A 288,358-nucleotide genomic window follows, 5' to 3' on the forward strand; every position below is an offset into this window, starting at 1 on the left:
AGGTGTTTTAACCCATAACATGAGCTTCTCTTAACCCTAACCAAGTGTTTTTTTTTCCCACTAAAAATAACCAGGTCTTAACCAAAGCGTTGTGGCAACATAAAATTGAAAATTTAACCCAAAGAAACATAAAGTTGTGAACGTAAAAAATTGTGAAGTTTCAACATATCTGTGATTTTCAGGAAAGGATGCTGCCAACATTTTTTCGTCCGTTTGGGGTAAAAATCCAGATGACAGTGAGTTTGAACAGATTGCTCCTTTAGAATATGTATGTTATTTTGGTGAGGCAGCACGTGCCCCTGATGGCAGGACACGCTTTCAGGTATCGATTCATAGAAAAGCCTTTCAGTTTGCTTCAGCAAATCCGCCCCAAATCCATTTTTCTGGACACAGGTTTTTAAAAATGATTTTTACTCTAGCCTACGGCAATAGTATTGCTGGTAGAAATCCTAAAGAGCTCTCTGCAGGGTGAAGAAATCAATTAAGCCATTACTGAGCGAGACAGGCACATGATCAGGTGCAAGCGGTGAAACTGGCATTTTCATGGTAAGATCCCTCCATAATTTGGAGTGATGAGACGGTAATGGTGGTTAATTAGGTTTAAAAAGGTGAACTTTACACTCCCCGTGGTGCATCGACTGATGTCAGGTCACACAGGGACACATGTGATAGCAAGCCTCTCCAAATGTAATTACCCACACATGCTGTGCTTAGCCGTGCTCTCACTGTCGGAAACAGAGCAAGATGTTCTCTGGTGACGAAGACTGTTTTATTTTTTCCTCAGGTTTTTTGTTACGCCCGGTGTCTGTAAATGCTAGAAAACATGCCAAAAAAACACTTAAAATCAATGCACTGCACTAGATGTAAAAAGTAATTTATCGAGGATTGGATTAGAATCTAGCCTTGCAAGGTTTCGGATAGAGCTGTGAGAAGTTGTTTTGAGGGTAGCATGCTGGGCTTTACTGCCGGTTAGCTGTTCAGGATTTCAGTAACACACTGTGTTACAGGGCAGCGCGCAAAAGTAGTGTTTCGGGGAAACCCTACTGTTGTGGTAATCAGTGATCAGCCTCTGCACACTGTGAAGCTGACTCACATGGGATAATGACACTAGCACAAATAGCCATTGTTTATAATGCAGCATTACATAAGACAGGACGTTCTGTGCAACAATACATTCACATTCCAACATGTAGATTCTATTTTTGTGGATTCTGTTTGTTGCGTTCTAACGGGTTCAGTAATGGTGACGTGAGATCTGGTCTGTGCAGAGGAAGAAGAAGAGGCATAATGAGAAGTAAAGGGAGGACATAAAAGGTCCCTTGTTACTAAAAACCCATTAGTGTGCTCTGATCTGACACCCCTACTGTCAGCGCAACATAATTTGCCAGTGCCCTTTCGAAACCGTTGTAAATCATACTTGCAGAGGGAAAGCACTTTCTATGAGAAGAACAGGGTCATTGTGAAAAGATCTACTGATGTTGACTGCTAATCAGACACAGGATGCAAACTGTATAGTCCTGTGTTTCAAATGTGTTGCACACACCCTGACATCCCTCCAACAGGTTTAATGATGTTCTCACAATGTCATGCACTTACATATTTGCCAAAAGCCTTAAGTCAATCTCAGCAAAATGTAAACATCAGCCATGTAGCCTTTGAGCCAGACATCCATATCAGATGGTTCTGTAAAACCCCAGATTACGGTCGATGCCAGTGTTTTGAAAATTCTTGCTTTCTACAATGTACGTGAATGGCAATGGTATGGTTTGGTTCGCTTCAGGTGCCAAAAATACTTTGTAAGGTTTAGGCACCAAAACGTATTTGTTAGGTTTACGCACCAAAAAAGTTTTCAGGCACCAAAACTACTTGATTGTTTTCCTAACCCTAACCATGTGCTTCTTGTGCCTAAACCCTCAGCACAGTGTTGTCATTACATAAAAAAGAACATTGAACCAAAAGAAAAACAGAAAGGTTGAGTTTTAACATATCCAACATGTATGTCACTAGATGAATAGTCAGAGATTTTCAAAATCACCAGGATTCAAACCAATGGCACCTCAAGTGTTGGTTGGATGGTTGGACTGGATTTCATATCAATCCAACCAATGGCTGTTGAGATATTTCACAAAAGAAAAAAGAGAAAACAGAAGGAATAGAAGTTGCTGAGGAAAACGTAGCAGTCGGATGAGACAAAATACAATTTCAGTCACCGGGAAATTCATTTTTATATATAATTACTCCTGATAAAAAGCAAGGTGTTGTGAAATCACTGGAGGTAATAATAGTAGAAGAAGGGCTGTTGACAGGAGCTGGGTGAGAGTCTCACTTTAGTACAGCTGCGATGGTGTGATGTCACACCCTCCATGTGGCTGCAATACAAGTGACGCGTGTGGGATCACAGTTTCACCATAATATTGAACATTTTAAAGAATTAAAACAAACAAACAAACAGGATCAAAAGAACCAAATATATTATAGTCTACACAAGCATTATGGTATACACTCGTGACAAGTCTAGAGATTCATAGTAAGAGTGAAAGTGTTTTTTAGGAACGTCTGCTTAAAGGAATGTGTTTGAGCAGTTTTTTAAGATCAGGGTTACAAAGTGCTCTACATAGCCTAACTAATAAGACATGTCCTTGTCATGCCACAATATTGCAACGCTTTCAGTCAGAGCTTGTGTTGTCTCTAAAATCACTCAATCCTTTTGTGCCTGAAATACTCACCTAGCACTTGAGGAACACCTTGGCAACCACACTCACAGCAGCCAATGGGGAGAAAGAGCAAACACTAAACACGATTGCTTTTTTCCCCACTTAAAAAATGCCAGTCCGACCACAGGTAGCAACAGGAAGAAGAAAAAAAAACAGCCCATTACATCGGAAATGCTTTGTTTATCTGCCTCACGTGCGTGCAAATAAGTTGCGCCATCTCTGGATGGGTGTTAATAACAGGCTGTTATCAGCGGAGGGGACTCATCCGGCAGTCCAAACAAAGTATCGCGTGCTGTAAAAATTCTAAAGTGTGAAACATCATTAGCACACTTAACACCTTCTTACATTTGCATCCCTGTGGTGTCATAATTACTTGAGTTTCAATGGGAGACTTAATGAATGGTAACCAACAGATGAATAGAGAGCCTGATATCCGCATAGTCCTCATGCTGTAATTAGTCACAGACATGATTACAATAACTCTAGCAGGCGCTGTGCACTCTGTGGCAGATTAATCACATTTGCAGTTTAACTCTGATCTGTGCTTTAGCTGTAAGAATTGAGCACCGCTAATTACTTGAAAAGCTCCAAATTTAAAAAGAACGGTTCAACATTTTCGGGGGAATTACGCTTACTTGCTTTCTTGTTCAGAGTGAGACGAGAGGAGAAATCTGACTTTTATTTTAGCTTGGCCTATCTCGGCATCAAGTGTGGGAAAGGGGAAACAACTAGCCTGGCTCGTTCCAAAGTTCAGCTAAAGCCCGTTCCATCTTGTTTGATTTATCAATACACAATCAGAAAAGGTCAAATTGAGGGTTTGTGGTTTACCCATCCATCATGTCTGTGCAGCTTTTAAGCTATAGCACAGTTTGTCAGAAAAGGTCAGTGGGCACAATCCTAACCCCTAACTCTTATATTTATACTTACATAATTAGGCCTAAGGGTAAGTGTCAAATACTTGTTGGGCCAGGGCGAAGTCTTCGTGCTACATGAGTAGTTATGACTAGTTTTGTGCATGAAAGTTTTGCATTTTGGCGTATTTCAACGTTGCATTCTCGCCATTTGATGGTATACGATACTCGAAGTCCATCAGTAAGGTTGGTGCCCCTTTTACATCAGTGCAGACTTGCTAATGTTAGCCTATAAAGCACAGCTAGAGGCCAGGAGGCAACAGAATTATTTTCTATTTTTGCCTTATATTATGAAGTTGTGAATGAAACATGAGAGTCCATGCTTTTCTATCTCTACTATGGAAAATGGCGTTGCAATAATACCAGTAACCCAACAGAAATAACCTCAGCTGAAGGCGGCCTAATAGAAATGTCCGATCAGTTTATATATATCAACAGATTCTGCAACGGCCGAAGGTTTAACCCAGGTCATAGGGGAATATTTTAACCACTACCCCTTGTAACTCTAGTCTCTAGGGTAGGAATAAAACTTGGAAATGGGTTTGAGCCCTGTACACTGCAGGCCTCTGTATGAGCACAACTTTGTCACATCTGGCAACTTCATGGTGACGACAAGACCCCAGAAAGTCTTTTACTTCAATTCTATTCCGGAATAAACAAACTCTCTGTATCAAGCAAATATATTATAGACTAACTGACACATTGACTGTGTGGAATAAGGTGATTATTTCAAACCTCAGAGGTGCTTTTGGGTTATAATATGAGGTTGACACCCATACAAAAATCACATAGTAACAACACACCCGCCCATTCTCATCAGTGCTACAACTGCATGAGCTCTGGTTGTCGCCAGAGACATTTTACGTAATTTTCTTTACACGGAAAGGAAGCTGTAAGAACACATATGAAGCTTTTATTTCTAAACCTTTTTTACATGCCCATGCATCATGTATCGACTTTGTGTTCATGTGTCATACGTAACTCGATCTGGAGAGATATTAAAAGCGAAGACCCTGACTGCACTGATCTATCATAGACTGGACACCTCAAATACTTTGCCGATGTATATTGCCACAAGAGGACTGCTGCCATTTTTACAGACTCTTACAGAGTCTCTCTTACAGACTTACAGATGAAATCACACCTGCATCAGGACAACAAAAGTGCCGACATGATGGAAGCTGCGTGTTCTGTGCTTCCCTGATGGTAAGTGCGGTCTGAATATCAAAAAAGGATATTGTGGCTTTTATCATTGTACTAAAATCTTTTTTGATGTCGTAAAAAGTGGCTTGAGAACAAAGAACAGACATTTTGTGATGCTCTCTGGACCATCATCGCTTTGATTATTCATTTTGTTTTATTCTCTGGGTTATTTATGTATTCACGGTCAGTTGAGACTTGAGAGTTGCCTGCAGATGAAATCGCCTTGATTTTTCTTTTCATTTGTCGATAGGTGGAGCGAAATGGCTTCCACGGAATTCAGTGTTACCCTTTGCTGTTGAATCCTTTGCTAAAATGTAAATCAAAGATCATCTTTCACGTTTATTTACATCCCACTGAGTTGTACAGTGGGAACTCTTTTTAACTGAATAATGTCCTGGATTTCTGTCTTGTTTTAGATTTCTGGGTTCATATTATAAGGTTGTTTAAAAAGGAAAAAAAAAAGGGGGTATGAACATGTTTTCTAAGCAATAAACACAAAATACTGAGAAAGAGGAGGCCTTTTGAGCCATGCTGCCAAAGGAGAATATTTAGCAGCTATCCGTGTCTTGTTTCCTGGCCCTGCCACACTGCACTACACAGCAGGAGGTGGTATCGAGCGAGAATCATTGGGCCAGGTTCTGCTGATTTCGGCGTCAGTTTCGCCATATTTCATCATGCTGAACTATTTGCCCAGCCTCTAACCGAGTCCACACGTCTTTCAGACATCTCTGGTAATCATGGCCGAGCGTGTTCTGAGCGGCGAGGAGAGGGATGTCAGATGTTACAGCCACATTTGCGACAAATCCCACTTTCATATTAGCAGGAGGATTGTGTACCTGGCTGCCAATAGGATATGTGGGTATGTCAAAGGCAGGACTGTGTGTGACTGATGTGCTGGTGCGGCACATCAATTCACAAGGCTCCTTCCTCACAGCAGCAGCCAGTGCTTCTGCTGGTACAAGGAGGAATATCTGTCACAGAGCCAGTACAGATCAGGCTTAAAAGAAGCTCAAAATGTGTGTGATAGAATTATTACTATTAATATTTGCCAATTTCATGGTGATATATGCAGCTAAATACCTGTCAGAATGCCGAACGTTTCCTTCAGTTCCTTCAAACAGTGCCAAATACATGTGTTTTGGTTAAATTCATGTTTGTTTTTTATATGGATTTTTTCTTGTGTTTGACTGATTAACATATCAGTGTAAAACTGTTTGATATCCAATAATCAAGTTAGCTACAAACTAACATGTGAATGCAAAACACTCACACACAGACAACTCTCAGCTACACACAGGCAACAAGTTGACCAAGTCTCCATTGGCTTAGCCAGTTATCAGAGCTGATATTATAGTGTTCTGCCCATAACGCCAAATAACTTGAATCAGTGAAGCAGCTCGTAACTTAAGTTATCAAATAAATGTAGAGGAGTGGAAGTACAAAGTAGGCAAAAAAAGAAACAATAAAAATGTAAGTAAAGGTGCAATATGTAAGAATTTTAGTTGAACTTCATACAAAAATGTACTTAAATTATCATCAGAATGTTAAGGAATAACAGTTTCGACGTTGTTACGTTTATATATTGAGTTGCAATGTATTTAATATGTAGTTAGCATGCTAAGCAGCTAGCCCTGGTTTGCCCCAGCCAAAGCTCCTATGTGCTAGCTGCACGGCTAACTATGCTAACTAGCTAACAGCGGCTACAGTTGGCAGCAGTTTTCCCTGGCCCCTATTTGTTTTGAGTTTTAATTTGGCAGGTGGCTGTTGTATATCCCACCTTTAAATACAGTACTTGAGTAAGTTAGTAGAAAGTAACATTCTATAGCTGGCTATTATCAAGTTTGACATCAAGATTTTCATTTTTACTACAAATATATATCAATTCTGAAAAGTGGTCCCCTCAATTATCAGTTATGTTTATCTTCTGTATCACTGTGGAGAGCTGAAGTACTACAGGGGCTGCTAACTGGAGAGTTTCAAAAAACTCATGTGTCTTGACTTCTAAATAATTTCATAATCACAGAGGGAAGTGGAGTTCATTGTAGTGAAATATGGAGGATGTGACCTGGTATGGCCTGAACTAATGGAGTGGTTCTGTTACCATCTGTTGTGAGCAAAGTCTGGTAGAAATGAGCACACCATGTAAAGAAGAAATGTGTTTGAAATTCAGCAGTTGAAGGGAAACAGTAATATTGTCACTGCAGCCTATTTAATATTAGATTTTTTTGGGCCAATGCTGATACCGATGTCATGAAGTAGTATTATGATTTTGATGTATCGACCCATATACACACATTTTTTACAAGAGTCCCCAAAAAGAAAACTGGTTAACAAACACATGTAAGAAAGACATTTTATATTAGACAATAAACTTTATTGCCTAAAATGACATCAGTGCACTGGACCAGTAAACTCACTGAGAATTTAATCATCATAAATTATCCCAAACATCTTTTTTATGCATTATAAGCTCTAAAAAATAAAAATAAAGAGAGTTTTCATATCAGCAAACACTGGGCATCATCAGATTAGTGGTGTCGCAATTTCGAGATAATCATGTATGATAATATCGTGTGAATAATCCAGCAGAGATGTTCAGCCTTGTGCATATTTTGTTCATGAGTTCATCTGGCCGCCTTCTCACTTGTAATTAAGCAGTCGATAGTGTTTTTTTGTTTTGTTTTGTTTTTTCACAGTTATGGAATCTCTCTTCACCTGCCCACACTCGTATTTTGAGGGTAATTTATTTGCCAAAAAAGAGACAAAACGCACAGTGAACAAAGGTTTGTTTGCTATTGCATTTTTCTTTTTCGAATTTACATAGATGTGGCAATAATATCGCTATTGCAAACTGGTCTGGCCACAATGATTATGTAGTGTCAATATCCACTGGTAATATCCGCCAACCAATATATCAGAAAGGCTCTAACTGTAACATTATTTAGTGAAACGTATGGGTAGGATATGACAGAAAGACCACTCAGCGGTGGTTTGAATTGGTATACCGGCAAGTAAACTTGTGTTTTCACATCTTTTTATTCCTTCACATGGATTTCTTTTGCCATGTTTTGGGGGTCATTTATGTACAGCATGTGTTTTAGAGGTAAGACCTACAAGAGGAGAAAGATGAACTAAATTTTATACAACTTTTGGGTACAGACGACATTATATTGCTGCTTCCATTTCACCCACAGTATTAATGATGAAGCCACTTTTAAAGGTGCAGTAGGTAGTTTTGGGGAAGACATTTCAATCAGAAGAGAGAGATCTTCACAGATATTCTTCTGTTTCATGTCTAACCAAACTAAATAAACAATCTATTTTTGTTTTCATGACTGAATAAACTGAACAAACTAACTGACCTTAAAGGGCAACATAATTTCATAGTGTTTTGTATTGTTTATATTTGGCGGACCCTGCTACCCTTCTCGCTTCAAACCTTATTTTCCTCTGAGAACAACTTGTTTATTCACTTATGGAAAATATACATATTTCAAGGTTTGTTTTCTTACCTCATTAATATTGTAATTATTACAATTCTGAGTTTGGACCTCTTCTACAAAACCACATAGTGCCCCTTTAACAGACTTGTTTGTTTTTTGCCGATTTCCTTTAATATTTGAATAATTCTGGGATAAAGGGAGTCCACATAGGTTCTCCTGATCCAAATCTAAGAATCAAACTGTTGAGTCATGGGGAAAAGATGTTTTCATCGAGCAGATCCATTAAAAAAAAATTTAAAATGTTCATCCTCATTTGCACCTTTCTTGGTTAATTATGGGGCCTTTCTTGTCAAAATGTTCATTTCCAGGAGGGCGACTTACCCAGCAGTGAACTTAGGAGGATGAAGATTTGAATGGTGGTGGTGAAGTCCCGGTAGGCTTGCTCTCGGACGAGGCGCTGCTGCTCTTCCAGCCCGCTCCCCTCGGCGGGTGGGCTGCCGTCCCACCGGGTCGGCGGGCTCGACGCGTTCAGGAGCTCCAGCCTGAGGTGGGCTGCTGCTGTGAAATTGGCGGCACCGTCCCCGACCGTCGCAGCCCGGCTCCCGCTATTCATTGTCGGATCAGCCCCCGCTATCCCCGTGGGTTCGTTAAGAGGGCTGGCGGGATGTCAGCGGCCGGCGTTGAAGAGGCATCTTCTGATCACCGCTGTGCTACTTGAGGGGACGACGGTGAAGTGTTGTCACAGTCCCTAACACCGTGCATGTCAGTGTGCATGCAAGATGGACACAGGTAGGAAAACGCGCGAAGGAGATCTGTTTCTCTCTCTCTCTCTCTCTCTCTCTCTCTCTCTCTCTCTCTCTCTCTCAGTGTGAAATGAGGAAGAACATGGTGCGGTAATGATCACACATCAGAGCAGCGAGGATACACGCTCCATCATCCCCTCTCATGGCGGGGATCCGTGCGCAGAGAGGTCGGCTGGATCTACGCTCTCTGACAACCAGCGCGCCTCAAACCACGGCGGGCTGCGAAGTGTCCATTCCGGGGAAGCGAAGCCTCCGGCACGTAGAGCTCACTACCATCAACATCAGGAAGAAAAATAAAACTACAAAAAAAAAACAAAAAAAAACAAACACTGTGTCTGTCAGGGCTGTTACTCCGGCTGCTGCTACTGCTGCCAACCGCACTGTCAGAGGCTGTTTATTGGTAGACTGGCTGGATATTTCACAGCGTGAGGTGCAAGACTGGAGAGGAGAGGAGAGGAGAGGAGAGAGGGGAGGAGAGCCCCTCCTCTTCTGAAGAAACTCCACTGAATCTTATGAATGACAAGCAGGGGGAGGGAGGGGAGTGTGGGCAAATGACCACACCCACTGGTCAGAAGAAATGTTGGCCTGCAAACCACTGATATGTTGAAACTTTTATCATTTCATGTTGCAACTGCAGCCCAATATTTGTGGCCGACACCGATATCAGGGAGTCAAATATTCAGATATTAAAGGGGCAGTATGCAGATTTAAAGAAAGAAATTCAAACTATTAACTATAATTATTTGGTATTTAGAATATTAATGAGGTGAAACTATACCTTCTGAAATATCTGTTTTTTTCCCCCGTAACTGAATAAACAAACTGTTCTCAGAGGAAAAATAAGATCCCCAGAACTGAACTGAAGCTAGAAAGGTGGCAGGGTCCGCCACATATGAACAAAGTAAAACAGTATGAAATTGTGTTGTCATTTAAATCTAAATTTTGGCACACACATTTATTTTCCCCTTGGGCAAGACGAGGCAAGTTTGTTTGTATAGCGAGATTCAGACACAAGGCAACTCAAAGGGCTTTTTGGGGGCATTAAGTCACACCAAAAGACAATAAAAATTGCATTTAAAATGAATTAATAAACAGGTCAGAAGACATCAAGTTAACAAGTTAAGAAATAAAATAATAAGCTAAGATAGAAGAGATTTAAACGAGACAAGATTTAAGGATTAAAGTCACAGTTAAGTTCAGGATAAAAGTCACAGTTCAGTTCAGGATTAATTCTGATATAGCCTAATATTAAAGGGGCACCAGGGGCGGTTCTAGGGGGGGCCAACAGGGGCCAGTGCCCCCGTAACTCTGAGTCTGGACCACCCTGTGGCCCCCCTGACAGGGAGTCTGCATCAATAATACAATGACAGATTTCTTGTAATGATTTTGTTTTGAGGGGAAAGGCAGAAATAAAGTGTCTCAGCAGTTTACTACCCAATCAAAATTTCTGAAATTGTAAACACTGTTTTGTCTGAATGAGGGATTTATCTTTTTTTCCGGGTTGTATGTGCCCCCTAACCAAAAAGGCGGGCCCCACCTGGCCCCCCTATTAAAACTGGTCTAGAACCGCCACTGAGGGGCACTATGTAGTTTTTGGGAAGTCCAAAATCAGAATTTTAATAATTACAATATTAATGAGGTAATACCACAAACTCAGATTTTTTTTTTTCCATAACTGAATAAACAAGCTGTTCTCAGAGGAAAACACTGTTTAAAAATAGAAAGGTGTCAGGGTCCGCCACATATAATCAAAATACAACTGTTTAATATTGTGTTGTCCTTTAAAGCTGCAGTCTGGAGTTTTGAGAAAAAAGTGGACTAAGCCAGAATATTTAAACGATAGAGCTCCCAGGTCCCCTCCTTCTTCCTCTCTGCTGCTGCAGCCCTGCCTTCAAAGCCCCTCCCACAGAGGAGCCTTCTGCATGAGCAGGCTTGTAACCATGGTAACAGAGGACGCCAGATAACCAAGATGGCGCATTCACAAAACAACAAAATAAGCCTATTTCTGATCAATACAACTAAATTATAATCCGGAGTGCCTCGTGCAGATCACTGTATCCCGAATTACAAACAATATTCCTCACACCGCGGTGAAAGGAGTTACCACGTAATCATTAGTGCAACACCATGCTGCATTTCTGAAGCATGAGAGACGCCATTTCTCTATACTAATTCAACCACTTCAGAGTGTACTGAACGCAAACTAACGTTATAACTGCCCAGTCGCTTGAAAGACACTTTTGCTAACCAGTAGCCATAAAGACAGAGCTAAACACTGGAGTTAGCATATAAGCTAACAAGCTAGATTTAACAACAAGCTATGTAGCTCGACTGTAACATCGGCAATGTGCGCCACTACAAGTATTACTGTAACCACCACTACCATAGCCTTTTGGTTAAACCATAGAATGAAACATACATCAAGCAGGGGTCCTACTTGTCCAGCAGAAAAGCCGCTAACTCTGTGTCGCTTTTGAGTCCTTACAAATCCTTCAGCTCCCTCCACCTCTGAAATAACACGCCGATATTTATCCTTGTTTTCTCTCTGGCTCAGTTCAATTCTTTCTTTTTTCACTGCTTTTCTTCATCAATGTTATTATTTCTTCTCTCAGACGTGGGCAATGGTGGGGCGTTTTTTGGCTCTGTTGTTGTTGTCTGTTCTCCGCCATTGTTTACAGTTTGAGCTTGAACATATCTGACCAGATAAGGGGAGGCACTGCGCCTGCACGGGGGAGGGGCAATGACCAGTACATGCACATGAATGATTGACACTTCTCAGACACTCCCCTTGGCTCTGATTGGTCTTATTGATCCGGGAGCGGTGGATTCTTGCAAATCAAATTAGGGCCACTGGGTGGACCCACAGACAGCAGATTTTTACACAGCTTACATGTATCTTATTCTACTATCAGATCATAATGACAATTTTAGCAAATATAACCAAAACATTGTTACAGACTACAGCTTTAAGGTAAGTTTGGTAATGCAGTTATGAAAAATTAAGTCAATGTAGATCTTTTTCTAATGATTAAAATTTCTTCCCCAAAACTACATAGTGCTCCTTTTATATATCTGCTGATATTAACATATGATCCCTCAAATATGACTATTAACCACTTGATGTTTGGAGGCAGGATATTTAAGTGTCTAAAATAACACCAGTATACTGAAGCAGTACACCTGGAAATTTAGATGTGCATTTAATTGTGCATTCTGCTGTGTACAAATAAAATTTTCCATGTCATTCTATACTGGAAAACAGAGGCACCAATATGATATAACTGTGATCGCCTGATAATATCTGTCAGTCAATATATATTTGTTGACCTTGAGTTGCGTTTTTACGTTTCTTTATGTTCAGTGTTGTGGCAGTGCTCTGCTTGTGGTCTGGTTAGGTTTAGACACAAACAATAGTTGGTCTCTGTTAGGAAAAGATCATGCAAACATTTATTGTTTAGCTAATCAGTTACTTAGTTTGGTGTCCGTGGCAATTGTCAAACCAAAACAACCACACATTACAACAATTACAGTATGGTGTATGGTAACTGGTATAAACCTTTATACCCTAATGCAAGTGTCAGCCACCTCTTATCACATGGATCTTTTTAACAGAGATATACTGGAAGGTATAAAGGACGATACATCACTGAGGATTGCTGGGGCCTCTCAAAGTGACAGTGTGTTGTGTGAAAAAAACTCAACCACACATCTCTGAATCATCAGCGATCAAACCAGAGTCTGGCCTAGACGGTATTAATGGGTCTCAATTTTATAACAAGGAGCCCTATGAATACATACAGACGTCACCCAACATTAGTGTAGATGAGGTTCGCCCTCAACAACAACCCTGCTGTTGTCTTGCTCGGCCTGTTCCCTCACAGGAGCTTGTGACATTCCTCTTTGGTTTGCTGAAAATACCAAAAATAGGAGGAGACACGTCTCACAGTATTTTATATTCAATGTTTAATTAATAACAATGAATCCTTTGTAGTCTCTTTGGTGCAAGCCAGTGAGCATTTTCCCCCTGGAGATATTCATCATGGACCCATTGTAGAGAAAAAAGCTCAGGATCGATGTGTAAGAAAGAAAGATATATTCATTCCAAAAAGCAGCCGGTTCAGTCCAACAAGAGTCCTTTGTTAAAAATGTGAATATTTCAATTGAAATTGGGTCAAATCAAATCTTGACTCAACAAATGAAAAGCATCATCCTCCATTGTGTGATTTAAAAAGATGTAATGAATAACTGCCTTCATAAAGATGAATGTGGTTCAGGGCATGCCATTGTATTTGTCTTCTGCTTCAGACTCCCCTCTTTGATGCACATTAATAAATAAAAAAATTTAAAAAGCACTTACATCATCAAGTAAATTCACTTATCTTTAAAACAGAACAGCCCTTCTTGTAAAATTCCAAGCTTTTCTACTTTGAAAGGGGAATTTTAAAAAAGACACACAACAGCGGTCTTAATGCTATTCAAAAAGCAGGCTCTTGTTTCATCATTCAAAGTTCTGCTCCCCCCCGTCTGCTTCACATCATGCTGTACGTGACGATACATACCTCACGTTTATATGCTAACGTCGAAGATAAATGTAGGAAGGCAGAGCTGCCACTAGATGCCAACGTTTGCACGACTCACAATTCACATGCATGAGTTTCACCTGGGAGACTAATGAGTATCCTGCGTACAGTCACACCGATTGGTGCAAGAGGAGGCATTACGATTACAGACTGAAACCACATGATGCAGATTCTGTCTTCTTTTTATTAATAAGAATGCTTGGTATCAGTTTAAATCAGAATAAGGCAAATGTATACAGAATCATGTAAAACAATCCTATGCAGAACATGAGATGATAAGGTGTTAAAAATGCAATCAACGTGTCTGATAATCCGGCGGTCGTGGGTCATGTTTAAAGTGTCAGTACGAGAAAAAAATCATTCATAGTATTTTCTGTAACAAAGCAACCAACCACAGAGCAGACAACCTGCAACCTACACAAATACCTGTCTACATGTGTGGACTGGGCCTCAGTGGAATACATAATTAGCTCAACGCTTCAACAGGAAAATGCTGATACGGTCTGATTTAAGATCCTTTGACAAACTGGAGACAAGGATACGAATAGCTAAGGATGGCCATTCTGGGATGCCTGGTGCACTTGACGCAGCGTTGCCTGCCATCAAGGGCTCTTGTTAATCAAGTGGCTCTTGAAGAACTCCTGGACTCTCCCCCACAGGTCCAGTTGAGCATCAGAGTGGGCTTTTGGCTCCCCACCAAACACCACGTTCTGCCTCACTGCTGCATGGAACCCAGATGGACAATAAGGCATGTGAGGGACCTCCAAAAAGTGACCGGCTTTCGGGTACGTTAGCACCTTAAAAGTCTCTTTGCCGTGATCTCTCAGCCTTTCAGCAGCCCGCCTGGCAAAAAGCGCACTGTTCCAGTTGTGGTCATCTTCAGACACAGCAAACAGGAAGTGGCAGCTGGCACGTTCGATTGGAAACAATGACTCCCTGTGCTTTTCCCAGCAGGGGTCCGGTAAGGCATCGCGTATATCTACAAGCCCAGAATCTGTCATTCTAATATTCTTGATGATAGGGGGAAGTGGAGGTATAACAATGTCTTTGTAGTGTACGGGAAGCACAGTGTTTCCAATGCAGGCATTGACACAGACGGTCGCTGCGATCCCAGAGAAGAAAGATGACATCGCCAAAGCCATCCCACAACTGTGGGAGATCGATATGATGCCAATCCCAGGACCTTTAACCTGCACAGAGAGGTGTCGTGGTAATAATCATGTTTAAAGCAGCTCATATATCCTGTCATAAGATATCATCAATTACACACGTGGATCCTCCACAACATTGTTCATCAACGTTATTCACTTCACACCTATAATTGTTGTGGCTGATCAGCGTACAGTAGATTAATAAATAACAACCATCCCTCAACACAACCTGAAAGAAGAGCTTTAATGAACTGGGGCTGCAACTAACAGTTATTTTGAATTCCTTTTTCTGATTCCTCTCTCAATCAACACATTAATCGTTTTAATTTAAAAAATGGCGGATAAATCAGAAATTCCTGAAGTCCGAGGTGACATCTTCAAATGTCTCGCTTTGCCTCACAAGCAGTCCCAAACCCAAAGATCTTCAGTTTATAACCTAATGAGATGAATGAAAATTCTTGCGATAAAAAGCTTGAACTTAAAAGTGCAGATCAATTACCTGTCCATTGATCAACAGATGAAGTAACATCATTTCCACGCTAAAATTAATGCATAACTTGCAAAGATTGACCACGAAGAAATTCAGTCACAGAAAGTAGCCAGCAGATGGCAGCACTGAACACATGAAATGTAAATATAGGCCTAAATATTTGACAAAATCTACTATGTATTTTATGAATTCAGCTTTCACAATATTCATAATCAGTTCAAAAACAAAGCAATCATCACAAGAGGGGATACAATGGAGATTCTATAACCCTAAATATCATTTTCTTTATTGATTTATTCTTGAATACTGACCTCTGGTTGTCCTCTCAGATATGTTACAGCCTCTTCAAAGTACTCCAAATCAAAATGTTTTGGGTTTTTTGGTAAATCCTTGTAACCATAATAGGCCAGTGCCAGAACAACAAACCCCTTATTTGCTAGGAGGCTGGCTTTGGGCTCAGAAAGAGCTCCACCGAACGTGTACAGATCCACGATCCCTGGGAATGGACCCTTTCCTGGAAATAAAAAAGGAGAGGTCACGCCTACATCTCCCAGCTTTGATCAGCTGGCACAAAGTATAAGACATACCTGGTGGTATGAAAAGGACTCCTCGGATTCTTCCTTCTTGCACAGGTATTCTCTTCATCCCCTCTGTCATGTATCCTCTCTCGTTGGTTTCGGAGGCTAAGATCTCACCGGTGTCTCCGCTTAGTGCTTCTAACTCCACCACTGTTGGGCTGAGCACGTTTTTTTTCACGTATTTATTGTGAGGAGTCTCCGGTGCCATGGACCAAAACAAACCCATGGGCTCCACTCCGGTGTAGCTTCCTCCCAGGGACGGTGCACGGCTGACATCCACCTGGCCAGTTTCGTCTGCTTTGTACAGGGCAGAAGCCTTGAAAGTCACCCCCCTGTCATCAACCAGCTTGGACCTCAGTTCGACTGGTCTGTGCGGAGCAAGTCCCTCGACTTTTACCTGCACCAGTTTGTCAAAGAGGCAGCGAACACTTGGGAGAATTTTCAGGCGGATCTGTGAGTATGCCATTTCAGCTCTTCGAGATGGGAACCATAAATCACTGTAATGGCCTAAATGTCCTTTTACTCAGGCCTTTATTTTGCTACATCTGTCAGGGAAAATCAAGAATGAAATTGCCGTCATTGCAAAAAAAGTAATTAATATGTGTTTCAGATCCAGCGAAAAGCAATGATGCTCAAAACAGTGTTGCTGAGAAACTTTGGTGTGCGAGTTTTCACCAAGCTTCAATAATGTTCTTCTAATCAGAATATTTGATGTGGCACAATGAGATTCTGTATATGTGTGGTTTATTGGGTTCCTTTTAATAAATAGTGTTCAAAGAGATAAGAGGGATTGACAGGTCCCTGCAGGCATAATGCTGCAATTATTTTTGATAGATATGTGATTCACAATTACTGGGAAAACTCCTATTTGCATCATATTTTTCATCTTCAAAAAAACTATTTAAATCATCAATCAGTTAGATCAATGATGCCACATTTGCTATGGTCTGTACCGAAAAATGCTGTGAGGGTCCTCAGCTGATAAAGGAGAGTGAATTCAGGGACATGACCATGACAAACTGGGTGAAAGGTCAGGCAAGCACAGCTCACTATTCTCCAGATGGAGACGAGCAGCTGGCACCTCAAACATGACAGCCAACATCAGATTGTGGGTGAAGACCTCCTGTGGATACAGCTTGATGAACTACTCGTGCTAGCTAGCTAGCTTAGAAGGAAAGTAACTTTGCAGATGTGAGCTTGACTGCCGTCCCAGTTTTTGTTTACCGCCTTTGTTTTGAACACACTGACTATTTCACGCACTAATTTAGCTGACACCAATGATGTCTAATACAGTATTACCTTTCACCAGCCATAAAGTAGCCCGAAAAGCCTACCTGTGGATACCTATGAAAGAAGGAAGCAATGTTGTTACCACAGGACCCCAACCATGGAGCAAGCGCAGCAGAGTATGAGGACGCTGGACGCAACCACTTTACAAGATTAGGGGGAACCGCTTTTGAATGCGCTGCCTCTGGTGTTTGTTTGTCTGTGACCGTAACGATTTGTGTGCTGGTGATATGTCAAAATACCAACTTAAAGTTAACCTATCAAAATTGTATTCTAAGAGAAATGTACGATGGTTGACAGATAAAAGCAGAAGGTCATGGTTGCCCGGAATGAAACGGTCCATGTTTTTAGCTGTTGACCCTCGGCGCCAGTTTAAGTCTAAGTCGACTTTACATTAGATAAATAAATAAATAAATAAATAAATAAATAAGACATGAAAAATGTATTTCGATCATTTCTCATTATTTTCCATCATATAAGATTCACTTTTACATATAGCCAGCGGTATACATGTATGTAGGAAGGTAAAACAGCCACAAGATGTCAGGAATGGCACAGAGTTTGAACACTTGGGGAAAGCTTGAAAAGGTTAAGACGCCCTTCCTCACCAAGAACATCAGATTTTTTTTATCTCCTTGCACAGTACATGCTGTTGAGTGTAGGCCTGTGCCCTTGTGTCATCACCAACAAGGTGATCATCACCAACAAGGTGAACATGATAGAGTGGAGGAGTGCATGATGGGGAACTCACATACACCACATGTTCAGCTGTGATATAGATTATCTGATTAGGTGCTGGACCACCTTGCTGCATATTTTTTCATATCAATGAGCAAAATGGGAGGTTGCTGGGCTCCGCTGCCTCTTGTTTATCTCCAGGGTGGACCTGTGGGTGTCCTGTTAAAGGTTCTCCGCACGCCTCAATGACATGTCAAGGTGTTTAGCAGTAGAGTTTGATCCTATTAATTAGCGGTTGGTCAGTGCCAGGACTTCAGAACCTCAGGGCCCATGAATGATTTCTTCTTAAGGAGAGGGGAAAGGAGAGAGTCTTTCATATTGGGTAAAGGCGGGTGATTAAGACATGAGTGGGATGTAATGGAGATCAGGGAAGGAGCCAGATTTAGCTGGTATTGAGAAAGTGAAAGTAAAGTTGGTATGTGGAATCAACAAACTAAACATCTAATAGTGTTTTTTAGCCAATGGGATGACATTTTATAGCTTAACTGACCTCTTTCTGGACATCTTTCAGACCTTTTGTGCGCATTTCTTACAATTAGAGGAACACCACTTCAGTCAACGATTGGGTATGAACTTCCTTCCCACTTACAGTATTTGCACTGAATGATTCATGTGCTTGGTGTGAACTTTTGTACTATTTTTTTTAAGTGCAGCAACGTCACGACAAGTACAGAGACGGATCATTTAGTCGAACATTTAATGGACAAAACCATAGATAGGTACCAGTAGAGGGGAAACATAGATAAGCTACACATTTAATAATCATAAAATATCAAGAATAACTTCACAAAACGAATGTGTATGTAGCTTCATAAAGGCACTCTGAGTTCATTTACAACTGCTCCATACCACATGATTTGTTTATATTTTCTGATCTTATAGCTTTAAGACAGATGTTTGCACTTACTGACCTCCCTTGGGGTATAGGACTAGATAGGGGTTTGAAAAATATGTGACTGCCTCTTTTGATGTTTCTTTGCAGTGACGCATTATGATTTGCAAGGTTACAGTGCAGCGTGAACTGCGGTTAGATGCTAGGAGAGATCTCTCCTGTGAATGAAAGTAGTGTTGCCACCCACTTGTTCCTGCACCTGCAAGCACATTGTGTAAATACAGTGTAGCGCTGTTTGTTATATAATGAAGTATAGTTTCCCATACTGTGTAAGCACATTCAGATCTTGCATGTATTTATTTATCATCTTTTGGGTTTAACAACTACTCATCTGAGTGCGGATCTAATATGCACACTGTGATGATGTACTCTCTCCAGTGGCAAAAGCTACAAAGAAAACCCTGTATCAAAGGATCAAATGAAACATCTTTGCAGAGGCAACAAGCAAGATTCTGTGTGAAGTGTCAGAGATAAAAGAAATACTGCAATCACAGAAGAATCTTTCAGATGGTATGGATATATAGTTGTTGTCAGATAAGGATTTCAGTTTGATTTGGTTCACAGGAAAATTATTCCATTGCAATTTAAAAGGCCACATGTCATACGTCGTAAGGGGTATAACAAAAAACTCTTGAATATATTTCCAGCTATGCCCCTGGTAGTTACACAGTCTAGCAGTCTCTATCAAGGAGGAGACAGGCAGATATGTAAATAGGCCACATGTAAGACCTGTTCAGGGATATGACAATAAAGGCTTGAATTTATTTCCATATTTGGTATTTACACAGTTCACCGAGCCCTATCAAGATGGAGACAGGCATTGAAACGTTTGAAAGTGTTTAAAAAGAGACTAAAAAGCTAGAAAATTATGCCAGATCAGATCTATTTTTAATTCACGATGCAAACATCAGTGTATCAAAATGTAAAACACAAAGAACATACAATATCTACAGTCTAGTCTGCATTATAATTTTGTATTTAAGCATTTTTAATCCAGTTGGCCGGTTGAACTAAATATAAAGATGTTTTTTTTTATCCCACTAAAGATAGTAACTGGAAGGAAAGCAATGAATATGATGGTTCGCTGCGATAGTTTTGTTTCTATGTTTATATCAAAAATGAGGATTTACCCATTTTTTTTTTAGATGCCGTTATTATTAAAGCTGTAATCTCTGCAGTGACACTTAGACCATAATACATCCAATTTTTTAGATATGTATTCGCAGCATTTATTGTTCTGTATGCTGCTGGATTCTTTTGTTTCTTCCCTCCCAACACATCCTGTGCTTTTATTTTGAAGTCGAGCCCTGTGGCTGGGCCTGACACATTAGGATCCGCCCTTTTAACGAGGTAGCCATGGAGACCGCGCGAGAGCGAGGCAGCTGGTAGAGTTCTCACAGCGAGTGTTTCCGCACACCTCGAATAAAGAGCTGGCGAGCCGAGGACAGGGAACAACACAGCGGCGCGGACGGAACTAGACGACGAAAACTGTATTTTTTTCTTTCAATTCCGCCACATTCTCGTTTGGGTGTCGCCATTTTTAACGAGCGTTAATGCCTCGAATGTGAAGCGGTGAGAGGAGGGCTCGCTGCTGGTAACCTTTACGTTGGTGAGTTCTTTTTTTTTTTGTGGTTGTTTTTTTTTCTTTTTTTTCTCGCAAGCTAAGCACACATAGGCCACTACGAGATCTGCTGCTCTGCTTTTCCCTTTCTGCCTGTCCTGTATTTGTTGACTTCATGATTACAAACGGGGAAATAGTCCCTAATGCTAGGGTGAACGTTCAGCAATGTGTTAACGAGAATAACGAGCCTTGAGTTTTTGTGTCAGCTAACTAACCTAACGAAGTGTGCTGTTACAGTCACGAAGCTAGTCGTGATCCGCTCATTTCTATCAACGTCAAGATAACTAATCTAACTACATGTTTATGACATGTCTGCCGGTTTTAGCCGGCTTTGAGTATTTGTTAGCTAACGTACAGTTGCTTGACAAAGTGCTTATAGACACAATAAAACAGAAAACCGGCTCGTGTAGCTAGTTAACAGTTAACAGCTGTAGCCTTACTGTATTGTTACATTGTGGTCATGTGAACAACAGCAAGTACAAGCTAGCTGAATGACAGAAAAACGTCTCGTTGAATCCTGATTTTATGGCGTATTAACGACAGACTAACTGTAACAAATATCTTACAGCTCTAGCCTGTGTTGCCGTGGTTGTGTCTTTGTTTTTGTCTGAGTGTGTGTGTGTGTCGTCCTGGCAGCCCACCACACTCTTTGTTTAAATAGCTCGCAGTACAGTTGCACGTGTCGAAGCGTGTGACTCTGCTTCACAGCTGCAATGAAGCCAGTTGAACACGTTTCATACACTTACAGGGCTCGTATTATTGTTATGATCATTATTTTTGAATCTCGAGGGTCTGCCTGCCTGCTCGGATATTCCCAACGCTGTAATTTCCTACACCCCTCGCTTCATGTTCCAGTAAAAGTTTGAGTCGTTTCCTGTTGGCTTTTGTGAGGAAGAATATGACACATAACAAAAGCAAACTGTCAGGGAAGTCCAGATGTGAGCTGTTGCTTATCATTGTAATGAAGACTAAACATTTTGGGAGACCCTTTGAGCCAGGGAGAGGAAGGTAACGTTCCCCTTTTAAAGCAAACAGCCTTTTGAGTTGGCTAATGTTTTGATCAAATCATGGTGCACCACATGTTGTTGTTGTGGAGCTAGGGTTGGGGATATGATCTGCATTCCTAAAGACAGTTTTGCCACACAGTTTATACTGTGGTAGCTATCCCTGCTTTATTGTGTTTTAGTTTAGATATTTTCACTTCCTTGATGTGATGGGGTTTAGCCAAAAACGTTCAATCCCTTTTATCCACCGAGGGTCTCTCAATGTGCAAGCACCGTAACTGCTTTTTAACACAATTATCACTGCTGTTAATGAATTCAGCCAGCCTACAATAAGATTTTTGATGGTAAACATAATTTTATGCAAGGCAGTATGTCTTAACGTGCCTGCTTATGCTATTTTTATAATGTTTTTAAACACACTAAACTGTCGTATTATCAGAGTTTGACAATATACGATGTTTTCATAATATTTCAAGGGCAGCTTATTTATCTGGACAAAACTGATTAGAGTACATTTTTTTTAATGTCTCATAATCACTCACTTGACTCCCATTGTTCAGACTGACACATTTTGTTTTTACACATTGTCCACATTCTGGCATTCACAGAGCAACAAGCAGATATACAATGTGCAGCTTTAATGATTCTTAATTTAAAACCCATTGTGTTGCTGCAGTGAGATTTTTATAACTCCCAGTCCGGCATTCAGAGGCTTTTTCTGTTTGACAACATAGCTTAGAGAAAACATCTTGTGAGTAAAGATAAGAGCACTGTGTTTGGCTCCAATCCCATTCTCAGATACTCCAGCCTTTCACCGTTGTCAACATAACATTTGACAGCATTTCTCACACTTTGAGTATGTTTCCCTTGTATACTCTTGTTTCATCTAGCTCCTCTCTCCTTATGCTCTGTCTTTCTGCTCCCTTTTTCTCTCGTTTCCATCTTCCTGTCTCTTTCTGTCCCCTTTCTTGCGGCAGTACAGAGGGATGCTCAGCCACTGTGGGGCTTAACACTACATAATACTTCATAACAAAGACTCCTTTCTGTGCTGCCATGCAGAGCCCCATCTCTGGGCTCCCTCCGCAGGCCCAGGCGGGCTTTACCAGCAGCAGTAGCAGCACTGGGGCCTATCGGGTGGAAATCTCCTCCCGGCTGTTTCTTTGGCACACTGAATGCGCTCTGTTCCCGGACACATGCCTGTGCTGCTGCTCTCCTTGGCTCCCTTTGCATTCCAGGAGCCCCTGGCAGCTGAAAAACTGCAGAAGCAGCCTGTTGGCTGGCTGGTTGTCTAACTGGTGTCTGAAGTGGAGAGTTGCACAGGTTTTTCCCCATGTGGTGGACTAAATAGACTAAGTATTTATTCTTTATGAACCTCTACCTTCCTGATGCAGTGGGCAGAAGCACGTCTCACAAAATTGACAAATACCATTGCTATTTTCAAAAAAGTTCTCAAGAGCTGCAACACACAATTATTTGAATTAGTAATTATTAGGATTGCACAGTTAATCAATATGTCTACCACATCCAAATCACAAAAGTGTATAATTTTTTGATAATGGTAAAATGTTTGACAAAACAGCATTATAGTAAAGTACTGTAGTGCAGCAAAGCCTTTAAATCTTGTTTTCAGATGTAAATCATATTTATTTGGCACAAACAGACAAATGACATCATTGAGATTTTGATATTTATTGGTCAGTGAAAATGAAAATCAGAATGCCCCAGTGGTTAAATATTTTTTCAATGTAAGAGTAAAAAAGCAGATTTGACCTTGAAGAAGCTGCAAATTTGCGTTTTTAGCATTTTTTGGTTGATATGTAGAAATGACTTTGGCGAGTACAGTATTTTGGTAACCTACAAGTGCTGCAACCTGTCCAGATACGCAGCAGAAAATGGATGCACAATTGTTGAATCATTACAACTTTACGTTTCTTAAGGTTCAGTTTTCTTTTTCTGTCTTTTGTGTCAACACTGTGCTCATACCCTGGTTAGGTCTAGGCACATAAACCACATGGTTAGGGTAAGGAAAACACCTTGTTTTGAATAAGAATACATGTTTTGGTCCTCACAAGCTAGACTGGAAATTTTACCAGGGCCTCCTTAAAAATGTCCTGTGGTGTCACGTTTATAAATGATGATAGTTAGTGCAGCGGTTATGGGATTGTTTCTGTTTTCATCAAAGCAGCAACTACTAACCACACAGGACAAATCAGCGTTATTCTTTAATTTAGTTGATAATAAAGACCTAAAAGCACATAGAAACGCTGCCAGGCTTCTGGATCACCAGTCAGCCGTCAGTTTCCTGAAAGATTTCATGAACAGTGGCAGAGAAAATGGCATAATAAATGCAGGGTTTACAGAGAACCAATCTAAACGCAGATGGTGTTGTTATTCTATATCCAGTGCACTGTGCAATCAATCATTATGATACATTCAAGTCATATTTTAAATACTCTGGAACTAAAACATTGAGTATAACAACACACGTCTTGATTAATCATTAAAATAACATAGGACTTACATCAAACATAAAGATAAGTTGTAAGAAAATAAATGTCTTCATTTTCATCTGGCCCAGCATGATGTTCAGTTTCAACCCTGCTTTTTAGTGGACAACTTCAGAGCAGCTTTGTTCTGGTTGTGGCAGTAATTCCCGCTTAACGATGTCATTTTCCACTGTCTTGTTCAAATCTGACAGTGAGCTGCAACACTCTATTTAATTATTAAAAGAAGTTCCAGCCACTCAGAGCCTTACTTGCTATGAAACAAGGAAGTTGGCTTGTTCTTTTGTATGAAACCAGGTCATGTTTGCCTTTCTTGCAACATCTGTGTGTCTTTTAGTAGCCTTTGGTGCTTCAGATTCGATTAGACATATCGTAATAACTATAATTTAATGGGCTTGAATGTCAGCCATTTAAAATGGCTTTGAAATTAAACCGATAGCTATTCAAACATGCACTGTTTGACTCTACACACACCAACGTCATTACAAGCCCTAAATTGTGACCTGGATAAGCTAATGTTACCTGGTTACTTGCAGCTGTAGGCAGGAAGTGTTTGTTTGTGGTTGATACATCATTTTGTTCCAGGAAAAAGAAACAAAATCTCATGAAGGTTTAAAAAAGCAGCATAGTCTTTAATGCGATGTGTCAAGCTAATAATCTGACAGGAAACACAGAGAGGCACAAGTTAGAAAGTTGTCAACCAAACAATTTTTCACTGTCAAACTGCCTGTCGTGTTAGTAATCAATTAAAAGCATGAGCGAGAAGTCAGTGCATTAAAAGATCAGCTAAAATACCTTTTAAGGCTCTGAGCTATCTTGTTCCAGCTAATTGTAATGCTCTGTTTTGTGAGATACCTTAGCACTTTGTTAATGACTTTCTCCTTTCTTAGACGCTCTTGTGTGAAAGCAATTAGCCTGATTCTGCTTAAGTTTTCAGTTTGCTAACACACTGGACGGTCAATACTCTGCCCTCAGCTCTCTCCGGAGGTCATTCCTGCATTACAAATGCCATCCTAAGTGGTTGTTTACATCCCAACAAGCGCCTTTGAACATAAAGCATGTTACTTTTTGTCTTGACTTTGATTTTTATTTGTCGTTGATATTTCTAAGATGTTCATCTGGCAAGAACATCATCCGTGTTGGTTACATAGGGCATCTCTGTAACCCAGTGCTTTGATCCCAACATGGACAAATGAGAAAGCGTCTATGGATCAAATGGCTGGCACAGGTCCCCTACATGTGTTTTTGAGTGTCCGCCCTTTGGCTCAATGCGATACTCAAATTGTCCTGCCAAAACCGACTCACGTCACTATCTCCTGCTGCCTTGCTCCACATGCAGGTATGGCTCTCCATCCTAGTATTGTGGACATCACAAAGGTGGCAGGTAGTAGGGGATCCAGTTCTGTGTGTGGAGGGTTAGGGTTAGGGTGCTGCTTCATTTAAAAGTCCAAAACAATGCAAAAAGTATGGCTGATTTGACATATCTTGTAATTGCGCTTTGATCCATGCATAGTCGGAATGATAATTTTTGCATCCGGATTTTCCTTTTCACTCAAAAAACATTAAAATCATAACGATGTGTCATTAGTTTGAGCCTGTGCAAAACAAATATGTTGTCTTACATCTGGAGAACAGGATATGTAGGCCAGGTGTGCTCTGCAGCACTACAGTACTTCCTGTAATGCTGTTACCCTCTGTGATTTGGATATTGCACTTGGTCATGTGGCATATTGTGCAGCCCTACCTAACTACATACTGGTTGTGCGTGTGTGTTTCCATTTACTTCCCCCATCACAGTAGTCCTGGGTCTTCCGTGGCAGTGCCAGTAGCCATGCAGCCGATCTGCAATCAAATTCGCGACTCTCTAAGTGCAGCCATACCATTACTGTAGCCATTAGCTCAGCAGTCTTGTGTGACTGTAATGGGCCCTCTGCCTGTTCTTGAGGATATGCTGCCTGGCAGCAAGCTAGTTCCTTATAAAATGCAACTACTGCTACTTTATCCCACTCTATCAAAAACAACATGACCGAGCGATTGTGCACCTGCATCTCATTTATATAATGACAGTGTGAGTCTTGTTGTATCCCCCCAATCAACTGACAAATGCTTTTAAGAAGTTAGTTATGTTGGTTTCATGGAGAGAGATTTGTGAAGAGAGGATGAGGCTGTGCATATGGATGTGTTTTTCCTACCTCTGGTGCCATTTAAAGGTGTCTCACAGTAACTCTGCCGTCATCCAGCTGTTATCTAAATTCACTGTTTTCACTGTCACAGCAGATACCACTTAACTAAACTCACATCAAAGAATTAGTGGCGACGATGGCTGTATGTTGCATTGTCCGTGTCACGACCATGAAGCTGTACTTCACCGTACCGCAATGATTACAACTGACAGCCTACTACCTTTTATGTCTTGCACCCAGGGCTTGACGCTTAGCAATTTCCCAAGTAGCACGTGTGCTCCTAAGTTGAAAAATCTAGTGGCACACAAATAATTTTAGGGGCACGATGAAAAGTTACCAAATAATGTGTTTTTCTTTAATAAAATACAGAATGTTGAACAGATAAGCTGCTAAAGAATACAGGAGATATATCAGAATAAAGCACCTGATGTAGTTTACATAATTGAGACATCAAACTCCATCACAGCATATGGCAGAGTAGCATCGCAGCTGAGCAGAGGGTGGTATGGCATCTGTTTTTTCATTCAAGTGTAAAGTACTGTTCCCTCATTATCACATCTCTTTCATAAATACATTTAAGGAATTCCTGCATCAAAAGTTTTCATCTACATTTATCAAAGCACAAACTTATATTTAACAGAAAGACATATATTTGCTGCTCAGGCACCAGGGAGCAGTCGGAGCCATAAACTTATTGAAATGTTATTTATTTTATGATGAAGCTTAAGGAAAATGCAGCTCTCTCTGCCCATCGAGACTTTCACTAAAGTTGCAGTTGTAATCACTGTTTTGTTTTGCGCTGACTCTCTCTCTCTCTCTCTCTCTCTCTCTCTCTCTCTCTCTCTCTCTCTCTCTCTCTCTCTCTCTCTCTCTCTCTCTCTCTCTCTCTCTCTCTCTCTCTCTCTCTCTCTCTCTCTCAAGCTTTTAGCCTCTCTTGCCCTAAAGCTGCTACCTCATCAGCGGGGATCTTTTCCATGTTACATCATCTACAGCAGAGTGTAATGCCTGGTTTATTTAGTTAGATTTTGTGGCAGGGCCAAACATAGGGATGGAGGTGAAATCAGAGGAAGTCTCCTGCCCCTGCTGCAGCAATTGGTGTTTTTTTGAATAGAGACCTGGAAATTGTTTGTCTGGGAGCTGGTTAAATAGCATGAGGCCATTTAAGGAACTAAAACATGAGAAGAGGAAGTACACGTAGAGTCATTCATGCCATCGTTATCAGTAAACCAACTGTTACTTGATGACGTGCAGAGACAGCCTTCTCTCCGTCACTGTCTCTCTCTCTTAAAGTCTTTACAGCTCTCTCACTCTATTCCCTCCTGTCTCTCTGTGTTGCTTTTGGTTACATAATCCTCACTGAATGTTGATAGTAATCCGTGTCCTTTCCCTCCCCCCTCCCTCTCTATGTGGCCTGGACAGGTTAAGCCGTAGAGGACTCTCGCTGGTCGCCGGAGGAAAAGATGTGCGATGGAATGGTAGCGTTTCAGCCGAGAGCCCTTTCCTCCTCCTCTTCCTCTTCCTTCACCTCCTCCTCTTTAGCCCACAGGCTGGCTGCCTCCGTACTTCTCCTCCTCTTCACCCTGCTCCCTCATGGTCACGCATCAGGTAAGACACAGACACACATACCCACACATATTTTTTTTCTCCCTCTCCATCCCTGCTTCCGTATGTTACACATTGACTGAACCGCCATCTTTGCCCATTTCTTTTGAATTGATCATGGTTATTTTCCACCTCTGTCTTGCAGGTCAGTTAGATTAAATTGGCTTCCTTTTACTCTTGGTTCGGTCAGGTTGCTCTGCCTCCGAGCGGCAGCTGAGAGCTCAGTCTCACACAATCTGCAAATCCATTCACTGCCCTAATGAGTCACAACAGTGTTCCTCCGCTATTGAGTGAAACAGAGACATGATGTTGTCTGCGGTCACATTGCTGTCATAAGGTTTTAATCAGCTGTGACATTTACCGTCCTCTGAGAGCTTTTAGCACGAATAGCCAGCTCTGGTTGTTACTCCACAACAACCCTCAGATCAGGTTTTGTATTTCAGCCTCAGATCTAATATTATTATCTGAGTGTAAAATTGAACTGATTGTTGTTTAGTGGAAGGAAATTTTGTTCATACTTGGAAGTTAAAGTAAACACAAGAAGTTCAAGAATACACCAAGCAGCAGGGGACATGCAGAGCTTGTGTGTCTTCAAAAGAAATACAATCTTGATGACTTGTACTCACTGAACCCCTTCACTTGTGCCAGCTTTCCTTTCACTTCAGCCATCCAATGTTCCAGTCCCCTCCCCCCCAAACAAACACACACTACCTACCCACGTGAACAATCCACACACACACACACACACACACGCACTTCGCTCACATAGCCAGCTTGTGAAATGTGCCAGATGTCCTTGCCACAGAGAGGAGGCGGACTGTGTATGTGTGAATAATGTGTGTGAGCAGTGGTATAAGGCTCTGGGATGTTTTTAAAGTGTTAATTGATTTCCTTTCTTAAATGTCTGCAATAAGTGTGTGTGTGTGTGTGTGTGTGTGTGTGTGTGTGTGTGTGTGTGTGTGTGTGTGTGTGTGTGTGTGTGTGTGTGTGTGTGTGTGTGTGTGTGTGTGTGTGTGTGTGTGTGTGAGTGTGAGAGAGAGAGAGAAACAGCAACAGAAGGAATCGATGGGCGGATGGGCAGGGGGAGGGAGCCGCTGAGCCCAAGTGTATCCTCTCTCTCTCTTTTTCTCTCACTGTCTATCTCTCTGTCTCTCTCTCTATCTTATGTAATACACATGATTCATGTAGAGCCCAGAGGGGCTGGTATCACGCTCACGTTCTGCATCCAACACACTCACAAACACACACTGCCTACCAATACCAAGGAAATGTGTCCTCAAATCCCCAGCCCACGTGCTCTGTGCACTGTATTTGTGTGTATATACTTGTGTGTGCATGTATGCAAACCGCTTCACTCACTGTGGTTATTCATGGATGTTATGCATGTAACATACATTATGAGGAAACCCAAAAAGGCTGTGGAGACCAATGTTTATGACTGTTTTTGCATTACGTTGGGACAAATGTGCTCTCAAGAATTTCTTTACAGTATCCATAAAACACCTGTGCCTTTTAAGCCTGTCAGTCAACTGATGGAAAAGGACAGTTCCCCAGACTCCATGTTCACCACAAATACTTTTTTCAACTGGCAGTGTGATTTATGAACTGACTGAAGCTTTCTAGACCTACTGTCTCATTAGCTCCTTGAAGGAATTTGCATGGACAACACACCCAGACAAACACACGTTATATAGTTCATAGTTTCCTTCGTTTTCATATTGCCACTGGCAATATTTTATGTCGTAATTACTTTTCCAAAATGTAATGGAAAATTCTAGATGGTGCTTTGAGTGAACTGACTGGTTATTTGTAGGTGTTGTCATACCTGTGTCTTTCTTGCCTAATTACTTCCTTATTGTTTGCAAGAAGTTGTTTATGCTGACTCACAGTTTGAGAGTTCAGGCTCATCACAATGGTGTGCAATGCTTGATATTTGCTTTCTCGCATTTAATGAACTAGTGCAGTGCCCGTAAGAAAAATGTATTCCTATAGAAAAGTGGGAGGTTAAGTAGCTTTTTCATGGATGGCCAAATTAGGCTGTGTTTGAAGTTGGGACGTCAGGGATATTTAGGTTTGTTGTGAAATCCGATATTCCAGGGTATAATTGGCCGTTTTTGACTATTTTTGATTTTGCCATTATATTTCACCTTAAAAATTATTTACTTGGTGTCATCATTTTCAGCACAACCTCACATGTGTGACTGTACAGTTATTTTTTTATTTTGACATACTGTATTAACACAATGGACCTAAAATCACACAAAAAAACCCATAAAATCCGAGTAGAAAAAGTTAGATTTTCTTTACTTTAAACCACAAATATGTTTAACAAACCATTTTTTATTACTTATAATGCAAATATAAATTGTTGTTTGCTAAATATGTACATACATTTTAAAAATTTACAAAATTATATGTAACTATTTACATTTAAATGCAGGCAATGCTCATTCAGCCATCTCCTCACTGCTTTGACTCATTAAACAAAAAACCGACTCCACTACTAAACACACTACATAACACACTAACTATACACTCCAAACACGCTAAATGTCACAAATCTCTCAACTCACAATATCGCTGTCAATACACCGACCGTCGTTGCCTGTCATTCATCTGCCTACGTCCCTCCCACAACTTCCTGTTCCTCAACAACCAAACTTGCTGCTTGGACACTTTCGTGACAAAAGCCCGTTTTAACCGTTTCTTCTGCACCAGACACAAAGCAAACGTGACGGCAATGTTTGAGAAAAAGCGTGGTGGACATTATTTACCCTAAGTCCGGTTTTGGACGTGCCGGTGCGTGTGTGGGCTAGCGGCGACTTTGTTGTCCGCGCTTCTCCGGATCTCCTCAGACCCAAACAGACTTGGTCCGGACTCTTTTAGTCTCATTAATCCACAACAGTCAGTTTAGATGCACAGAACAGAACGGGACCGAACCGCCAGCAAAATCCCGGTCCAGCTCGTGCCACTGCAGGTATAAATCTGCTTGTTTCTTAAGGTGGGGGGGTCGCGGTGGGCTCTGCAGTGATTGGCTCTGGTGCGCACGTGACTGTGGTGGCTCCGGTGGACAATGCTCGCGAATGTGTAAAGCATTTATGAAATAATTTATTAACGGTATCATTGCAGTCCAAACAAATGCGAAGTCGCACACCCTTGAAACACGCAGCAGCCATGTTGTAAGTCTCAGGTCAGTCTGATACTGATCCGCAGAGATATTTGAGGAACACACACACACACACACACACACACACACACACACACACACACACACACACACACACACACACACACACACACACACACAGACATACAGAGATTCCTTGCTTTTATAGAGAGATATAAGCTAAAAAATATATTAACACTATCTGGGAAGCTGTGTTGAAATAAATCTCTTCCCTGACTTGTTAATGATGAATGAGTACAGTGGGGGGTTTTGGAATTTTTCAATCCAGGCGCTGTAGTATGAACTTAAATATTTAATCAAACATCACAAGCTACTTCTATTCAGAAAGGAAAGGTGATAACAGAAATAACAGAAACAAACAAAAACCCACTGCTCATTTCAAATGGTTTATATGTTGTTTTGCTTTTAGAAATAGTTATTGATGATAAAAATTGGGTTGTTTCCTTTCAGCAGTAGACAATAAAAGTGGATTTAAATCAGAACAGCTCAGATGGAAACATTAGAAGCGATAACAGCAATTGCAACACTCAAACAACAAAAACATGAATGGCAACACTGACAACATGAATATATGAAATTCAACCTATAATGAGACGTATTACCATAGGGGTGCGACACTCATTTTAAAGCCTTAAAGTCATCATGTTATTAGTTCTCCCGTTCACTAGCCGCCATCTCTCCTCTGCTCTCTATACATAATTCGCACAGGTAATCCCTTGACGTGTTCCAGGGATGGAGATTGCTCTGGAAATTTTCATGAATATGAAATGTCATCACTGCTGACAGGCTTATTCCAGACTCATACAAATAGCAGTGTGCTGTGTGAATAGAAATGGATGATAAAAAAAATATACTGTACAGCATTTACATACGAGCGCTGAGCTCTAAACACCAGAGACCAGCATACAGCACAGAGCAGCTTCTATTTCGGGTCTGTGGAGGTTTATGTGTCACTTAAACTCATTTTTTGTGGATATTACTCTTTTTGGAAATAAGGCCTTTGAGTGATAAGAAATAAGATGTAGAGACAGGATGATACACCGTAAGGGTTGAGGAACTCTTTGCTCACATTTTGCCTCGCTAAACAAAGAAAGGAAAAGCTTTAAGTTCCTGCATTGGTGACTTCATGTTCTCTGAGGAAAGGTCAGGACAACAATTTCTTATATCTGTTAATGCGCTCCGTTGGAACGCAATCACAAACCTGCTGCGGCTAAGGTATTTTTAGAGCCAATCACAGTCCAAGTCATGTCATGTCTTTTTTTTATGTGTCATTTAGCTGTTGAGTGTAAACAAGATTACCAGCAGGGTATCTGCTGAGCTAATGTAAATGTTGCGCTCAAATTTGTGTTTGAGATTACTGTGTATGATTACATTTGTGTTTATAATTCAGGACATTCTTCCCAAAATAGCAACATGCTCAACAAAAACATCCTCTGCATTCAAGCTGGATGCCAGTAAACAAACACAGCAACAAAGCGGCACCTTGGTTTCGTGTACTGTTTGCTAAGGATAAATGGCTTCAGACTGGAGGATTTTCAGGGCACAGTGCAAATATTGTTTGTTTCGTGACTTTTCTGAGTCTATCTGACATCCCACTAATGTTGGCTGCATAGAGCTCAGTTCCTAATATGGTGACAATTCCTTAGAGTGAGCCTTTGTGGTTTGTTCCAGAGGAAGTGGTCCTAGACAGTGAGTCAGAAACAGTAAAGATGAAAACTAAGGGCGCCAAAGGGTCTATTCACATGATCACACACCATGTTTTTTGCTCTAACAGTGTTATATACCAGGAGGCAAAAAGACTCGCATGATTCTTGTGGGTCCACTTAAATAGATAAACGATACCCTCTGAAAAGCCATTGTCTTGTGAAGTTGAGTTAAAGCTGGACAGGAAAGTGCCAGTGAGGACCAGAAGTCTCCCACAAACAAGCCCGCTGTGTGCTCTGTGTGGCGGTGACGTTTATATATGTTCATGTGTGAGAACGGGAAATGGCTTTCAGCAGGCTTGGAAGAAAAGTGGAGTCAATGGGGTAGAGAAGAGAGCAAGGTGAAGGGGGGTAGGGGAGCAAGAAAAGGAGCAGAGAGCTGCCTTTGTAATTTCCTCTGAGATTTGTGTTTGTTTTTGACAATCGATTGTTATCCATTCTTGGCTTGAGTTGAATAAATTTTTCTCCACCTGATGAAGGCCTATTGCACAAACAGATCCCTTTGTTTTGGCAGGTCTTGCATCAATGTGATGGACCTAACCAAGAATATATGGATGTTTGCTTGTAAGTTGAGTTGCTTAAGAAAAAAAAAGTACTTGACAACTCCCTTTTTCTCTGTAATAACAGAGCAGACTCCAGCGGCTAGCATAGCGTCATAGCTCTGACCACAGAGGAAAATATCTGAATGGGCCACCATGCCCTACTTCTGGCATCTTAAACAGCTGTAGTCTTTGAAACTTGTTGCTTTCTGAAGCCAAACAAAATTGTGTGTGGCTGTACAAAAACCCCCAACCAACAGTGTGCAGACACGCTTGCACACTGTTGGTTTCTCCTCGCAGAACGTTTGCTAGATAGGCTGGGTTTACAAACATTGCAGCCCGAGGGGATGGGGGAACAGTGGGTCCAGTGCAATTAACTGTTCAGAATAGTCCCCTGAAGTCCTGTTAGCAAGGCTGTTAGCAGGCAGGCAGGAGTAAAGTAATATGTTGGCTACTGGCTCCTTTCTGAAATGTGAGAACAAAGAGGGCTTTTAGGGGGGTGTTGGAAGCCACAGGCCAAACCACTGCAAGCTGCTGCCCCACTAGATCACCAGTCTGCAATTAGGACTGTGAACTGTGTGTGTGTGTGTGTGTGTGTGTGTGTGTGTGTGTGTGTGTGTGTGTGTGTGTGTGTGTGTGTGTGTGTGTGTGTGTGTGTGTGTGTGTGTGTGTGTGTGTGTGTGTGTGCGTGTAACTGAGTATATTGAGCCCAGAGCAGCCCCCTTTTCTATGTCTCTGTTCTTCCATCTCGCTCTCTTTAAGGCTTCAGCCATTAGCCAGGTGAGACCAGAGCCCATTAGAGGCCGTTGGTTGAATCCATCAGCCTTTCTCTTTCATTACCTGTGTGTTTATCACTTGAGCCATCACTTTCTGCTCTCACCCTTTGCCATTTAACAGCTCTCACACCCAATCAAGCCCTGAAGGGAAACTTTAAACGCCTCACCAGATAGAAAAAAAAAAATACTCCATGGAAACAGATACGGCAGTGCGGACAGGCAACGCAGTACCGTTTCATTCACTTTGTATGGTTGATCAAACAGTTCCATTACTTGGTGAAGATCACAGATGGCCAGGATTATTGTAAGCTACACAGCACCTCGTAACGCTAAGCTTATCATCGGATGTGATTTTTATTCACTGAATCCCACATTTTATTACTTCTATTAAGATTTTATTTACCATTCTGTGTGTCTGTTATCATATTTTTGTCTTACAGAGTTTTTACAGTTTTTGTGTGTGCGGTGTGCTATTTGCCGTTTTCTTATTCCTCCCCTGGTGACAGGTGCCATGCGGTAAAGGTTAATGAATGTCAAAGCAAGGGAGTGGTGGCACTGGCACACAACCGGTCAATCTGATAACATACAAAATAGGTTAAGATACATGGAGCAGCATTTATAAACCAGCTCTCTTACTGATTATTTGCTAATGCAATATAAAATATAATATTAAAAAGCCAGTTACTTTTAAAAACAACGTATACTTTGCATTGCTCAAATCTTTGTTTTCTCCGGCACTTGAAGATTATTCTGAAGTAACATTAAAGCCGGAGAGACTAGATTTGTAAATTGTTTTTCTGTGAAACGTGTGCAGTTGTCTGAAGCAGCAGGCAGTCATAATGATTTCCAAAGGGCCTCATCTGTGGGACCAGCCTGCTGAGTAGAGGACATCTCTGACTAATGAGCTGCTAAATATATCCCCCAGTTTCTCCTGTCTTCTGTTGCTTCTGCTTCAGTTCTTTCTTTCAGTCTTTTAATCATCCTTCTTTCTCTTATTTTGTGTTTTTACCATCATTGTACTTTTATGTATGTTTTGTATTCTTTTGGATTTGCATCATCAAGCTGTCTCCTCAAACTCTTGCCAAAGTACATATCCATAATCTCTCTCTTATTTGACTTTTTTCTTTGTCTGTCTTGTCTTTGGTCCCTCCTCTCTCACCTACTCTTTGATTTGTGTGTTTTCTGGCCCACTGAAACGATGTGGGCTGATTTTTTTCTTCAACACATCGTTAGTCAACAGCAGCATCCTGTTCAAACAAGTTCATCAGCTTAAGACACAGAGCATCCTACACAGTTATGCTGAATTTGCCAATGGTTGAGACATCCAAACCGCGCCAGACTGTGTGCAACAGTGTCAGAGCTCATGACACAGGCATAGCACGAATGGTTTGCTAAAAAATGATATCTTGCTGACAAGTTGAAAGCTTGAGGTTTGTCTGTGGCTTTAACCAAATTTCCATAATGTTATCAGGAAAACTGTAAACAGTAAACTACTGACATAAAGTGCACAAACATCCACATCTGGCTTGCTTGATGCTTCACAATAAAGCTTTCTAGTAGAGTTGAGCAAACAAGTAAAATGTGCCAATATCCATTCTCATGATGAAGGAAAACCTTTAATGGGTAGCTAACTGAAGTTTATTATTTGAATTTTATAATAGTTTCCTCGCTCCTGTGATCAAAAACATTCATTTGAAGTTCAGTACTGACACTGTTCTGGCAACTTCTGATTAACCCATATCAGAATGGAGTTGTAGGGATAACATGTTGTAGGCTAACCCAGAAGCTAGCATTCCTCTTTTTCCCTCAAAAAGTTTATGATGCATTTTTTAAAGCAAAACTTGCAACCTAGGGTCTTTTTGTGAATGTACCAGAGTCTAACTTTTGTTTAAAAGCATAATTACGGCAAAAGCGCCACTTTTAAGATTGGCCGTATTTTCATTTTTGGGTCATAATCATTTTCAATGGGAGTGCAAGGGGCACTAATATGATAGTATCTAAATCGCTATTTTTAAAACACTATGAAGGCTCAACACACCATGAAACTTTGCTCGTATCACTAGGGTCTCTACACATGAACTCAAGCATTGAGAACATTGTTTGTGTACACAGAGTTTACTAAAAAGAAAGTTTTTGAACAACTCACTTTACCAGTTGTTTTTTCCGCTCGCCGCCATCTTGCCAGTCGAGAAGTGTCGATCTCTGAATGCGAATAACAGGGAGGAGAGTAAAGGTGGAAAGCTCCTAAAGCCTGCTGGGGTGGGTCACCACTTCCAGTTGATTTTGGGGACATGGAAAAAAGTTTGTAGCACTGTCCGATTCATGGATATGTCCTGCGACGTCCTGTGATTTATTAAGGAGGGGAAATCTTCAACCCTCCTCCCTGTTACGTCGCAGGACATATCCATTCCAGGAAGGATATGGATATGGATAATTTAGTTCGCTGAATAGATACAGAAAAGGGCATACTCACTCGTATATACTTTCTAGTGGCCTCATGGCTGTTAATAAACAGCAGCAGCAGCAGCAGTAAATGTTTGGCTTGCATTAACACTATCTTAAAACAGCAATTACATCTCCAAGCCGCAGAACATTTTAGGTTAGACAGCAGCTCCTAAATTACTGACAGCTGGATTTAACAAGAATGTTTTTCAAACAGCGTTTTCTCCTTAGCCGCCTGCATGACCATCGGTTTAGCGCAAGAGTGGCGGCTTACGTGTTTCGACTGAAATGTCGACAGCCTGCATGGTTATCACCTGCTGAGAATCCACAGTGGACTACCGAGCGGAAATGCATACAGTCATGCTTCAACATGCCACAGCTGTAGAAAGATGGTGAAAATGAGCCAACACTGTACTGCAGCAGGCACAACCCTTAATCTGTTGATTCAGCTTTTACCTTTAGTCCAACTTTAGCTTTGTCAGAAGCTCTCTGTTAGTTTATTCCTAAATAAATTATCTAAAGTGCATATAGAGGCTACTCAAACACAGCCAGTCTTAGGCAGAAAAATAAAGTTAACCACTTGATCTGACGGACTCGCTGATATTGAGCTGAGGGGAAGGGCTGGGCTCTACATGTGCTATCCTGCCGCATGTGCTTTGCTGGCTGTCATGGGTGGATATGGTGTACAGCTGTTTCTCTTTAACTGAGTGCATTTCAGCAGAAAAGCCATTTCTTTTCCTGCTTTAGTAGATGTTTAATTGAGATTGTAAATAAGGGTAGTAGAGGGGATGACACTCCACAATTGATGATTCTTGCTGATCTTTCTCCAGAGTGAAGTCAGAGCCTAGAGTCTTAATCAGACCAGCATCTGTGGAGCTGTAATGGAGTTCTGTGCATAGTTGCTGACTCGCATGCCTTACCCTGTGTCCCCACTTTAAGCATGCCCTCTCTTGTTCCTACACAACCTTTTTGGCACATCTTGTATTCACTTTTTCCTGTGACTACATTGTACATGTCGTGGACTCATTTTTTGCCAGCAGGATGTCCTAATATTTCCCATATATCTTATTATTTCCTGTTTTTTTTGTTTTGTTCTGTCTAGTCCTATCCTTCCAACTGTAACCAGTCCATTAGATTGAGTGTTGATATGTTTAGTGGCCAGTTGGCTTAGCTCCACTCTAATGCCCTCTGTCCTTATTACATCATCTGTAAACAGCTCTCTGGAACAAACAACAGCCAAATGGCGAAGGCCTTTGTATAGGCTGCACTTGAGTCCATTTGGATAATTGTGTTGATGAGAAGCATGCATGTCTCTGTATCTGTACCCATCTGGTTGTATGTTTGTACATCTATGAATTAATTCCTCAAATTTATATCAGATAAAAAAAAAAAGGCAACAGAATCCAAAGATGTCTTTTATTTGCCAGCTTAGTCTGACCTGTGCCCCAAAAGCACAGATGATTAGTTTATAGAGAGAAAAGTGACCAACTCATAGTAATTGAGAAGCTGCAACCTCCATATATTTGGTGTATTGACTGATAAAGGAGGGAAACAATTATCATAACTGGATGATTAATTCTTTGATACTTGCTTTTTTTTAAAAAAAAAAACATGTTCTCTTTAACAGCTTGTGTTTGTATGTGTGGGCTGAAGTCCTCATTAACTGTAGATTGTTGCAGTTGTGGTTGGGCTTGAGTCACAAATTCGATTATTTATAATTCACTTGGCACATTTGAAAATAACATGAAACGTGTGACTTTCTTCTGACGCGTTTGATGACTAAAGGCTTGACTTGACTAGGTTGCAATATTTATTTCAGTTTGTGTAAGTAAATAACTATGTTGTCTATTGTTGATTGTGCTGTGTTTCCTTTCACACACAGTCGGTTACTGAGGTGTGTAGGTGATGTTACTGTGCTCTTCATGCTGGCAGCAGTCCCATCCAGGCTTTGGAAGAGTTTCATATCTGTGTTTGAGTCCATGAAAGGTTTGCTGTGTTGGAGGTCTAGCAAACAATATAAAGTGCACTTTGTATCTTCTTCATGATGATAAGCAGTAGTTTATTAGTAACTCTCTTACTGGACTTTTCAACTTGTATTTTTGGCTTGAGTCAGATTTGCCCACCAAAATGTTTGCACTTGAGCAACTTGTATAACTGTTAAACTAAAGGTTTCAGTATTATTATCTTGTGTATACATGTGTCATCAAGCCATGATTATTAACTTGAAGAAAATGTTCAAAGTTAAAACATCTTGAAAACTTGTAAAACTTGTCTTAACTTGGCTTGCCTGGCTTTTACTTGAGGCTAATGGATGGTTGCCAAGGAGATTAATATTATTTTTGTCAATGTTTCGTTTCTGTCAAATACAGGTATGCTGCTTTTTCCCAGTCTTTCTTCTCTTTTTCGGTAGCACTAACATGGTGACAGCAGTGATTGGGGATGTCCTGTTTTAGGCGCTTGATCAAGATCCAAGTCCTTGCACTGTGAACATGCTGATAAGTATTTTGTATTTTGGGCCTGTGGCTGTTAATATTCTCAGAATTATGTTCATTGGGAACAGAAGTTGCCATACCAAGAGCAAAGAAAGATTCACAGTTACATTCCCGGTCAATGCAAACACACAGTATGTTGGTACGAGGTGTAAACCCACCAGGATGTTCACCCATTAGTTTGTGGACTGCTAAGACCTTGAGATTGGCTTGGCACATTGGTTTTCAGAGCCAGAAGAGACCTGAGGACATACTGTGGTAGCAACCTGTCATTCCCAAGTTAGCCTGCTTTATTGTCTATTTGAATTTAAATGGGACCATAGTTTAAAAAATGCCATGCCATATTGACGAAGACTGGAAACTAGGAATAAAGACCATAAACTCCGAAGAAACTGTTTACTGAGGTAATAAATCAAGATAGCAGTAAGGCCATTTTCTCATAAGCGCACAGACAATCGGGCCTCTTTTTTAAAAACAGTTGTACAGTTGCGCCATGCATGTTTTAAGTACTTCGGCATTGGCTTCACTTTTCAGACTTAGAAGCTCTGGCCAGATTTGATACAGTCAATGGTAAGTTCCTTCTGTCGTAAAAAAAATACTAGTCACACACTGACAACATATCACTTTTCTCAGCGGAGCATATGTTCAGAGGTTGTACTCTGGTTGGTGCAATTTGATCACCCTCTTGAAAACTTGCTGGAGCAGTTGCTCTGACAAAGTTCAGTTTGGGTACTTTCAAAGTGTACGTGAATTGTAAAAAGCTGTTCGAACACTATATGAGTCTTCCTGTGCTCTATTGAAAGCTGCTTCCTTCATAGCCACTGCTGTGAACATGTTCAACAACTCAGATGTCCCCATAAAAAGAAAAGAAAAGAGCAACTAGCCGCAGACTGAATCATGGTTTACTGTGGTTTAAAATAACTATCAATAGACTTAAACTGCCCACACCTAACTCATGCTATGAACATATCAGCGTGCCAGCCTTGGATTATCTCCCTGACTTTCACCTTCAGCAAATGTTCCAGGCTCAGCACTCATACCTCGGCTGGCTGCTGAAATATGATCAGCCCACAGTTGCATTGACAGTTTTTTGGGAGGGGGTTCTGTGTGTGTCTGAACACATGCATGTGTGTGTAGGAGGGGTCCCACACACTCTTTTGTTTTCCTCTGAAAGCTGAGAAGAAGGAATGTCTGGCTCCCAGCTGTCCTTAGCAGTGAGGGTGATGGAAGCAGAGAGACGGGGGGGCTCACTGTTCGCATTCGCTAACATCCTCCCATCTGTTCCTCGAGGGCAGCAGAGTGTGTGTGTATGCCTGTATCTCGGGGTTGGAAATAGGGTCACACAATGGTGCTCCCCCTTGCCCTCAACCGCTTTGGCCTCCCATGCATATTTAACCCTTCAAATGCAAAGTTGTCTGTTGTCCTGTTCGGAGGCACGCTGCTTAAATCTGTCACTGTGCCCCATCCCTCAGTGAGTGGGGACAATGGGTTGTAATGGCAGCACACGTGGCTTGCTAAATGCATTGGAACAGCAGGGGAGAAATGGGTGGGGATATGGAGGATGTGGTGTCTGTTAAGAGACTTCCTTCACCCTGGGTGTATGCAGCATGTGTGTTTTGCAGCTGCGGGAAGATGTGTTGTGAGTGGGCAGCTGAGTTCTCTGGAAATGCTCTTCTGGAAGCCCTTGACTCATGTTTTCTGGCAAATTTCCTGTTTACTGTACAAACGACACTGTTGGCTATGACACCAGTGTGCTATACGGACACTGGCTGGCCTTTTTAGAGTGTATGGAGAAGATATATGTGCCCACACTCAGATTCGTACCCTTAATCATTCACACAACACAGATAGGATGGCAGTGAGCAGTACAAACCTGCTGTTTACAAAGGCGCCTTGGGACACTTGCAGCCTACACTTGCATAGAGAGTAAACTCTCCGCCTGGATCTCTGTGTACTCCGGCAACTCCCTCACAACGCCTCCCTGTCTTTCATCCTCCTCCGCCTCCCCCCTTCCTCCTCAGTAAGGTCCCTCCACCTTCTCCCCAGAGGCCCTCGGTGTGCATTTAAAAAAAAAAAGGTTTTCATGCTTTAAGGTTTCAGCTTTGTTCTGCATTCTTTCTTCCCTACAGTATAAAAGTCCAGCTTCATAAGCTGTTATTTTTTCTAATTTTCTTTCCCATAACCTTTCCCCTTGTTCAACAAAATCTGTTTTTGAGTCATGGCCCAGCTGTTATGAGTGCAGAGAATATGAAAGCAGAAGTAAGTGTGTTTGCGTCAGTGTTTAAGCATGACGACTTCTCACTGACTTGCAGTAGAACGTGACACAACTAGTATCACTCACCCAGACATTAGGCAACCTATGTTACTGGTACCAGTGTCACACTCAGGTCAGTGAACTGAGTTGTGTCACTTCATACGCTGTGAAGCTCATCTGTGAAGTCTGTGTATGTGTGAACGAACGTGAGTGCTGGAAGCTTGCTTTTCACATATATTAACACCATATCACATTATGAAGTTTTACTATGACTCGCTCATAGTTTTGAGTTTGCAGTTTCTGACCAAATGACGCTCGGAAAACTTTCACTTGATTTGAAGCCCGATTTAAGCATCCGTATTGTATCTTCTATTAGACTGTACACCTATTTAAACCGTTTGACCTTTAGGACTTCAGAGAGACCAGTATCAAGGTATCATTTTCAACTACTTACAGACTGTTGGCTTAAATTGTTAACCTCGCCATGGAGGTGTGGGATCTATGAACTTCTTTTCTCACTGTCTTTTATTAAGTGTGACCAGGCATTTTTCAAATTTATTCATTCATTTTCCAGGGATTAATGCATGTAGCGTGATGAAAGGAATCAGGTGTATTCAGGGGGCTGGTATCTATGAGTGAGCACAGTCATGGCATGGTTTCTGTATCGACATGGACCACATGTAGCATTATTTCCCAGAAAAATGTGTATGTAGAAGGTTTTTGATGTTTTGAAAAGTGTTTCTCTTTTTATCAAACTGTTCTTCTTCTACAACACAATGGAGATTATGATTCCTTCTGCATTGTTTTGTTCGCCTAATATTGGCTGTTCCAAATCTGGTGATGTTAAATTATTATTAAGCACTTAAAGGTTGTTTATAATGTAAAGTGACACCGGGCTAACAAGTATGATTAGCAGATTAATCTGGTTCCAGGTTTTCAAATGTTCAGACTATCTGCTTTTGTAACAAAAATGGATTTAACAAGTTGTTTTTCATAGATGTCCTGTGGCAGGTAGAATTTTGAGACCTTTGTTGTGCCTTATTGCCATCTGTCCACATGTCCCCGTGTTTGTTCTCCTCAACTACACTGTCAGCAGTTTATTAAAGGCAAAAAAATACCCCCCTATACAATCTCGGGGAAAACGAAACACTATCCACCGATAGCAGAAATGTATTGTGCGCCCCCTTTTTACCTTCCAACACTATACCACCATGGGCTCTGCTGCACTGTACTGGACTCTAATAACAACAGCTTGACTAAAAATCCCATGGATTAGCAGCAGAGATGGGAACGTGGCAAAAAACAAAAACACGCTTAGCTCAAAAATGACAGCAACAGCGTCAAAAACAGCGAAAACAGAGGGCTTGGGGAGAGGCCAGCACATGAACAAAAACATATTTACCAGGCCAAAGAGAGCATCATCATCCTGTTGGTCTTTAGCTTAATCCAACACACATCCCCCCCCCTTAGCATACATTGACACACAGATTCCCCTGCTCTACACACACACACTTGAAAATGCACCCCCTTTTATAGTCTATTGTTCTAAAGAGCAACCAAACAGCTGGTTGCAGAAGTCATCAATATCTGGTCTGCTTTAGAACGTTCCCAGCTTGTAATGGAGGATAATTAGAATTTTAATTTGCCCCAGCAAAGAGGGCTAAAAGCCTTGTCTTCCCCCCACCCATGTCTTCCTCAATCCACCTACCAGCTCTTAGCGGGCGAGTGCCATCTGTAACAGATGGAGAAAGGGAGATATTCACAGCCAGGCAGGCACTTCAGAGTAAGGCAGAGGATTTTAACACCCCCCATGGCCTGAGTCTCCTCCGGCACTGCCTTAAGGCGCTGGATGTTGGGATTAGCAATCAGCCTCATGGGCTCTCTATCCCGGCCCAGTCCTCCCACTACACGGAGTGTTTCTCCAACCTTTTAGCAATTAAGCTCTTTGATCAGCTTATAGTCATGTGTCCCAGAAGATTTCGAGCAGTTTAACCTTTTTTAAATGTCTATTTTATTTAACTCAATGTGGCAAAAACCAAAGCTTGAACACTAAAAGAAGCAACCATGAGATGATCCCTGTCAACACACAAACATGCTTAACATTTCTATAGTTTTTTTAATTAATGTTATATTTTCTTACACACTCTTTCTCAGTAGCTTCCACGAGGTACTTGTGACTCTGTGTTAGCCATGATTGTTTTCGACATTTCTCAAAGACCCGTTCTCTTTAGTACACTCTTAACATCAGACCAGTGGGAGAACAGCTTGTGTTTAACTGTGAGTCATTCCCTTCCTCATAAGCACAAAACACGGCGTGCTGAAATCCACTCTGTCATTGCTTAGTGCTTTAATCTGTTTTTTTTCCCCTCTGTGTGTTTTTAAAGCCAATATTCAATCAAGGGTGTGAGAGCGATGGAAAAGGGAGCGACAGCAAGCACTCTACCATCTCTGGACACTGAAGCAGCATTCATTCTTTCCTTTAACAGAGTCTCTCCATTTGTGCTAGCCCAGCCCACAGTGTGGTATGTACTGTGGCTGCCTCCTCTTCCCATTGTCGCTGTACAGAGCCTCTCCCTCACACACAGAACTAGTGATCGACCTGCCACGACATGTCTCTTTTTGGCTTGTAATTGCTCAGGGCCACAGTGCTCCATGATGCTGACGTTTTTCTGCGCTCTCTTCTTCTCTTTCTCAATCTCCCCTCCCCCTCTCTCTCCATGGCTGTTTATCTGATGATGAATACATTTAGCCGTCAGTCTTTTCTCTTTTTTTATTCCTCACTTCTTTCTAGATTGACCTTTCTCTTTCCTGACAATTTTTCAGAAATACTGCCAGGTTTTTGATGTGGAATATATTTATATTTTCCTAAGGTACTACTACAACTGCTCCAAGTTTGACAACCACTTCTTTGACATTTCTTTATCTATCCATATTTGTCTTCATTTCCTTTTATAGTCAAGGTATGGGTTTGGGTTTTTATTTCCTCAGGGGACGTAGTTTGTTAAGGAGTGTCGGTGTGTGTGTATTTAAGCATGTTCAGTCTATATTTGGGGTCTATTTTGTTAGTTTCTACTAATGAAAATATGATGGTTTTCATTATCAGTTTGTCTGCCGGTTAGTTTCATGGGATAGATTGATAGTTTTGTCTATAACTAGGACAAGAATGTCACTTGTAACCTCTCAGAGCCCAAGGCAACATATTCAAATGACTAGCTTTGGCCAACCGAATGCCAAAACCCAAAGATATTTAGCGTACTAGTGTATGTGACATCGAAAAACAACCAATTTGCTTGAAAGATTATGGAAACAATCAAAATAGTTGTCAAGTCCTCATCTTTTGGTCAACAAACTTTGATAATCAACTAATTGTTTGAGCTCTAATGCAAAAAAGGACTTTATGGGCAATATAATAACATGGTAACCTTCAGATGATATTGTTCTATAGGGAGGTCAAGTTTTGAACCTAACCAGGATAAAGCCACCATGATTTGGTTTATATCATATTGTTTTCCTGGCATGGGAGTGGGAGCCTGGTTTGTTGCAAACTTGAGACATTTTACTGGCCTCATGGTGCGTTAAGACTGACCTGACTTCTCTGACCTCTGTGGCCTGAGCTCTCTGTACGCAGTAACCCCTCAGCTGGGTCAAGCCTAAAACTGTAAGCATCATCAGCTAACCTCGTGCTAATGCAGAGAGGTTCTTCTCTGTCAATTTAACAGTAAAAAACAACAGGGGATTTGCTTAAATCTGCAAGAAAAACTAGTTTGACTCATTCTGTTTTTAAATCTTGCAACTGTCACCCCCAACTCTAATGAGTTGATACTAGATCATGTTATATTTTCTTCCTTGTGGTCTCTTTGGAATTTTATGAAGCAGTTTATACATAACCTGTGTACTAGGTACTAGGTACTAGGTATTGGCAAGGTCCAATGTTTACATGGCATGATATTATTTTTTTCTTTAAAAATACTACTGAATCCCTTTCATATATGAAAATGAATACTATACAGATATACACATGCCTTTATTTCTGCGACAATCCATCAGTTTAGAGAGCAGTGATTAACACTCATCGTCTTCTGTGGTTGTATTGACTGCGCCACGAAAGATCATAACAGAGGCTGTTGGCTACAGGCTATTGTCCTAAACTGCCCCCTACGGCCTTTTTGTCCCCTGCTGCCTCCTAGCCTGGGGTCATCCATTCATCACCTTTACCACCTCCATTAGCGCCATCTCTTCCTCAGAGAGCCTTTAGTCGCCCTGAAGCAGCTCACCAAACAACTGCTTAGGTCATGGTGTCAAATGGCATCCCTAAATATGTGTGCAGATAGTGTTTCTGCATGCAAGAGAAGAGCATGGATGTGTTTGAGTGAGAAGGATTAATCCTGCTTTGAAACACAAACCATGTGTATGCTGTATTATATTAAACAAACTTTCAGCTTGTTTTGGAACATTATACTCTTTATAGCAGCTGTTAGTCATGGCTGAACCACTGAATCATATAAACCTTAATTCTGTGCTTTACAGGGCTGTGACTTGTGATTTATGACACTCTAAGTTTGCGCTTTAACAAGGCATGTTTGTTTTAATGACAAAGGATGTAAGTTCTTAATTGAATTACCTTGTAACAGATAATTTAGCAGCTAACTAGATCTGAAATTCCATTAATTGACTAGCTAACTGAAATTAATCAGACAGCCCATTTGTTTTTGTATTTATTCATTTTCTAAGCAAATAACGCAAACACTTTCTGGTTCTAGCTTTCCTAAAATGTTATCTTTCTATATTTTCTGACACTTTTTATACCAGCAGAGCCTGTCGATAAGAGACAAATCACTCTGAGTTGCTGTTCAGCTAGGCCAATCAGTGCAAAAGAAATGATATGGCTTCACCCAGTTAGCCCTGTTTCTTCTCATTTTTTGCCATGCTGTTGCCATTTGCAAGTTTTTATCACACACATTCCAGGTTAGAAATGGCTGTATAAGTGAGACTGGTATCAAAAAACGCTGCTTTATCATTACAAAGGTTTCTATATCTGCAGTTTTCCAGTTTCCCTTTTTGAGTGACAAATACATATGACCTCCACCTGGGGGTATCAAGAGGTATTGACTCTCAAGCAGGCGCAGAATTTATTGGCTAGTTGCCCTTCAGCTGTAGTCTTTGCGATGCATTCAGATGCAGTGTGTTGGCCAAGACACAGCTGACATGAGAGGAGGTATCAGTCAGCCTTGGTGATCACTAGGTCTTCGATGTTGGTCTGGTGTGTGGGGGCTTTAACAAATATCTTGTGATGGGTAAAAATGGAGTCTCCTGTGTAGAGTAGAACCGACCTTCATCAGTAGTAACTGTGTCATTACTGTAATTTTACAGTAGACTTTCAGTAAGCAGTGTTAACACTTCTTGAGCATACACTAAATCTGTCCCAAGATGAATTCAATAACACACCCTTTGGTATGACACGATTGAGGCCTGGGAGTGTCTTTGTTTGTGGGTGTTGACTTTGTTTCTTCTGTGTGTGTTTGTGTGTGTGTGTGTGTGTGTGTGTGTCTCTGTGTGTCAACTAGTAGGCGCTCGCACACTTGAGTGTTTGCATTTAATCTTGTGCTGCCAGCTTAGAGCAACGTTTTTCCCTGGAGATTAGAGGATGTTGGAGGCACTGCTGTGGAGATAGTCTCTCTTTCAATCTCCTAACACACACAGGCAAGACAAAGTGGCCGTTTGCAATGTTGGTGTGTTTGTTTACATCAAGCGAGTGATAAGACCCCGCAATAGACCATGGCTAATACGTTTTTATAAATACTCAGACCAAAGATTAAATAATGAGCCATTTGGTCATTAGTGTTGATGGTGTTATTAACGTTCCTTATTGTGGGGGTGTTTCAAATTGACTTATGTCTCGTTAGTGTGGAAAAATCGCTGTGCAGTGTGTATAATTCCATTTAATAAATCGCGAAGATAATATGTACAGATGAAACACTAAAATGCTTTCGCTTATGACAGGCTTGATTTATAGATAATGGCCCAGATGGGTTTTAAGTGTTCAGAGTTAGCATTTGAGATATTTCCACTGAAGCCCAGCCCAAAATTCTAGCACAGCCACTTCACAGATGAGCCAGATTAGTAGTAATTAAATTGATTTGTCTGTATCTTTGGTTGCCACAGTTGATAAAGATCAGTAATACTAAAAGTCAGCCCCCTGCTGTCATGTCTCAGTTTACACAGGTGCTGCAATGTTATGTCAGACCTGCTGGATTTAGACGCTCCGCTCCCACCAGATTGCAGCTACCAGTGTGTGTATATTAATGCAAAACTGTGTGTGCGTGGTGAATGTGTTTGGAGCTGTGGGAGTGCAGCACAAATTCAACATCATAGACGGAGCATGGGACGGTGGATTAAAGAACAGTTAACTTCAGGTCTTCAGCCTCATTCTTTTCTTTTGGCTTAGAGCTTCAAGTCTGTCATTAGAGCAAAGTAAATGAATCTCACAAAAAGATCCTGTCTGACGGCCAGAAAGAAAGACTAAACAATGCTGGCGTGAGATGAAGACAGTTTAATGTCTGTCTCTACCTAACTCATCATGCTGATACAGTGCTTCTCCCGCACCTGTGTAAGATGCAGCCTAGTTTCAAGAAACAATACCTCTGAGCTTTAATTATCAGCTCAACCTGTCAACTTGACAGAGTTTCCCTGTGAAAAGTTGTGCGACCCAGTGGCAGCTGCCTGCAGAGGAAACAGTTTATGTCAGTAGTAATGATAGAATAGCACAATATTCCAGTAGTGCCACATTAATGTAATGGACTCACTGGAAAACTCTTATCAAGGTCCTCTATTAGACTGTGATGGAGCCATTCATAACAAGCAGCATTAGTGACATACTTTGTTTATTTGACTTGATATTGGGGCATTAATGATCCACATATGAGAAAAATTGTACTTGCTTCCTCAGCAGGCATGTAATACATGGTAATCCATTCATACATTGCTACATATCCTGTCTAAAGGCAGTTTCTAACCCTACAAAGTTTACTTACATGCCTTATAATTACCTTTTTACCTTACATGATTAAAATTCAGTTCCGGATCCCAATTTGTCTGCTGGCCTGAAGTTGGTAGTTCCTTGTGTAATGATCATAAATCCAGCCTAGAGCCACAAGAAGAAGCTTCATATCTTACTTTGCCCTGAACCTGAACGGCTTCTCTCAATTCAGCCTCCAAGCAGCCAACTACTTCTTATTTTCTTCACTTTTTTCTGTGTCCTCAGGTTGTGCGCGGCCACCCGGCGTGCAGCACGGAGACTTGCTGAATCAGACCGAAGCTAACCGGGGCTCTTTTCCCCCGGGCACCCTGCTGACTTATGGCTGCGAGCCTGGCTACACTGCAGATGGACCCAGCAGCATTATATGTACTAGCTCTGGAGCTTGGTCCCATCAACCACCACGCTGCATCAGAAGCAACGGTGAGCAAGACCCAAAAATTCTAAAGAACATACTTTAGCATAATTAAGTGTAATTTAAGTCTTTTGAAAAGCACAGTATGTACTTTCTGTTCCTTGGTGTCTCTCAATCCAATAAAAATATTCCAGTATCTTGGGATTGTGGGATTGAAGAAGAAGGAGCAACAACAGCAGGCAGATTGGATTGCACACAGTCTGATTTTATGTGGCTCCCTGTAATGTGAATTAGATTTGTGGGCTCTCTTATCCCGTTAACATTAGCAGCAGATGTTTGTGAACACGCTGTCTGTTTCAACTAACCATTGAAATAGTAACCGCATTATCTCAGACTGCCTTAACAAATCACATGATTTTAAGAGTTGTTACATGAAGAGTCACTTAACAACTTTGCAAAACGGCCACAGAAAATTCTAAATCATTTGTGACTTCTTGTAAATCCGGCATTAAATGTAACACATTAAGTTGTTTGTATCCTTATAAATAGTGTCTGTCTGCTTACATGTCTTTACCTGTTTAGTACCTCCCTACAGCTGTTTGAAACACCTTTCCAATTGATTTCACCATTTACACTGAATTAATTATAGAAGACAACATTTTCACAGTAAACATGTCAATAATTGCAAAAAACAGTAGACGGTAACTAATAAATGCTACTTCTTTGTTGTCCGTGGAGAAAGTCCCCAGATTCCCTTAAAAATGCTTAATTATGAGACTTGTTGCTTAAAGAGAAACTTCATAAAGGTTGTGAAATGCTGTCTTCAGCTTATTTTCAACTATCTGGGCCTGCTTGTTAAGCAGGTGTTACGCATGAAGATATTTCTTTGTTTGATTAAAACACACAGTATCCGTTCCAGTTATGTACATGTAAATAGTGTGAATTGAAGGGCTAAAATCTGTCCACTTGTGAACAGATTACTCAGGCCAGATGATAATATCAAATGTTATCAGCTTCTCAGACCTCTCACAGGAGTTTAAGCAGTGGCGACACCAAATACTTTGAGTAAAACTAGGATTTCGGTCTGTTTGATCATTATTGAAACATATGAGATAATGTAAATATATAATTCAACAAAATATTTAACATCGTTAAACTAGTGTCTACTTTGCAGCTCTTTTTTCTCAACTCAAATGCAAAGCTATTATTAGGACATTATCTCAGCCTATACAAAACCATTAATATAACAATAGCACATAGTTATGATTTTTTCACTTCCTAAAAAGTCAGTTTCAAAGCTTCGGTGGTTGGCCATGATCAGTTCAATGTGACGCAGTATCCTAACTTGAATAGAGAGGATTGTCCTTGAGAGCCAGCAGGGAACACTTGAAAATTTCACCCGAAGTACGAGCATTTAAACTGCAGGAATCAAACCTGACCACAGGTAGAAATAACACCAAACACAATGTCAATACACAACAACAGCCACAATTGTTCAAATCTCTATTTTCTCTGCCTCTTCCCAGTGTGTTCGCCCCCCACTGAACCAGAGAACGGGGGCTATCGCTGTCACCCATCTCCCTGCCACCGCCTCACCCAGAAGACTGTCATCGAGTACTTCTGTGACGAGGGCTATGCTCTGAAGGGCGACTACAAGTTCCTCACCTGCCAGAACGGCGAGTGGGATGGTCCCATGCAGATTAGCTGCCGACTCACACAAGGTCAGTCACCTTAGCAAAATTAAACTGATATGCTCTGTCTCTGCCTCATGCAGGAAATGTAATTCAAACCAGATTTAAACACATTATAACTTGCTCTCTGTCTTCCTCTGTCCCTCAGACAAGGAGCCCAGCTCTCCGCTGGGTATACCAGCTCTGTCAATTGTGGCGTCCACAGCCAGTTCTGTGGCACTCATCTTGCTTTTAGTGGTGCTGTTTGTTCTTGTACAGCCCAAACTTAAGTCCTTCCATCACAGCAGGTAAGACACCCACACACAGTCAAGTAATTCATGATCCCTGGGTATAATAACGGCTCAGTGCTGACTCCATTGGTCTATATTGGCAGCGATAAGTGCTGCTGTTTATGAAGACGGATTCTGGTTTCTTACATCCCAGATCTTACATTGGTTGTGTCTGCTGATCAGTTTTGCTCTAATGATATTTCAGGTGTTGTTTCAGATGCCTTTTCGTGTGATGTTTGTTTTAAAGGGGAATTCTGGAAAAATGTTCAGCTGGGCCCTGTATTTATATTTTTCTTATGTAAATGTTTCCTCATTATCATATAACTTACCAAAAGCTTTGGAATCAGTCCAGTAGGTCACCTCAGCTGGCAGCTGTAACATTGCTGCAATGGCTGCTGCTTAATCTTTTGGGGCACCTCTGACTGTCAGTGTTACATCCACACGAAGTGTTTGTTATTGCCACCGTCAGGCGGAGATTGTTATTCTAAGTGTCTGACAAACATCAAGAAAATAATTCGTTCAGAGACAGAAATAATAAGATCCTTTCTGTAACAAGAAACACAAGTTACATTCAAGGAGAACTCTCGCTCGGGGCGCCCCAGTGGCTCAGTTGGTAGAGTGTGTGCTCCGTGTTCAGAGGCTGTGTCCTCGCCGCAGTGGGCCGGGGTTCAAAATCAACCTGTCAGTTCAGATCCTTACTGTCAGAGTAAAGCCACAGATGAGCCAAAAAAGTTTCGCTCTGAAAACTCGCGAGAGGTGAGTTGTTGCAGGAAGACGACAGTGAAAACATAAGTTGGAGAGAGAAGTTTGGAGTTTATCTAGAGGAGCTGACGGGAAGAAAATGTATTTCCAAAGTCATGGCTGAATATTTATCTGATTTTGACTTTCTAGATGACGTAACAGCCAACTCACGAGATTTCAGAATGAGACTTCACCTTAAATAAGACTTATATTTCTGGACAGGATCTTGCTCTTTAACAGATAGAAATAATTTCCTTAATGTTGTCAGACGCTTAGAATAATATCAGCTTGTTAATGACAAAAAAGACCATGTTGCTTGTCTTGAGCCATTGGCCAAAACTTTTTGTAAATACGAATCATTGACATACTAAAAAATGTACATAAAGGGCCCAGGTTTAAAGATACTGGAATTCCCCTTTAACAGCAATCATTGTTAAGATGTTCCTCAGAAAGTTGACACTTCCTTAGATCACATTGATTAGTTAAACCATAATCATATTCTTTTAGACTACGTGTCATTTAGTCTTTGCTCATTAGGAGAATGTTTATGCTTCAAGCTCCGTCAATCTGTAAGCGTTTTGCATTCTTCTCCTGCACAGGGGGAACGTGTTGAAAGGATTTTTTTTATCAGTGATTTGCTTCGCACACAAACTGTTTGGCAGAAATGCTCAGAAGCTTTAGTTCTGTTTGCTTTGGAGGAACACTGCCCTTTTATATTCGGTGCTGTAAAACCACCTCCCAATATGTCACAAAGTAACACAATAGAACAGAAAAGCCAAGAATCTGTCCTTTGGACACACCTATTCTTCAGAGGTTTTGGTTGAAACAAATTCCATAAACAAGTCGTCTGTTTAAAATGCAAAAGACCTAACTAGTTTTACAAGTTCACATTTCTTAAATACTTGAGAAATGAAAGTGAAAGTAAGAGAAAGTTCATCTTATCTAAGTCACTAATGTGCCTCTGCTGTGGCTCTGATTAAAAAAAAAAAAAAAAAAAGCCAGAATGACTTGATCTAATGTACAGTGGTACTTGATTATGAACTGGGCCTTAGGGCTTAGTGCAGCCTGCTATAAAGGGATTGTACAGCCAATGCTAATCACCTATTCTGGTTCTGCTGTGGCACACAACACACATGACTGTGTTAGGCCCATCAACCTGAGCCTGCTGTTGTGCTCCACACTCGTCTTTCTCTCTATCTCACTCTGCCTTCATCTCTGTCCATCAGGAGGGAGCAGGGAGTCTCAGGCCAGCCCAGCTCCATTATGGTGGAGGGCGTCCAGGTGACACTGCCCTCCTACGAAGAGGCCGTATATGGAAGTGGCGGACCCTGCGGTGCCTCCGGTCCTCCTCCTTCTCCACCGCCTCCTCTGGCTCCTCCAGAGTCGCGAGTCCCCATCGTGCTCTCTGAGGGGCTTCCTCAGGGAGCTACTGGAGGCCAGGGCCCCAGCAGAACCCGCCACCACAGAGACTTAGACTTCTGTCTCCCATCCACGTCCTCTTCATCATCCTTCTCCTCCCGCCGTCACGCAGAGACTGTGCTGGTTCATCAAGCCCCCTCTTCCTCTTCCTCTTCTTCATCATCATGGGCTAGAGAGCACCCTGGGGGTGCATGTGCTGGCCCCCTACCGCTCCGTAGAGACTCTGAGAGTAGCGACCAGCACAGTCTGCTTTCTGTTGCCTCTACAGATGACTTTTCTGATGGTAATTGGACACAGACCATGTTTTTCCACACATTCGGTTTTTAACAAGATGTCTGATCAATATCAATACTGGTAATTTGTTTTTTACATGAACACAAAAGATGCACCATTTTTGGTTTTAGTCCCTTAACTTGTTAGGATTATAACCAAGGTATGTCAGTTAACAGTTGCAGAATAAACTCCAGTGTTCACAATTATGAAATTTCATATAAATCATATTAAAAACCCTGACAAGAGCATTTTCACCAGCCAGCACAATCAATATTTTTTAATAGAAATGTCGCCACGTTTTCAACGTTATTTACTGTATAGACTCACATTCAGTAAAGTACTAAAATCTGATTTAATTAAAAGTTTTGATAGTTTGATTGGAGTTAACAGGCATTTTTTGATATGGCCAGAAATGTTTAGTTAAAAACATTTAAGTGAAGAATTCACAGTGCTGCAAAGATGTCTGCTAAACTGCTAGTCCTGGCCTGTCCTGTCCTGTTATACTGTTAAAGCTGCGAAAGTTACAGCTTGATCTAATCAGTGAACAAGATAAACACACTAAATGTCAAGATAGGAAATATTTTTACACCTATATTCCTTACTAAAAAAAAACAACCACACACCAGTATTCAGAAGGGTTAGCTGTGCTGCTGCCCCCTACAGTTGTGGAGCTACTGTTAAAACTGGACATTGCTTAGAAATTATACCATATATAATTCTAAATAACCGTAGACACACTGAACAAATTTAAATAATTTCACCTAAACATTTTAACGTACCTTTCATACAGTGGTAAAATAGCAAGGAATGCTTAGATATTGTTTTTATTATTATTAGTATTACAAATAGTCAAGAAGGAGCTTGTTTAATGCAGCCTGTTGGCTTATTTGTTAAAGCAACATTAAGTAGTGCAACACAGCTGCTGACAAATCCCAGGTTTCTGTAACAGTTTGTCAGATGTAACCTAAGTTAACAAGGAGGCTGAGAGAGAGAGAGAGACACTGTTCACTGGGTTGTAAATTCACATTTTTCAAATAACTCACTGTACCATCAAAATTATATTCAATGTAAAAATGTTACATGATGTTGCTTTACGATCTGAATCAGAGAATGTGTGCAGCAAAAAACAGGGAAGGAAACTGATAGTCGGTCAAAGCAATGACTTCTCATGACTGAAACATACAGGAAATCCAGTTTCATTGAAATCATTTCCGTGATGTAATGACTTGTATGACTGTATGGTGGGTGGACGGCTGACTCTAGTGCCACTGTTCTATTCTGATATATCTGTTCTGTTCCTCCGCAGATATTCCCCTGTTGAAGGAAGCATGAAGCCTGCCAGCCTGCTATCAGCATCAGCACCAGAGCCCCTCTTTCCCTATCTCTCACTGCTGACCAGTGACTGACTGACTGTGGCTGTCAACCTTCTTCCCCCACTCAACTTCCCTCAGCAGCCAGCAGAGAAAAGACTAGAACTACGCCCATTCCCCCACCCAACCTTTTCTGCCATTGCTACCCATGCAGAGCAATGCCGACAACCAATACTCCATGCATCATAAGCAATGACGGAGCACCACTGGACCCAGCTGCTGGATCAAAATAAAGACAAGCCAGATAAACATAGTGGTGCCAGCTCAACATAAATCCTGTAGATCCCATGTATACGAGTAAAACATACATCCTGAGTCAAGGTCGTGTACTATAGGCTATGTATTACACTTGCCTCCTCCCAGATGTAGTTGTCCATATTAAAATGACCTACAGAGGCTTCATCGGAGCAGGTTATAGCAACCGAGACACATTGACTCTGGGATAAGAAAAAAATAACTTGTGATGTTTGCTCATGACGCTGCGGCGCTCAGAATCAGAATCGTCTTCCCGCTGTACTTGAAAAGTTGTGAGTGGCGGCTGGTGTTTTTTTGCAGCCCGCTTTGTGAATGTTGCATGTTGTTTTTTTAGTTATTGCTGTCACAGCACGGTGGCCCACTCTGAATGAAGCATGAAGCCCCCCTTCTCAGTCTATCTCTCTCTCTCGCTCTCTCTCTCTTGCTCTCTCTCTCTCTGTCACTCTCTCTCTCGCTATCTGTGTAACCGGGTGGCGTCTAGCATGTGGATTAGGGGGATTGAGAACCACTTCACAAGAGCTAAAAACAGGGTGCAGCGTCTTACCAAGCACCATATCACAACTATAAAAAGACCCGTCTTGCTCCTTTTCTTTTCTGCTTGCCAGCTGCACCCAGGATCTGGAAGGTGCTTCTCCTGTCGCATGAGTGGGATCGATTGGTGTTTTGGTTCCAGGACTGCGGCGTACATCTTACCTTAATGAGGAGAGGGAGACGTGTAAAGTCACATTTTGTCTGGAAGCAGAGGAGGCACGGTGATTGGGCACATGACTGAACTTTTAACGTTGTTTAATTTTCCTCCCACTGTATTTATTGTTTGGTGTGTGGCTCGGTTTGCTTTGAGTTGCTGAGTCCGAGAGTGTGTGTGTGTGTGTGTGTGTGTGTGTGTTTGTGCGTGCGTGCATGTGTGTCAGCTAGGCAGAAGATGACACTTCCTCGTATGGTAGGCCTCGACACAGCCATAGTCTGATTTGCCTCTCTTCAGGCTGCACAATGTCCCCATCTTTCACCATAAGAAAACTAGTCACATGAACAAACCAGCGTCACTTCAGGCATCGGGGTCCACTACACAATGTGTGTATTATTCATCCACTCTCGAATATTTATCATTTTCTGCTGAATGGCTGGAAAACACAAGTCTCCTCAGAGGAAATGGCTCCCGCCCACCTTCAGACTGTACCGAAGACTCTCCACTTTTGTGCTTTATTGACACAACTGCAACTGGTTGCAGTGAAAACAAGAAAAAGTTTTGTGATATAGCACCTCACCCCCGCTACACGCACTCACTGAACCCTCCTAATGCCAAGTGAAAATGTAAGAGAAAATCGGGTTATTTTGTTAGAAATCATCCTCCTGTTTTCATCGCCACTCGAAAAAAAGCTTTGGTGGTTGAGCTGGTCACCCTGGAAACAGCATGACTCCAGAGGATCCTGAGAATTACTTTTCAAGCTTAACTGCTCAGAAGAAGAAGAAAAAAAACACACCCCCAGAACAACCCGTGTGATTTCCTGTTCTCAATTTTATTTGGCATTTGTGGCTGTCTGTCAGTGTCAACGGCTACATTATTAATGCAAACAGAATGTTGCCTTAGACTTGTACATTTTCTTTTCTATTTTTTTTTTTGTTGGGATGTATAATCTTAAGCCTCCGCGTTGGTTGCTTTACAGTACTGCAACGTGTTCTGTTTTCCCAATGGCCTTACTCTGTTCTTTTTCTATTCTATGCATAAAACTGTCTTTGTGTATTTATCAATGAGTTTACTTCTGTTGTGGACACGACTAAACGAATGTCCATCCTTCTCTGTCCTCCTGCCCTAGCTTTTTCAGCTACTGTGAAGATGATGACGATGAACCTATAAGCACCTATATTTCACTATTCTTTTGCTTCTCTTTTGCTACAAGGCATTAAGAAATAACGGGATTGAAAAGAAAAAAAAAGTGAAATTAATTTTTGCGTTCAGAAGCACTGTTGTACGGTGTTGCTTCCCTGAAAAAGAAAACAGGTTAAAAAAAGTACACATCTTGATTCTAGGTTTCAATGCTTTCAGCTTTGGTTTTTTTTTCCTCTGTACATGGCAGTGGGTGTGAAGATAGTAATTTAATATTTGTATAAAGTTTAATTTAATTTTACAGTGTGTATATAACTTTCTAATTAAAGCTTTCTTTTGAATGTGGAAGACGATGTGTCATTATTTGTGTCATTCTGTCTGTATGACTAACTCTTGGAAAAGGTGCACGATTTCAGCCTGAAAAGCGGGGTCTACATCGAATGTCAAGATATTCCCGATGCCCTTAAACCATGGCAATGTGTATCTGCTTCTATTAGTCAAAATAATATGATTTAATTACCCTTTGGATTAGATACTGGAGGATTTGAAACTTCTTTGCACTCCTGTTCGGTATCTGCTTGAGTGGCTGCTCTTGTCTACTTCCTATTTCTGTGTAGCCTGTAATCAATGTAGATATATTTCTAGAGCTAAATATAGCAAGTATAAGGTAGTGCATCATAGTTCCTCTTAATACTCTCCCCGGCAATGAGATCACTTTCAAACCTCTGGATAGAGCATTACGCCATCTGCTCCGTCAATTCAAACTCAAGTCAATCATTGACCAATCTAAAGTTATATGTACTCTTGGTCAAAGGTTGTCATAGTTTATTATTTCTTCATAACTGCTTCCTGAATTTTGCCGCTGTGTTTGATTAGACTGCAGAATGACCTGCCTGAGGAGCTCAGCTCCCTTTAAAGCCTACTCTCTTTTTAATTACTTCTCAAAACCAATTTTCTATTCCTGCATTAATGAGCAAATTGCTCTTTCTGACTCAACTTGTGGTTCATTATTGTGTTTTTTGTCCTGCTGTTATACTGTTCTCGCCAGTGAGCCTTAATAAGCTATAGCTGCTGTACAGTGTGTGATCCATTCTTGATCAATGCACAATAATGCTTATTGTGTCTGAGTGACACCCAGTGGCCAGAGCTAGGAACTGCATTACAGTCATGGCCATCATATTGAAAATAATTCATGTATATTGAGAGGAACTAATAACAATTTGGTGTATATACCAAGAAGGCAATAAGGCGTCTTGGAATACAGAACTGAAATAATGAGCATCACTGATGACATGTAACTAAGGAAATTCATTCAAGTGCTGTACTTAAGTACAATATTGAGGTACTTGTAGTGAGTATTTCCATTTTCTGGTACTGGATGCTTCGACTCCACTATATTTTGGAGGCAAACATTGTACTTGCAAAATGCTGACTATCAGAGATGATCACTGGCCAGGCCCAAAATCAATCAACCCATAGTATACAGCACACTCCTCAAAATTAGTTAATGATCCGTATTCTGTGGTTTATGAATATTTTTGCTCCCCAAAAATAATGCAACATATTTCATTGGACTTTTAATGCATGTCCACGCACAAGCATATAAGCACCCATATCCCAATATCCCTGACCAATTTTGAATATGTGAATAATTCATTTTTACTTTAAACTTGTTGCTCGATAATTACTTATAAGTACATTTAATGTCAGGTACTAAACAAGAAAGACTTTGACGCAAGTGCTATTTGTATAAATGTATGACTTTCACTTTTACTAAAGTAAAATTTTTATTTTATATCTATATCTATATATCTTTACTTTTACTCAAATATGACATTTGGGCACTGGTGAGCACAGCGATGACACATTTAAATAAACAGATAACATAAAATAAACCTAGAAAAGATAAATAAATAAATACAGTAATAGTAAATAAAAATAAAATAAATACAATACAGTAAAAACAAGAAATGAAATACAATTTAAAAAATGTAGAATAAATACAGCAAAAATAAATGTAAAAAGGCTAAAAAAATACATACAATAAAAGAAATGTTCAAAAATAAATAAATAAAGCACATTTTAAGATAACTAAATACAGCAAAATAAAATATAAATAAATACAATACAATAAAATACATTTAATAATAAATAAATAATCAAATTAAACATACACAGAACAAATACAAAAAAATGAACAAAATTTAAAAAAGGAATAATATATATTTGAAAATAAAATGCAATACAATAAAGTGACAAATAAATAAATCAAATCTAAAAAAAAAAAAAAAAAGAAGCGATGGAGAAATGGCGCTCCCTTGAGCTGTAGGAGACAGATAACTACCTCCAGAAGATGGCGGTAATGCCACAAAGATGGCGGCTGCCGTTCGCCCTGGAAAAAGAAGGAGAAGAAGAAGCAGCCTGCTCCTCCTCCTCTTCCTCCTCCGTTATGTTCCCTGGGTCATTTCCGTCCCTCCTCCCTGAACTGCAGAGGCCCCATTTTGTTTGATTTCGGTGTCTGCAGTCACTGTCGACGGCCAGGTAAGAAACACCACAAGTCGGACCACTTGACGGCAGATTGGACGGATTAAAGTCCGCCATAATGTCGCCGTGCAGTTCTCCTTCTGTAGGGTTGAACATTATCTGCCGTGTGTGTGTCGTTAGCTTAGCTTAGCCCAACGTTAGCCTGACGTGGGGCTCGGCGAACACTGGAAGCTAAGCTAGGCCTCACAGCTAGGTGGCTAGCTCGCTACCCCAAAAAATATCATTTGTGAATTCGACGTTTTCGGGTCGTCGTTTTATCGTTTTTATCCTCGACAGTGACTCTGGTGTCTTCCCTCCTGTTTGCAGGTAACCTTACACCATCAATATGAGCGGATGTCGTATTTTCATCGGCCGTCTGAGCCCGTCTGCCAGAGAGAAGGATGTGGAGAGGTTCTTCAAAGGATACGGCCGCATCCGAGATATTGACCTCAAGAAAGGCTTCGGCTTTGTGGTGAGCCCTGTTCGTCTGAACGCCAGGAATTTCTCTGAGTTCTACCTACAGATACAATGTCGTACATATTTTTGTTGTTTGCCCAATTAATAATCATAATTGATCACATAATGTGATCCAGCACGACCCTGAATCTCTATTTACAAACCATTAATGGCTGCATCTTTTTTTTCCTCTTCTATTTTGAATGAAATTTGTCTCGGTGTCACACGCTTTTCTTTGGTAGCCACTCACAGATCGATCCGCGGTGTGTTCTGTTTCTTCTCAAGATATCTGTCGAGCTGTGATGCATGTGTGGACCTTTTGATCGATGCTGGGCACTAGAATCAAACATCACTATTTTAGAAATGCCCGTCATTGTTTATGTTGTGATTATATTGAAGGGCTGTCGGTGCTATCGCAGAATATTGACTGAGAATTTTCATTATTAAAAATCAGTAATGTGGAATTGAGAGTTAAGTCGTCAAAAGGTTAATTATCAGAACAAATGGAACAGTCTGAGTTCAGAGAAATTGCAGCCTTTAAAACCAGGAAGTGACTTTGCTCCCATATTTATTAAAATAGTTTGTTACTTTCATCCTCAACACATGACATGCAAAACTGCTTGAAAGGGCACAAATGTGAAGGCTCTGGTACATGTGGTGCGTTGTGTTTATTGTAGGAGTTTGACGACCCCAGAGATGCTGAGGATGCAGTGTATGAGCTTGATGGCAAAGAGCTGTGCAATGAAAGGTAGGAATTTCTCTCGCAGTAGATGTGATGTTAATCAGAAACGTAAGAAATGCTGAGACTATGACTTTTGCATCTCCACTCCCTCGCCAACAGTCATTTCTGTCATTTCAGGGTGACCATTGAGCACGCTCGCGTACGTCTGCGAGGTGGCCGCGGCAGAGGAGCCGGCGGTGGTGGAGGACGTTTCCCAGATCGCTATGGCAGAGGGTCCCAGAGCAGTCGGAGGTAACATTTTTGCACTACCCTCAGTATCTGGAAAAAGAATACGTGTCAACAAATCGCTCTGAAAGTACGTTGTGTAAACAGCTCTGTTGTTGCTGGAGCACGTGTTTTTTTTTTTTTCGTTTCCGTAAGTAGGATGTAATAAATAACCCACACCCGAAAATGTTAAACGGCTTAATTCAAATGCAACACGAGCCTTCGCTCGCAGCAATTTAAAGATCGTTGCCATGAATTAGCCTCACCATTGACAAGTAGCTAATGAGAGTTCTTAGGCTGTGTGCCAGAGTCTCTATGTCTGCCCCAGAATGTTATCGTTTAGTTGGTTGAGTCTTTACTTTTGTTTTCCTTGTGTTTTCAGTCGAAACCCTCCTCCGATGCGCACTGAGAACCGTCTGATTGTGGAGAACTTGTCCTCTCGCGTCAGCTGGCAGGTTAGTTTTGGCACATGTTTTTTTTAATGCACAGTAACCCCCTAAACCCACAAATATTATCACTTCCAACAGTCTGCCTCCAACAACATAAATATACATATGTAGAATTTCCATGCTGCTAAAATCATAGAAACTCTGAAGTCAAATCAGTTGCTAATATATACATATATAAATAAACTATTTTGTTGTGATAAGGCCCAACTTGTTTTTGTAAAAGCAATTAATCTGCTCTGATTAATCTGCATCTCATGCAGTTAAGTAATGAGTCAAAGAGCAAAACAATTAATTTGTTCCTTTTTCAAATTTTAACCAATTCTTCACCCCTTTATTTGCCAGCCTGACTGTTGTGTCATATGGAAGAGCTCGCTTATGGTGGAGTTAACCCCTTCTGGGTCCTTCTGTCTGGGTTGAGCCTGTGGTGTCAGCCAGTCTGTCCTACTCCTAGTTGACGCCTGCTGGTCATGTGAGCGCTCGCTCCACACTAAAGGCGCTGGTGGCCCCTTCACTCGCTCGCATCGCCCCCTGTCGAAGGCAGGGGGGCGCCTGGTGTGAGGCTGAGAGCGAGAGAGAGGAAACAGAGAGTTGGCAGAGAGAAAGGAGAGCAAAGAGCGAGAGTCGATGGTGATGGTGGTGGCGTATTGATCGATGGTTCGTTAATTTGAGGGGCTTCGATCGATCGATATCCCCCCTCCCTTCCCCCCTCTGGTGTTCCCGCACATCGCGAGAGAGAGTGTGAAATCCTCCCGGGTGTCCATGGATATAATCTGCTGTTATCCCGAGGTTATGGTGGCTCGGAGAGCCTGCGGCCCACCCCAAAGGGTTTCGCTCTCAGGTAGTAGTTTCCTCTCTTCCACCCTGTTCACTCTCTTTACTGAGGCGGGGTGCCGAGACAGGGGCGGTCCCGGCGCAGGGAGCCCTGTGCCCTTCTTGCCAGGGACTCTTAGTGCCAAACGCTGCCTAATGCGGCGCCACTGCAGTTCAGTTCATGCAGATGGTGTTCATGTCTCTTAGTTGTAATGAGAAGTGGGTCCAAGAATCTCAAAGCTGGCACAAAGACTTAGCCTGTCTAGCCATAGCACTTTTCAAAACTGGTTGATCACTAAATTGGCACTCCTTACATTATTTAAAGTTTTATATTTGTTGAAGGTGTGGCTGATTAACAGCGCCTGAGGTTCTTGGACTCCTCCTCCTTATCTGCAGTAGCCTGTGTAGTCCTCTCAGAGAATCAAACCTTCTCTCTTTTTGGGTAAATCAGTCTTGTTTAATGTCTTTGTGTCTGGAGCCTCTCCAAAAGTTGACTGATGTTTACGTGTGTAGGACCTGAAAGATTTCATGAGACAAGCTGGAGAGGTGACATTTGCAGATGCACATCGCCCCAAGGTCAACGAAGGGTAAGATCATCCTCTCTGTTTGCATGAACTGAAAAAAATTATGTTGAAACTAATTGTCGGCTTGTGCTTTTTACAGGGTTGTTGAGTTTGCCTCTTACAGTGACCTGAAAAACGCCCTTGAGAAACTGTCTGGAAAGGAAATGAATGGCAGGAAAATCAAACTCATTGAGGCAGCCAAGAAGAGGTGAGTGGTCTGCTGGATCCTGCAGCCAGTAAAAAAACAAATCAATACATATTACTGTAGTCAGCTGATTGTGGCTGGTGCAATCCTTTTCCCTCATGATTGGCCCATGTTTCATTTTTATACGCTAATAACTTCATTAAAAACTCTCAAATCAATTTCAGCCCTGTTAAAATAGTCCATTGAACAATTTTTTATGGCCTTAGTTTGGAATGGGATAAGAGATGTATGGAGCAAAAGGCCAAAAAATGTCAAACTCGGGTGATCACTTTATAGATTAAGAAGAAAACGGGATGCTTAGGAAATCTCACTCGGTCATAATTCTGGTGTTGGAAAGTATATTTGATATGTTAATGAAGAGCTCTTCACTGGCTGAGCATACATGTGCTTTTTAAGCAGCACCTTGTTAACATTTAAATTATATAATAGAATTAAAGTTGTAAGGACAGACATAAATAAAATAGAAACCAGACAGGCTCAGGGAAAGCATCACACCGCCAATCTTACCAGCTGTTTTTAATTTAATTTATCCTCTGAGCATTAAATGTATCGGGAGATGAGACTTAGTTAATTCCGGGAGAGAGATTCCCATGATGGAGCAGTGTTCACATGAGACCGTTGATGGAAAGCAGAAGAGGTACTATTTGAACGACATTAAGAACATTAGTGAAAGACATAAAAGGGATTCCATTCAAGTGTGTAGGTGTCACCAGGATTGGTAATGGTGCTGGCATCCATTGTATCTGCATAACTTTTATATAGATAGTTTTATATTGGCTCAGCCAGGTTATATCACCAAGTCTACTCTACAGGCAGGTAACACATTTTGAAACTTTTTTCCCTTTTTAATTTGTTAATTAAACCTATATAAATATGTAATTCACCTCATGACCTGCCAGATGTGCTTGAAAATGCTTGCATTTGTCTCTGGAAAAATTGTAGAGACCTGTGTTATACATAATTATAGAAACGTAGTTCTAATGTAATTCTTCCTCTCTTTTTGTTTCCTAGGTCGAGAAGTCGTTCCCGTTCTGAGAGCTCCTCTCGCTCACGGTCCCGTTCTCGTGGTCGCTCTCCATCCCGCTCCCCCAGACGCTCCCGCAGCCCCGCCAAGGCCCACAACCGGTCCAGGTCCCGTTCCCGCTCCCGCTCCCGTTCCCGCTCCCGTTCTCGCTCTGGCTCCCCTGCCGGCGGTGCCTCCTCCCCAGCACCCAAATCAAAGGAGCCCGCGAAGAGGTCCTCAAAGACGAGCAAGTCTGCCACTCCTCCTTCCCCTCTGCCGGCTCAGAGAGTCTCCATCTCCCGTTCCCGCTCTCGTTCGCGATCACGATCCCGCTCTCGCTCTCCATCTACTGACAGCCAGCGCTAACAGCTGTGTTTGAGTTTAACCAATCATCAGTAGGAACGACTTGTGTCAGCAGTAGAATCAGCCTGGATGAATTGGCACACTGGAGGTCCCTTCTGAAAGCTGAGACAAGTTAGTTTTTTCATGTCTGGGTTGTTTTCTTTAGTATCCTCAAGTTTTCCGCACTGAAGCGCAGATACATTGTCAGACAGGGACAATGATATCAGGTCAAATATTTTATCATCATAATAGGGCATTTATAAATTGAACAACTAAAGAGAAGACACTCATGATGCTGTTTGCGTCCTCCCACTTATTACCCATCCAGCTAAGACTCGTATGTGTGTTTACACCCAGTGACTTCACTTCTGGTCACTTTTATTAAAGCGGCAGGTCCAGGACTGGTCCTGCACCATTGATGCTTCTCACAAAATCACAAAAACACCCAAGTCTCACTGTTCTTAAGCCTGTAAAGTTAGTGATCTCTACACTTTGCAGAAGAGGGAATCTGTATTTTTCCGCAGTATTTAGATGCTTTTGATAAGTCATGCCACCACTTTCTTTACTTTATTGTCGGTGAGAATTTTTTAAATGACCTTTTTCCATTTCTGTCCGTATCGCTCATGTTTTCCAAGTCACTTCTTCCTGTATTTTCTGACATACCGTACTGACCACAGCTGGTGTACGTGATATCTATTACTTAGAATGCTTGCATGTGCTTTTGTTTGATCAAATTATACTCTTATCACCATTGAAATGTTTTATTTGTGCTTTAAGCTCAAATAGAAACAACCATCATAACTGGCATTGGCAGCTCCGGTGTCATGAACACTGTACAATACGCAACGTTGTTCCTGCAGTTGAACAGCTGTACAGTAATTAAGGTCGTCCCTTTTTTCTTGCAGCTAGCTGGGAGATGTAACGCTTTCCTAATGATACGGTCAACACTTTAATTTCAACACTGAAATGGTGTTGCCCACAGAATGCAGTTTATTCTAGCATTGTAATTTTCTTATTTGGTGTAGGGTTTTCTTTGTGTACAGTGTTGCAGACTTTTGTTTTACACAAGTGTGCAAAGTAATTCCAAGAATCTGTTGGTTCTGTGACTGATCGTTACTGTGGTACAAATGAACGTGTAGACAAGAGTGTGGAAAAAAACCTTTTTTGTACATAGGGATTTTATTTTCAGTGGAAAAATATGATGGACATTTGTATGGTGTAGGAAGACTTGAAAAATAAAACGGTTTTAACTAAATTACAACTTGTGTTCATTTCTTTATATAAAACATTCACAAATGAAGTTGCATGTTGTAAACTCACTAATGATGATGTAAAAAAATGTTTTGGCACAAAATGGCCGTCCTGCCTGTCAGTTTTTCCTTTTGTTTGAGGTACTACAGAGCTTTTGCCTCTTTGGTCAGCAGGACTTGATGCTGGTAAAAAAACACAAATTGGGTGTCGTTTGAGATGCAGTCCTTCATGGAGTCTCTTTAGGTGGGTCTTCAGTCTTTTCTCCTGTTTCTGTTTTTTGATATGTCTCTGTAGGCCGGACAGACAAGTGGATTAGAAAGACAATTTTAATAAAGTTTTCAGTTACCACAACAGAATGGCTAAAGGGTAATTACATGGGGGAAAAATAGTATAAAGCCTTTTGTGGCTCCAGAGGAAGCTGCATATGATCTGATATATTGCCCACAGTGATGTCATTCAGTGGCAAAGTTGCATTGTGGGAAATGTAGGCAGCAGGCTTTGAAAAGCAGTCCACGGATAATCAAAGTCGATAGATCAGAACCAGAGGTAAAACTTGTTATTCCACGCATTCTTCCTTTTCAAAACTGGGCCTCTTTGATGGCAAAACGCATAAAAAATATATATTGGTGGCTTTAAAATGTTTGGCAAGAGACCATCGTGTAAGAGGTAACAATATAAACTCGGACATACAGTATCTATCTATTCCATAACTGAATAAACAAGCTGTTCTCAGAGGAAAATAAGTTGCCCGGCAACCTGTTTGAAGCCAGAAAGGTGGCAGGGTCCGCCACATATAAACAGAGTAAAACAGTATGGAATTGTGTTTTCCTTTAAAGCCAGCTTGTTTATTCGGTTGCGAAAACAAAAGACGTTTGTTTACTTAGTTTATTCAACCCTGTAAAATCCTGGTAGCAGCCTCACCTCTCTCTTTGCGTGTGAACCACTGGTGACACCTGAACAGCACGATGAGGACCCCCGCCTCCATCAGCTGGATGCACCCGTAGACAATGGGGAACAGGAACAGAGGGCCGATCAGCGCTTGGGGGAAGGCCACCTTCAGGATGGTGGAGCACAGCTGGATGTTCTGGCAGCCTGTTTCCATAGCGACAGTCCTACACTCCCTGGAGGGGGGGTGGGGTGGATGGATGTACACATAAAGGAGAAGCTCATGACTCTTTGTACCCTGACGTGAGTACAATGCTGCATGTCGCACTGTACATCAGAGAGTCGACTTACGAGCGCTTGAGTCTGAAGAGCGCCGAGATGACGTATCCGAAGGTGTAGCCTATGAGGGGCATGAGAGCGCCGACGACCATGAGGGGAGGAGCCAGCACGTTCAGGATGGAGCCTCCAACCCCAATGCTGGTGAGGCTAGCGATCACCACGACAGCGATCATCAGTATAATGATGCCTGCCTGAGAGCAGCAGAAAAAAAGTTAAGACAGTGGCTTCATCAGCCTTTCTATGGTTCTCTATATTATCATTATCATTAAAGAGATCTGTGAGTCTGGTCATGTTCTATATTTCTGTTTCTATAAGTATAGAAATATATAGAAGACAGGTCAGGCTGGAGCGCGCACCAACCTTTGTGATGGTCTTGGAATACTGCGGCCTGTAGTAGTTGATGAGGATGCCGACGCCGCAGGGGATGAGGATCATGACCAGCGATATGATGATCTCCACGTAGGGCACGGAGTCCCGCAGCTCAGGGAAGCCCTGACAGTAGGCGTAGAGCAGCAGAGGCATCATGCCCAGAGCCAGCACCGTGGAGCAGCAGGTCATCACGATGCTGAGGGGGAAACACGAGGGGGGTGGGGGGTAGATGATAACAACTGCTGCTGAGTTTATTCTCCATCACATCACATTCATGCAGTCATACTCAATCGAGGAGCGGAATGGCACAAAGACTGGTCCCGTGACCCCCTGGCCTTTTGTTACCGCCCACAGTTGGGTGAAAATCTGGTGAGTAATGAGAAATCTGGAAAACTGTCCTCGCTTGGTTGTTTTCTCAGCTGCGGCTAAGAAGGACAAGAACGGACTTTCAGCTTCGATGGCCACTGGATGATATTCACGTGTCCTAACTCTTTTTCTGTTGACCCGCTAACCTTTCTTCCTGAATCCTCCTTATATACACATGAAAGGTCAAAAGAGTAAAGTACCAATCAATTGAATTTGACTTGACAGCATGCTGTTGAGTTTGTGAGGCGTTCTGATGGTTCTGTTCTCCAGGAGGCCACAGATTGGGCGTCCCACTTGTTCACTGCGATCCTTTCTTCAGAGCAGACGATCTGTTGCAGGATTTACTGCCCTCACGCTGCTCCTCTACACGACAGCTGTCTCACAACGTGCCGCCACCACCTTTCCATACCAGGCCTATTGTAAAAAAATGCGATTTCATTTTGTGCCTGTGAATTTGCTGAGATTCTGATTCGTCGCCAGCATTGCAGCAGATCCTCATCGGCACGCACTGTACGTGATGGGATGCTGTCCCGCGCCATGCGCTTTATCAACAAACTCATCGTTGTCTGAAGGAATCTGTTAGATCAGCTGTGTTTTAGTTATTGGCACCTCCATTAAAGCCCTCGAGCCGTCCTCTCAGACTGTTCTCATCATCTGTTAGCCTGATAAGCAGACACACACCTGGTCCCTGATGACAATTAAGCAAAGATTGACCCAGAATGTCAACCTTCCCTGATATATCCCTGGCCCCACAGAAGCTTCTGGAGCCAACCGTGTTCACTTGAATCTTTCTCTCTTCAGTTTATATTACAGTTTCAGTAGTGTGTGTGTGTGTGTGTGTGTGTGTGTGTGTGTGTGTGTGTGTTTGTGTGTGTACCTGAGGTTCATGTCTCCCCGTATAGCCAGGGCCAGGATGTTGGAGAGGCTTCCTCCAGGACAGCAGCCACAGATCAGAACCACCACAGCTCTGATTTCAGACAGCTGGAACGCCTGCAGCATGAAATCACAGCACATTCATACCCAGATGGTAATTTCCAGCGCCGCTAACAAGGTCTAGCGCTGATGCAGATGCTGATTAAGGAAATGGACTAAATGGATATAAAACATATTCAGCCAGGAAAATATTTTCTAAGGTCCTTATTAAATGACTTTCCTTTTTACTGCCAGTGCAACCATAAACACAGGAGAGAAAACAGTTTCAGGTCATGATGAAGTTTCTTAATATTGGACAGAAGGCAGACATCCCTATGTCTAATATCTCCAAAACTTGACAACTCAAGCCAAAACGATCACAAGAGAAGAAGAGCTCTACAGGAAAGAGGAAAAATATGCATTTTTGATTCTGGGGTGAACTGTCCCTTTTACCACCAGAGCTTAAAGTAATACCAACCTTAGCTAAACAAAAGGCTGTGAGGGGCATGACACCATACTGGGCCAGCGCTGCTATTGCCACCCCCTTTGGTTTCATCATGTGATGCTGGAAAGAGGAAAAAATATATATATTGGCACATAATTCTTACAAAGTAAGTTAAAGACCTACTCTATTTACACAGATTGGTACTTTAAACTATTGGATATCACCTGAAGTCACCTTGATCTTGGACACCTCCATGGTGCATCCCATTGAAACCATGGCGATGGTTAAGACAACGATCAAAGATATGTTGATGGTTTTGTTGATTACTGGTGACATCAGAGGCGTGTAAACGTCGCTGGTGTTCGCAGCCGTCGAGTTGAGCCAGAAGCTCTCACTGAGCCATGACTCTGGATCAGAGAGCAGATCTGCCGTCGGGTCCATGGTGGCTGCCATGTTGGAGCAGCACGTACTGGGATGATGATACAAAGTAAAACAGACAAAGTAAGACATTTGATTTTGTGCTTGAAAATATATTGTTTGAATAATCATAAAGATTTAAGATTCAGTGAGGGATCAATCCGTTAAATGATGTCTTTGCAAATGTTGGGCGTCAGTCATGTTTGCTGTCTCAATTTGAATGGTCAACAATCTACAATCATTAGAAAATGTTTTACACAACAGTACAGAGTGAATCTCAACACCAACATATTAAAGGTCACAGCAGCCGCAAGCAACTACAGTCAACAACAGCACAGAGATGACGAGGGAGATGACAGTCCCCAGACTCCATTATAAAATCACTCAATTCTGAGAGTTGTTGAGTTAAGAGCAGCTTCATAAACTTTGTGGAAACTTGACAAATTCTTAATAATTTGGGCCTTCTTGTAAATTCGGCTAATAATACATTAGACTCTTTTGTTCTTTGTGTTAAAAACATAATGTCCGTTTGTCACAACAATATACATGTTCATTTGCCTATAGAGCATCGAAGTGTATATTTTATTCTATATGCATTTGTTTTTAATAATAAATTTAATTTTTTTTTTTTTTATGTTTTTATTAAGTGTGATTTAGGGGGGCTGCAGGCCCATCAGCACCTTTACTTCCTGTGTCCTTGGAAACAACAACGGTTTGATTTTGATTTGATTTCACATCTTTAGAAGACCTATGATGAATTCATTATTGTTCCACTCATTCCATCACATAACAATGAAAACAGCAGAAATCATTGGAACGCAAGACTGCCATCGTATACATGTTTTTTACAAGTGTATGTAAACCTTTGACCACAATAACTGTGTCAATAAACGCTTCTGCTGTCTCACTGTTACTGTGAAGTGTCCGTCGCTCCTCTACAAGCACACACGCTGTGTTGATAAGCAGTGGTTACCCCAAGCGAACATGAGGAGCACAGGTCCAGAGTCTAGTTCATAGTTCGCATTATATGGTCCTGTGAACCTTTCACCTGATTTTCAAGGTAGAGTAATTTCACCTTTACTCTCGACTCTCAAGACATTTTCACCTGATAGGAGAGAGTTGGCTCAATTGTAACAGTTTCACTTGTCAGTCTTTTACTCAGCCTTTTTTTTTTTTTAACCAACACGAATTATATTTTTATGCAAACAACATGCGCATGTCTGCTTTCACAAACCATTTAAAGTTTTTCAATACAGGAAACAAGTGGTGAGGTTTTAAACCTAAATATTTACAATATTAATAAAGGGTAATGCAAATTTGTATTTTTTTCCATAACTTAATAAAAAAGCTGTAGAACAGCTTCAAGGCGACCCGCCCCTATTTCCAAATTTGAACATTTTGGTGAAATATCAGAATAACTAAGGAGATTGAAACAACCTAAAATGGATGAAGAAGTTTAAATTGACGGATTTATTACTTTTTTCTTTTCATAATTAGAATTGCATTTGTTCTCTATCTCCATAATGAGGCACCTGCAGCAGAAAAATGCACTGTGTGTTTATTCATACACTTGATACTCGCCCCATATGTTTCTGTTTTCAGCACATATAGGAGGCTGACTGGCAAAGAAAAGGCATGGCAACAAACATGGCAACAACTTTAAGCCCTCTATTTATCATTTATCAGCAGTATACATATTTTTTTTTTTAAAACCTTGATGCAGCTGTGCACAGAAATATAAGTGTATTAATGGTATGTCATAATTAATCATTGTGTCATAAATATAAGACTAAAAAGTTGAAATTGAGACAAAAATCATGAGATGAAATGTCAACACTAAACTCATAATTATGTCTTTTTGACTCCCAATTATGTCGTACTATGGGAATAATTTTGATCATTTTTTTTGCCTTTAACTAGCAGACAAATGCATCCCTATGATAAATAAGTCAGTCCCTTCTTTTTCTAATTCCTCTATTTAGTTTTTGTGGAATGGAATAGCGGAAAAAGTAAAAGTTGGAAATAAAGTAACCGTGTGCGTCTAAGGTGCCTGACATGTAAGACGTTCAGAAACTGCTGACTGACAGTAAATGTACATATATCTGCAGGAAGTCACGTAAATCTGGCTAATCTGTTAAAGACACCCTGCTTTTACCTTTTTTTTTAAAAAAAATTTCTCAAACCTCACTCTCCAAGTGAGCCTCCATCTCCAGAGCTGACAACCACATCCTCCCTGCTGGCATGCTCACATGCTGTGTGCAGACAAGTTACCTTCGTAGGATTCCTCACGTCTACATTTCACCCATAAAAAGAAACACACACGTGCAAAAAAGGAAAATGTGCAAGAACGCCACTAGTTACTTACTGCTTGACTGTTCTGAAGGTGAGAATTGCACACTTATTCTCAGAGGTCAGTGTGTAGAAAACAGCAGAACCAGCAAAAAAAAAAACAAACCCAAGTGGATTCCCAGGTAACAAACACTTCTCCCTGCCTGAAGTGCAAAAACAGGCCTGTCTGCAGCTGTAGGTCGTTGTTTGCTACCTGTTGGGCCGGAGCTTCCTCTGCTCTTCCTTCCCTCTTCTCTCTGATAAAAATCAACTCCTTGTGTGCTGTCAATCTCTTTACTGTCAGTCACTCATGACACATGAGTGCTGATGGTTGTGCAGAGCTGCCATCTAGTGCACAGTTGACTTCTGCAGCCTGAGCGGCACGTGAGAGAGGGAGAAAACAAATGAATAAAAGAATATCTTTGACAAATACGTCTGTTTTTGTGTGTTATTTCTGACACAGCTCTCATCGGCATTGATTTTGAGATAAGGACACAATGCAGCTCTGTAACTCATCTTTTTTTTTAAATCTTCTTGCAGAGTCTTTCTCAAAAAAGAAATGGAGATATTTTTAAAGTGTTGACACAATCCTCTCTCAGGGTAAGTTTGTGGCTGAAAGAACGGACATCTGCAAGACATTCCGGAGGAGGAAGATCCTGTGAATATTCCCCAAAGCTTTCTGAAGTCTTTCTGTTGTTTTGTAGTGACCACAATGAGTCATAGAGGAAGTGAAGATCTTAATTAGCATCTTTGTCCTGTGAGAGTAAAACTCATGTTGTCTGTCCTTATGTGCTGCGATGTAAAGGTCAAGTGTGTGGGATTTAGGGGCAGAAATGGAATATATAATCTTTATAATAATGTTTTTTATATATGCAGTATCATCACCTAGAATTAAGCTTTGTTGTTTTGCCTGCTCAGTCCAATGAGTATTGCTCATCTGGCACATACGCCAAAAGACTTCCTGACGTTTACTTCCTGGTTTCGCGGCTATAGACTATGTATATCATACGACGGGCGTTTTTCCTCCCAAGGAGCGAAGCTGAAAGGCTGTTAGCAAAAACATGATGTTTGGCAATGTTTGAAGGCAAAACAACATATTTGACAACGTCAGACAACAGCTAACGTTAGCATACATCAGCTAACATTGAATAAGCGTGTCCAGGATGTGCACTGATGTAGCGGTTTTCTTACAACATCATGCGACAATATCAAAGGGTAATGTTAGCTCAGAAGTGGTTGAATGCTAGCGTTAGCTGTTGTCTACTTGTAGTTTATGGGCAATCAAAGGTTATGTGTCGTTTTACTGTGTAAAGAGGCCTGATGTCTCTCTGAATTTTCACTATTCATTGTCTTGTCAGTTGCAGTGGTGACAAAAATGTGTCACATGTCCCACACACTTTTGAGTTTCCAACCCTGAGCTTGAGACCAGAGTAAAATGGCCACCATGTGTTTCTCCTGCTGGCCCCACTTGTTAGTTTCCACTTGGTCCCTCAAGCTTTACGTTGTGATGATGGCACAGATATTTAAATTACTCTTCTCAAGTCAATCAAAGACTTAATAAAAAGACATTTAATACAAGGAGTCGTAATTATTTCTCATTTACAGTTTATTGTAGTTGTAAATAATACGTTCATGGTCCTCTTCCATGTTTTACCGCCTGATCCTACAACAGCTCATGACAAACAATTTAAACACTGGCTCAGGAGAGGGACGTCCAAAATGTCTGCATTCTTAGCGTTTGTCACTAGATGCCGCTATATCCTACACATTGGGCCTTTAAAGGGGCACTACGTAGTTTTGGAGAAGAAATTCCAAGTCAGAATTTTATGATTGACAATACACATGATGTAATAATACAAACTCAGAAATATAATTGTTTTCCCATAACTGTATAAACAAGTTGTTCTCAGAGGAAAATAAGATCCCCAGAACACTGTTTGAAGCAAGAAAATGAGGCAGGGTCCACCACATATAAACAAAGTGTAACAGCAGGAAACTGTTTTGTCCTTTTAAATCAGTTTGTTTAGTCAGTCATGAAAACAGAGTTCGAGTACTTAAATTGTTTAGGGATAAAAATCAGTCAAAGAAGATCTTTCTCTTCTGATTATAATCTCTTCCCCAAAACAGCACAGTGCACCTTTAAACAGCGAAAGCTTTGATTTGAAAAGTAAAATATAGAAATCTTGAGAACTGCTAGCAAGAGACTGAAATGTTCAGCAAATTTCACATTAGAAAAGTGTTGGATGGAGCAACCATACAGCTCAGAAAACAAAAAAACAGAAAGGCTTGAATGTCACATTTTACATACAGGTAGTTTACTTTTAGTCGCCCTTTCCTGCCAAAAAAATGGCCTCAGAAGTCGTCTAGAGGAGAGCATTCACAACACGAACGGATTATTTGCTCATTTGGCCTCTACGGCGTTGCTTTACTGCTCAGAGAACGTGTGATGTTATCATCAGGCTCGTTGGCGACAGCGTTCTGGCTAGCGAGCAGATTAGCTTTTGCCAAGTACAAACTCTGCTGCACATGATCACAAATTACGTGCAGTTCACAGATTGTTGCTCTAAAGCTCGAGCCAAGATTCCTGATAGCTCTCGCTTGCCGGACTGATTCCGCTGTTGCTGCAAATCCCTCTGCAGAAGAAACTCCTCGCGCATGTAGCTCTGTGCCAGCCCGTGAGAAGCTCCTGCTCAATGCGCTCAACGTAGTAATGGGACGCACTGAAGATAAGATTGTGGAGCAACTCAGTTCATTTGAGAGGGTGAAAATATAACTCAATAAAAAGATAATGAATTGTTATTAGGCTGATCTTCAGTATATTTGGGTAATACATAATAAGTATAATAGTAATAATAGTAACAAGTGGTAGTTAATAAAGGCCTTTTTGTTACCTCAGCCAAGGAGATTCTGTTTTCGCCTGTGTCCATTTGTTGATGTGGACCCCATTCATATTTGGTGCATATCCAGATAAAGGGACGGATCCAGGGCAACATTTTTGTTAATTACTCAGGGAACAATGCACGGATCTTGATGAAAAATATCTGCCTTTATCAGGGTGACTGGTGTCTATGAGTGAGTACAGCTTGATGCAGATCCTAATCAAGTGGACTGGAATACACAGAGGTATCAAGTTTGATATTGGATTAGGTTGATGGAATTAAAGGGGGCTGTTGGGCCTTGGCGGAGATATGCACTCTACTGATCAACTGCGTTACTAAATCCTTCATTACGCACTTATTAGAGGTTTTAAAAATAAAAATAAAAGAGATAAGAACCTTTTAGAAAAGAAAATTAACCTAAACATTTATTATGTCTTGTTTGTTTAAAAGTCAGTTGAAATGGACACAATTGGAAGTTTAAGGGAGGTGTTTCTGAACGGGTACTTGAGCTTGAGGGAAACATCAGCCAGAAACAAAGGGTTTGAAATAACTGCAGTAGACCAACATACCATTTGTCCTCCATATATAAATAAATCTAAGCATTGAATATGGCTGAAAGGTTTGAAAATGGCCATCTGGAAAATATTGCACCTTCATGCAACGACAAAAGGCATCCATGGAAATCTGACACTGACTGCATTCTGATAGACTTTTTTGTGAGTGATCGTGATGAGTCATGAAGTTCAGTGTATAAATAAGTCTCTGCCCCTGTGAGACAATATTATCTTGGCGTGTCATGCTCCGCTGCAGCAATGGAATAAAGATAAGCTGGAGTAAACAAGTCTGGCACGGACGCAACAACGCGTCATCAGCAGCGTTCTTAAAGCAGGGAGGTCTCTTAAATCTAAAATCACCAGAAAAGAGCTGAGCGCTACTGCAGATTCACAGTATTCATGATCCACCGTGCCACTGGAGAGATTATAATATGTACTAAGAGGAACTGTTGAGGTTTTTTTTTTCAAGGGAATGGTTCCCTATTTCAGTATGTCTGACGGAGGCAGAGTCACAAGTACAGGATAATCAAGTCCAAGTGAAGTTAATGAAACACTTCACTGGGTGTGACTGCTACATATATATATCTCTCTCTATATATACATACATTAAATCTATATAAAAGATATTGAGATGGAACCAATCATTGGACACATAGTGATATCAGGCATTTATCACCATGTCACAACAGTGTAAATGTTTGTCACTGAATTTAACCATTGGTGGGGTTTATTTTTAAATGAGCTGGTCAAAATGTGCCGTGAGTCAGAGAGAGTAATTGTAATCATAAATGTGCACAAAAGTGTACAAAAAGCACAATAACACTTAATGATTTTTTGCGTTTTAAGGCGGGTAGCGTCAGGCATTGCGGTGCAACCTACTACAACAACATGGGAATGGAAAGAATCAGAAATGACATCAGAGGTGATGTATTATTACCCCAGTGTTATCATGTGTGTTTAATTATTATTGGCACAATACCAATTTAATTCATTTCAAATATCATGGTTATTGACATTATCAATCTATAGCAACACCTCCAGCTGAGAGCACACTTTATACTGTAAATATATAGATAGTGTATCGTAGAATCCACCTCTTTAAATCCTTAGGTCATCCAAAATTGATTATTATTATTATTATAAAGGAGATCATGAGTCCAAATATTTTAATCACTTGTAAGTCACATGACTGTAAATTCTGGTGTTTTCAAACGTTAACATGCACACGCACAGAAACCGCATTTGAAACTGCATCATGCTCATCCAAGGCACCTCATGTGTGTCAACCCTTAATCTGATGGTATATCTGACAGTGCATCCCCCCCTCCTCCCTTTCACAAGTCATGCACTGACAACAATGGCAGGAACAACAAAAAAAAATCTCTTATGGTGACTGCATACTGGGGCTGTTCCAGTGTAGTCTGCAGTACCCTGGAAGGGGACAAAAGGAGGACATTTTAATGGTTTAACAGGCCGGCCCTGTGAGGACATGGGGGGGGGGGGGGTCTGAGCTGATCAGCTCTCTCTCTTTAGCTATAATTACAGCCCAGTGCTTCACATACCTGGATTTGTTTTTACTCCTTTTCCCTCCTCTGGTCCCAGCCACAGCTAATCAATGTCTCGGCTTGAATATCATGGGCTGAAATGGTGCTGAAACACTTCATAAGACAGCTCAGGCCTGGGGGGATAGCGTTATGGGTGTGGCAAGAATAAGGCAGATTTGAAAAATTCTCTGTCAGCTCTGCCTCATTATCATATTTTTTCTGTAACGTTACCCATCCCCGGAGGTAATTTAAATGTGATTGTAGCGCACAAATATAGCTCATTGCTTTCTTGCTGTCATCGATGAAGACGGAGAGGCTTCACTGCAGTGGATGCATTATTAAAGGCTGACCTTATTGTGTGGTCATTCTTTACTTAGGGCTATAGTGTTACGTACCATATTCCTAGGCAACCCTGTTTCGCTCCGCTGCTGCGGGACATGCACCATGATTCTACAAAATGGTAGATAAGGGTTGAAATTGGCATTAGGACAAGACATAGAGGTATAAAAGGAAGTGGGATGATGCCTATTGGCTAGAAGGTAGAGCAAAACATGGTTGGATCAAGGTCAGTACAGGTCGAAAGCCCCGTGCCTGCAGGGAAGGCGATGGAGGGCAGGGTGTCGCCCACAGCTGCCGTGGCCTCTTGACCTGTTGGGTGAATGGATGAGGCTGCTCCAGGCTTGTTTTTTTCTTTTTTTAACACATTCACTGACCCACTGTTGCAGCGCAAAATAATCCAGTGTAAGCTCCTTATCTACAGCACAATTAAGTGAAAAGGAAGCACCAGTGCAGATTATGCGCAATTTGTCGTGAGATCAGCCCCCACACTGCATAACGTGTATTTTCCCACCATTACATGTATATAAAATTAACTCAAAGGCCTGAGTTGATGGAAATGCAATGTGAGGTCTGCATCATAATGGCTGTATGTCAGATTTTTAGGGCTACAATTTACAATAAGACAGTGATTTTCTGAATTAATTGTCTCTTCAATTAAATATTAGTGAATAGTAAAACAAATGGACTTTTCATCATTAGGGATATTTTTTAGTGTTTCATTTGATTGTCTAATCTGTGACATATCTGAATTTGTATTTTGTGTTTTGTGAATATTTTCTGTCCCAAAAAATAATGCAACACAATTTATTTGACTTGTATTGCATATCTAAGCACATGCTTATATGCACCCATATCCCAGTATCTCCAACTCATTTTGTATGCCGTTTATAAAAAAAATCCCAAGGCGGTTGTTTTGTGCAGCCAATTATAAAATATTCAGTTCACTATCATATCAGACTTAAAAAAAACAAAACAAACAAAGAAAAGAAAAGATATATTCACAATTTAGTGGCTGGGACTACTGTTTAAAATGACTATTCGCAATTTTGCTTGGTAAAATTACTTAAATGATGAATCGATTGTTGAAGACATGGCAAATATTTGGGAGGTTTCAGCTCAACATATGTTATTTTAGATATACGGTCTTAATGATATAGGCTTAGAGTAACAAACAAATAAAAGGAAAATCAGGAAATAAGGCTGCATATTTAGTGACAAAAAGGAAGCATCAGCTGGTTGCTGCACATGTGTAGGCTGCTGTAATAACAGGACGTGTGTGTGTGTGTGTTAGTTGTCTTTCTTGAGTGTGTTCTTAAAAATCCACGTGTCTCAGCCATGGCCCTGTTTAGCTCCTCTGACATACAAATATCGCCCCGACTACAATTCCCACAATGCTTCTGGATCGAAACGACGCTGTGACGTGTCGAGCAAGCTAAATGACCCCTGGAGAGTGTAGTTCAAGAATGAAAAATACTTTCTATTTTAATATTATCAAAGCAACTTAATGTTGTTTAAACAGCTCATCGCCTGTTAAATATCTGTTTTTGAACATGTTTACATTAGAATAGCCTTCGGTAATGTCCGATTTTCAAGGGTACGCTGTATATATGTCTATGGTTAAAACGCCCGAGCAACTCCACTACCCATAAGCCCCTTAAATTTTGCGCATGCGTACTGCGCGGCGGTAGTTATGTCTGTGTAGTGTAGTCACGTGGAGACGGTAGAGTCCACCTCGGTTCTGTCCAAACAGAACGTGAGCATTTAGCTGTCTGTCTATCGGAGCGCCGCTCGGTGCTAAACTGATTCATGTTGTTTTTTTAGCCTCCCGTCCCTTTAAACTAGCCTATTTTATCGAAGAATGAGCGATAACGATGATATCGAAGTCGATAGTGACGTGAGTATGACCACTTTTCTCTTTTTAACGATGTTATTTTGCTAGCTGGCGGTTTAGCTGAACTAGCGGCTCAGCTAGCGTTAGCTACCAATAAGCTGGCTAGTTTTGCTTCCCTGCCTGATAAGTATTTCTTATCGGGACCCTTCTTGTTAATTGATAAGCAACACTTTTCTCTCTTTTTTTAATTTATTTTTTGCTTAAGAGCTTTTGTCAATCTGCTAAATTATTTCACTTTCTAGTGACCTCAGCGAAACAGTAAGATTTGCTGAACAATTATGGCTACAATTGTACTTTTTGTTCTGTTTCTTTGCAGGAAGACTCACCGAGATATCACAATGTGGTGCGTAATGCTGGGGGGGGATTGTGTCCAATGTCGAGAAATGATTTTGCCCACTGCTGCAAAGTTGATTTATTTATTACATATTTTTTTTTTTTTTGCCTATTTTTGTTTGGGTATTTTATCGATCGGTAAGGTTTTACATAGTGTGGAGGTTGAAAGGGAATGTGAAACTACTGCTCTCTACCTTGTGGAGCAGCTGCATTAATGTTTCAGACTTATATTTGCTGCTCGTAATGTTCAGTAGCGTTGAATCGTGTGTTTCCTATAATGCTGCGATTGTTCCTCGGCATCAGCGTTAGTAGTGCACTGCAGGGTATCCCCCATCCTGTGCGTCCGCGGCCATAGGGAGACGTTGACACGACATCTATATTTAGACCAAAGCTTTATCCCGCTACAATGGCTGTTTTTGTTGCGTGTTTGTTTTTTGTTTTGTTTTTTCCGATAAACACAAACCTCTCCGTGCTCGACGGCGGCCGCTCCGAGTCGTGTTTTTTTCTCCCCCCGGCAGTTCATTTCTCACCGCGGGGATTCCGCTCGTGATCCGGTTTGCAAATAACACATGTAGGTCATCCCGGATAAGAGCCGGCGTTTTATTTTATCTGTAACATTTGCAGACGGGGGAAAAAAATAGGTTTAAGAGAGGCTGTTTGCATGTGCCGCGCCTGCACCTCGGACGAGCCTTCGTGTCAGGAAGGGGTGCTGCGGGATGTTTTTCCTGTGTTGCAGCCGGTGATTAGAGCCATCTTCTCTCTACAGGCCACTAAAGGGCTGGCAGCCTAAATGAATGACGTATAGCTGCATCGCATACCGGCGAGAAAAACACCCTGCACGACTTGGTTTGATGCACAAGGCTGCACAGCTCGACGCCTCACCTCCTGTCAGATCACTGAAACGCACAGAGACGGGAAAAAAAACCAAACCCTGTGTGTTAAATATTAGAAATATGCGTTAGTGATAATGAGTTGGGGAACTTCGATCAACCTCAAACCTTCCTGTTTTTTTCGTGGTTACTTTTGCCTCGATTGCAGCAACGCAAGAGAGACCGAAACCTGACTTTAGCTCACTTAATCTGATCCAATCTGAAAGACAAAGCCATAAATATGTATGTCCTGATAGCTGTTTGTGCCCCTGAGAGTCACCCAGTCGTTCCCATCTATGCATATCTTGAATGAGTAGAGGATGAGGTTCAAGATGTTAATTGTCGCGTTGATTGTTCAAATAAACGCGTGTGAATCTTTTGCTTTGAGACCACAGAAAGGATATCTAGTATCTAGTAAATAAAATATATATGACAATAATGATACATTAAGTGTGCAGAATAAAAATATGGACAGCAAGGATAAGGTTTATGTGTTTATACAGTTATGTACATGAGACAAAAATATAAACAGAAAGCGGTGTATTGTTGCGCAAGGTTAAGTGTAAGATAAATGATTTGTTGCAAAACGTTGCAATGAAAGTGGTCAAGTTTACTGACTGATTAATGGATTTATGAATGTGAGTCAGAATGTCACCTTGTCTGCAAATGCTCACCTAAGGACAGAAACTCACAGTTGATCGAGATAATCATGAATCTCCGCATATTAATGACTTGAAAATGTGTCTTGCTTACTGATGCACAGTCCTATCTTGATTTCTTGATCTAATTGGAATTTCCTAAGAGGGAGTAAGCTGATAATTGGGAGCCAATATTCAATTTTTTTCCTAATTATTGGTTTCTACTTTTCTCTGTTAGCATTTAAATAAGATTGAAGATTCAATATTTGTTTTGCCATATCAACATAATTGATTGGAATTTGTCTTCATCAAAACACAGAGAAGACACCACACACTCATAAAATACATTAATTCCATAAATTGAAATTATCTTTGGATTTTTGACTGTTGGTTGAATTAAAAGAAAACACAAACTGAGTTATAAACTACTTTATGGAGCTTTTGGTTTATTAGTTTTTCCACTGTTTTTGGAGTAAAGACTGTTCTCCTGGACTCCTCTGGCCTGACAGAAGTGTAGCCTTTCATGCAGAGAATGTGAGACGGCCATCATTAGCCAGGAAGCGGCAGCTACCAGCTCTTGCACTCGGCACCTGGAGCAGTTATGTAACATGTCGTGGTCAGGTATGAATAGCATGGAAGGAGCCGCTCAGCTGGCATGGTGTCCTCATGGAGGTATCAGTTTTATGATGAACTGATAATGGCTGCATGGGGGTAATTGGACACCTGTTTTTCATGGTGTCCAGCAACTCAGATAGGATATAGCTAATAAGGCACCAGGACATGTCTCGGTTCAACTAGCGGTACTTGTGAAGGTGGTTTGATGTCGGTGAACTTTCACAGGAATAGGTCAAGAGTAAAACGGCGTGTAACTCAGTTTGTTCTTGATCTCAAAAGGAGATGCCCATAAAGTTGTAATGCAGTAAACTTAATTACATATGTATAGAATAGCTTGATTTCAGGATCTTGTTGAGGTCGGAAGTTGTACAAAATTTTAGAGAGTACGGTTGAGTAATGCAACAGTAAGAACTAGAAGAAAAATTGGGAAGTATTTTGATAATTCATTATTTGGAATTTTTTAAACCAAAAATGTCAATCATTTGCAGATGTTAGTCACTTAAATGTAAGAATTTGGACTCACCACAGCTAGATGAAATTGTGAATTGAATATTATAATCTAGATGGCAAAACAAACAATAAGGCTCAGCGACCTTTAATCATGATAAAATAACCTAATATAAAGATTGGTGCTGGTCATGTGACATGGTGATGTCTGGAAGTCTTTCCAAATATCCAGAATATCTGATCATGTTAACCACACTAGTACGGTGATTTTTATCCATGTCACCCTTGCTTGTTTTTTGGGTGTACCACCTATAGTCCCTGCTGCGTCTCATCTTGTTATTCATTTAGTCGTGGATGACGAACTCAACAGCAGACACACCTGTTAAATACTGTATGTGGAATTTGGTGTGGGAAATGGCACATCTGCCCTCCTCCCCAGGAATTAATGTTTTATTTTTACGTTAATTCAAGTATGCAGATGTGAACCATGTTCACTGTAAAACACTGCAGCAAACCCTGTAATTGGATTTCAGTATTTCACTGTAAAAATACATTTTGGAGAGAGCAGGGAGAGTCAAATTCTGTAAAAATAAAATGTTTTAATGTCATGTAGCTTTATCCTCATCGGGTCATTTCATTGAAGATTATTGGTTGAATTTACTGGATGCTTTTATAGAGGGATATTTAGAAATATCCAGTTACTAAGTGCTCTTTGAATCACCCAGGGCACTTGATGTCCGTAATTGCCATGTAATTGTATATAGAGCAGCTCCAGAGAGCACTGCTTAAACACATTCTTGGATCTTAATTAACTCAAAGATTAATGATAATGAGCACCATGTCTGGTGATAGAAGTGTGTTTAAAACAAGTCTTGGTTTGTAACTGAGGCTGTACGTAGATGCTAATATAGTGCAAACAAATTCAAAACAAAGGCTTGGTTGAAATTATAAAAATCTGCACACAAGGAGCTAAATCTTCAGTTTCTTCAGTCTTAGTCGGACACAGGAAGTCAGCCACGTGTACCGACTCAACCTCCCCTCTGTTTACTGAAACCGCGCATCTGAAAACAGCAGCCAGACTCGTAATTGCACATGCCATCCATGCCAGTCACATGTTAGGTTAATGTAGGGAGTGGAGGCACATGGTCCTGGTGGACTCGTCTCTCCTGCATGGTTTGTGTCTTTTGTGCAACAGGCCACAGGAGCAGCTGTTACTATGCCAGCCAGACTAAACACGAGGCAGCTTATTGTGATCAGTATGCTGTGAATTTTGATAGTGGTTTTTCGTTGTTTCAGTTTCAATCGCGTGACATTTAGGCGGCTTAATTCTTGTTTTGTTGCATTAAATTGCAAACTACCACCTTGTCTTTGTTCCTGATGTTTGTAGCTGAGTCACACTTGACACGTCGTTCCTCCCACCAAACATATGACATGCTGAAGGCTTGTCCTAACCTGTGTGCGTCTCACTTGTGGCTACTTCGGTTTTGATCTGTGGACAAGATGAGTCAGATGACACCGGATCACATGACTTGTCCCCGCCTTGTCTCCCATCTGCTCGAGGCCATGTCGTAACCACATCAATGTGCCACTTCTTTGCTAATATTCAAATTTGGCCTTGCTTTATTGGAGGTGCATGAAGCGAGATGATCAGTTGAGCTGCGGGGGCTTTGATTGGGTGTTGGACTTAATGTCTCAGCCTGGTAACAGCGTGGATTAGGACAGAATCAGATGTGATTGGAGGCTGTGATGGTTTGGCCTAAAAACAGGCTGAACTACAGGCTTCAAACTGATCTACTGCCTGGATCGGGTCATGTGATTATGGCAGCCATCTTATGCCTTTACAGTCTAATTTGAATACAAACGCATGGTTGCTATTTTGAGCTTGTTAGATGTGTGTTGATTCGCAATGTATAAAATGAGGATTGTGTTATTTAAAAAACAGTCAATTGACATGGCAACAGGTGTGTGCTGTACTCATCCGCCCACATCTCACCCCGTGATCTGAATGACTTACGTTTTTTGACTTTGACCCGGTCATGAATTTGAACGGCCACTTCTGGGTGCTCCTGCAGAGAAGGGAGGTGCCAGAAAGGCATTTGGGGGGTCAGATTGGAGGAAGGGGGATGGTAACTAAGGAGAGGGCCAAAAGGCCACAGAAAGCAGCAAGTAAAATTAGCTCTTCTCTTACACAGTTGGGACTTTTTATTATTGGGATATGTGAGGTTATCAGGTCATTGACTGCAGTGCTGACAATGATGATTAATTGATAACATTTCAGATGATTTGATTTATTAGGTGATCATTTTGTTTGACTATTGGTGATATATCCCAAAAATCACACGGGTGGTCGGGCCAAAGGAACATCTGATTAGTTTCTGGTGTGATTCTAAATTTGGAGAACTTCTTACCACAGCGACAAGAAGCATCTATTTCCTTTTACCTCAAGTATTGCTCTTAATTAGAATCAGAAAACTTCGCCAACAGTCTGATCCAAAAATGTCTCTCATTTCAACATTTCTAGAGACGAAATCTTTTCTTGTCATTACTGTGTTAGATTAGAGATGCACAAATCAAGTACTTTCTGTTTTGTAAAACAACAGATTATTTATTTAAAAAAACTTAGTGTTTATAAATATTTTTTTAAGATGAGTTTGTCATGTTACTGCTTCATGTTGGTGTCAAACCTTGAATTTTGACTTTAAGACCAAATAAATAAATAAATCAGTTAAAAAATTAGAGATTTTTTTAAAGTTCAGGTTTGGCTGATATTGGAGTTGCCATAAACTTTCATTTCAAATTGTCTGCAAACTAGAACAATTAAATATGGATGAAGCTTTTGTTGAAACAGGCAGAGATTAAGGTCTGATAAATTGCGAGACAAAATGGTATCGTCAAATACGGAATATATCGGAAGCACAAATACCACATTACTGTGTTATGAATATCTTATTAGTATCTGGGTTTTGGACTGTTGAAGATGTCAACTTGGGTTTGAGAAAACTTGCAATGGTCATATTTAGTATGTAATTATATTGTATGCTAATAAAAAAAAACCCATAAAATTGCTGGTCGTAGTTGTTCACATCTAAAATGATGGATAGAAAGTGATTTTTTTTTTCTTTTTTATATATGTAAGATAATTATTTCACTGAATCACTGGTGTTACTTTTGTACAAGCAGAGTGGGACTTGGCAGCACAGCGGTCTGTGTAGGTTGGTCAGGGACGGTTGGACACCCGCTGTCCACTCTACTCACGCTGCTCTGCTGCCAGGCTCAAGGCCATGTGACTCTTGTCATTGCAGGCAGACAAACGGGCACACCACAATGCGCTGGAGCGCAAACGTAGGGACCACATCAAAGACAGCTTTCACAGCCTCCGGGACTCGGTACCCGCCCTGCAGGGAGAAAAGGTTGGTAAAGCTCAGCCTGCAGGTCCCCCAGGCACACAAACGGCTCATGTAAGAAATCTTTGAACTTGTACTTTGCCATGTGTTTGATAAAAGGTTAAGTATAATATTTTTAGATTATTATATTCTGTGTGAGGTTATTTAGGGATGTTGTTTCTTGAAGTAATGGTAATGATTTCTAGAGGATGTGCAGAAGCAGATGTCTTTACTTGTGTAGTGTGTGTGTGTTCGTCAGTGAAGCAGTCAAAGGGAGGAGGAGAAGGAGGAGGGCAGATTGGCAGCAGCGAGACAGTGATGGCGTCTAAATACTTGGACCAGCGTCAGGAAGTTATTATGGGGAAATTTTGTTGCTCTCTTCCTGTTTTGACATTCATGACATTGAGAGCATTTGGAGCTGGTTCAGTAACTGGGCACACTGTGTTATTTTCCCCTAAAAGACCAGTTCACCCAGCGTGAAGGGCGGGGGGTTTATGAGATGATGATGTGAGGGGATGTTTGGTGGTAATTTGGAAGACGTGTCGGGTTAAAGCTGTCTCAGTGCTCGACCCCCCCCGCCTGTCTCCCAGGACCGTACTGCCATTATAGCTCTGTTTTAGGGCTAATATGCTGTAATTTGTTTTTGGGGAGAGGAAGCAGAATATGAAGAGAATATCGAGTCTGGTTACCAAACCTCATGCTGTTTTGGTACCAACTGAAATGTGTCTGTAGCATTGAGTTTACTTGACTGCCAAGTACTAAAAGCTGGCAGTGAAAATCTGGTCAAAGACTCCTAATTTAGTTTTCTTGATGAGATTGTCATTTAAGTCAACTGCTGTCAAAAGTTTTATGCTGTTATATTCAGGGAAAGTTGTAGAGTGCTTGCTTTATGACGACATTTTACATTTTTTAGCCGTTGCTTTGAATAAAAGAATAAGGAATTTGGGCAATGATGTGTTGATATATGTCAAAGTAAGGTAGCAAAAAGTATTGTGTGCACATTTTCAGAGAGTCTGATGCATCTCCTCTTGCGATCAGTTTATTTGGTAGATGTCAGTCTAAACAGTAATCGCACACATTAGATATAATAGGTAGGGCTGAGACGTCAATCCATTGAAAATACTAAGCAACCATTTCTATCATCGACTTATATAAGTCACCATTTTAATGAAGACAATGGCTCAAATTCGCCTATAATGTGCTCTTGGTTCTGGTTTTCTCTGTCTTGAATGATATTTAACTGAATGTGTTTGGGTTTTGGATAAAGACTGTATAAGAGAAGTGGACGTAGCCGTGTCGACATCACCCGTCGGCTTGTGAATGACTTAAGCTCAGCATCTTGACTGTGGCCATATTGGGTTTTAGAAACCAGGAGTGACCAGAAGTCATCAGCTAATGCTAGCGCTATTTTGATAAGCAAGTACATCCTTAATTTGGGGGATCTTGAAGATGGGGGCGTGGCAGGTCATAACATCACTTAGCTCCCAGCATAAAACCTCCCATTTTTAAAAGTATTTGACCATCTAGTTGGTAAAGATTTGAAGTTGAAATTCAAAAAAGTAAAAAAAAAAGAAAGAAAAAAAAAAGACAGTGACTCTGGCAAGGAGATAAAAACGTAACATTAGCCTCCTTGCTAGCGACCACAGCTATGACAGGTGGATGGAGTACAATCTGCAGGTGCATTATGAAAAAGTGCATCCATAATTCACTTAATTATGGATGGATTATGACTGTAATATTATTAACAGGCTGTTAATTTTGTTTGTTTTTTCGAAAAAACAGACTTGAAAATAAGATGTCCTTGCAATGAACAGCCGTCTCCAGAACATATCTTTCAGTAGAACTGAATGCTGAACCAAAATATTATGTCTGAACTGAGCACAGACTGTGAAGGGATCAAAGCAAGGACACAGACTTCCTCATTGGCGTCTCTTGTCTGACCTGGAGGCTACGTCTACTTCTTGTTTTTTACAGTCTATGGTTTTGGCTATGAGAATATGTCTGCTTAGGCTTTGGGGAATTATGATCATCATAAATCATTCTTTCTGGATTATATGGACCAAACCACTGAGAAATACAAGTAGGAGATTGAATTTGGTGTTATCAGTGTCTCAGCTCTTTGTCTGCATCAGTTGGGGTCTTGCTTCATTAAGACATAGAATAGGTGGACTTTGTTTTAGGCCTGAAAGCACTGAGTACAGATGTCACTGATTCTGCTGATATTAAATCAATGAACAGCTAAGACAAATGGCTCCATTAAAGGGAGATGTAGTGAATGTTTGCTAAGTTGGTGCCTATTATCCTTCAATGTTGCGGAGCAGCCGGTCAGCTAGTGGTACTTTTCTTTGCTGTAATCCAGGCGAGCACTCTGACAGTAATGTGTCAGGGTTACGACCTCGCCTGTGGATGTCAGACTGAAGTGCTAGAGGATTTTCAGAGGTTAAGAGGAGGCAAGCTGCGCAGAAACACACAGCGTTGTCTTAGATTTCCCTGTAGCAGTTGTTGGCAGTTGTTAGATCTCTGTAGCATCACACAGGATTTGAACTTTTTTTTTGTGCAATAAATGTGAATGAAAAGAACTGTATACTAGCGTCATTGCTTCAATTTCTGCATGTGTCACTAACAGCAGTCTACCAAACAGGCGTCTCGAGCTCAAATCCTAGACAAAGCCACAGAGTACATCCAGTACATGAGGCGGAAAAACCACACACACCAACAGGATATCGACGACCTGAAGAGGCAGAACGCACTGCTAGAGCAGCAAGGTATTTCACACCGTCCCACTGTTATGTTGTTCTGCAGGTTGGGGATGCTCGACGCAAACTTTAAACTCATTAGACCTTGATTTAAGAATCAAGAACATTTTAACCAGCTTGTGGGAGTTTCGGGCATTCATTTGTTTTTGCTTGCTGATATTAGCAGGACTCCTGTGACCTCCTCAGAAAGGTTTTGAGCTTTTCTCAGTCAAATCTGACCTACAGTCAGACCAGTCATACAACGTGCTTCAGCGCTGTATCTGTTTTGGCTGGATGTTGTAGTGAGATAAAGCACCGTGTGGATGAAAAGAACATGATGTCCTGTTCTCAGAATCAATCTGATTCTGCAACTGAGACACCTGAAGTTAATCTTCATCTCAGAGTTTAACTCTGTATCACCACACTGCTCAAAATTAGTCCGGGATTTTGTGATTTTGGTGCTTATATGCATGTGCATGGGTATGTAATAGAAGTCAAATGTGATGTTATATTATAAATATCCCATTATCCATCAGAACATTTTTAGTGCAAATTAATCTACAGAATTTCATTAACTTTTATACAATTAATCGTAAAACAGCATCCAGTTAGACATACATTTGTAGGAATACTTTGAAGAGATCTCTATTTAGGTTGCTTCCCACTCAGCAGAGCAGGGTTATATAAAAATGGATGGTGCATCACAGCTTAATAACTTGGTGTCCACCATTTTGGATTCTCTGGTTATCCACATTTCCTGTGACATGTCTCCAGCCTCACTGATAATATCAATTCAAAATCCTGTTGTTTATCTTCTAACCCTCTTCCTCCGTTCATGTTTCTCGTCCTGTCCATGCAGTCCGTGCTCTGGAGAAGGTGAAGGGCTCCACCCAGCTCCAGGCCAGCTACTCGTCATCCGACAGCAGCCTGTACACCAATCCCAAAGGCAGCGCCGTGTCGGCGTTCGACGGAGGCTCCGACTCGAGCTCCGAGTCTGAGGCAGAGGAGCCGCCCAACAGGAAGAAGCTGCGTGTTGAGGCCAGCTAGAGAAGCCGAGCGGTTCAAATCTAGCCATGATCGAGGCGGTGGGGCACAAGGGAGGGCGAGAGGGGACGCAGCCTTCAAAGCTCTCAAGGCTCATCCACCCATTCCCCCTTTGTGACGACCACCAACCCCGGCCGCCCTCACATCACCGTCCTCTCGCCTCCATCTCTGGGTGGGCTCGCACTGGAGACACGTGACGCCTCAAACCTCCACACAATCGTCTCTTTTCCCACCCGATCTCCACGAACTGGAGGGAGGAAGTCAGCAGGGTGGAGGATGACTGCTTCAATCCATCTAGAGAGCTTCAGGTTTTTCCCCCCCTTCCCATCCCTCTATTTCTCTCTTTTCTTTGGTTCTCCGTCATTGGTATTTCCCCCCCCAGCAACGCCAACAATCCAAAACCCAAAAAGAGGCAGCTTGGCTACTTAAGGACTTGATGCTTTTTTTGTACCCTCAATAAAGCCCCTCCTCCTCCCCGGGTTGTTTTTGGGGGAGAAGGGCGTGTCAGGCGTACTCCTCCAAGCACTGCTATATTATATATATTTTGTTTTTTTTCTTTTTGTTTATTTTGTTATTCTTGATAAAAACCTGTTTAGAATTTACACACACACTCACACCTAGATAAATCGTCCTGGAGAAGTTTACCTTTTTAAAAATAAAAAAAAATAAAACATTTGTAGCTTACTTTTTTCCACTAAAGAATGTGAAGACGCTTTGAAGCAAATGTTAAAGTGATACCCACCTCAGGCCCACTGGATTGCAGATGTTTTCTGCCTGACACGTTTGTTAAACACAAGACTAAAAAAAAAAATAAGAAAAAAGAAAAAGATGACTCCTTTGTTGAAATTGATGTTTTGAAGGAGAATATTCCTAAACTCGTATCGTATTTTGTCCTTTAGCTTGAAGTAGTGAATGACTTTAGGTGGCTGAATACGTTAGGCAACTCGTTTTATACATTATAAAAAGCATTGATTGGATGTTTTCAAGTTTCAAACGTATGTTATGCATTTTGTAGTAATCTCACAAGTTATGGGAAAATGCCAATTTGTCACATGTAGTTTTCCATAAGGGTATGAAATAGGTATTGAATGTCAAAGGTAGCTCCCGTCTTTTGCAGTACAAGGAAGCGATTGAAGTCCTTGTCGATGTGTTGTGCTTTACACGGTAAAAATCAATGTTGCTGAATCCCCCAAGGAAAAAAAAAGGAAGCATTTTGCGTGTCTAGGAAACGTGTGTGTATGTATATTGTTTCCATTTTATTTCCATTTAGGAGGATATAATTAGTGTAATAGGTCTTTGTTTGTCCGATTCCATTCCATGGAAATTACAAGTATGTTGTACATACTGCCAACAATTGTCTTGCAAGTTGAGGCCTACCTTTACTATGAGACTATAAAATAAACTATTTTATCCTTTAGCGTGCTCCCTGTCGTTTATTTAGCGGCCACGCTGGCGCTTCCAGCCGCCTCTCTGACTGCAGCAGAGGAGCTCTCGGGACTGGATGTGCCGTCAGTGCTGCAGCAGGCAAACAAGACTTCAGGTTTTTCTGGTTTCCACTGATGCAGGCAGGTGTGTGTGAAAACCACTGAGGGCATAATGTACTTTCCTGTAGCGATTCTCCCCTTTCACTGGTGAGGTTTTTAACCATTTAGAGGTAAAAAACTGGGCCATCTGATCATTTGTGAGCAACAGCCAGCCCATTTTCTGACTGAACATGGTGTCTTTTCTGATTGTGGTTTATTGTCCTTAATTTCCTGCTTTCAGGCAGGAGCAGAGAGTGGGTCTAACAAACACTAAGGTCATGAGTCAGTTTCATGACCAATTATTTACTGATTGAATTTTTATATTTGCTGAAGTTTCATTTCAATGGAGTGGTTATGTCAAAGAAATTCCTCTGGAGAGTAACAGCAGCATTTAATCCATTAATGTCCACAGAGGAGTTTCACAATTTCCTTTACAGCACTTTAAGCACCAGCTAAGTACAAATCCACTGAAATCTTTATGAGCGGTCATGTTAAGAGGCTACAGTGCAGTGTTTTCTGAACATTTTGTTATACAACCGAACATTAAGGAAAAACATTTTCATTTAGATGCACCCATTAACACAATTTAATTACGTTTCTTAACTTCCAGTAATTATGTAGATGATTGTAAACATGAATAAAGGGCTCGGGTTATTCTGACGTGCTGACTGTCTGGTGTATGTAGTCGTATGAGTCGTTGGTCATACAAAACTTGCATTAAAAACAATTTGACAATAAATTGGCATTTTTGCTTGGAAAATTACAAAAGTTATAAATGATCCAAATATCCCAGCATTCAAAATGTAAGTCCAGCAATGCTAAAAATAAACGATATACACCATGTTTAGAATTGTAACTGTCAAATGTAAACTCTACTGTCTCAGCAACAAAATGGAGGATCTGACCTCAAAGTCCTTGGTTGTAGTTACAGCTCTGCTTTAGTATAATCCTGTTTTTTAGTTTAGATTTTTTTTTTATTTAGCAGAACCTATTGAAGCACTGATTCATCTGAAAGGTTCCCAAAGTGTGTACCTTCATTAAATGGCTATAAAGCAATTCACAACACCATTATAAAAAGTTTTATTAACTTCCGTGAACTGTAACTTTAGAAAGTTTCACTTTTATTTCAGACAATGAAAACGAGAGGCATTGCAAGCAAAAACTCAGCTGAATGCGAAGCTGTCCAGAACCGACTGTCGACCTTTAACTCAGGCAAACTGCTCCTAAACTCCAGCCCTCGTTTCTACTGAGGGTCGACCCTCGAACCACTTCTCCGGGCTTGTCTACGACAGACCTGACCGCTGTTTGCTGGTTCGAGTCCTTTTCCCAAGAGTTGGCAGGTTCCACGCGCAGTGACGTCTCTTCTGAGGACTAACTAGGACTGATGGTCTGCTGATCCAGAGGTGGAGGCGGAATCCTCCGGTCTGTCGCCAGCGGAGGCAGCGGGCTGCTTGTTGACGTCAGGGACGGGCAGCCGGAGGAAGTGCTGCACGGCCTGAGCCACCTTCTCTGGACAAATGTTGTAAACTGGATGAGTCGGGGCCTAAAGGAGGGAACAACAAGTCATTATCTAATCTTTTTACAGTTTCACTCATACCTATTCTGTACGTCTTAACAATTACAGTTCACCGTGACCTGACTCCACTGTTCACGGAGACTCTTCGTTGATTTCATTCAGAGTGAAATAATCAGTTTCTTTAAACACTTCTGCACTGTATTTAAATAGTAACACGTGGTCTAAATGCAGACACTATTTGAGAGCCTATTTGTTTGATTTAAATGCATGTTGTCTTTGTATCTACTTTTGTTTGTCTTCACTTTGCTGTTTTTTGTTGTTTTGTTGAGTTAAAGTTTGCGTTGTATACTTAGAAATTGAACTAAAATCTTATTTTTAAAACACTCTTCTGCATTTTGTCAGCCCTGTGTTGTGGCGGCAGAAAAAAACAGTGCAATCCAATCTAACGCAACACGGCCACAGACGAAGCCTCTGGAATTTCCAGAGTTGAATCGACACCCAACTGGTGACGTATCCAAAAAGGAGAACAGATTCTTGTTTTATATCTATTTTAGGCATTTATTCATCTACATTACATTCTGTATTTTCTCTCCAAACTGTATTTAGATATTTTTGTTATAAATGTTGTAATATACATTTTTCTCATTGCAGTATTTTGTATTTTATTTTGGAATATTGGATTAGCAATTATTTGAACATTCATAACAGGATACTTTTTGATGTATTTGTACCTCTCCGTCCGATGAAACATTTCTGATCAGTTAAAATCTTAAATCATCTTAATCATTAACATCCCTATTCTGCCACACGTTTGTCGGTAAACGGACCAAAGGAAAGAAAAAAAAAAAAAAAAAAAAAGCGGTCCTAGATTCTGACCTACACCAATACAAGATACATCCTCAACCTCAGAGGCAGTGTTGAAGCTTGTTAAGATATTACTTTAATAAATCTGAAAGTCACCACTGCCAACAGCACAGAAGTAAAAGTAAATTACACAGAATTAAATGCATGTATATAATGCTACTCCAATAAATGTGGTAAAAAGTACTCCATACCGTAGTCGAGTGGAAGTTTAAAGTATAAAAAAAAAAGAAGGAAATCCTCAAGTGAAGGACAAGTATGTCAAACATGTACTTGAATATATTTCCATCACTGTGAAGAGTAGATATGCAAACGCATGTAAGCGTGGGCAGATTTACTGTAACCAGCTGTCAGTGTGAGTAACACAACAGGAAACAGGAAATAAAAGCAACTGCGCGGCCGCTGACATCTTTTAAGTTAAACCACATCTCGATTACTTAAAACTCCACTAAACAACCGCTGCTTCTCCTTTTATATCTGCATCAAAGTGGGACAAGATCAGGGGATGGGAGCCTCGGCCGTCACACTGAAGATATGAAGCATGTGATGCATATAAAGGAGCAGAAATGAAGAACAGTGTGGTCCTCTCTCTCGACTGTCTAAATTCATAGCAAATGTTTCTGCTAAACTGGCAGATTAAAAGAAGCCGGCAGTTTAATAATTTACAACATGGTGGAATAAATCAAAGGGTTCAAGTGCATCAGAGGCAAAATGAGCCTTTGATGAGACTTTTTTTTTAAAAAGGCGCTCAGTTAATTTGATATACTTGAATTTTTGTCTTTTCACTTTCAAGGACCTGCAGACAAACATTACTGCTGCAGACGCTGTAACACCAATCAAATCGTCAAAACTGATCATCGCGCTGTTTGCCAACAAAGACAACAACACTTGTAGGAGTAATGCTCGTCTTTCCGGAGAATAAAAGAGGTTTTGATGATTCTCTTAAAAAAACCACGAGTGGTTGGATTTAAAGGAAGATGAATCCTTCCCCATCAAAAAGTAAGCCATTTTTTAATTAATCCAGCCGTCTTCCCCTCACCAATCTGTTCTCCTCCCTGCCGAGGATGATCTCATGGTGGAGGTCCACGTTCCCAAAGTGCTGTGCGATGGAGAGGCCGCTCAGGCAGTAACACGTGTGGTAGAAATCTCTGGATCTGGACACACGAACACACAACACGAGACACTCATGTGCATGAGTACAACAAAGTGAATCACACCTGATTGTGTGTAGAGTGTTCCAGCCTTGATATGTGGGGGTGGTGTACGTGTGTGTGTGTGTGTGTGTCCAGATGGTGTGGAACTGACTTGCCAGGCTTATCCAGGAGCCCCCCTGTTGGGTTCTGACAGCACAGGAGGATGTACTCCTGCAAGGCCTGCTGCTCGAACATCCAGCGCTGCCGACTCAGCTCGGACTCTCCTGAACAAACAGACCAATCACATTCAAGAATCTCATTTTAGACTCATTGGCGGCTGCTACTCTCGCTAGTCAGCACCAGAAATACTAGTGTAGTCTAGGTTAAAGGTGCATTATGTAGTTTTGGGGGAGAAATCATTGATACATTTCAAAATCTGAGACCAGCTTGTTTATTCAGTGATGAAAAAGAAAACTGCCTCCGAGTTTTTATTATTACCTTAATAATATTCAAGTCTTACATTTCTGAGTTGTAATTTTTTCTTAAAATATACCTAGTGCCCCACACATGTTATTATTCATCTATTTTATTAATTCATTTTCTTTACTAGTCAAATGTTGCTTCACAAGAGATGAACGTGTGATCCCAACGTTGAAAACGGGGGTTAGCTGTTGCGTCTCAGATGCTCCGCAGTGAGCATCTGAGACTACGCAACTATACGCAATTTTTTTTACCGACATCATTTTCCTTCAGTGTTTCATGTGTATGTGCAAGATCTTAAAAATCAAAAAGTCTGCGCCAAACAGAAGCCCCTCTCTCCCACAAACACCTGCATCACTAGTCCAGCCTTTAATTTTGTGACTTATTACGATGGATTCTTTACCAGAAGTTCTACATAGTTGCAAAAACAGAAACAGGAGCTCAGACGGAGGGAGAATATGAAATAGGATGTGTTTTTTGAGCACTGAAGCATGAGAACCTATTCTACTAATTCTCCTGGATGAATTTATGACCCTGAAAATGAGCATTATGTTTCCTCTAATGTAGTCAAACGGGGCATATTATCAGCAGCTTTGTTTGCAATTCTGCTTGTACGTTTCATTTTCTGAGCGCTGCTTGAAGATCTTGTTAACTGCAAACTGCGATCAATAAACTTTAAAATGCAAAAGGAGATAAACTGTGTGTGAAACTCACATAAAACTGTCTGGTTTCAGGTTGAAAATAATAGAGCCAACAGTATATTTCCAACAGCTGAAATTACCTTTGTGTAGCTCACTTACATGGAGGAAAGAGCATTCTTACTTCGAGACTTAGAGGACTTTTAGGGAGAAAAGGGTTAGAAAAACAGCAGTGATCTGAGTTTTGAGTAGAAAAGAAGTGCACCAACTGGTGAGTTTTTACAACTCATGAGGAAAACTTTGTTAGAAAGCATTCCTGACCTCAGGCCTCAACTATGACTGAAGATACAGTACCTTCTTTGAATAAGGCTCTGTGGAGCAGAGGTAGGAGTCCAGCCTGCCAGAAAGAGTAGCAGCCGTCCACAAGTTTGTTGCAGCGGCCCTGGAAGCCTCCCTCGAATCGCATCTGTCTGCTGACCACCCACCGCTGAGGAGGACAGACCACACATTTAGCACACATTAGTGTCGTCACGATGCTGGAATTTCCAACTGCGACGCAATGCCCTGAAAAATATCGATATATAATACCACTTTCAATACCGTGAGGAAGAACTGACAGAGCATACAGGGCATCACCGTTTGGATTTTAATTAAAAGGAGGAAGGTAAACCTTCCTGAACACTTCGAGTGACAGAGCAGTTCTGAAACCCCTCAGGGTCTCACAGGACCAGAGACGCAGGAGAAGAAATGAAGGAAAGCGGGGTGTTAAAATTGTCAAAGTGGGAGGGGAATTTGCAATATCATTGTCATGGAAACCGTTAATTGGTGCGCATCCAGTGTCGGTGGCTTGGATTGAGTAATTATGGAATATTGTGTTTGACACCAGCTGGGGTCTAATCTGTCAGAGGGAAGAGGGAGGACAGTGTTTATCTTATTAGTGTTAGCTCAGGGGTTCATTTCCTGCTTAGAAATGTGTGTCGTGTTCAATGTGAGTAAGAATGACTAAGTTTTATCCGGCAGAGAGACTTTAAACATCATTATTTCACAAATGTTGTGGAAATCTGATCCGTCATGTGACATGATGTCTCTGATCAGTAAATCTACATCATAAATGCTTCATGCGTGCCGCTGCCGAGAGTGTGTATTTCATTAGAACAGACAGACTGATCACTCATTGACCAGGCTTCATCGTGGGTAACATGCGGCTTCCCTTTTCTCTGCGCCTGACAGGCAGCGCTCTTTAAAAAAAGCCGTCATTGTTTTCACTTGTTTGCACAAACCTCTCCGCTCTTCACTAGATTGTTAATTGTCATCTTTGAATATGGAACCTCAGTAATGCAGAGTAATAAATACAACAAGGCCACATCAATCCGAGCGCTGCCATCAACGTGAATCTTTTCTGAATGTTAATGTTTAATTCATTCTCTCGGGGATGACAACTGGGGCTATGTAACAGCGCGTGACTCATCCTGCATCGCTCGAGAAAGGACAACTTCATAAAAGCCATTTTTGTTCACACCCACTCAAATACCGCATACTGTTCAGGAAACAAAATGGTTGTTCAATAAGAAGAACTACACCGTATGTAAATTATTGTAGTGCTGCTGCAGATCTGAGGCGAGATTCTTCAGACTGATGTGTTCTCGTCTTATGATACAGGCATTTTTTAGTCTCCACTCGCTCTGAAAGCTGGGGCTAAAAAATGTGCTGAAAAATGAGTCATCATTTTTTAAGCCCCACCGAAACATTTTCAAATGTCTTGTTACAATTCTATAAAACAGAGAAAGACAACAAATTAGTGCCACAGCTAACATTTTGTTTTCAGTGTTGATCATGTTCATCTATTGATTAATTCTTGATTTGTTGTTTGGTCCATAAAATGTCATAAAATGATGAAAAATGGCGATCAGAGGCAGATGGAAAGTGACAGAATGATATAAAACTAGATTAAAACATACATGCACAAATGACCATGATGGATAGTTCCAAAGGGTTATTGCACTCAAATCTGAAACACACAATGTGTTCTGTAGATTATTTTTCTGCCAAATTATTGCACTATATAGGACTTATGTCAGCAGAGGCGAAAGTGTACAGCAGGTGAGTCCAGCTGCTGGGGATATTCTTGAGCTGGTGTCAACTTACAACTTTAACTGAAGCACAGCGGACCGTCCCCGCCCCCGTCTGTCACCTCCAGCTCCACTGACACTCAGGTTAAACCCCCCAGACAGAAGTCTGTATTTACAGAGCTTCTCCGGGGTACACACAGGGACACAGGAAAACTCCAGAGGCCGTGCACTGCTAAACTTCGGCTGCACGGTTGTTTAAAGAAAAAGGGATGCTTTACCGGCCTACCTAAACAGGTTTTCACATGCAAATGTGACTTTGTGATCACACAGAATTTGAATAGATGCTGTGATGGTGGTGACGGTATGAGGGCAGTTGCTGGAGGGGCATTTTACATCCTTGATACTTTGAATATAAAGTGGTATTTAATCCTGAATGATGACCCTAAACATTGCCTAACAGACTCTTGTTTCTCCTTTAAATAGCAGGTAAAAGAAACATGCTGGAGACGCACACCATCTCTTCTTCCCCAGATGACCTGAAGCTAACAGCGAAAGATTTAGTGCTATTTATACACCGTTTTCCATGGTCGCTAATCCTCTTTATTTAGAGAAATTTGTATGCCATATTAATCATTCATGAAGGTCTTGGATAGCGACTTAAACGTGTGAATATTACTAACACTATTATTATTGTCGTTGGCCCACTTATCTTACCCTTCTAAGGCATTAAAAGTGCAGCCAGTGCACCAGTTCTGATGTTCTGTCACGCTAGTTCTACCAGCACAGGAAGTATCACCTATATTCATTTCCCCAGTAACCTACCCATGAAACTGGTGGATAAAATGTCAGAAAATGGTAAAGAAATGCCCAAGATGACGTCCCTCAAATGTCTTGTTTTGTCCACAACCCAAATATATTCAGTTAACTGTCACAGAGGAGTAAAGAAACCGAAACGTATTCACACGTAAGAGGCTGGGTTAATAATTAAAAGCTGACGAGTGATTAGTGTTGCAGCTCTAATCCTTCAACTGTATTTTCTGGCACTTTGAGCACCACAAGCTGAAAATACACACATCACTACCGCACATACCTCCAACACTTGGCAGCTCAAACCAGAACAATCTAGGTGGATAAACAGCACTGCAGATACAAGTTTTTGTTTTATAGGGTGAACTGTTCTTTTAATTCATGTATTTTGCTGCAGAGTCCTTGAACACAACACTATAGCTCTTACCACACTGAAGCCCCAAAGCTGCTGTTCTGATCGCTTATGTCTCTAGAATAAGTCAAATGACAGAAGACTGCGCCTAGTGGCGTCATACAGAACTAAAAAGTGTCAAAGTGTCACTAACAGCTGAAAATGATTCTATGAGACAGAAAATGTTGCTGAAATCAAATTCAAGGAAACTGATGAACCACAAAATAAGCGAAAAGAAAAGCTGTGATGTTTTGTACCGACACGTTTCTTCAGCAGACATCATCAGACCTCTGACTTGATGAAATCTCGCTCTGGGTTATGACATTAGATTTTTATTTTATCACAGCGGTGTGTTTCCGCTTGGCCCTTCAGCTGCCTATTAAAGGGATATTGCTGCAGCACAAAGGCTCTGTTGTGACGGACACTGATAGCATCTTTTTTGTCCTTAAACTCGAGCCCAAAGCAGAACCTCAGGTTATTCTGGGCAGGGGGATGTTTCATGTTTCCCTCATACCCGTTATTTTTTCCTTGAATGACCGAGAAATGCGGCCGTTATTGTGAAAATGTCGGACGATGGGGGTTTTCTCACCAGCAAGGCTTTGAGATCCAGCATATGTTCTTTCCCCAGGATGACGAGGGCGGCTGTGCCACAGAAAGTGTAGCCACCGTGGGCCTCCAAACCTGGCACCCCGCTCAGACCGCCCTCCCAGTTCTGACAGCTGGAGACACAGGAAACGGTCAATAAAACAAACTCCCTGGTTTATGGACAAAATGGAGGCACAAAACGGTCTTAAATCAATACGAGTGTTGGTGGTGGGATGTACCTGAGGATCCAGTTGGTCGTGTTCTCAAACAGCTTTGGTGTGAGGATGTTTGTGAGCGATGCTACAGAGGCTGCACAATATGCGCTCCTATAAAAAAAAGGGAAGAAAACACAGATGTGGGTGAGCAGGAAGGCTCCTCCTACACTTACATGATATCTTCCAAAGCATCGTATTTTTAGACTGCCAGCGCACCAAATATAAACATCTAGTTTGTGTTTTAGCCGGTCATACTGTCAAGTGCTCATGGCTTTTATGTCTTATGATTTACTCTGTTGGAAGAAAACTGTAAAGATTCGACCCTTGGAATTCAAAGATGAGGCTCATACTAATTTATATTTATCATTAAAATCAACAAGTCCCCTAAAGAGAGCAGAAACAGCGGTGAATTTACCAATCTAACAAGCATCACCTGTGCAGCCAGAGCCTGATGTGTTTAAGTGACATATCATCATTACAGTGACCTTGAGTGTAGTAGTTGTGGTCAGGACATTTTTAACTGAATATGATATCACACACATCTTTACTGGTTTGTGGATAACAAATAAAAAGTGTCATTCTTTCGGACAATGTCAGCGTTGCCGGGGACAACGCCACACTAACTATAGTATGAAGACAGCGGCAACTCTTTAATTAAGGGCAGAAATATAAACCACTGAGCAGTCGCTCATTAACATACATGTTAGTAGCATATTGGTTCTTTATTAGTCATGCTAAAACACTTAATAATGCCTCATTCTGATTCTCATTAAGAGTTTCCCTCCATAAGCTCTAGATATTCTACCTTAATAACACTTCATAAATGTGGTTTGTAACAGTATGCAGTAGGTGGCAGAATGGACCTTTAAAGGTGGTTTGTGGAGAAGAAGAAAAGGAAGACGAAGGAGAAGAAAGAGACAAACACGAAGAACACAAATGTCTACAACCTACACGACAGATCGCAGTAGAGCACTGAAACAATAAATCATCTTCTCTCACTCCATCTTAACTCTTTTTTTACCCTCAGCTGTACAGAGACTACAGGATATTGACTTATCTTTAAAATATATTATGTGAAATTAGCTGTTATCATATAGATCTTACTAATATTCATGCTAATAAGGGCCTAGTAAATGGTTAACATGTGAACCTTATATAATATATTCCATACCCTGTTATTTGTTTATACTGAAAATGTATATGTTACAAATAGGGGCCACAAATCAATAGTTCCCTTCTTTTTTTTTTTACAGGCGCAGTTCTTTCCAAAAACAGCTTGGCACTTTAGCAAACATTATTCAAACAGGAGTAAACAGTCCCAACTGCACAAATGCACTATTTTTAGCTGCAGATTAATCCACATTTACTGCTCTGGTGAGTATTGGCAGCAGCAGGATGGTGTGTGTGTGACTGACTCGCATCAATGGCCGTGTTGAAGAAGGAACATGCGTTTATGGCTAATATAGGTCTACAGAGCAGAGGGCTTTAGTCGGATAAGTTCATTGTTAGTTTTGGTCTTTTCAAGGGATTTGTTGACGGTAGTAAAATATTGAATATCACCAGACTTATCCTAAATGAAAAGTGGGTTTAAGCAAATCCTTCTGCTTCTTTAGGCCAATAAATCCACTGGATTACCTCAGGAATTAATACAAGGCTGCTCACGAAAAGTTGACATTTTGGAGATGCGAGGTGTTCACAGGACGGCGACGGATAAGCGAACCCACGAGAAAGGAAAAGAGTTTAAATAAAACATAACGATGGTGGCGCATTAATTGGTTGGCAAGTGAGAGCGGCGCCCTCTGAGACTGAGAAAGTTACTTTGACTTTTTTCCGGTTCTTTGTTGAAAGAGAGAACGACACCTCAAAGCTGCTTATTAAAGCCCTGCTGCTCCACATAGCAGATTCAAAAGGGAGACGACCTGACACACAGGAACTCAAATATAATAAATGCACTCTTATGCAAGAGAGATGTGGGTATTTCTCTTCTTCTATCAACACTGAAAGGGAAGATAAAGAGCAACAAAGGAAAGGGAGATAAAAAGTTTTCAGAAATGTCCCACTTATTTGGTGAAACGACTAGAATTCATCTGACTGTCACACAACAAATACACAATAACGAGATACCGAATATGCTCCTAATTGAAACTGCGATGTGTGTTTTTCATTTTGGTGCTTTATGGATGTCATTGTGTGGTGCTGACAAACAAAATGATACAGTAAGAATAAAAAGGACGAAACTGAACAAACAGGTGGCGTCGTCTCCTGGTGCTCACCTGACATCCACCTCCCCTCCGACGTGCATCACGAACGAGCCGTCTGGCTGCTTCACTGACCATAGGAAATCTAACAGCTTCTCCCTGGAGAGCAGACATGTATGTGGTGAGGAGAGGAGCAGGAGAGTAGAGGATATGGATTGGGTGAAGGAGATAAGGAGAGAGAAAGAACGTGGGAGGGAAACGGTTGAGATTTAATCGAGCACTAATAAAAAGGCAACACACAGACGTTAATAGCTTCACAGAATAAGCACAGAAATTAGTATTAAAACTTCATCTGACGTCAACTCTAAATGCTCGGCTGCTGGTTCATACGATATGTCTGCAATGTTCTGCCTGAAGTGCTTCATCATCGAACATCGAAGTCTAAACATCATTAGACAGCCACTGATAAAAAGCTTCGAAATGTGGGAATACTCATAATTACTTTATACCATGAAACTGATCCAACGGAAAAAAGCTCTCATTTAAAAAAAAAAATCTTTTTCACTTAGACGGCACAAGGCGTTTTTCTAATTCTACTAACTGCAGCAAATTGTTTAACTCCAAGTTATCTCTCTCTCCGACAAAGTCACCATGACAAACTGCTGATCTTGGCATCTGAAGTGATTTTCTCGAGCCTTGAGTTACAAAAAAGATAAAAATGTCTCGAGTTTTGTTGATTCTAAATACTGCTGAGGACAAAATGTACACTCTACATCAAAGCTGTCTACTATATCACTTGGCACTCTGCTAAAGTTTTACATTCAAATATCTTGAGCGAAGCTTTAAAGCACAAATCATGCAAGTACGTTCAAGGTACCCGAACCAAATATGTTATCTAGACTTTATCCTCACATCTAAAATTGTTACTAGAACTGAGTCTCTGAACAATAAGGTTTAATGTATTCCTTTATACCCAAAGCAATCAATTTATATAGTGACTCTAATTATTTTACCCGGCTGTTCATATTAACTCTGATTGTATCCTTTTAATCATGATAATAAATGCTGGGTTAGGGTTTAGTTTGAGGTCTGTACGACACAAAACAATCAACTACCCATCAACCAGTACGTCTTTCTGAAGTCTGCTTTTGTAGACACCTTTCTATGTTCTGTGAAGTTGTGTTTTTACCACCACAGTTATACTCTGTGTAGTCTTAGACAGAGACTGTACCTGTCTATAATATTATAGGCCTCTTCTGTGCCGATGATACAGAGGGCGTTGACAGCAGCATAGGTAGGTGCGAGGTGGGCGTGTTGTCCTGGTCCTCCAGCAAACCCCCCCGTCGGGCTCTGACAGCGAGCCAGAAACTGACACACACTGTGAAGGGAAGAAGAAATAACGTTATTCCACAAAACAATGTTTAATTGTAGTTCATGTTGTACGTTTGAGTGTGTACTTAAAGAAATTGTTTCCGATAAGATCCAAAAACAAATGCAAGCGCTTTTCTTCTAAAAACCTCACTTGGACAAACCAATTCTCTTAAACATTACACACAAACGGCAGCATAAATCCACCAAACATCTGCATTTTAGGCCTACACTCAGCAGGCTGTAAAGTGAGCACCACTGGCTCAGACTTCTTGCTGATGTGGCACCGAGCTGAGACCTCCTCAACCACAGATTCCTTTCTTTTCCGTGCTTCGTGCACAAAGCTGCTTCTCACATCAACGTCCTCTTCATCCTCCGCCATGGAGAGAAATCACAAAGCTGCGAGCATGACTCGAGCCAACTGAGTTGGAAGAGAAACCTACATTAACTTTGGCCAACCGGTCCAGTGCCAATACTGACCTGAGAACAGTGTACACTTCATGGGATAGAGAGAGCAATCTGTTGTAGGTTGCATTGTTAGAAATCCTTGAAGAGGGCCTGTGTGTGCGTTTGTGTGTGTGTGTGTGTGTGTGTCACACTGGCGCCGGCCAGTGCCAGCCGGTGAGTTGGCATCCCTCGCAGTAATAATGAGAGTGTGGGTTGGCAGCCTGGCATCGCCACTCGCTCCAGGGTTTGCAGTGTTACTTCGGACTGGCAGTAATTCAATCGAGAGGCATTCTGGTGGCGATACGAGCACCACGGTTTGTCGTTACAGCTGCATGAACATAATACACCTGTCTGTTCTGCTCAATACTTCCATCAGACTTGTTGAGTGGTCACGATAATTTGAGTTTAAATGTTATTTCACTGCTTCTTGCATCAGCACCATGATTATTGATTAGTGTAGTGTTAGATTGCAGATACAAATTAAGGTATATTGTTGCTGATGTGGAAACAATAAAAGGAAAAAAAAATCTATGTTAATGCTATACTAGAAAAATAAGCTATATTCTGGGCACGTGCAGTTAACTCATTTTGTCTATCTCTGATGATTTATTTGGTTTGGATGATTTTATAAAAACTTGAGTAGAGACGTAGAGTCTGAGAGGGAAGAAAAAGTTCTTTGTAATATTGTATTTAAAAAGGGCCACTATGTAGTTCAGGAGAAGAAATTCAAACTCAGAATTTACAATATTAATGAGGTAATGATACAAACTCAGGAATATTTATTTTTCTCCATAAATGTATAAACAAGCTGCTGTCAGAGGAAAATAAGGTCATCAGAACACTGTTTGAAGCCAGAAAGGTGGCAGGGTCCGCCACATATAAACAAAAGTAAAACAGTATGAAACTGAGTTTTAAGTTTGATTAAAATGTCTTCTAAAAAACTACATAGTGGACCTTTAACAAGTGATTTAAAATTTTTCTTGTTCACGACTGCAATGGCATCTTCAGCCTTAACACCAATGCAGATGTGTGCGCATGTACAATAAATACAACCTGACGCAGCAGATGGTTTCTTAAAAAGTTGGTCTTAGAAACTGCACTTCAAAAAGCGAACCATGTGTCTAACAACATCTATCACGGGCTAACTCCAACCAATCAGATCAACAGTAGGAGAGCGCTACCCCCAGTAGAGCCAGTTGCTAAATCAAACTCTTACCATAGTTAGTCTCGAAAGGCCACAGAAGGTTGTCTGAAACTTTGTTGACTATATTTGTTATTACTTCACTACAGCACTTTTAACATTTACATTCTAAAATAATATATGTATCCCAATAATTTCTATATTGGCAGATTAAAAAAATTAATTTGTTATTGACCCCTGCCCTTCACGAGAAATCCGTTACTTGATTAATAGGTTTGAGAAACCCTGTACAATAAGGTTTGGTGAGAAGAGGTGTATTCAGTTGGTTGCAACTTGTAGCCTCACCACTAAATGTCGCTACATCCCACACACTGGACATGTAACATCTTGTGACCTGGAAATAAATGTTGTCACTTTCACATGTTAAATGTGTATTCCTGTAGGCCAGCCATCCACCAAGTATGTTCCGCAAGAGCCCCCTCATGGTCTGTGAGTTGATTTGGTAAAACGTCATGTTCTAAATTGAGCGTTGTATGTGGTACTGAGCGGCTCAAAGCCTGGTAGTGAGTAGGATAGCCTCATTATCATCATTATATTTGGATATAATTTGTAATATACATATATATAAATATATTGTTTTTGGGGATGTTGGGAATTTAACACTAGGTGGTCAGAGAAACACTGCTGAATGCCCATAAATTAATCAAATAAAAAAAAAAACAATATTGCGTCACACAAATCCATGTGCATATGGCATTTGCATTATCACTTATAATATATATACTGCAGCACACAATAAAGAATGACTACAGCTTCTACTGTTGTTGCAGTTGGACCTGCTACAGTTAATTATCTATCAAACTTTGGAATTAGAACAACATTTGCTTGACTACAGTAATTAGGAGACTAATTTAATGCTAATAAATAATAAAAAAATCCTTGGCACCGCAAAGGCTTTATTTGGCTCCATTAATGCCCCTTGGTAGTGCTAAGTTGTACAGTCCAAGTCCAAGTGTGTGTGTGTGTGTGTGTGTGTGTGTGTGTGTGTGTGCGCCTTTGCGTACGTGACTCACTCTGAGGCTACTGCAGCAGGAATGGGCTCCTCTAGTAACTCCAGACTGTGAAGGATCCAGAAGCAAAGCCACGGTCTGCTAGCATCCAGACACTGCTTGCACAAAGACACACACAATACACACATCACATGATCAGATGGGCATCAGATGACCAATTAGAGCAGTAAAAGATCCGGTGAGATCAGTTGGCCGGAGACAGAGTGGACACACAGACAGAGAGGGGGAAAATAACAGCTGACAAAATGTAAAAATATCAGATTCAGCAGCTGGTGAACATGTAATGGTGTTTATAATATAAACAATACAATCTTTTGTACCGTTTTTATGAGGGGTGGGAATCTCTTGGCACCTCACGATTCGATTCGATTCTGATTCAGAGGTCAACGATTCGATTCTAAACCAATTCTCGATGCATCTCGATGCAGCAATTTTATGTACATTTCCATGCATCATTTAAAAATAATTAATAATTAAATCTGAGTTTGCTAATCACTTCCTACTTTTTTCTCACTGTGTGACTACTTGGTACTTTCAAAGCAAAGCATTTGTAATGATCCATACTTAATTTACTTCCAATATATTTGATTAATAAAACAAATGAAAGAAATGTGGCAAGTCAACTGGAAGGTTACATTTGCTAGCAAACATGCTGCTTTGCAAAGAACCAAAAGGAAAAGAAAAGTGTTCCTGTAGCAGCATACATGTTACAGTACATTAATACAGCTGCAGCTGGTCGACGGTCGATACAGGTGTTTGTATCACAGGTTGATCTGGACGTCTCACACTTTGCCACACCTGACTGACCTCACGCTGAGTTCGGGCTGGATTTCAACATACTGTGCAGGCTGTTTGACAGTGTACAGTTTTCACATCGACTTGGATTCAACTTAATAACGATGTATGCGGCTGGGAATGATGGCTTTAAGTAACCATTTGAACGCAGTGCGAAATGACAGAAATACCCGATAGTTAGTTACAGGTGTCACAAGTTCGAATCGATTATTTTTCCCACCCCTAGTTTTTATATAACAGAAATATATTACAGAGTATTGTGACTCAGCTTTCAACTTCCATTGCCAATTCTTTTTTAACACTGCTGCTCCGTTGCTGTCAATGCGGCTTCAAAGGAAACTAAGAAAATTATCAAATCTGCAGTCAAATCAGTCTGAAAGGGAGCTGGAGGCTGGGCAGAGAACACATGGTCGTCGCTATCTTTTTTTATGGCCAAAGTATAGAACAGCTAACACGCACACACACACACACAAAAAACAGGTGAGGTGACCTTCCCGAAAGCAGACAAGCATAGTTTTTTGCAAAGTGAGTACAGTGGTTTTTCTTTTTACAGCAGGGCAAGCCAATCGGACACACATCCAGAGGCAGTGAGTGTGACCAGGGCGGTCACACTCACTGAAGGGCTCAGGTCTACACCGGTAATTACGGACACAGGAACTAATGCAACCTCGGGGTGAACTTCAGTTCTAGGTTTTACGGTATGTTTCATTAGGTTTCACAACTTGCATCACTACAATGATGGTATCTTTTATTTATATAGTTTATGCAAATGAGCAAACTTTCCATTTTGTCTGCATCCAGAGCCCCTCTACTTTTTTGCAAGCAAAAATCCTCCAAAACACGTCCTCGAGTGGATTTCAGGGCTGTTTATCCACTATAGACTGTTGTCCTGCATTTTGTGAGTACGTGTCCACAGACACAAAGACTATATTCGATCTCAATTGAGCAATCAGACCAAACAGTCCAAATTAGGCAGTGGTGATAAACCACAAACAAAGATTCTGTTAATATGCTGCCTATTTCTCAACTAAAATGCAGAAAAATTGGTATTTTAATGTACTGTTCAGCTGCAATAGTGAAAGTTAGTTAAATAACTATATGAACAAATATAAACCAGGATCCTGTTTGTCCATTTCTCGCCTAAAATGTTTTGAAATACATATTTCAGTGTACTGTTTAGCTGTAATATGATACTTTGTTAGCAGCCAGCAGCCAGCGCAGTGCATCCTGGATGTTGTGGGTTATCTAACCTTTTTGTGTAAAAGGGAATGTCAAAGCCCTTCCTCTGTTTTCTCTGTTCATGTGGCACAAATTTGATTATTTATGTCTTTCTGCTGCATAGACAACCCACTTTAATGCAAGGGCCGTCTTTCCAGCAGTGGAATACTTGTTTAAATAGCCGTAAGAGATGTTAAACATGCGTGCTTCTGCTTGCTGGAAGTGTGATACCGTACCTCATAAGCATCTGATAAGTGACGTAAGCCCTTCTTGAGATATTGGTAGTGTTGTTCCCGCAACAACGTCGGCCTGAAGACCAAACACAGGACAGAAGGATCGATTAAAGTCTGAATGCAACTGTCAAATGTCAACAAATATTTAAGAAACAGTTAAAAGAAACCCCTCTGTAAAAATGCTGCTCTTGGCCTTTGCTATTTTACTGTGTAACCTCAAGTCATAATAACACATAATGAAAAATGTTTAAGTAACCTCTTTGTTTGCTTCACACTCGATCATGTCACATAAACATTTTTACTTTACTTATTACAAAGGAACATTAAGATCCCACCCATCCCAGTTTCCCAGGGCTCAAAGTGTCGTGCTAAAACAGTTACTTTTGTTCAACCAACCAACTCTTCATTTACAGTCATACATGACAAAGTAAAGTGACAAATTGAGATATACAAGGGGCTGGAAGGAGAAAATGTGTGACACTTTTGCTTTAAAAATAAAAAAAATCGAATTACATTTTATTGATCTCCAGTCACACACAGTTCCCTTTCATCATTTTAATTTCAGTGTGCTCCACAGGAACAGCAGTGCAACTTTCATCTGCATCCACAGCTTCTAACACACAAACACATATTAATGCGTGTCAGTGAGTCAAAGACAGCTGACACTCCCTCCCTCCCTCCTCATCACCGCCACCACCCACCCAGTCCAATTCCTTGCCTGCCCTTTTTGCGCAGTGTTTGCCACGACGATTGTAATTACACTCTACCTACACAGGGTTAGTCACAGATCGCTGCCCCGAAGTTTCACAGCAGCAATTCTGCAACACAACAACAATCAGGCGGGGAGAACAGGACGAATGCTAAGCAGCTAAAAGCCGGTCCGCCCACTAGAGTATTGTTCATAAAGACGAGTATTCAACTCAACTGTTTAAATGTTGAGAGTGGATCGGGCTACGGTATATTAAAACCTATAATCTCAGTCTCACATTGAGCAGCCTGAAAAAGAGGGAAGAGATACTCTGATGTTTGAAGCTGAATAATAAACTTCCAACTTCTAACCAAATTGTAGGGTTTGGTTTTTGCAGAGGCATCCGCTTTAAAATCTATTATATTTCAGCAGTCTCATCTTGGTTTAAGTGGCATAATTGGCCAATTATGCAACTTTCTTCATGTGACTTTTAGCTGGAGTACAAAGGGATGCATTGTAGCTACCACTGACACAACAAGGTCACGTCCTCAGTTGTGTTTGTTCTCATTTGGTGGTTTAACAACCTGAGGGAAATCATGATCTACAGTCAAAAAACAAGTTTTTTTCCAAGGCTGAATAAAATGTCACATGAAAACAAAATGGGAGGATTTTCTCCACCAAAATCATATCTATTTTTGTGTGTGGAAGTGTGCAAAGGTCCTCATGCAAGGAGGCAGTATTTAAAGAAAATATATCTAAAGCGTTCAATGAATGTAATGCAGAAAGAATTTCAAGAGATTTAAAGAGCAACTCGGCATGAAGAGTGAAGAGAACAAAGTGTTAGCGTGGAGGTGGAAAAAGATGCATTCCTTATATCTAATTAAACCCAATTTAAAAGGCGCACTATGCAGGATCTGTTTTGTTTGTAAAAACTCTAGCAGAAGTTGGCACCTAAACCCCATCTCAATGAGGGACCCGGACAGTGACAGAACAGCAGTCGTCGGGCAGGAAACAGTGAATCATAATTTCTGATTGTGTGACGCCAGTTACACTCTAAAGCACAAAAACAATCCTGTGAGACGCTGCCTTGTTGCCAAATTTTTGTGGGTTATCAGCCAAAGTATACCCTTCATCCTGTCACAGAGAGACCTGTAGCTCTCCGTCACAGAGGAGAGGAACATAAGGTGGGCTAGGGTTTATTTATAGCAACATCATCATGCAGAATATGTCACATCACATGGGAAAAACTTTTCAGATGGGCATTCAAAATTTGAATGTTCAGATTTGAAGACATAGCTAAAACTATTGGGAGCTACAGAATATTACAGCCTTAAAAGAATAAAATAGACCTGCCCTTTCAAATAAAGGCCACAAAAAGAGCGTCTTTGTTTCTTCTACTTCATACCACTATCAAATCACGTAAAGAAAATTTGAAACAATTTGAATTAAAAGTCCAGTGTGTAAGATTTAGTGACATCTAGTGGTGAGGTTGCAGACTGCAACCAAATAAATAACCCTTTACCTTACCCTCCCCTCTAAAGCGTGTAGGAGAACCTAAAATTCCAAAATGTGCAAGGCTCCCTCTGTAGATATAAAAAGCTCATTCTAAGGTAACAAATACAAAACGCATTTTTCATTATGAGAACATATATATGAATGTTGTAAATTCTGCGCCAGAATTTGTTTAGATTTTAGAGAAAAAAAATCTGTCATATAAAATCTGTCATATAAAACGTTACATACCAGTATCGACTGAAAACAAAACATAACAATACCGAAGTTGAAATCTAAGCTTGCATCCTATTTGTTGAATCGGAGTCGAAGCCAAACAGAAAACAGACGATGACTACTCAATGTCAGAATAACATTTATCCTGTAATGGAACCAAATGTATCTCCACGTTGGCTGCAACGTCGCTGACATTCAGGTCCGCGCAGTTGTCATAGAAATGAAATGAGTCACCCCATTAAGAGCGGACTGATGACAGCTGACAGCAGGAGCAAAGTATGTGGGCCGATCAACACACCATTCAGATAACAGCCATCACACATCAGCGCGTGCAGCAGTCTCTGTTGGCACACAGCAGGTGTTTGTGATCAAAAGCAGCCACAGCCAATGAGCAGTGTTCCTGTAAATGTCTCATAATGGCAGCAGATGTAGTCAACATTATGAGTGGCCTATGAATAGATAATGATCATTATTAGTAGAGCTACACATGTTCTGACCAGTTTATTGGTCACATAATGATTTCATACACTATTGAAAGGCTTTCGTGATATACTGAGCTAAGGTCAGACCAATTTAATGTCCTGATTTCACATAATTATTGTACTTACTTCTGACCTGACAGAGACGTGTCTGAAGCGAAGGCAACGTCATTCTCTGTCTTTTACACAAAGATAATGCAGTTCAACGTCTCTTAAAAGATAAGTTTACAGAATTAGTGTTGCGTTCCTGGGTACATTTTTTTAAGTATTAAATAAATAATGTATGCTGCAATGCAATATTTCATAACGCTAAATATTTCATAATGTAATGTATTTCAACAGTCCTAGTTTGTGTCTCCTCGTGAGTATTTTATAATGCATCTATCTAATCAGAAGAAATAATGTATGTGAGACAGAGAGTATTTCCTGGAGCAGGTTTTCTAGTGAATTATGGTGAACATTAATTGTGTGTAAACATCATCACAACCACTAATGGGAAACAACTTGGAGCTAACAGAACAACCCTAACATAAGAATTATGGTGAAAATGATTTAAAGATGCATCATTTTTCTTTGTGTGAAAGACAAGAAGAACAACAAGTAAAAAAGCTCTGTCAATGTGAAACTTGAGAAAAAAAAACGCTGTACTGTTGGTTGGACAAGAAAACGATTTTAAGATGTCTGATGAGCTTTTTTGACACATTTCAGAGATTAATACTAATCGATTTATCATAAAAAAATTCAAAACAACATAAACCACTGTTCTTCAAGTTGTTGGAGCATCTCTCTCTCTCTCTCTCTCTCTCTCTCTCTCTCTCTCTCTCTCGCTCGCTCTATTTTACAACAGTTAAATTATTGTGCATGAACATGTCTGAACTTATGAATATCCCCCATCCAAGGTAAAATTCAGACTTTGGTTGCACATAGAAAGTAAATAGATAAATAAAGAAATATACAGATACTGTGAAAGCACAATATTTCAACAGCATGCGAACGCTCTGGATACTTACTGTGGTAAGCTGTGTATCTGCTTGTAAACACTGATGACTTCTTCAATGCTGCGTTCCACTTTTTTCTAGTCATAAAGAAACGACAGGGAAAGGGGGGGGGGTGTAAACGGTCATTACGAAGAACGTCAGGAGCTCAAGAGTCCAAATAATAAAACTCAGCCTTTTCATCAGCTGGTATTGTCATTAGCCAAACAGAGAGCAGATGTATGGTTTGTACAAGCATCACATACACTACTTAAAACTGGTGAGGGATATTGCAGAGCTTCACTCGAGTGTTTATTCTGTGACATTAGTTTGTGTTTTATGAACATTTTTAAACCCCAAAAAACTGTGACACATTTCATTTGACATGTATTGGTAATCTAGTTTAGTATTACTTAGGGTTAGAGGTTGACTAATTTGGCATTTTCATGGCCAATACCAATACCGATTATCAGAAATCAAGGAGAGTGAAAATGAACTCATTTGCGGTAAAAAGGAAACCCTACATTTCGAAGTACAATTTACTCAAGTATAGGTATTTCCTTTTTCTGCTTCTTTATACTTCCTCCCTACTACATTTGTTTGATTCACGTAGATACAAATCACTTTACAGATTTAGATTATTCAGCATCGATAGGCAAGTAGTTGTGACGTGTCAACAATCAAATGTTTTGTGTGAGTGTGCCAAAGTAGTACATTTTTAATTTGCTTATTTTGTCTGCAATCTGATGGAAAAATCACTGATACTCATAATGGGATAATACTACAATAATCGTCCATGGCCACTGATCTGTCGACCCCTACTTAGAATAAATTTGTAACAGAAATGTGCTTGATATTAAAGATTTAATAGTTTATCATTAAAGGGCAACTCCACCAAATGTATACATCAGAGGGGGTTTACAGACCTTAGGTCAGGGAGTACTACTGCACAGGTGAAGATAGTAGTACAAAGCCTTTTGTGGCTCCAGAGGAAGCTGTATGTAATCTGATATATTGACCTTTAGTGAGGCCACGCTGTCATCAAATTGCATTGTGGGTATTGAAGGCAGATCAGATAAACTTGACAACCCTGTTGGGAAAAACTACACATTGGCTTGTGTAGACTTATCTTTGGCAGTTCTATGCTGCAGTTTCTTGGTACTCTATCAGCTGATGGATTCAAATTTGCGGTTGAGCTAAGGCCAGCACATTTACAATGGAGCTTTATAAATGTCTATAACTAACACACACACACACACACACACACACACACTGTCCACCTTAAATTAAGACAAATAAATAAATATAGCATAAAATCATATATGGTGCCTTCGGTCACGTTTTATTTGTGATAAGCTTCTACTGGACCTGAATCGATTTAACTTAACACTTGGTTAGATATCCAACGTCAATTAATATATTTGTTGGAGTCATGGAAACAGTCGTACAATACATTCACATGGTGTCCGTCCATCCTCTGGCCTGACTGTTTAAGTTACTTAGCTAACAGCTAAGTTAATTCATTCCTAATCCTTTTAAGGTAGAATGCTAGCTACCTAATGCTAAAGTTTGCTCTTTTGGGTTAGCTAAAGCACGGCGACCTCACGAGCTCGAACTAGTTTCTTTTTTTTGTTTTTTAATCACGCAATTTGCTTTTTCATGAGTAAAAAACATTACATGTTGAAGACAGTTGAAACTCTATCACACTTTTCCAAACGCACCTCCATCCACAGTATTAGCATTAGCCACATTACCTAACGAAGCTAATCTGTGCCTCCGCTCACCTGCTCCACTGAAGTCACCGATTCCACCCCGTCATCCACGAACATTTCCGCGGAATGGAACTCGTTGAAGCACCGCAAAGGCGTCGGCACACCGTCCATGATGATGATATGGGCCGCTAGCTTCAGTGGTGCTGAGAATGATGCGGTGCTGTAGGTGCAGTTAGTTTGTTTTGATAGTTCGCTTACTTTCCTGTGGTCCGCTCGCTTCCTGCTGAGTTCGGGGTGGGCGGAAACTGCGCGCGGAGCCGCCGCTACGGCGTCTCCAAGGGAACAAACTCCTTCATTCACTGTCGTGCGAAAGATGACAAGCGAACACACAGCCTCTTGTAGAAGTGTTTGACGCTAGTTTAACAAAAAGACATGTGCTAATGAGTGATTATAAGAGTGTTTGTCTGTATCTTAGTCTCATCTCATCTCTATTCTTTTACTGCTTTTGTATCACTGACGTCGAAAGAAGAAATGCTACCGCGTGCGTTATTTCCATCTTCGATCTGCGTCAAGTAAGCTGCAAACAAAACAAAATGATACCGGAAGTGGGGAGACTTAGCCTTCAAAATAAGGAGTCAATTATTGTCCTTTAGAAAAAAAAAGCTTTTACATGAAAACGTACTTTCTTTATGTATGTTTATGAAGCATTTATGGACCATTATGACCTTGAAGACACAAAGTTGCACTCTCTAGATTTTCACACAGATAGCATGGAGTAGGCTGTGTGCAATGGCCTTTTTATGGTGGCTGTTGAGGTCAAAACAAAATAACATCTTGGAAAACAACGAAATTTCTTAAAACGACATTTCACACAAAAAAACATTTCAGAAAACACACCGAAATTTCATATAAAACAACATTTCACATTTGACAAAATTTCACAAAGCACAACATGATTTCTACATTTCATTAAAACACAACAAATTTTCACATATAAATCAACATTTTTATGAAATCTAGTTAAATTCGTTGTTGTGTTTTGACCTTAATGCATGTTAAAATACATTATATCACTGAGTGTCAGTAGCCTTCATATTGGTAGGCATTTAAACTACAAACAGGTGTAAATTTAATTCACAAATGTAAATAACTATGTACATGTAAGTTTTTTCCCCCACTATTCTGACTTCAGAAACCAGTATAAAATACACAGGTTAAACATTATCCCAACAGTCATGATTTTATAATAATATATTAATGTCAAACTTCATTTTATATAGCACCTTTAAAAAACTAGTTTACAAAGGGCTAGACGATATTACAGAATAAGCACAAACACAAGGAACCTCAGACTAAGCTGTGTTAAAACAAGATGGCAGAGCAGAAAATGTGAATAAGACAAAAAGTCAATATGATAAACTACAAGTTAAAGGAGTTAAAGTAATGAAACAGGCAAAATCACAGAAAAAGAAAGAATAAGATTGGAAATAGCAGTCATTTTATCATAAAGACAAACAAACAAACAAACAAACCCATCAAATCGTCTCTGCAGCACAGAAATCGAGATGCCCTCAAATGCCTGCTGCTTTTATTTTGCTAAGCGACGCCGGAAGTCTCCGTTCCCCACCGAGTCCTACTTGACCATGGTCCACCGCACCCACTGGAAGCTGGAGGCTGCCCGGGAAGCTGGAGCATCCCTGTTTTGTTAACCATCACCGACCCAGCGCCAGTGAACAAACAAACAAAAAAAAGGGGGAGCAGAGCCTCAGCCTGATGTTGAGCGTCTGAGCAGACATGGGATGCTGGTGGGGAGAGGTTGCTCATCCATCGCAGAAGAGTTAGCTGCCCGGTGCTTTTTCTTTAATTCAACACCACATCCAACACCATGGCCAAGCAGTACGATGTGCTCTTCCGACTCCTGCTTCTCGGAGATTCTGGGGTTGGGAAAACATGTTTATTGTGCAGATTCACGGACAACGAATTCCACCCGTCTCACATCTCCACCATCGGTAAGACTCTCTGCACGGACACCGGGAGTTATTTTAATGCGCTCATTAGCACTCCCATTCATTTGCATGGTCGTTAAGCCTTGTTCTGTTGATGCAATTTGCGCATTACCCTCTCTTTGTAGATATTGAATTGTCTATAGAATAGAAATTCCACACATGAGATTTGATGAGACATTTCAGAGGGCTGTGTTTTGATGTATTTGGAGTGGTGCATTCAAGTGGAATAAAGAGACTGTGGGATCAACGTGATTGTATTGGTTAGGGGAAGCCCTGAGGGGGAAGATCCAACACTTGGCAGCCATGCAGATGAGTTTACCAACTATGAGCACTTGGCACTGGCTGTGCAACCAAGTGCCATAAAAACAATATCAAAGACTTTATTTAAAAAATATCTTTAATATGTGGTTGTGTTACCCATCAAACTGGGCTCTTGGGACTCAGAGGTGCCACAGTGATCATTATGGCCGCAGCTAACGACTATTTTTTATTGTCGATTATTTTCTCAGTTTGTTGATGAGTTGTTTGGTGTGTAAAATGTCAGAATATGGTGAAAAATGTCGATCGGTGTACAAAGAAACCACAATTACTTCCTAAAATGTCCACAACCACCAAAGATTTTCACTTCCCTGTCACGGAGGAGTAAAGAAACCTGAAAACATTTAAGAAAAAACTATAGCTATAAAATAACTGATTTTTTGATTATTAACATAGTTGGTGAGTTATTTTATCTCATTGATTAACAGGTACTATTTTAAAGTAGTTTAAAGCGTTCTATTGCTCCAGATGAAGCTGCGTGTAATCTGATAAATTTTCTTTCAGTGATGTCACTCAGTGGCTGGGTTGCATTGTGGGTACTGTAGGCACCAGGTTCTGATAACACTGTTGGATTCACTACGGACATGTTTCAAAACAAATGATTAGGATCAACACAGCATATCACCTTTTTTCTTCCACACATTCTTCTTCCTTTTCCAAACCCGGCGCCTGCATTACCCACAATGCAACGTAGCCACTGAGTGACATCACTGGAGGATATTCATCAGATTATATGCGGCTTCCTCTGGAGCCACAACAAGCTTTACATTACTTTTTTCTTTCTTTCTTTTTTCTTTCGTATGTGCAGTAGTATTCCCCAAGACCTGTATGTACACTTCAGTGTGTATAATTGGTGGAGTTACCCTTTAATCAGTGCTGCCCATTAAAAAAGCAGACCCAAATCATGTAAAACAGATGTCCCTTGCCTTCTGTTTGTTCAATATTTTTTTAGAAAAATCCCACATCCGGTCTCAGCTCCTTCCTGCTGAGTAATAATGGCTCGATGATTGTCAGAAAATGTCACTTAAATTGGCTTTAATTGTTCCAGTTTAACTTAAAACTGGAGCAAAAACATTTCATGGCAGCAGAATTCTCCTTCGATCACAGCTGACTGAATAATGTTGAGTTTCGGGCTTTTGGCTGAGCGTAAAACGGAGCTCGGGATCCGAATTTTTGTGGGATTTTTTGTCGTTATACAGACCAATTAAATTTCCAGTTAACATAATTACTTCCTACCTCGGTTCCTGAATTTGCAACATCCCTGAAGATGACGAAAGTCTCTTTCCTCATAGTTTATACAGGCTGTGCAGTATATCTATCACCCATGGTTAGAATTCAGAGCGCAAAGGCATGACAGGCGCATTACCGGGCTTCACTTGAGGTGAGGGAAATAAGGATGTACAGTGAGCAGCGCTGCAGTTGTGTCTCTTATCTCTTCTTCTGTGGTGACTGGGCTGTCGTTCCTCCCTGTGTGTTTGTGCAGCTAATAGAGATATTTTCCTCCCAGTGAGCTCCTAGTTTTCGAGGCAGCAGCTACTTTCTGACTTCGTTTGCAGTAATTGGCCGTAACCTGGAGAGGATAAAATACGGACATCCCCTGCGGCTGGAGCATAAAGTTGAAATGTTCCTCCTGGTTGTGATGGACTTGTGTTGCTCAAATAAGGTCAAGACAGCGAATCACAACGCTGGCGGTCAGCCTGGGATTTGCAGACAGATGGTGCCCGGAAAAGATCTAACAGAGAGTACAATTGGCCCCATTAATTATTCATTTTAACATAATTAATTAACAATTTGGTGTATTTGCATGGATGCCTTTGTAGTATTTTCAAAGCCTTTGTGATTTTTGAGCCCTCGGAGAACGTCCTGCAAACATTCCACGGCTCAAACTCGAGTTTTAGACTCATGTCTCGGACGTTTTAGTGCTTTTTTTCCCTCATGTTTAGACAAAAAACGACAGAAAGTGAGGGGATAAAAGTAAAACACAGGCCTCGATACACAGGTGCACACAGACAAGGAGAAGGAAAAAGACAAAGACAGGAAGAGGAGAGTAAAACACGACACAAAAGGATATAATCTACCAAATAAAATGGGGGGGAAAAAACATGACATTTGTTGTTTCACCTGCTCCCGCCAGTGATGAAACTGTATGCTCACACACTTACTGAGACCGCAGGATGCTATTTTAAGTCGAGCCCCTATGGCACTCTACAGGAAACTTCCTCCCTGTAGAGTCGTGTTTATGTTGTGAAGCCTTTCTGATGTCTCTGACTAGAAAGGTTCAGCCTGTCTGCATGCAGTGATCTTTGGCCGCCTTTGTCGCAAGTGTTCACAACCACAGCTGGACGCGCGGAGATCGGGCTCTTGTGTCGTTGCAGGCGCTGAAGTCCAGATAATTACACCGGACTGTGTATTTGTTTGGCGGCAGATTGTGTCTCCGAGCCATGCCACATCATTTCAAACTCCCCTTCTCAGGCGAAACAAGCCCAACAAAGTCTTTGGAGAGAAAAAGGAGATCAAGAGTGACCACCACCAGTGCTCTCCTGCCAGGGATCTATAAATAATTTCCCAACCTTCATGGTGACAGAGGGATATAAATTTTCTCCTTCACCGGTAGCTCCATAATTCATCGGTTCCCGCTACAGTCCATCCGCTCAGTTTTTTGCTCTTAATTATCTCTGAAACTGCTGGGACCTCTCCCCCACAGGCAGGTGATTGGATCAACAAAGCTTCTGAAGTTTTTTTCATAAACATTAAAGGATGAAAAGCTGATGATGGTCTTATTTATTACTTTCCTGCAGCTATGCAGACGAACAAACACCCCAAAAAACTCACACTGAGAGTCCCAGAAGAAAATGTGGTGGTGCGTATAGTTGTGTGTACATCACGTGGACGCCCGGACGTTACTCCTACTTGACTGATGATCAACGTATCCCAAAACGGCATGATTATTCTGCTGTAAATGCCTTCACTCTGCACTCCCAGACTGCCGCCACAGAGTTAGAAGGACGACATTGTCTAAAGTATCACAGTGAGGTGTAGGATCTAGACTGGTTTGATTACCAGGAAACTCTGTTGAAGTCCGACGCATTAATGTATCTCGGGTCATAATGTCCGTTGAAAATAATTCCCTCTGAGCACAATTTCAAACGTATTATAGGATAAAAATTAGATTTCCACAAATCCCTCTATTTAAAAAATTGAGCTTATCAAATACGGCGGCTTGGTCGGTGGCTTTAAGCTTCAAACTACGGCGCTTTAGCATCAGTTTTGCATATAAAGGGCTCTGTGGTCAAGTTAGGCACAAAAACTACTAGTTCACACTCAAATAGTTCACATATTGGATAACTATTATAATCATATGTATTTTATTGTGACTTTATGACTTTTGGACTGTTAGTTGTGATTGTGACAGTATACAGGGCACTTTTAGAGCCGCGAAAAACAGTAACAGGACAAAAATACACAGAAGTTAAATGGACAGGGTTGGCCAATGTTCCCAGAGATGTTATTTTTTTTTTTCTTCTATTCCTGCGCTTCATTTATATGGTAAAACGTGTTCACAGGATACATGACAAACAACAGATACGTATTTGAACCTTGTGGTTTTGTACATGGTTTCTGCAATCCTCAGGAAAATCAAGGCTCGTCTGGATTCGTATTCACACAATCGGAGAGTTTCCAACATGAAAGAAAGAGAATCCGAGCCGCGGAGCGACACCTGCATTCAAATACTAGCCACTAGTTTTTGGCTTCAGTTTGATCCACCACGACTTTTTGACGGTGATGTTTGTCACAGAGTTTTCAATAACAATAAATCGCACCCCTAGCCATTGGATCAACAGAGGATATGACTTAATCCCCTTGTTACAGCTAAGACTTTTAGTCCGCCGTAAAATGTCAGTAAAACCAACAGTCCAAAAAAGACAAAAAAGTGAGCAGCCGGAATTCTGATCTCACCTGAAGGACCAATAACCCCCTCACTCATTTTTATTTTAACAGTTCTCTCTGTTCCCCATAAGACTGCCAGAAAGAGCACATTTCTCTGGCAAAGAGCAGCTGTAGAGATGATTTAGTAATGGTATTCGGTCACACTGCTGAGTTTAATCTTCCTCACTGTTACCTCATCACTGGCCTCCTCGGAGCACCTGGCTGTCACAATGCCTATGAAGTACGAGCCCGGCCCACCATGAATCACAGCTCAACAAGCAGTTGTCGTCGCGGTGGTGACCCCGATGGTGGTGTGGTCAAGGCCTGGTCAAACACTCTGCCCGCTGCTGCTTGACGAGCAAATCGGTCTAAAGGTCCGGGCATGGGCCGGAGCTACCAATGATGGTTATCATCTCGTAAAGAGGTTATCAAAGACATCCAGGGTGTTGTCACAGCTTTATCTCAGGCATATGCTGCATTTCTCTGGCACAGCTCTACTGCAATTTCTTGATACTTGTTTGCCATAATTTACACCAATACCAATATATCTGTGATGAGCTTACATTAGCATACACACTTGGCAAAAAGGCTCAAAATGGGGTTTCATGTTTCATGTCATACAATACACAGAATTGACTCATGGTAAAATGCCTTAATTATGCTTTGTCAATGCATAATAGGTTAATGTTTGGAATATTACAGTAAGCTGCTGTAAATTTGAATTCAAGCTGCACTCTGTAAAAAAACAACTGTAAAAAGAAAAAGTTAAAATAGGAAATAGGAAAATAATAGGAAAAACTGTAATTAGGGTACAGCAACATACAGTCATTTAGCAAAAAAAATATTGTAGGTACAACAAGTTACACATGCTAACATGCTAACAGGTCTACCACATGACAACAGGCTAACAATAGTCCTATAAGTGGTCCAACAAACGACACAGGCTTACATGCTAACATGCCAACAGCACAGATGGGTAAACATGAAAACACAGTACTCTGCTGTAATATTATTGTAAATGTACTGTAAATCTCTCTATAAAAGCAAGGAATCTCTGTCTGTCTGTCTGTCTGTGTGTGTGTGTGTTTGTCAAATATCTCTGCGGATCAGGATCAGACTGACCTGAGACTTACAACATGGCTGCTGCGTGGTTCAATGGTGTGCGACTTCGCATTTGTTTGGACTGCAATGATACTGTTAATAAATTATTTCATAAATGCTTTACCAATTCGCGAGCATTATCCACCGGAGCCACCACAGTCATGTACGCACCAGAGCCAATCACTGCAGAGCCCACCGCGACCCCCCACCTTAAGAAACAAGCAGATTTATACCTGCAGCGGCGCGAGCTGGACCGGGATTTTGCCGGCGGTTCGGTCCCGTTCTGTTCTGTGCATCTAAACTGACTGTTGTGGATCAATGAGACTAAAAGAGTCCGGACCGAGTCTGTTCGGGTCTGAGGAGATCCGAAGACGCGTGGACAACACAGTGGAATTGGAATCTGTGGATGTTCGTGTGTGTAGCTAGCTGCTAGCCGCTAGCCAACCTACACGGCCCACCTTCCGAGGCGACGGACCGGACCCACCGGCACGTCCAAAACCGGACTTAGGGTAAATAATGTCCGCCACGCTTTTTCGTGAACATTGCCGTCACGTTTGCTTTGTGTCTGGTGCAGAAGGAACGGCAAAAACGGGCTTTTGTCACGAAAGTGTCCAAGCAGCAAGTTTGGTTGTTGAGGAACAGGAAGTTGTGGGAGGGACGGAGGCGGATGATTGACAGGCAACCACGGTAGGTGTACAGACAGCGATATTGAAAGTTGAGAGATTTGTGACATTTAGCGTGTTTGGAGTGTATGGTTAGTGTGTTATGTAGTGTTTGGTGTAGTGTGTTAAGTGTGTAGTGGAGTCGATTTTTTGTTTAATGAGTCAGAACAATGAGGAGAAGCTGAATGTGGAGCAGGCAGTGCAGTTCTTCATTCAGCTGAAAGGAGCTCAGGCAGACCTGAGCATTGCCTGCATTTAAATGTAAATAGTAAATAGTACATATAATTTCGTACATTTTTAAAATGTATGCACATATTTAGCAAACAACAATTTATATTGGCATTATAAGTAATAAAAAATTGTTTTTTAAACATATTTGTGGTTTTCACAGTAGAAAAATCTAACTTTTTCTACTTGGATTTTATGTTTTTTTGTGATTTTAGGTCCATTGTGTTAATACAGTATGTCAAAATGAAAAAATAACTGTACAGTCACACATGTGAGGTTGTGCTGAAAATAATGACACCAAGTAAATAGTTTTTAGGGTGAAATATAATGGCAAAATCAAAAATAGTCAAAAACGGCCAATTATACCCTGGAATATCGGATTTCACAACAAACCTAAATATCCCTGACGTCCCACCTTCAAACACATTCTCATTTGGCCATCCATGAAAATGCTTCTTAACCTCCCACTTTTCTATAGGAACACATATTTCCTACAGGCAATGCACTAGTGTATACAATAACAAAAACAACAGATGCTTATTATGGTGCCATAATGTATACACACTATATTAGATTTTCACCTATATTACTGTTAAATTATGACAGTGTAATACTGTAAATTTACTGCAGTTATTAGCCAGTCATTTGCTGTAAAAAAACGTTTTACAGTCTAGGTCAATAGACATTGTTCTGTATAGATTACTGACAACTTTATAATTGAAAACTGTTTGTCCCCTGGCCAGCTGTGCCCTTAAGACAACAGCTGCTGACAATCGTTTCCTGTCCTGTGCTCGTAATGATAACCATGGATGACAGACCCATTTCCCGGTGAATCTGTGACAGCGCCAGAGCCTCTGTCTGTCCGTCCGTCCATTAGTGAGCCTGTCACCATTACCTACAGCACTGACACATGTCACCTCCTAATCCGTCTTGCAAAGTCGAACACAGTCATCCTGGTAATTAGCCAAGTCAATTTTGGGGTGTGTACCCATTTGTTTTTACATGGCTTTCACACTGCTGATTGTAAAACACTGCCATGTTCAATTAACTGCTGCCTCTGCTTGCACACTGTGCTTGTTGCCATTGTCACAGCTGACAGCGAGGAGAAGAGGGCGGTTGGTGGAATGGCTTATCATTTATAAGATGTCCTTCATGGTTAAGGATTTCATATTTCTGAGAAATGTACCTCCTGAACTATTCTTAAAACTTGCCACATTCTGGTTTAAAACATGAAGTTGGATTTTCGTCACATTTATGTTGAAACAAATGTGTTGATGTCCCACAGACACAATTCAAAGTGTAATGCCATATTTCCAACAGGATAGTCCACTCAGTATCCAATAAGTTGTGGTTACACCTGAACTAACCATAAAAAAACAATGGCTAAAGTGAAATATCAAACAACAAGGTGCCTCAGGAATGAGTCCTGAAACTACATGAGAATTCAGAGGCTGATGGGAATATTAACCATGACACAGAACACAGCTTGTTGATTGATCATTTTATAGTAGTTGTAGATTAAGTGAGCATACATACTTGTTAATTGCATTTATCTGATAACTGGTGTTCATCTTTGAAGATTATCATAAACTTGTGTTTGTTACAGAGCTTATTTTTGGCAATTTTCCAAAATCCAATTAAGAAACCAGGGCGGTACTAACTTCTGGGTTAGCTTACAGAAAACACATCATCCCCGCAGCACTCTACAGGAACGGTCTGTCGTTCGAGCTCACTGGATTTCAGTTGACATTTTAAGACGAGGATGTGCGGATGCAGACCTGTCTGAACTGATTCCAGATAGTGGCACCATAATACTAAAGGCCTTATAATACAACATTTTTGGCAGCTGTTGGCTGTGTAGTCGTTATAATTACGTATTTTCACGTCATGTTATGTATCATTAGTTTTATGACAAACTGAGACTTTCTCAAGTTGGAAAATTATCTTTGAAATTGACAAACATCACATGTGTGATTCATGTCACAGTTCAGAGAGGATCAAAACATTTTATTTGTTTCCCAGTACCATATTAAGTTTTTCCGAAAGAGGGTCCCATGAGGGAAACGGGCTGGGAATTGATTTTCACTCTCTATCGAGGTGTTTGGGAAGAAAAAATGCGGATAATCAATTTAGTTGTAATTTCAACACCAAACTTGCATTTAAGACATTGGAAACTCATTGTTTGTGCTGCGGCTTTGCACTGCAGGAGTGCACCTGATTCCATAAACACAAAGTCATTTTGCGCCGCTGTTATAAAAACAATGCAATCAGATTGGTGACTACACACTGTATTGTTTAACAGCAGGAAGCAGACAGCGTGGGCTGAATCATCCCCCTTTTGTGTGTGAGTGTAACTCAGAATGTTCTAATGAGTGAGAGACTTTCTGTTTATTTCTGTGTATCCTGGTTTAACTCGCCCGTGCAGTCGTCCTGATCTGTTCTCAAGTCAACAGACTGGGTCCACCCCCTCGCTGTAGACGCCCACAGTGCAGCTGGAGAATCCATTAGTCTGTGTCTGCATTTCATATTCAAATCATTGCTGTTTGCTCGGATGACTTCTGACTGGAGCTTAATGCAGCCCTAATACAGCTGGACGATGATGCCGGAGGACGGCCTCTTTTTTATTATCTCCTCTCTGTTCTCCAGCCTCGGGCCAGGAGAGCCACTGATTGTTGTGCTGACCTTTCACTTAGTCTTGCTCTGAATGCTCCCTACTCAAAGGCCGCTTCATGACTCAAATGAGGCCTCACACTGTCCTGACAGTGAGCGCCGGCCCCAGCGGAGTCTTCACTTTTTTTTTACTCCAGCTTGTTTTCAGCAGACACACAGTCCGGCTATAGTACGTCTGTCAGCTGTTCCCTTATGTCGGTCTCCTGGAGTACAAACGTTGCAGAAATGCAGCCATGAAACCGACGAGCAGCAGTTTCTTCCCGTACTGCGAAATCGATCAGCCTCAGTAGCTCTTTCTTTGAGTGTGATGCCGACTGTGACACGCCGGTGTCGGGTGTCAGGTTAATTGGAATGAACTGTTAATTGATTTCTCAGGGATTAATGTGGTCTGCAGAAGCCTTGGGGTTTGTTTTTTATTGACTGGAATGCATTAGTCTGAGGAGAGGCCGTCATGGAGACAAGAGACAGGATAATAAGTATATAATGGAGAGTTGATGGTTAAACTGGTACACTTATAAGTTACAAGGACAGCTAGGTCACGTTTTCAGTGTCGCTGGATTATGATACAATGGGGGGAAAAAACAGTGACCCTACTCTTCTAAAAGAACCCCTTTATTCCTAACACCAAGTCCCTCCCATGCCACAGACAGAGCAGTGTTACTTACAATAGTTTTCCATCATCTTTGGTGCCACTTTGTTCTACCTGCTCATTAAAATGTCACCTACAAAGCAAAACTGAAGACTTAAAAGTGGTGCTGTTGGTTAAAAACCACATTTAACTTCATCACTTTCTACATACATAGAAAGAGGCTGTCTAAACCCATACCAAAGCTTTCTCATGCGGCGCTATCTTAAAGCTAAAGGTGCAATATGTCAAAATTTATGTTGAAAAAAATTCAAAAAACAACGAACATTATATCATATATATCCCCTGCAGTTAGCATGCTAACCAGCTAGCCCATAATGGTCTGGTCCAAAGCTCCTGTGTAGCGGTGTAAGCGCCAACCCTCTGGACTGCTCGCTGCATGGCTAATCGAGCTAACTTGTTAATGGAGGCACCTGGCTGTGATGGTCATATGTTGTCCCCTGTTTGTTATGAATATGGATTCTACAGGTGGCCAAGTCAATTGCACCTTTAAAGGAAAAGTTCACCCAAAAATAAAAATGTCTGTCATTATCAATGACACCTCAATGCCGGAGAATGCAGAATTCTCCTAAAAAACTGAAGTACATTGGGGTAATAAATTAATTTTTAAAAATGGCGCTAAATATAGCTTGTCTGGCAAAATCAAAGTCTCCAGAAGCTTGAAAAGACAGGGGTGCAAATAACATCCTTTTAAATCAAATTGGGATCTTTGGGCTTCTGGAGTTGTAAATTACTGTATGGATGTCTATATAGATCAATTTCATGTTTATTTTTCTGTTTAATTCCCGACTTACTTCAGTTATTTAGGAGAATGATGCAACACTGTTTAGCTGTGAAGCTCCAGAAATGACTTGTGGACTACAAAACTTGACTTTCCACCAACACGGGGGTGAATAGATGGTGAACTTATCCGTTAAACCTAACCCTATTATCCTTTAAAATGTATGATTCTTTTTCTGCCCTGACAAATTTCATTTCCGATAAGGTAATCAAAGCATGTTTCAATTTGTGTTGTAAAATACGTAAACTAAATTATGAGCAGTTTCTCTTCTCAAGTGCGTACACACACTCTGGCGTGCAAACAATGGGCACAGGGCGAAAGTCTGGCCCTAACTTTGATTTTTCTGTCTATGAAGAATATCACAGTCAGTCATCAGAAATAGATCAGAGATCACTGAAGCATGAGTGACCCCTCCCTCCCCTACCCTCCCCATCCCAGCTCTGCTTTTTTTCCTCCCATCATTTTGTCTCTAGCAGGTAATATCACGTCCAACCCCTCTCTTACTTTATTTGAAGAATATCAGCTTCTGCCATCAAAACAGCAGACTTAGCGTCCCATGGGCTCGACTGAACAGACGGCAGAAATCGTTTGTTCCTCGGTCTGTCAAAGTGCTATAACTGAGTTTGGGTTTTAAGTAGGGCTTGGCATTCCCGAATGTCAAAGGCAGTGATTAAAAATGGTGCACTGCAGCCACTTTTTCATAGTGTCTAAGGTAATATATGCTGTATTTCTTTTGCTGTTTGATCAAGTATTGCCTTTTGTTGTTTGTTTGAAAAATGAATGGGACGCAAGGCAGATTTATGAAGAACGGTCTGATGTTTGAGTGAAAACAAATCAGTTCCTCTGTGATGTTATGCAGTGCCCTTCTCCCTCCTTTCACCTCCCACGTGATCGATGCAGAGAACTGAACCAAACGAGGTCTCAGCTCTCCGGATCATTAGCCCAATCTTCTAACAGGCTGATTATACGGGGATGATGTGGCTCTGGTTGCGTTAACACCCCGCTATGATGTTACAAAGCTGCAGCAGTGGATACTGCTGAACCTGGCTCCATAAGAGACACACTGGGTTAATTGATTTAAGCCTTTCCATTGGGTGGAAAGTGCAAACGCTGTTCTGAGAATATTCCGAGCATTTAGCCTGAGCACGGCGCTCACAGGTTAGGAGGAATATCAAATACGTTTAGCGCTCCTCTCTGAATGTTATATTGGATTTTCTAACCTCGTCTCTTCTCTCTTGCAGGAGTCGACTTCAAAATGAAGACACTAGTAATAGATGGTATCAAAGTACGGATACAGATATGGTAAGAAATTGGCAAATGGGATCATGTCGGGAGGCCTCGTTCACAAGATTAAAAACAATGTTATTAGATATGACACAGCAGTAGCTCTGATAGAAGAGATATTATTCATTTGTAAATATGACGTGAAAATCTTAGCTAATAATTGTATAATTTATCATCATCATCAGGGCGATGGCTACTACTGAGATCATGTCATCTGCATGTTTTCTGGGCATTGTGAAGTTGAAGGGAAATTTGAGGTTCTACAATGACAAACGTACATGCATTGATAGTATTTTATAAACTGATTCCAGTCATTTTAAACTGAATGTGTTGACAGTCTTGGTCCCATCACAGAAATGGAATTAATGTTAGCTTTGTAGTTTTTGTAGTTATTAGTTGAGTTTTACATTAGTTTGTGGACTACTGTTCTGAAGTCTCGAGTTTGGCATTACGTCATCTTTTTTGGAACCAGAAGTGACCATACTTGAGGTAATTATCCTCATTGACGGTTGCCTTCCCTGCTTTATCGTCTATTTCACTCTAAATGGGACCATCATTTACCAACGCAACATCATGCTGCGTTGAAGAAGACTTGAATCTACAGACTGAGACCATAAAATCATTAGGAACTGTTTAGCAAGGTGATAAATCAAGTGAAAAGTAGGGTCATTTTCTCATAAACGTACATACAATCTGACCACTTTTCACAACCAGTGGAGTTTTCCCTTGCTGGACATTAGAAAATAATCTGACAAATTGTTATAGTTTTACCATTTATCAACAATGGGAAGAATGAAAAAATATGGAGGGACATCTGACCATCTCACAGCTAAACAACAAATCTCATGACCCGTTAGCTAACATAAGCATTCAACCACTTCCCAGCTAACGTTACCATATAAATCCCCCAATGTAAATGTGTCCAAAATGTGCGTTGATATCTTATAGAATTGATTTAGGCCTTTTCTATTGTTTTGCGCTATCATCTGGTAATGCTAACTAGGGTGTGGTTGGATGCTAATGTTAGCCAAGTGGTTGTCAAATATGTATCCGTCGCCTTCTCAGTTAAAAAAGGGGTGAAGTAATAACCGTTTCTCAGACTAGTCAGGTGAATAAGACTTGCATCCTGGAACGCATTTGATCTTTGAGCTTATTTTAATGGTGGGTGTTTATTAGTGAGATAGAGACTCGTGATCCTATCTGTGTATATTCATGTTCATATCCTTTGTCATGTCCTTCACAGGGACACTGCAGGCCAAGAAAGATACCAGACCATCACTAAGCAGTACTACAGACGAGCACAGGTACTGAAGTCACCTCCATTGACTCTGCTGCTGCCGCTGCAAGTGATTTTCCACACATTAGTGTAATGCTATTACCACAGAGGGCATAACAAATTCAAATCAAATTTATTTCTGAAATTGAATTTGTTACGGCTACAAAAAATAATTCACGCCTCGCACTTGACACCACTTCAGGTACTTCTGTGAACTGTTTAAGTGCTTTTAAAGGGAACTTTCATGGAGCAAACTAGCTTGCTTTAAAGCGTTAATGTTTCACTGTGAAGAGAGCGGTGTTGTAAAAAGTACCCAGAAGTCATACTTGAGTAAAGTAAAGCTATCATATGAAAATATTCCTTACTAAGTACTTTAGTGAAAGCCTTGAAATATTTGATATTTAACCTACTTAAGTGTCAAAAGTGTTAACATGTATGTATATGTATACTGTATGGAGGACTGATCTTAAATAAATAAATAAATAAATAAAATGCCATTAAATGCACCTAAAATTATAATGAAAATAATTGTAGGCATTAATTAATCTGTAAAATGTGATATGAATTGGTATTTCTGTTTGAATCACCTCTGTATTTATTAACCTCTGTCTTCATTCCCCTGTTTATTTACATTCCCATTTAATCTTTGATTTTGCATATTTATTTACTCATTTTCAGACCTTTTCAAATGGTATTTATTCCTGTGTTTATTTCAGTATTATTATCCCTATAATAAACACACATAAATAAATGCAGAAATAAATCAATTCAAAAATTTAATACATGAAATAATTTTCAGTTGTAAAAACAAAAGGACAGTCAATTAAAATTATTAAATGAATGGATAAATACAATAAAAAATCAAACCAAAAATATCAATTCATGTCACATATTACATTATTCTTTTTTGGTGCATTTCATGGCACATTTACTTACTTTACTTCCATGTTTGTCTTAAGTGCCTCAGAATGATACTTTAGTGTACTATGTAAATGTTCTTACTTGTTACACTCCATCACTGAAGAAGAGTGGTGCACTGTGTCTCATATTAAAAAGACCATATGTCCCTTTCTTCTCCAAAAGGATGATGTCTCCATGGCAACACACAAACACCACCACCCTGACATTGCTGTGTGTGGATTTTGCCTTTGCTAAAGAGGTTAAACTGGCTCAAATTGAATTGTCCATTTACCAGAAACTGGCACTGAAATTGAAATAGGAAGAAAAGTGGCCTGTTTCTGCTCTGCGCTTACACAACAGAGTAAATCTCTTCTCAAGCTAGCTGCTCACAATGCAAACTGAACTGTTGGTGGAGGCGTCTGTCTTCCTAAGCGATGGTCTGGTTTGTTTACAGGAATCATAATAATGTTTCTAAATGTATTAATTTGAAATGCTGCTTGAGAAACAGAGCACATTTTCAAACACGATCCTGAAGTGATTTGAAAATTCGTTCTGTTTCTTGTTCTTCGACGTCTCTCTTCAGGGAATCTTCCTGGTGTATGACATCACGAGTGAGCGATCCTTCCAGCACATCATGAAGTGGGCCAGTGACGTGGACGAGGTGAGTCACACACACACACACAGGGATTATAATGGATTCAGGATCAACAGGCGTTATGCTCGGCATTGTACGGAGCAAAAAACTGACAGAACTGCCTCCTGTGCCGAGCCCCCAGGTCGACAGAAAGAAAGATGTCTGACACGCTGTGATAAAAACCAAATGCTCCGGCCCGACGCCGCCTGGCTGCGTTTTATCATGTTCCATCTTCATTGTCAAGTACCTGCCATCATATTTAAACAAATGTGTGCTCATAAATACTGGAAGAAGAACATTTTCTCCTCTTGCAGTCTTCATGAAGCAGTCTCGTCCGCGCTGCTTCCCCCTGTCATTTCCCAGATGATTTTATTCTATTAATTTAGTCATCATGGACCTAATTTCCTCCATGGGTCTGTCTGGATATACACTCTGTCGATCTCGGCACGCTTCCCACTAACTTTTAATCTAGGCCTCATTTCCTGAGCGCTGTCGCTGCTGTGTTTTCTCCCCGTCTGCGCTCTCTTGACATTTGAAATCACTCTCCTTTTAATGTTGTTTATTATTCCTCCTCCTTATCTGCCAACGTCGCCTTGCTCTCCTCTGTGTTCGCATGACAAACGCCCTGCAGTACGCTCCCGACAAGGTCCAGAAGATCCTGGTAGGGAACAAGTCAGATGAGGTGGACAAAAGGCAGGTGGCCACGGAACAAGGTGTCAAGGTGGGTCTGTTTCACGATGGATCTTTTTGACCTGAAGGATTTTTTCATTGCTCTGGGTTGAAGAATAATGTCCTGTGTAATGTAAAACACGTTGATATCGTAACCCGTGACTATTCAGCAGTCACTACACATTGTTAGTTGGTTGGTTTGTCAGCAGGATTACACAAAAACTACTGAGCGTATTTACACAAAACTTGGATAGAGGGTGGCTCTCGGCCCAGAGTAGACCCCATTAAGTTTTGGGTGCGGACCCATGAAATTTTCCTTCTCTGTCTTTAACATCACAAGGTGTTTTTCAACATTACTTCTCAGGAAACAAGGCACAGAACACATCTTAAACATAACATGAAAATCTGTTCACCTTTTTTGGACATATTTAAGTGACAGTTCAGGTCTTTTCATAAGGGATTGTATGAGGTACTTATCCAACAAAGTGCCGGCAGGAACCAGAGCATTGAACTGCTGTAAATTGATAGCCACCCCAAAAAGTATTCATCTTTTTAAGTGTGCTCTATGTTTTTGAACATTTTGAATATTTTTAGTACTTTGGGTAGCTGTCAAACAGCCTATTCCTTTGGCACCACATTCCGCTTGTGCGTAAGAATACGGATGTGGTACGGTCGAGGGAAGCCGAACTATCCCTTTAACTTGATTGATTTTTGTAATTACATGCCTGTTCTGGATTTGAAGTTGGGAAAGGGGCAACAAAAGACCGGTAGATTTGTGGAGGGCTCAGAAAAAACACGTGTTTGGAGCATCCCACAGGTTACCAGCTAACAGGTGATAGCATCATGATTGGGTGTGATACAGTGTTCGCAAGCAAGCATGGGGCGAGGTTCACCACATGATTGTATTAAGGATATTACCACATCGGCTCAGGAACATGTAGTTGTAAAAAAACATGAAGTTTGCATTCTGATTTATTACATTTTTTCCCAGCTTCACAGCTTTTTTTTTGGGAATTGAGGTTATAAGCTTATTTCCAGAAATGCTGAACTATTAAGCTTGTAATCACTGAATTCATTCACCATGCTCAGAAAAACTTCATATTCCTTCTCGATTTGGGTTCTGCCACAAACTTTGCCTCCAAAACATTTCAGTCGGGCATTTGTGTCTAGACCGTAAACAAGCTCTAAAGGCAGTGACTCACCAAGCCGACCTCAGACAAATCCTGACTAATGCCTCTCCTCCCGCTGCCTCACATTTTCCATTAAAAGCTGCACTCCATCGTTCGGCTGCCTCTGATGCCACGCTGCACCTGCGTGAGAGGAGAAAGCCTTGTCTAAAATGTTTCACTGTCTACCTGTCTTCCAGCTGGCCAAGGCTTACGGAATGGACTTCTTCGAGACAAGTGCCTTCACCAACCATAACATAACAGAGGTGAGCTGATCTGGAAGGAGCATGTGCAGTAACAGTAACACGATTACAGCTATGCGAGCAGACGTGATTGCATAACGAGAGGAAATGACTCCATATGTGACAATGTATCTTGTCTTGTTTCATCTTGTTGGTGCGGTCATGGACTCAGACCTGAGTTTCAGCAGAGCACATAAAGACAATTATCAAGTCCGGCCCACAATACCCTTTAAAAATATATATAGGATTAAGGGATATACTGTATGTCTCAGCAGGACAGGAACAACTTGTCCATGCATTTATCTTCAGTAAACTTGACTACTGTAACGGTGTCTTTACAGGACTCTCTCTATGATGCACCACATATCTGTAACAAACCGCTCCAACTCTCAACCTCTTTTAAATCTAGGCTGAAGACCTTTTTGTTTGCCACTGCCATTCGTTGAAGCAATGTTAAGGCTTTGATCAATATCTTGAACTGCACTGTGACTTTTATCGTCTTGTCTCTTTTAAACCTATTCTATTTTAGCTTGTCTCTCTATTTTTAACTTAGATTTTTCGTTCATCTCGTTACTTGATGTCTTCCGAATTGTCTTTTAATCTTGGTTTATGCCCCTTTAAAGCACTCTGAGTTGCCTCGTGCCTGAATTGTGGTTACACGTATAAACTTGCCTTGTTTTCTCCCCAAGACTTTCACACGATTGGCTGAACAGGTGCTGGCGGCCAACAAAAAGGACCTGGATCTTCTCCGGATGTCCATCAACGACGAGATCAATCTCGCTGCTCTGGAGGAGGAGGAAGGGCTTCTATGTGACGGTGCAGCGGGCGACCAAGGCAAAGGCTGCTGGTGTTGAAGAAATAAGTGACATTAAGTACATTCTGAGTTATTACCACACACTCTGCACTCTCCGGGCAAAATGTGTCTCCTTTTGTCGGCAGGCAGCAGTTTTTGAAACCAGTCACGTCCCTCTGTTTTGAACAGCTTCAAGGACGACGGTAGGAATATTTTGCCACGGAGCGACGAGTGTGTGGTGAAATAACCGGCTGAAGGTCCAGATGTCAAGGTTGATCCCAGTGGGACTGAATGTTCATTGTCTAAACCACTAATTTCAGCTCAGTTCGGTGTGTTTGATCTAACCAAATGCGGTCCCCCGTCCACCACCAATTCGACGATGACATACAGCCCAAGAGGCTGAATACAAAACATCAGGGAGGGCTGGAAATTCAGATTTTATCACCTTTTTCTTACATAATTTGTACAGTGTCCTGGTCTTGAGGGCGATGAGGGACTTGGGATTGTCCACCACTGACTTAAAACTTTTCTCAATGTCGCAATTTTTCCACAATGTTTTCCAAGCGCTGTCACCGATTGGGATCACAGGGTTGGGTGGCTCACGAACCAACAGTGTGATCGCTTACGCTCGGCCTTCATCCTCCTCCTGCAGCCCCCCCGCAGCCTTTTCTGGCATCGAATGCATTACTTGTAGTGTGAGGATGATACCACGAGAGGGTGCTAGATGCATTGCAAAAACAGCACACACATCGAGAGTGTAAAGATATTAGTTCACTGATTTTATTCTGTACTTTATTTTTGGATTTTCTTTCAGTTATATTTGCACTCGCAGTAGCTACCTTTAATGCCATGAAGATGATTTTGAATATATGCAGCCGTTTTGTTGTTTACACATTGTTTTCTGTCGCGCTGATCATTTGCAGTAAACCAGTATCAGTCATTAAACGAGAGATCAGAACGGTGAAATTTCCCTGTAGCAAAACTGAAGATACTTTATCATTTTATAGTCTTTGTTTGTGACAGGAAGAATCCTATGGTACAGACGATCTGCATTGTACATACCAGGTTTTCCAAAGCTTCCTATATTGGTAGAATCACGAGAGAGCCACATTGATTTGCTGTGTTACCGTTAGCGGGCTGTATAAAAAAGTCCACAGTGATATTCTAGAGGTTTTCCCTCCGTTGAAGATAAAAAAAAATAAAAAAACTTATTGGTCATTCTGTCCTTTCTCTCACTGTTTTGTACAGAGTCAAGTGGAGGTGCCATTTCTTTCTTTCTATGGAGTTGACAAATGACAAGCGAGAGTTTTGCATGCGTTCCGCCCCTCCTTCCTTTTCTTTTAATCGCAACTTCAGTGAAGTTAATAATCAACCGACCGTCATTGTCCGAGTACAGCATTTGACCAGAGTTGCCTGTTGGAGAAACAGACTGACCATGATGGGACGAACTTTGGCTACCTTTATTCTTTTTTTTTTTTTTTCAACCTCGTGGAATAAATGCTACTAAAAACCGTTGTGTATATGTGCACTGTGTGTGAAATGGCGGTATGTTGTGCCGAATGATGTTCTGGACCAAGCTCCGGACACACAATGTATCAGTGTTGTTCTCAAGAACTATTTATTTTTTTGTTGTTTTTTTTTTCTCCTTTCTTTTAGACGACTACTTTAACTTGTACTTGTGGAAATATACTACATGCAACATGTAAAATGCAACATGTTATTCTTGGAGAAAAGATGTCAGATGTTTATGAGTAAATACTTGCAGATATATGACTCAGTGCCAGCGTGTCTTCTTGGTCATGATGAGCGCACAGGATCCCCCTTGATACGACACAGAGGTACAAACAGCGCTGTTGTATTGATGAGGAGTGAACATCCAAACATTATCAAAGTCAGTGATGGCATGTAACTAAGTGTTCTACTCAAGTACTTTAAGCACAGGTTCAAGGTACTTCTACTTTACTTGATTATTTCCACTTTCGGCTACTTTATGCTTCCACTCAATTAAAATTCTGAGGCAAATATTGTAGTTTTTACTCCATTACATTTATTTGATAACCTTAGTATCTGATTAATTTGCAGATTTCTGCATCAGGTAGTGCATTTTTAACTAAACTCATTGTTATCATGTTTATTTTTGGGTATCAGTATAGAAAAAAAAACACTGATTGAGAAAATCTGAGAAATTGGTTGACTTTTACTTGTATTTTTGATACTTGGGTACATTTAATATCAGACTTTTAGTCAAACACCCTTCACAGGGGTCACTTTCACTTTTACCAAAGTAATATTTTAACGCAATATCTTTACTCAAGTAAGACTTTTGGCCACTTTTTGCAACTCTGACTGAAGTATGACACACAAAGATTTGACTGTACACTGTAAATATCCTCTAAATTAACACATTAACCCTGATTTTATTTGAATATCCTGTTACACAAAATGACCGCTGCTGTTAATGACAGTGAAGGTTACAGGTAATATCTGATGTGGTCGCAAAGCCAGAGGGGAACTTCATAGTGAAGATGTGATTCCCAACATTTTCAAACATTTTCTTACTTTACAGATATTGATTTATCTTCTTGAGCTGTGTGTTAAGTTATGAGTAGGTATAACACACACATTTACAGGAGGAGTTTAATTCATATATGCAACCAGGCAGGCAAGAGCACACACATATTTGACCAGCATGTATGTGGTTTGGCATGCTTCCTCTAAAAAGGGGGACAAGAAGTGATAACTGGCAACATATTACTATTTGTTCAAAAGCGTTTTAAACAAATAATGCAAAACCAATAACTACTGTAGATATACACAATAATATTTCTGCAGCTTTGAATGATTTTGTTATACATGGAGAGGCAACGTGGAGGCAAATTAAGTTAATCTTGCAGGATATAAAATAATAGGGATTTAAAAAAGGAAATTCAAATGATAAATCTTATACAGATAAACTACTTAAAAAGGTTCTTTGTCGCAGTTAAGAAAAAAAAGATTGTCAGAAAGTCGTCTTCTACACGTGACCCATGTATGACAGGTAGTCACTGGACAAGGCTGAACAAAAAGTTGGTAAGTGGATCTAAAGTATATTTTTAGCTTTTCTTTTTGGTCAAACTACCTTTTCCCAAAAAATTGTGGTCAGTGTTTGAATAAGAGAGAAAAGGACAAACAAGGGTCACCTCACATATCAGTAATAAACATCCATGTAGGTAAAATAGGGTAAGAATACTACAAAATATAATCTTTATACAAATAAAAATAAAAAGTCTGCAAAAACATGCCAGCTTGCCTGTTTTAACTGCTATATGTAATAGAACTACTTAATACTACACTGAACCAAAATTGTGTTGAAAGAACGTGAAAACTAGTGGGGAATTTTTAAAAAGAGAGATTATTCATTCTGCCAAAAGAAAAAAAAAAAAAGTTCCTGTTACCAATTTGATTACTGTGCCCAATCAGCAACAACTATCTAAATGAATGAATGTTGTCAAGATACCTCAGCGTCTCTTGGATGTTCAGGACAAAAGTCAAATCAACTCCTTCCAAAAAGAAATAAGCTACTGGTGAGGCTGAGAATACACATTAAAAACCCTGAAAATTAGATCAGAGGGCCAAAATTCAAAGATTCATAACTTAAAAAATATATATCGAGTATAAGTTACATTAATCTTTTCAAGAAAATCCATGACATGAACTGGGAGGCCCTCGGTGAGATGGCGTGGAATGACAATAAATAAAAATAAAAAAGTTACTAAAACTGTCATAATGCAACAACATTTATGATGGTTAATTAAATAATTTTTTTATTGACTTTTTAATGCACTAATAGGGCAGATGTATTACAAATCACGTGAGATGTAATCAGATTCTCTGGTTTGCTTCACATCCTCTGCACGTCTAAATTGGTCCTCAGTTGTTGTGGTGACACACTTTTAATGTTACTTCCTAACTGGACCACTAGATGACAGATTCATCCTATGTTCTCACTCTGCTCCTCGGCTTGTTGAGGGTGTAAAGACCTTCGAATGTGACAAGGCGAGGAAGTTATCAGTTTCCAGTTTTACTAAAGGAAATATTTACCAAGATAAACAGAGCCACCTGTTGTCACCGAATCATGTAACTGCATGAAAACATCCGGTGCACTTTGATTGAAATAACTTGAAGACTTTAAATGTCCTCTTCATTACTAAACCGCCTTGAAACCTGACACTTGTATTACTGCTGCGTATTAAATTAGTGTGCACTGAGAATTTGTAGTAATATAGGATTGTCTGTAGTCACCAGTGAAGGGATTTTCTCAGTCAGAATTATAGAGAAAAAAAGCTGCAAAGCTTTTGTTCGTCGCCTCATCCGAACTGTTAATGTTGTGAACTCATTAAGGCTCTAAGGGGGGAATTAGCATAATGATGAATATGCATGTGGAACTTTTTGTCTGGTTGACAGATATGACAGCTCAGTATCTATCACAGGGCTGAGTGACACACGGACACACGTACAGAATAACAAGTCAACTCACACACTGACACGTAGCGCCCACGCACACACATGTACACACGTACAGTATATGTACACAAGGAGGGAGTTTGGTGACGCTGTTGTGGGCAGAGGCCGTCATCGTCATCCTCGTTTTCCGCAACACAATCCCCTCTCACATTACTCCAGGTCGTGCAGCTGTCTGACATTCGGCCATATGGTGTGTGTGTGTGTGTGTGTCAGCGTATCTGAGTGTAAACGACTGAATGTTTGGGAGATGGGGTGATATAACTGTATCTGTGCATGAAAGGAGGAAGGGAGTCAAGGTCTCTGATGAGGACAGGAGTAGAATGTATAGGATAGAGTTCATTCATGGTCACACAAGAGATCGACTTAATTAAATACCTTCGACCTTTTACGACAAACAAGCTTTGTAAAGTTCTGTCAACATGGAGGTCCTCTGGTGAGCCATCAGAATGCTATGGGCAGGCTACAGGTTTACATTTACGCTTAACGGACGCTTTTGTCCAAAGCGACTGACAGTGCCGACCAGCACATCAGGGGCAATTTGGGATTCAGTATCTTGCCCAAGGACGCTTCGACATGCAGATCAAAGGAATCGAACCAGCGACCTACAGATAACTAGACGCCAGCTCTACCCCCGAGCCACAGCTGTTTAACGTTAGCATGTTATTAACAGAGTGCAGAAGTCCTCGCGTCATCTCCAGGTGGGAAGTCAACACTGATGGCGGCTTCTTCATCTGAGCAACAATGTCAGCTGGCTTATTTAGCCCCTCGTCCATGAGAAGATGCTGATCAGAGCTGATCGGAGCCGGCCAGTTTGGAGGAGAGAGTCGGGTGTGGATCCAGACCTTCTGGAGGAATAAACACCCGGTCACATCAGATGGCGCACTAATTCAGAGGATTGCGTGCAAACTCTGCCATACTGTCTAACTTGCAAAACTGATGTACCATTTTACTTGTTACAATGTACAGTACTTTGTCTCTCCCATTTGATGTAGTAATATGGAATGTTTACTCTCAGTCAGGAAGTTGATGTTTGTCATTTATCTAGATTTAATGCGGGGATTGTGATCGGTTGCAGGCTCCCTATCAAAATGGCTTCTTTCACTAGCAAGGACCACACCGTCAACGAGATGCGTTTAAGGATTTATTAGTGACAAAGGAAAACAAAGTGTCGAAGATCTTGGTTCTTTTGAGTTCTTCGAGTGCGTTGTGGGGATTCTTGTAGAGAATCCGCCGCTGCTCCCGGGCAGCGACGGACCCCCTCATGGACCTACGAAGGAGAGGAGAGAAAGAAGAAACGGGGAGAGAGAAATGGGGTGGGGGGGAGGGGTGCAGAATATGAGAGCGAAGCAGAGGAGAGGGTCAGGTGGTTATTTATAGAAATGCGGAAGTTGGCGCTGTTGAGGTGTGGTCCTGCTCCTGAAACTTCGCCAATTAAGCTTCAACTTTATGAACTCATGCTCTGCCTGATGATGGTCGAGAACTGAAACATCGCAGCTCAGTGTTTTTGTGCAAGTGAGACAGTGTGCAGTGGTTTGTGGTGACTCCTGTTCCAGTATCTTTGTGTTTTGGAAAAGAAGAGAAAGAACCGGAGTCTCCTGAGAGTGCTGAGTTCAGTGATTGACCTGATTGCAAACGCACGGAAATAGACATGTCTGCATGTCGTTGCTTACATTTACATTTACATTCCCAAATATGGAATTTAGCAGACACCTTGGTCCAAAGCAACTTACTTAAGCAACTTAGTCACAAGAAAGGAACCAAGCTTGCTCGCTTAAAGGTGCTATTTGTAAGAATTGATTGAAAAGGATTGATTTTGGACTCTCATTCCCAACTTGGCAAATAATGATTAATTGGGATTGTAGGTCAGGTATTTGAAGTGTTTGATATGCTCAAAAATCAGCTTTTTAGATGCAGCTTTAAGGCTAAACTACAGAGAGTAATCTGGCCGTTTGACGCCAGCAAAGTAACGTGAATATACACAAATGATCCTGCAGTCAAATTAATGTTGCTGGTGGTGCACATACCATTAAACAACCCTCACTGATATGACTTAGTCACAAATGTTCTTGGACAAGCCGATTAGTTTTATTGGTGTCAGGTTTAGTTGCATCCAAGGATGTCTTTCCTCATTCTATCCCAAGTTATAGCGACAGGAGACTGAATGAAATGCACCTGTACCTTGGGTAAACTTGCGATTTCTCCGTGTTTGATCCTTGTCGGACAATTTAGAATGATATAAGTACGCAACTCAGCAAAATATGTAAAAAAGGTTTTAATGCAGAATTCTTACATATTATATCTCTCACACAAAATGCATCAGATGCATCACTGGCATAAATCGTCAGCATCCATTTGGAGCAACAGAGAACCTCATCAAATGAATTCAGCTGAGATGACAACACAGTCCATTTAGATACAAAATCAGAACAATTAAGTATTTACAGCCTCTATTACCCATGTGATGACGACTTCATGCTGAAGCCACCAGAGGCCCTCTACACACACCCACTCCTAATCCTGAAATACCTGCCTGGCAGCTTTAATTAACTGCTGTAGCACCCTGCCAAGCCAGACCCAGACACCCCCCCTCTGAACTTCCCAGTATCCTCGCCAATGCCTCCTTTCCAAACGGAGCTGTAGCTTTATGGTCACAGCGTGCCAGGAAATCAGAGGAGAAAATAGACTCTAAATCACACATTCAGATGTAGCAGTGTAGGTGGAAGGCTTCTTGTACAGCCTGATCTAACATTGAATCATTTTGTCCTCCATCTTCTCATACAGTACCACCTGCGGTTGCGCCGCGCTTTTAAAAGCTACCGGTGTTCTTGAGCACCACCTCCACCTCTCCTCCTTAGCAGCATCTAAAAAACAAACTGAGTGGGCGGGGTTGGTCTGCTGCAGAAACGTCTCCCCCCAGAAAACAATAGCCTGACTTTTCTTTTAAATTGTCATCGGCTCTTTAGTGTCATTTTGCAGTTCACACCCAGCGCTTTGACTTAGCTCAGAGACAAAAGAGAGATGAGAAGAATGGATCGCTGGAATTGATGCTGTAGCCAGTGTTTCATCACTAAGTACTCTGACAATAATAAATGTTGCATCATTCTGGTTTCATGACTGAACACATACAGCTTCTTTTGGCTTGATTTAAAGCTGCACTCATTGTAACCCACAATGAATCGTCATCTCAGCTTCATGAAACTTACATGTTTTTTTTTTTCAGCCCAGCATCCAGTAGTCTGATATTCTTTTTGATGAGGTGGTGGAGACCAAAACAGAGACTGAAGAGTGAATATGGGCTTCAAATTAATGCCAATGAAGCTCCATCTAGTGGATTTGTAAACACAGCAGGTGACTGAAATAACAACTTAAGCCACAAAAAAATAATGAATGTTGCTTTAAAGGGTAAGTCCACCAGTTTTACACATTAAATTGTGTTTACAGGTCTTGGGAAGTACGACCACGTATGTGACAAAAGTAGTTTGAAGCCTTTTGAGGCTCCAGAAGAAGCTGCATGTGATCTGATGAACTTCCTCCTGTGATGTCACTCAGTGGCTGAGTTGCATTGTGGGTAATATAGGCACCAGGTGTTGAAAAGGAAGCATAAAGAAATGTGATACCTCTGATTCTGCCGCATCGATTATGATCATTTGTTTTTAAACTGTCCATAATTAGTCCAGCAGTGTTTTATGAGTGCAAAGATAGATCAGCGGACTGCTTTTCAAACCTGCCACCAATATTACCCACAATGCAACATAGCCACTGAGTGACTTCACAGGTAGGAAATTTATCAATTCAAAGGCAGCTTCTTCTGGGAAAAAAACATGCAATCTCCAATACCTGTAAACACACTTTAATGGTTAAAAGTGGCAAAATTACCTTTTAACCACCAATCAAATGCTACACTAACACACCCGTAGACAACCTGTGCTGCTGTAATGGTGATAACAATGCAACTAGCAACAAAACTATTTCCAAACACTTCAGACTAGAAAATACGGGTGCTTGAAACCACCGCACTTGAAAATATATTAATTCAAACTAGTCAGCTCTCCCATCATCCCACCTTTGTACACACAAGAAAGACACCTGATTGCACTGATTGCATCACATAACAGGTGACATGTTTTCATCTGGAGTTCTGAGTGTGTGGACTTTTATGATTCAAAACAGTGAAACACTTGCATTCCAAGATTAGAAGGAGCCGGCAGGCAGTGGCGTGCGCAGAAAGGGGCACCTTAGAGGGAACCCTGGAGGGCACTTTCGTGTCGCTTTTTCGAATGTAGGGGGCACCAGAGGGGCAATCGCGTGGGAAAGAAAAGTTATCTACTAGCTGTTGCGTACTAGCCAGCAGCCAAAGAGACAGGTGTTTTTCTCAGGAGTGTGTGGGGACTAAAAGCAAAATAAATATTGTACTTTCATTCATACGGCAGACAAAAAACGCTGATTGCTAACAAAGTTGCCATATTGACTTGATAAGCTATTTATTTATCAGCTCTGCGGTTGCAGCATGTTCCTGCTGCCCCCAAGTGGCCAAACAACCAGCTAATAAAGGTTGACATGTCATCTGCAACTGGAGATCACGTCATGTGATTAAAAGATTGCTAACAGCGACTGACTTGCCCCGAGCCGAGATCGTCATTGTCGCAAGCAACCCTGTTTGCATGACTCAAGCGTGTATTTGTCAGCCGGCGCTCAACTATTTTTAATCACTGCCGTGGAAGACACAGTAGTGCCCTTCGGAAGCATTGTGCAACATGTTTTTTGTTGGTGAATCACTGCATCAGCAACTTGTCTCCCAGATCAAGCTCTAAACCTGCCTCCTTTCCTTTCAATCACGTCAGAAACACCGAGCGCTTGAGTGTCTTCGCATGTGAATGCAGTATGTATGGGGTGGGGGGGGGGGATCTCTGTTTGTCAATTAATCACACTTCCTGTCTGCTTGTGCTATCATCACAGGAGCTGGAGCGGGGCCCGAGCAGCAGGGGTTGAATACGTATGCACAGACATGCAAGAGGCTGGTGGAGTTTCACAGCATCTGAGCTGGATGGCGCCTTCTCTTTTCGAATATCTCTTTTTTTTTTTCAACCTCGGCCCCCAAATCCTGTCACGGCGTGTCCGTTTCCCGGCCAACCATTGGCTGGCCTTTTACCGCCCCCGCCCCCCCTCATGAAGTTGGAAAAAAAAAGCAGAACAACTCCAAAGTCTCCTCAGGACAACCAGTTTTTATTTCTGGTGAGGAAACGTTCAGTGTGTGTCTGTGCGCACGTGCGGTGGGGGCGGTTGGTGCAATCGAGAGGCGGCAAAGGAGGAGGACTGTGTGTACGTATACATGTATAGGTGTGAGTGTACGTGCCCTTATGTGCGTGCTTGAACGGGGTCCAAACTCCATGGCACTTGTTCTCCTGCAGGGTGCTGTGATGTCATCCTCCCACTTCTCCACTGTGTTTTCACACCAGTGTGAGTCACACCGCTCCAGCTCTCTTCGTGGGGAGGTGTGTGTGTGTGTGTGTGTGTGTGTGTGCGCAGTGCCAAATGGGAGGTATCTGAAGTTGAATTCTGTCTATGCCTCTGCCTTTTCAAACATATCTTTAAAGAGTTCTCTGTAAGTTCCTGTACTCTACAAAGGGAGGCTGGGATTGCGAGGATCATAGTGCAGCGCGGCTCTTGACAGGCAGCTCCGATGTTAAATCCTCTGAGAGGCAACCTGCCCCTCTACCCCATGCAGAGACGGAGAACAATGTATATTCGGTCTCTAGCAGTCTCCTAATAAGAGAATCGTATCTCTGAAGGAGTTTGCATGGAGCACGCACAGCAATAACCCAAACTCCCGTGGGACAGACCTGCAGGTCCCTGTAGCTGAGGAGACACCGAACATGAGAAGACCTGTGGAGAAAGATTTTACTTCTGCAAAGTTGCTTTCGCAGAGTAGGGGAAAAATCCAGCCACAAACATTTTTGCAAGTAATCTTTCTTTACCCAGGGGAAAATGAAAGAGGATAAAGGTACAATAAGGGGGAAAGCCAACTTTACTCAATAGATTACATATGCATCTTGTATATCTTACTGGATAGGTGTGTACAATTAGAGTGGTTTGTTTGTCTAGCTCTTGCGGCTTCATACCACATACATTCTGAGCCATGTGCCCCAGGCTACAGACGCTGGTGAGACTAGAATATCCATAGTTGCTACGATAATATGCCAACCCCAGCCAATCATCCGTTCTCTAAAGTGTTTGTCTTGCTTGTAGTGATGGTGTCAACCTGATTGACACCATCAGTTTTAATGAATCGGTCACTTATCCCATGAAATATGCTGAAATGGATATGTTGATTGGAAGGACTTTTGGTGCAGAAATCCATGGTGCCCAGAAGATGACTAAATGATTTTAGGCGATCCCCTACGCTTACTTGAAGGACCCCCCCCCCGCCGGTTGACACTTCAGCTTTTTCCTTGAATGTCTACAAACATCAGCTCGATTGTGATGAAATTTGCCCCAGACTTTTTTTTTGCTCCCCACAGGATGAACAGGATAACTTTCCATCGAGCGTCAACATCAGGTCATAACTTTAGTTTGTCTAATACTTTGGTTTTTGACAAAACACCTGCAAATGACATTTCCCCATGACCCTTTATTATTCATAACTTTCAGCCTTAATATAACTAATTCAAAGTGCACAGTCATGAATTGGGGGAATTAGCTATAGTGACCCATACCGTTTTTGTACCAGGCTGTCAACATGTTTAATTCTGCTATAAAGTTAAACATTATCAGCTAAACATTAGCAGATTGACTGTGAGTGTGGAAGCCTGCTAAAGTTAGTATTTGACAGTATCTGACGTGAAGTGAGAGCCTGGCGTAAAAGATGACAACAAAGTCGTCCGTCTTTGAGCATGTTCAAGTTGCGGCTGGACTGAACGTCGTCAGTTGCTGTTCTCCTCTTGTCCACATAAAATGTCTGCCAATCAGTCGGCCGAGCGAATCACTCTCCCAGTTTACCCTCACAATAACAATGAGCAACAAAACCCTAATTGCACACACACACACACACACACTCCAATCAAGACACAGTGGTCTCCACTTAATGAAAACAAGCGCATCAAATTTTGCCTATTTTCAGAGCACACTGTCTGCATAATGCCCCTCAGCAAAGGAGACAAAAGAGCCAGTGTATGTGAAAACTACTTGTCGCCTTTCTTCATGTCAATCTCTATTAGTGTAGGAGCGCCGCTTGAGTGGAACTTTGTGAATGGGGCCCATTCTTTTCATTCCTCCGCTTCCAGGGGCAACAGAGGGCGGAATTCCTCCACTCTCCCTCTCAGGGTTACAGCGGTCATGTATCCTTTAGGTGGTCGCCCCCATGTCTGACTTCACTTGTTGACATCTTAATATAACTCAGACAGAATGTAACAGTCATCCGCTGCAGTGTCACATCACATATAATGACATCATGTCTGATGCTTTTAAAAAGAGAAGGGGGGGAAAAGACTGAGCTTCAAAAGCAGCCTTCCTCATTAAAGTTTTTTTTTTCTTTCCCCACAGATTTGCCTGTTATACCACCAAGGGAGGAGAGCGTTAAAGATAAAAGTGGAGGTATAGGCCAAGATGCTGCAAGTGCAAAATAAAGGGACACAAGATAATCTGAGACGTTTATTAAGTGGGATCTGCAATGGTGTACCAGTTTCATGCTACAAATTAAATGTGAGCACATTTTGAGAATGTAATGTGTCCATAATGAAAAAGTGACAAGCATCTGTAAGTAAAATATGAGTAGAAAAACCTTTGATGTTTAAGTAACTGTCTAAGTGCACCGTCGTCCCCCAATGCAATGCACAAAGGAGCTGGAGTAGCAAACCACAGGTGCTATATGTTGAAAATAAAGAGACTGAATATTTTTACATTTCCTGTACAAAACAGAAAACCCTACAAAGGTGAGAGGTGAAATTCTGCTGTGGCTCTGATGTGCCTAGGCAACTGTTTTTGGAAACTTAAATACCGCAGTTATACGTGTCTGTCATCCTGTCTGTCCTACCGACTCGTCATCACATTTCTGCCAAAAAAAACAGCGTCTGTCCCTGGCAAAAAACTTTAACTCACCAAGTGTTCCACTATTGTGTTGTTGTAATTACTGTCTTGAAATGACGGTCTGCCCTCCCAACCGAGACTTGCGCGTGAATAGTCCTTGCCAGGCTGTCTGGCGGCAGGGCAGGTCACATTGGCTACTAGGCAAAAAAAAAAGCTGAATGAAGGATGAAGGATGAGGGAGAGAAGTGCACTTTCAACAGCTCTAATTGTTGTCATTGTTTTGAGTTTGTCACAATCTAGGATGCAAAGAATATTGACGTCTGTTGCAAACTATACGGCGGCACAGCAATGTGAAACTGGACACTGGTGCTGACAATGAGGCAAATACTGCCAGCGAAGCAGAATGCACTCTGACTTAACAACAGAAACTGGATTTCAGAGCAGGACAGTTGGCAGTATCTAAAGAAGCTTGTTGCAGGTAAGCTGTATCAGAGAGGAGATGTTACCTATGTAAAAGTAACTAGTTACTTTTGATACTAAGTCATAAGCGAATAAATATCATTACTTTTAAGAAGAGTAATATGTAGAAAGTAACTTATCATACTTACTTAATCTTGCCCAAAGCTGAAAACCTGTACACTAAGACATTTTGTACATAGCACACACTGTATACAATTAACATGTAGATTATTATTCAACCACCTGTGCAGACGGACTGTATAAAGATGAGTCTGAGAAGGTCCTGGATTTCAGTTTCGTCCTGGGTGCTCTGATGTCTTCCCATCTCATTATTTCGTAGACATGTGCCCTCACCTTGAGACTCAATCATCCACCAAACTAGACCCTCACCTATCTATCTCAAACCTTCATTTTAAACAAAACTGTGCTAAACATGGCATACAATTAGTATCTACATACTGTACATAATTAGTTTGTCGTATGAAACGGGGACAGAGTTTTTGGTTTGACAAGACTTGTGTCCAAGTCCAAACTACATATAAACTGTAACCATGTGTTTTTGTTTATTTGCAGTTCTGTACTTCACACTGAAAAAGTGACAAAATATTGGATGGACATTGTCTCACTATGCAATACACAATGGATAACGATCGCCGGCCTTCCTCCACACAGTTGTCGACCTACAGGTGCGCAAAGGCTGCAAATGCTCTGTGAATCCTCTAGAAATCTGACAATTTCAGTTGAACACTCAGAGAAAATGAGCTGGAAAGGGAGTTTTGAGAGCAAGAAATGTCAGCAGCTGGTGAAGTGTCTATTGCATCATTGACGCACACATACACACACCCCACACACACAAACAAACGTATGCTCCCTCTGCATCAGGAATCAGTATTTTGAGAGTCTGCCTCTGTGCCTTCATCTTTTAATCTAATACTGTAGTTACAATAGTTTAGGGAGTTAAGAAAGAGTCCTATTACATTGTTCCAAGACACAGGACACTTCTCCTGCAGTAAAAAACCCCTCATAATTCCCCCACTAGATCAATTAAGTGTTCACAAGTTGTCCCTATTCTCTGCCTACCAAGTAACTGATGCCTCACTGTTTTCCTGGCGTAGAAAACAGTAAAGTTTCACTGTCGTTTATTGTTGTTGATGAGTCTTTTCTGCACTTTAATCCATGCTGAATTTCATTCTGTGGCTAACCCAATTAGAACACTTGAGCTAATCCTGGGGGAGCAGTTTTTCACCAGAGAACAATACCAAACCACCCACACAAATATCCGCCCCTTGACAGAATGGGGTGGGTAGTGTTAGGACCCATAGAGCTACAGGAATAGAGAGGTTTTAATCACGGTAATCTATTTTCCTTTGTCTTTATTAGATTGTTATGTAATCCTGGATGACATTTGAGAATAATGGATGCATAGACGGAAAGTGGAAATCAATGGCTGGCAGAGGTAGACGCGGGGAGATCGAGTAAATGAAGATGAGGATGTGAAATACACTGTCACCTGGAGCAGAATGAATAATTATCGAGAAGAAATGACAGATAGAGGACAGAGAAAACGCAGAACAGGAATGTAACTATTCACAGGTGATTATGTAGGAGAGAGAGCGATGAATTCCTGCGACTCCCATACAGTTCACCCACTCCTTGCGTCGGTACCTGCTGAGCTGCTTTAATTAGGGCAGTGCTCTCTCTCTTATCTAATTAAAATTTTATGCTGGAATAATTAATGTATGTGAGCGGAGCGAGCAGGTGGATTTTGCAAAGCTGGGTTTACAGCATATAAATTATAAGCAGTCTTTTCACATACATCCTGCAAATGTGACTTTGTTGCCGTCTATTTCTCACTGGTTCACTCAAAGAATGCCTTTAAAGGAGCTCCATGTGACAATTTGTAGCAAAACACATGTATTAATAATCACCTTTTGTTCATATGGGGGCAGGATTGTAATGTAATGTGATAAATGTATTTATCACATGAATTATGACCTGCCAATAGAGCTCAACAGTGAGGTTCCGGAAGTGAAAATGCCATTCATATTCTGCATATAGATTTTGATTATTGGCCATAATGTCGTAACCATCCAAAGTAGACTCACCACGAGTTATCAGATTGTCAAACGATGATATATGATCCTGTAGAAGCCACAAGTCCGTATGATATCAATCTTGTTTTGAGAAAAACATGTTTTATTCGCAATGTCATTGAGAAGTACTACACTACCCACAATCCTATAGTGTAACAGCGACGTATCTGATTGGTGGAGCTCGCTGTTACCATGGAAATGTTTACCAAACCCGCGAATTTCATGTTAGCTAGTTACTGCTAACACTGAACTCTACGATCGTTTACCATAGAGCGACCATGATTTCACTTTCTGACCTACTGCGTTCATTTAGTGATGAGGAGAAGAGTTTATTAAGGGTTCAGCCGAACATGAAATTTGCGGGTTCGGTAAACATTTACATGGTAACAGCGAGCTCCACCAATCAGAGACGTCGCTGTTACATTCGCAATGGTTTATGGGATGAGTAGTTGCTTTACTCTTAAGATAATTATGTACACAGTCTTGTACCTTTCCTTTTTTCTCCGTTTTCCAACATTTTGTTTGCGCCGAATTAAATGTTTCATGGTCACGATTCATCTGCTAGCTGACTGGCTTGGTTCCAGGCCTAAAACTCTTTATATAAGGATTTTATGAAACGTCAATGGAGTAAATGAATGGCAAATTCACTTCCGGAACCGGAGCCGTTAAAAAAGTGGGCGGTCACTGTTGAGCTCTATGGACTGCAGATGTAAATTACCTCAAATGGCAACATAAATTACCTCAAATGGCAACATTTATGTTTGATATTATGCATGGTCCCTCTACAAGTAAAATAAATTAAATAAATAATAAATAACCTAATAATAGACATTTCCTGACTCCCTCATTGCCCATAAAAGCCTGTGGATGATTTGTTAAAAGGGGCACTATGTTGTTTTGGAGAAGAAATTCAAACTCCGAATTTTGATATTTACAATATCAATGAGGTAATATATACATATAATACAAACTTTGACATTTATTTTTTCCATAACTGAGTAAACAAACTGTTCTTGGAGGAAAATAAGGTAAAGTAACACAGTATGACATTGTTTTGTCCTTTAAGTTTGTCAGTTTGAGTAGTTCATTCAGTCATGAAAACAAAGAGAGTTGGTTTATCTAGTTGCAGTTATCTTTCTCTTCTGATTAAAGTTTCTTCCCCAGAACTACTGAGTGAACCTTAAAGTTGTGTAATGCTGCTGGACTGTGGATTTCTTTGTGAGGGACTCCAATGGGTGTGATTTTATGTACATTCATCCGTGCCCCATCCAGTACAACACAGAAGTTCCAAATTGCCCCTTTAAGTATGAAACTACATATAAAATGTTGTTTCTGAGTCAATGTGAATAAATGAAATAACAAGATGGGTGATTTATATTAATTATATTATATTAATATTATATTATTATATTATATTAATTACTTTAATGATCCCAGACTGGGAAATTATTTAAATATTTGAAGTGCATCACTTACAATACTTGATTATTAATACTTGAAAAGCAACCATGTGTTTATGTTTATGTCCACCTTAAAGCAACAAAGAGTAAGAAACTTGCATTGCCAACATTTATTCTGGGTCGTCATGATTTAGTTTTTGCGAGTAGCACAAAACTATTATTTTCTTGTACGTTTCTGTGTTGTGCAATGATAAACAAATAGTGCAGCTACACCGGTCCACTTAAATAACGGCCCTGATTCATACGGATGTCTATCTGAAGATTTATTTGCGCTCTCCCTCTCTGTTTCAGCAGACGCCGTGGAAACTACAACAAAAATAGAAGAGGGAAAAAAACACATACAACTCCCACTCACTGATAAAGTCTCTCAAGCAAGCGTCCATTAAGCAGTCCGGAACATATTAGCACAACAGAAATGCGCTGGAGTAAAATAAACCTAACTTAAAATGCATCACTAATGTCCATGTAAGGGCGCATTAACAACATTATACATAAAAGGAAAATTACAGATTGAACCCTTTTGGACCACATGTGGAATATTGTTATTCTGGAGTCGAATGTTCTTCATTTGCAGCCACGTTGTTCTGACCCATAAGACATCCACATGCCCTCAACTCGACTGTGATCCTATTTCAAGACCTTACGTAAAAGGCAAACCATTTTTAAGCAACCTTTAGTTACATTTCTTACTATTTAAAATACCTTATTTATTACATTTTGTATCACCTTTTAGCCACTTTATGAACTTGAATGATTATGACTTCATGACTGAAACACACAGAATAAACACATCAGTCAATCTCTCTCTGAGAAACTTACAAATGGAATCCTGAGTCTCGTTTTGTAACACCTGGATACAGACTGTAACAGATAGCCTCGATGATGTAACTCTTCATCGACACAAACACACGAACCTGCAGCACGAACACCAGTTGCTGGAAGAGAAAAGCCATCGCCGAGCAGCAAGTCCGATTCTGTTGCCAGAGCAACGCTTTCCCTCTCTCTCCCATCCTTTCACCAGTCCGCTCTTTTCATTCCACTCCCCTGTCATATCGCGAGACTGCGCAGTCGTCTAATCTGACAGAACGAGCCCTCTGGTAGGCATCGCGAGAGTAGAGCGGAGAGAGGCGGTGACCTCATCGCCGTCGCGAGGCGGAGCAAGACGCTGCAACTTTGGATGAACTTCTGATTTGAACGGACCGATAGGCGGTCGGTCGGTCGGTCGGCAGGCAGGCAAGCAGGCAAGCAGAGTGTGCGGACCACAACAGCCACAAAGGTGAGGAGCCCCAGAGGTTTTCTGCTCCGAAGTCTTCACAGCCGCTGCGTTGAATCTTTGACTGTCTTTGAACGCCGGTGACTGACCAGCGAGAGCGTTATTTTCCCTCCTGAGAAACGCCGACAAGGTGGACGTTAATAAAGGTGAGTGCGCTCTCTCTCCTCTGCTGGTCTGCCCGCTGACACAGGCTTTCACAACACCGTTAGTTTTGTGGGCGAACAACCGCCGAGTTGTTGCTTTATTCGTTACGTGTGCTTTTCAGCTGTTTGCCAAACATTCATGAGATACGTTCACGTATTCCAGGTAGCGCTTCGGAGAGGAAAACTGCACTAAAAAAAGTTTAGCTAGCTGTCGGATAAGGTTGATGACATCGCCGTGTGGCGTGCCACAGCTCGTACACCGCCTTCAATTTAAGCTAATATCTGATTTAGTTAGCTCTGTCTCTCCTCATGTCATGGTAGCTGACTAAACATTTGCTTTTGCTCAACATTTCGCTTCCAGTGAGACAGACGACCGTTTAAAATTACAACGATTCACCATGTCTCTTAAAGAAACAGGAAACAAGGCAAAATGACAATCAGATAAAGGTAATTGTTGTTTGGATGACTGCTGTGTAATTGGGATGGCTAGCTGCGGTCTGGTTTCCTGTCATCCTCCACCTCGCTGTCCATCGTTTGCTTGGTGGGTCGGTCACAAAGCCATATTCACATGAGAGAATATCTTATTATGCTTCTGGTGAGGCAGCTCTTTAATGCACAGTCGTGAGTGTTGCAGTGCAATGTGTTGACATGCATGTGTTGCTGTCGTGTGCGTGTGTGTGTGTGTGTGCGTGTGTGTGTGTGGGGGGGGGGGTTGTTTGGACATTTATAGCTCTGTGAGGTGTGGATCCACATAAAAATCCTTTATAGAGGTGCGACCGTGTGTCGGCTTCTGCAGGGAAAGTTTATGAATTGTTTCTTTTAAAACCAGGCTTCTAGGTCATTCAGATGTTATTGATTATGCAAAAGAGATGACTGGAGAAAACAGTGCATACTTGGGAACTTGCAGCAGGGAAATCTAATATGAAGTTAAAGCATAATTTCTCGCAGTGCTCTTGTCAATAGCAGTCTCATTAATCAAAATGGCCGTCTGTGTAGTGATTTGGGTAGTGATGTAACACTGCTACATTTAAGTGATGAAGGTGCTACCAAGGCATTAATCAAAAAAACCTCAATTGTACCTCAAATTCTATTTAGTTTTAGATAAATTGAGACAAGTAAGCCACAACACTAATAAAAGTTTTCTTAGTGCAAGTTTGTGAGCTTGTGTTTGAGCTCTCCTCTGCCCTAATGACACCCTAAGAGGGATTTTTATTGTAAGTGGACTCCCTGTAGCTGCTCTGTCTTCTATTATTGCTGCCATCTCAACCTGTTGAGTCTGTCCTCAGGCTACCAGCTTCAGCCCTGCAGGGGGCTTACACACACAAAAACACACACACACACAAAAACACACTGCTTCCTCCTTTGACAAGTCCTAAATGGACACGTCAAAGAGATCTCATCTCCATTCATCGGTTGGCCGGGACTGGGTCAAATTCTCAACTTGAAACACAACAGCAGCATTAGAGATATATTCCCTACCCCGAGACAGCATTTCAGCTGCTTTGCTGCCTTGCTTTAACTACCTTGTTCGCCATGTCAAAACCCCCCAAAACGCTCATGTGATGGCAGTCGATCACCCCCCCCCCCCCCCCCGTGTCAGAGCTTGTGAATGCCAAGGCTGAGCAGATCTGGAGGCTGTGTTGCATTTACAATATTAAGTAGGCTATTGAAACTGAGTGTGTAGGTGGAGGCGAACATGTTCTGCAACACATGTAGCTGCTGAGTTAAAGGGGAGGCATGAGAGAGGAAAAATGTCAGGGTTGCTGATGGGCAGCTAAAACATTATCGAAGGGGTTTTGGGGTGTAGAGCAGCTGAAACATCTCTCCAGGTGTTCCTGGATTAAACTGGAGTTGGCTAAGAACTTTTTCGAAAGGGCTTCGACCTTCTCTGTAATGCAGGGGCTCTTACTGGGAGGTTCAGTGGAAGATTTTCCTAGCGTGTAAGTTGGTGCTAGTGAGCGAAATCTTAAGGTTTAAATTCATATCAGATGCACTGTGATCGGGATGTGGTGACTCTTCCAAAAATGCTGTAATGTGTAGTCTCTGCATATCTGGAACAGGCAATGTTTTTGGCAGTGCACACGAGAGAGAAATCTGTCTAAAGCAAAGTAAGGAAAAAGAGGACATTTTAATCTCATAGCAGTCCAGCTTACACTTTCACTGTCTACATGCAACGCATAGCGCTGACAGTGCTGAAAATAGGGTCTTACCTGTTTAGGACCTCCCTCACTAGCCTCACCATGTCCCCCCCTCCCTTACCAGGCTACTTTCTGCATCTCTGCCTTGTCCTCGCCTTCTTTCTCACTTCTGTCACCAGTTCTTTACTCTCCACCTCCCACGATTCCCTTCTCCCATCCCTGATGGTGCTTCTTCCTCTTGTCTTGCTTCCTTCCTGTTGTCGAAAGCATGCCAGTACTCTGACATTCTCATCATTTCTGTCTACGTCCCTCACCTTATCTCTCCTTCTCTCTTTCTCCCATTCCCCCTCCCGCTCCCTTGTCTTCATTTCTCCTTTTCTCAGTGTTACTGTTTCCCTCCCCTTGTCTCCCTGCATGCTGGAGATTGGAATGTGAGTTCCCCCCTGTTTAAGGTCTTGGGGTGGGCTGTCTCTTGAGAAATACCAGAGCAATAAATACTTGTTAACAGTGAATAGATCACACTGCAAGGCAGAATGATTTAATAAAACTGCTAGGCCTGGTAAAACAGGGTTTTTCCTGCACAGTGAATGTAAAGGTGGTCTTCTCGCTCAAATAAGGCGTACTTATACAGATTTTCGCCCTAACCTGAACATAACACCCATTTCAAAAGTGTTATACGTGCATCACTGTCATCACTGACAACTGTAATTGCAACAGCAGGATCACCCCAGGATGGCTCCTGGATCATACAGAATGCTAGCTAATTAGCACTGCTCATTGTAAGTCTATAAAATAGTTAATAAAAACATGCTGAATCATTTGTGTATGCTTGTAAGACTCATTGCACAGGTGTTATGAATCAACACCTCAAGTTGGGGATTGCTTGTAGTAAAGGCTGATGTTGAAAACAATAAGATTATGAAACATTTCGTAAAAAATCACACTTCCAGAGAGGTGCTGGCTCACTGGCAGACAAAAAAAATTAATTCAATATATAAGGTCAATTGAGAATTTATTTTTTTATTGCAATTTTTACATTTAGCCATAATTGTAAATAGCTTATTGTTAAAGGATAAGTTCTCCCAAAAATGAAAATTCAGTCATTATCTTCTCACCATCATACTGATTGAAATTCAGTTTATTTTTAAAGTTTAGTTGTCCACCAAACACCTCTGGAGCGTCAAAGCGAGACAGATTAAGATGGATGGAGACTTGTTTTTAAAACAACTTGTGACCCTTTTGTTAGTTCAATGGATAGCTGAGCATGTCTGGCTATTTTTCAAAGATTTCAAAATCCAGAAGTTATTTTTAAATATTTTATCCCTGAAGACTGAAGGGCAGCATTGTTATAAAGCCTAGGTCTGTGTGCTCTTGACACATTTGAGGTGCAAGCCAGCGTATTTGTTTTCACTTAACAAACAGCCCTTGCGGTGTTTTCTCTGATATTCGAAATTGCATATCGCTTTTGATCTGTGGTCTTTTTGCAGAGGATAAATCAGAAACCCTGTTGAGGCTTTCATTCTGCTATTTTGGGGCCTTTCATGACAGCCAGAGAAGGATAGAGAGGGCACAAGAAGAAGTGGTTAATTTTAGCCATTCCACCTGAGGTGAGGGGACTTAAAAGCTAAATTTTCCACGCATTTTGGATCCCTTCTCTTCTCCTCCTCTCCTCTCATTTTCTCCCTCTCTGTCTGGTGAAATAACTTCTTAATTAGTGCTGTTAGGGTGGATTATAACCCATGAAAGCAGCGTGGATTATAAAAAAATGCTCAGATTTCGGTTGTGACAGATGAGCAAAAAAAATCTATACAAACATCATGGAACAATGACGAGGCAGGCTAATCCATGCAGAAGTACACAGAAGGAACATACTGTACAGATGGAGAGTCCTGAGAGTGAGAGAACGAGAGAAAGAGAAGAGTCTATTATGAGAACAAAGCTTAAATGCTGTCCGCATTAGCTAGGAATCATAATTTTAAACAGTACATCAGTACAAGCCAAATGCTAAAAACTAAAATTTAACATAAAGATGGAGAGACTATACTTTTTATATGATATTTTGGACAACATCAACATGTCTGTTAAGGATGCTTCGATCCAATTATTTCTCTCCTAAAGCCAAATCTTACACCTCAACTGTAAATGTAATTGTTCCAAATTGTAATTTGAAAGTGGTTTAATTTATGACAATACTTCTGAAGTTTACTTTTTGATCTAGGCTAACCGAGTTGTGTTGAATGTAAACCCAAAACCCTTTTAGATTTATCAATGAAACTGATCGCAATCCTGCGGCAGGAAGAACATCTAGTGGAGGATCTCACCCTATTTCTTTTTTTTCTTTCTGTCATGTGGCCTCCCTAGGCCCCTTTTGAGATGGCTGCATTGATCCAGAATAAACCACTGTTTGGGATAATACATATTACATCTGGTTTGTGAGTCTGCTCTTGGTAAAGGTGTAACGATTTGTTGATTAATAAATTAGTCGATCAAAAGTAATTTGTCAATTGTTTTTTGATAACCACAGGTTACAATGTTTTTTTACTCGTTTGTTTGGGAGAATGGGCCAGAAATCGATGAGTTGGTTTTTATTTTCCCCTAAACAAATTGTTTTATACATGCGTGGTTATCAAATAACCTTACTCTCAAACTTGCAGCAAACTGTGCAATATAAAGTTGGAATATTTTCCACATCTAACTATATTTCTGAATGAAATACGCAATTTAATCGATAATGAAAGTTACTGTTCGTTGCAGCCCTAATGTGAATGTTGTTGCATTAACTTTATATTTATAGAAGAAAAGTTCCATGAAGTGATTCCCCTTTGTCTGCATCATCAATGCGATGAATATATAGTATTTTCAAGTTAAGAGTGGTCCAGAGAGTTAGCTGTGATCTGTTACAAATAGTTTGAATGAATAGGAAAAGAACGCAGCAGCTGTCTGATTTGAAATGTTAAGTGCAGGTCTAACGTTTGTTCAGTAATTTGCATCAGAAATGGGTTTGTGTGTGAAATGGATAACTTCATCAGGATCTCGTCAACTCTTCCTCTCTTCGACTCAGTGATGACATTGCAAAAATGCAACTGTGCAAAAGAATTGTAAGTCTTATCCCCAAGCATGTATGGAGCATTGCTGAAATTCCCACCAACTGCCTTGCCATCTGTTTCCAAGTAGACAGCTCTCAAATTTCTGTCTTGCTGGATGACTAAAAGGATGTCGCTACTGTTGGCTCCCTGGGCTGGTATTAGTGATAGAAGTGCTTTTCTGACCTTGCTGGATTTCTCAATTGCTGCTGTCTCTCCTGTGCCATTTTGGGAAAATTAGTGTGAGTGTGTGAAGCTGCAACCTGAAATTTATGCAAGCTGTTTGACAGGAAATTACATAGCTATTCCAACACTCACGATGTGATTTGAATTTGATTGTTGTTATCCTTTTACCAGATTGAATTTCTTGCACAACTTGAGTCTAAGTAGAATTAATATTTAGTAACATCAGCTAATTCTCCATCCTTGAATTAATTGAAATCACACAAAATCACATGCCAGTTTCAAAATCTTGAGACTTCGTTAGTATGCTTGTTTCTAAATATTTTTGATGTTGCTGAAAGCCCACATTTTTGGGTCTGGTGCAGTTTGTGTGACAAAAACGTTTTGAGAGTGGTTCAGTTTTGTGTCTCTTGTTTTAGACTAATCAATACATCTTTCTGGTAGCAAGATGTGATATGAACTTAGATCATGGGCAAAGACACGATATTTCCCTTTTTGTTTTCCGAGTAGATAATCTTCATGAAATGTAGACAGTTTGAAGTACTAAATAAACTGAAGCCTAACCACCTACTTTGTTGAAAGAAACAAAGAATGTAAGCAGTGTCTACCTCTTATCTATGACAGCCAGCTTTCCACCCTGCCTTCAAGTGAAGCTGTTCATAGCAACTATAAACACAGTATGATGAACAAGTACTGGTTTACCAAAAATCTGTCTCTAAATAAACAAATATACAAGGATAGGCAGCAGCCTCATCTAAATAAGCATGAGACACCTTCTGTTTCGTTCTTTGCTCCTGTGTTTAATCTCAAATAGACTTCCTTAACTAAGTATTGTAATGGTATGTTAAGAAACTTGCCTTGAGTCACACATTGTGCAAAATTGAAGTTTGTGTGACAAAGATGATGAAATTCCTGTTTCAGGATTAATGTTTATAGTGTTATATCAAACCTTAATCCTTTATTAAATCTATTTGCTTTGTGTTCTAAGAATTGGAACTGAACTTGTGCTTGATAGATTTTATATTTGCTATTAAGATAATGGACTGCTTAATGGATTGTTATGTTGCTCTGGTTAACAGAACAGGCAAGAGGAAACACAAGTCTTTTTTAAGACTTGTTAGAATCTGGATTTGTTACCCCACATGTAGTCAGCCAGAACATATTGTTCTATTCTTCCTGACAGTGAACACCAACCTGAAAGACATTCATGAATTGTGACGGAACATAATGCACCATCAAATTTAATGCACAAATGATCCTCTACCCATTACCAAACTCGCTGTAGTCATTTTGGGTTGCTCAACATAGTTTGACACAAGATAGGCTGTACCTACAGCTCTACATGACAAACATGACCGAAAATCTTAAGTCTTTACTGCAGTATCCTTGAAAGACTGAGTTCAGTTAACCTTTTAGAATATTCAGCATTTTAACCAAATGTGTCAGTGGTTTCCCTTAGCTGTGGAAGGCTTAGGTGCATCTATTTGATCGGGGGTCCTCCCTCTACCAAAGCGTTTTTATGTTTTTCAACATAAAAGAGTTATGGCATATTTGGAAGAATAAGAAAATGGTTGGCAGTAACAGTCTGCATACATTTAAACCACAGAAACCATGGCAGCAATTTCAAATAGTCCACCCTGTAGTAGTAAGTGAACAATAATGTGATGAAAGATAATAAAGAATGGTGTAAGACTTTTGCAAAGGAGATTAAAACACTTTTATGTGACAGGTTTTACCCGAGGAAGCTGTTTAATGATGATTCGAGCCCTAAATGCCCTGCTTTTTTTTAGATTGCTTGTCAGTCTTTTTTTTATTTGTTTCTTTTTTTTCTATTGACTTTTGGACCTTGAACTGAAATGATTGAAGTGAAGGCCAACTAGACATCTTGTTTATTTGCAACATATATTTGAGTATTAGTGTGTGCTTCATGCTGGTACATCTGCTCTGCATGTAAATTGAGTTCTGTGGGTTGCAAGGAAACAAACAAACAAGATGAAAAAAGAAACTCTACCACTGTAATTTTGCACTGGCTTACGTGTTGTCCAGAACAATATAATTAGCAGGGAACATGGCTAGTTTATATCGCCCATATCCCCCTGGAACATTCGAACCATCCTCATGGGACTGTGTTGGCATCCAAGCATTCTGGTGTCATGAGAGTCCACTCAGTTTGATGCCTGCATTACTCACGGTCAATTATGTTACGTAATGCACACAGTTCAGTTTGGGAAAATAACATTCTGCCTTCTGCATTATCTGTACACAAGATTCAAGATTAAATGTATCATTATGCAGTCAGGATTGTAGAACAATTTATACCGCTAACAAGAATCAACTTCTGAAAAATTCTGATGATTGAATTGCCACATAATCTTCATATTGCAGTTTTGCTTTTGTAACTAGGTATTCCTACTTTTGTGGTTCCAAGCTGACCAGAGGGTTGGCGATGCCATCTTCATATTAATGAAAATGAAGAGTGCACCATACATAAGAGTGTCCTCTTGAATTACTGAGTAATATATCCATACAAGATTAGTATGAACAGACAACCTCAGAGCTTCCTCAAATAAAGATGGAAAATTCCTCCTTGAGGTCTTGAAGTTCTTTGATAGTTTGTGTCAGTTTGTGTTTGTAGTTTGCAAAATAGGCTGGTGTAAAGAGCGAAACAAGCAGTTTCCTTAACAGATTATTTGCTTTCTTATATGCCGCTGTAGGGAATCCTCCTCTGACGACAGTCACACAAGTAGGGGAAACAAAGCCACCGGATTAAAGGAAGTCGCATCCTGGTCATTGTTCATCTCTGCTGGATGGAGCCGCCTCTCTGATCTTAAGGAAACTTTTACTACTTGAAGTTGGGAAAGCTGTCATCTGTGTGCTGTAAGTTGTCTTTTTTTTTTTGATCAGATGAAATCTGTCCCACATGCAGTGTATGAAACTCAAAGTAAGCTTTGAGACTGCTGCCTGTTTCAATGTGATGATGAAGGAGATATAAGGGATGTTGTGTTCTTCTGTGTCATGCCACACATTGCAGATCCACCACGGCGTGAAGAGATGGTTCAGAAGGAAAAATCTAGCTTTAAAGTCAACAGGCTTTAGAGTTGTTCTCCATCCTTGAAATTGATTCATTAAGTGTGCTGTAACTGACAGTCTCTGTGATTTCACTGTCAGTTTGAGTTCTCTTCCTTGGCTCTAATGCCCCACTGAGCCTCAAAAAAACCAAAACAGATAATCTTGTGGCCATGTTGATGTTTCGGGTAATCCAGCTGCTTGGGAGGGGTTACTGGAACACAAGTTTCAGACAGATATGGGGTTAAGTACTCATGATACTTTAAAATGTATCCGTCAAATGTGTCTAAACCTCATAAGTGGACAGTTTTTTAAGGAAAGCCTCAGTCTTGTGTAGTTACTATTTCTGCTTTCCTTCAAAAACAATTCTTCTTATCTGGTCTCTAGCAGGTATAAATGTGTATAATACTAAAAAAGAGCGGAAAATAATTCTGATTGTATGGTACCGTAATTAAAGTCTCCCTGTGATGTATTGATGGTCTGACCAGGTATTGTGTAAACCTTTTTCACAAATATTTTAACTAAATAAGCAACAATCTAAGTTTCATTTCGTTTCGTTTTCTTTTCCGCTTTTTTCGTGAGGGTTGCGGGATGTTGCCGCTTTTTACCCCCCTGAAGGGTTGCGGGGCTTACTGGGGCCAAATCCAGTTCGACTCATGGGCGAAGGCCAGGGTACACCCTGAATGAGTCACCAGCTCATTGCAGGACCCTTACTGATGGCAGTGGCTGCCCCACAGGGTGCCAACTGCACATCAGGAGCAATTCTGGGGTTCAGTATCTTGCTCAAGGATACTTTGGCATGTAGCTCAGTCCACAATCTAAGTTAAGTTGCAAAAATTTACATTTTGGTAGAGATCTGGAAATAAGATGACATTTAATGATTATCGTGGCAGATGTTTCTGTGATTTGCCACATCATTCTTGTGCTGCCATGTTCATCTGCTACTGGCTCATGACATTCCTGCCGCTAGTTTCTAAGGCTCTGTGAGTAGAGGAAAATTCTTCTCATTGAGTGGATAGTTGAATAGCGGGGTAAAAAGACTTCTGAAGTAGTTTAAAAAAAATGAATCTATTCCATGTAAAAAAGGCTTTATTGGTATCTGTTTTATAATGAATTTGTGTGATTACATTTGTGCTCTTTAAAAAGGTTGTGTAATAAAGGGATGAATGAATTTAAAAGAGTTATTTTTTTATATGGGAGATTTCTTCTTTCGCTGGCACAAAAATGGGAATAAATAACAAAGGAAACAACAAAAACATGTTTATATTGGTATTCGCTGTAGGCTAAATTGTTCATCACCACATCCATAAATTCTATGTGTAAAGTAGGGCTGCACGATTCTGGAAAAAATGTGAATCACGATTTTTTTGCTTAGAATTGAGATCACGATTCTCTGGCACGATTTTTTTCACAAAATGTTTATTGCACTGATGAACTTGAACAAAACAAAAAAAAACCCATTGTAGTATGAAAAAGCAATGTTTTTTTTGTTTTGTTAGATCTATCATTGGATGATAAATGATTTTTACAAAAGTAAAAAAAAAAATTAGTCTCCAAGGCGAGAGGGCATCCTCTAATACCTCATGTTGTACAGTGTTTATTGGGGCCGTAGCTTTGGCTAGGTGATATGTGATAGCTGCTGTGATCGGCTTTCTAAAACGGAGGCATAATATTCTTCCTTTTCCAAAAGAGGTGACGTGACGCGAAGCCCGAAGTTGGGCTGCAAACAGTTGACAACAAATTTGTCTTCAAAATAAGAGCTTTACATTGCACCCCATTGGAGTTTAGAACTGGGTTCTTAGCGGGGGGCTTTTAATTTGAAAGTAGCGACCGTTCCTAGCTTGTCGCTACAACAACAAGCTAGCAGTCGAGGCGGAAATAAGTGTACCGTCCGAGGCAGCAAATCGGCGGACCAAAACAGACCCCCAATTTGCCGCCCTCTGTCTAAAACCGCGGACCTAGCCGTCAATAGGACGGGCAGATTGGCGGCTTGCTGCCCCGTCTAAAAACGGCTTCTCACACTCCTTCCAAACACTCAACTGCAGGTGGGCTTCCGCCACTGAATCAGGTGTTGTAAAGACGCTTTACCAGAGGTTGAGGGAGGAGGCAGCGGCCGTGCTGCGTTTGGGGGCGCTTCAAAAAATCCGGGAGGAAAATAGGAGCATTTGTTTGTGATTCGGCTCGAGATATAAAATGCTTCAGAATCGCTGTGTGTAGAAATGAGATCACGTGTATGTGTGAATCGAGATCGCGATTTTTTAACGATTTTTTGTGCAGCCCTAGTGTAAAGTAAAAGAAAAGAAGTTGCCATTCAAAAACTAATTAAGTTTAAACTGCAAGACTACATGGATGTGGCTTGCTCACATTTGACTTGCAGCCTAGATAACTATCTAGCATTATATGGGCTTCTAATTTACCCCAGCATGCACTGAATGTTTTGCGACTTTAGTCTCAAGCAATCTACAACCTTGAACAGAGTTAGCGTCAAATAGTCAGACGGATGCTTCTAGCTGAAGCTCTCCCTTTGTTAGCTTGCTGAGAATTGATTCTAGTGCTACTTTTCTGTTTGAGAATGGAGAGGGGGCTCATGTAAGGTTATCATGGCACCAGAATTTATAACTTTGATACAATACTGGTAATATAACTATGCGGGCCTGGGATGAAAATCTGCATGTTCACTGATGACATTACACTAAGACGAGTTGAATAAGGCTCATTGTGCCAAGGAGAAAAGATCCTTGGTGGATCCTTGTAATAAAAGACATCTTGCCTGGTTTGTGGGTTCCAAGGAGGTCCTTGATTGTGCCAGGGAAGGTAAACACATAAATCCATCTGGATGTACTGAATGCAGCAGCAGCTTTTGGCGGAACCCTTGACAGTCTTCCTGCTTTGCAGATTGAAGCATTGATGCAAAGCCAGAGATAATGCTGATAGTAGTCAATTCCACATTGACACATTTAGCAGATGGATATGATGCTCATTTTGTACCAGTTTTGTATTTATTAACTAGCTTACTTATTTAACTATGCAGTTATTTTTACCTAAGGTTATGTTATCACCTGTGTTTGTTTGTTGGTTGGTTGGTTGGTTTGTCAGCAGGATTACATAAAAACGACTGATGGTTTCCGTGAAACTTGGATGGCACATGGGTCTCGGACCAGAATAGTTGATTGTGTTCATTCAGTGATATTTCTCAGACAGACATAAACTAGGCTGGAAGTTTGTTCTGGCTCAGCTTGACCTGTAGACAGTTTTGTCTATACCAAAAAAATAAGGCCACAATGCCCAAGCTCACAACATCTGGCATGCAGGTGCTGGAAGCGGAAAGCAAAACAGGAAAGTGGCCTGTCATGATCCACAGTGCTCACTGCAACCTTTCTGCACGCAGTGCTCATCCAAGAAGGGGAGTGTTTTGGCATATGAGGTGATGGCCTTGAAAGCCAGAGTAGAGTTTCCATTCTCAGGTTTAATGGTTTTTCAGGTTCATGGCTTTGTACAGACCAAATGTTTGGTATCAGTCTTTCACTAGGTTCATCCCTTCATGCTTTTAGCTGAGCCATGAGTGTACAATGGCATGCAGAGGAATGTGTGAGAATGCTGTGTGTACACAATAGGGATGACCTCATTGTTTTCGACTTCATCCAAGCTCAACATGCTGAAGAACAATGAAATCTGCGTGCCACACTACCCAAGGCCCCCCCCCCCATACTGTGTATGTGTGTGTTCACGTCCCCATCTCTGTGGTGTGTATTTACCTTCTAGTTTACACTGGTTCTTAAAATATTTACTCAGGGCTGAACAGGTTAATGATTATTTGAAAAAGCAGGATTGGATCAGTTGGGCTACACACTGGGGCATGCTGTTGCAGTGAAGCCAACTCCAATGGGCTTTGTTCCTGGTGTCAGTTGGTCAATGCAGTACTAACCTTGCTGGCACTCTCAAGGTTAGAGGGGGTATGTTATCTCAGAAAATCTAATTTATGCTTTCCATACGATCACAAAGACTCTGAGTAAAGATGGCATGCATTATCGCACGTTCTAATTTTAGTCCGAAGACTAAAATGGTTTAATTTATGATCAAAATAGTCATCAGTGTCCATGCATTACTCCCTGAGAAATTAATGAAATGGATGAAAAATGGCAATTTAGCAATGTTCAAGAAAAGGTGAAACAAGGGCCGGACAAACGGGAACAGGTGAAAATATAACCTCCTTGGCAGAGTTAATAAAATAACTTAAAGTTGCTGGTCTTAAAAGTGTTTGAATAATTCCAGATGTTCACAGCTTTTTAATTCTCACATAGCCCTAACCTGGTGGCATCCCTCAATCATGCTGGAAAAACCTCGACTCAGGGAGCAACATGGTGACCTTGCCTGTCAGCACACCATTCTTGCAGACTCTTCTCTCACCTGTTTCCTTTGCATCCCTCCCTATCACCATAAACTCAGACTGTTGCTGCCTCGTTACCCAGTCACTCAAATGGAGCGGGCTGCTCTCTGGGCGTTAGAGTGCTTTTAAATGGTCATCGGAGGCGTTTTACCACATAGCACTTTGATCCATTCCAGTGGCGTTCTGACAACTTCCAACTAATGCCTCCTCTGGGTCTCTCCAGCTGCGAGGAGGAAAGCTCGATCAGTGGTTTATGGATGTGAGACGTGTGGGCTTAAACAAGCTGCTGTTTTTCATTAGGAAGCAACTGGCGCATGGGAGGAGTTGACTGCCCTAGTGGTGCTTTCTAATGACAGCAGGCCAGTTTAGAAGTAAAGCATCTTCAATGAGGACCCACTGGGTTGTTTTAATGAAGTGACTGCCTGAAGCCCTTTAACAGCTTATGAAGTACTTGGGGAAAACAAACACGGTTGAGGAGAGTTTGAAATATACGGACCCACTTCAGCCCAACTAACATACTGGTATGAAAGAAGTGGCCTATTTTGTTCCTGTTGAAATTAGCTTGAAGGAAGTGAAAAATCATCATAAAATAACCATTGGACTGCACTAACCAGTCTATCAGGAGGATATGGCTGCGCCAGGAATTCAGATTTATCAAGTTTGTGCCTCTGTGTAGACAGATGTCAGTGATGTAGAGATAAAATGGAATATCAGGTGACCCAACAGCACGATTGTAGTCTGTAACTGTGATGAGAAGGGTATCTAGAGGTTTGTAGCTCAAAGCACCACTGGTTCTCATCGCTTCCTAGGATGAGATTCAATAATCTAATGTTGCCAGGCAACGGGTGCAATGCCACTTTTGGCAAGTATTGCTTAGTAACAAAAATGTTTCCAAGGAGTAAAGGCAGAATCACTGGTGTGATCAATGATGGATACATCCCTGGAATCTAATCAGCCATTTTTAGGAATTTAGAGCAACAACACAACTGAAGGGAGGATCTGCACCACACAGGCCAGGCAAAAGATTATGGGGGAAAAACACAATAAGCTGTGTATAAGCCAAATATTGTTGTTAGGCCCTACACTGGACAGTATTCCTACATATGCACGGGCGTCATCTTAAATGTTTTAGTTTTCCAAAGCTGATTCCTCCACAAATATCCCCACAGGTTGTGTCAGCACTGGAGCACTCTTGTCTTACAATGCACCTCTGCCTGCAAATAGCCAATGGTGCACTAGTAGGAGGGGGAGTAGGAGGAGAAGGGGTAGTGTGAACAGGGCCTGCGGGGGTGGTGCTGCTGCGTTGCATAATATCAGTCGAACCCAGCTGTGCTGTGTTGTTTAGCCCATGGGTGAAGTGGTGCCAGCCAAGCCGACTGATGTGTCCACCTGCGCTCATCAGAGTAGGTTCAGAATTAGAGTACAGGTCAATGAACGGACTGATCACATGTCGTAGGCGTGGATCAGAGGCAATTTGAAATGGGCAAAACATGAAACAGCAGCACCAGCGTCTCTCTTCCGGCACTGTGTTGCCATGGCAGCACAGTTGTTGTGTTGTCAGAAACCTTGGAGTGTAATGATAATGTGGGGTTCCAACAACAGTAATTAGAAACCTTTTTTAACAGCTAAAGCTTCCTCCTGTAGCGCTTTCTTATCCACTTGTCAGTGGAGAAATGCAGCAAGGAGAAATATCCTTTCATCATGTGCCGTAAAAACAGACAGCTTACACTAGTTAGTACTAATGCACACTATCTTCCTCTCATGTGTTACACAGTGATTGTGCACAGGAACTTCTGTGAAGACTGTTACTGTTAATTTCCCCAGCCTGCTGGTGTGATTCTTTTGGCAGACACTGCAAGAAGCTTAAAGCTTGAATAAAGACTGAATAATACACTACAGGTGGCTTCCATGAAGGGGCATATCACCCTGCAAGCTCTATTTTAAAAAAGCCGGTATCAGAGTCACTATCATTAAAAGCTCATCATGTTGCCTCCTCAGACCTCTGTAATTAAAGGAAGAGGCGTCTGCGTTTTATCTTGAAGTCTTTGTCTCTGATGCAGCGTTATAGCAAGACACGCAGGCAAACCGATGTTCTCTCCATACAATTTAATAGAAGTTTGTTTTGAACAAACTCAGGCTGAAACCCACACAAAACCGTCAAACTCCTTTACAGATATCGGCCATTAAGGGACTATAACCATTTACAGAAATGTCAGCAGCACCACTGACTGTGATCTGTTGATTTTATATAGCAATCTGTGTTGTATTATTTCCAAAGGAAATGTCAAAACAAAACAAAAAATATAAGTTTCAGCTCTTGATGTCGGTATATCTCTGCTGGGCCTGTTGTATTGATGAAATGTAAAAGGTTAAACTTGACAGTAGGTTATCACATATCTGTTACACTAGAGATCTGGAGTGATGGATTGATAGCCGAAACTGTGTAGCATCAATCTGGTAAGCCCAGCCTGAAAACACCCAGCAGGAATTTATCTTCTATTGGCTTTCCCCACTCAGAGTCTGTCAACTTGAAGCATTATTTGCCCCTCTGACAGAGTCCGATGGGAACATGACAGAGATCGGCAGACACTTTATGGTTTTTACGTGCAAAAGTTTTTACTTGGCCTCTGCTGCCATTTGTCTTCACCCAAAGTCTTCCTCGCAGCTCTGTATCAGCAGTGGAATTACTGGGATAAACATGAGAGTTAGGCACAGAGGGAGAACAGGTGAGAAAGTGAGATGGCCACAAAAAATACATGGAGATACATGGATAGAAACCAGGAACTAGATGGCAAGGAGATTGGTTAGAGATGAGGCAGAGATTTGGGATAAGGAGAGGAAGGAAGATGGATTAATCTGTAAAGGGGGAAAAGGCAGAGGGTAGAGAGAAATACCAGTAGAGCAGTAAAGGTTTTAAACTGAGGAGTATGACTGCGAGGGAGGGAAAGGTGAACCTCAAGAAGATCCAGCCCCCGCACTTAATTGTTTTTCTTTGCCAGGAAAAGCCCCAGATGCCTGTAGTCAGGCAACGGCTTGACCCTTTCTTTGGTTCTGAGCTGCAGGGCTGAGGGCACTGCACAGCAAGCTTAGCAGTGGGCCCTTTATTCAAAAGCCTTTTCTCTTTTGCCCCTTTGGGAGGTGCAAAGCCTCACATCTGTCAAAGTGTCACAGGGCTTGCTGTCTGCAGCCTTATCCTCCTCCACTCCCATCCCTTACAACGGTGATTACCCAGGAACCCCTGCATACTTTTTCTCACGGCCATTAAACATGCACTTGTCAATCTGCCTCCTCTTTTTGTGACCGACACCCTCACAGCCATTTGATTCTCAGCTGGTTTAGGCCTAATCGATACAAGTGCAGATTTTCTCCCTCAGTGGTCTCCAACCATGTGCCTTTTGTGAGACGTAGTCATGCATAGTTACATTTCCGTGCCACCCAGGGGATTTGTTCCATGTGTCCTGGACAACTGGGAAAGATTTGTGTTAAATATTATGTGTTCACAATCCATGGAGGCCACTGATACCCTGCATCACCGACCCAAAGAGTTCTTATTAGAAATTGGACCTTGTAATCGGACTCAACAATAAAATTTCTCCTCCTTTCAAATTTGGCAGAAAGGAATTATTTATCCCTGCACATTATGACTGCAGAGATTGAAGAATGTCATGTATTTTATTGATCTTTTGAACAGTTGATGTAAAAAACTAGTTCATTTGGGATCACTGCTGTGTTGTCTATGATATATGCATAGTTTATTAAACAATAGCTTGACACAGTGTACAAACTGTCATCTATCATTCATAATGTAAGAAAATCAGTTAATATTTGACAAAACGTATGTCATGGTTGTGAAGAGCCGCTGAAGACCCACCTTTTTGAATATGAAAAGATGAGGTATGCATTGATGTGTATCTAATGGGTTTGGCTTGAATTCATTCGAATGGACCTCTGTTTATGTTTACCTACCGTCTACCAAGACTTTTAATTGTAGAACTACACCACTAATCTGAGAGAGCTAGCTCTCTTTCTGTCAAAACATGGAACTTTGTTTATGCAGTCGTTTACAGTTGACCGCTCTCCTATGAAGTTGATCGGTGAGCTGTCCGCCCACAGAATCTGTCAGAAGTTCTTTTTGGCTTTGCTTGTTAATGATGCTACCTGGGACTTTGTCTGGTGCTTTCAGATTGTTGAGAGTGTCAGCAAAACAAAGACAAGAGTGAGAACAAGACTCTGTGCTAATTGCTGTAAGTACTGGGCTTTTGTCTTCAGATGTCAGGATTAAAAGCGTTAGCGTACACTTTCACTCTCTGTCTTTTGTTTACCTTGATGTTAGAGCTGCATTTTTTTCACAGTCTGGTTTAGGAGCTGTTTTTCCGTGCCAAGCGTATGTGTGTGGTTGGTAAATTGGCACACATCACTGACTAGTGTTGACTCACATTTCCTGACTTTTGTGTCCTATGAAATAACACACTTGCAGACAAATGAAGTTAATAATACTTAGCAGAATAGAAATCGGATCATATTGTAGGAAAAATGAATTAGATCCATTTGCAAAAATTAGTGCTCTGGCTGTCAATTACCGGCTTCATCTGTTATTATATATACACAAATAAACAAAGCATGTGCCTTCAGTGTATCTTGTCCAAATTAGGCACACATACGCATAGCTGCAAGCTTGCTTCGTTTTGGCATAATTCACTATTTTGAATGAAAGATCGGCCCCCTTATGATTTGTGTTTAACCAATTTGTATGTATTGAATGTCCGTGCAAAGTCAGGACCCTATCACAGAGATTGATATGATATTAATGATATAAAAAGTAAACACCATGACTGACTTCCATGTCACTGACTGAGCCTTGTCAGCCACCTGATCTGTGCTGCGAATGTGCTACAGTGATGGGAAAGAAGTGAGATTTCTCACTCCTTAGTATCTTCCGTAATCAGCCCAAAACAATGTGTCTAATACAGAATTTTACTGATTCAGACTTTCAGCATCCATTGGATACTGTCTCAACAGGTATATGATGTGCTGCTTTCTGCTCTTTCCTGTATTTCTAACATGTTTGTGATAATGAACATGACACAAGGGAAAAAACAAAAAGGCAAACTCGTTTTGTGGCAATAGGAAAGAAGTCAAACACCTATTTCTAGTGGGTTTACTCGCTATCTAAAATCCTACAATTTTAGAGATTTTCAGTGTGCTTTCAGACTTTTGACCAAAGCCTATAAGCTAGTTTTTAGAGGTTTATCTTGCCAACAAGAATCAATATAATTTATGTTTACAGTGAGGAACAAATGGTGTAAGTGCTGTGTTCAAGTTCAACCTTATTCTCACAGCTGTCCCCTTTTTCATCCCACCAGAGTTTGTAGGCCTGCATATGACTCAGTAGCTGGTTTATAATAAAAGATGAATTAAAAAGGCACAATTTCCTTGGAGATACTTCTTTAAGCATCTAGAGAAATCTAGTCGGGTGAAACAGAGATCTAAGAGTCTTCATGGTGACTTGACTGCCATGACGACCCTTACCAATGCTGCTGTTTATTGTGTGAACGCTTGTAAAGAGAAGAAAAGCTGGAGAGAGGAAACTTAAAAAACAGCATGTTTTGTTGTCAGGCTGTTGTGGGCAGGAGTTTTATGAGCTTTGAGGCTGGGGATGTGGTAGCAGTGATTTATAGCTTTCATTATCAAGGTTTTACCACACAATTGGATCCCATAAGACAACACACAGATCTACACACACAGTTGAAATAACTACGTTGCCAGATTGTGACGAGACAAGAGGTGCTGAACAGTTAGTTTTCTACTTTGCTAGTTTGACCACAAGGATTAAATGTTAATGCGGTTTCAAATTGGTGTCAGGAGGAACGGTGCAGGTGGCTTTTTGAGACGCACATGAAGCACATGCATATGGACGCACACAGATAGACACACTTCCATGGCAACCTGAATCTTTTTATATTTTCTTTTCTTTTTTATGTAGTCGTACTGCAGTCTGGAGCCAGGGGGAACAGCAAAGAGAATGGAAAGATTTTACAGGTTGAACTTATGAACTGTAAAAGGAAGAGAAGTGTAGTGTCATCCCAACTTAACATTCTCTTTTCTGTTTCACTTTATCTTTTATATTTCTGTGTGTAGCCTTTTTTGGCCTTCAACTCTTCGTTTTACTCAGATTGAGTCTGTCCTTCTGGGTAACACTTTCTTTTTGTGCTCTCTCTTTCTCTTCCTTGTGGACTGGTGTGATTTACAGTCATAGCAGAGGATCTGCTACTTTGGTCATGCTTTTTTTTTTTTGCCACATTTTCTCAATTCTCCTCTGTGCACAGATGATTCCCAGGCTTCTTCACACACATACAGACTTTTTTTACGCTTAACCCCTCCTCTGTCCTTATTTCTTCTCACGCTGATGACAGTAAGTCGGACGCTTTTGTGGCCGTTGGGTGAACTCCTCCTGGCAAGTCAGGAGCTTCACGAATAGCTTGGCCCGTCAAAGCTCACTGGCCGTCGGTGCAAGCAAACACACGCGCCAGGTTTTGCGGAATAGCAGCAGCAGCTAAAAACAGGCCTAATCCAGGCTCCGCTCTGAAGAAGGTTTAACCGATAAATAGATTTGATACAGCCGCTCCGCCAGGATGTATTCCTGTTTTCCAAAGAGTTGAAGAGTGTGGGAGAGGAAAACTGAAGCTTACGTCCCCCTGACTGAGGAATGTGAAAGGCAGGCAGCTGAGACTTGATAGAGAGCTGTGGCCAAAACAATAAAGATGGGTCTAGAATGGGCATAAAGTGAAGATAGGTGGCAAAGGAACAAAGCTGCTTATTCTGGCTCGAGGTGGCTTTGAAATGGCTTTGAATTCAAATCCACAGAGAATTTGATGCACTTTGAGTTTCTGCAAGTTCTCTGAGCTTCCCCACACACCTTCATGGGGCTTTATACAATACGTTTCTTCACTCCCTCATTTATCACGTTGTACCACACACTTTGTTGACTCACTCCTATAATTTGGGTTATTCTCTTAGTAAGGGGTGTGAGGTTGGTATTTTTATAGGCCATTAAAAAAGGTGTTGATTTTACATCAGTGCAGCCCAGTTTTTTTTTTCCACAGTCTTGTCATCTGTAAAGCATTGCCAGCTGAGGATTAGAGCCCAGGCTTAGGTGGAGTGGGTTACATAAGAAGTACTTAAAAGGTGCTAATTATTCTTCCAGGTTAAATGCTTCTTCTCGACTGGACAGGGAGTGAGAACTAAATGGCACACGTGGCAACACTTGAATTTGCGCCTAAGAAATGGGTAACAATGGCAATTTTTTACAAGCATATATTGGCCGAGCCTAATTCACATCAGTTGGATTCTTTGTGAAAGAAAACAAAAGCCAATCGTCAGGATCATTAATTCCCTCTTCTCTGTATTGCAAGAGGCTCAGGCTTTCATCATTCTCCATGATTAGACCAGAACAAGAAAAAGTGTGTCATTGTGTGGAAGGTTATTTCCAGTCTCTCATGTCAGCTATCTTTTGTTTCTCTGAGCTCCTGACAGCATTCTTTAGAGAAGACTGATGAAATTGACTGGTGAAATTATGACACACCCTGGGCCAGCCTGGCAACCGTTAGTAGGGTCCAGACTTATGCTAAAACCTCCTGATGTCTGGATAGAGAAACAAATATAAAATTAATATGAAATGTTTAACAAAGCTATTGTCTGTGTGTTTATGTTTCTTTTATCAAAGCCAACAAATCCTGTGAAAACAAAAAAGTAACAATGAATTTATCCTAATGATTGTGATAGAGTTTATCACTTTTTCCTCATTGTTTTCCCAAATTGCTAAAAACGCACAAATGAGCCACAAAATGTCACTGGGTGACACGTTACTCATTACAGTGAACATGGACACAGTAGTTAATTTATAGTCAATCTCACATACATTGTTTAGGTGCCATACATACTCACTAGAACATCAAGTATGTGTTTATTCACACCTGAAAACAGTCCCCAACAAATGTACGAGTGAAAGTCAGAATTGAAAGCGTTTCAAATATTCAGAATCAATATTTATTGATATATTGGTAATTTGGCAGCACTAATTGATTGTCCAGGGATCGTGGGAGCTTTAGGCCACGTTAGTACTGAGCTGTTCATGTCATGTCATGACTCTCAACTGTTACAGAACATCCACACGCATAGCAGGACCCAGCACAAAATTGATTCATTAAGAGATGATCAGTGTTATTCTCTTGACATCTTAGTAGTTTTAATGTTGTGATTGACTGGTGTGTAAGTGTAATCCATCGTTAAATGTATGTGTTCTGTAGAGCTCACTGTGAAGTGCCACAGACAGGGTAGAGAACATGTAAAGTATTGAGATGGACTGCTGCATTTTTTGTTTTAGTCTTTATGTGGCGTTTGTTGACATTAAGAAAAATCAAAGCCACTTTATCCCTTCAAAAACAAATTTAAAAAGAAAGGGGGATCAAATTCCTCTGAATTCTTTGGTGTTTCCAGTGTGGTTCCCAAAAAGGATTTGATCCTCAACTAGGAGGAACCATGACCATCAGTAGCAGACTGGAAAGAGACCCAGCTCCTTAAATCCTCCTGTGCTTTCTTCTGTGTCCTGCCAGACATCTGGACATTGTCTGTTTTACGACCTGCAACTTGAGCTAATGCTCTGTCTAGGTCCAGTATACCACAGCATGATTTGTATTGTCAAGCTGTCTCCTAAAAAAATGTGCCAAAGCACACATTCTTCTTAATCACAGTCTCTTTGTGTTGTATTGCGTTTTGTTTTATAGCCAAAGCTTATAGATGGAACAAGCTTCAAATCTACAGCAAAGAATACATTATAGTAGGGAAATCGAGAGTCTTGTAAACTTTACCTGTATGGACTATTTATCAGATTTAATTTGACATTGATACTTGACTTAAACAAGCACACAAAATCTCTAAATCCAAGGTAAAGAGGCCAGTGTGTGTTTTATGAAAGTTGCAAACACAAGCTGTTGTTGAATATCCTTGTTGACTTCCCGGGAATCCCCCACAGAGGAGACTTGTTGATCTTTTTGGATATGTTTTTATTTCAAAGTACAGCAGTGTGCCCCATGTCTAGCTCCAGGGGCTGGTGTAAAAGCATCTGGAGAGGCTTGTGGTTTTGGCCTAAGACATGATATCTCCTGCCAGCCCACACTATGGCTTTACCAGCACTGACCTGTTTTGACTTTCTCATTTTCTTCTTTCCTTCTTCTCTCTCTACTCCAAAACCAGAATTTCTCAGACATCTGTCTGCCCTTTCTCTGAAACTCTGTCATAGCATTCGGCGGATGTAAGACAAGCATTGTCTTGATCATCTTAATTGTCTTGACAAGCTTGATTTGATTAAGTTGCTTTTAATGCTCTAATTCCATTGCGCTCCTCTAAAGAACTGTTTACATTAATTTATGTTCAATAAATGATTGAAGTATTTTGCAACTTTGGCTGACCCAGATGCTATGTGAAGCTTATACTGTTGCTATGTCGACGGATGTCCAACACATTATGTGAAGATGGAGACATGAAAAGACTGAAAAGAGTGAGAAATTGATTTTCCTGTGAATGTAGGAAACAAACCTCTTTCACATTTCACATTTAACCCCCCCACCCCCCCACCCCACCCCCATTTCACATGAATATACACAGGCCACACTTAATAAATGTGTTGAAACAAGGCTCACAATCATTAACTAGTAATATTAACAGAGCATGACTAATGGACCAGTTCCTGTGAGAGTGTGGCCTTGCTAAGCCAATCGAAGTTTGACCACGCAGCAGCAGCCACTGCCAGCGTCCTAGTGGATAAGCGACGGGGTGGAACGAAAGGTTGTCCACTTAGTCACTGTGCTGTATGTCTCATTCCAGCCTGTATGCTCATTTCCATTTCCTATTATCTCCTAAAAATGTGGGTCATGAATGTGTCTGCTGGCGGTCATTTTCTGACCATTAATCAAACCTAGATTTTTAAGCCAGGAGACAACAGAAAAAAGAATCCTCTGTTTGTTTTGTTGAATAAGTGGTAGGAATGTATGCCAGTAGTGGAGGCAGTTATTCTTTCAGTGGTTTCCTGAGTTTGTCATCCCTCACATTGCCTTGAGTTCTGTCACAGGGCTAAAGCAGCTGTAGTAGCCCAAGTTATCAGCCACAAGTCTGTCTAGCAGAGAAAGATGAATGGAGAGTGTGAGATACAGTATAATAGGATGACAGACAGAGGTTTGGAAAGTTGACTCATACTTGGTTATGTTTGTCCTTTCATCAACCAAGCAACTGCGGATAGTGGTATAAATCGTGAAAGTGTTCTGAGCAACTGTTTACATGTGTTCCAGTTTGCATGAGTAGAAGGTTTTCCCTCAAACTGACATGGGTGGACCATTAGCAAGCCTCATTAGGCTGAATGCCAGCATGCAGAGACAGAAGACGGAGGGGTTCAAGGTCCAGTTCAGCAGTCTGCGCTAATAGCCTGGCATATAGAGAGATGGCAATGAAGCTGACCAGTTAAGGCTCAAAGGATACAAATGGGTTAAGAGAATAAGTTGAAAATTAGAATATAAAAACAAATTCTTAGTATATTATGATAGGAAGCAACGATAGAAGTAATGCAGATTTTTGCCAGCTAAAAAGTGCAGCTCATCGTGTATGCTGCCTGTTCAATGGATGGAAGTGGATAAAAAGATCAACATTTTCAGCGTTGTCTGTGGTGGCATTTCAAAAAGGCATAAATAAATTGAATGCTGTCCTAAATTGCAGTGAAGAATGTGCTGCCTTACCTGCAAGAAAGACGTCCCCTGCTATTGACAAAAGAAATTCAGTGTTTCCCCACACATACTTTACTTGGGCAGACCTCCCAGGTATTTTTGCCATCAATTTTAGCATTTTTTGCTTTTATTTTTTAATGTGTTCAAGTGAATGACGTCATCTGCCGTCGTTTGACTAGTGGATAATCTACCCTTGCTCCACCCATCTCATCTACAGCCATTTATATATGCTGTGCAGAGAAACGGGTATATATAGAGAGATGTTTTCTGTTTTTTTTATGTACATGTAATGTAGGCGAGTGAGTTTGAAGGTGCACTGTTTGAAATTACAGTAAAAGCAATGCTTTTAATAATGTCATTGTCATTGTAGTTTTTTTTTTGAGAGGGAAAAAAAACAATTAAAGTCGTAAATCAAGTTTGGTGTGTAAAAAAATCGGGATTCAATTTTTATGCCATATTGCCCAGCCCAGTTTCTATTAATGACAAGCTTCCTTCACATGCCACTCACCTGCTGTTTTGACAACAGAATACATGGGTGAAGAAAAATCCAAATCGTTTTTGGCCTGCAGATGAAGAAAGTCAACAGAGGAGACACATAAAGGGAAAGGGAAAGAAAAACAGAAAGACAAGACAAGCCAGTCTATGTGCATTGAAGTTGACAATTTAAGTAACACTATGTAGGCAAAAATAGTTGATTTTCTGATCCCCCTGGTTGTTCATTTTACAGTCGTTGAAATGATCAAAAGATGAGAGGTGTCAGCATTTGTGTCAAAGATTAGCAGATGACTGCAAATGGTTGATCTTGTGATCCAACTCTGCTTAATAACTTCCCGAACCAGGTTACCAGGTGTTGAAAAGGAATGAAAATACATGTGGTAATGATGCAGGAGACTAGCGTTATAATCCTTTTTGTGGGATGAAAGGTTTCTTTGAACTAAATATGAAAGTCAAGTGCCATTTAATCTCATTTATGAAAGAACACTGCATGGCATTTTAAATTTCAGATCTTCTGTCAGGTTGATCATATGAGAGACGTTAGTGCTTCGCTAACATCTTGCATAAAACATTTCCTTGCTTATACTATTATTATATTATATATAATTTCGTGTATATATATCAACTCAAGGTCATACGTATTGTGTTTGTCAGAGCTGTCAAACCATAGTGCCATGAGCTCGGTCTAACATGATAATTACTGGATTACACATTTGGTGGGAAGCAGAATGTTAAAGTTGGTAGTCAAGAGTACTAATTAAGTCAACTCAAATGAATTCACGGGACCACACAGACAGAATTCATAACAAGTGTCTCTGCAGTGTGCAGAGTTGGCAGCTGCTGGCTCAGTTCTCCAGGAAATCCAGCCAACCTTCACGGAGAGGAAATGAAATAGATGTGTGTCAGTGTGCAACTACCAGATGACTTGTTTGAGCTGTGAATACACTGCAACTGTACCTGGTAACATTCATGCCTATAGGTCTGTGAAGTTGACAACAAAATGCATCTTTTGTTGTGCCTTTTTAATAGATCAGCTGAAGGATCAGTAAAGATAACTGGAACTAAGTCAGTTATTTGTCAATGTGTAGGATATCCCTCCTCAGCCATTTCAGATACTTGAGGGAATATTTTTTCTAGATCACAGTTCAGAATTAGCATTATCAAAAGAAAAGCCAAGGCTGTTGTTGTTTTCTCTGTCTCTGTTATCTTTTTTTTTCATCAACATGTTGATGTAAAAGAGGTCATTGTTCTCAGTGGGATTTTTTCTTTTTAGATAAGAATGTCAACAGAAGTACTCCTTATAAAGAAGGAGGTATCACTGAAACTAAAACCAAATCCTAACTCTCCAGTGCTTTTTGGTTTAGTCTTGAGGAATATGAAGATCCTTGGTATGCACAGTACCTGTTAGCATTATAATGGAAAATATAGTCTGCATCTTATAAAAGAGCTGAAACTATTAGTTAATTATTCAGTGAGTCATTTGACAGAAATTATTTGACAATAGTTTTGATAATGTAGCAAAAGTTTGAGGCACTCTTCAAGTTAAATGCTCAAATGACTAATCAAGATTTTTGGGTGAGCCTTTGTCACTTTAACAATACCAATATCATAAACGGCATGCAAATGATTTAATATTGTTAGAGGACTGTCAATCTATTTTCTTGTAGTATATTTCAACTAAAACTAATGTCTCTCTGTTTCTCATTGATCACATGCCGTACATTTCAGTAATAACCCCCTCCTGTTTTGAGCTTTTCATCAGGCTGGATGTGCCGCATGTACATTTTTTTTATTATGATTATATTTATCATGATACAATATGTATAGTTTCCAACACAGCTAAAGCACTCATTTATATCCTGGCCTCTAGGAGGAACTGACTGCTACTTATTCTAATTTGACATTACTTCACTATATGTACAAGGCATATCCTGATCAAGTAAATATCTGATTTGATATCTAGATTAATTATGTATCTGGCACTTTGAAATTATACCTTTTTTCTTTTTCAGGGTCTCCTGAGAGCCTACAGCAATTGTCACCTGTAGTTCCGTGGCATCGAGAAGACACTAATATCGTCAGTGAGTATCCAACATTCTTAGTCAGGTTTGAGAGTCTGTTGTCCTAAAATACATAAGGAAGCACTTATATGTATATGTTGTCAAGGTATCTGTCCTTGTTTTGCACTTGTTTAAAAAAAAAAAACTTGAAGTGAATTACCTTGTATTATAGATGTTACAAGAGAAAGGGCACCAATACTAGTCTGTAATTGTCATTGCCTTTGGTGACTACCATCAAGTTTGTAGCGACATGCTAGCCTTTTTACATCCTCAAATTATGATTATTTTTTTTATTTCCATTTCTAAACTTGTACTTCTCTGCAGTTACTTGTTTAACATAACAATTCTTTCATCAAAACACCTGTGGCCATGCATGTGCATATGTGTCCACTGCTGTATTAATAGATTTAAAAGTGACCTCCAGAGGATAACCCAAACTACATTTATTTTTTCTGTTAAGAAATAAATTGCATTCCCCCGCTTTATAGGTAAGGTAAGAGCATTTAGTTTTTTGTAAAATGTGTTATTACCATTGCCCACAGTCATGTTGACAGGCCTTAATGCCACCTACTGAAATCAGTTCACTTCAAATATGGAGTTGCGAAATAGACACCAGACAGCAGGTGGGTATAGCAACTCAAATATGGTAGGCAGGACAATATTTGATCAAATTTAAATATAATTCATCATTTCATTTAATAGAGTCTGCAAAACTTTGGGAATTATGGATTGTAAAAATGAGGAGTAATCTGCTTTGAGATAAAAAGTGGTGAGTAGGCGGCCCTTATCTATGAGATTGAAACAGCATGTTTTGTTCCAGTAAATGCTTTGCTTCTCTCTCTGTGTTTCTTTCCCTCTCGCTCGCTTATTTCTATCTCTCTCACCTCCTCCTCCAGCCAGAAATCCTGCTCTCTTCCCCTCCCACACACACACGTAGACACATAGATACAGGCACTACTATATTCGCACATGTACGAAGGAGAGAGGGGGAGAAAGACTAGGAATGAGAGATAGTGTGGAGAGTGAAAGAAAAACACGCCATGGAAGAGAGACAGTGACGATAATAGAAAGTGGATGAAAGGAATGTAATGAGGGCAATCGGACAGAAAGGGGAAAAGTGTTTGAGACTTTTTATTAAAATCTTTCAGAGTACAAAAGTAATAGCAGTGGTCAATAAAGTCAGCGGATGTCTGATAATTTAGGACTCTGGAAGTCAAAATCCAGAATTTTTTGTTCACAAAAACTCTACAGTACATGCTCTTGTACTGAAGCAGTGCAAATACCATGTCATCTTTTTCATTTTTATGTTGATATGGTACTGGACAAAGCTATGTCTGTCTTTGCTTATAGTTTATCTTAGATGGATAATGAGGAAGTATGATCTATGGTTCTATTACCATATATTGTAGGTATTTTTATATTTAACATAACTCTGATAAAGCAGTCTTCAACCATTAATTTCTACATTTACTTCAGCACATTTGATTATTTTCTTTATTTGAAACTACCATACAAAATTAAACTACTACCTTTCTTGAAACAGCACACTCTCTTTTATGTCTTCTTGTCACTCTCTTCTCTGCAGTGGATGGCAAACCAGCTAGGGGTGCATTAGTGCTACCAACCCTCCCACTAGCCTTGATTTGCTATAACATGCCCAAAATGTGTAGTAGAGACATTAAGAGAGAGATCCCTCAAATGTAATCTCTATTGGTGGACACATTTCCACAGTTGACGGTTTAAACAATAATATAGCTCAGACCTAATTATGGGTTTCGCTTATTTAACCAATTCTTTGCATCCAATTTAAAACCTCGGTTCCTCCAAAACATAGACTTTACTCTGCCATGTCAACAGAGGCCATTGGCAGTGTCAGTGGGATACTGTTAATAGGTGAACCGCAGAGAATATTTTTGACTGGTTACACTAATGGCTTTGCTAGAGCAGTATGTGGTGAAAAGTGAAGCATGCTGAAAGAAGCTCGGTATGGGAAATGTTTCGCCTAGAAAGGCAACAGAGTCATATGTAAGTTAAACATGTTTAATGCTGTACCACATTAGGAACAAACACCCTGCTGCCATGTCTGAGGATGGCTCGCAGCCAAAGATCAAATCGCTGCTCCCCGGGAGAAGGAGGTGTGCGTGCCAGTTGGATGAGATATACGCTGCCAATCAGTGTGTTAGCGGGTGAGGGATTCAAAGAGTTGAAGCGCACGATAGTATAAAATCTTCCAATCACTCTCACTTAAGACGACACTTCCAGTGTGCAGTGAGTGTTGATTCGGATGGCACTGAGTCACAGTGACGGAGACGAAGCACCATTAATAGTTGCATTCATCACAGAAGAGAAATTATTTGTTTTTTGTTTTCTTTAATGTTCAAGAAGTATTTTTAACACTTTTGTAAGAAGGTATGTTTTGCATACAGTGACATGCATTACTTTAATTGCACATTGTTTCTCTACAATTCTAGAAGCAACCCTTTTTCACCAAAGAGCAATGCTGACTATATGAGGATGTCTGGTTGGATGTTGATGTCAAGGATACACAGCAGCTCCATCTGTATTCAGTCTGGTAGAATGGACTGCAGACCCATTACAATATGTCTGAATGGAAGCAGACTCTCTTTGAACACAACAGTCATTTCCCTTCATATGTTTGCCCTGTTATTTCAGGATTTGTTCTGTTCCTAGTGCCAGTGTCAGTGCTTGTATTACAGGCTTAGATGTGTTTGCATGCAGCAAGACTATACTTTGAGGGTTTGTATCATTACGGATGGTTCCCCCAGCACCGCCTCTGCAAGCTCTGTTTTTTATGAGTGAGAAGCAAGTAAGGATGGATGGATGAGTTGAAAGAAAAGAGTAAAGGGATAGTTGAAATGATGAACTGACTACACACTTACTTTCCTTATCCATCTCTCTCATTCCCACTCTGTCTCAGCAACTCATCTCCTCCCACATGCTCTCACATTGAGTGAGGAATCAATCCTTCTCACTTCCATTATCTCTCCCTATCTATCTGTATCACTCTCTCTGCCACTTCATTCTGCCAATCCTCTACCAATCGAATACACTCACTATAGGCACAAACGAGCGTGTGTCTCTCTAGTCCCACCGCAATCATACCACGTCCTCATTAGGTCTATTGTAGCGGTCCGCCTTACCCTGCTTCATCCCTTTCCCCTATAATTGGGCAAAAACCTCTGCCTACCTGTCAGCAGGAGCCCCAATACAAATGCTGCAATTTATTTCTTACTGCAACAGGGTCTATTAGCAGTGTGTAGGTTTTGACAATGGTCTCAGAGCAACTATGGGTCAATGCTGCTCAGGCTCAATTTCAGTAAATTGGTGTATCCTGGGGAGTCAGATCTCATTCAAACAACCACCACCACCTTTAGTACTTTAGGATAAGGACTACAGTGCAGAAACATAGAGTGAACTTTGAAAAATTAAGCATAAATTGTTTCTTTTCAGGCTTTCTAGGTCAAAACGGATGGTTTTCAGGCTCATTATTGCGGTTTCTTCCATCATGACTATTGTAAAAGATTTGACAGGGTTGGTTGCTTGGGGCAGTTCTACAAATGATCCAGTACAAGGCCATCTCTAGAATGTCTTGAGATTGTTATGGATAAATGAGTGATACGTTAAAATGTTCTAATTGGCCAAAACCAGCCCCAAAACCATCAATTACTTATATATTCATGCAGGTACTGGGGAACATCCTGGGTCCCCATACTAGTGAAGAGACGACCCACCCCTGTGACTTTGTAGTCTAATAAACAAGTAAACCCACATGATGTCAAAAAAGGAAATACAGTCTCACACTTTAAAAACTTGCATACACCTTCTGAATTCAAGTTTCTACCTTTAGTCAAAATAAGTCTTACGTAATCAGTCTGTCATTGATATCATTAAAAATGCATTATTTAAACTCAACAAAAGCACAGTTGAAAACACCAAATTCGTTTTTGGTTGTTTTTAGAGTTGATAATCAACAATCATGAACTCTGGTTTGGTTGAAAATATTCTGGCTCTACACGCTGTTTTTCTGGCAGCCACTCTTGATGCTGCTGGCCTCTTTGTATCACTGGGTTAGCTAGCTAAATTAGTTTGTTGCTGAGCAGCAGCGCTCACTCAATATTCAGAGGCTGCAATTAAATAAAAATAGAATGACAAAAATTGCCCATAAAAATAACAGTCAGTGGACTGAGTTGCAGATAGTTGATATAGTCATCCAATCGCCCTAATTTACAGGTGTATTAGGGTTATGCATATACATAGATTAAATAATCTATAATTATAGAACGCTGTACAAAGCTTTCTAAAAACCTGCCATTGTGTTTTGCATGGCTGAAGTATTCATTGGAAAACACTCATCTGATTTTAATTTCCTGATAAATCTTAGTACTGTTATTTGCTCCTGTTCCAATATTTCTTGTAGTAAATATAAAAAAGCATTTTTTTTGGAGTATGAAGTTAAGGTTCACATTAGTGCAATATCACCAGTACTTTCTTTAGGTAGAACCCTGCTTTTGGGTGTTAAAATGCAATACACAATTCTTTCAAAGAGTGTCTAGAACCAACCAAAGAAGGAAATGTTGATGCAAAAAAAAAGGCCTTCACTTTTGAATTTGTTGAGGTTTAATTTTGTACTATTGTTAGAATATGTGTGTTTTGGCAGGATAACTGGTTTGTGTGGCTGTAGAACCTACATAGTTTATTACTTTCAGCCTGCATAGACAAATCAACCAGCCAAAAATGTTTGCTCATGTTTTTTTTTTTATTTATGTAGCATTTTTCTAAGGCACATGTCACAAAGTACTTTACATCCATAAAAAAGTAAACATTTGTTTTGTGTTGACATCCAAGACTGCAGGAAGTCTGAGTAACCTATTAAGGAACTAGATATGTTGTAAATCTGGTGTGTGATTGTCGAGCTATTTAAAAACACTTTTAGAGATTTATGTCATGTGAGAAGGCAACAACTAGCAGAATGAAAAAACTGGAAATATTGAAATGCTGGTGGCAATAGGAAGCTGATCATAAAATCTGTACAGAGGCTCTTTTCTTAAACTTTTTACAGCTACAGTAACATAATTGGCAACATAGCAGCAGATGAAGGTAATCCCAATAGAAAAGAGAGCATGTGTTATGAAAGCAGCAGAGTTGTATTGACACACCCTAAGACTTAAGCAGATAATCTCTGTTTCATTGAGCTACTGCAGAACCAGTTTGTAGGTGGTTTGATTTTTTTTCTTGAAAATCATGCAGACTTCAGTAAGGAGTGTGACTGGCTCGGCCATTCCCTGGCGGATCTGCCACTTCCTCCGGGGAAGCAGGAAGTGACTGAGATGTGTTTCCTGTTGAAATGTGAGACAGCTTCCTCTTCCAAAGAAAAAGCTGGCAAAAGTGAGACCAGGGTTTCCTTACCATATATAATCACTGCACATTACAGTCACCATTAAACTTCACCCACACCTAAAGTGTAATAAGCAATTTTAATTTGAGTCTTTTTTTGTTTCCACCTCCACAGTTATTGTTATAATGTTCTTGCTGCTATCATGTAGTGTAGGACTGATTATGATCCACTGGTCCAAAAACCATATAGTTTTCGTTAGCTAATCGTTGGCTGCCAAAAATTAGCTTAACATTTGTATATTTTGGTGTACATGTCAAATAAATGAAGAGCAATGGTTCTAGTAATTTAGTAATGGTTTTGCCATTGCATAGTTATATTCTATCAAACTTTTTTGAAGTTGTAATTGGTATCAGCATCAAACCCTTGCTAAGGTTTGGATCTTATTTCAACTCATTTTTTTACATACATTTTCCTTGTAAGAAACCTAAAAACCCCACCCCTATTTTAACTGATTGACTACTAACTATTTAATGTGGCTTACAGTATCATATCCTGTCATATTAATCCATAATTGTGCATTTTGTTGGGCTTTTGTTGTCTATGAGTTGGTTCTTCCGTGCAGTTCTTGATTTATGTGCGATTGACCAGGATTGTTTGTTCTACTCACATTAATTTTAGGCTAAGACTCTATTAAAACACTAATTCGTCTGCTTTTAGTAATTAATCATATAATTGTTCTCATTCACTTATTTTTCTATTTCTGTTGCCAGACAAGTGAGCATGTATGAGATGGGGATTTAATGGCAGTTTATGAATAACCAGCAGTCATTCTCAAGCTGCTGTGCCACAGTGCTGATAAAAATCATTCTATGATTGTTGTGTAGACTGACAAAATCAGCGTTAATACTGCTTAATGATGGCACCTGTGCCGCTTGATGAGTTATTTTGACATGTGACTGACAGGGGTGGCTTGCGTCATTGTTTTACAAAGGCTTTATTCTTCCCTGTATTAATATGGCCTTTCTAAGAATTCATCCACCTTGGAGACAATTGAGGAGAAGCTCAATCAGGGTTTGAAAGGCTGTTCAGTGTGAACAGAGGGCTGAGAGAAAATAGATGCACTTTTAAATTAAAATTTAAGATTGATAGCTCTGGTGGGGAACTGAAAGATTCCGCTGTGGCTTCATTCATATTTTCCTTCTTAATTTGTCATTTTTCATTCTTGTCATTTCTCCTCTGATTATCCATGTATCTGTCTGTCTATCCTCCTCTGTCTTCTTGCATAGAGTGAGCTGCTTTCACTTCTCAGTCCTACTCACTCCTCTCCTTACTGCAGTGTTGTTCACTGTTGCCCACGCAGAGCGACGCCATTTTGGAAATCTGCAGCTCTTTTCTGATGGCTGTAATCCTTGGCTTTTCTCTCTTCGGCTAAATAAGTCACCCATACAATAAGGCAATTGATAACAAGACACCCTCATTTATTCTGTGGACTTTCATAAGACTAAAAATATACTTGCTATCAGTTAAAAGGGAACATGGCCGTGCAAAATTGAAATGGAGTTAGTGAGACCATGCTGAGATGAACTTCCTGCTGGGGAACATGTCATTATCTTCCACATTTCTGTTCCGTTGCTGCTTTTCTCCCTCGATCTCTGATCTTTTGTTTACCACTTTTTTGAAATGCATGAAATGGGTCATAGAATTTGAGTATGATAAAGTTTCTGCTGCCTGTTACCAGGATTTTATTTGCTCTTTAATTTTGATGACAGGGCTGTGGTTTGATTTGCTCTCTCACTCACTCTAGTCCTCTCAGTTGTGCTGGCTTCTCATTTTCCTTTGATTCAAAATGTTCCTTTCCTAAACTCCCCACTCTTTAATTGATTTCATCTCATCTTACCCAGCACATCTCCTCTCCGTCCTCTTTCTCAATGCCCTCTCTGCATTCCCTTTCTTTATCTCTCTACAGTGCATCAGCCCCCAGCCACTGTGTTAATTACACCACAGTTCTTTCTCTCTATTATTCAACACACTGCTAGTTCTGTCACCCTCACTGCTTCGCCTGCTTTTGCTACGTTGCCAGCACTTCGCTAGGGTCTGCAGTGGCTGTTGAAACGAGGAGGGGGCGTGTTCTGGTGCCCAGTTCAACAACAAATGGCTGCTTAGCGTCATCTGATTGGCACAGATTAGAGGGCTCTTGGTGGTGGTGCGGAGGTGGCTCTGCAGAGGACCAGGTGGCTTCATTGCTGCTGTCTGAGCACAGCTGACAGAGCTTTTCACCCAGAATGTGTTCTACTATTTTCATGACATTTTGCTATATTAAGTGTAATTGAATGGATGAAGTCAGAGAAATTGTCTCAAGTGCTCTTACGGAGGCCTGATTTGACTTTTTTTAATGGTTTTATTTTTAACATTGTTGGCTGAATTTACCAGAGTAGTGGCAAACAGCTTTGACAAGAAAAGACAGGAAAAATAATACCTTTATAAGTGCATTGCAATTCTGTGTTGAAAAGTTTAGCACTGATGCACAAAATGTCTTTATTGTAATTCAGAGAATTCCCCAAAGCTATTTGTATGTTGGCCGAATACTTAATAGCTCACCACTTGTCTCTGTCTGGCATGGTACTTTTATATACCTTTGTGGAGGCAGATTTTGTGGAAGAACATTTACTGAGCTGACAAGATAGACATGATGTTAATCAGCACAAGCAATTCCTCAGCCCCCAGCCTCTAAATTTAATCAACTTGACATGTACATGTATTTTGAAAACACACATCTTTATTAAATAGTTTTATTTTTCTTCCAGTATGTTGTATAGTTTTGCTAGTATTACGGTGAAACCAATTAGGCCTGCATGATATGAGTACAACCTAGGCATTGTGAAAACATTGTTTAACATTGCGATGACGGTATGGCCTGCGATAAATTAACAAATAATAAAGTGTCAGTACTAGTTCCTCTGTCCTTTAGCAGCTAAATTAGCGATCGTCACCAAATTTACACCACCTAAACTGAAAGTAGCTACGCCCAACTGAAACTTTATCTGATTAGCCGAATTATGTGAATTCATAGCCCGTGTATTGATTGCTTCATCAGATAGGTCAAATGCATCCGCATGTTCATATCAAAATAATGACAATAAGATCGGTCAGCACTAATGCCATTACTGACTATCTAATTAGTGCTTGACGAACACACAAGTGGATAGTGGATGGTTTGGAACCTCTCAAATACTAGGACCTTTGCTTGTGAGTATCTGAGTGCATATCTGCTCTTCACTGTTTACTTATTTATTGTCTAATGGAGACGTCAAGGAGTGAACAAGGTGTGACAGCATGGGTTTTGCAGCAAATATTAGCATGTGCCAAGGTGTTTCAGACAGAAGCACTTGCTTGTCAGGCTTGCGCTGCAGAGATTCAGATGATTTTTTCTCAGTTATGCACAGTAGCCTTATGGTACTAGTTTTAGGCTATTTTTTAGGCATTCCAAATATCCAGTCACTGATTGTTGGCAGTAGAGCTCTGTATTGCCTCTGTTCATGAAGGCAATAGCAGGATTAAATACAGGAAGTATTTGTGGCTGTGATTTATATGCAGCATCTTTGGGGATCTTAATATAAAATCCAGACAAGCAATTTGACAAGTAATTTAGGGTTAAGTACTAAGTAAAACAAACACGGCCACCTATGTTGAGCATTTTTCTCAAATCAAAACAAATAAAAGCTCTTCTCGTTAGAAAATTAAGCAGCAGGCAACAGCGAGTAGTTGTCCCTTGGGCCTGTTGTAATGAGATGTGTAAAACCTGCAAATTCATTACAGTAAGACTAGCAGCGGTAGAGCGTGCGTCCCATATGCAGAGGCTCTGTCCTCGCTGCAGCGGCCCAGGGTTAGAGTCCGACTTGCGTGTCATCCCCCTCTCTCTGATCCCATTTCCTGTCACCTCTCCTGTCCTGTCCTACAGAATAAAGCCAAAAGGCCCAAGAAATACTTTTAAAAAAATGAAAATGAGACTAGCAGAGCAGCAGTGATGGCTTTTTCAAATTTTGCCAATTTGACCATAATACCACTCCAGTCATGACATTTGTATTGGCCTTGTTTAGCCAGATTTGTAGTTTCAGAATGTTCATGCAAAATCGTTGTTACAGGAATTGTTTGAACTTATGTTGTGCCTTGTCAGTGCATTTAGCAGCCATCTGTTTGTCTCATGGTTGGTTGGGCAGCCTGAACTAAATTTGCTTGTTATTTAATGGGGTTTCCTAAGAACTGAAAAATGTGCCTGGTAGAATATCCTATCATCTTAACAGTACAAATACCATGAAATCAGAGCTACAGCAGCCAAAACAGTTTAGGGTCAACTAGGGTTGGGCAATGTTTGCTGAATTGATATATAACAATGTCCACAGTGAAACGACGCAATGGCCGATGACAGTTTTTTGGGGTGGGGGATGGTGTCTCTGTGTTGGAGGTATTGTGTCCCCTGTTGACATGAGGCAGGATTTGCTTACCAGCTCAACATTGTAGTCACCGAAGCTTCCCATTGTCACTCTGATAGCAATTTGATGAGCTTCCAATAGACATCACCATGCTGGTTTAAAAGTGTCTTTGTACCAGCACCACATGTTCGTTCCCTAGTTGCGTTCACCCTCTGAAGCTTGTGTCAAAGTTAGCTGACTAGCAATACTCAGGAGGCTAATGAAACATAAAAAACAGCACAATTGAAAGAAATGCACTTACAGCAGCCTGCAGAAAAGAAACACGAGTGCCACCATTTTAACCAAGGATCTTGTGTTCACCTAACTGAGCTGGTTTCATGAGGAAATAGAAAACGGACAATGGACATTGGCATCATCCATCGGTCCAATCCTAGTGTCAACTACACTAAAGAGAACTTATAGAGCAAACATGCCTGACTGCTGACTGCATCTGGCCAGTAAAACGCTTTTTGCTTGCAGGCCTCCATGTGTTGTTGGCCATGAATGAAAGGCTACATCTCAAACATGCATAACTAACAGATCTTGGAATGAGTATTGAGGTGATAGTTTGAATTGTGAGATAACAGTTACATCACTTATGCCAGTCTATAAATATCAGACCAGCCTGCAGGGAAAATCACTCTATCTACCAACCAACCAACCAACCAGCCCCCACCCTCCCCAAATCCTCTCTGCTTGCCATAAATTATAAATCAGCCTGTCACGAATGGAATCGGCTGTATGGACCTGATTCATCAGAGTTCAGGCGACCCAGATACCACTGTCCTGTGTGAATGTTTCAAAGCCACAGTCGTTCAGTAGTTCATATGGGCTCTGTTTAGATACGGAGGGATCAAGAGTACTTAAAAGTTTAGGTCAATAGTGATTATTCTGGCATTGTCAAAATAACATGAACACTCGTCAGTATTATGCAAACAAGTACAACAACAAAACTCTTCATATCAACAAAATTTGAGCATTCTAAGCTTCACAATCATAGTAGGTAATGTGTGGTTATTGTACTGGATTGTTGGACAGCTATGATATTATCCTTGGTCTATAACATTTTTATGTATTTCACGTGTTCTAAATCTTCACTTTATAGATGTATGTGTCGATAAAGGAATGTAGATGTACAGTATAACATGAAAAACATCTCTTTGCACTATAGAGGCACAGCAGAGGGGAAGCTGACATTTAGACCCCTGAAACACAGTAGGAGGAAGGCAAGGAACTGTGTGTTTTGTGTGTTAGGGTGAAACAGGTATTGGTGTCTTACTGTGGAAATGGTTTGTGGCTTTGATTAAACTATGCATGTGATGTTGAGGTAAACTCCCGCTTCCTGTATGCATTCTCGGTATACTAGTCTGTTGACCAGTCGTTTGAGCTGTGTTGCTGTGGGTACAGTGGGAACACACATACACACACGTGCTTGCACTCAAGGGATTTAGGAAGGCCAATGCTATTTGTGTCATTGTTGCAAACTGTGGACCTGAAACCCAAAGTGGCACTTATCCTCAGTCCCTCACTCCTCTAAATCCCTGTCCTGTTCTTTGTACCTCTATTCCCCATCACTCGTATCTCTTTTTTCCCCATAGAAAGAGGCATCCTCCTCGCTGTTAATCCAGAGGTATAAAGTAAGTGCAGTTTGGACACTATGTTAGCATCTAAAAGCAGCAAAAACTTTCAAATTAAAAAATTTTTTCTAGGAGGGTACAGTAAATGTATTTAACCAAAAATAAATGATTTATGGTAGAAAGTGGATTTGATATATTAAATACCTCTTACATCAGCTATTTTTACAATAATTCTAGTCTTCCATCATTGACAGACTTTGGGTGGACATGATTTTAATACACTTCAAAGTACAGAGCAATACAGTTCATCAACACCACAAACTACAGCCTCCGAAAACAACCATGAAGTTCAATCAACACCTCCCTGAAAAAGTTTCAGCATAAACATAAACTGCATGAAAGTAGAATATGTTGCTTCATTAGTTCTACCTAGGTGTTCCTAATGAAATGGCAGCCATGTATAATGGCAAAGGGGGTTCAGTTAATATCTTTTGTGTTCATGGAAACAGCATAAGAGATTTAAATGTGATTTGAAATGCAAGAAAGAAGCAGAATCTAATGTATGCAATATCAAAAGCTGCCATCTACACTTTATTGTTAAAGAATATGTCATTTGCAGTGACTTTACAGTCAATTGAGTGTAAATCTCCTCCGTCACTTGCAAGAAGTAGATTTGAATATCATCACTTGATCGATATTGTTTCATCTCAACATCTTATTCATTATGATTCTAATTTTGACAAACTTTATTTTGCTAAGAGGAAGCAGTTTGAGTTGTTATTGACTTGCAACAATTTCCTCTATTTCGTTTTTGGGATGCGAACCAGCGTCCCATGAAGCAAAAATCATCATCAAACGATATTCTTAACCGCTGTACTATCGTCCCGATCATAACCACTCTGCAGTATTTATACTATATAAGATATATCCCGCTGCCTGGGCAGCTGGCTAATATGGCGAAAGTACAGTAGCTATTGTTCTACTTTATGTTGATGTAGCTACTGTAATGAAAAGCACGGGCGCTGGTGTATTGATTAACTGATATTTTATTCCAAAGGTCGTCAAAAAATAAAGGCAACCACCACATTTAACAGCCTGGAGGGCGGAAGTAGATAAACCCGGTAGAAAGGGTGCCCGCCCTGCAAAGAAGCGGGTGTAATCTGATTGGTCAACAGTAGCCGGCCTTCTATTGGTTGACAGTGTTGATACACAAGAAAAATCCGTGAGCAGAGGAGAGATCCGAGAGCAGAACTTGACCTGTGAGCAGGTGTGTGTTCTGAGCGTGTGCACTTTAGATCTGAGCGCGCAGAGGGCACATTTGAATGCGAGCGAAATTTTTGTGTGCAAGAAGGAGAAATGTGAACACGGGCATGTGATTTTTGAGCTCAAGCTGACATTTTGAAAGAGAGCAGAAGAAATTTAAATGCAAGAACAAAATGTGAGCATGAGGAGAAAAAATCTGAGCACGCGAAAGAGCTGTGTCACTGAAAAGGAATGAAATCATGCTCTCAAACTGAAAATCTATGCTCTTGATTAATGACATGATTTAACTTCCATATTTTAGGTAATTTGTGTGGACAAGAGACAAAGGCACCTGCAGTCAGAGGAGAGCTTTATAAAAATCGAGGCCTGGTGAGAATATTTTACATTTTTATGAACCATGTGCATATGCCAGCTTTGGTGAAATGCAAGAAGGGGGATCTCATTAAATGAAGAGACACAATGGAACTAATAAGTGTCAATGGAGTCATGACGAAATGAGTCACAAATATGGAAATGAGATGCTCCATATTTGTGGCTCAGTGCTTCAAATCATCTGTTTGACTAATGAGACAGTCCGCTGCAAAAATGGAGTTTTGAAACACAGTTATCAGATGGATGACTTTAGTGGACTTGATTTTACAGTGAAGATTACACTCTGTGCAGCTCATTGGTGTAGGACAAACCATGCCTCTGGCAGTTACTACAGGGTGTATGCAGGGTCTAAAATAGTATTAAAAGTTGAGAAATCAATTTAGTGAAAATGAAGGCCTTTAAAAAATATTAAAAAGTAGGGGTGTAACAATACGTGCATTTGTATTGAACCGTTTCGGTACAGGATGTTCTTTGTGGTTTGAGAATCCTGTCTTGAGAGGGGTCCTCGGCCATGTCCGCTAACGGAAAATCATTGCGATTGCCTTGCTCATTGATCCAAGTCATGTATATTCATTTTGACGTGGCTTGAGCACTACTAATCCACACGGAGATGCTGGGGTCTGCTACCTGGAAACCACTGTTCAACGAGTGCTACAGAGCACACAGTGACAGTGTAGGTGACTGTGTCGATGCCTGTCCAAAAAAACGCTACTGTCAATAAATCGTCCAGCAATGCATATTTTCGTCCTTATATCTTTGTAATGTAAGCCTGTACTCACAAATAACTCATGGGTGGAGTCAATGTGGACAAGTTAATCTTTCTGGCAAAAAATATGAATGTTGAGTAAAACTGAACAGGGCTACATGCTGGAACTGTTAGTGCTGCACTTTACTTGTGGAAAAGTTTTGTTAAGAGCCTTTAACAAGCTGTAAGAAATTTATTTTTATAATATTTTATATAGTTTTTGTTTGAGAATATTTTATTCAAGCTCATTTTATATTTCATTATTTTATTTTGTTTATTTGAGAATTTATTAACTTATTACCAGGCAGCACTTTACAACAATATTCTATTTTTGTTATATGTTATTTTCATATTTTGTAAGTTACAATAAATTGTTGGTTTACAAAAGTTCTGAATACACAACAAGCAAATTTATGTTTTGCATGTTGTTGCCATACTGTACCGTAAATGAACCGAACCGTGACCTCAAAACCGAGGTACGTATCAAACCGTGATTTTTGTTAATCGTTGCACCCCTATTAAAAAGTCTTAAATGCCATTTTCCAAGGTATTTCTTTTTACAGCTTGTTTTCAATATGTATTTTTATCCTGAGAGGTAAAGTTTGCCTTTAAAACTATGTGAGAGTTATTTCACAAAAAAACGAGATTAGACCAAAGTTCCAGAAGAATAATACACATTTGTTCATCAGAACTTTTTTTCTGATTTTCCACCCAGTTATTCTCAGCACCCCTCAGATTTCTCTTGTGAACCTTAAAAAGGGCCTGGCCCCTAGGTTAGGAACCACAGAATGAGCTAGTTTATAATGTGATTACTGCTACAACAGAGTTGATATAATGTTAATAATCCAATGATAATTTCTCTGATAACATATCCATCATAGGACCAGTTTAATACAGAATGAGTTTTACTTTCGATGCTAGCTGATAAGACTTTACTTTTACTTAAGTAGGATCTTGAATGCAGGACTTTTACCTGTTGTGGAGTACTTTTACATAATTGTATTGCTACTTTGACTTGAGTAAAAGATGTTAATACTTCTTCCACCACTGGGTATTTGTGAGGGAGTTTCTACATGGCATGGTCCTCCTGAAACTCACCACAGTTTAAAAATATTTTATTTTTAGTTTTGTCAATTGTTTTGTGTATCAGTCAAAAACTGGTTTCTAATGGTTTCATTGTAATAAACCCAAATCTTTTGAGCTTTGTCCCACCCTGCCTATTTGAATTATGTTGTATTGATAAGGAGTTACCACAAACTAGGACTATTTTAGTTGTACTCCAAGTGGCGTTGGAAATGTAGTGAAAATGTATGGAAAAGGGTATTAAATTTAACTTCATTAGATTTAATTAAATTAATGCTAATTAACTAATGCTAGCAGAGGTTGATAAAAATCAAATATCAGAATATTTATGTCCAAATATCTCAATATGATCTTGCAACAACATTGCATGGTTGACTCTGGGTAGTTTCACAAAATTGCAACACCAGAGATTTTTAAAAAGTAATAAGTAAATTAATGTGCATATAATGACTAATTGTATTAGAACAAGTAGAACAGTTTGGTAAATTCAGGTAACTTCATCACTTGTTATGTATTATAATTTGCATCAGACTCTCTGTTGTAATGTAATGTAACTTGTAAAGTGTGATTTGTTGCTCTTTTCTGTACACGCGACATCTATTGCATGTCTGTCCGTCCTGGAAGAGGGATCCCTCCTCTGTGGCTCTTCCTGAGGTTTCTTTCATTGTTTTTTTTTACCCTGTTAAAAGGGTCATTTTTTTTTTCATCAACATGGCAAGTTTTTTCTCACTCGAGTTGAGGGTCTAACAACAAAGGATGTCGTTTACTGTACAGATTGTAAAGCCCATTGAGGCAATGTGATTGCGATTTTGGGCTATATAAATAAACTGGATTTGATTTGATTTGATTTGATCCACTTAAAAGGTAGTGTGATGTATGTCACACAACCCTACCTTTTTAGCTACGCACACAAGCACGCACGCACGCACGCACACACACATGGACTCCTCTCTCATCAGCCTGTCCAAATCTCTATGCACATCTCCTCCCACTGCCTCCATTGCCATTCGTGATAGCTGGGGATAGGGAAGTGTGTGCCGTAGGCCGCCTTTGCAATTTCACACACGAGAGGAGAAGACGACAACGGCAGACTTCAGGGCACCCAAAAAGCCCCTTTTACGTCTCAGTGAGCCATATAGTAGACCCACCCCACTGACAAGCTCTGCAGAAGGAGAAAAAAAAAATCAGCAAAGCACGTTTATCTTTGCACACAATTACAATCTCACTTTGAAAAGCTCTGGGCTGAAACTCTAACACATTGGACTGCTGGCTGCCTGGCAGCTTTCAAAGAGAATAATGTTTGATTTATTTTTTTCTCTTATCTTCCCTCTGTGTCTTGGCCTGCCATTGTGCATCTACATTCAGACAAGCTGAGATGAAAAGCTGTTTGGCTTTCAAAAATGGCTGTGGAGCATTTAAGATCACTAGGGCAACAGTGTTACATTTTGAATCATGTGAGGTAAAAAACCTGCGTTTCGTTTTAAAATGTTTGTTTTGGGGACATAATTTGCGCAGAGCAGTCGCTGTTACTGATGTAAGTGTGAAATGCAATTACCTGAAAACATCTGACACTGTCATTACTGCTTTGAAACTTGATGCAGATTTTCAGTGAAGTTTGAATGTAACAGAAGAGTTTGATGCTCTCCTGTCTACTCCAACACAAAGTTTAAACCAAGCGAAAACTGAGACATGAATGTCACTGAGTCCGGGAAAGATGACTCGGGTGAGAAAAAAATAATGTGATGCAACATTCCTCATAATGTGGGTCCTTTGTTTGTGTGTATTTGTGTGTGAGACAGAGAGACACTTGTGGGTGCACATTGAAAGCCTGAGTCATAATTTGGATCTTTTCCCTGATATTTTGATCCTAAGGCTCTTTGAGTTACCTGCAGTAGCTTTGCACTGCAGGTACACCCACTTGTGAACAATTACATGTGTGTACACTCACACACACACACACACACACACACACACACACACACACACACACACACACACACACATACACACACAAACATACACACAAACATACACATACACACACACACACACACACACACACACACACACACACACACACACACACACGCTGTCAAGGTTTGAGTTATCATCCCTCACTTTTTGATGGTCATTTCCATTTTCCCAACTATGGCTTCTGTTGCACCTCGAGCCATCTAAGATAGGGGATCTTTTTTAAAATTTTATCTTGATAATTCTATTATTTTACACACGTTTTTGGTTCCCTCTTCTTGTCTCCTTAGGGAGCTTGGGCTTGGTCAGTTTCTATTGTGAGTTTTTAGAATCCATTGAGACATTGTATGTGTTGACATGATGTGACTTGACTTGACTCACCAGTCGGTGTGGTAATGATCTCTGTCTGTGGAAACAAGTGTTTAATTGTTAATGATTTGCTCTCTAGTTCATACATTGTTCTTTCTGCTTTTGTTTCTTTAAATGTTCATTTCATTAGTCCCCTTCTTCCGTATGTCTATCATAAAAAAATTGCAAGGTGGGGATCTTCACTAAACACAGGCCTGGGAAAAAAGTACAATACAGGCTGATTAATCAACGAGGAACACTGATTCACTCTGTAATCGTCTAAAAATATAAACTGGTTGCAATTTACAGTACTTCTGAGAATGAAGAGAATATAGAAGACACACACCACACACACACACTCTGCTCAATTTTCGTGCCCTCTCTTTTAAAGACCACCAGCTTCTCAGTCAGTCAGTCAGTTAGTTACAGCGCCTGTCTGCTCAGTAATTTTCAGGCGTGTATGACTCACTGTGCACTGAAGCAGATTCATAGTCACACGGTGTCCATACTGGCACACCTGTCCTGCTTGACAACAACCTTAGACTGTAGCAGCCAGACACATTTTAAGCAAGCGTAGGCAGTACTATTGTTTATATAAAATCGCCATAGTAACACTGACGCCCTCATGATATTGTACTATTATTCCTCATCAATGTTTTTAGTCATACTTTATTTCTCAGATCTTTTCAGAATTTATTAAAAATGAACTGAATGCAGCTACTTGTCTAATAAAGCTTCTTGGAAAGGTCTGCGTAATTCAGTTTTAATCATAGGGAAAATTGCGATGGTGTTCAGTTGGAACACTTAAGTTAATTAATTCCGCTTAATTGCAAGCAAAGCCTCAAGTCTCTTTGCCAGTGAACAGAAAGTCAGTTGAACATGCAACATTGTAAAATGCAAAATAAAACCTTAGTACCTGCAATTGATGTCCAATCACTTTAAAACTATAGATAGTTGGCATAGCATGACACAGAAGGTAAATCTACTGGCTGTTATTAGATTAAAGATATTTTTTTAAGTTGTAGTGACTAGTAATAACATGCCCCCTTGGCTTGTCACAATTACTCAAAACACATCAACATGACATCATTGTCTATCACCATGACATCCGTCTGCATAATATCATGAGGTCATAATTACCTCACTGCAGTGTTTACTAATTACTTATTCAGACAATCACATTGACAGTGCCTCGACTGAGTCTTCACAGAGGCTTTTCTATAAAGTTTTGGAATTCTCCATGGGAAAGGACAACTGTTGCCTTGTGCCAAATAAGGCTTCAACTCATTTTTTTTTTTCATTGTTGATAAAACTGTTGATTATTTGCGAAAATGGTGAAAAATGTTGGTCAGTGTTTTCCCAAAGCTGTTTATTGACGATGATAATAGAATTATACATTATTTTACTCTATCTCTAAAAGATATGAACTTACTGCCTGTACAGTGATTTACAGAAAAGCACCAGTACAACATAAAGTTGCAGTGTTTAAAATGTATTAAGAATTGGTTCACATTTTCTCAAGTCTGTCTTGAAACAAAGCATTGGAATAGTTATTATTCCTCTAACGTAAGACATAATCTGCAGCGGTGCATAAATGTTTCACAAGGCTTCAGCAGTTTTGAGTTAGTCAAATTGTCATCCACAGTTATAGTCTTGTAAGCACAAAAAACACTCTGCAGGAAATTGGCTATTTAACTCAATCTCCTATGAATTGCCAAATTTGTATCACTAACATCAGATGCTTGATTGGATGTTACAACAATGCTTTCATGGTTCGGTAATGTAATGCTTATGGTCCCAGACACCATTATCAGTAAGATGCAAGTAAGTTAACAGTTTCTGGTTGACTGGGCCAGCAGACAACCTCGGCAGCACTTCAGCTGTATTGAGCAGTGATGCTACATATTTACCTCAACAGTCGACCTCATTTGGAGGCTGCTAAAGGTTACTGAGTATCTGTCAGTGTAATTGGTCCACTGCGACTGCAGAGAGGCATGCTGCACCACGTTTATTCCCTTTAATTCCCAGTCTCCCAACTTAACTGCAGTCTGATCCTCTCCTCTCTAATTCTGTTCTTACTCGTTCTCTTTCTATGACAGTTTTCTCATTCTCTGCAACTCTCATTAAAGAGTACTACCCAGTCCTCAGAGAAGAAAGAGAAAGGCACTCTGCAGGTAGTTATTGGGGATACACTTGAGTGTGATGGTCAGAGGCAATTTTGGCTTATAATGGAGGGCATCGTAGTTTTTCTACTTTGCGACTGCTACGCTACCTTTTTGCAGGTTTAGATAGAAAATTGGGAGGGGGGATCTCTTGTTTGATATATTTGGGGGGAATTCTTCAGAGGTATTTTGGTCTTTTTTTGGTACAAGAAGCCACTTATGATCAGCCTGTCAATTATTGTGACGTTATGCACATTGTGCTGTGCCAAGCTCTCTCATTGGGTGATGAGGATGAGCATATCACTCGTTCAACAAGAGCTGTTATTGGTGGAAAAGCCTGTTAGTCTATAAGAGAAACAGAGGAAAGAGACTAGGGCTCTCCACTTTGGTCTATAATAGTGAGAGATAATTGAAAACCTGTAGGGTTGTGTTGCTGCCTTGATGTACTCTAAGCACAGTGACTATGATATTTGTATATTATTTGAATACCTTTTCCATCTCCACACAAATTGTTCTTCTTTTTGTTTATGTTTATTGTACCACACTGTACCTGATTACCTTCTTACTGTCTAATCCTATGTGGGAGCTTATGTGAGGTCATACAGTTTATTAGTACAAAGCAAAATGTCTTGCATATTTTCAAAGTTGTGTATTTTAATTTAAATTTCATTTACCTGTGTTTGGATATATGATACTCTTGTGATATCTATTTAAGAAAAAATTGAAGGAGCCTTTAAAACAGTGTTGAACCACTCCTACATTATGTTGGAAACATGCCAGTTTTGCAGAGATTTTTGATATTTGCGCTGAAGTAAAGGTTGAACAAGCTCATATTATTTCACTGGCATAGAAGAAAACCCCTGTGAGGAACTTTATCTATATTCATGCTCTCTCAGTTGTACAATTCATGATGTCTATTGAGGGTGAGATATAATTGTTTAATTAATATCCACCCAAGATGATTGTATATGGGATTTAATAATACACCTGCTGAAACAAAGTAACTGCTCTTGAGATTTAATATACCTTACAATATTGTTTCTTTGTCTTTTTCTTATATGTCTATCTCTAAGATACCCAACACAAAACTGAAAGCCTTCTTTCACATTTCAAAACTATTCCCACAACTCACGCCTATGCAGTATGTGTGTTTGCTCAAAGAAATCTCACCATCAGACTCTCATATGGTCGCCAACACCTGGCTGTGAAGGTTTTTACTTTTGAATTTATGCCTGTTGGACTTCAAATGCTTTAGTTTCAAAAGCCACGCGAAAACCAGACTAGGATGTCATGCTCTTCAAAGGAACCAATCTGAACAACTCACCAACATTGTTAGAGGAGAGAGACTTGAGTGCCATGAATACTGCCCACAAGGCTGCAGAATGCCACAACAAAGCATCTCAGATCTTTGTATCAGGGTCAGCTCACCCACATTTTCTCCAACAAGTTGTGGCATTGATCCTTGCAGATAGTTTTGGTTTAATGAGTTAAATATTTCTGACACAACCCTTTCAGAGTTGTATTTGTGCTGCTCAGTGCATTTGAATGCAATTGAGAAAAACTCAACAGTAATGTATTAAATTATGAGAGTATTCACAGCAAGGTCTGTGGGAAGAGAAGAGAAGGAAAGGAATCATTTGTCCTGTTTTTCTCTCTCTCTCTTTTTCTCACACATACACACTCACAACATTCACTTTACAAGTCCTTATCTCCATGGTGACACTAAGTACGGTCTGGAAGAGAGAGGTAGTGCGCCATTATGGACAAACCAGTAGACAAACACCTATTTGAGCAAACTGAAACTCTTTCCTAAGCCCTTTCATTAATGGCTGGGTGAGACAAGAGCTGTCACATCATTTGTGACTTGATAAAGGGTCCAAATCTGCCTGTACACTTCAAAGCTATAAACCCTTCCTGTGACTTTCAAATATATAAATGTTAATTTTATGCTCATTATTCTGTATTACCTTAATCTCCTGGGTCATTCATGGGAAATTCCAAATTGTGTGGGCTGTCCAAAGTCTCTGACGGCAAGGTCAAGTGTGTGGCTCTTCTGATGTTGTAGGAAAAAATCCAAACAAGACTGGAAACACCATTCACAAGTGTTCCTTTACTTGCTGAGGTCTTAAGCTTAAATGATTCTCAGGAATTACCCACAAATACTCAACAGGAATAAATCTCTGAATTTGTGTTAATTTGAGTGTTAAATGTAAAAAAAAAAAAAAAGCCACCATCAATGTAGCAGAGGCCCGAGTCATCTCAGCAATTATTCTCATGTATGGCAAAAATCCCTCAAATCCCTTATCAAACTCAATTGCATCTTTTCACTCGACCCTTGCTGCTTGGAAAATGTCTGCATACTATCCAAATGCCTCCCGGTTTGTAACAAAAGTTTCTGTCGAAAGAAGCCCAAACTGAGGAGCGCCGATGACATTACAAGGGTTATTTTGAGCGTGTTTCTCTCCAGAGCCAGAACCGACATCATTCTCAATTCCCATAGGCTGTGTATTACTCCCCATGACTAATAAACGGATCTTGTTATGTAAAATTGGTAAACTTCCCCTTTGAGGAAAATATAGCAGTGAATCGAATTGTTAGCTGTTAGGGGTCTGAATAAAAAGTAGTGGTTTCTCAAAACTGTTGACTGCCCAGGCAAGTATAATTTAATTTTTTATACTTGGTTCATATTGTCTGTTTTATCTACGTGAAATTGCAGGCCTTATTGTTCAAGGGGAGATTTGACACTGTGGAACACGTGATGTTGAATATTCTCTAACTTGATTTCTCTGTTTCCTTCCAGCTTTCCTTGCTACCTATCCACTTTGTCTCTCAGCACTATTTTTCTCAGTTAATGAGCTGATACCATCCAATCTGAACTGAACTCTTCTTGCATGGTTGCAATGTGGACTGCTTTCTAGACATTTGAGCTGTGAAAGTTCACCATCAACACATTTCTTTTCATCAAGATTCAGCCCTAAGGTATAGCATTTCAACTTAAAACTTGAACTTTATATTGTATGTACAGAACTTTTCTTTACAACATCTTATAATTTGGGTATTAGTAAAATTCTACAGACTACCATTCATTTTATTAGACAGCACTGATTTAAAATCTTTTAACTTTTGATTATTTAACATGGAAACCTATTCATGTCTTCTTTTCATTTGCTCTATTTACAGCACCAAATGTGTCCGTGAGACTTGTCACTTCACTCAGTGGGCATTATGTTAACCCTAATCTAAACCATCAGTACACCCGTCCCTCCCATCGCCCCTCCCCACACCCTTTCCCATCTCCATCATGACCAGTCTAAAGCGTTCTCAGACAGAGCGCTCGGTCGGGGGCTCAGTGCCGGCTACTGATGAGTTCTATACCCGCCGCTTGCGTCTGCCGAATGGAGGTGCACCACCACCCCGCAGTGAGAGCGCCCACATCTCCTCTTCCTCCACCACCGGCACCAACCCTGGCGTCCCAAAGATGGGTGTCCGGGCTCGTGTGGCTGATTGGCCTCCACGGAAAGATGGGGGAGGAGGGGGTGTTTGGCATATCACTGTCGAAACAGACTCACCCAGCTCTACCAACACCACCAGCTCTTCAGGATCAGGAAGTGGAGATAGAGAAAGACTTGGAGGTGGGGGAGGAGGAGGAGGAGGAGGAGGAGGAGGAGGAGGAGGGGGTGGTGGTGGTGGTGGTGGTAGTGGTAGTGGTGGAGGAGGAGGAAGTGGTGGTAGTGGTGGCAGTGGGGGAGGTGGGGTGTCAGCCGTCACAGCCCACAGCAATCTGTCAGCCAAGCTGGGCCACCTGATAAGCCCACAGGACTCATCCATGCTGCGCAACATCCACAACACACTAAAGAGCAAGATGCAGAGCAAGGGAAAGGACAATCGCTTCCTATCGCCAGATGGATATCTGGGTTCACCTCGCAAAGGCATGAGGCGCATTCGCCAGCGTAGCAACAGTGATATAACCATCAGTGAGCTGGATGGTGACGGCAATGAGGGCTGGTCCTTCTCGGGATGGACACCCATGCACCGTGAGTACGGCAGCACTTCTTCCATTGATAAACATGGTGTGTCGGGAGAGAGCTTTTTTGACATGCTAAAGGGATACCAATCCCATGAGGCCCCTGATCAGCGAAGCCCAGCTCCAGAGAGGCTAACGGAACTACTTACCGTGGCCCCAATAAAACAGGCAGCTTTGGACCTGCCAGACGGACCTTTAGGTCCAGCTAGAGGTAGTCCCGCCAGTCGACTGAAGGAACGAGAGAAGCACTTGAAGAGGAGGTCGAAGTCAGAGACAGGTGGAGAGTCAATATTTCGTAAGCTGCGCAGTGTGAAGGTGGAAGGGGACACTTCGAGGGCAGGCTCAGATGCTGAAGATGGAGGCAAGGGGGATGAGAGTGGTCCAGCTCCCAAACCCTGGTTGTGCCAAAAAGGCTTTTCCCATTTTGACGTCCAGTCTCTACTCTTTGACCTCAACGAGGCAATCCACAGTCGTCAGTCTGGGTCCAAACGCAAGAACACCACTACTGGTGCCTCGGCTGCTGCAGCTGCCTCTGCTTCAGCCACATCCTCCCTCTCCTCCAATCAGAGTGGAGTGTATGGGTCACCCTGTGGCTCACAAGAGGAACTGAGCAAGGAGGGAACAGGACACAGTACCAACCCTGCTTTGGACCCTGGTGATGACAAGAGCAATGACCTGGTGCTCAGCTGCCCGTGTTTCAGGAATGAGATTGGTGGAGAGTGTGAGAGGAACATCTCTCCTGCTAAGCAGGTAGGTTTTGTGCAAGAATAGATCAAGATTTATTTGTTAAATAAAAAATCTGATGAAAAAAGTATTTTTATTTGTCTTAACTCCTGAAAAGGTTTTCTTGGCTCTTCAGTTTTAATCCAAAGATCTGCTATATTGTTGTCTTGACCATTTTGAAAACATCAAGATTAAAGATCAGTGATCTATAATGTGGTTGCTTATTGTTATGTTGAAGATTAAATGTAATATGGTTGTCAGCTTACTTTGGTTTTTGTTGTCTTCCATCCTTCAGCAGGGCAGCATAGGCAGTGGGGGTAGCTCAAGCAATTCTTCTGGTAGTACAGAGGAAGGTCCTTTGGATTCCACCCTCACTACTCATTTTACCAATGCTGGTGTGGCTGTGTTGGAGGCGCCCAAGGATGGGCCAAGCCAACATGCAGACAGGTCCAAACGATACATTGTGGAGCACGTTGACCTCGGTGCCTACTACTACCGAAAGTACTTCTACCTCAGAGGTGAGCAAAATAACATAGTATTTGCTTTTTTGGTTTGTAGATTGTGACTTTTGGCTATCTATTTCTGGTGAAGAAGTCGTCCGTCTTAAATGCTGGCGACTATATTTTTAGATCAATGGAACTGAGTTTCCTCTTCTGTAATATTTTCTCCTCTTTCACTTCATCCCTTTCTGTCAATTCCTTCATCCATTCCCGTTCTTCCTCACCCCTAGAACACTGGAACTACTTGGGGGTAGATGAGAACTTGGGCCCAGTGGCAGTGAGTCTGAGGAGGGAGAAGTTGGATGAGCACAAGGAGCATGGCCAGCAGTACAACTACAGGGTCATCTTCAGGACGAGTGAGGTACATTGAAATGGACATATAAACCTCATACACCTTATGCTGACATATATTGCGTTTTGATTTGTTGTTGTGTCATGTGATTGGATCTGTCCATTCACCAGAATATACACTGCTCAAAAAAACTAAAGGAACACTTAAAAAACACATCAGATCTCAATGTGAAAAAAAATTATGTTGTATATCTATACAGTTATGGACAGGGCAATGTCTTAGGAACGAAAGGATGCCACATCTTTTAATGAAAATAAAAGTTTTCCGCCTACAGAGGGCTAAATTGTATAGACGCCCCGAAAATCAAAGTGAAATAATGATGTGGCAGGCTGGTCCATTTTGCGAAAATTTAATTTGTGCAACTCAAAATGCTTCTCAATATCTTATGTGGCCCCCACGTGCTTGTATGCATGCTTGACAACGTCGCTGCATTCTCCTAATGAGACGACGGATGGTGTCTTGTGCAGTGGCGTGCTCAGACTTTTTGAAGGGCAGGGGCAAAAAGAAGGGCACTTAAGCGCGCATTTTGGCTCCCAAGAGGACACTTTAGCGCGCGTTTTGGCTCCCAAGAGGGCACTTTAGCGCGTGATTTGGCTCCCAAGAGGGCAGTTTATCATGTTTTAACCAGCCAAGGGGGCAGTTTAGTGTGTTTTGCCAACCAAGAGGGCACTTTAGCGCGCGTTTTGGCTCTCAGGAGGGCACTTTAGCGTGCGTTTTGGCTCTCAGGAGGGCACTTTAGCGTGCGTTTTGGCTCTCAGGAGGGCACTTTAGCGCGCGTTTTTCAACGATTGGGCCACTAGGGGGGGCGACTGCCCCCCCCTTGTGCACATCACTGGTCTTGTTGGATGTCCTCCCAGATCTGTGTAAGGGCATCCCTGAGCTCCTGTAAAGTCTGAGGAGTAACCTGGCGGCGCCTGATGGACCGAAACATAATGTCCCAGAGGTGTTCTATCGGGTTTAAGTCAGGTGATAGTGAGGGCCATTCAATTGTAACAATTCCTTCATCATCCAGGTACTGCCTGCATACTCTTGCCACATGAGGCTGAGCATTGTCATGCATCAGGAGGAACCCAGGACCTACTGCACCAGCATAAGGTCTGACAATGGGTTCAAGGATTTCATTCCGATACCTAATGGCAGTCAGACTGCCATTTTCTAGCCAGTAGAGGTCTGTGCATCCCTCCATGGATATGCCTCCCCAGACCATCACTGACCCACCACCAAACCTGTCATGCTGAACGATGTTGCAGGCAGCATAGCGTTCTCCTTGTCTTCTCCAGACTCTTTCACACCCATCAAAGGTGCTCAGGGTGAACCTGCTCTCATCTGTGAAAAGTACAGGGCACCAGTGGCGGAGTTGCCAATTCTGGTATTCTCTAGCAAATGCCAATCGAGCTCCACGGTGCTGGGCGGTGAGCACAGGGCCCACTACAGGATGTCGTGCCCTCAGGCCACCCTCATGAAGTCTGTTTCTAATTGTTTGGGCAGAGACATTCACACCAGTCGCCTGCTTGAGGTCATTCTGAAGGGCACAGGCAGTGCTCAACCTGTTCCTCCTTGCACAAAGGAGCAGATATCCGTCCTGCTGATGGGTTGAGGACCTTCTATGGCCCTGTCCAGCTTTCCTAGAGTAACTGCCTGTCTCCTGAAATCTCCTCCATGTTCTGGAGATTGTGCTGGAAGACACATTAAATCTCTTTGCTACGGCACGTGTGGATGTGCCATCCTGGAGGAGTTGGACAACTTTGCAACTTCTGTAGGGTTAAGGAATCGCCTCATACTGCCATTATATGATAATGACTCTGGACAAAACCAGCACTAGTGGAAAACCAGCCAAAAAAGATCAAGAGGGAAACTTGAAATGACCTCCACATGCAAAACCAGTCCTGTTTTGGGGGTTTTCTCATTGTTGACACTCTAGTGCCCCTGTTGTTAATTCCATCAACACCAGTACAGCTGAAACTGATTAACAACGCCCTCTGCTTCTTAACCAACCAGATCATTATCAGACAGATTCAATTCACCTCATGCCATACCCCAATACCCAAGTGTTACTTTAATTTTTTGAGCAGTGTATATCTCTCTAATCATTCTCTCTGGAGCAATGAACATTCATGTTCATAAATGTGTCAATATTAAGTACTCACTGTTCTGCATGATATCCAAATTGTGTAGGAGTTAACATATAGGATCTTTGCTGAGCCCTGCTTATTGAAAAACCCTACTGGGGGGACATAAAAGCTTAATCTCAAGGTTTCCAATCATGGTCCAAGACTTGCATTCCTCCACCTCCTTTCCTAAACACTGCCTTAAATCATTGAATGTTTGATTTAATGTATTCTCCCAATTGTTAATCCACAATTGTCAATCTGCACTTTGATCAGAAATCTGCTGTGAATCCATGTAGCTTTGCTGCCATCTCTTCCTAAAGGCATGAGAGATCCATGTCCTCATTCTCTGAGCTGAACGCCCACCTACCATCTTTGTCAGCCTTCTTCTGTGAAGGACTGAGCCGTGCAATTTCGCAGCTAAACGAGACTAAAATAGCGCCAAAGGTATTTGAGTAGAGGAGGAAAAGCATTGCTCTCGTATTGAAGCATACCATGAGTAATAGCCCTTCCAATCTCTTGGGATGACGCACGACCTACTGTGCTGTGTTTTCCTCTATTTTCCTCCCTTCTTTTGCCTCCCTCTCTCCCCTCTTACTGCTATTTTCAGATCAGGGAGCTGGGCAGGTATAGATATATGTGTGTCTCTGTGTGGGAGTGAGTGGGATGCATTGATGTCAAAGGATAATTCCAGTGTCCACTCTGGACAGCTATTGTCCTCTCTTAAGGGAATGTGCTTCTCATCTATTAGCTTAACCTTAAGAGTTTTGGTAGCAACATTGGTCCAATTGATCATTCTGACACACAAACATAAAACAGATAAATGATTCTTAAGAGCAACAGGACTACTGGAGATATCCAGCTGCATTTCATTGTTCATGATAGATATTCAGGTCCTGGTCCCTTCTTCAGTCCTCTTGATTTATTCATGGACGTCCTCCTTGGGGTTGTTTTAGTCTAAAGCTTCAGAGTTTTCATAGTGGAAACTACAGCATGCATTCATTTTTCTCACTTAGCCAGATTTCTCTGCACGTTATTTTCTCAGCACTAGCAGAGAACACAGTCTAGCAGTATCAATTTTTAAGCCTGGATTGAGTAGAAAAAAAAGATTTATTTCATGAGTGATCCTGAGCCCACGATCCAGCGACGGCCATGATTATCCTTTTGAAAAGAGCTCTCATGCTGAAAATTGAATTAAATTGCACAGGCAGTTAGGCTTCATCACAGGCTTCCTTGAAGTTTTCCAAACATAGATTCACTCTACTGATGTACCAGTGACTGGACAGCTAGTTGTGCTTTTTATTTTTGCAAGTTATATCACTGCACAGAAGAGAAAGAAGGGGAATCTGGATCTGGTTCTGTTTTAGTGACCAAGTTTGTGCAGAACTGCAGTGTAAAATGCCCTAAAGTTAAAATAAATTTAACACCTATTCAGTTGCTGTGATTGAACTGATCCAGAGAAATCAGGAAATATTTTATTCCCCAATGATCAAGGGAGGAAGGATTTGAAAATTACAACTGGCATTGTTCTATTTTAGATGACTCGTACAATCGTTTCTCCAACAGCACACGTTTTTATAGTATGACAGTGGGTTTGACAAAGGCCTTTTGACCGTATAATTTCAATAATTAATGATGGAAGCACACAGCTGCAATAAGTTCTAGGGGGGAATGAGCTGTACAACAGTAAAAGGTGTTAATGTCAAATTATAGTTTATTTTATTCATAACTTGAATTATTCAGTGTTTTTTGTTGCTGTCTTATACAAACTCAAACTGTTGCCCTGATCCATTTGTTTCCTACTTCTTTTTCTTCTCCCTTTGGCTGGGCTGTCTTTAGCTGAATACCCTGAGGGGCGCCATCCTGGAAGATGCTGTACCCTCCACATCCAAGCACGGTCTAGCTCGAGGTCTGCCCCTGAAAGAGGTGCTGGAGTACCTGGTGCCTGAGCTCAACGCCCACTGCCTGCGCCTGGCACTCAACACACCTAAAGTTACAGAGCAGCTGATGAAGCTGGATGAGCAGGGGGTAAGGATAAGGAGTGAGGAAATTCAGCAGGGCGGGGTAACTTTGACTTATTCCTTTGAATGCTCATATGGGAAGAATTTCTTTTTTTATGCTTTAATACATTTTGTAAAAAGACTGTATTATCGTCATTATTCCACCAAAATTGTATCTGATTAACATAATCGTTCATTCTGTGAATGGGAGATAGTCTCCTGTACTGTTATTTTCATTTAGTGTTTAATGATTCATTTAATGTGTAGGTGTTGTTTTTACAAAAGGGGGATGTCTCATCGTAGAGGCAGAATTAATATTATTGATTACATTTTTTTTATTTTAGCTTTATTTATCAATTCAATCCAAGAGACTTATTTTTGGTTCAAGTGAAGAAACTCCTTCACATGTGGACACACATACACCTCGACCTTAAAAGGAGAAAAACACAAAACAAGCTCTTTGATACTCTTGCTCCCTGATGCAATCATCAAAAGCTGAACCTCTGAAAATGTCAACATGATTTATTTGGAAAATGGCATCACGATCACTTCAGAACAACCAAAGGTGGTTATTCTTGAAATGACAACACGAGTTCTCCCCAAAATGTCAACATGGTTACTCTGACATGATTTCTACACAACAATATAAGTGTGTCTCCCCTGTTCATTGCAACAATCTCTGTTCTCTCCATAGTTGAGTTTCCAGCGGAAAGTAGGGGTGATGTACTGCATGGCAGGTCAGAGCAGCGAGGAGGAGATGTACAACAACGAATCAGCTGGTCAAGCGCTGGAGGAGTTCCTTCATTTGCTGGGGGAGAGGGTTCGACTTAAAGGCTTCACAAAGTACCGGGCCCAGCTGGACACCAAGAGTACGTATATGCTAAGCATGTGCAATGTGAGAAATAAACAGAACACTAGAATGGAGTTTGTAACATCTAATGTAAGGAAAGTATTTTGGCGTTATTTCATTACTTTGCGATCAGTGTCTGCAACTGTTAGTCTTCAAAATGTCAAAATGTGTTAAAGTGCTGCATATAGTTCATATGTTCTGTTTATAAATGGCACTCCAGACTTTTGAAAAACCTCTGCTGTTGAGATTTCTGCTCCTCCTGTCTGCCCTTGAGTCTCAGTCTGATTTAATCCCTCTGGCTTCCTTTAAGTGCTTCTTCTGTGTCCTCTCTGTGCACTGCCTCAAAGACAAAAGTTCCTTTAATTTCAGACATGTGACAGGTGGCCTTTGGTGTCATATATTATTCTACTGGGAAAACTGATCCACTGTGTGATCTCATCTTCTCTCCTTTGTATTCGCTATAGAGAAGCTTGGTGTCTACATCATGTCTGCTTTCTGAGCCTGAGTTTGATGTGTAACTCCATTATATCCACAGATCAGTTCAAAGTCATCCCTTATAATGCTCTGTGACACTGAAACTCTCCCAGTCACTGGGATGCAACCCTCAGATAGCCTCTAATAAATTAAATGCAGCCATGCAAAGCACTCCCTATAGAATGATTGTAATTTATTGGGGTAATCTAGCTAGGTTAAGTATGGTCTTTTAAACGCTTTTTGAGAGTTTTGTTCTGTGAATAGAGCACATCGATAGAATGAGTAGGTGGTTATTAACATTCAGTTGCTCTCTTAAGGGCCAGAGCCTGTTGAGCTCAGGCAACACTGGCCATCTGATGAGCATTTTTAGCAGGAGGAAGATGAGAAACACAAAGACAAAGCTTGGTTGTAGTTTGCTAAAGCAATTTCCTCAAAACTTGGATGGATGATGATTCTCCAGGCCCAGAATAGACCCATTAACTTTTTGTGCGAATCCAGATAGAGGGACAGATCCAGTTATTTTTTCTCACTTTCTTTAACAACGCGCGACAGGGTGTTTTTTACAAGCCCCAAGAAGAGCGCCAGTCTTTGAAGCCAACTGGAGGCCAGACAGTGTAATTTCATGTCAGGTGAAGCACAGGGTCCAAAAATACTTTTTCCCATACACTTACATTGTGAAAGAAGTGGCTGTAAATTTGCAGATAATTTTTCTTTCTTCCTGTTGGCATCATAACCGCTGCCAAATGACTCGTTGGCTCACTGGCATAATTTGATATGTTTGGTCCAATAACATGGAAAATCGGAAGTTAGGTGGCTCAGCCAGAAGTCTCTAATGTGCACTCTTTATGGGCCCCATAACTCGGAAAGATATGGTTAATTCTACACCTAAGGAAGTTGAGGTTTTTAGGCTTCCTGCGCCACTGAACAGCTTCATTGGAAGGAACGGGGCTTCACCTCTGATGCTGTATCTGGATTTTTGTTAATTCCCCAATGAATATTGCATGGATCATAATTTTAAAAAATGGCCTTATTTAGGTCACTGGTATCGAGTATCAAGTATAATTTTAAGTGGTTCCTCGATCTCAGTTAAATTAATTTTGGTTAAGCAGATGTGGTTGCTTTAAAATTCAGTATGACAGGGCAACTGAGTTTGTTGTTGGATTAAGCTTGGTTGAATAAAAGGGGACTGTTGGGCCTTGACATGGGTGTGCACTTTACTGAGTGCCATTCTAGTACATAGATTAGATGTTTGGTATTAATTTAATACTGATAGGTCATTGTGAAGCTGCAGTTTTAGAATGCTTTACAATGATAATACATGCTTTTTCTAAATCTGGGTGTGCACCAAAAAACTGAACACCTCAACACATTCCTATGCATGAGAAATTCACGTTTTATTGTGTCCCCCTCAGCTGACTCGACGGGTACCCACTCATTGTACACCACTTACAAGGACTATGAGATCATGTTCCATGTGTCTACCATGCTGCCCTACACACCCAACAATAAGCAACAGGTATGTTACGTCTTCATGTTACAAACAAGTTGCAAGTATTTATTTATGAAGAAAATGGTCATCTAGGTCAGATTGTCATAAAACCATGCATATTTATCTGTCAGTTTGACATTTTTCTGTGCTTTTTTTACGAACCTTATTTGATACAACTCAATGTCTAACACAGTCTTTTCCTGCTGTCTTTGTGCTTTCCCAGCTACTGCGGAAGCGTCATATTGGGAATGACATCGTCACGATTGTGTTCCAGGAACCTGGCGCTCTCCCCTTCACCCCCAAAAACATTCGCTCTCACTTCCAGCACGTCTTTGTGATTGTACGTGCACATAACCCCTGTTCTGAGAACAGCTCTTACAGGTGAGATACACTCACACAAAATGCCATTCAGCCCATTTTAACCTACAGTACATGAGGTAATTCCTGGCTTAGGTTACATAGAATAAATATGCCTGCACAGGACATGGTGGTAGAGGATGGTGAGCTTTAAAAGCCAGTACAGTACTTTAGTTGACAAGCTTGGCGGGTGTGTGTGTGTGTGTGTGTGTGTGTGTGCGTGCGTGTGTGTGTGTGCGTGTGTGTGTGTGTGCGCATGTGTGTGTGCGCATGTGTGTGTGCGCATGTGTGTGTGCGCGCATAACAAAAAAAAAGATCATCAGAACAATTATTGAGCTGAAGCTTTGAAATCACTTAACAGAAATTAGTGGTTGATGTTGATTTTCTCTGAGGTGGTAAAATGAAATTGGAAAGAAAAGTAGAATGCGGATTGTCAGTTTTATGGTATTTTTTATTACCAGCACTGTTGCATAAAAAAACAATTACCTTTTATGTATTTTTGTTCTAAAGGGATGCTTCCTTTAAAACATGTAAAATATGCTTTAATTGAGTGTCTCTTATTTTTGAATTTCTTTATTGAAAGACATGTTGTTGTCATTTTATTAAAACCAATGTGGTCAGAGGCAGTAGAACAAAGTCTAGATGAATAATTTTGACTTTATTTTTTTCTATGCCTGTGACTTCTCCCTCATGAATCTCTCTCCAACACTGCTGAAACAATAATGCTCTTATCTGTTGCCTCGAAAAAATTCTACATCTCTTATTGCCTTTGCAGTTCCATCACTCCATCACAGAGTAGGTAGTGACTGTTGAGAGCCCTCTCTACAGCTCACGATTTATTACCACATTGTCAGAGACGTGTTATATGCAATAGAAAGTGCCAGCCTGGAATCATTTTTAAGAAGTAATGAGTATTCTGCCTTTGCTCCATTTCCTCTTAAAACCTGTTCAGCTGTGAAGGACATTTCAGTCTCTGTGTATTCTCGCCTCTGTCTTGTTATCTAGTTTTCTGTCATTTTCTCTTATCTTGCTCTCTATGACTCTTCCTCTCTCTTCCAATGATGGCTGTTTTAATTGCTGTTTGAGCACATTGTGTGAGGTCTTAATTGTCCCCCATGGGGCTACTTCATTACTGAGCAACAACAGACATGAACAGAAAGCCCAGCAAAAGGGTGAATATAGAGCAAAAACTATTGAGATGGCTTCTGTGATTCAGTAATTTGAATTAAGTTTTCTGAAGTGAACACTAATTTTACACACACAAAATAGGTGAAACTATTAAATCAGTTTTCAGATGTAAATTATGATTCTCAGAAACCACAGGGGTTTTGACCATGAGTCATACTGTCAAATCTATTAAGTAAAGGATGCTTTGAAGCTTTGGTGTGTTTACTCTCTCTTCCAGAGAACATTCACGTACACACAGGGCAGGGAAATATAGTACACTTCACGGTTTTACTTAGTATGGCTCTGCCCTCTAAAGCAGTGGTTCCTAAACTTTTTAAGAACCATGGCACCTCTTTAAAGGACATATTATATTACATTGTATAATATTATTACATGATATATTATATTATGACATATTATATAATATCATATTACATTATAGGAAATAGCAAGAAGCTGCAGTTTATTGTTAAAGAGCAAACGTGACAAAACAGCATCAAGTACTGTAGTGCAGTAAAGATGCCCTGGCTTAAAGACCTTATCTCTAGAGGTAATTCATCATTTATGTTTGGTACATGCCCCAACAAATGTCAAACTTCATGTTTTTACTAGTTTATTTAGCAGAGGTGGGGCACTCGAGTCACATGACTTGACTCGAGTCGGACTCGAGTCGCAAATTTGAGGACTTGAGACTTACTTGACTAACACTGATGAAAGACTCGACTTGACTTTGACTTGGCATTCATAACTTGAGACTTAAATTAGACTTGACACAGATGACTCGAAAGTCTTGGCTTTTCTTTCTTTCTTTTGCGCATATTGAGACGTTAGTTTCGTTTTTGATACTTTGCCCTCTGCCACTGTATGACGTGGTGTGTGCCAGAGTGGCACTGTGGCAGATAGGATCAGAGGAGGAGAGGCAGCATGGAGGGAGCTCCGAAAATCATCAAATTTGGATTCAAAGATTTTTTTCATGCCTGGGTGATTTTGGCCGCCGTCTTGGTTAAAGCGCACGTGTGTTTCAGATATAGTGTCTTCAGTGCGCATAAAGCCATTATTTCAAATGTAGGCGTGCGTTATGCGCGCTCACAACCCAACACTGCACCATATCGGCACACATTCGGTGCGACACACTTGTTTTTTCGTGCACGTCCACGACGGACCTGCTTCTTCCTCAGGTGTTGTGTCTGTGTCTCTCCTACTGTTACTCACGGAGCTCTGCCCCGTTTGAAAGGAGAAGGGCCCGTATGTGTAAAGACGTTGCCCCCGAGATGTAGAATGTGTTTTATAGAAGAGAAACACACATTTCAGGACAGAACAGACACGTCCTGTGAACTCCCCCTCCCCCTCCTTTTATAGAGGGGGAGGGGGAACAATACCTGAGAGTAATATTCTCAGCTGTCAGGATGTGCAGTATGGTGCAGTTCCAGGGTTGATATTAATCTAATCTTATTCTTGTATTCATGGGGTTGAAAAAAATTCTAAAATTGATCAACTGTGCAATTACATCATATTATTGACTAACCACCCTCTTCTGTTTACTGTGTCTACAGATATGAAGAATACATTCATACAAACTTTTTGTGACTTGTTTGACCTTAGCCATGACTCGACTTGACTTGCTTGATTTTCATCACAGTAACTTGGGACTTGCTTGAGACTTGCTTATGACTTGCACATATGTAACTTACTCCCACCTCTGTCATTCAGTGAAAACTTTTATTTGTAATGCAAACATGATCATATGGTACAGCCTAATGATCATATGGTACAGCTGATTTATATTATATTATATTACTTAATATCATGACAATGTAAAGATAAATTATACTGGCCTATTCTTTGTCACTCAAAATCAAAAGCCAACCAGTGCTGTGCAGTTCTCCTGTATGGATACATTTTCACTTAAAAGAACAACTAAAATGTTAGGTGTATTTGTTCCCTTTCTTCCAAATTATTTTAAAGTAAGAATATGAATTAACACACGTAAAGTAAAATAAGTTTGGTTTTGTTCTTTTTCAGTTGCTCTAATGCTGTTAGTATCTAGTATAACTGCCTTTAATTCCAAGCAACTTTACAAAACCAATCAAAGTCTTTCTGCCCACAGTCCAAATCTTTTTCAATTTCTGTACACTTATCCCAGCTCTGAATGCTTGCTTATTTGATGTGTGTGTTGTGTATGTCTTTTTTCTTTTTAGAGACATCACCACAGCAATGTCACTATTACTAAACAAGACAGACTTACTATACATAGTATGAGGTAACAGTAACTGTAGAGGGTGATGCACACTGAACATATTTTTTATGATGTCACAAAAAGACCTTAGTCTGATTGTTACCTACGCCAGTAATGTTTTTTTTTTTGGTGCAGATCCAGATAAAGGGACGAATCCAGGAATTTCTCTCACTTTTTTAACATTTTGTGATACAGTGTTTTCCCACAATTTGTCAAGAATTAATATATGGATCATAAAAATGAAGCTGTAAAAATGAAGCATATTTGGATGGCTGGCATCTGTGAGTTAATACCAAAGTGGACTGCTTGGTCTGTAAAGAGTTATGCCCTGTACTGAGTGCCATTCTATTTCATTTTCTGTTATGACAGTTTCATGTAATGTGGAGTGCTTATTATTAATCTTTACTGTGCCGTTTTCTGTACCTTACAAATGTAATGACAGTGACAGGAAATAGAAAACACTTATTCCCATAATCATTAACTACAGGGTCTGTAGGAAGCAGCCTTATAAAGTTTCTAACACCAACTTGAATTTCCATTGAAATCCAGAACAACGTATTTTCAGTCAGGGGTAGAAAATCCAGTAAATGTGTATTGATAAAATTAGTATTGAAACTGTTTTAAATGTCAAGAATTGATATCAATTGAAAAAAAGATTTTCTTGACAACACTAAAATGTGTTTTTTGCATTAGATATCTCCTATTCCGCCATGTTGCAAGCTTTAACTCTTAACTCATTATTTTCAAAATGTCATACATCATGAAGTAATTCATCCAATCAGCATGTTCATCTAGTTGGCTGCATCCTTCTGTTTGTTTGTTTGCATACCCCAGATCTGCTAGTGTACAAGGTTATTTAAGGTTTGGGAACAGAAGTAAGAGGACATTTGCCTGAAAAGTACATTGTGTACAACTTCAAGATCATGATCTAAAATTGTAATATCGTTCAATACAGCCTATATTTTCTCACATTCATTCCTCGATCTCTTACCTCTGTTCTGATGATTATGCATGATAATACATTATGCATGTGCCAAGGCTGTTATACAAACCTAAATACTGTAAAACATAAATGGACTAGTTGTCACAAGTAGACAAAAACACGGTATGTGTACCTCCCCCACACCCACACACAATACACCTCTGAGCCACCCACTTCAATAGGTATTGACATGTTCTTTTTCTTGCCTTGGCTCAGTGGGCAGCAGGTCGTGGATACTGGAAGAGCAGAGCTGCCCACACACTGGATATTTATAAGACCACAAATCACTGAAACCACAGGAATGTGCTCTTTCATTTTTACTGACAAACCTCCTGCCACGCGGATCACAAAGCAGTCACACAGCCCAGCAGTCCCCACTGCATTATATCCTCCTTTCCTTCTCTCTCTGTCTTTCTCACCCTCATCTCACTCGATCTGTCTTTTTTTTTCCTCATTCAGTTTTTTTTTCTTTTAAATGCTTTTTTGTGTCTTGTTATCTGGCTTTCATACCTCTACCTCTTTCTCTTCATCACGTCTCTGTCCTGCATGAGTCACATGTCAGGTTGATTGACTCACAGGTGTTTGAGATCAGTACAAGTGCTTTTAGAACTCCAGTGTAATGTATTGAGTGATGTTTGTAGTGATGGAGAAGAATACGAATAAAAGGTTGCATTTTATTTTAATTATTTGTTCAGCCTGCTTATATCCACTTCAGCTGATCCTCTTTATGATGCATTTGTCATCTATAGAAAAGCAGGCCAACATTGCATTGAGATTATATCACTTACTTTGTGTATTGGCTGTCAGTTTAAAAATAAAGATTTTATATGCTAGTAACAATCATAAAAACAATGCTTCAAGGAGAAAGCCAGCTAAAAGGAGAATTCTGGGCTCATGTTTTCGTTTCTAGGATTTGTTTTGTTGATATCATGCCAATACATTGTTTTCAGCTTTCATATTGTGTGCTGCAATGGCAACTGCTTGTTCTGATTTTCAAATAACTCCCCTTTTAGTTCTGTTTTGGTCTTCACCTATTCCTGAGAAATCTATCTTGCTCTTTATCTGCTTCATGCTCCTCTATGTTCACCAGGAAGTCTCTAACTTTGTCTGTCAGTCTTTTGGTTCTGGCCAGTTGGTGCAGTGGGTTTTTGTAGCTTCTGCTAAAAATAGCTTCCTCCTTCAACTGGAAATTATGCTGATATGAGCAAGGAGAGTGAACCAAAACAGTAAATTTGCATCCCAAAAAAACAAAACAATGTGCTGAAACCCCATAGAGTTGACAATTTACTGTTAAGTCTGTTGACACTTAAAGATATTGATTATAGTCACTTCAACTAGAACATAGAAAGTATAACTTGCATGCTTGTTGTACACCAAATTGGACTTCATCCACATTCTGATTTAATTAGTAGTCAAATATATTGGATATATTGGTAGATTTTTGGTGCTCCAGAACTCCTTAATTGGGGAGTGAAACTGTTTCTGGAAAAAATCCAAAGAGAATCGATTATTTATACCCACTTACATACAGCATGTTGTGCATGTTATGCTTGATTTTTAATCAAAATACACAGGCTCCTACTCCTGCACAGTAATGTATGGTAATACTTTCAACCTCTTTGGACAAAATCAATTTCTTCCACTTTTTCTATTATGACATAAATGTAGAAGAAACAGAAACAGATAGCATCAAACAAACAAGGCAATTTGTCAAAACTGACAGTGTGATGCAATTTTTATTTAGCAGTTGGAATCATTCTCTGTGAAGATAGAAATGAGGGAAATAAGGTTCATATTGAAAATGCACAGCAGTTAAATAAAAACTGACGAATTACTACCCACAATACCTGTAGGGACGTTCACGTTGTTGTATGTTTGTATGACCCTCCACCTACACATGTGCTCACACACTACCTTCTTCTGTCGTTCTTGTTTTAGTCTGTGAGAGTTGAGTACATATGCCATGTGGGAAGTGCAAGCAACATTTTGACATAGTAGTAACTACTGAGGCTACTCCCACCATTCATTTATCACCAGTGTACTCTATGAGTCTGTGTGTTCGCTCGCAGAGGCAATTTCAACCAGAAAAACATATTTCTTCTCTCACCTCTGTATGCTACAAACAAGGAAAGGTGGGAAATGAGGTGTCAACAATTTGACGGTTATTATAATTGAACACCACACGTCTCCAGTGAGGCCGGGGTGTCACGGAGGTATGTTTAGAAATATGTGGGTGGCATATTGACTTTAGTTGCTTATTAGACAAAGTGATTAATCCTGGTGTCACCGGGTGCCGATACATGTCGGCAGGGAGGCATGTGGGATGAGGGCTCCCACTTCCTGTGCTACTCTTGTCAGCTGTTAATTATCACCTGAGAGAGGATCTGTGATTGAGCTCTTTTGATCAAAAAGTTGAGATTGGAACATGAGATTCGATGTGTTTTTGCTCGTTTCAGGGCACAGTTAGCCTTTTTGTTCACTGCTCCAGACAGAGACATTCCACAGACCAGGTTGTAAGTCTGTTTGTCTCACATAGAAGTAAAACAATTTAGTCTTTTTTTCCAGTCAGCAATCATTTCCTTGTGTTTTTTGGAGACGCCCAAAAAGTCCTTCTTTCTCAGCCACATTTTCCTTTTCCCTCACTCTGGTTTTTCTGGGGCTTTGTGCAGGAGATTTGGAATAGTAGTCTCCCCTCATCCTCCTCCTCAACTCTGCTTCCTCTCCTTCCTCCCCATGGCTGCTCAGCTGAGTTCCTGACATACCAGACAGGGCAAACAGCCTCAGATGGCCATTCCAGGGACTTAGTGAAAGGAAAAGGGGGGTGAGGAGTAGGGAGATGGAGAGCAGAGAAAACAGGGGGAGGTATAGGACATATAAATAAGGTACATGCTACACTAATGGGAACAGGCAAATACTCATTGTCTTCACACAATAGCAGATTTGTTATGAACAGCGATCAGATAGTTGACATTTATTTTGGAAGTCAAGAATAGTGTCTTTAATGTTCTCATACTAAAGTAAGTGAACAGCATGAATACGTTTTGATAGTAAATGCTTCAGGCTTGAATGTGTTGTGACATTTGAAGTAGATATACTGTGAAATAAAAGTGTAAATGTAAGCCATACAATCTATGATGTCGGAACAAAATACCTAACCTAAATTGGTCAGTTTCTTGGTCAATACTCAACAACCAATTTGTTAGAATAGAAACAGCATTTACAAGTTGTATTATTGTTGGAACCACTGTAGCATAGATAACTAGATCACTGTCCATTTTCCTCATTGTAACAACTTCCAACAAAACATGAGTTAACTTATTCAGTTGGTCCCTAAAGGAGACATGAAAGCAGATAGAATGTTGCCAAACAAAGTTTTATTGGGAACCAATTTAAATAACAATGATGTCATTATTCTTAAGCCATTACATTGTGCAACATTTCCCACATAATTAAGTGTTAATACAAAAAACATCTCTATTGCCACTTCAACATCAATTCTTCTCTTTACTCATTTCCTTGGTGTGCTCCTCTCCCTGTAGTGTGGCGGTCACTCGTTCCAAAGACGTGCCCTCTTTCGGCCCTCTCATCCCAGAAGGCGTGACCTTTCCCAAGTCCTCTGTGTTCCGGGACTTCCTGCTGGCCAAGGTCATCAATGCGGAGAATGCCGCCCACAAATCGCACAAGTTCCGCGCCATGGCCACCCGAACACGCCAGGAGTATCTGCGCGACCTGGCTGAGCGCCACACCACCAGCACACCCATCGACCCCTCAGGAAAGTTCCCTTTCATCTCACTGGCTCACAAGAAAAAAGAGAAAAGTAGGCCGTACGGAGGGGCAGAGCTGCGCAGCCTGGGGGCTACGACCTGGCCGGTCCACGTTGAGGATCATGGGACCGGAGGGGAACTGGAAGCCCTTTTGGCCATCTCCAATGACTTTCTTATCTTGTTGGACCAGGAGGCCAAGGCTGTGGTGTTCAACTGTGCCACTAAGGACGTGATCGGCTGGACGCTGAGCAGCCCTGCATCTTTGCGGATTTTCTACGAACGTGGAGACAGTGTGTCTCTGAGAAGTATCAGTAATAACACTGAGGATTTCAAGGAGGTTGTTAAACGTTTAGAGGTGAGAGGACACGCCACAAAACATTACAGATGTGTTACAGATGGGTTCTACAACTTACACAATTAAATTAAAAAACCACTTCTTGCTGAAATATGTTTAATAAGTAGATATTTGCTGTATTCTCACATTTATATCAGTCATTGACAATTGTGGGTCTCCCTGCCCTCTGCTGTCATAGCTGAGGTCATGGCTAGGCCAGTTGGTGCCAGGTTTATTTCCCAAGTCATTTTTTTGTTTACATGCCAAAGCTGTTTTCTTATTACTGGTCTCAGATTATTGGGGGAGTTTCAGAAACACCTCTGGACAGCATACTCCTAATGGCTCCTACACCTACACAGACAGTGAAGTGGTGCTAGCTCTTCCTTAGCTGTTTCCATGGAAACTGGTTGGAAAAAAAAAGGTGTTTTCTTATGTAATCATCAGTGCTTTAGAATACATTCATTTCCCTAGCCTGTCCCAACGTTCAAACTGTGTGTGTATGTGTGTGTTTGATGGTTTTTATAATGTATTTATGTAACCTGGATTGAGTCCACCATCTTTGATTTGCACACATGCATACTAACATATCAGAACACACACACACACACACACACACACACACACACACACACACACACACAGTTATTTGGTTCAGGACTCAGAAATGTATCACTTTCATGTTGCATTTCATGCATCTGGCGTTAATCTTCAATCATTTGGACTACCTCTGTGCCAGAGAGAAGAAGGGAAGTGGCCTTGGGCCACCCGCTTTTTGGAACTCGTCTCCCCCTCTCTCTTTCTTCTCTCTCTGCTCTCTTTTTCTCCTCTTGTTTGCTCCTTATCATTGCCTTTTTTCTTGTATTCTCTTCTCCCACGCACACATTCAAAAACATCAGAGAGCATCATAACAATTCCTATCAGGTGCTAGTCTGCAGCATGATTTATTCACGCTTCCCTGTGAGTTTGACTTCTATAGAGCTTTTACTAACGTCCTGTTCAGACGGAGAAATGCAAGGTGCTCTGAAGCCGCCAGGCAGTTCCCGAGAGCGAGAGAGAAGGATGAATTGTGACCGACCACAATGAAAAAATCATCTACAATGAGGATTGGTTTTACCATGTCCTTTGTCAACTCATTGGTTGCCCTTTGCAGTTTGACAAGTGATGTAGGCTGTTTCTCCTTCAACATTTAACTATTTTCAACTTCTTCACATGACTTTCTGAGACAAAAGAAGCACAGCCACTTTGCAGCGCACCCCACCCGGCCTGAATGCCAAGAGTCGCATCCTTCCATGAAAAACATGAAGTTCAAAAATGTTTTTCCTAAGCAAAGCATCTCTGTGTGAACACAGCCTCAAGTGGCACAGCAAGAGACACCTGCTTTTATTGTGTGTGTGTGTGTGGCGCTGTGTGTCTGTGTGTGTATGTCTAATCCCCTTATTTTTCCCTACTATTCAATATGAACATTTCTACACATAAAAATGCGGTTGTGTAAATTTGTCTGAGGTTGTGGAGAATAAGTTTGCCACCATTTTTCTGTCTTTTCATTTTAACTGTCTCCTTTTTTGTGCATTTTTTTCTCCTCACCTCTTTACCTGTTTTTTTTAAAAAAATTTTTATCATCCCTCACATGATCATTCCTGTCATTGCATCTTTCATCTGTACTTTTTTGCATCTCTCTGCCCTCCCTATGTCCAGTTCCTGACCAAGGGTTGTGAGACATCAGAGATGACGCTTCGTCGAAATGGCCTGGGGCAACTCGGCTTCCACGTCAACTATGAAGGCATCGTGGCTGAGGTATCTGTCAGCTCATAACTGAAAGTTTTGCTGAAAGTGTACTCTAAAACAGTGTAGTTCATTGAGGTACAATCTGTGTTTACATTGCAGATATGAATATGCCTTACTTAATCACAATTCACAATCACACACTTAAGTAAGGGGCATGGACTAACCTACTAACCAGTTAACTGGCCGTAGTCTACCGGTAAACAGAATGATATACCCTTTGCTATTTTGTTATGTACATTATATCTCAGAAACCCCTTGAGGGAATTTCTTCAAACTTGGCACAAATGTCCACATGGACTTGAGGAGTAATGGCATTTTATATCCAAAAAGTCAAGAGTCAACTTCGCTATGACATTATATTGTTCTGCAAAATAATGTTCTGGTAACAATGAACTCAAGAACTGCAACTTGAATGTTGTGTGGAGGCATAAAATCATTAGGTAACTTTTTGATGGAGTACATATCAAACAAAAAGGGGTTGAAAAATACCTATATTTTAAATGAAAATGATTCTAAATATAATGAATGGGAATTGTAATAATTTAGGTTAGATGTAAACCTCAGAAATCTTTCTTTCCTCTGTCTGGATTACAAATGAGCATCTAGTATACAAGTGAATTTTTCATGTTACCCAAAATCACACAAAAGGAAAGCAAAGAAGAATGATTTTTTTGTTTCAGTGGAGAAAAGTACATAACTTTCTTTCCAGGATAAACTGTTTAATCCCTCCACTGCAGCTGCAATTCAATAAAACTTTGTTATTAATAGGTGGAGCCGTATGGTTATGCCTGGCAGGCAGGACTGAGACAAGGAAGCCGATTGGTAGAAATCTGCAAAGTTGCTGTTGCAACACTGACCCATGAGCAGATGATTGACCTCCTGCGAACCTCAGTGACAGTGCGTGTCGTCATCATCCCACCACATGATGACGCCACTCCGCGCAGGTATGTGGAGATGGGATGTTGTTTGTTTGCCTAAAATTCTTTATGCTAACCACTTACTTGTTAATATATCAGTTTAGGGCTGCACGAAAAATCGTTAAAAAATCGCGATCTCGATTCACACATACACGTGTTCTCATTTCCACACATAGCGATTCTGAATCATTTTATATCTAGAGCTGAATCACAAACAAATGCTCCCATTTTCCTCCTGGATTTTTTGAAGCGCCCCCAAACGCAGCACTTGATTCAGTGGAGGAAGCCCGCCTGCAGTTGAGTGTTTGGAAGGAGTGAGTGAGAAGCCGTTTTTAGACGGGGCAGCAAGCCCCCAATCTGCGCGTCCTTTTGGCGGCCAGGTCCGCGGTTTTAGACAGAGGGCGGTAAATTGAGGGTCTGTTTTGGTTCGCCGATTTGCCACCTCGGAGGGTACACTTATTTCCACCTCGCCTGCTAGATGGGCAACTGGACAGCCGCTGAGATCCGGGAGATGCTAGCGTCTCCTGCATCTCTAGCTTGTTGTAGCGCAAGCTAGGAACGGTCGCTACTTTCAAATTAAAAGCCCCCCGCTAAGAACCCAGTTCTAAACTCCAATTCGGTGCAATGTAAAGCTCTTATTTTGAAGACAAATTTGTTGTCAATTGTTCACAGCCCAACATCGGGCGTCACGTCACGTCACATGTTTACGCTGACCCCAGAGGCAGCTTTTGGAAAAGGAGGAATATTACGCCTCCGTTTTAGAAAGCCAATCACAGCAGCTATCACATATCACCTAGCCAAGGATACAGCCCCAATAAACACTGTACAACATGAGGGATAAAAGGATGCACTCTCATCTTGGAGACAAATTTTTTTTTTTTACTTTTGTAAAAATCATTTCTCATCCAGTGATAGAACTTCAACAAAACAAAAAAAAGCATTGCTTTGGCAGAGGCATAGTAGTATGCCTCTGCCATACTACAATACTACTTTTTGTTCAAGTTCATCAGTGCAATAAACATTTTGTGAAAAAAATCGTGCCAGAGAATCGTGATCTCAATTCTAAGCAAAAAAATCATGATTCGCATTTTTTCCAGAATCGTGCAGCCCTATATCAGTTTGTGTACTGGAGAGACGCACACAATTGTTATTCTGTGGTGCTTCAGGAGTCTAGTTATTACATTTCTGATTAAGTCTTTTTGAAGATTTTATCACTTAAGTCTTTCTATGTAACTCTAGCATATAGAAATACTCTGGGCAGATAGCTTTACTTGCTAAATACTGCTAACTGCTAACTGGCAACTACTCAATGAACACCTCCAGGCCAAGGCAGTATACTGTCTATGCAAGCAATGGAGGCCAGTTACAGTGCTTAGGTTATTTGAAGATGTTAAGATCCCTTGAGCTTTGTTAAGAAATTGATCTGTAGCTAACGGCTGCTAATCAGTATCAGCGACAAGTCCCTCCATAGCTGCCTGATCTTACAGGAAACATGAACTATGCTGAGGCAAATATACTCCACTCGCCAATTCATGGGAACTTTACGACACCAGATAAAATACTACTGCATGTGATCCTTAAGATTTGTCACTTTTTATTTCCAACCTTATTAATCCCTGCAAAAAAAAAAAAAAAAAAAAAAGTCATGTGAACATTTGCTGACATAGACAACACTTGATTCTCAAACAAAATTTCCTTCCTCCCGTTCGTAGGGGCTGTTCAGAGCTCTATCGGATGCCTGTGTCAGATTACAAGGGTAGCAGCAGCGATAGTGGCTCCTTCGAGTACAAGTTCCCCTTCCGCAGTAACAACAACAAGTGGCAGAGGACGTCCAGCAGCCCTCAGCAATCACTGACTGCCTCGCCACAGCCCCACACGCCCAACCGGGCCATCAGCCTGGGTAGTTCAGTGGGGAAGACCCTGTCAGCTGAGAGGCTAGAGAGGGGCGCAGTCATCCCACGCAGTGTCAGCAGCGATGGCCGGCCCCTAGACACCAAAAGGTTAGAGCTTTTTGGATTTATAGATATGGATTTTTAGAATGTAATATTCATGTTGGAGGGAGTATACAGTATTGTAGTATTTGCTTGAGTTATTTTTTTTGTTTTCTGCAAGCTACTGTGTCAACAAAGCACCTAAAGGACAGCTGTTGAGTGTGTAGCTGATTTTTAAGCAGAAGCTTTTAAGTATTCATGTATTTTTTTCATCCGGCATGCCTGCAACGCAGCAATCAATGGAATTTCCTCTGAAGGAACAACCTAGAACATTTTGTTCCTACAATGACTTGCTGTGTTTCTTTCATCTTCCTTTAGTTCCTCAATTTCCACATAGCCGTAAATTCTTACAGTTCCTGTGTGTGCATATATGTTTGTTCGTTTACCAGGATGTCTCCAGGCAGTGAGAGCTATAGCCTGGCCTCCTCCCTGGCATTGGGTCGTTCCCCTCACAATCGCAGCTCTCCCAGCAACCTGTCTTGTTCCAGTGACGCCTCTGGAAGCTCTGCTCACTGGAGACAGAAGTCCATGCCTGAGCAGTAAGGAAGAGGGGGGGAGAGATTGTGTATAGATGACAGGGTATTTTTAAGGCAAATGATGATGCATCAAATCAGAGAAGCGTATGAAGAGCAGCAAATCTCAGCCAGTTATTCAGCCGTTAGCCACATTTTTCATGTTTTTTATGCAGCTGTTATTGATAGATCATGTTGTCTTTTAACTGTTAACTGTCTCAGTTTTATCTTTAGAAAGCAATTTGAGACAATAACTTCACTTATCTTGGAACACATTTTACATTTAGGAAGCTGATGATTTATTCATATCCAGCAAGCTAAAGTGAAGTTATCAAATTCATATTTAGTTTTATCCTAAAATAGCAAAAGTTGGCTTAAGATTGGATTCATTTGACAGTTGTAACAGTGTCTGACGTTAGTGTAGGAGAATGAAACGATTGCATCTCAGTGTCTCTGTCTATGATAATGCTTTTGACAGAAGGTCTTTATTTGAACATTTTCCTTTTTTTTTTTACTTCCACCCACTACTGCCTGTGGGAAAATGTATTGTGTTTCAAAATCTGTCATTCCATCCATTCTAGCTCTGCATTTTAAATCAGTGGAGAAACACATTTAGCTGATTGGGGGTAAAAAAAATAAAAATAAATTATGTTCAGTGTTCTGATTTCATGCTTGTGTGCTTGTTCACCAGGTTTGTAAGCAATCGTCACTCGCCGATGTCTGGGGAGAGACGAGAGGTGGTCGGAGAGGGCAGCTCCAGTGGGAAGTCCACTCCCAATTGGTCAAGAATGGAGGAAGGGGGAAGTGGTGAACGAGGGTCAACAGGTGAATATGACTGTGTACGAAATCACATGTTAATGTACTTCAGTAGTTGTCCTGCCAACTGCATATACTGCTCGCTGCCTATTGAATAAACAGTTAAGTATGCCGTTATCAGCAGACTGTTGATACTGAATGATACTCAAGCAAACCTTACTTGCATCACACCACTGTGTTGATGACATTACCAGTCACCTTAAGGGAAAAAAAAGAAACCCAATAGAGGCCATTGTTTGAAGTTAAATTTTGTTTTAAAAAAGTTGCTCTCTGTTAGCATAGTGGACAGAGGCCTTGAGATGAGGCAATCCACAGTCCACCAGTGTTAAACAACTCAAACAAATAGTCCACAGGCTTGTATAGGCAGCCGAGGGAGACAGGGACAGGTTTCATTTTTTGTGTCATGTTACAAACCTCTCATATATAGCTAATAAAAAAGTGATTTACAGATGTAAATTGCTGCAAATTGTTACATAGAGTCCCTTTAAGATTAAAGGTGCGCTGTCGTCATACTTTAACGAGATGCAGAAGAGGAGGCTGTTGAGCTGAGAGGGCAACTGCAAATGAGAAGATCCAGGAGGAGGTTTTGTTTCTGGCTGTGTACGTTATCTTTCAGTTTACGCAAAGAAGCGCTTGACGTTAATAATTGAAAATAAACAGAATAAATACAATAGAGTAGACAGAATTGTTGCTCAAGTCATCTGCTGCATTTGTTGAGGTGACTTGTGAGACTGTGGGATAAGAGAGGTGTGTATGCTGACCAGAGAGGCATTCAGCCAGCCCATGAGCCAGCTACCCTGCACTTGCACTTGCGGAGCTACTAAACTAAAACAAACAATTACATTTTCGATTCAGCACCAATTTTCATAAACTGCTAATAATTCATTTATCTCTCTCTCTCTCTCTCTCTCTGTCTCTCTCTCTCTCTCTCTCTCTCTCTCTCTCTCTCTCTCTCTCTCTCTCTCTCTCTCTCTAGAGAGATAAATGAATTATTAGCAGTTTATGAAAATTGATGCTGAATCGAAAATGTAATTGTTTGTTTTCAAACCTTTCTGGCATACACTATGCAGTTAAAACACAGCCTATATCTTGTAGAGAAATAATTGATTTAATACAGTGAAGGTGCAGCGGCTTAATACTCATAGTAGATTCTAATGTTTCCTGCAATGTAAATGTACTGTATGTTTTCATATGGAAGGAATGTGAGGGCACTTGACTGTTGAAAAGCGTGGGAGGAGGCGACAGCACAGGAGAATAATCATCCATATTTATCCGCTTTGCTAAATGCTTTGAAATGGCAGATATGTGTGTGTATTGTATAGATTTCCTCATCTGTTCATGCCAGGTTTTTGCCACTGCTCCTTCAAGAGCTGAGATACGAACTCTGATAGCATCCACACTGTCTATAAACAGCATTCCCATGCCCTCCTCTTCCTCCTCTTCTGCAGGCCGTGAATTATTTTGCCTTAACCGAGAACATCTTAATGTCTCTGCCAACAAATATTTCACTTTTTCATGTCACTTTTCACTCTATTCTGGTAGTCTAAGGTTTAATAAAGGAGAGAGAAAAAGAGGAGAAATTCCTTTCTTTCCTCTTGACATAGTTGGCCAACCTTCTCTTTGTGTGCCTTTTCTTCCTTCCTTCCCTCCCTTCCTACAGTTAGTTCCTCACTCTCTGCGGGCACTTATGTTTGCCTCTCATTCATCTTTTTATCCTCTTGTACATTGGCTTTCATTTAATTACGATAATTGTCTCGTGCACTGTTTTTGGAAGTTTTCTTCTTGTTTACCACTTGGCCTCTAAGATTCACAAAGACCACATGCTCCTCTGCTGCTCCTTCGATTCCCAGCAGAATGTTGCTCTGGTTGATTGTTGACCAGCCTACATTTCAGCCGTGCCCTCAACCTGTTCTGCTTGCCACAATCACAGAGAAAGGACCTAGTCTCTCATTTTGTGGTTGTTTATAGCACTTATGTCTTTATTGGTCAGGGTGGAACAATGCAGGCCGGGCCAGCTCGCCCTGTGTCGGCCAAGTGTCCGGCCCTTCACAGGCTACTTCGCCGTTTCTGTGGTTTAGTGTTCTGTCCTTTTCCTCTTCCTCCCATTTTTACCCCCTTGACCCGTTCAGCAATGATGATGTGGCTGTGCTCTGTCCAGAAATAACACGAGCCATGCAGAGGGCAGGATACTCGCTCTTTCTCTTAGCTTGTGTTATTCAGTTCCAGTCACACACTGAAACATCACATTACCATAGCCATTGATGTAGCCTATATAGGGTGTTGCATTCCAGTAATTATTGCATCGAGTTTTCCTGTTGCTTCCTCCATTTTGAATCGCATATACTCCATTTTCGTTTGTAACAGGTTTTTTGTGGCAGGTTTATGATTAATTCATGAATTGGGTGGTGAGATGCAGATAATTTTCTGTTTGTCATGACTTTTCTTCCCATGTACAATTTTCAATGGAGCAATACACAAGACTCCTTGTTTTGATTTCTTGTAATTATTGTTTTTAAGGACTCTAGGTAGTTTGGCGACTACTCTGTGGAAGCTAATGGGATGCACAGCAATATTAACTACCCTAAAAGTGTTTCTAGTTCAGGAAGGCCCACAGGAGGGCACACATTTAACCAAGGTGATCGGAAATCGTGCTTTTGGCTTGTCACGTGTCAAAACAAGACATTTAGTTGTCCAATCACATCTATAAAAACTCTTGAGAAACAAAACAATATCATACACACATATAGCCTATATATGTACATGCACTCACAGAAGCAGGCATGCACACGTGCAACCATCTCTAATTAGTGCACAGAGCCCTATGGGCTGCAGCGTAATGAATATTCTAAGTTAGATATAGAGGCATTCACTACATTACCAGATCCACCCCAGCAGATGTTATGATACCTCCCTTAACTCTCCCTCTCATGGTGCTGTGGTCATTAGCTGCCCGCTCTGGGTATCATGTTGCATAACATCTAGACAATTACACAACAGTCCCATTTATACCCAGAGTTTTGCTTCAGGCCACATACACACATTCCCTCATGTGGCACAGCTTGCCCAGAACAAACAAAGCCAGCAGGGACTGTCTGGGGACACATTTCTGTTTGATGTACGTTGCGTTTGATGACAAATGATCTGTGTTTCTGTTCATGGACACTGCAGATGCAGAATGAAAACAATGTCAGCGCTATGGGCCTCCTGGAAGCATGAGTGCTGTAGTAGCAAAATACACACAAGTGAGCGGAGAGGAGAACAAGTTCTCTGTTCTCATCAGCAAATCATTTGTTTGTCCCGCAGGGTTTGTGCATGTGTTTGTCACTTACCCAAGCTGTTTTCTTTGGAATGTTTCTTGCAGAGGCCCCAGTCTCCAAGTCTGGTCCAGGTTACTCAGGAGCTCCCCGCATCCAGAGGCAGGAGCAGGTCATCCACATCTCACCGAAGAAGGGCAGCCAGGTCAGACTGTACATCTTTCTTACACTGTTTACTTACACAGACAGACAGAGTTGTTTGTTCGCTTTTTCTGAACCTCTGTTCGTATGAGGTTTAAAATGCATTCTGTAATGTTCATTCACTGATGTTTTCATTGCCAAATGACTATCTGTGAAACACCGATGTTTTAACTAACATGGAAACCTCCCTCTGTCATATCCTCTTGCTCTTCCACTTCCTGTTTCTTCTGGCAGTCTGACGGACCTTACTCCGGACACTCGAGCAGTAATACTCTATCCAGCACAGCTTCCAGCGGGGGCCACAGCGACAGCGATAAATGGTACGAAATGGGAGCGGGTGGAGGCTCCAGTGGTGACCAGGGTGAAACTGAGCCCAATGGCCTGGGAGGAGGTGGCTACCTCCAGGGGGCCTCGGCCGACAGCGGCATTGACACAAGCTCTTATGGAGCCTCTCACCACTCTCACCCCCATTCTCATCATGGCAGCACCACCTCCCTATTGGCTCCCAGTGGAGGCAGAGAGAGCAGGGAGCGGTCAGTATCTCCATGGCATAGCCCCACCGAGGGAGGCCGCAGGATGCTGGAGAGATCACCTGCTGCCGCTGAGTCCCCAGGACCTCCAGGAGAAAGGAGTATGGACGGAACAGGCCGGACCCCACCTACTCATCTCCTTGTTAGAGACAGCAGCACGTACAGTCTGAGTGAAGCTGGATCGCACTCAAGGTCTGTTTGTATGTTTTTGTGGTTACATTGTACACATTGGAGTACACTTAACAGGAAACATTTCTGCGTTTTTATTATCCTGACTAATCGAAAAAGAAAAATGATTGAGATCTAAAGGAATCTATAAAAATATTATAAAACCATAGTCACTGGTCACGTTCTAAAAATATTACTGGCCAGAGATGAGTGGTTATGGGTTGGTATTGCTTGGCTATTCAGGATTCCAAAACAAAAAGGTTTGGAACTGCTGCTTTGTATTGTGGATAGACCAATCATTGGATCCAATAATCAGCATTTTACTGATTTAAAGTATCTGTGTTGTGTATGTTCAGTTGCTCAACATGTAAATGAATTTATGTTATGTCCTACTTTGGCTCCGATACAGCTGCCTCCCTTTATTTGTCATCACCACTCTCTGGTCTCACTAAGTCTCACGCCCACAACACTATTGTGATTGGTAACCCATCACGAATTAGTCCGTGATCAGACATGCACAAATGTGCGCATAAGGAACCGGAAACTCCACACAAAGCCAATACCTGGATTTGCTTTGCAGTCTGATGTGAAGGGTTTTTTTGTCCTTTGGTCGCCCCAAGAATTTAATTTTTAAAATCAAATTCCAAATGTCCTCCGCAATTACCAATAATCTGTTACGCTATCTGGCCCGAAATCAACACATTGATCCCTATTTGCTCTCTATCCAGTGGAGTTAAAAAAAAAAAAGTCTGGATTACAGTCACTGATTCTCACCAAAACACATTGTGTGTATCTTAACAAACTCAAACATTACCAAGTTCTTGCAAGAAACACTTCTCATTCATCTGAAAGAGCTGTTTACCCTGAAATAAACACAATTTTGCCTGAGGTTGAGGGAATCGGCATCTGCAGCAAAAGGCAAACACAATCAGTGAGATGCTTTAAAGGAATATTTATTTATTTTGTCACCTTGACAAGCAGTTGACCAAAAGCCACGCAACCAATAGCATACAACCTAAATTATGCTGAAAAACATGGAAAACAAAGTGAAAACAGCTGTGAAAGCATTTCCATCAGCACAGATTTATAATGAATAAAGCAACATCTTTTTTTTAAATCTCAAGAAAAGTTGCATCTGACAGCTTTAACCAGTTTTACTTTTGATTTCAGGTCTGACCTCTCCCACTTTATCCTGTGTAGTCATTGCAGTATTTGCCTGATCTGTGCAGCATGTTTCCATTTCACTCAAGCTGATTTTTTTTTTCACCCAAGAAGAACACACACTAGACCACCTCCCTCTCAATAAGTCTTTCCAGGAAACGAAGCACGGGAGTAATTTTAACTCCCTCTTATCTTTCCACATTAGGCCCCAGGAAATTTGGAACACGTGTCTGACTTTTCACAGCTGAACTCTCGTGTCTGGAGCTGAGATAATTCCAGTGTCTCTCTCTTCCTGTTTGAGCGAGCCTTAATTCACCCGTTCAGATAGAGTTACAGTTCATGACCTGGGTATCATCTGTCCAGCGTTTAGGGCACATTTGTATTCTGGCGTAGTGGCAGCGGGGGGGTGAGAGGGGCCTCTGAAATTAGTTTGCCAAGGTTGACTTGACCACAGGTTATACTTTGATAAAAAATGTTCCATCTATAACGTGGTAATGTATGTCCACCCTAGAAATTCCTAGATGATTAGAATGTTACAGATTTATATTTACTTATTTATGCTTGAACAAATTGGATTTCTTAAATTGACATTCTCTAAACACTCCAAAAATCCTGTCATTGCCTTAAAATGGTTGATTATCCTGCAATTTGTGTATATCTTACATCAGTGCGATTCCAGAGGAGTAATCCCTCTGCTTCTCCTCCCTCCATCAGCGCCAGGCATTCAGGCCACAGCTCCCCAAGAGAGGAGTCCTCCTCTTCAGCCACCTCCCCTTCATCCCAGTCTTCGGCATCCCCTGGGCCCAAGAGCTTCTACCCCCGCCAGGGAGCTCAGTCCAAGTACCTGATTGGCTGGAGGAAGCCCGGTTCCACCATCAATTCTGTCGACTTTGGAGACACACGCAAGTAAGGATTAGGAGAAACAAAAGTTGCTCTGTCATTGTGGTTCCAGGTCCAACGGTGTATTTAAACTGCTTATAGTTACACACATCCTTTAAGATGTATGGTGCCATAGGCCCTCCAACACTATGTCATCTAAACATTCATTTTCTCCAGTGATTTGTTCCTGGCTGGTGCTGGTTGGGGGGGTTTTCCAGCAGTAAACCCATTGACTGAATTACTGTGACGTCACGCTAATACAGTTACTTCCTTATCAGGCAACTGGCGGTTAAATTACATTTCTGAGATATGTGAAGTTGGCAAACATTTTCCTGTTTTTTCTTGGAATTTCAGTCTTAATTGTAACATTTTGAGATATAGTTAAACAAAATGTTCCGACCTAGTTTTTGCCTGCTCATTTTATGTACTGTGTTGCTTTCCTAAGATCACTGATAAAACGGATCATTCCAGTCAGACTGACTGATAGTTATTGCTTCCTTTAAAAGATTTTTGTATCATTCAGTTTATATATTGGGGTGTCTCAGAAAAAGAGCTTTACTAGCTTTATCATGATTGTATTTATTGTAGAGCTGCTGTATAAAGACAGGAGTTGATCCCAATACTTGTCCACCCACTCTACTTCTCTATTAATGCCTTTTGGTTGTAATAATATGTGTATTACTTGATTACCCCCTTGTGGTTGAAGAAGATATTACACTAAAGGTTTAACAGCGATCATTAACTGAATGCAACATGTCAATGAAAGGCTGTATTGTGGAAGCTGAATGACCACAGATTTTTATCACCAACCAGTGTTGTTATTACATTATAGTGCATTAATAGAGCGGCAAGCGTGATTTATCTCATGATTGTGGTTCTTTAATATCTGTCTGTCTGTGTGTGGTTTTTTTTTTAGGAAGTCACCAGGAGAAGGGGGAGTGGAGGTTGCGCCAACCCCAGCAGCCAGGCCCTCCCTTCGGGACATGCACTCGCCCCAGCCTCATGCCAAATCTACTATAGAGGAAGATGTGAAGAGACACAGCACCCCAGACAGCCCTCCACCACCACGCAGACATAAGGAAAAGGTACATCTGCAGGCATGTCTGTCAATCTAGTCAGAAGAATATAGAAACCTTGCCACTGCTGCTGGCAAGGTTTTGACAGCTTTTAGATTTCAGTGAATATTTCAGTAACAGATTATGCAATACTGCTATCATCATTTAGAGCTTACTAGCTAGAGCCTGGTTGGACAAGGCTAAAACAAATAATTAGTATTCTGCTCTCGACACAAAACCCTCTGAATGTGCATCCTCAGGCAATAAATGAAAACATGTATTTGTAATTAATGCATAAAAAAATCTGGCAAATGGTAAGTCAAAAGTCTAAGTAAGTCTTAAATTGCTCTAAGCAACTTAGGCCTTGTCTGCATTTATACAGATATTTTACAGAACTGACTATTATTTAAAAGTTTTTGGACACACCTTCTGATGTGCCTATTTTTTAAATACACTAAATGCTCCATGTTTCTGTGTGGACATGTAAAATGCAGCATTTGGGCAGCGATGTTGGTTTGAGTAATGAGCATGCACCTGAAACAACAGTAACACACAAATGGTTTCTTGTCATTTGTTAGCAGTGGACAACTTTTAAGCAGGATGATGGGTACATTATGTTTTGGATAATTTTGTTTCCCCACTCATAGTGTACAACTTTAGGTTGCCATAGACATTATTGCTACCTGTCAGTTCGCCAAACTAGATATTTCCAGGCTGAACTAGATGTAGCCTGGAGAGATTTTCCCACATTTGGAAGTGCTGATGTTCCTGGTCTCTATACAGACACTAGCCCTTTTTACACAGCGTCTCCGCATTATCTCCGGAGCGGTGGTTCGCCAATTCTCCACCGATGGTGATTCACACAGAGCGAAGCATCTCCGCCGTACCGCTGTGTAATTCGCACAGAAAGCCGGCACTGCGGCTCCTAAAGAGGCGGGACGGTACACGTCATGTTGATGACGTCGGTGTTTCCCGGTGTCCCCCCTGTCAATCTAAACCCGTGGACAGTTTTTTAATCATATGGATGCTGTTATAATGTGTAGTGATTGAGATCCTGACCCACCAAACATCCTGGAAAGTGACAAAGTTACGCTTTTCGCGCTAAATTACATAATCACCATCAGTAAACAGGTCGCTGTCTGACTCACTTGCGGGGACAGAGGCTGTTTTCTGGGGGAAAGTTCCCTGAAGTCTCGGTCTGGAGGGCTGACGATCGCGGTGATTCATTTTCATCACAAACACTCGGTGAGTTAAAGTTGTTTGTCGGTGACAGACACTGGTTTTCGGGAAGAAATGTGAGGAAGAGTCGGTAGAACAGGAGGGAAGACAGACACTTCTCCACGTACAGCTGTGGTATGTGTTTTCCTCGTATAAGTTGCCAACGATAGTTACAGTTACTACGTTACTTTTGTTTGGTCCTGTAACGAAGTTTTGTGGGACATTTCTCTGTATTAAGTTGAGTGAGGGACCTGTGTAGTTATCAGACTAGTCAGACCGACACGCCCTCGCTCCGCGCCTCCAGGTTATCCGTTCATACTGGGACAGCTCACCAATAATGCAGCCCTGATACTGCCTCCAGAGGCGGATCAGCGCCGGAGCAAAATTTCCCCCCTCTCCGCATCTGAAACTTTCACACATAGGAGGGTGCGGAGAATTGGCGCAGGATCCCCGCATGCAAACGGCAGTGTGAATAGGGCTATTGATTAATATAACATGTGCATGCAGATCCTGTGTTTTAGCGATATTTACATGAACACTTCTTTATCACTTCTGCCCACTTACGCAGCACGGACAAAAATCTCCAACAGGCCAGCCTCCCAGCCACCGTCGCTCCCTCCATCGTACCCTGTCAGATGAGAGTATCTATCGTGGCCAGCGTCTTCCTTGCCTGAGCGACACAGTGGCTGAACCGGCACTCGGCGCTGATGTTCTCTTCAGCTGCTCCACCCTCCCACGCTCACCAACCACACGTGGTGTTCCCCTCCGGCGACCCTCCTATAAGCTGGGAGTCAAGCTCCACGGTAAGATCGATAGTAATGTTTTTAGGTGTTTTTATCTATTTATCTACTTTAATTTTGTAGCCATGGTTCTGTATATTGTGTCATCATTTTAGTGAACAGGGAGGTACATTCACAGTGAGTCATGTTAGTAGATTTGGCTCAAGTTCCACAAGTGTATCTCTGCCCTTTTGCTTTAAAATGCATAAAAGTTATAGTAACAGTGTTGGAGATTCATTTTACATTCACTTTTTTCTTCTAATTTTTTTTTCTCAAACTTAATTAACAAACTCGTAGGTGATCTTTCGGCATCTGACACATCATTGGTGGATTTGGTCGAGCGTCATCGTGGGCCCCTTCCTCCGGAGCTGATGCCTCTTCCATCTTCAGACAGGGACAACCTGGAGTGGACACACCTGGTGGACGTTGCTAATACCTTTGAGACTGAAAGAAACACACATTATGGTATAATCAGATTCCAATATTTGCGCATGTCTCTCCTTTTATGTGGTTTATCTTGGCTAAAATAAGTGCTTGACTTTAAGAGTGTTATGACCCCTGAAATAAAGGTAAAAATAGAATCAAATCTGCATGAAGGTTGTGTCAGTCCATTTCCATGTCTCTCTTCTTCCAGTCCAAAGAAGTTTTGTCTTTGGAGATGCAAACCACCGAAGCAGCGGTGCCTCCAGTCCCCAGCAACCACACATAGAGCTGCAGCCCGTTCCACTGTCACGGCCTTCATCGAGGTAACACCGTACGCCTGTACACTTTAATACTTTTTTTCTACACATCATACACTATTAATGTCTGACAGAGAATGTGATTCATGGCCAGAAAAGGCTCTCACACAAGAAATATGCAGGGAACACAAGTGGCCTCAGGACTTGATCTTTTTTGCAACCACAAGGGAAAAAGTAAAAGTAAGACTGATGCTTTACTTTGTAAAGAAAAATATAGTTCCCCACCTCATCTGTAAAGCTTTTCATAGTTAACTAATGCTATATAAGACTGTTAATCAATTAATGTTTGCTGAGGGTTTTTTTAACTTTAATTTTTATTATACATGCATGCTCTTTGGTCCATAAGCAATATGGGCAATTGACTCCTCCTGACTTTCATTATCTGTAAACGTTTCTTTCTTTCTGCCTTGTGTGTTGCATTTGACATCACAAACATGCCACAAACAGGCAACAGTAGAAAGCTGCATGAGGCCAGTGACAATGTTATGCTTGTTACTTTTTAATATAATTTACTATGGCATGTACAAGTCTATTTTCCATTTATGCTTCCTGACTTGCAAAACCCACATTTTATCTTTCTTTATGTGTTTTACTTACTATGCTCAACATTATGCACAAAAAACCCCACCAGACTAATTTTTTGTATGAGAAAACCTACTGAGCAATAAACCAGATTCAGATTCTGACTCTAAATCTGAAGTAAACATAAACCCATTCACAGGCACAGAGAACACATGTTGTGCAGACTGTACATATTGAGCAGTAAGACTAGGGGTAGTGCGGTCGAGGCCACACAGTATAAACTATGCTCTCTCAAGGTTCTGCACCGAGTTTTGAGGTCGAATATAACTAAATGTAATTTTCGTTTGTTTCTTTTTCACAGTGAGGGTCACATAGGGCTTGAGAGGAAGGTAACTAAGCTGGAGGCCATGGTGAAGATGCTCCAGGAGGATCTGAAGAAGGTGGGAGAGTAAACAGTAAACAGTAGGCGTCATGTGAATTTGTCAAAAAAAAATTTAATTCAAACACATCCACATAGAGAAGAGGTCTGGAACATATATTGTCTTTGAATGGGTATGCTTGTTCAAAAGATTCTCTGTCATTTGTCTAGTAGTGGCACTTCACAATCTGAATTTTAATAATCACCACAGTTTCATAAATGAGACATACTGATTTTGAACTGCCCATAGGACTAAGTCCATTCTTGTTTAGGAACTTGATCATTGTTGGCTTTCTCTACTGTTCTCTCTTGTCTTGTCCCTTCTCTTGTGTCTGTGTGTGCATCTGTCTGACTCTGACTTGAGTCACAATGCTTGTTATCCACAGATTTGATTGTCTGAGTAGATCACATCAGAAGATTTACAGGGATTTAGTCTGCGAGTTTCCTGGGCCATTAAACCAGTGCTGTAAAGGCAGTTAAATATAAATACTGCATTTAAGTTTAATGGTAATTTATGGCATCTTGGTCTGGACCCAGACTGTGTCCCACCTATTAGTGACCTCAGGGCAATGGAGAGGAATGGCAGTTTCTCAAGGGAGACATATTTTTGTTATTTTACTAACAAGGGAATGGCTTCACCCTTCATCCACCCTCAAATTGCCTACTGCAATGTGTGGGTTACATCCTAGATTCTTTGTTGTGCTGAAAGACAATTTTCTGGCTCCGGTTTTCTCTATTCAAGTGCCAGGAGGGATGAAAAATGAAAGGCTTTAGTTAATTTGCATATAGTGGATGTAAATAAAATATTTTGTCTTCAATAGAAAACACACAGTCAGCAGTGGAGAGCTGTCACTGTTGTTTTGTTTCCGCTCTGTTAACTGCTGACTCAGATTTCACTGGAGTCACTCAAACTACTATTTTTTTACTCCTTTGCGTCACTTCTAACTCATTAGAATCATTTGACTCAGATGGTTTCCATCCACTCTTACACTCCTGTCCAGTTTACATTAAAGTTACATCCCCTGTGTTCCCAGGCAAAAAGCTCAAAAATGATGTTCATCTGCTCCTAAAAGTATCTTCTATACTCAAATCAGTTTGATAAACAAAAGATGCTGGTGGAGGAATTAGCTAGCTAGTGATGTTAAGATGAGAGTACATTTTCTCAGTTTGCTTACCAAAAACATTCCTCACACCATTATGCCACTAGTTTGGGATCCATATTCCCATAACTCAGCTCCTAGGCCATGACAAATTTGGGATTTTTATTAAATTTAAGTAAATAACTGAGAGAAATAGTCTAGTAATATCAGAAGTATAGATGTAATATAAAGAGTGTGAGGAATGTAAGATGTGAGAACAAATAAATAAATCAGACAAACCAAAGGTGCTCCTCTGGTACCTTCAAAGACCCGTAGGAAAACACAGCAACTTGTCCACAACACCTGCATGTCAACAGGCAGAGTTGTAGCGATATTCACATCAAATTCTTCTTCTGAAAACATGATCAGTTTTGCTCCATTGCTCCAACAGGAGGGTTAAAGCTACTCTGCTGATGTACTGTCACTTTTAAGAGTTGTAGTGTTGAGCTGCTATTTGCAGGCCTGTTAACGAGTCTGACCTTTTAAAAAGTGAAGAGTTTTCACCCACAAAAATGCTGCGGTCTGGCTGAGATTTATTTCTTACGCAATTCCTAGTAAATTCTCTGCTGCCTGTGAAATACTGGGGAGTGTAAAGCTGTCTGCAGTTCTTATTTTTAAAGTAGCAGGAGAAAAAAATGTGACACCAGGAAAACTAATATGCCCCAACAACCCTCAAGCCAGTAGCAATCAGTTTGCAGCTGATTGACAGCTCCAAGCTAAACTCTCTACAGTCTGAGTGTTGTTGTTTCTTTTTATCTGTCTAGATACTAGTGCTCATGCACCCAGCTAGTGCTTTTGGCAGATTCAAAATGTCAACTGTTAAAATGTACCCACAAAGCCATTTAGTCCTGTTAAGTTGTGACTCACTGTCTGCAGGGCTGAGATGTTTGTGTATAAACCAAACACAGAGTTGATCATATTTATACAGAGAGTAAGGCTGTTTAGTGAATTTGATCTTATAATTATAAGACACTCATTCCATTTTTTTCCTGCCAAAGTAAAATGCTCATTAACTGGTTTAATTTATTAATTCAATCCGTCCTTTTCTCTTTACAGGAGCGTGAGGAGAAGGTAAGACTTCAGGCTCAGATCAAGAGGCTGTGGGAGGACAACCAGAGGCTGCAGGAGGAGTCCCAAACCTCGGCTGCCAAGCTCAAGAAGTTTACCGAATGGGTCTTCAACACCATCGACATGAACTGACCTGCACACTTTCAACTCGCACGCACACACACATAAGTACACACAGTCTGGACGGAGAGGCGGGGGGATCGACATGAAAGGCTTGTTGTTGAACCCTCCGAACATCTTCTATTGGCTTCAAATATCGCGACCAGTCCCCACAGACCCTCAGATGATCTTCTCAGGATGAGACTCAAGAAAATTGGGTGTCGTTTATCAGATTATGAAGGACTGACCTCTACTCTCCAACGGGACCATGAGAGATTTTCTGAATCAATCTTTCGCTCATCTTGCTGGGCCAATATCTTTTTTCGCAAAAATTGCCAACAAAGAGGAAGCTCTTTCTGAAGAGAAGCTAGTTTTGCCTCTTCCCCCGCCTTTCGTCTTTTTAAGGACAGCGTTCCGTAGATATCTGGCCTTGAATTTTGCCTTTATAATCCTCTGTTTCAAATACTTTCCTCCAATGTTGCCCAGCTTCTCTGAAAGGTGCCAAATCACAGCGACCACAGCAGGTGGTAGCAGAGACATCCACGTCTCTGAAAATGCCACACAAAATCAGATAGGTACGCACACAAACTAAGAAGGAATCTGAAGCCACCACAACACCGGACACAAGAGGGGGGTTCACATTTCCTTCGCATGTAAATGGAGAGTGAAGAAATTTAGTTTCTGCTTACAGACGTTGAAGCAAGTCGATCTGCCTCTGAACTGGAAGGAAACTTGGATTTGTACAGTTTTTTTGTTTTAGTTTTTTTCCATTTCTTCTCCTCTGTGTCACTCAGATCTGGATTACAGCATCCTGTCGCTACAGCACAAACCAACACCTGACAAAGGAGTATATTTATAAGCCATTGGCATGTGGTGCCATAAAACATGACTGATAATCCAGAGTGCTTTGGTCCATCCCAATTGTATGTGTCTTAAAAGCAATAGGAAGAAGTCAGGACGCCGGTCTCTCACCAAAAAAGGGAGAGTTTTTGCTCTGGAAAGACGTGGGAAAAGAAAGTTAAATGGAGAAGACGCCAGTCCTCCGTCTGATTCCATCCGCTGTAAAAGCATTGAACATCTTGCTTTGGGAGAGGAGAAAGGGAGGACTCCGCTTACCAGTCCACTGTTGGGAACACAGAGCCAGCTGATGATAAATGACAGACATTTTTTTGGGAAGGGAAAAGTGAAGGATTTTTCCCCCCAGGTTAATTTATTTCCTTGTATTATAATTCCAATAAATAAGTTGTTCTATTCATACAGTACAACTGACATCAGTGTTTAGTTCCTCAAGAAAAAGGTCACTAGCTATATTATTTAAATGGCTTTCTTTCTTAATTCTGGCTAAAGCCTGACTATATGCTTTTTATTCTGTATTATGTTGTATTTTGTGGTGCCCGAGCCTGCTTTCGTGTTGCTTACAGTGCCCTCTAGTGGTGACCAGTGGAAAATGTCATAATTATTAAATGTGCTGCCAGTCACTCTGTATTTTTCCTCTTCAGCAATCAGCCAGACATCGACCGGGAGAAGCCACGCAAAACATAGAACACAGGAAGGAAAATTACAAGCCAGCTCTGAGAGACAATCAAAAGGTTGATTTTATTTTGATAAAGGAAGCAGACTTTAGGTGTATGTATGTGGGTGAATACGTGTGTTAACTTTGAACATCTGTAGTTTTTCCTCAGGTTCAGTGTTTGTTGGGGATGAGAGGATCTTTTTGAGAAAGTAATCTGACAAAAAGATTAGATTTAAAAACCCACGATGGGAGGGAGCTGCAGCACCAAGTGTGTGTGTGTGTGTGTGTGTGTGTGTGTGTATTGTCATCGTATGAATGTACATCAGTCTATCCAGCCGTGCCTACACTCGTCACTTATTTTGGTCATTTACTCCCAGGCAGAGCAGGGACGTGCCTTTTGAAACAGCACCTGGGGGAACGCATGAAAGGGGAAAGGCTCTTCTTCATCCTGAGACATAGACAGACACACACACACACACACACACATTCACCTTACATACTTATGCTTATTCATACCCACAGTTGTGTTTGTGCTGGGAAATCTGCTGCTTCAGCCTTTCTCTCTTGTCTGTATGAATACTTCTACTAAACACAATCAGGCTGGCTGGCCTCCAAATGCAGGGACAAGAGTGTGTGAAGAAGTGCTTGAAGATTTGTCTGTGTGCGTGCCTTTTGCATTCAGTTTCATGCAGTATATATCTCTCAGTGCAGCTGGCCCCTCGTAAAAAAAAAAGTTTATTGGAAGAAAAATTCACCCGAATATCAACGCTAATCACGACACAAGTGGGAGCCACAAAGCAGTCATGACTACAAGAGTATCGGGATCACTTCAGGTCGTCTGTACGTGATGTAAGCCTTAATTTCCCTGTTCTATTGATGAAAAAACACTCCCAGTTTTTGAATCTCTTCAAGCAGAATTTGCATCTTAAAAATTACGCCATAAAACCCTGCAGTGTACTGCACAAAACGGCACCCGGTGTGAATGTAAAGAGAATCTAAACAAGCCTAAATAAATGTGATGTTTACTATATCAGACATTCAGCTCTGCAGTCTTGCAGTGAGATGAGTTGCCTCTTAACATAGAAGATGTACAGGTTTCGGTTCTGTTTTAAGAATCTCTCGTCAGTCTGTATGGACGGTAACAGCACACAGTGAGCAGTCAATCAGCTGAAGTGTTCTTGGTGAGATGATTTGGTTTGTTTTTTTTAGCAGTTTAAAGGAGAAGTTCACCCAAAAATTAAAATGCAGTCGTTACCTACTTACTCACCTTCATGCAGGTGGAAAGTCAGGCGAAGTGTCCTAGTTCACAGAACATTTCTGATATCAAGATATTCATGATGACTGTGATACTAAAAAGTGAGATATTGCTATCGTGTTAATACAGATACAATAATTTTGTGTGAATAATCCAGTGAGGACGGTTGGTCTTGTGCATCTTTAGTTTTTGAGTTGATCTGGTTTTCACTGGTAAGTGAGTCTAATTGTTCTTTTTGTACACTTTGTAAGGAAAATGAAAACGGTTAAAATTAATTTGATTGTTAGCTTTTTTTTCTTCTCTTCCAATTTCTCCACATGTGCCACCACTTTAAGCCTAGCAACTAAAGTGAAGTTTTTGTTTTAAAAAATAAAAGTGTAAAGAGCATATTTTCGAATTCTCAATTTAATTGAAAAGACGTTATTTTGTGCTTTTAGTTTAGCAGCTGTAGTGAAGTTTTTCACAATTTGGGTTCGAAGGCCTCCGTTGACTTGGATTAAGCAGATGAGCTTTATGGCGCCATTTTAAGTTCAGTATTCCAAGTTCCCATATATATCCATTGTCCATGAGAATGCTGTCAATGCTGCTTTGCTGTGATGCTCCAGAAATGTGTTTGAGGACTACCAAACTTTACTTGACTCTCCATCAGTATGAGAGTGAGCAGATAATGACTCAATTTTAACTTTCGGGTGAACTCATCCTTTAAAACCTTGGCCAGTTTGAAAAAAAAAAAGCAGTCTAGTATTCATCCAATAATGTGAAGTCCGCAGAATATACACAAAATATGAATCTTGGAGGCAGAAAACATTCCACGATCCAGGAAGTTTTGACTGTAAATTGTTTGTCGATGCTTAAATCATGACTAATGTTTTATTGTACATGGAAAGTGCTCTAGTTTTTTGTATTTCAAATGAAGTATGGCCAAAATGACAAGCTGTGCAGTGCAGATGTTTTTGCTCGCATCTTTAAAAGTGTGCATAGAGTTGGATGTTAGATACAGTTATCAACCTGATTCACACACACACACACACAAACACAAAGTCCAGTTACTCCGGTGTGAATGTTGAGTTGTTTTACTGTGCAGAGAGTTTCTTTCTTTCCTCGGCTTTTGTTTTCTGGTGCTTTTCAGAAGGACATTGGAAATGTTCAGATGTTCAAATGTTCCATTTTGTAATATCTTTTATTTTTAAGAACCTTTGCACAGTGTTTTATAAGATAAAAAAAAAAAAAAGATTGTGTTTACAGGTTTTCGGATAAGAAGGGGAAAGGAGATCCACTCCTGTGCAATCTTGTCTAGATGTTGCTCCGTAGTTTTCCTGCCAGTGTGGTTCCTGACAAACAGAGGAAGGTGCTCCACTTTATTCGCTTCACCCCTCTTTTCCTTAAGCGTCACTGATCAGACGAGAAGCGGGTGCATGTTGTTTGTACTGCAGGGATGTTGGTTTTCTAAGGCGAACACAGCGTGCTTGCGAGGTCAGTGATTGCAGCGGGGCAGGAAGGCTTCACAAAGCTCACACAGCTGTGTTGGAAGAACAAACTGAACAGCGAAGCGATCAGCTCTGACTGGAGATTAAGCACACCGTTTCAAATAGGACCAAGTTTTAACAGGATTAAAGATACTGTTTACATCCCGGATCCATTGTCTTTGTAAAATGTAAAGGTATGAAAAAGACATTTGCAGTGATCACAGTATTAAAGTTTCTGAAATAAATAAATGCCGTATCGACTTGTGGTGCTGTTGTTTGTGTTTCTGCTTTTCCCTTTGAATCAATTTGATCTCTTAATCTCTCTCGACACTAGCTCAAAATTTGTATATATGTTATATCTATATATGTATATAGATATTTGAGAAACTAGTTTTTGAGATAAAAAAAAATCATCAGTTATTTATTGAAAAACCCCTTGTATACAACATGGCACCTGTTAACTAACCTCTCGCAGATAACCAGAGAAGTGCAGTAAGTAGGGATGTTTTATTTAACAGATTCAAGATGGCTTCTTCTTTTTTGCAAGAAAATACTCACCATATTGATTTTGAGAAAGGCATGATGAGATTAAGATTTGTATTTTTACTAATAGGATGAACATTTGCTGGAAGTAAAGGGTATACAAGAACTAAAAACAGATTTTTTTTTAAGTCTTTTTTTTTTTTTTAAGTCCCTTTGTCTGCTTCTTAGCACAAACGTGGTCTTATTTTGTAAAAAAAAAAAGAAAAAGGTTCGCCCAAACCGTTTAAGCAGAGGGAATTTGGTACAACAAGCCAATTGTCAACTGTAAACAGAAATAAAACAAAGAAAAAATAAAATGTGACTTGTTTTTACACGGTCAGACGAGGTAAAAGTCCGGCCCCTTGGCACTTTACTTTTTCCAAATTTGGCTCTTCCAAAATAGCAGAAGTTGAATAGGCCTGAAATATACACCTATGTATAGACATGACATATAAATGTAATTTTAATGCAGTATATACATGTAAATAATGTTATATATTTAAAAATGATTCAAGGAAGAGAAAAAATTAGATGAGTCGACTGTTTTTGTTTTTGACTTGGCTGATATCCATGGTGACCATAGATCCAACAAAGTGTCATTTTCAGCTGTATTTTAGCTGCAACCTTTTCTATGATACCATCTCATTAATTTTGCAATTTAAAAGTAGTGTTTTTAATAATCATACATTAACTTTTTCACTATTTAATACTCCAGAGGGATAACAAAAAAAAAAATGTACGTATATTTTATGTATATATTTCATTTTTTGACATGATTTTTTTTGCTGTAATGACGGGGGGTTGAAAAAAATAGTTTTAATGGGTTTTAATGGTACATAACATATACAACAGTCGGTCTGTAATATACACAGTGTATTATAGCTATATCAAATGAGCTGTGGTTGAAGTTTAAAAGAAAAAGAACGAGTGCAAATTTCATCAATACAGCCAAAATGAAAGTTAAAAAACACAAGATGTATCAATACTTGCATGAGGGTTAAAAAAAACCTCAATTAAAAAATACAACGTTTTCTGCTCAGTTGTCATAATGCGCTCCTCTCTGTCCCTCTCATAATAACTCGGAGTGGAAGTGGAATTACGTCCTCCTGCAGAGCTGCTGTGTGATTGTATCTGGCAGTGAGTAGCTAGGGTGAGGAGAGGGTCGAGGTCTGAGATTTGAGATTTGGACTGTGTCCGCCTCGAGCTCCGATTGTTCCCCTTTTGTACTGATTCACCTGATTGCACTTTAACGGCTCTCGCAGCCGGAGCAGAAACCACCTCGCCTGGGGTTTCTCCTGCCCTCATCACACTGCAGCTGGTCAGCACTGCTGGGAGAGATGGCTGAGAATGATAGTCGCATAATTCAGCTTTTTCTTCTTCTTCTAGATAACATAAAATATAGATCCTCTAAACTTCACAGATGGATCGCACTGTTACTGAACGGCGGACAGAAACAAAACCTCCGTGGATGAAACGCTCCGCCTGAATCAGTCCACCACTGCTGCTTACCAAGCATTTCTAGGTTGTGAGATTAAGTGTGATTTGACATAGAAATAAGGCTGTTCAGACTGTTTAGTATTGTCGCGGCAACAGAAAATCAGTTGCTTGTCTAGTGCAGATGTGAGTTGATCAAAACACCACGTTTGACACAATATTTCTTTCCAAGAAGCTTTTTATTGCTCGCAAGCAAGAGTCACACATCAGCAGCGCATGGATGATGACTGAAGAGAGGCAGTCTCTCCCCATCCTTTGTTATAATAAAAAACAATACTCTCAGTAGTAATAGTCCAACGATTACAAACGATCTCATGCACAAAACTGTTCCAGTCATCTCCACATCCATCTCATGATACACATAAACTTCTTGTACACTTCAAACATTGTTGTGTTTCTTACGTCAACCTAAAGTCAAAACACTTATACACTGAAGAGGCTTTGCCAGCCTTCCTGCAGGATGAACTCCTTAACTTAAGATCCTAAAGGTTCATTTTCACGGCACATCATACCATATACATTACATGAATACATCCATCCATACTCTGCAACCACATAGCTATGAGAATTTCCCTCACAGTAAACATTTTAAAGCAACATTATGTAGAAATTGTCATTTTATGCGATTTGGCGCCCCGTAAATACAGACCCCAGGTCTATAATCACCAGGAATTTCACTTAAAAAGACCCAAGGTTCAAAGATTCAAGGTTATATCTATTCTGTGTGACGTAATAATTCAGTCCTGTCCAAAGGCTTTCCGATCACCAACAGACGCAGGATTGTGGACTAGATAATCTGATTGGCTTTCTGTGAGGCATCAATAACTCCCTGCACAGCTCCCCCTGGACTAAACGCTTTCACAGTTCAAGTAAAATGAGGATTTAATGGCGTTCAAGTGCTTTAGAATACCGTCGAAACTAATCTCTGTACGAAACAGTGCAGCTGATAGAAAGACACCTGTTGGTCAATTGACCTGGGTTGCTTCAGTCGGTTGTTGTTGTTGTTCAGGGCCGTTTGAGGCCAGCGCGCCAGTGACTGCAGCGCCAGCGCAGAGGAGGGGGGGATGCAATGCGGAGGAGGCCACGGATTAGTCATCTCTGGTTCAGGTGGAAAATGTGGGGGCTGAGTCACCTGGGGTTCCTTTCAAGGATTCGCTACAGAGAGAAGTGTACCATAGCTAAATTGGAGTGTGATCACAGGGCGCTGGAGCCTGATGTGTTTTTGTGCTTGTAAGAGTTCATTTGTTAAGAGCTAAATCTGCAACAGCAGGTTTATAAATGAGGCTGACATTCAGTATCTGTGAGGTTCAGGGGGGGATCCAGGTAGGGGGAAAAAGAGGAAGAGGAAGAAACCCATAAACTTTCCTCATGAAAACAATAAAGCTGCACCAGTGTGAAAAATACCAAAAGTATAAAAAAGTTCCCACATTTTAGTGCATTTTTTGCTGTTTTTAGCTGCAGCTAAAGACAAAGTCTTATACTGGTTCAGCCAAGTCGGAGGGATCGAAAGTTGGCAGTTCACGGTCACATTTGTATCCGCAAATATATGACTATTTTACAAACAAACTGTGTAACCAGATGTATCAGGCGACCAGGCACGTACAAGTGGAACCTCTCCTCTCGTCTGTATCAGCTCTGGAAAAGAAATGCCTGGTGTTCTTTCTGCAAAATACTCATCTGTCTGCTGACTGTGTTGTTTCCGCCATTTGGTATTTTAGCAGGTAGCGTGCAGTTGGTTTATCAGACCTCTTTAAACAATATGAAAAAAGGAAAATGCAGAGGAGAAAGTGAGACTGAACAAAAGATAAGACATCGAAACGCTCCACAGAACTGAAGAGAGCCGCAGAGGAAGGTGATAATGGTCAGTGTGTTCACCCCTTTTCATACGGCACCCATCATTTATTCATAGTTGATACATGAATATTGAATTGTGTAGCTTTAACATATAATTGCCTTCATTTATAGTGTCAAGCACTTTCATTCAACGCGCTGTTCAATTTTCCTGTCATCACGCGGACAACCCACTGTACTTTATGAGTCACAGCCACTCGATGGCGACGGTTGTCAGACGATGGAGCAAAGCACAATTTTAATTGGTCGTTGCATTCCATCCAGCATAAGAGTGTCTGGTTTTCAGCTGCCTTTTCTTTGTGCCGTGACGTCAGCACAAATGTTGGGTAACCTTTGACCTCTAGCTGGTAGCACTACTTTAGAATAAACCCTTCCACACACAAATACAACTTTTCTGCTTTCGCCTGTTCAGAAATGTCCTTCGAGAGCTGGAGCGGATCAGACTTATAGCCACCGAGTAGAAAGAGCCAACCTCTGACTTCTGTTCCCCAGTCAGTAGCTAGGGTTCTATCCAAATGTGGCACAGATTTCGAGAAAATCTGCAAAAGAAAATGCGAACAAATGCTTTTGACGTCCACAACAGTGATGAGACTGAGGGTCGGTTTATCTTGATGTGCACAAGGTGGCGCCAGTTCTCCAGCCAGACAGCCATTGATCCACTGTGGAAGGAGATGGCGCAACGATGGCCGCGCAGAAAACATGACAGAAATGAAACATCTCCGATTGTTTCATGTCTTTGCTCGAGGAAAGGTTGCATCGTGTCGGGTTTGCAGCGATTACGGGTTTTATTTTGCCACTTTTTTAAGCCTGAGCTGAAACAGTGGGTTAAACGTTCGCCAGCTCAGAACTTTTTTTCTGTTGATGCCATCTAACATCTAACCTTTTTTTTCTTCCAATTTGGACATTTACGTCGATGTTCTCGCATGTGATGATTCAAAATGCGCACAGGAATTTGCTGATGAAAACACATGTTGTGTCAACGAGCCGAACCTGCCGAGATGGACGGCCTCAAAGCAACTCGCAACGTGCATCAATAAGTCATCAGAATGATTAAAAAAACAAAGCTCTGCACACAGCTGCAGCATCGTCTCACCTCTGCTGCCATGTGACCATAAAAAAACAAAGACCGAAACGTCTGTTCGCCAGAAGCGTGTGGCTGTCTCTCCACTTTTTCTTCCTCCGGTGTCACGTACGGACCCTCGATGCTTCTATCCAACACTCTCCAGCAGCCCACACAACGCCTTCATGTCTCCATGCAGCTCTTAGCTCTTATCAAGGAGGCCGAGGAGGGAGTGTTTTGTTCTTCAGAGGAACAGCTTTGTTGTTTTGCCACCGTTACAGATGCGAACATTTCCCTTACGCTTGTTGAGGCGATCTGTCGATTCACACAATACCTGTCAGTCTGTGGGACTGTCTGTGACAGTTGTGTGTATTCAGCAGACTGCACCCGTGACACACGCACACAAACGCACACACGCACACACGCACGCATCTTTGGCATCTCCACTGTTTCTATTTTCATCTCAGTTTTTATGAGATGTGAAGCATCGCAGGAAGCTCTAATTAGACAATTAACAAAGGCTCGGACGGCCTCGTGAAAAAGTGCTTAACAGAGTTGATACTGGCATCGTCACAAAAATGCTTTTTGCAGCTTTTAATGTGATGGAGTGGCCACAAATTGTTTAAATCTGGTGGACAACAGAGGTGAAGAGGAACATAAAACCATCCAGAGCAAACACTCTACTTGACACTTGCTGTTTTTGTCTTTTTCCTGCCCTTTTTTTCTTGCTTTCCTGTGTTTCATTATCTAAGAGTCAGCGGCCCACCCAATTTCAGTAACATATTTATTCCAAAACAGTATTCCATGATGAAATGGTGACAAAACGGCAGAAAACTGCAATTGCAGATAAGGCTTTTTCATGCTCTCACCAGTCAAAACGCAGAGGCCAATATCCCTCGATGCCTGAGATCCTGATTTGAGCAGCTATGAGCTTCTATGCCCGCCCTAGCGCCTACAACAGCCTATGAATGATCATGTAGGCAGATGACTCACTTACTCTTCTTTCTCCTCCCTCTTGTGCCACTTATACTTAAACTTAGATTTGATGCAAGTTCTTTAGATTTGATGTTTTTTCCACCTAAGCACTTGTTTTTTGCTCTTCTCTATTCCCAAAGTTTGTGTTCATGAGGAAATAAAGAACTATAATGAATTTAATGCTCATGTTACTCGAGGGGGGTGTTTTGAGGTCACAGCAGATGTTTCCCTTAGGATAATTTAAGATGCATTTCCAGGAATAAGAAGGGGTTTATTAGTGTGTTTATACTGCATTCAGGAGCCATTTCCCAAGTTAGGAAGTTGCTCTTTTCCGACTTCGGTTGGAGTTTGGGTGCAACATGGACGTCAAAAAGAAGCTGTGGTTAATTTCATCGCTCAGAGCATTTAAACAGCACACTGACAGCTGTTTCCATTATTTAAGTGTAAAGGAAGCGCAATTGAAATGATACATTGACAATATATGACAAGGTTCTTACCATGAACCCAATGTTTACCTGCGTCTGCCATGTTTCGGCATCATATGTAGTCAACTCGTGTACCAAAATCTTCTCAGACTGTTGTTCCGACTTAAGAGGGCAATCCCGTGAACTTTGCTAGTTGGAAGAACATTTTTTGATGAGCGATAACGCCGGCAGCACATGAACACACAATGATTTTTGATTTTTGGCGCTTTGAGCACCACAAGCCGAGTAACGTCTAGTTCTATTATATTCCAGAGAGGGCAGACATCTGTACGGCTGATACTTCCAAAACTCAGAAACTCACGGCCAACCGAACGAGATGGATGAGTAGCAATACAGGTGAGAGGGAAAACATTTATCTTTGAACTTTAAACTGTCCCTTTAAATCACTGCCCTTTGTGCTGAAAGTAGCCAGGTCAGATGGTTTAAGTGTCTGATGAGGATGCCCCCCTGGATGCCCTCTGGAGTGCTTTCAGGCACTTCCAATTGGAAGGATTTCCTGGAGGCAGACCCACAACACACGGTGGGATTATATATCCCATCTGGCCTGGAAATGCCTTTAGGATCCCCCTGGAGAGGAGGAGCTGGAGGAAGAAGCCAGGGAGTAGAGGTATCTCTGGGCTATTTTGCTTGTGCTGATATTAATTCACCTATGGTTCTTTGCATTGCTGAGACTCATGTCCGTGTGAAACTTGCGCAGATTCGCTCTGGAGACGAGCCACACAGCTTCACTCAGATGTGTCTGAGTTATAAAAGAGGAGATGATGCACTATATTGGATTTTATCACCACATGGCTCATATAGTAGATGATGTTTGAAGTATTTCCAGCACCTTCCTCCACATGCTGTCACATATTTCAAGCCCAAAGTATTTCTCCCATATAATCTCTCAGGAGCTCTCTGTTACAGTACAGTATATAGACAGACATATAGGCTATATTAATGCAAGTTTTTTAAAAAAAATTTTTTATGACAAGTTGTTTCAGGATGCTTTATATTGCTCGCCTTTAAAAGCTGACCAGAAATCGGTTCAAAAATGGAACCTGCCTAAGTTCACATTGGAAGTAGAGCCTTTTCTGTGCTTTTTTTTTTTTTTTTTTTTTAAATCAGGGTGGTGATGTGTGATGACCAAGATAGAAAATCAGTGATGGTAATTCCAATGAACCTCCACCACAACTGGGCTAGCTGCTTAAAGGTGTGTCTTTAACCAATGGCGCGCTTGTCCCGACCCCCGCAGTACTACCAAAGAATCACCCTTAACAACGTGGCTCCACTAATTCAGTTACACTTTTAATTTCACCATAACTTATTCACGGTAAAAGCCCCCCTGTTCATTATGCATTTAACAGCTTTTATCATGAAGCAGAATTACAGGAATCGTTGAGGTTTCACCAGCAGTAACTAAACACGACTCCTGAAACAGCTGACAAGACAACACGATGAAAAAGTGAAACACAGCGGATGTTTGAAAGTAACAAACAGGAAGAGAGAAACTAAAGAGATTCGGTTAGAAGCTACAGAAGCACTGAGAGCCGAGCACAGACTTTCTTTCTCTCAGGTTTCATGAGTTGAGCATCAATTTGAAATGCCCACTTAAAAAAAGTAAAACTGGTGATGGGCAAGCAAATCAGCTTGGTTTTCACGCAGCGCGGCCAAAAGAGCCGTTGGAGCAACGCCATTGAAGTGAGGCTGCAGAGTGCAACCAACTAAATAGCCCTCACCTCAACCCTCCCAACAGGGGCCGCTAAAGACAGGAGAAGGCCGGCTGCTATATGAAAACATGGCGGTGCTACATTAGCCGACTCCACAGAAGGGCTCCCCCGCTCTCCCTGTAAATGTAACAGGCTCATTTTACTGACAACGCAACAGTTCTTAGTTTCAGGTGATTACACGCTCACGGAAACATAATTATGTAAACGTGATTACATCTCATCAGCCTCTAAAATCCCCCCAAATGTTACACACTGGACAGTTATGTTTAGAAACGAGAGCTCAGTGAGGGTCCGTGCGCACCGTATGGATGTGTGTTTGCAATAAAAGGGCAGCAAATGTGGGGCAACCACACACACACACACACACACACACACACAAACTTCCCACTGGGATCTTCTCTTCCTGTTTACTGTTGCTCAATAATTCAGCTGGTCCAAAGTGGAGGCCATAGTTTCCATCCGTGTGTGTGTGTGTGTGTGTGTGTGTGTGTATATGTGTGTCAATCTGTCAGGCCTGAGTGGTCCATTAGTATCACTGTTGTTTTTGATGACAGTTAGCTGGTAAGTGCACGTATTGATTTGTGAGCATATTCATGTCCATTTTTCTTCCATTTGCACACTAAACAGCAGATGAAAGCAGACAAAGAGAGGGACGACGGGCGTTTGAAGCCCGCCATCGCTTCACCCTTTGTCCCAGTAATACTCTATTGAATTAGGGCAGCACATATTTTTAGTCTCCGCCACCAGCAGTGAGAATACACTGCCTGTATCAGTGTAAACAACACACAGTGAGGGAGCGTAGCCCCTCCTGACTACAGTAAGCACCCAGTTTCCTCCCGCGGTCCATCATTGCATCAGATGCTTTGATCTGCCTCGGTGCTCGGCCAGAAGTCCCCATCAGCCGAGAGCTTATCTGCCAGGGCCCGCGGCTCCCTGGTTCGGCGCTGTTAGACCTGAATCTGTTCAATTTGAGAAATTAGGAGAGATTACACCGAGCGAAGAGGAGGCAAGAGGGGTGGACGCTGGGGCGAGTTTGCTGGCTTTATTGCACGAGGAGAAGAGTGAGAGTTTACCGTACAGCTTGTGAGTGTTTTCAACGCAGTTTTAAAGAACCTTTGTTCAAGAAACAAAAACCACAAAAGTGTGAAGGCTGTGGAGGATTGTTGTTATATACCTGTGTTCACTAATAAAAGACAGTGAAGTTTGAAGCGGATTTTGAAGTGTAATGCATGCCATGCACATATTGTGATGTGAAAGGGATTGATTAAGCGTTAGGGGGTGGGTAGAGGGTTAGGAGGTTGGAGAACGGACTGGTGTCGGATGGAGAAGGGAACCCCGGGGGAGCTGAGGCTCTGGATGGGGGAAACGCCCTCTTTGTATGTACAGATTAGATTTTTCCACGGATGAGTTGTAGTATTAAAAAGCAGTGACATGTGTCGCAAAATATCTCAAGGTTTCTACCCATTAACATAAATGGAACAGTGATGGAAATAACCACCAGCCTCAGCAGCAGAATCCTGAATATCCATCAGATCATTTTTAACCACCACACACTGGGTAAATATGTACAGGACCTCCGTTAAACTCAGTTTGATGCTGGCCGTGTTGGAACAGAAGCGGGGAGCTTTGAGGTGGCAGATAAGGCTGGTTATATTAAAAATCAGTATTAGTCCTGACAAAGTCTGCTTGCTAACAGGATATAAATTTGGTGACAGCTACAGTGTTTGCCTCAGGGCTGCCAGACAAATTATGATTCTCACCTGCAGTAGGAGGCACCGTTTCCACCGCTAAATAACCAGAGGCAAGGACCAAAACATGACGGGATGTAATTATACACAGTTGCAGGATATGACTAGGCGGCAGGGGCTCAGGAGCCAGAGCGTCTCGTCCAGCAAGCAGAAGGTCACTGGCTCCATTCTCTGGCCCCCTCCCAGCTGCACATCGAAGCACCTTTGAGCAAGATACTGAAACCGCAAATTGCTCCTGTTGAGCAGTCGGCACCTTGCGTGGCAGCCACTGCCATCAGTGAGTGAACGGGTGAATGTGTTGTGAAGCACTTTGAGTGGTCAGTAAACTGGAAAAGCTGAGATTGTAAGTAGCAAAGTTTTTGCTTAAAGTCGCAGAAACTAATGTTCTCGCTCTCTTTTATCCATTCATTGATCTTCTGACCACCAAGCTTTGATTTGAGACCCCAAAGATCGTCACCTCTGTTACGTTTTTAAATTAGACACATCCACCTAATTTTCCCATTTTTAATAGACCTTTCTCAGACATTTTGGCTGATACAGAATGCCGTTTTGATATTAGCTAAACTGGTGGCCATGGCCCCGCCCATCCAGCCCCTTGGTGCCTCTACGGAAATTTCTACTAAAAGGTGTACAGCATACAACGGCACCCTCTATTCTAAGACTCACTATTCTGCATTTTTGATGGTTTACCAGATTTTGGGGAGCAGCTTTTATCGCCTGATTGGGAAGTGAAGAGTAACGCTGGAATATGAACCAGTCAAAGAGGACAACAGAGACAACCTGACAGTCCAAAGTTCATGCTGAAGAGTTGCAAGTTTGCATGCTAGTTAGGTAACTGGGTGAATCACAAATCTGCTGACAGACACCATCAAGCAAATATTGATATTGATTGATTCATCATGAACTAAATAATGAACTATATATTTTTTTCTGTTTATACTAATTCTATGAGTTTGTTTATTGTTCTCATCACTATTTATTCTGTGAAGTTTCAGCAACATCTTACAGTTTGTCATCATTATGATTCTATTTCTATTTAATAACATTTCAATCATCAGGGTTGCTTGTATTATCCTTCATTCTATATTTCTGATTGTTTTAACTGGTCTCTTGGTGTGTATTCGTTCTGAAATCCAATATCTGTTTTTTTTTTTTATTGTACCATGTCACTTGTAAAGCACTTTGAATTGCATTTTGATCGACTGACTGATTGAAATGTGTTCCTTATCATTACTGTCTATCAGTCTCTCGCTGCAGCCTGTCTGATCCTGATTCATAGAGCGGTCCAATGTCAAAATGATCCCTCATGATAAGAGTCACTCTGTCTCAAATACTTTTATGCTTTAATATGTGCACAACATAATAACAGGTTGTTACTGGACGGACATGAAAGAGTTGTCCTCGCGTTGTTAGTCATGTACTATAACAGCAAACACACACACACACACACAACACACACACACACACACACACACACACACACACACACCAGGAACGACTGCATATTAGTGGTAGAGAGAGCAGCAGCTGCTTCTGATCCCACATCCTCCCTCTCTCTTTCTCTCTCTCTCCCTCTCTCTCTCTCTCTCTCTCTCTCTCTCCCTCCCTTTCTCTCCTTCTCTGACTCTCTGTGTCTCTCTCCCTCCCTCTCTCCCCCGTGCAGCGCTCTGGTGGGTCGGTGAAGCCGCGTTTTTGGCTCCGGAGCTCCGAGCGAGAAGAGAAGCCAGCGCGGAGGTAAGGAGGAGGGATGGAGGGGCGAAGAAAGAGGGGATTAGAAAGAGAGAGAGAGAGGGAGGGAGGGAGAGAGAGTGTGTGAGAGAGAGAGAGAGAGAGGTGATGAATGAATGAATACATGGAGAAACAGAGAGAGAGAGGAATATGTTAAAATTCAGATGCTTTAACGCGCTCCACACTGTCAGTGCTGCGATGTTGCTCTCAGAGTGATGCGCAGAGCTGCTGCTGAATGTTACACTACTGTATACTGGGTATGTTGGAGACGTGTGTGTGTATGTGCGTGCGTGTGTGTGTGTGTGTGTGTGTATGTATGTATGTATGTATGTATGTGTGTGTGTGTGTGTGTGTGTGCGCGCGCGCGCGCGTGCTGTTAATCCCACCTGTGATTGAAAGGAGCGCGCACTCAGCCGCTAAGTTAAGTGACACTCGAAGGGCACTGCGCTTCTGTACATCAATTAAGATGTGCGTGTGTGTGTGTGTGTGTGTGTGTGTGTGTAACATCTCAGTGTTCACTGCGTCTATATGCATTTGGGAATTTCGTGAGAACCTGCTGTGCATCTGTCTGCAACTGGACCAATGAGAACCACAAGTGTTAGTGTGTTAGTCTGTCTGTGTGTGTGTGTGTCATTGACATTGAGGTGTGGTGTGTACAGTTTAATATCTCAGTGTTCACTGTGTCTATGCGTTAGGGAATTTGGTGAGAACCTGCTGTGCTACTGTCTGCAACTGGACCAATGAGAACCCCAAATGTGTGTGTGTGTGTGTCTGCGTGTGTCTGTCTGTGTGTGGTTGTGTGTGTCAGAGGGGGTCTATATTAGGCTGCAGCGCTGCTGGCTCCGTGTGTTTGGGGAGTGGAGCGGTCCTGTGAGGATAGAGAGACCACAGACAGCTGTTAGAGAGAGAGAGAGTGTATGTCTATGTTCTCATGTCGATGAGATCAAACCTAAACTCTCTAGACTTATATTATATTGGATATTTCTGGTGATTATTACTATGAAGTTATTGTACAGTGACATGAAGTCAGGCCGTGTTTAATGTATGGATCGTCATGTCTTGTTCCGTCTGATCAAACTCAAAAGTAGAGGAACACCACGGCTTAGTTACTTTAGTTTTTTTCCCCTCACAGTTAGGACTTTACTTACTTCCTTACATCCACAAAGGGAGACCCATTTAAAATAAATGGTTTCCCAAGTTTTGTTGTGACAGAACTTGATCGGCCCCCACAGGCCCCTGACCTCAACCTCAACATTAGCCCCAGTGAAGGCATGCAACTTTCGCTGATATTCTGCCTCACCATCTGTGTGAAAGTCCCAGAGCCTGTGTTCCGTCAGGCGGAGGTAGTAACAGAGGTTAGACGACGTATGTGTGAATTGAAAAGCCAGAAGTGCGGGACAGGGGTATGGCGGTCTGATGGCACTCAGCCCTACAACTAAACAGATCGTTCACTCATCAAATAAAGAGAAATGTGTCAGACTTCAATGCACAAAGCAACGTTACAGGATAAAAGAACAGTAACGTTGTAGCAGGCCGTGTCTTCAGCGTCTTATATGTAGGGCCCTATGATTTCCGCGATCACGGAATTGCAGACGGAATCGCGGAATTGGCCAATTAAAACAGAATCTACTTTTTAACGCGGAATATCGCGGAATTTGACATAATTACACTGAAATGCTTTTTTTGTGTGGAAGAGGAACGTATGATCCAGATCTGGGTGGCACAACAAGTCACCGCCGCCCTCCTCCCCACAGACTGAGCTCCGCCATTAAAACAATGTAAGCATGGCGAAGCGGCTGCCCACCGCGCCGTCTTCGTCGGCAAAAAAGCTGAGAAACTTGACATTTACCCCTCAGTACAGAGCCGAGCAGTTCCCGAACAACTTTTATGTGTAAGGTGAACTGTTGTTTTGCAAAGAAGCAGACCTGAGAAATCGTAATTAAAGGTGTAATGCGTGAGATTTAGCCACCTGTCTGATTCATATTATCGGAATATGATACCAAAGTGACTGCTAACTGCTGCTAACAGTAGCTGCTGTTAGCTAGCTAGCCCCGTTAGCCACAGCCCTCGTAGCTGACTCTGCCTGGGCTGGGAGGCTTTTCTGGATCTGCCTGAGAGCTGACCATGTTTTTATTCAATGAAACCCAAAAAAACACGAAATATACTACTGTATGAAGACATGATGAAGTCAAAATGTTGATGCACTTTACTGTACTGTACGGTACAGTATTGAGGAAATGTGTTTGTCACCTCAATTAATTTAAGGTCATTTCTATTTAATTTGTGTACATTTTAGTCATTTACATTAAAAACACACTGTTTTTGGTAGTATAATAAGAGTAAAAGGTAAAAAAATCGGGATTCCCAAAAGTTAAAACAGAATAAACGGAATTTGGGAACAAATAAAATGGAATTTGGGAAAAAATAAAACAGATTTTATAGGGCCCTATATATGTGGAAAAGTAGCTGTCATCCTGTCTGTCCTACCAACTCTTTGTCACAATTCCAAAAGCGCCTGTCCCCGGCAGCAGGAGCCGCCTGGCTGTCACTGGCAGTGATTATGCAACGCACCATGTGTTTGTTGCCTACCACTACTGTGTTTGAGTACCGCCCTCCCGACCTAGTCTTCAGGGAACTTCCCACCGGAAAACAGCATCCCTCTCTGCAAGTGAGAGCCGACCAACCCATCAGTCAAGACATTTGTCTTCGTTCTTCTGCATTACACAGGAATAAAGACAAAGTAAGAGTGAACTTAAAACAATGATCCTTCACCCTGAAAGCCAACCTGTTTAACTTGGTATGGTCACAGGAGATTAACAAAGGACAACATGGCAATCTTTCACAATCCTACACTGAAGGATTTTATTCAGAAATACAAGACACAGTTTTGGGAAATCAAGAGATAAATGAAAGAAAAACATGGCTATTATTTTTTATAACCGTCTCCGATTATTATTCTAAATGAACCTGATTACACTGAGAGCCTCTTTGTTCGCATCGCATGCTGTGATGACAGGAAGTTGACACGGAGTCAGACTTCTTGCTGTTTCTTAAGTCTCTGCCATTGTTCTCCCTGTGGACCCTCCACAGTGCAACACACACACACACACACACACACACACACACACACACACACACACACACACACGCTCGCTTCTCTTCACCACCCGTCCTCTACGCCCCGGGCGAGACTGGATGAGGATGTGTGCAGTCTCTATGCATGGGGGGATAGTGATAAAGTTTCTGTTGCAGAAAAGGAACAACCGATCCCCACATTTAATTTAAAACTGTGATGTGAGTGTAATTTTTGTGACTGATCAGGCGCATTCACTAAGATTTATGCAGCTGGAAAACCACATCAGTTCAACGTGTCACATTAAATGCACGGTATGTTATTTCTGCCACTGGGGTAAAAAAAAACACTGAAAACAAAAGGTGTAGTTTGAACCAGCATAGGATCGTGAGAAGATTCCCTGTCTTCAAAGTCAAGATTGATTTGTATTCGAGGTTATTTGACCTTGTTATGGTTTGAGTTTGTGGTTTTGTAATGTCCTGTTTTATTTTGAAGTTCTGTCCTCATTAGTCATGTTTTGCTTTTCATTTCCTCCCTTTGCCTGTTTTCCTTTGTCCTTTTCACTCCTCATCTGTGTTCTAGTTGTTAATCACACCTTATGTATTTACGTTTTTTTAAACTTTTTTTATTCCTGAGTTTGTCCCTGCCTGCTGCTGGGATTTAACTTCTTTTTTTTTTCTATTTACCTTGACCTACCTTGACTTTCTGTGTCTTGCGTTTGGGTTGGTTTTTTGTTAAACCTCAACATATGTAGGTAAGTTAACTGACTTACCAAACCCTAATGTAGGTTACTATAAGTGCAGTAACACACACACAGATGAGTTGCAGGCACTTTGTATGAAGAATGAAATAATAGAATACACTTTATTGCCTAAATTTGGACATGTTAAACAATTTTGAGAAAGCAGGCCTGTTGATTCTTTACTGGAGTAGAACTATGAAGGTTTAGAATAGGAATACTTAAGTTAACATCTCAAGATTACCCTCAAGTGCTGTACAAAAAGCAAATGTACTCCCATCATTGTTTAGGAGACGATACATGACTGCTAAAAATGTCATGAATCTTTAAATCTGTCAAAAAGAAAGTACCCTTTATGGAAAACTGCTCTTCCTCAGTTGTCGTGAAGGCTGTTTGGAAGTGCTGTTTCATTCCCCCCACAAATCACGAAGTGTCCTACTCACCGTCCAGTATCAGAAAACATCAGAACAGATCAGATATTCCCTCAAAGTGTTTCCCTTTGCCTCTCAAGGTGACCACACCTCACACCGAAATGTATTTAAAGCAGTTAGGGTGACTACAACGTCTCGAACAGAGCAGGCGAAATGCTCCTCTGAATCACTGAATCGCTGTGTAATCCAGGCTGATCAGACTGAGCGTGTTCAACATGAATGTTTGATTTATATGCAAAATCAGAGCGGAATGTTGGACGTATTGATCACAGGCCAGCGGGGCAACATGTGATTCAGGCAGGACTGTGAGGTTGCACATTACTGGGAAACAGATTAGGCTTTTGGAATACCTGTAACCAGATGGTGTTCCTATAATTAAGACAGCAGCTTGAGAGCCATTGATTCAAAAGACGCATTCAATTCGTCCACCGTTCGGATGTTCCTTTTCTTCACGCGTAGCAGCCCTCCGAGGCTCAAGCTTTCGTATGCCGCTTGTATGTTCCCTCGCAAACAGCTGGCTGATGAGAGTATTGATCTGGAGAGCCGATTGACATGGAGCTAAGTGTCTGTGCCAATAGCAAACACACACATGTACACACACTCTCTGCATACATGCAGGGACAAGCACTGCTCTACTTTGAGTTTACAGCCAGACAGCTACAGATGTTAGTGCTGAAAACTGGAGCACATAGTTTGTGCAGCCATCGAAAAGGTCACTGCTGATTTTGTCGCGTGTATTAAACTTTAATGATGACAAGGTGTCGTGTAGGATGACTGTGATGATGTCACAGTCCTACATTTTCGCTCACTTATTCCTCTGTTTTATTTTGAAGATTCCTCATATTTTACTTTCCACTTCCTGTGTTTGTCATTTTCCCGCCCTTTCTCTGTGTACACCTGTGTTTTATTAGTTCGTCAAAAAAACACTTTTTTCTATTTGATTTTTGGAATCCCGCTTTGAAAATAAAAGCTCTTGTTCTTTTTCTTCTTTTGCCCTTTTTCTTTTGTTTAATTGTGCAGTAACAAACAAGGTGATGCCACTCCAGGAGAAAGACAGTGTATAAAGTAAGAAAAACAAAACGAACAAACGTAACTATGAAAAGAAAAGAGAGTGAACAAAGAAACAAACACACTAAAACATCAGGAAGGTTGAGTTCAAGACCAACCCTGGGCCTAACACCCACGACTGAATCACAGACAGACTTAAGTGGTCTATGATTCATGTAAAGAGGTATCGATGTACAACATGGAATAACAAGACGACAAAACGAAGCACAGAAGAAGGTGGAGTGGTTGAGGTTTTAGTTCAAATTCGGCAAATTAAAAAACATAAAGGGGTGCCCAGGTGTCAAGGAACGCTGCTGCCGGCGTTTGTTAAATGCTGTTATTTGTTCCATTGAAAGGTATTCTGCCAACAGATAAGGCCATTGTCGAGATCGAGCTTTTGTTTCTAAACCTTACCACCTACCACTGTGTCTGCATTTGGGTCCTCACCTTATTTTGTCAAATCCTAACAGATAAGTTAAATGTCGGGGGAAAATATGGAGTTTTAATAGATTCAAATGTTTTCTCTCTGAATGTTAATTGGCTGTATGATATCTTCCAAAACTGCAAATTGTAGTTTTTTTTGTGTAAATGGATTGAAAAACAACAACAAATTAAAAGTCCGTCCGTTCTCTTTCTGCTTTTCCGTCAGGGTCGCGGGGATGTTACCGCTTTATCGCCTCTTCAAGGGGGTTGCGGGGTTACTGGGGCCAAATCCAGTTGCTCGATGGGCAAAAGGCCAGGGTACACCCTGGATGAGTTGCCAGCTCATTGCAGGACCCTTACTGATGGCAGAGGCTGCCCCACAGGGTGCCAACTGCACATCAGGAGCAATTTAGGGGTTCAGTATCTTGCTCAAGAAGGATACTTTGACATGTAGGTCAGTTCCGCCCTGGGGAGACGGGATTCAAACCAGCAACCTTTCAATCACTGGTCCACCAGCTCTACCCACTGAGCTACAGCCGCCCCAAATTAAAAGTGCTTTTTTAAAAAAGCCTTAAATTAAAAAACTTGTGAGCTTTAGCACTGCAGTAGAGCTTTATGAATCTTTGACAGGACCAGGCTACCATAGCTGTTTGCTCTCTCTCATGGTCTTTATGCTAAGCTAGCCAAGTACAGTCTCCTAAAACTCAGAAATTGATTAGTTTCTTTGCATTCAGTGTCTTTGGCTTTTTGTCTTGATGTCTGAAATAAGGATTGAGGTCAACACAAGCTTAAAAAAATTCTCAGTTTTTCTATGACATTAAATATGTCAGTAAATTTGAAAGTGTGCTACGTTTCTTAAAAAGGCGGTTGCTAACACACACGCAGAGACTCATCTACTCACTGGTCCGTCTGTACAGGTAGATCATTTTATAGTAAATTCTATAGTTTAGTGTAGTATGAGGCATAGTACTGGTGATGTTAAAGTCATTCAACCGCAATGCTGTTCATTTATCTGCTAAAGTTAGCATTTTGCTTCTTGCTATTATACTTATGCTGGGAAAATCGTAAAAGTGGTGTGTTGTTATTTTCCAAAATCTAAGCCGATGGAAAAATCCCATGGCCTTTTTGTCGAGGGAGCCGGAGCGACAATAACCTAAAGGTTGGCCTAAAAAAATACATCATCCCTGCTGCACTCTATTACTTCCTGGCCCCTGCTCCTAGCCTATGCTTAAAGTAATAGTAGAGATATTCACTTGTTCGTTACACAGAGTGGTATCTCTGAATGGTGAAATATTCTTTTTTTAAAACAAAAGGATCAGTGAAACAAAAAAAAGCAGATGTCCTAATTATCCTGCAGCTGACACTTCAAGGCCTGCTGGAAATCTGCTTCATTCCAACTCAACAAAGCAGTCTCAGAGCCTCAGGGCCCCAGAGGCCCCCGGAGCCTGTGTTTAACAGTGCAGTAATTGGTTTGTAGTAACATGATCAATCATAACCTCGCCTTGCACTATAGGAATTTGAGGGCCGTGTGCTTTATGACCTTCATCATTTCAGTTGCTGTTGAGTGTATAAATATACATATATATGTATGTAGTGTACTCCTTAATTAATTTGATAATCAGACTGCATCTGACGTGGTTTTTATTTAAGCACAGAGTGAGGGATACCCAGCAGCTTAAGAAGAATAAGGAGAGTTTGATGTTATACATACATTAGGCTTCTTACATCTTGTCGGCTTAAATGTGATGGTGGGGTTTCTCTTTCCTTTTTTCCCCTTACTAGGGAATGCTTTCTGTATCAATTTATCCTTAGGTTTTTGTGTTTTGGACTAGGGAACTGCAAATGTGTACTGCATTTCCCATGTGCACTTGCAAGGAAAAGCGCAGGTGTGTGCTATATCATGTCGTTAAGTGCTCTAGAGTTCCTTTTGTCAAATTTTCTCCTGACGACTAATAAGGTTTTAGATTTCACAGGATGCATCGGACCTGCTGTAAGTAAGCTGAACCTTTTCCACATTTTTGACTGTTTTTGCTTTTGAGGATTTTACTGTGAACAAGAAGGAAGGCCCCATTTGAGATGGTGGTGAGGAGGATGTTATTAACAATTCAACCACCTTCACCGGGCTCAAGTTCACTCATTATCACAAGTGTACCACAAAACCCATAATTCCTCAGGTGCTCACTAAGTTTTTGCAGATAAAGAAGTTGACAGAAATAATAAATCACTGAAAGACTATGATTTTTTTGTATGAATCACAATGCTGTTGATCTCAATCAGTACAGTCAACTCTAACTTGGATTTGGCTATAAAAGGGCTCCAGTGGTTTATGTTTTCACCCATGTGTTCAAAACAAGTGCAACAGAAAGATGCCTTTGCAACTTAAAAGCCAATAATCCGTTTCATTTCCGTCAAGTAAGGATTTTTTTTCCCCCTCAGACTTCCTATACAGCCATATTTTGCACTTTGAGCCAGTAAGGAAACCAGCTGACTGAAGATGAATGTGCTTTGATGAGGAAATAAAAGCGTTCCTTCTTCCATTAAGGATCGACTAAATGGAGAGAGAACAGGTTCCAGTTTGGGTTGGGATGGAGGAGGTGGAGATCGGAGTCATCATCCGTTTCTTTTACCGACTTGTGTGTTTTTTTCCATTTTACACCTCTCTTCTTCCTGCTTCCTGCCTTTCACTGTCCTGATTTTCTTCTATTCACTTTACATTCCTCTCTCATGTTATTCCCCTCCTCCTTCCTCCTTTGCTCTTCTTTTTCTCTCGATCCATCTCAGCTGATCTGTCCTCAGGTGTCAATATTTTGACAGCTGTCAGACAACCAGAAAAAAGCAGCCAGGCCTGAGTTATGGGATGCCGTGTGTGTGTGTGTGTGTGTTGTGTGTGTGTCGGTGTGTGTTTGTGCGTGCATGTGCATACAGCACAGAGCCACACTTTTATTCTACTGGTGTTTCCGTGACGATTTTTAAAAAAAAAATCTTTCTTAATCCTCTTAATTCATATCTACAGTTTTTGTTTCTACACTGTGAGCAATTCATTTGAATAATTTGTGCTTTCCCTGTGCATTTGTCTTAATTTAGTGTAGATACTCTAAATCAATTCAGTTTCTTTTTTTCCAAACAAAGCAACACAGCATTAATGAATATGCAGAGAGAAAAAAAAGTTAATTTTGCTCATTTCAGTGTGTGATTTCCAAAACAACTGTGGAAGACGCATGATGTGTTTCTGCCGGCTATACTTAAACGCATCACTGTAACGAAACAGTAGCAGAAAGAAGAAAAACTTAGTTTACCTGCACAAGCCTGTAACACAAATGTTAGAATAAACTGCACGCCATGGATATGTAAAATGTGCTATTCTATGTTGCGACAGCGCAGTGATTATGATCTGGTTAGGTTCTTCTTTCGCTTAAATCTCAACAAACTCTGTAGTTTGTTGAGAAGTAATATTTATGATATTAATGAAGTAATTATACAAACTCGGGAATATTTATCTTTTCCATTACTGAATGTCAAGCTATTCTTAGAGGAAAACAAGGCCCCCAGAACAGTGTTTTGCAGCTGGAAAGGTGGCAGGGTCCGCCACATATAAACAAAGTAAAACAGAATGAAACTATGTTGTCCTTTAACCTCAGTTTGTTTATTCAGTCATGAAAACAAAGGTAGCTTGTTTCTATATAAATCAGTCAAATAAAAACCTTCCTTGAAACTACACAGTGCACCTTTTTAAAATACCAGTTTTGGTCACTTCAAACACAGCTGGAAACTGTTGGAGGTCTCCTCAAATATCCAGTGTTGCCACCTGTACAAATGTATAAACGCGGTCTTGAACTGTGGTCACCCGCTTGGCAGGTCATGAAAATGTGATGTGATATGACACGTATTGTAGAAATGTCACGTAGCCCACAACGTGCATAAATGTAATTTACAGAGACATTAACTGCCAGCGTTTTATCCTGGCAGCTGGGCTGAATGTAAAGTGTTCAGGACGTTAGGCTCCATGATTTCCCCCTTTCAGGCTTATCTTGTATTCAAAAGGATAGAAAATAGAGAATTCAGTAGAGAAGTTCATTCTCATTTTCCTCCTGTAAATCCAGTGTTTACAAATTGTATTATCAGCATGTAGAAATAGGCAAACAGGCTTGTCCTGTAATGGTCCTCTCGCATCTTAATTATTTAGATGAGCGAGTTGGAAAGAAAGCGGCCTCGGGGACAAAGACGAGCAAAACTTAAACATGACATCTTCTGTTCTCCGGCAACTTCAATCTCATGTGACAGCCGAGGAGGAGGAATTGCAGAGAAGCGATAAGAGGGAAAACTAGGAGAATTTATGATGCCTTCATTTCATCCATCCTGTGCCTGCCGACAGGAGACAAGAAAAAAGACAGAGAGATGGGAGGCTGGGAGCCCAGCGGTGAGTTGTACTGTCTAATTCATCTCTCCCTCTCTCCCCACAGCAGCTTCTAGACAGCGAGGAGAGAGCACACAGCGGGCATAAAGAAGGGAGGAAGAGAAAAAACTGGCGTAGATAAGGAGGAGAGGATAACTTGACGCAGGAAGAGAAGGCTGAAAGGGAGACTGTAGAGATGGCTGAGGCGCCTCAGGAGCAGCAGCAGCAGCAGCAGGAGGGGAGGGAGGAGGAGGAGGAGAAGCAGCAGAGCCCTGTCGAGGCAACAGAGCCTGATGAAGGGGCCGAGGAACCAAAGGAGGGCGCCCCGGCGACCCCGGCCCGACCTCTGCTGTCCATGAGGTCCATGAGCAGCGTGGATCCAGACGACGACTCCCCCAACATGATCGTCTACAGAAAGGTAGGAGCAAAACAAACTGTAGTCTCCTTTTATTTTCACTTCAGGTGAAGTTTGTGCTCTTGTGATGCTGCTGAGAGACAAAGTCGGACACAGAGATCAGTATTTGGGCCCTGCTGCTGTTGTTGGTGCTTCAGATTTAAGCAATGCAAAGTCCTTTTTAAAGTGCTTTTATTGTTGTGAACGATGCCTTTTTAAAGAATTGCACCCATCTGTGCCACCTCACACTCTAACACACTAACATTGTTATTATGTTTGAGAATAATCATTAATGGAGGTCCATGTGTGTGTATCAAGATAACTTGACTCGTAAAGTAGCCAAATCAGGAAGGGCCTCACTCCATAGATGGTGACACGAGCGAAGGACTGACTTCAGAAGAAAGCTGACAACATGTCTCTACTGGTCAGTAGAGGCCAGATTATTACATTTCGGGAGAAGAGGGTTTAAGGAACAAGTGGCAGGAATATATTTGTGACAAGCAGTGGGATTTTGTGAGGACTGTGTGCTGGCTTTATAACAGGAATGGTACACAAGACACTCGGCTAGATGACAGGTCTGGAGGGAAAAAAACTGCTGGTTGCTGGCCCTTTAATGGCAAATCTCTGGCATCTTTTCACATCACAATTAATCGGGAAGTGATAAATGAATGGAAGTGGAACCTGGGTATCTGATCCTGTTTTGGTGAACATCCATCTTGCTGACCTCGACCTTTGACCTCATTGTGTAATTGAAAAGGAGAATATACTGTTTCTCCTCTACGGCAATCAATGCAGTATGTCATTGTTCTGTTCTACTCCGGACCTGGGGAAAATACAATAGCGGTAAATGACTCTATTGGAAAGCCAATCTCCTTACCTTACTTGAACACAGACATCATTCCCACCCCGCAGTCTTGATAAAACTGTGTGTCTAGGAGAGAGCGGTCAGTGTGTGAACAACTCCACGGACATGTGATGGCGAGCATCATGACTGCAAAAATGCAGATTGTGTACGGAAGAAGCGATGAGACCGGGATTGGAAGATAGAGAACGTACTGAAATCTGGAGATTTTGAAACTTTTTCCCCAAGGTTCAAGTCGGCCATGTAACATATCTGTAATCGAAGAACTGGCAGGAGAATCTGTCTGAGATAGCTTTTGTTTACTCATCTCCGTTGGGAAATGAAATTTTCCACAGGCGACAAGCTTCTAACTACGGCGGATCACATTTTCATAGCTTGCTGATGGAGTCGGAGTGAATTTTTATGAGCGCGCTGCTTTAGGAGATGCAACACAGCCTCCGCAGCACTGCTAGTCGGCACAGTGAAGACAGAGCGGAACAACGTTAGCCTCATACTGAAGTGTGTTCGACTTTGAACCAGTAGCTTGCACAGAGTTCATGTGCTTGTACTATGTGGATTTGTCCATTTTATGCTAGATTGACATTCTTCTCCTCAACATCTCAGAGGCTGGTTTGGTACTTTTTACTCATCCAACATTTGTCTGACAGCTTTTAGTTACTAGTTACTTCCAAGATTACATTTTTTCATGCCCGTACTAGTTCAAATTACCCTTAATAGCTCATGCAGCTGATCCTCAGGTTGTGTCAGTGTGAGATCTTCCTGGCAGGCTGTGTAAGGAGTATGGCTATTTCTCAAAGAAATGTTAATAGCTTCAATTGGTTGCACATGCAGAGAGGACGATAGCCTCTGTGCTTAATGTACCTGACACTGCTCACATGGATATATAACGACTGTTTTGCTTTTGTTTATGGATTCACAAGAAAGTCTCAAAACTCACCAACCCGGGCAAAATGACTCCCTCCCCTGTGGTGCTTTTCTGATGGGCTGTTTGGACAAACACCAAACTCAAGGAAATTTATAGACCCTTTATTAATCCCTCAAAGGCTCCATCTAACCTTTACCATAACTGCATCATGCCTTCCTGTCAATCTGCTTCTAAAATGGGCCTGAGCTGCAAAGAAGGAACACCAACACACAGAAACACACAGTGAAAGAGTCGGTTATAATCAGTGAACATTCTGCTATGTGATGTAAGTTAATTTGATGAAATTAGATCTTGTATCGATTTCACGTGTCCCGTACACATTCACCGACAGAGAAATGACTTTTCGGCATTTCCACAATGAAAAGGAAATTTTGAATAAACTGATAACCGGCACCAATGACACTGTCGGTGAACTCACTGCAGACTGTGCCAATATCTTTAGGACCTCGGCCTGTGCAAATCTATATCTGCTGAAAGAGGCCGGAGGCGCGGCAGGAATTGCAAGACATCGGCAGCCACTGTTGTTGTCGGATTTGATAAATGAGCTCCTGATGGAGGGTGGAGAAGAGGTGCAGAGAGGAAACAAAAGAAACGTAGAGGAGGAGAGAGTGAGTTGAGGTGGAACGTAAAGAAGAGCAGAGGAGAGAAATGGAGATGGGTGAGGAAATTCTGAAGAGGGCAGCAGATGGATGTTACCACACTATCTGTGAAGGCGTCGCTACTGCACAGCGAGGGTTACTTCAGGTCAATAACAGTAAAACAGCAGCAGAGATACGGTGTGATATCACTGACTATACAGAACAATACGGTCGCCTCAAGAGATGTTTTAGCGTCACTGTTTCCTCACATCCTGTAGCATTTCAGCGTCAAAGTGCATCATTGAGAAATGTTTGAACAACTTTGGCTTTGTTAATCAGATCCACGTTCGATCGTAGCCCCTACAGAGGCTGAATAATCCAACCTGGAACTTGGGAATCTTTTTTGGGACTGCACAATAAAATCATAATGATAAATTAAACATTAAATGTCTTCTGTAAGTATTCTATCGGCATTTCGATGATGAGAAAAAGCGAGATTAAATATCCGTTTTTTAAAAATTATTATTATGTGAGATGGATGGATAGATAGATAGATAGATGGATAGATATACTTTATTTATTCCAAGCAGGGAAACGTCACTGCAGTATACATATTCTGATAGCCCAGACGTATATCACTTGATTGTACTTTACGTGGCTGATGTTAATTTAAAGTGAAAAGTTACATAATGTTCCTTTAACGACACTTGTAAAGCGACTGCAGCTATAATATAACACACCTGAAGCTGGTGTATATGATGACTCTACATGTCTTAATTACCACCTGCCAACAGCAGTGATATGTCTTTTTAAGTTTATATAATATAGATTAAAGCCCTTACATAACTGTAATATAAAACGAAATCCCACTGTGAGCCAGTGGTTTATAATAGACATATTTATCTGTTATTCATACTTCTGATGACCAGCAGACTTCTTCCAATGCAATCGAGCTGAAACGACCCACTGGGAGCTGTCTGGAGGAAACATCCGACATCCAGCAGGATAACAACAACAACAACACGACCAAATGAAGCTGAGAAAATAGAATATAAGCTCGTAAGATGGGTTTTTAGTGACGACATGTGTTTTAAAATGTCACAGCTGAACATTTCTGTCCTAGAAAAAATGTTTACAGCCCAGGTCGTCAGAGCGGTTTTCAGATGAAGAATATTGTGGCTATTATTGTCTACGAACTCCTGACTAAAGACCTTTAAACACAGACTGCAGTGAGTCCCTGTTCTGATTTGCCACTACTCATTCTACTCATTTCGGATGAAATCATCCAACATTTATCAGCCTCTGTGCGTTAAAACAACACTTGGTGGTGAGCTGAGCTTCTGATCCACAACATTTGCCTTTACACGAAAGGTTGCTTTGTTATGAAATATGTATGCCCTGGACTGCGTTCCCCATTAGTCTTTCTGGATGAGTCATCAATCATCCACAAGCAGGAGACGGGGGGAGGAAAATGCAAATCGTGCTCCCGATCCAGCGTTTCCAAAGCTTTGGGACGCACAGCTCCAGTTTGAAATGAATGGAGTTTTGTTTTTTTAACTTCTAATTTCAAACCCCCCGACTCTGAGCCGATGTAGGGTCAGTTATAGCTAATTCAAAATCTAATGAAGGCGGATCATGGACGCTGATTCTGGGTCAGTGGTTACAGAGTAATAAGGATGAGAAGTGATGCCTCTCGCCGACAGAGAGCCAGTCATCTTCCAGAAAGATGGTTTTCGACTCGCAATGTCTCTTCTCCAATTCTTTCCCTTCTTTTTCCTATTCACACTGGGAGCTTCATACGTATGTCTATTCTGTTCTCTTTTTCTATATTTTTTTCCTTCATGCTCTTTTTTTAACACTGAAATGAGCAAATAAACCAAATATGAATTAATTAATTTCTATTCTGTTCTGTTGTATTCTATTCTATCTGACAGGAGAATGCAAAACTGTATCATATGTACACAGCTTATACATACAGAGTACGACTGAATGTCAAAACTGTCTAAACACACGCACACACAGACACGCACACCCAAACACACACGCATATTGATGCGAGGAGATTCAGTGCTGTTGACAAGAGTGGAGGGTGTTGACTCACCTTTTCACCAGCTTGAATTCAAAGCTGTCAGCCAGCATCTGCTTGTGTGTGTGTGTGTGTGTGTGTGTGTGTGTGTGTGTGTGTCGTATGTTTGTGTGTGTGTGTTGTGTGTGCGCACTGTACAGCCGTGTGTGTATATTCCAGCACCTTTTTTCATTATCCTCTGGTTCCCAGTCTGACAATAGCAGCTGTTGAACTGCAGGCCTGTTTACTTAACAAGCTGTTTATACAGATACCTGTTCCCATATTCATCGGAGCTGCTGGAACGTGCCCTGAAAGAGAGCTCGCGGGATGAAGCCTAAGTAGGACGGTTGTTGTGCAATGCCCTCATAGCAGGGGGTCACAGCCTTAAAGGACCTCCTCGGCAGCCTGTGACTTTGTTGCTCTTTTTTTATTTTTGCAGTTGGTGCTGCGATAAATAATCTTTGTGCACCAGTCTGCCATGAAAGGCAGGATTTATTTAAATGTCTTTTTTTATCAAAGTTTAATGAGTCCTGTGATCTTAAATAGGCCTTTTGTCTGCCTCTGTCAAAACAAGCGCACCTCAGCCTTTAAAAGATGATTTGTTTAAACAGTTTCTGATCCGCCTTGTGGCAAAGTTCAACTACCCTTTTCATTAAAATGAAAAGTGCAATTTAAATGTTTTTTAAATTTTTTTATTAGAGAGCAGATCTAGGTGCCTTTACAGAGACGTCCAGCCCTGTGATAGCTGACCAATCAGAGCAGCCGGAGCTCTCTTAAAGAGATAGGCACCAAAAAAGGGGAGTGTCAGACCGAGGGTGATTGGAGGCGTTGCACTAGTGGACAGTATATGAAAAATAATGTGCTTTATTGGACATGGAAGCAGGTAAACATTTACTAGTAGACATGCAAAATAAAAAATAGGAACCAGAAAAGGAGCTTGACATGGGAGCTTAATTCAAACATTTGCTGGTAATGTACGTATCTGCAAACCACAAATATGTTAAAACTTTACATTTCTTTATGTGGCAATGCCTCTTATCTGTTGACAACGCTGTGCCTAAGGTCTGCTGAGGTTAAGGAACAAACACTATCTGGTTAGAGTTTGGGAAAGATTTAGTTTTGGCTTAAAAACCTGCTTTGGGCGCCACAAACATGGCTGGAAACTGTCCCAAGGTCTCTTTAAAAATATCGGTTTTATTAAGATTATATAAAATAATGGTGTCAGGCTTACTGCTGTAGAAACACAGGCTTGAACTTGAACTCCCGATATGACATAAACACCTGACAGTTTTTCTAGACAGTCAATATAGAATGTGACCTATTACGTATATGCACACATGTGAACATGTCATTGGTTTGGAGAAACTGGGCTGGAACAAAGATGAATTCACTCTCTCCCCTCTTTTTCCTGCCTGCCGACCACCAGTCTGATGACTTCTGGTCTCTGTGCCCAGTGGCTGTTTTTTTTTTCCTAGCCTCAGTGTTCCTGTCTGGAACAAATCCAGAGGCCAAGACATCCTCCAGTGATGATGATGATGATGATGATGATGGTGATGATGATGATTTCAGTGATGTGGTCGGCGGTTTGGGAGAGCGGACCACCTGCTTACTCCAGTGTTTTTCCTTCAAGAGATCAGTGTCAGGCTAAAATGTCCACCTCCACATTTGTTACATTATAGTACTGTAGACAGATTTCCAGAAAATGTTGAGCACATTTATGCCCCGAACAGGTTAACACATAATTTCAATGACTTTTCTGGCCTTTGCCCAACGGCCACCAGTATGTATTTGGCTTTCCAAACATTCTGCAGGTGGATTAAACTCAACAGACCTTTTTAGTACAGCTTAATTTAACAGGATGTATCATGACAATTATGAATTCATATTCCTTGATAAGTAAAATGAAATAAATGAGTACTTTAAAGTTGCCCTCAGTATTGGAGAAATCCAGAAATAACACTTCAGTCTCGCACCTGAAAACCTCATGAAAATGTCAGAAATTAAGTAAATTAAACTGAGTGCTTTTAGGTCGGACATCAGGTCTCTAAATGGAGAAAGTATTGATCACATGTCAATCATTTATACAATACTTTCACCGCTAATGGTCCTACACGTTCTCTGTTTACAACAAGTAATGGATTGGATTAATAAATTCAACCGAAAATCCATCAGCACCGGTCCTCAAGTCTCATCTGTTGTCTTCAAATATTATCTTTTCTTGCAGAAAGGAAAAGAATCCTGCAAAAATGTTTCAAACTAGTTTAGATTTTTCTTTGAGAACTAAATATTAGATTATTGGGAGAGTATTTACTTTGCAACCAGGATCTCTTATAAGTGTCTGAGTGTGTTTACTTAAACAGCCGCGCTGCTCCTTTTTAACTTTCAACTGCAAATTCCATGAAAATTACTTTTCTTACACCAATCTTTGAAGACCCAGAAGTTAGAGTTTTTGTTGTCGCTCTCTTCTCACCGGCTCAGCAGTGCGTGTGCTCCTTTTTTATCTTGCAAATGTTGCAAATATGAGACAAAAATGTGTGACACAAGTCAAAGCGAGGAGAAAAAAAAGGAATGTTTATTACTTTAAGTGCAGTTTATCAGGTTAATACTGTCCTCACGCCAGCTTCAAGTCTACAGGGTGACTTTAAAAGTAAGAAGACCTCTGTAGGCAGAAAGCTTTTCACAAGAATTTACACAGGAAATTGAGGGTTCTCAAGACCAAAAGAGTCTCCTGGTGTGTTTAAATACAATGCCTGCAAATAATATTAACAGCTCTCATAGATTAAGTGATATTTATTCTATGCTCCACCACAGTATAATTGTATAGAGGCCATTTGTTAAAGCCTTCTGTGTGGCAATAAACACAATTCCTTGTGATTTAATGTCACCGTTCACACTTCAATAACTATTGTTTATTGTTAACATGAAATGCCTGCTGCACAAGGTGATGACTTATTTTATAACTTTGAGCTTCTGAGCCCCCACACGAACCATAAAATTCCAGTCATGCCTCGTCACCGGATCCAGTGCATATTTATGAGGCAATTTCACATAGCAAAGATATTCATTGGTGAGCAAGAACATGAATCAGAGCTCGATGAATCCCCCCGCTGCTCTTTTTCCCTCCGATGTCTGATGGCATCAATATCTGTGCAGATGCTGCAGATTGGGATTGTTAATTCGATCACGTAGGAACGTCTTATTTCTTTTTTTAACGCCGGAAACGGCTGAACGGATTTTCATCCTTGTGGCGAGGAAAGAAAGAAAGAAAGGAAGGAGAATTTTCCTCTTACTATGGTCGTAAATGTGTCTGGTGTGCAGTAGATTTTAGGAGAAATTATGGGAAGCTTCATGAATAACAATGATACAGTAGTTAGCTCAATCACCACTTTAAACACATTGTGTCAATGTGTGTGTTTGTCAGTGCTCTGGTATTGTTGTGCTCTTAAAAAAAAATATATACCTGCATGCAGGTTTGTGTGTGTGTGTGTGTGTGTGTGTATGTGTGCGCTGCTTGTCACTTAGTAGAATGACTAAGCACATCTAATCACGGCACGGCCGCCTGCAGATATCTGAGGAGAGCTCATCATAACAGAGCAGGTAGAGAGCAGCAGGCTAATCAAATCAAGGTGATGGGGAGAGGCTAATTGGGGGAGTTTAAATTGCAGATTCTAAGACGACAGGATGATCGCTCTTATCGCACTTTTCTATTCATGCTGCTTTTCAATGAATCCTTGGTGTAGTTTGTGGAATATGAAGGTAGTTTTGGGCCTCTGGTGACTCACCTATACGCTCATTCAGAGAATTTCATCTCTGTCATGGTGAAGAATAAAACATGTCACATTTTCATCTTAATTAATCCCCAGACACCGACACCTTGGTAGTTGGAGTCAAGGACAGACGTCTGGCCGATATTTACTTCAGAATCTGGTGCTGGCAGTGAAGAAGTGGCAGCGGTCCTTCTCTAGGAGGGAGTATTCCCTGGGCCTGCATATAATGACATCCTGAGTCCCCACTGAGTTCCTGTATCACCCAAGTCTAATCCAAACTAATCCTCCTCAGTGTCCTATTACAGCTGCACCGATTCAATCTGGTATTTATGATTTTTAAATGAGCGACTGGCACAGTGAATGAATCATTGAGTCTTTGGCGTGTTTGAACAGATTGAAGAAACAAAAACGAGTGTCTGTGAGATAATTTCTCAGTAATGTCAAGTTGGTGGGAGTTGATCCTTCATTATCAGCCAGTGATTTAAAAGATTGATTAAAGAGAGAGACACATTTCTACTCTGCGGTTCGAGTGATGAAAACAAGCTGCTGAGAGCTGCCGTATGTCACTTCACATCCAAATATCCAAAAGCGCCGGAGCCCAAAGAGAAACACGAACAACTTTACAGCCAGATGCACTCGAATGAGTCTGATCTGAACCAGTTTCAGAGTTCCATGTAAGCTCATTCGCTTGTTTACTCCTGTCTGACAGCAACGCGGGTCTATTGAGGCATCAGTGTGTTTGTCATGCTCTGGTTGTGTCAGACAGCAGGTGTCACAGGAACACTCTTGGCCCTGCTTCTCTGTCAATGCTTCGACTTCCAGCGGTCTGTATGAATGTAAAGTGACTGCTACCAATCTGTATGGGTGCGTCTGGGAATTTGCAAGCAGGCGTGTGTAACCCGGGTGGGAAAACCCTTATTTATTTATAATATTTTCCCTTATAAAGCAAGAGGTCATGTGATTGCACCGTACGTCATCACGTCACGTCATTAGAGCGCGACCAGTCGCGGTAACATGACCCGGCTGTGGCTTGCTGCCAGCAGTAGCGAGAGGAGCAGGCAGGGGAAATGTTTGCTGCAGGTACGTCGTATCATCGTTCATTTAATTCAACATCAGCCATTCCAGATCTAAATGCAATAACTGTTGAAACATAGGAGCCGACTACCAGAGCCGCTGAACCTCAGAATTGGAGCCGTATGCTGATTTAATCACGGACTTTGGTGAGTCGCGCTAACGCTATTCATTTGAATGGCGTTGGCTTAGCCTAGCCGCTACCTGTTGATTGTCGGAGCGGTTAAGTGTCTTGTATGCCTAGTTCTCTGAATGTGTCCTGCCACATGAAGTGTTAGAAGTGTGACGTGATTTTATGATTGTGTGTATTATCTTTGTGGCAAGAATTGAATGTACTGAAGCTCTTTAAGCTAGTCACTTACATGCAGTCCAGGTAGTTGCTGGTACTGCTATGCATTTTGGTCTGGATGCTTGTCTTGGTGATACTGACGTACTGTGATGAATATTTTGATATAACAAATATTATGTTAATGATTTATATCGATTTATATATATCATGCTGTGATTATATTGTACAATATTGGAATTATTGAATTTGAGATGCTGCTATTTATTTAATGCAGCCTGTGTTAATTGGTTGTAGTATTTCTTGAATGTTGTGTGCACACTAGATATTTAATTGGACCTGTTTTCCATACAGGCCAGGTTGATGGCGAGCTGAGAATTAGCCTGGGCCCCAAGCCTGAAGACTGTGTCTCGAGAAAAGCCAACAGAACCCCCACTGCTCTGGTCAGGCTGGTAGGAGGCTCCTTTAGGCAGCCGCTCCCTTTTCCTAATTGTTTGGCCCCTCGCAACTCACTAACGGCCCCTACACACAGCACACACACTCACCTTCCAACCCTTGGACTTTTCCCCTTCCCCATTGGACACTAATCCGTTGGGCCGTTGCATTGCGGTAGAGTTTGAACTCTGTTCTTTGGCATTTGGGCCTGGTTAGGACTTGGATGGGAGACTGCCTGGGAATACCAGGTGCTCATGAATTATATGTGCACTGTGAGTCCTCCGATGTTTACTGATGAAATTAATTGTACATACTGATGTTTTTTCGAATGGCCATTTGTATTTGCATTCCATATTTCTATTGTTATTCTATTTAATGTTATTGGTATTCCACTATTATAATATATGGTGTCACTAAAATCTTACTGTGTTCCGTGTCTCACTCTCCGCTCCTAGAGCTGAATCTAGTTTTCTGATCCTAGCCCAGATAATAATGTTGTGGCTATCTGTTAGTACATAAACTGTGCATTAATAGGGTAGCATACATGCTACATAACGTGGCGAGCTAGCCAGGAGCGGAGAAAGACCTGAACATTTTATCAATACATTTATTGTGTAAACATGGACATATTCGAGAAACGTGGCATTAAGATTCCAAATGCAGTTTTGATAAAGGAAGCGACAACAACCGAAACAGATGATGAGGTAATCGACTTTTTACAGCAATACGGTTCTATTTTAAAATCTGAATGTATTGATGAACCCGATTCCGCTTTTCACAACTCGATCGTGGCTGAATATAATTCAGGTGCTGCGTTAGCTGCCTTACGTCCAATTTTACCATATACATATAAGTGTAATGATGCTGAGACTACCTACAAGATCTTGGACTTATCTACAGTCTGTGCGCACGAGGTAGGGAAGTTGCAAACTCAAAACTACCTTTCTGAATTACAAAAAGTCGCAAAATTGACCGGCCAAGATTTTGTGGTTGTCCTTAATGGGGTGATGTCTCTGCTTGGTCAGTCAGTCACCCAGCTCAATCCCACTGCCAGTGACGATGAGTCTCCTTCGGAGGACGATGAAAAGCCACCACCACCTGCTGCCACAGTCGGTCTGCAGGTGTCCCCACTGCTTCCTGCTGCTACCTTTGGTCCCCCAGTTGGTCTTGCTGGTTCAGACCAGAACACTAAGCCACAGCCAAGGGTCCAGCCAGCCCCCACAGCCCAACACGCCTCAAGAACTGCTTTGCCAGCCATGTCACATGCCAACCTTGATCCACCTGAAGTGCGCTATGTGGTCGAGCACATCGTCAAGAACGACGACAGCAGTCTGCATTTCACACAGCGTCTCAGAGCCTTCTCTGGAAGATCGCCCAGGCCCCAAACCGAGTCAGACTATGACACATGGCGGTCTGGAGTTGAGCTGTTATTGAAAGATCCTGCCATGTCTGACCTACAGCGTTCACGCAAGATTTTTGACAGTTTGTTACCACCTGCTGCTGACATGGTTAAGCACCTGAGACCCGACACTCAACCAACAGTGTATCTACAGACCCTCGACTCGGCGTATGGCACGGTGCAGGATGGCGATGAGTTGTACGCCAAATTTATGGATACTTTCCAGGATGCTGGAGAGAAGCCGTCCAACAATCTACAACGGTTGCAGGTGGCGCTGAATCAGGCTGTGAAACGAGGTGGAGTCTTAAACAAAGACTTTGGTCGACACCTACTGACCCAGTTCTGCCGTGGCTGTTGGGACAATTCTCTCATCACAGAACTCCAATTAAAACAACGAAAATATAATCCCCCATCGTTTGCTGAATTCCTGCTCCTTCTGCGAACTGAGGAAGATCGTGAAGCTGCAAAAGCCATCCGCATGAAGCAACATCTTGGCTCATCACGATCCAGAGTTGCAACCCATGCGCAGTATGCCTACACCGACAGTGCAGAGAAAGGAGAGATTGCTGCACTCACCAACACCACTCAGCAACTCGCTCAACAACTGGCAGATATACAAAAGCAGCTTGTAGCCCTCACCGCTGCCCAGTCAAGCTTAAGCTCTAGTCAGTCCGCTGCTTTCAAGTCCACACCTGGCCGCAAGTTGGGTGAGGGGCAGAGGGCGGGCAAGCCACCAAAGAACCCGTCTTCTGTCCCTAAGGCCGGCTACTGCTATCGGTGTGGTGAAGATGGCCATATAAAGACCCATTGTGATAATCCCCCAAACTCTGCACTTGTCGCTGCAAAGAGGAAGCAGTTCACCGAGAAGCAGCAAAGATGGCAGAAATCAAACCCTACTTCAAGACATCCTTTAAACTAGAGTCAGTTCCAGTTGTGGGGCGAACCGGAACTGGTGTGGACCCACAATGTCCCAACCTGAGAAGCCATGTTGAATGTCATGAAGTAGCCCAGACCACCCCCGCTGGTTCAGCTTGGTTACCCAAAGGCTTGGTCGGATCTCGCTGCACCGCTAACCTCAAAATTTCTGGTGAAGAATTTGATTGTCTGTTGGACACAGGATCGCAAGTCACTACAATCCCGGTGTCATTCTATAACCAGCATTTTGCGGATCAGCCTGTGAAACCCTTGTGTGATTTACTGCAAGTTGAAGGAGCCGCAGGGCAAGCAGTTCCTTATCTTGGATATGTAGAGATGGTGGTCACATTCCCCAGTGAGTTCCTGGGAGTGGATTTGGATGTCGCCACACTGGCGCTTGTTGTTCCTGATGTCGGAGCCCATCAGTCCCCAGTGTTAATTGGCATGAACACCCTGGAGCCACTTTACAACCAGTACATGGGGAGTGAATACGCCAACTTCCAGCCGACTGCGCATGGCTATAAAGCAGTGCTCAAACTACTGCAGCTCCGCCTTCAGCAGCACCAGGTGGGCAGCGATGGAGTGGTGAGGCTAGCCAGCACGTCTCCCATCCTCATCCCTGCTGGTCGTACCATTTGCATGGCTGGCTTCATCCATACCAGCATGCTGTCTCCTAGGCAATGGGTGCTTGTGGAGCATCCAGCCTCACCAATGCCAGGTGGGCTGTGTGTCAAGAACTCTTTGGTTATGCTCCCAAGCCAATCCCATCCGAAGATCCCAGTCATCCTCAGCAATGAGTCAGACCAGGATGTGACCATTTCACCTCTCTCCACCATCGCTGAACTTGCAGTCTCACCCCAGATCTTATCACACACTGTGTCAATGAAACGTTCATCATCAGAAACTTCTCCTGCTCTGAAGTTGGATTTTGGGGAATCGCCTATCCCGCCAGAGTGGAAGAGGAGAATCACTGAGAAGCTCAACAAGATTCCTGATGTTTTTGCACTTAGTGCTATGGACTTTGGATGCACAGACAAGGTGAAGCATCATATAAAGCTGCATGACGAAACTCCATTCAAGCATAGAGCCAGACCCATCCACCCTAGAGACATCGAAGCAGTCCGACAACATCTAAGGGACCTTCTGGAGGCTGGTGTCATTCGTGAATCGGAATCATCATTTTCATCACCAATTGTCGTGGTCCGCAAGAAGAACGGTGACATACGCTTGTGTATTGATTACAGGAAGCTGAACCTACAGACGGTTAAGGACGCCTACCCCCTGCCAAACCTGGAGGAGTCTCTGTCCGCTTTGTCCGGGTCCAAATGGTTCAGCGTCCTTGACTTAAAATCTGGTTATTACCAGATCGAAATGAATGAAGAGGACAAAGCTAAGACAGCTTTTGTGACACCCATTGGATTTTGGGAATTCAACAGAATGCCTCAAGGAGTAACAAACGCTCCATCTACATTCCAGCGGTTAATGGAGAAGAGCATGGGCAATCTCCATTTGAAAGAAGTTCTGGTTTTCCTCGATGATCTTATTGTCTTTTCAGATACGCTAGAGGAGCATGAGCAGAGGTTGCTGCGAGTATTACATCGCTTGGAAGAATACGGTCTGAAGCTCTCTCCCGAGAAATGTAAATTTTTCCAGACGTCTGTTAGATATCTGGGACACATCGTTTCGGAGAAGGGAGTTGAGACTGATCCAGATAAGATCCTTGTGCTAAAATCCTGCCCAATTCCAAGAACTTTGAAGGAGCTCAAGTCGTTCCTAGGATTTGCTGGATATTACCGGAGGTTCATAAAAGGGTACTCTGCCATCGCAAAACCCCTCAATGATTTGACACGTGGCTATACACCCACCTCCAAGGCCCAGAAAAGGTCTAGTCCAGTAAGAATCCAGGACCCAAAACAACCCTTTGGAGGGCGATGGACCCCCACTTGCCAGCTTGCATTTGAACTGCTCATTGAGAAGTTGACCAGTCCCCCAGTTCTTGGCTTCGCTGACCCAAAACTGCAATATATTTTGCATACTGACGCCAGCATCACCGGGCTCGGGGCAGCTTTATACCAGGAACAGGAGGGTCAGCTGAGAGTAATCGCTTATGCCAGCCGTGGTCTGTCAGCAAGCGAGTCGAGGTATCCTGCACATAAGTTAGAATTTCTTGCGCTGAAGTGGAGTGTGTGTGAAAAGTTCCATGACTACCTCTATGGAGCCAACTTTGTGGTAGTGACTGACAACAACCCACTCACTTACCTGTTAACAACAGCGAAGTTGGATGCCGCCAGTCACAGATGGCTTGCTGCCCTGTCCACCTACACTTTCAAGCTGCAATATCGAGCTGGGAAGCAAAACCTCGACGCTGACGCTCTATCGCGCCGCCCTCACAGCCACCCTGCTGACCTGATAGAACCCAAAGATTGGGACATGATCAACAAGTTTACGTCAGAGCGTGTCATTACACCTGGTGAATTGGAAGAACTCGACCCAGATGTAATTTCTGCCATCTGCCACCGCTGTCTTGTCACTAGTCAGCCTAGCAGTGTGGCAGGGAGTCCCATCGCCTTGGTTGAGTCCCTGAGCCTGTCGGCTAAAGCCGTTCCTGACTGCTATGCTAGTGAAGACCTCCATGGCCTACCTGTTGTTCCCTCTTTGTCACACCTGGACCTCAAAGAAGAGCAACGTGCTGATCCAGTCATAAGGGAGGTCATCCACCAGATGGAGACTGGGGAGAAGGTTCCCCCAACGGCAAGGCAAGAACTTCCAGACCTTGTGTTGTTGCTGAGGGAGCTGAACCGTCTCGAGCTTCAAGAGGACATCTTGTACCGAAGGAGGCAAGACGGAGAACAAGTCTTGTTCCAGCTGGTGTTACCGGAGGAGCTGAGGTCAGTAGTGGTTGCAAGCTTGCATAATGACATGGGTCACATGGGCATTGAGCGGACCGTAGATCTTGTACGCTCCCGGTTCTTCTGGCCTCGCATGGCAGCTGATATTGAAACCAAGATCAAGACCTGTAGCCGTTGTGTGAGACGCAAGACACTCCCAGAAAGATCAGCTCCACTTGTTAACATTAAGACCACTCGTCCCTTGGAGTTACTCTGCATGGACTATCTGTCACTTGAACCAGATCAAAGTAATACAAAAGACATTCTTGTCTTCACCGATCACTTTACAAAGTTTGCAATAGCCATTCCCACAGCAAACCAAAAGGCGAAAACAGTGGCAAAATGTCTATGGGAGAACTTTATAGTGTGCTATGGGATACCGGAACGCCTCCACACTGACCAAGGGCCTGATTTCGAGTCGAAGTTGATTAAAGAACTTTGCCAACTCGCTGGGATTGTAAAAGCCCGAACAACCCCTTACCATCCTCGGGGGAACCCAGTTGAGAGATTCAACCGGACCCTGCTCAACATGCTTGGGACGCTGGAGCACAAGCAGAAAGCTAGATGGAAAGACTACGTGAAACCGTTAGTGCACGCTTACAACTGCACACGGAATGATGTCACCGGCTTTACACCATACGAATTAATGTTTGGCCGCTCACCGCGTCTTCCAGTAGATCTGGCTTTTGGCTTGCTTGTGCGGGGGCATCAGTCTACTTCTCATTCCCAGTATGTTGAGAACCTGCGGTCCAGAATCGAAGAGAGCTTTCAGATAGCTTCGAAGAATGCTGTAAAATCTGGCGAAAGAAATAAAACCCGCTTTGATCAGCGGGTTACTCCGTCGAGTCTGGAGGAAGGTGACCGCGTTTTGGTGCGAAATGTCAGACTTCGTGGCAAGCACAAACTTGAGGACAAATGGGAGCAAGATGTGTATGTCGTGGTGAAACGTGCTGGAGACCTGCCTGTGTATACAGTGCGGCCTGAGGACAGGGCAGATCGACCAACTCGTACGCTACACCGAGATTTACTTCTCCCATGTTCCTTCTTGCCAGCATGTGGTGATCCAGATCCTGCGCCAGTTACACCCTCACGTCGTCCCCAAACCCGGAGCCAGAAACTAGCCAGTGCTGATCACACTGAAGACCTGGTAGAGGAGGAAGATGGATGGAATGTGCCTGACGTCCAGATCCAGCCAGACACATTCCAGTTCCAAAGTTTATCTGTTGAACCCGCTTCTGGATTCAGTTCTCAGCCTTTACCCGGGGCTGCTGTTGCACCTGTGTCCTTGGAGGACCCTGTGGTTTCTGCTCCTGAACCCTTGTATTTATCTGCTGATGGGGAGTCCTCTGCTGGGTCCGAAGCTGCTCTACCTGTGGGAGAAGAGGAGCTTGAGCCTGGTGAAACCTTATCTGAAACTGAAGGAATACAGCTTACCTGTGTTCCTGGAAATCTACTTGTTGAAGAACCAGTGCGCCCTGACCAAGCAGAGACATCATCCAGCCAAAGGGAGCGATTGCTCAGTCCACCTCCGATATCGGTTGAAGCTCCAGACTTAGCTGATCCAGTTGTTGAATTGGGTCCTGCCGTCAGGCGCTCTAGTCGGCAGCGTCAACCTCCTAATCGCCTTCAATATGCGGCATTGGGTAATCCGCTTATTTCGGTCGTACAGACGCTATTTCATGGTTTTGTTGATGCTTATAGTGAAGCCCTTGGTACCGCTGCAGCAACTGGCCTTGGGCAATCTCGTGTTTACGATGTTTAGCATGCATCAGGGGTTGCATGGTATAAAGGGGGGAGGGTGTAACCCGGGTGGGAAAACCCTTATTTATTTATAATATTTTCCCTTATAAAGCAAGAGGTCATGTGATTGCACCGTACGTCATCACGTCACGTCATTAGAGCGCGACCAGTCGCGGTAACATGACCCGGCTGTGGCTTGCTGCCAGCAGTAGCGAGAGGAGCAGGCAGGGGAAATGTTTGCTGCAGGTACGTCGTATCATCGTTCATTTAATTCAACATCAGCCATTCCAGATCTAAATGCAATAACTGTTGAAACATAGGAGCCGACTACCAGAGCCGCTGAACCTCAGAATTGGAGCCGTATGCTGATTTAATCACGGACTTTGGTGAGTCGCGCTAACGCTATTCATTTGAATGGCGTTGGCTTAGCCTAGCCGCTACCTGTTGATTGTCGGAGCGGTTAAGTGTCTTGTATGCCTAGTTCTCTGAATGTGTCCTGCCACATGAAGTGTTAGAAGTGTGACGTGATTTTATGATTGTGTGTATTATCTTTGTGGCAAGAATTGAATGTACTGAAGCTCTTTAAGCTAGTCACTTACATGCAGTCCAGGTAGTTGCTGGTACTGCTATGCATTTTGGTCTGGATGCTTGTCTTGGTGATACTGACGTACTGTGATGAATATTTTGATATAACAAATATTATGTTAATGATTTATATCGATTTATATATATCATGCTGTGATTATATTGTACAATATTGGAATTATTGAATTTGAGATGCTGCTATTTATTTAATGCAGCCTGTGTTAATTGGTTGTAGTATTTCTTGAATGTTGTGTGCACACTAGATATTTAATTGGACCTGTTTTCCATACAGGCCAGGTTGATGGCGAGCTGAGAATTAGCCTGGGCCCCAAGCCTGAAGACTGTGTCTCGAGAAAAGCCAACAGAACCCCCACTGCTCTGGTCAGGCTGGTAGGAGGCTCCTTTAGGCAGCCGCTCCCTTTTCCTAATTGTTTGGCCCCTCGCAACTCACTAACGGCCCCTACACACAGCACACACACTCACCTTCCAACCCTTGGACTTTTCCCCTTCCCCATTGGACACTAATCCGTTGGGCCGTTGCATTGCGGTAGAGTTTGAACTCTGTTCTTTGGCATTTGGGCCTGGTTAGGACTTGGATGGGAGACTGCCTGGGAATACCAGGTGCTCATGAATTATATGTGCACTGTGAGTCCTCCGATGTTTACTGATGAAATTAATTGTACATACTGATGTTTTTTCGAATGGCCATTTGTATTTGCATTCCATATTTCTATTGTTATTCTATTTAATGTTATTGGTATTCCACTATTATAATATATGGTGTCACTAAAATCTTACTGTGTTCCGTGTCTCACTCTCCGCTCCTAGAGCTGAATCTAGTTTTCTGATCCTAGCCCAGATAATAATGTTGTGGCTATCTGTTAGTACATAAACTGTGCATTAATAGGGTAGCATACATGCTACACGTGGATATACAGTGTGTGTGTGTGCGTGTGTGTAGAGGGTATGGAAATGCATCAGTAAATTCCCCTGGCTGTTTTTAGATTGACAGAGTGATACTACACAGGACAGGATAATTAATATCCATGTTTCTGGGCACAGGCTCACCTGAAAATCAGTGGTGGAAACTACCTGAGAACATTTACTAAAGTAATGCTGTATACTTAAAGAAGTACTTCACTGCTGGCTGGATGGCACTTGCACAAAACTGGACACAAACACTTTTGAAATTGGTGCTAATAGACAATGAAAAGGATTGTGGTCCCTCTTTGATCAGCACTGACTAGTTCTGCAGTTTTTTCGAGCCTCGGTTTTCACAATACAAGAACGTATGGCAGCCACTTTTTGCTCAACATACTGAACAGTATGACTATTTCTTGTCTAAAATGTTAACAGAGATATAGTTCAGCAGCGTAGCAACACAATCCTGGTCTATACTTGATCTGCGAAGCCTCTAGTTAAGACAGTTCAATCAGAGATGCCCCTCACAGCCCTTAAATCCTCCAGGCGCTGTGTTTTGCACCATCTGTAGAAATCCAAAGCTGGTGGAGTACAACAAACTACTCGAAAATTGGCTCTTAACGCAACTTTATTCTTCCACTTCCACTTGTTTCTCTACATTTCTTCACAGCTGTAGGTCCTAGTTAGTTTGCAAAGGAAGATTTTACACACAAAAAACATTTGACAAGCCAATAATATATAATGTTTCCAAATGTTTTTGCTCGTGACCCGGTTATAAAGAAACAATATCTACCTGGGGAGCCTTGTCATGTTTCAGAGGTCTACAAAGAGTATTTTCCTTTCTCAATTAAAAGTCATCCAATATTAGACATGTCATCAGAAAGGCAAATATTGGAGAAAAGTCTGAAATAGTTATAAAGCTTTCTGGCAAAATGTTTTTTTCTTCTTCTCAAAGCCCCTTCAGATTTCTCTTGTGACCCTTTAGAGGGTTTTAGAGCCACTGTAACTTCTGAACTGTATGTGAAAAAGTTAAAACTAGCTTTAGCTCACCGACTAAATAAGCTGCTATACATGGACGCATCAGTATTAACAGTCTGATTATAATGGTTTATTTTACCCAAATGTGCTCATCTTACGTAAACCATCTGAGTGCTTCTTCCACTGCTGCTGAAAATACAGAGTCTGTTGTATCTCAACTGGGTCTATGACACAATATTTTCACAGTGTTACATTAAAACCACCCGAAAACTCTTCTGAAGTCGTATCAAAGACACTTTGTTCCCCATTTCACAGAAAAATGTCATCTCACTTTTTATTTTGATGCTATATTTACACAGGTTTGAACTTTATTATTAACCCAAAGGAAGCTTGGTTTGCAGCTGGGATTAAAGGCAGAGATCACAGGAGTGATCGGCAGCTAACAATGCTCTGTAGTCGAGGCATAAAAGCAAATATTAAAAATACTACAATCTATCACAGGTTGTTCAACATCTATCGCACCCAAAGGTCAGCTGGAATACATCTCTTTCATGTGCGTGTGATTGTGTGGCCCTGTATGCGCGAGATATTTATGATGCAGATGGTGACTCACAGTAAATAATGCGCCTGGGCAAAAACACTCAATAAGCGAGCAGTTTGTTGTTTATCAGGGTTTTGTAGCACCATAATTCTTTGTTGTTCACACAGTGGTCTTGCCCCGAGAGCAAATTGTTTAATCCCTAATTAATCTTGCAGATATTCATGGTGTAATGGGGATTAACATTTTGTTTTGTTAGCAGCACAATGACGCAGGCGTTTTCTGGGCTGTAATCAGAAGTAGCGCAACCTCCTCTCGCTTGTCAAATTTTTTGGCAGAAATTACAAAAGACTGCACATCAAAGGACCGCAAGTACACAAATGACACGAGCTCGAACGTGTGCACAGACATTCGCGCTCACACACACACACACACGCACGCACATGCACACCACACACCCCACATTCAGACACAATAATGAAAGAGAAAGAGAGTTCTACAAAGTGGAATTGAATCTATTCAGAAACGTGTTAATATTTGGACGGAAGGTCGAGCGCAGTGGTGTATAAATACACCTGCAGCCATTATTGTGCTAATCCACTGTAGAGCTGCCTCAGCCGATGTGGTGACACCTGTTCTGTTCATTGGAGGCAGCCAATCAAGTGCACAACACCAAAATAATGAGGCAGCACAGTCCGTTCAAAGCTTTCTCATCGTCCCCAAGCCGAGACAGGATGATCCCGACTACTGATCTGCGCATTAATTCTAAAACACTATTATAATATCTTCAGCTATAAACCTTCTTCAGCCTGTTTTTCTGCTTCAACTTTTAATTGTATTCATTTATTGGGAGATCTGCTTGACTTCTCTCCAACACAAGGTCAAAGTCAAATTTGGATTTCACAAGCAATCGGACCCCTCTGAGTAGAGTCTGCTCCGGTCAGTGTCAGGCCCGAACACCAACAAGATCCTTCAGCCCACTAGCAGCCAGAAGCCAGTCTAAACTCTCTCTCTCTCTCTCTCTCTCTCTCTCTCTCTCTCTCTCTCTCTCTCTCTCTCTCTCTCTCTCTCTCTCTCTCTTTCTCTCTCTCTATCTAACACTCGTCTGCTAAACACACGGCAGAACTCAACCGCTGAATCACAGGTTACTTTGTTCACATTTAGGCAATAGTCGGGGGAAAGAAAAGCTTTCTCCCTTGTTGATGGGAGTTAACTGCAATATTTTATTTTTTATTTTTAATGTATCACATGTTCTGTAGATTGTAGCCAGCGACAGCAAATATAGTTACAGCGTGAGTTCTGTTCCTCTGACAGAAACTCTCGGCCATACTGTGTGTTTAGCTGTTTTAGCTTCGTTGGCTCAATTAGCTGCGTTAGCTGTTAGCTCCATCAGCTAAACACACAGAGCTCCGCTGCAGATAATAGCTAACTAGCCCTCCTCCTGCCAATTTAAACAGATTGCTGTTATTTTTTCTTTCGGATTTTAACGTGTCACATGTTCTGTGGACGTCCAGCTGAATTGCCAGCCAGTGATAGTAAATATAGTAACAGCATAAGAAGATGCACACTGTTGTAGTCAGCGCTCGGTTCAGTTTGTCATGTGCTAAGTGATATACATATCAAAGAATCCCTTTGGTCCAAGGAAAGATCTGTTTGTTCCAAACACGTTTTCTCTCATCCGGGGTGTGGTGATGCCATTTGTGTTGAGCCCCGCACCTTGTTTCTGTACAAACAACTTTGAAGCTCTTGATTGATTATTTGCTCCTCTGACAAGATTAGTTGATGTTAATGCGGAACTGGTGAAGGTTAGTGGAGCCGGACTGCAGATAGATACAACATGAAGCTCCCGCTGTATGCATCCAGGCCAGTACTGTGCAACGGGTGAGGAGGGTGAGATACAACGGGGCTGTATTCCACTGTCCGTGGGAGCTCTGGGACAGCAGGAACTGAAGGTAGCAGAGGTTGCAGAGCCAAGTGGCAGGTTATGACTAATGAATGTGAACTTTCGTCAGGCACGCTCCCCATGTAGCCCCGGGTCCATTAAAGAACTGGGAAGGACACACACACACACACAAGAAAGAGGAAAGACAACCCACACTTAACTGATGGATGATACGGAAGTGGGACCACACATCGTTTTTCCATTAGCGTCTCCTCTTGTTCTGCTCCTTCTCTTATTCCGCCTGCCCCGATCAATCTTCAGCTGCATGCCTTTCTTCTCCTCAGTTGTTGAGTCTATGTCTGCTCTCCGTCTCTTAGACTCTATCCATTTTTATTTACCAACCCTTTTTGCTCTCTGAGAGACGTGTTCATTCACAGAGACGCAAACCCTTCTCAATCGGTGCGTTTCAGTTTTTATTGACACAACACCAGGACTATCTCATACATTAATGACAGCTTAAGGCGACATGGATAACCGTCACCAGAGAATAATATCGATCGAACAGAAGCAGACTGGATTCCTGCAGTGCTGCCCTTCATCATGTGCTGTATTGCTAGCCATTTGACTATATTCATAAATCGTTAAAGCATCAACTCTTATCACCAATATTATCATAAACACTAAAAACGAAAACAGAAGATGCACATTTAAGATGGCATTTCCCTGTATGTAAATTCACATTTTACATTGTGCACCATCAGGATGGATTCTGCAGGAAAAATGATGGATTTCTTCACCGAACAATGAAAATGTATTCACAGTGAGGCTCTCAGGGGGCCGCTGAAACGCGGAAGGTAAACAGCAAGGAGCCACATCGAGCTTGTGACAGGAAACAAAAGGCTGCGTGAGAAACGTGGGAAATTTCCAGAATGATTTACAATGAGAAAACCGCTAATGTGAGATTGAGGTCATCAATCATCTCAACCACAATCTCGTTTGTTACGGAGACCAAAAGAAAAATAATGCATTTCTCACATATGGTGCAACATGTTCATTGTGTCCGTCTAACAGTATCTCTTACAATGTATGCTGACGACTAACTTGCTTTGCCAAACAGTATGTGCTTTGACAGAAATGTAATTGGTGTCAATAGATTATATAATGCAACAAGTCAGGGCAGACTTGCTTCCTGACACTTACTTGCTCTGACTTAACATAACCACCACAGTGAAAATGTGTATTTATTTTTTTTGTATAATCTTTTTTTGGGGGGGAGGGGGCTGGGTAGCTGGAAATTAATTTGATTTATTTTAATCGTGGTTTGGAGTGGATGGTGTAGGAAGGACAGATGAAACAAAGTTAAAGTTGAGTATAAATATTTTACAGTTGCGGTCAAAAACTGTTTTAAGCTGGGCCAAATTATGTTTCCTACGAAAAACAAACAGATGCGTGTAATAACATTTTGGAGAGGAAGTGCTGTCAAAATAAAACATTAGCAGTTTTTGCAAACTACTGAAACGTTCACTTTTGTATATGTCATTGACTTACGTGCCATATCAACATTTCTACAATGCATGTTATATCACGTTTTAAGACTTGAGTTTCATTTCATGGGTCGTAGAAATCTGGGTGTGAAACCACTGGCGGCCCGTGTACAGTTTCCAGATGTGTTTGTGGTGACCAAAACAGGTATTTTAAGCCAGAATATTATCTATTCTAAACCCTGACCGAGGGGTTTATTTATTTATTTCATAAGCACAGAGATACACATGAAAATGTAAGTATAAAATTGCAACAAAAACAAAGCCAAACTTCAACATCTGTCTTTTGAAGAAACGTACATTGCTGACATTTATTCTGACAGGGATCTATATTTCTACTTCACTGTCCTCTCTGTCCCCTCTCTCCTCCTTCTTACACTGCCTCTTATTGTACAATTTTGTCTCGGTGTTGGCAGAGAATAATCCTTCAGTAAAGTGAGAAGTAGGCCAGACTGTGTCTCAGCTCCACTGGGAGCAGAGCCAAGGGAAACTCAGCGGCTCAGTTCATGTGGAGTTATTGGGGTGAAAAACAACTCTATATCCTCATCTCGAGTTTGACCGATCTAGATGAAGACGCGCGATACCCATGGGTACGGGGACAGTTTGTGAATGAGTTATAGCCTGATTAGCTCGGAAACCAGTGAGGGGAGGGGTTCAAGGTGGTGGATCTGTGAATGAACCCGTCTCCTGAAGCTTGATTTCTTTTGGGAGCACTCTCATCAAATGGTAATGCCATTATTCACCTCTTACGGATGCTCCCTGCTGCGGCACAACAGAATATCCTCTTAGAAATAACAAGCAGGAGCATTGAGAGCAATCCTGCCAAATAGAAATAAAGACCCCCCAGGGTGCATGGAAAAAAAAAAAGCGAGCAGAATCAAAGCAGGTGGAGGACGAGGTTGAGGAGCAGCAGCAGCACAACACTTGTCAATATACAGCGTGAATGTGAGTGTGAAGACCTGAATAAAGGGGCCAAAACACTGCGGTGAAATGTGATGGGTGTGGTCAGCTGACCAGTGTGGCTTGGCATTTTACATTACGCTTTAATATTTATCGATCTGCATCCGTCTTCATCTCTTCTGCTTTATAGCAGAGTTTCTGGGTTGAAAAGTTTGACTGGCCTGACTCGACCTAAATACTCTTGAGCAGCAGGAGGTCACAGTGTCCTCTCGGCTAAAAATCAATTATGAATGAGGAGGTTTATATGGTGTAAACCAAAAAAAAAGCAGGTTTGTTGTAATCCGATCATAAAGTCTTAAGAGCGCCTCAATGGCAAACCTTTTGTGTTTTGAAGGTGAAGATCGGGCCAGACCCAAAAAATGCAGAAGATATACAGTGTCTATGTCAGCCAATCCATTATTAGGACTCTCTCATGCTACTTTCCTCTTACCGCCCATCTCGACTACTTTACTGGTGTTCTGTGTGGGGTCTCACCCGCTCTAAAACTATGGCAGCACATCATCCACACCCTTGTTCAACTTCATCCCCATCATCTACAAAATCCTCCCTCTGACCTACACATCCCCTTACAGTGGCCCCCCCATTACCTAATGTACCTCCTCAACCCGTATACCCCGTCCTGGGAACTGCAGTCTTCAGGCTCTGGCTTCTTTTCCAAGACCCACACCAGGCTGCTCCTTTATAAACTCATAAAGTACCACCTGTTCACTAAAGCCCACAACCTCTTTTAACTCTGTCTACCCTCCATCAATCCATCCAACCCTGTCATCCGCCCAGTCCATATTTTTTAACTACAACTCCTGCTTCCTGATCCTCAGTTTTTTTCTGTGCCCTCCCTAATGTAAAGCATCCTTGGGTCTCTTGTAAGGTGTTGATTTTGTCTCACATGAAGTGGAACAAGATATTTTTGACTTGAAATTACACAAAAATCCCTGATAAGACTTTTGACAGTGTGACCATTAGTATGTTCTTAACTTGTCAATAATCCTTTTGCAGTTCCCTCCTTTCGCTTGGCAACCCCTCATGTTGTTTGTTAGCGGAGTCAATGTGACCAGCTCTTATTGATTTCAAGGAAGTGGTGTCTTTGTGAGGCCGGTGTAATTGCGGATTTTACAGACTGATTGTGTAAACTTGCCCAGTGCCGACCTGAAATGAGTTTTCCCGTCATGTGTATGTAAATGTTTCGACCCTGTGTCGTCCACAACTGGCTGCTATCAGAGTTTTAACTGACGGCCAGCAGTGACCTGATTGGCTGTTATTCTGTGTACCTGAGCTCATGTTCAGCAGTGCAGGTTAAGCTCTCATACATGCCGTACTGTCTGTATTTGTTTCTCACACACACACACACACACACACACACACACACACACACACACACACACACACTGTACCAGCTGCTCCACCGCTCTCTGCACACGCTCTGTTGGTAGATAAACACATTGGCAGCGACTGACGCCAACCCTCTCTCGCTTAGCGACAGAAGGTTATAGTATGTTTAATGGCTTTCATTTCACTTTGCTCCCCTTAGCTGAATGTGACGCTGACCTTCTAGCTGAGGAGCTGGAGTTGTGTTGAAACTGTGTGCCGTTACCTGATGTTTTATGACTGACACACGGGAGCAGCAGCTTTTAGGCATGCAGTCTAAAGAAGCCGGCGACAGGAGGATGGAAGGAAACATCACTTCATGGATGAGATTCTTAATTTAATAGCATTTTACTTTCAATCGCCCTCCTCCTTGTCTACATTTCATTCGGCTGGACTCACACCTGACAGTGTTCAGATAAAAAAAGACAACATTAAAATCAAATTTATTTTCTTGTTTGAGACACTTTATTAGATAAGCT

At 41.2% G+C, this 288,358-nt stretch overlaps 9 protein-coding genes across 22 annotated transcripts in view; 5 read left to right on the top strand and 4 right to left on the bottom strand.

The window, feature by feature from the left end:
- The window catches only part of gpr176 (G protein-coupled receptor 176), a 16,833-nt gene extending 7,268 nt beyond the window's left edge, over positions 1-9,565 (bottom strand). Inside the window, exon 1 of the mRNA XM_030404234.1 lies at positions 8,653-9,565. Within this exon, the coding sequence (XP_030260094.1) occupies positions 8,653-8,884 (232 nt within the window). The 5' untranslated portion in view covers positions 8,885-9,565. The remainder of the gene's footprint in view (positions 1-8,652) is intronic.
- A 4,253-nt stretch (positions 9,566-13,818) lies between these two features.
- acot20 (acyl-CoA thioesterase 20) lies at positions 13,819-17,338 on the bottom strand. Of its 4 annotated transcripts, none has more exons than XM_030404827.1 (4): positions 17,208-17,338; positions 15,883-16,418; positions 15,607-15,809; positions 13,819-14,844 (listed from the first exon to the last, which is right to left on the bottom strand). In XM_030404827.1, exons 2-4 carry the CDS (start codon positions 16,337-16,339, stop codon positions 14,257-14,259), a joined length of 1,248 nt encoding a protein of 415 aa, XP_030260687.1. In that variant the 5' UTR covers positions 16,340-16,418; positions 17,208-17,338; the 3' UTR covers positions 13,819-14,256. The 4 variants fall into 4 exon arrangements, with proteins under 4 accessions (XP_030260687.1, XP_030260689.1, XP_030260688.1 ...); XM_030404829.1 differs by having other exon boundaries at positions 17,218-17,280; XM_030404828.1 differs by having other exon boundaries at positions 17,173-17,277.
- A 2,797-nt stretch (positions 17,339-20,135) lies between these two features.
- Positions 20,136-56,673, top strand: susd6 (sushi domain containing 6). The gene is made up of 7 exons (XM_030404830.1): positions 20,136-20,399; positions 27,522-27,707; positions 48,356-48,550; positions 50,009-50,203; positions 50,322-50,460; positions 52,410-52,885; positions 54,182-56,673. Exons 2-7 carry the CDS (start codon positions 27,563-27,565, stop codon positions 54,205-54,207), a joined length of 1,176 nt encoding a protein of 391 aa, XP_030260690.1. The 5' UTR covers positions 20,136-20,399; positions 27,522-27,562; the 3' UTR covers positions 54,208-56,673.
- Positions 56,674-58,706: 2,033 nt separating this feature from the next.
- srsf5b (serine and arginine rich splicing factor 5b) lies at positions 58,707-64,877 on the top strand. Its single transcript, XM_030405221.1, has 8 exons — positions 58,707-58,866; positions 59,176-59,320; positions 59,982-60,052; positions 60,164-60,277; positions 60,633-60,705; positions 62,023-62,096; positions 62,173-62,280; positions 63,289-64,877. The coding sequence occupies exons 2-8, from the start codon at positions 59,195-59,197 to the stop codon at positions 63,644-63,646; spliced, it is 924 nt and encodes a 307-aa protein (XP_030261081.1). The 5' UTR covers positions 58,707-58,866; positions 59,176-59,194; the 3' UTR covers positions 63,647-64,877.
- slc10a1 (solute carrier family 10 member 1) lies at positions 64,769-71,214 on the bottom strand. The gene is made up of 8 exons (XM_030405220.1): positions 70,972-71,214; positions 68,424-68,658; positions 68,223-68,309; positions 67,710-67,822; positions 66,458-66,662; positions 66,110-66,288; positions 65,795-65,994; positions 64,769-65,161 (listed from the first exon to the last, which is right to left on the bottom strand). Exons 2-8 carry the CDS (start codon positions 68,640-68,642, stop codon positions 65,100-65,102), a joined length of 1,065 nt encoding a protein of 354 aa, XP_030261080.1. The 5' UTR covers positions 68,643-68,658; positions 70,972-71,214; the 3' UTR covers positions 64,769-65,099.
- Positions 71,215-77,950: 6,736 nt separating this feature from the next.
- max (myc associated factor X) lies at positions 77,951-89,622 on the top strand. 8 transcript variants are annotated; one of them, XM_030406025.1, is made up of 5 exons: positions 77,951-78,144; positions 78,458-78,484; positions 84,346-84,501; positions 87,053-87,191; positions 88,021-89,622. In XM_030406025.1, the coding sequence occupies exons 1-5, from the start codon at positions 78,109-78,111 to the stop codon at positions 88,206-88,208; spliced, it is 546 nt and encodes a 181-aa protein (XP_030261885.1). In that variant the 5' UTR covers positions 77,951-78,108; the 3' UTR covers positions 88,209-89,622. The 8 variants fall into 8 exon arrangements, with proteins under 8 accessions (XP_030261885.1, XP_030261886.1, XP_030261889.1 ...); XM_030406026.1 differs by having other exon boundaries at positions 87,068-87,191; XM_030406029.1 differs by having other exon boundaries at positions 84,346-84,453.
- A 1,083-nt stretch (positions 89,623-90,705) lies between these two features.
- Positions 90,706-113,045, bottom strand: fntb (farnesyltransferase, CAAX box, subunit beta). 2 transcript variants are annotated; one of them, XR_003982502.1, is made up of 12 exons: positions 112,547-113,045; positions 110,799-110,863; positions 106,897-106,969; positions 104,651-104,742; positions 101,853-101,999; positions 100,697-100,780; positions 98,448-98,534; positions 98,213-98,342; positions 94,711-94,843; positions 93,415-93,522; positions 93,145-93,259; positions 90,706-91,271 (listed from the first exon to the last, which is right to left on the bottom strand). XR_003982502.1 is itself a non-coding variant. In XM_030406023.1 (12 exons), exons 1-12 carry the CDS (start codon positions 112,643-112,645, stop codon positions 91,104-91,106), a joined length of 1,305 nt encoding a protein of 434 aa, XP_030261883.1. In that variant the 5' UTR covers positions 112,646-113,041; the 3' UTR covers positions 90,785-91,103. The 2 variants fall into 2 exon arrangements, 1 of the variants encoding a protein (XP_030261883.1); XM_030406023.1 differs by having other exon boundaries at positions 90,785-91,271; positions 93,411-93,522; positions 112,547-113,041.
- Positions 113,046-114,093: 1,048 nt separating this feature from the next.
- rab15 (RAB15, member RAS oncogene family) lies at positions 114,094-133,550 on the top strand. The gene is made up of 7 exons (XM_030406024.1): positions 114,094-114,483; positions 126,055-126,115; positions 127,341-127,401; positions 128,857-128,934; positions 129,539-129,628; positions 130,943-131,008; positions 131,674-133,550. The coding sequence occupies exons 1-7, from the start codon at positions 114,360-114,362 to the stop codon at positions 131,836-131,838; spliced, it is 645 nt and encodes a 214-aa protein (XP_030261884.1). The 5' UTR covers positions 114,094-114,359; the 3' UTR covers positions 131,839-133,550.
- A 15,833-nt stretch (positions 133,551-149,383) lies between these two features.
- Positions 149,384-240,368, top strand: sipa1l1 (signal-induced proliferation-associated 1 like 1). Of its 3 annotated transcripts, XM_030404719.1 has the most exons (26): positions 149,384-149,733; positions 157,849-158,011; positions 175,867-175,935; positions 198,061-198,239; positions 198,441-200,034; positions 200,303-200,525; positions 200,738-200,868; positions 204,807-204,995; positions 205,662-205,836; positions 207,704-207,807; positions 208,004-208,161; positions 216,062-216,641; positions 218,316-218,414; positions 219,174-219,349; positions 221,035-221,322; positions 221,703-221,852; positions 222,517-222,650; positions 226,003-226,100; positions 226,331-226,818; positions 228,670-228,861; positions 229,751-229,919; positions 231,676-231,910; positions 232,184-232,351; positions 232,521-232,632; positions 233,510-233,588; positions 235,762-240,368. In XM_030404719.1, the coding sequence occupies exons 5-26, from the start codon at positions 198,562-198,564 to the stop codon at positions 235,903-235,905; spliced, it is 5,565 nt and encodes a 1,854-aa protein (XP_030260579.1). In that variant the 5' UTR covers positions 149,384-149,733; positions 157,849-158,011; positions 175,867-175,935; positions 198,061-198,239; positions 198,441-198,561; the 3' UTR covers positions 235,906-240,368. The 3 variants fall into 3 exon arrangements, with proteins under 3 accessions (XP_030260579.1, XP_030260581.1, XP_030260582.1); XM_030404721.1 differs by lacking the exon at positions 157,849-158,011; XM_030404722.1 differs by lacking the exons at positions 149,384-149,733; positions 157,849-158,011; positions 175,867-175,935; positions 198,061-198,239 and having other exon boundaries at positions 198,965-200,034; positions 226,331-226,416; positions 226,582-226,818.
- The last annotated feature ends 47,990 nt before the right edge of the window (positions 240,369-288,358 follow it).

The sequence above is a fragment of the Sparus aurata genome, chromosome 22 (genome assembly GCF_900880675.1).
Source record: "Sparus aurata chromosome 22, fSpaAur1.1, whole genome shotgun sequence".
NCBI classification, from domain to species: Eukaryota; Metazoa; Chordata; class Actinopteri; order Spariformes; family Sparidae; genus Sparus; species Sparus aurata.

Coding starts and splice junctions, on each gene's coding strand:
- sipa1l1 (XM_030404719.1), top strand. CDS start 198,562: ATGACCAGTCTAAAGCGTTCTCAGACAGAGCGCTCGGTCGGGGGCTCA. Junction 200,869..204,806: donor TCATCTTCAGGACGAGTGAG/GTACATTGAAAT, acceptor GGCTGTCTTTAG/CTGAATACCCTGAGGGGCGC. Junction 226,819..228,669: donor GAAGCTGGATCGCACTCAAG/GTCTGTTTGTAT, acceptor TCCCTCCATCAG/CGCCAGGCATTCAGGCCACA.
- fntb (XM_030406023.1), bottom strand. CDS start 112,645: ATGGACGGTGTGCCGACGCCTTTGCGGTGCTTCAACGAGTTCCATTCC. Junction 106,970..110,798: donor CAGATACACAGCTTACCACA/GTAAGTATCCAG, acceptor TTTGGTCTTCAG/GCCGACGTTGTTGCGGGAAC. Junction 98,343..98,447: donor ACGACCAACTGGATCCTCAG/GTACATCCCACC, acceptor CTGTGTCTCCAG/CTGTCAGAACTGGGAGGGCG.
- srsf5b (XM_030405221.1), top strand. CDS start 59,195: ATGAGCGGATGTCGTATTTTCATCGGCCGTCTGAGCCCGTCTGCCAGA. Junction 62,097..62,172: donor CGCCCCAAGGTCAACGAAGG/GTAAGATCATCC, acceptor TGCTTTTTACAG/GGTTGTTGAGTTTGCCTCTT. Junction 62,281..63,288: donor ATTGAGGCAGCCAAGAAGAG/GTGAGTGGTCTG, acceptor TTTGTTTCCTAG/GTCGAGAAGTCGTTCCCGTT.
- slc10a1 (XM_030405220.1), bottom strand. CDS start 68,642: ATGGCAGCCACCATGGACCCGACGGCAGATCTGCTCTCTGATCCAGAG. Junction 66,663..67,709: donor CGGGGAGACATGAACCTCAG/GTACACACACAA, acceptor TTTCCCCCTCAG/CATCGTGATGACCTGCTGCT. Junction 66,289..66,457: donor ATTCCAAGACCATCACAAAG/GTTGGTGCGCGC, acceptor TGCTGCTCTCAG/GCAGGCATCATTATACTGAT.
- rab15 (XM_030406024.1), top strand. CDS start 114,360: ATGGCCAAGCAGTACGATGTGCTCTTCCGACTCCTGCTTCTCGGAGAT. Junction 126,116..127,340: donor AAAGTACGGATACAGATATG/GTAAGAAATTGG, acceptor TGTCCTTCACAG/GGACACTGCAGGCCAAGAAA. Junction 131,009..131,673: donor CCAACCATAACATAACAGAG/GTGAGCTGATCT, acceptor TTTCTCCCCAAG/ACTTTCACACGATTGGCTGA.
- max (XM_030406025.1), top strand. CDS start 78,109: ATGAGCGATAACGATGATATCGAAGTCGATAGTGAC. Junction 78,145..78,457: donor ATATCGAAGTCGATAGTGAC/GTGAGTATGACC, acceptor GTTTCTTTGCAG/GAAGACTCACCGAGATATCA. Junction 87,192..88,020: donor CGCACTGCTAGAGCAGCAAG/GTATTTCACACC, acceptor CTGTCCATGCAG/TCCGTGCTCTGGAGAAGGTG.
- susd6 (XM_030404830.1), top strand. CDS start 27,563: ATGTGCGATGGAATGGTAGCGTTTCAGCCGAGAGCCCTTTCCTCCTCC. Junction 27,708..48,355: donor CCCTCATGGTCACGCATCAG/GTAAGACACAGA, acceptor CTGTGTCCTCAG/GTTGTGCGCGGCCACCCGGC. Junction 50,461..52,409: donor AAGTCCTTCCATCACAGCAG/GTAAGACACCCA, acceptor TCTGTCCATCAG/GAGGGAGCAGGGAGTCTCAG.
- acot20 (XM_030404827.1), bottom strand. CDS start 16,339: ATGGCATACTCACAGATCCGCCTGAAAATTCTCCCAAGTGTTCGCTGC. Junction 15,810..15,882: donor AGTCCTTTTCATACCACCAG/GTATGTCTTATA, acceptor TTTTATTTCCAG/GAAAGGGTCCATTCCCAGGG. Junction 14,845..15,606: donor ATCTGAGAGGACAACCAGAG/GTCAGTATTCAA, acceptor CTCTCTGTGCAG/GTTAAAGGTCCTGGGATTGG.